This window comes from Paramisgurnus dabryanus, chromosome 2 (assembly GCF_030506205.2).
Source record: "Paramisgurnus dabryanus chromosome 2, PD_genome_1.1, whole genome shotgun sequence".
In the NCBI taxonomy this organism is placed as follows: Eukaryota; Metazoa; Chordata; class Actinopteri; order Cypriniformes; family Cobitidae; genus Paramisgurnus; species Paramisgurnus dabryanus.
Window position 1 is genome coordinate 20060298 of NC_133338.1, and position 288358 is coordinate 20348655.

The window sequence follows — 288358 nt, forward strand, 5'->3', positions numbered from 1 at the left end:
ACCCTAGGATTTGCCTTCAGAATTAAATTCTATTATTACCTTATTTGAAAGGGTCATGAATAATAATGCTCTGCTCTGATTGGCTGTTTCACAGAGCAGCTCTTTCAGTAGCTCTATGTGTGTGTAAAGAGACTTTATGTCTGAGCCTGTATCAGACGAACATACAGAATTTGAGGAATAATCAATTGTTTGGAGATTGTTAATGAACATTTCTGCAGTGATAAGTTGGTGGTTTTTTGGTGTGGACCTCCAAAATGTAACTTTAACGTCAATAGTAGAACTTTAGCCTAAACGCTAACATATAGCATTAACTAGCATATAGCGCTAACTCAGCAGTCAAAACTTTTGTCTTTGCGTATATCACAACTGTAACGTCAGTTTTACATTCTACAGCACCTTTAAGCAATAGTCAAATAGTGAAGTTAATATAATATCATACAAACATTTTGAAAATCAAGTGTTTCTTTTCACTATCCAATCATTCCTGATAGATTACCATATTTATTTTGTTGAATATTTGTTTTGCAATTGCCTATACATGTGATTGGTTTAAAATTTAAAAACAGGCAGATTCCATTTAAGGACTTATTCGGTTGGTTCAGACAACTGTCAGTTAGTTACACAATGACTTAATTTACACAGCACTTGAACCATTGGTTAAAACAAAATATAACTTGAAATCCGATTTTTTTTTTAAATAAAAGTAGTTTCCAGTTCACACTGATCAAAAAGTGTTATAAATCATTTTAAGGTAAAAGGCGAAAAAACAAATAAAAATTAGCGTTTTTGAATTTACAGTGCAGGAGCGCAAAACTGTTCAGAACCAGAACGGGGCACCATCCTGCTGGATGGTACTACAATAGTAACTATTTGGGTAAACGGGAATGTAAGTGTGGGAGTCAAGTGTATGTGTGTGTATGTTGACTGTGTGGGTGGCGAGTTTCACTCAAGAGGGAAAGTGTGGCAGATTTGTTTGAATATATATACGCGTTAGCTAAAACTCAGTCCAAAGTGTGCAAGTGGGAGTGTGCTTGAGTATCCGAGGTTTGTGCTAGTGTGTGTGCTTCAATTGTTTTTCTATGTATTCTGGTTGTGAGTGGGAGTCTGTAAGAGAAGTCTTTCTGCATGCTCTAGGACTTCAGCAATCTTCCTCTTCACTGAATCCTTCCTTTTTAAATCCACATCTCCTAGTGAAAGAAAAAATAGCAGAGGGAGAACAAAAAAGTGTTAAAAATGATGTTATGAGCTCCAGTTTCATCCTTTCATTTAAATATTTAGCATAACATCCAAACAGAGCTGAACTGCATGGAAAAACAAACATTTCATTTAATGTATGCGTCAAAATTATGTTCAGAGAAAACTGGCATTTGGTTAATTAATAATTTGCATATTGCGACTATTTTTCTGTTTATTTTTATTTCAATTCAACTAAGGGAGCTTAGCTACAAGTCTCATTGCCTGGCAAAAGCAGACTCTGAATTTTGAATTTGAATTTTACCTCAATAGTAGATCCTTCAGGGTCTCACAAAAAAGGAAAGATACCCAAATCCATTCACATGGTCACTGAGGTACCTCAGGGATCAGTGCTTGGTCCCTTCCTGCTCTCTATACACACAACATCACTAGGACTTATTATACAGGCACATTTTTCCTACCACTGACTGTACCTTCATGAATCTCAGCCTGCCTGGAAGACATCTCAGCTTGATTAAATCAACACCACCTTTAAATCAACCTAGCTTCTTATCTTCTTAGCCCGACCCAACAATGTGGCTCAAAACAGCTTTCTTCCTCTTTCTCTACTGAATGCTGGACTACTGAATAGAAAATTGCACCATCATGTCCTTACTCTCTGAACAGTTCTTCTTCTCTTCAGTGCACTTCTCATGCACATTAATGCCTACTGAAGATGAATCACTTCATTGTATTTTTGGAAGTCGGTTTGAATAAAACCATCTACCAAATGTTTTCTGTAAATTTAGATATGAAATGATCATAACTTGTGAAGTATCAGGCCCAATTATAGTATGTGGCTTACAGTGTCTGTCCTCATTGGATGCATTAGGAATGAACTCTCAGTTTACTATCTACTGGATAGTATAGACTACACACTTCCTACTTATAGGCATGGGCTGGTTTGAGATTTGGACAGCATGATAAAACCTACCACAGTTTCACGGTACTAAAACATAAAAACCATGTCTGCAAATGTTTCCTACAATATCAGACTCAAGACTCAACTTTATTGTCCCTTTTAGGGAAACTAAAATCGCTTCAGGCTGCCAGGATAACACAAGTCACATCCATATCAGTAAATACTAATATAATTATACACTTCCTTAATAAAAAATAAAACAAATAAAATCCCTATACACATTAAAAGTTAAAACACACATAGAAACATTGTTTAAATAGCAAACACCTTCTCCATGGAGCAATTTAATAGTTTTATGGCCACAGTCACAAATGAGTTGCGAGTTTTTGTCCTGCATTCAGGAAGTCTAAAGCGACAACCTGATGGCAACATCTGGAACTCAGTAGTGGATGATCTGCAGTACTGAGAATAACCTGAGACGTCTTTAAAACATAAAATCTGATTTACCCCAGTTTTTTTCCCTGCCAGATTCACCAGTGAACTTATTTTGATCTGTCAGATTCAGTACCCCAAACCATGCCAATAATACAAAAGGAAAGAACTGATTCTATATTTCTATATTCTAAATTCTATATTTTTATTGATTCTACAGGGCTCAACGCAAATAATTTTTTTTACTGGCCCAGTCGGGCCAGTGGTTCAGGTTTTTACTTGCCCTGCCAAAATGTTCACTGGCCCCAATAAAAAACTGTCAGTGTCACATATTTAAAAATAATAAATCAAAAGTCAAGTGTAATTGTATACATATACAACAGACATTTCCAACGAAAAAAGGTTCCCAACTTTTTTATTTTACCTGTAAACTGACAGAAAACTGTACAAAATATTGCAACGTTTCTTTTGTTGTGTTTTACCCAAGTAAATGTCTGCTTCCAAGATGTTAAATAATATACATTGATGAAAGTATATTTTAGTGACTGAGGGTGAAGCACTGGCCCAATCGGGCAAGTGACAATACTTTTTACTGGCCCGAACGTCTCTCACGCTTGCCCCGGGCAACCGGGCAGTCCTTTATGTTGAGCCCTGTTCTATATATTTTTTATTGTTTATAAAACACAATCATCATAATACGACATTTTATTTACCTCAAGAAAAACAGTCTTTAGTTTACTTTTTATGACATCTAACTGCATGGGTGTGTTCTTTGTAAAAAGATCTCTTTGGGTTTGAAACTGTGACTTTTTCAAACTGCGGTAAACCTTGAAATTGGTAACCGGCCCATGCCTACTTTCTACCATTAAAAACATAGTAAGTAAAATACCCACTTGAATGTCTCTAGAAGAAGGCATAACCATAGACTTTCAAGCATTTTCAGAGCATATTAACCACTACAAGGGAGCTTTAAGTGATGCCCACTAGTTCTACATCTCCAATACCTTCATCTGCTTAATAACTTTACTCTAAAAAACACCACTCAAATAAGTGAAATAATCAAAAAAATCTAAATTCCTATTCTTGCCAGTTAGACCCTGCACCTACATTCCTTCTGAAACACTGTATCACTGTCATTTGTGCTCCTATTTCATATCTTGTTAATACATCTCTTATCTCTGATAATCTTCGGATTTCTTTAAAGACTGCTGCTATTACACCTGTCCTTAAAAACAATCCTTGACCAAACCGACTTTAGTAACTACTGCCCAATTTCTAATCTACCATTAGTTTAAAAAATAATAGAAAAGGCTGTGGCCGCTCAACTTAAAGGGGACAGAGAATGAAAAACCATTTTTACCTTGTCTTTGTTGAATAATGGTAGTCTACCCGCATTCACGAACATACAAAAAGTGCTAGACATGCTAAACATCTCAGTCTCATAGAAATTCCTCTTTTAGAAATGTCAGCCAGAAAACGGCCCAATCTGAAAAACTGATGCTTATGACATCACACGCATCTCACTGCCCCTCCACGTTAAAATAATTGGCTACTTTTTTGAGTGTCAGCAAAGTCAGCCAATCAGTAATGAGATTGCAAGTTAAGCCAGTAGGGGGAGCCAAATAGGTGCAAAACCACTTGTTTAAAATCCCCCACCCTAATAGAGCTATCTGAGAGAGGTTTTTAGGAAGCATCTAAGGCATTACAGACCCAAACAAAATTTTTTTTGTCTACATGTCAAATCACAGAACAAGGATAAATACCCCGTTCAATCATTCTATATCACCTTTAAATCTTTTCTGGCTCACAATAATCATTTTGACTGGATTTGAATGTTTTCAATCTGGATTCCGACCAAATCACAGTACAGAGACAGCTTTAGTAAAAGTTACTAATGATCTCCTCCTATCTGGTGATTCCAGCAACGTTTCCTTACTGATCTCACTCGATCTCACCTAAGCGTCCGATACCGTCTGCCACAGATTATTACTGACACGCCTCTCAGAGATTGGTATCTCTGGATCAGCGCTATCCTGGTTTTCCTCCTATCTGACAAACAGACAATGTTTTATTTCTATGGACAAATATAAATCGCCCCCTGTCCAACTCAGATAAGGTGTCCCTCAAGGTTCAGTTCTCAGACCATTACTATTCAACATCTATATCATGCTTATTGGACAAATTATCAGCAGTAACCGTTTTCAGTACCACTGTTATGTTGATGATAATCGGATCTATACTGCCTGCCAACCGGACTCCATTAACCAGATCGCATCAATCTCAGCATGTGTCAGTGAGCTGAAGACCAGGGGCCTCATTTATAAAGAGTGTGTACGCACAAAACGGGGCTGGAAACGTATGTACGCCAGTTCCCATGCAAAGATTATGATCTATAAAAAAACTTAATGGGAGAATGAGCTTGCAATGTAGGATCTGAGGATGATTCATGTACGCACACTTGCAGGTGATCTGTGATTTATAAAGGGAACATTGCTTTTTTATAAGTCTTAATATTTTTTGGCTTTTGTGCGTAAGTAGACTTTTAGTAAGGATCCTACGCACAGTTTTTTAAATGAGGCCCCTGGCTAGCTTAAACCTGACCAAAACTGAAATCTTAATTACTGGCCCCCCAACCCTAACAAAAAACTCTCCTAGCTTTAACCTCGGTCCTACATCTATCATCCCATCTGTCACTATCAAAAATGTAGGTATCAATTTAGACCCCTCTCTGTCTTTAGATCCCAACATTAGTAGCCTCACTAAAGCCGCAACTCCGCCGAATTACTAAACTTCGGCCATACATCAGTCTTGCAATACATTCAAAACTCTGCTGCAAGAACTCTGTACCCAGATTCAGACTATCAGCTATGGGTGGCAGGCAGTGTTGGATAAAGTTACTTTTAAAGGTGACATAGAATGATTGAACGGAGTATTTATCCTTGTTCTGTGATGTGACATGTAGACAAAAAAATTTTTGTTTGGGTCTGTAATGCTTTAGAAGCTTCCTAAAAACCTCTCTCAGATAGCTCTATTAGGGTGGGGGATTTTAAACAAGTGGTTTTGCAACTATTTGGCTCCCCCTACTGGCTTAACTTGCAATCTCATTACTGATTGGCTGACTTTGCTGCCACTCAAAAAATGTAGCCAATTATTTTAAAGTGGAGGGGCAGTTAGATGCCTGTGATGTCATAAGCATCAGTTTTTCAGATTGGGCCGTTTTCTGGCTGACATTTCTAAAAGAGGAATTTCTATGAGACTAGGATGTTTAGAATGTCTAGCATTTTTTGTATGTTTGTGAATGTTGGTAGACTACCATTATTCAACAAAGACAAGGTAAAAATGGTTTTTCATTCTCTGTCCCCTTTAAAAGTAATGCAATATTACGTTTCTCTCCAAAAAAGTAACTATGTTTTCTAATTCTTAAGCTTTCTGTGTGTATATATAAATACCTGACCTCCTGCGATGTGCAACTGCAATTGCTAATGTTTTGGACTGTAGCAAATGACTACCACCTATTTCTATGTTCTCTTTAAGTGTATAATGTTTGCTGTATTATAACTGTTTTTATAAAGCATCCTTGAGCATGGGAAAAGCGCTATAGAAATTAAACATATTAATATTATTATTATTAAAATAGGCCTTATGCAATATACTACCTTACAATACAGTGTTTCATGATTTTAGCTTTCAGTCATAAACTTACTTCCTGTTCATTACACAGAAAATGTAAGTCAAGCTCATTGCACTGTGGGATAAAGTTTTTCTCACATGCTGTATTGGTGCTACATTAACAAATTTATTATCCCGGTATTCCATGCAGAAATTATATTAGTATGAGAATAATAAGAATAGCAAGTTAAAATGCATTTTTCTCTAACCTTGAACTCCTTTCATCAGTATATCGACAGCTGTTCGGTATCGTTGTACTGCTGCGCTGTAATCGGCCGCTCTCTCTCGCTCTTGGGCAGCATTCAGCTCTTCAGTGGCCTGAGACACATAGCATGCATCTCTATCAGGCTCAGAGCCATTTGCGCTGGTCAAAGGGACTGAGAGAAGTTCAGCGTGCCGGGGTGATCCGTACTGTTGTTCTGAGGGATTAAAAGTAAAGAACCAGTGAATTTGAGAACCACAAAAAGTGTTTACATTGAAATTTTGATATCTAGATCTGATAAGAGTCACTTCAACCTTCTTTGGCACATGGGTCAAAAATTGCCAGGTCTGTATCTGACAGCAAAGGAAGAGACTTGTCTGTATGTTCCTCCAGTCCCGAATCAAACAGCGAATCAAAATCCTCTAATTCATCGACTGGAGAATCCGGACTTTTCGGAGATGGACAGTCATCTGAAAGTTAAAGAGAATGAAAGGAGCTTTCAGCCATAATTTATTTCAAAATAAAACTGAAAAGATTTCTTTATCATACTAACCTGTATTTTCTATTGCAGCAGAGCATTGATCTGTGGCATTGTTCTGATGGCCTTTAATCTCTTCCTCTTTATCGTTTTCTTTCTGTTCCTGTATTTGTGAAGTCTCTTGTGCTAAGCTGCTTTCCGTGTCAATGAGGGCCTCGAGAGCAATCTCAGGCTTGGCTAAATCTGTTAGTCTTTGGTTGGACTGTAGTTCCTGGGCCTGGATCGGAGCTTCCCTCCCTGTCTCCTCTTCAGCCAAGAGCCCAGTGTCTCTCTCAGGTAATGGAATTAGAGGAGGTGGCAAAGTTGTGGCAATGGTGGACGTGTCCAAAGGTCTTCTCACCTCTCCTCCCTGTGAGACAGAAAAGGGGATCCATTGAGACTTAGGGGGTCAAATTTTGATCATAATTTCCCAAACATTCATGCGTCTCACCCGGAAAAATTCTTTGAGCTGAGGGCTGTTGTACAAAGCGGGAATTTTAGTTGCAAAGACCAGCATCACCTCAGCTGCGTTTCTTCTCTCTTCAATCACTGCCTCATCAAAACGCCCTGTGTGAACCAAGAAAGAGAGAGGTGAGGGAAGACAAACTTTAACTTTAAATGAATATCAAACTGAACGCAATGTACAGTTTTGTTTCATTGAGAAACAAATTTCAAGTCAAGTTCTGTTGGCCTTACCAAAAACTTGTGCGCGTGGAAATGGGGGAAACTCTTCCAGCCGTCTAAACAGATTCCTGTGAGTGTACGCCAGTTCTCCATGTAACTTCTTTATCTCTGAGTATCTTTTCCACACCACTACCTGTCAATCAACCCAACATTCACATGCAATAATGCAAAGCCACTGGAAGTAAATGCACATGTACACATATGCAAATTTGATCATACCTCTTTAACATTCTCTGGCTGCGTCTTTGACACAAACTATGGAAAAAGAGACATGTGCAAGTAAGTTTTGTACCATGTGGTAAAAGTATTTATAGGAGATAAAGGGGGATAAAGGAAAGGGCTGATGCATGTGACACTTAAAAATGTCACGAGGTCTTATTCAAGATGCCTTTTTATCACGAGTTTCACAGATCATACCAATGGTTATTAAATTTCTGTGAGGCAAGAAACAGTGTGGCATTTATTAAACACAGATCGCTTCAGTTACTTGAGTTACATGATCATCAGACATCACTATCAGTGACAGCTCAGTGACAACAGCCAAGTCTAATATTAACTATTCAGTATATGTTATTATTATTTTGTTTAAAGGTATAAATATGATAATAAGGTGAAAAATAGAGCTAACATTACTGACCCTGGCTGTTACTTTATATTCCGTGTGTCCTTTCTCGTGTGTGCGTGGATCTGTTACAGTAAAGAAGCGGTGATATTCCTCTGTTTTGGTCTTCCGAGACATCGCTTTCATATAAATATGTTTAAAAATAAATTAACATAAAGACAGCCATGCAATCAAGTGACCGTGACTGGCACTGTGTTGGATTGTTGACAGTTTTGGACATCTACTTCCTGCATTCTGACAAACGCATGCGCACAATTTTTTGGAGCCTTTCAAAATAAAAGTCACGTTAGCTCAATGCATTTAATGATTTTATTCGTTGGTATAAACGTGACACACAATATTTAATTGGAAAGTAATACAAAAGGTTGACATCGGAAATACACTATTAAAAATATAAAGAACTCCAAAACAAAAACGATGAAAAACAAAATTGATTATTTTACATTGTGTATTAAATCTGCCAAAGCTTGAACTGCCAGAAGTACTAAAATAAACACTTGAAATTAATAGTAAACAAAATACAACAACAATTTTTCATTAAACTTCATTAATTTAAATTAATTCTTCAACTTCTTTCATGTATAAGGTATTTTTTCTTCTAAATGTTACACCATCCTTTTTGTCTTGGATGGAACTTGCCACTGTTACATGTATTGTATCTTTGAAAATTATATGTAAAAATATCTTAAATAAAATGTATTTTCTATTATTCAGTCCTGGTTGGTCTCACCACCACACTCTGTATACAAAAACCGCCTATGTGGACACCCCTTTCTTTTAAACTCTGTTATATGCAATATAAAACGATAGATCATTTTAGATCATTCTGTGCTTACTTTGCTACAGCAGTTTGGTGAGGTTTATAAAGACGTCCTGTCAATGGTTGATATAGCACACAATTTTCTAGAATGTTACTGTACTGTGGTAGCACTAACATTTGCCCCCCAGTCACAAAGGGCAATTTTCACAAAACCAGTCATAGAGGGCAAAATTTATGCATAATTCGACAGTTTAATAAATAAGCTTTCCATTGATGTATGGTTTGTTAGGATGACAATATTAGGCCGAGATACAACTTTTGAAAATCTGGAATCTTATGGTGCAAAAAATCTAAATATTGAGAAAATCACATTTAAAGTAGTCCAAAACATGCATTCACTTACAAAAATAATGTTTTAATATATTTACATTAATAAATGTACTACAAATATACCAGTGCGACTTAAGACTCCAGGACCACATTCAGAGGCGATTCTAGGGTTAGAGCTTTAGGGGTGCTGAGCACCCAATGAGCTCCGCTGCCACCACCCGCTCTTTTTTCCTACAGAAACCAATAATATGTTTATTGTAAAATAGCTATCATTTTAACATTGGTTCTACTAACTCCAAAATAAAGATTTTTTTGGAGACCTTTCAGGCATGAAAATGGGTCAGGGGTGAAAAAGATGAGAAGAGAGCATGCTCCCCCTTAGAATTTTTTTTAAATAATATATTTTAAAGCATCAATCTGATGAGTTTTCAGATGCATTTTTTTTGCCAACCTTTTTATTTCTAATTAATGGTGAGCTAGCACATTTTTGCCATTAATGCCATATTAAAGTCTCAGGACAAAAGGTGGGCTACACCAGCAGTGTGGGTATGGTTTTATGTGAATATACAGTGTATCGTTTTAAGCCTTTGTCAAAATGACAAATCTCCTAATTTATAACTTTTATGCCTACAACATATGGTAGGTTTATTAATAGTTTGTTAATTTGCAGCTTTTCTTTTAACAGTCCTTTAATTGAACCATTACCTTTACTATATGTCTAAAACAAAACACTTGTGACTCCTGCACTAAGGGTTAAAAACGTTATCCCCTTCATATTAGTCTATATGTGACAAACTAAAAAAATATTTATTGTCTAGTTTGATAGTCAGACAGTTAGTGATTTCACACATAACTTACCGGTAGCCTACTGGCCTACAGTGATATGTAGTTTGTTTTCACTCTGTTCCAAACGCCATGTTTTCATGACGACTGACCAGAAAAGACGCACGTGATGTCATGTTTACATGACTCCCGATTGTTAAAATAAGTCTCAAATTAACGATAAATCATACAATAAACTTCAACAATGGAGACACACGCATGCAACTACCCACTGAGACGCACTGCATGCGTATTGCGGAAGAACATTGTAACCGGCGCTACTTCTCTCCGTTTAAGTCTATGGACGAGTCACCCAGGTACTTTGCTACTCCGCAGCGCGCGGGTACCCGCCGGACTAAAATAATCCGAAAATAAACAATTATTATACGTGTACCATGGTGATTCATTATAAGACAAAAACACGGTTTGAAAGATTGATTCGTGATGTACTCGCTCATTATAAACATAACGTAAACATTTTGCAAGATTTGAACAAAAAAGTTGCATCTCAACACTTTTAACTGATTCTCACTCTGCGTGTGTTTCGCACTGAATGGTCGGGCTAAGCGATGCAGGTACAGAGAAGTAGAAGAAGAGGATGAGACCATTTGCTAAGCGGGGAGGTTTTCATTTTCTACCTTATTATTCATTTTAAACCACAAACTACGGATTATGTTTTGGACATTATTTAACCTGGTCAAAGACGAACGAACATTTTAGAATAATTAAATTTCTTGCCCCAAGTTTTAGGGGTGCTGAGCTCCTTTTTAGGGGTGCTGAAGCACCCCTAAAAAGGGGCTAGCCTCGCCCATGACCACATTTGTCTTTATAGAAATAACTGCCATTAGTTAAAAGGAGGTATCCACACTTTTGGCCATATGCAGTAAGTGTGTAAAAGTGTGCATTGCAATCTTTTTTTTTTTTCAAAATGACTCTGTTAAAATGTATTGGCTTAATCTGTAGTTATAACAAGTCAAAAAGTGCAATGTACTTTTATTTACTTATTATATTTATTCGTTATATTTACTCATTATGACTGCAGTTCAGCAGTTTACAAAACCATGGTTATTTTTTGTAACCATGGTTTTACTACAGTAACCATATTTTTTTAACTGAAGTAAAACCATGGTTAATTTTTGTAATATACTATACACTATTTTGGAAATAATTACCTATAATTACCTATTTCCTAAAACAACTAAGGCCTAGTCCTAATCTAAACCTTATCTGGGAAACTGCCCCTAGATGTTTATGGCAGGACAAAAATCTAATGAAGGACAGTTCTCACCTCAGCAACCGCCTCTATATGGATCTTTAAAGAATGAACTAAGCTACATTTAAATGGGAGACTTTATAGAATCCTTTTTACCAACTGTATATAAAATGTATAAATGAATATTTGTATTTATTGATTGATTGATTAACTGATTTTTAGTGTATGTCCTTCTTGTACATATTTAATTACATTGTGCATGCATGTATATAATACTGTGCAATAACAATAGAAAGGTTTTTTATTCTATCTTTTCAGAAATGTAGAAAGTTTTACAAAATAGCTGTTAAAATAGTAATAATAGTAAATGTTCATATATTTTAAATATATTTTTGATATATTGATGACACACTGATATCTTATCAGAGTCTGAGATTGATCATAAAAACACTATTAGATAAATCTTATTAATAAGAAGTTTAGCTGTTTCATAAAAAGTGCATGAGTCTGAACATCTTCATTTTATGCATATTTACTCATAGTGGGTAAGACACGAATCATTTAAGTGCTCAGCGTGATGCCCATGCCACTTCTCTTTTGTAAATGTTAATGGCCACACGCTGAGATGACAAAGTCTGAGTAATTGCACTTTGCAGTCTTAAAGTCTCAGTTCATGTGAGTTCAGAAAGGGGTAAAGTTAAGTATCAAAAACTCATATTTGTGCACACAAGGAACTTTGAGTGAAGACAGATCCTCAAGTAATCGTTACTTGATCAACGTAATGTCAACAAGTCTTTGAGGCACTCAAATTATTTTAAAGTTCTTCAAGTGCATAAATATGATACTTTAGACTTTTTAAAGATTCCTAGAGGTTCTTAGTAGCTTAGACTTAAAAACTTAGATTTATATATATGAAGGTCATATAAACATCTCTAGCAATATATACGCTACAGCAGTGGTTCTCAACTCCAGCCCTCGGCCCCCCCTCCCAGAACATTTTAGATGTCTCCATATATAAAACACCTGATTCAGTTCATCAGCTTGTAAGTGTAACAGTATATCACAAGAGATGACTGATGGAATAAAACAAGGGCTAGGCAGACCAATTAACATTTAAGTCACTTCACATCATTAAGGCCGCAGTCTAATGAGACCTCATGGTGACAAAACATGTCTTACCAAAGCACTACAGCATCAGCATCCCACTGACCCTATTAACATCCTTCTAGTTCATTAGCGGCTTCCCACTTAAATTCTCAACAGACTGACCTGTGCAACAATAAATGTGCATGCAGCAAATGTATACACCAGCTGATCTTCGTGAATCACACAAGAATGATGAGGGTTCTGACGCCAAGTAACACCTTGGTGTGACCTTATCAAATATCTTTCCAACTGGGATCCTCCTTCACACTCACTACAGATCAACAGATGTCCCTTCATCATACTTTTCTACACCCACACACTAACACCTCCATCAACCTAACCAATTAAGTTCTTTCTAATTGACCCAAAGATCCCACCTTTGGTGGCTATATAAGCTTGTTGTCTTCAAACGCTCTTATCTGTTTTTTGCGGGAGAAAAACGAAAAACAGTCCTGCTGAGATGTTCTCCCAGTTCCAGGTGGTTATGGTGACTCTGTCAGTCTCTCTACTGGTGTGCAGTTCTGCACCAAGAGGGGATATACTGCTTCAGCTTCTCCGATCAGGAGACCCCACTGAAGATGAGGTAAGCAAGCATTTTAATGTGGATGTGTGAGAGAAGCATGAAATGTAACAATGCAGATTAAAGTTGTAAGATTGTTAAATATCAAATTCTCTCTTAAGCTCCAGGATCTTTCTCGTTTACTCTTACTGAAGCATTTTTCTGAGTCAGTGGCTCCGGATGAGAGAGATGTCATTGCAGGCAATGATGACCTTGATGTTCATGATGAAGTGATTCGTGAGCTTCCTCTTTCTCAGCGAGAACGTAAAGCAGGCTGTCGGAATTTCTACTGGAAGACCTTCACTTCTTGTTAGTCCTCTTGCTTTGGTTGCTCGGATTATTGAACTTGAACGGTTCAACTTGTCGTTAAATATTTAGACTATAATTTGTTCAACATTCATGTTTTAGAGGATTTCCTGTGAGTGCATTGCTGTTTAATACACAATTAAAACTGAAAATTGTTGTTTGTGATATTGTATGTATTCACCAAGAATCATGAGGCACAGAGACATTAGTAATATTAATATAAAGAAGGCTTAACTGTTTGTTATTTATTATACTTTATTACTTCCGGTTTCGTTTATTAATGGTCTGACTAGTTGCTAAACTGATCTCTTGAACAAATGCCTCGTCGAAAATAACAAATGTTTTGGTTTCCTTAGTAATCTACGTGTTTTTTTTTTTGCTTGTTTTCGAACTTTACTTCCGGTTTCGTTTTTTTAATGGTCTGACTAGTTGCTTAACTGATCTCTTGAACAAATGCCTCGTCGGAAATAACAAATGTTTCGGTTTCCTTAGTAATCTACGTGTTTTTTTGTGTGCTTGTTATATAAATAAACTACGTTTAAATAACTTTGTTATTATTTATTCTAAGCGGAGTTTAGCGGAATTTACGTGCGGACCACGACAGCCGCTTGTTTATGTTGTTACTGGTCTATATTGAATATGTTTGTGGCTAGGTTAATGAATTTGTTTAAATTCCTACTGTGCAACAAATCTTTGGATTTTGCCTGCTGTTAAGTCTGTAATAAATTGTGTTCAGGGAAAGTGCATTTAAATCTGATCAGCTCTGTACATCTGCAAAAAATACACCCAAAAAAGCTTTTCTGTTTATTTTTCACAGTTCATCAGATCATATTTCAGAACATGGTTAAGTACAAATACATTGGACAAAAAACATGCTGGACAAACAGATATGAATTTATGAAAAACACCTTTTCTCTCTGTAAAATCAATTATTAGAGAAAAAATATAAATGCAACATTCATCAGATAAACCCTGACACCAGGGTGCTTATGAATATGAATATTATAGAAAAAATAATAAATGCAACATTCATCCAAAACAGCCCTGAAATCAGGGATGCTTATGAATTAGTAATCATCTACGATGAAAACCGTTTCAGAAAATGCTTTCTGGCAAAAATCCACAAAGGAAAGCAAAATAACACCGCAGCATAGAGGGAGTTGTTGGACGCTTTCTAACATGTTGGAAAAATACGTAAGCAAAGTGGCAAAGTGATTTTCACAATAAAGCAATTTTTGGCAGCAAATTATTTCAGATGGACTCTATTATGAAGCAACCTTAATACCAAACAAGTCAATAAATAAAGCACACAGCCACCTAAACAGTTTTGTGCTTATAGCTTCTGGATAACTTTCACTGTTCATTTGAACATTAGACCGTAAATAGTGTTTTTAGACAATCAAAGCCTTGATTGACACCTTGACAGGTAACAGATGAATGTTGACCATTGTTTAAATGTAACAAACAACTAAGTAACTATGGGTAAAAAACAGCATGCTTTTCCATTTTTCTTTTGTTAGTCATTAATGGACAGATATTTAGTAATAAAACTGACAAAGACTTTGATCAAATTGAATAAATTCTAAGTCACATTATTCAGTTATCTACCCTAGCAGCTGCAAACGTCAACTACTGTTCTCAAGTTAAACCATCCCTCCCTTTTACTAATCAGACTAATAAGTCAGCTCAAAAGCACCATTTTCAATCTGGATTTAATATTCAAATTTACATCAACCTATTAGTGATCTAACACGGTAGGTTTACTGTACACCCAACACTTTACATGACAACTAACTAATATCTCAAGTCAAGAGATTTCCTTCATTTAAGAGGTGATGTTACACGAACCCTTTATTCCTATTTAACAGGTTATGGCTTATAATAGTTTTAAGGTGACAAAGCATTCATATTAACCTAAGCTGGTTGAAACGACAATATCAGAGCCAAGAGCTGCCTATGTTAATATTTCCAACTTTTTATCATAATAATCACTCAGTAAATGAATTACAGTGATAATATCCTTCAGTAACCACAATCATACGATTCAAGTGTCAAAATAATGAGTACAGGACACTATTGTGCTCAGCATAGGATAAGAGTGGAGTGGATAAGTCAAATGGAGGTCGGAGTGAACTCTCAAAAAAAGGTATACTAAAAGGTGCATACTAGTACCTTAGAGATACATACAGATACATCAAAGGTTCATAGTTCCAGTGACAACTTTTGTACCCTTTGTGTTTTCTGAGTGTGTGGGGACAATGCAAAATGACCCCAGTCGCCATCAAAACTTAGGAACTATAGTCTAAATTAAGCTTTGTCTAGTTATGTTAACCGTGAGAGTTTTTATATTGTAAAACTTAAATGGCAGGAACTGTGTTTCCAAATGCTCGAAATGTACCCTGTTCAAAACCCTTTCATTCTGTATACATTTTGTAACTACACGCACACACATGCACGCACACCCATGCACGCAATATAACATCACATTATATTCACCACCTTTTCTTAAAGGAAACAACTTGAGTGAAACTAATCTAAGAACAAGAGCTATTGTTTTTTTTAGCTTACTGCATCCCTGAGTTCGGGAGGTCTTCAAATCTGTGTGACATCTAAAAGTCGAAAACTTGTAAAAATACCAGGTGATGATTTTTAGACAGTGGTACATTCCGAATAATATCTATTATATAGAAAGGTTAAAAGGAGATGGCACAGGGATGTTAGCAGTCAGTGGAGATTTTAGCAGAGAGGTCTTGGATGCGATGGGCACTGCAGCTCTTGCACAAAATGTGACCGTCCAAGGGATAGCAGCCTCTTCCCTCACCCTCAGAGGAAAGAAGAAGTCCACATTCCTACAACCAAATCAAACATAGTTTCCTTCAGTTTCTATTTGGTCTGAATCATATGCTGATATTAAAATGTAAAGATCTACAAGTTCTCGCACCTCACACACATAGCAGTTCACATGAAAACTGCGATCCAGTGCGACAATCCTCACGGTCTCCTCCTGTCCAGGCTCCGGCATTATAGGATGCCCACATACAGAACAGCGGGGGGCAAACTTCCTGTTTAACCAGAAAAGGTTTCATCATTTAAATAACAAAAGTGATTGCAGTAAACGTATGACTCTTTGTCGGGCCTCACAAACAACATGCTTAACAAAACGAATAGCGAATGAGTACCTGTGGAAGTCATCAATACAGTGGATCTGAGAGGTGGCATCCACGGTAAAAGGCACTCCATCCAGGCAACATCCACATACTACGCATGTGAAGCAGCGAGGGTGGTAAGCCTTTCCCATTGCTCTTAGGATCCGGTCTAGGATTGGCTCAGAACATTTTGAACAGCGCTCAAGTGTGCTCTAAGTAAGTAGAGAGGAGGAACAAACAATAGGAAAGTTTAAAAGTTAAGGGACCTGTTGAGGTAAGACAGAAGTATGACATATAGGTTTCCCGGACAGGGCTAGTCCCACACTAAAATACATGTTTGAACTGCCTTAACTTAAAAACATCTTGCACTGATATCTCTTACAATATCAAGATCCACACTAATATTGTTTGTAAAAACTACCTAAATGTCCTTAAATATCAAAGGCCTAGCTTAGTCTGTGAAACTGCCCCTTAAATGTAAAATATGCAACAGAAAGCAACTCTCAATGTCTCTATGTGTATTATATAATATTATATTACTTATTTATATAAGCATTTGTTAGTTCTGCTGTGTGACATGCAATAGGCAACTCTTAAATGTTTTGAAAAATGTTGTAATTTATCACACATGCTGGTTTTATGTAATATTTTTAATTAAAATAATACATTTGAAAACAAGTTATTTTAAGCCATTGAAACACAAACAACAGATCTATATGTGTGCGCTCTGTGAGGAGCACACAAGGCACGCAACCGCTGCTCATTAAGCTTGTGAGCATTTTTCCTGCTTTATTGGCCTTACATACATATATGCGTCAAAATTCCTGTCTTTGCAAGTATTCTCATAAACAGGACCACCACTTGCTTGAGAGAAAGTGAACAGCTAAAACAGAAAACGCAGACTGTGGTCTTAAAGGGAAGTTACCTAATTTTGCTCCTGTATGTCATTTATGTTTATCAAACAGCATTAAGAGAAAATCTCTCACAGCTCTTGACTAAATCACTTTTCTACCTTAAATAAAATATACATATAAATACATACATAATTATTTATTATCATTCCTTTTTATTTAGTTTTGATTTTTACCTTCTTTTTATGCTTGCATACTGTACTTTCCGGACTATAAACTGCACCGGAGTATAAGCCGCATAATTCAAAAATGTGTCATTAAGTAAGGGATAATGTAGAGGCAGCCGGTAGTTATCGGGAAATAAGCCCTGACAGTGTGATCAGGACCCGACGCGAAGCGGAGGGTCTTGTATCACACTGAAGGGGCTTATTTCCTGATAACTACCGGCTGCCTCTACATTATCCCGCTTATTACACGGCTACTTGCCACATAAGAAAAAAGCCGGACATGAATATGAATTTGAAACATTTTATTGGCATATTTGTTTTAAATTAACATTTTTATCCTTCCGCGAAACTTTGCCCAGATGCATAAAATGATCGTAATACCTTATTAAGATCCTCTGCTTCATACTTGTCTGTCTCCATTTTTTCTCTTTTAGCCAGTCTTTGAGAAGTTTTAATGCCCATTCTGTATTTTTTTGTGTGTTGGCTTCGTAGCTGTCATGCTCTATTTTGTCAAGTTCAGTCTCAGTAAACTGTCTGTGTCTTGTCGTGGTTGTCCAGTGTTTGTCACAAGATGGCGCCAAACAGTAATCTTTATTGATCTTTATTGGCGCGGAGCGATTTTACTCGTACAAGTAGTACCGGCTATGCGTTATTACTTTGGAGCGGTTATTTTTTGAAAAGAACGAACCTGCAAATGTCTCAACTGACCAATCAGAATCAAGCATTCCAGAGAGCCGTGTAATAAGACGAAATAACATATATAAGTCACAGTGGACTATACGTCACATTTATTTAGAAAATTATTTCACAAAATCCAAGCCGAAGAACAGACATTTAATCTGGAAAGGCAAGTTATTCAATTAAACAATAGCGAACAGAACAGCAGGCTGAATAGATGTCTGTACGTTAAAAGTAATATTATCAGTTATTTAAACAATAAACCATATCATACAGAACTTACCTGGAAGGTAAAAAGCTAAATTAACCGAACAAGCCAACAAGCCCGAGTTTGCATACTCGTCATTCCACATCAATGAATCCATTAAAATTACATAATTACAGAAGCAGCATATGGTGGACTTTCACGGCTGTAGATGGTAATGTTGTCTCTTGCCTCATAAATGTCAAAAATAATTCATACTGACTTAAAAGGCGCATCTGATTGTAAGACGCAGCACCAGCCAAGTTATGGAAAAAAATGCGGCTTATAGACCGGAAAATACGGTAAGGTTTTTATGGTATTAAAGATTTTAACAGAACCTTATTAAAACATATAAAACTCTACCGTGATACATATTGTTATCATGATATAAAATGAATCCTATCGTGATAAAACATTTTAGTGATATCATCCACCCCTACCTATGACTATTGGCTAAAACCTTAAAGGTGCCAAAGAATGCATTGAAATAATTTGGTAAATTGTTCTCCGATACCTACATAGAAGGTATGTGGCTCTATTAAGTGAAAAAATTATCCAAAAAACATTTTTACATGTCCATTTACAACCCTAGGATTGGCCTTTAGCAAATGACCAATGGAATGGTCTATTATTACCTTATTTGAAAGGGTCATGAATAATACTGTTGAGCTCTGCTCTGATTGGCTGTTTCACACAGCAGGTCATTTCAGTAGCTTACAAAGTAAACAGAACTTATATTTGAGCCTGTATCAGAAGAATATATATATATTTATGAATAATTACTTATTCAGAGATTGTTAATGGACGTTTCCGAGTATTAAGTTTGTGTTTTGTTTAGTATGGACCTGCAAATCGTAACTGTAACGTCACTAGTAGAATGTCGGCCTTAATGCTAACATATAGCATTAACTAGCATATAGCGCAGATAACTCCGCAGTCACAACTGTGTTTTTAGCATTGAAACAACATTGTACTTCATTTAATGTGTAATTTAATGTTGGGGTGTATATCACAGTCGGTGTTATGTTGAGTTTGTCCTGATTTTGTATGCATGAGGTTTACATTAGGAGGAGGAAACAATACAGTTTTCCATTAAACCAAATGTGAGAGAATTATTATGGATTTTTTGATGAAGAGTCAAAAACTGATATAGCCCTGAAGTATTAGGAACATATAAAAAAAACTTACACGTGTCCTACAAGGATTTATAAATGCAAACCATTATAAAGAGAAACATTGAAATAAACAAAAGAAGGTAATCATGCCATCTACAGGAGAGAGAGCTTATTATGCATTCTGAATGATGCATACCAGAGAGTATAACCAGAGAGAAAGAAAACAATGGGTTCAAAACAAAATCTAAGACTGATCTAATAGAGACGGGAGACAAAAGGAGCAGACTCACTATATAGCAGCTCTCGCAGTAGCTCTTCTTGTCTAATGCATAGAAGGGCTGGCCTCTCAGACGGGCGTGACAGGTGATACAGGTGAAACACTCCACGTGAAACACCTGCTCCATCGCAATACACCCGCTGCCGTCCCCCAAAACATTATCTCCACATCTAGCACACCTGCCTGAAAGGAAATAAATTATGTTAATCCCCTTGCAAAATATCCCACTAAGATTGTGAAGTATTGACGCATACCAAAATATTCTTCTGTAGGGGGGTGATTCATGTCATAGACCAACTTCTTAGTGAGCCGATCCAACTCCTCTTCTGGCCGTTGTGCTGACCCCTGCTGGAAGAACATGGAAGAACACTGATGATAAATAAATTAAAGGTTTAATAGTTTAGGGTTCTAAAATGACACAAATGCATGCAAAATGCAAAAAGGTGAAGACATAAGTGTTTTACTTACTCTTTATTACATGTCTACCATGCTTTTATTAGCTGCATGCATTGATAGCCACATGCACCACCATTTAAGCTAGATGAGCTCTCTCTGATTCTCACCTTGTTAGACTGATATGCTAAGACTTGTTCTTGGCCTTTCTTTACAGGTGGTCCCTGGCCAGGTCTCCCACCTGGCATATTTCCTGATCCCCCTTTATAGAGTGACGGATCTCCATGAGGTTCCTGGGCAGGGGGTGGTGGAGGTGGGTACCAGCCCTGCCCCTGTGAATCAGGATAATGCGGACGGTCTTGCGGAGGGGGGCGGGAGGCATGCTGACGGGGCGGCGGTGGGGTGTAAGCCTGCTCTGCCTGTCGCCCGCTCTGAGAATAGGTCACTGGCTGGGCAGTTTTTACCTGAACAGTAAAGCGTGGACCGGTGGGGGTGGATGCGGTTGTGTAAGAGGCAGGCACTGGTTGTGGGTAAGGTCTGTTGACAGCAGAGGAGGGAGGGGGGTAAGCATATTCTTGAGGAGGTGTAGTGGTGTAAGGTGGAGACGGGTGGTACTGGCCCTGGAGTTGAGGAGGGTAGCCCATAGCTGGCCTGCTTGGCGGTGGGGTTCCCACCTGGTTGGGTGGATTATAGCGGTCAATAGAAAGGTGGTTGCTGTAAGGCACATTGTCATACAACTGTTGAAAAAAAATTAGGAGTTCTTTTAGTTTTTAGAAAAAAATAAGAAAAACGTACGCATCAAACAATTTAATTTGCTTTGCGCCATGATAATCAATACACATTATCCTAAAATAAATCTCTCAACTGTAGTATGGAAAAAGCTAGAAAAAGTAGTAAACAATAAGGACTGTACCTGTGTGCTTGGGTTCTGAGGGTGACTGTCCAGATCAGCCAACATGGATGTAAGAGAGTCTATTTCGGCATCAATAGCAGAGATGTGCTTCTCTGATCCCCGATTCTGAACCATCAACAGAATGTCAAAAATGTAAATCAAAAAGTGCATCAATCATTGTAGTTGGCAATACTTTTGACCAAACTGATTTAAAGATATAAAGCTTGATACCGAAATGGTTTCTCTTTACCTAACTTATGCAATTGCAACTATAAATAGTCATGTTATGGGGCTTTTCCATTGCATAGTACCCCACAGTTTGGCTCAGGTCGGCTTACTTTTGGGGGCTTTTCCATTGGGTGCAGTACGTAGTTCCCACTATTTTTTTAGTACCACCTCAGTTGGGGTTCCAAGCGACCTGAGCTGATACCAAAACGTGACGCGAAAACACTGTAGATCACTGATTGGTCTGAGAGAATCATCACTAACTATCGCTATAATTTAAAAGATTAGCTTTACCTTCATGCTAGCTTGCGCTGTAAGTTCCCAAACCCCCTTTTAGAGAGGAAAAACATCCACAGGTTAAGAATCAGAAACACCATACCAGTTTATTTTCCAGACTTGCAGTTTGTGGATGACACACTCTCATATATGCTTAAATTCAACTTAAATGAGGCTCAGCGGAGCGCGTCGACTGACGCCACGGGTGTTAGCACAGAAACTGTCATGTGGGACAGAGGTAGTGATAAACGCGATGTGCAAACATATATTTGTGGTGGTCAATATTAATTTTGTGGCGGACTGAGAAATAAATAAATGTATCGGAATGTACAAATACGCTCTAACTTGTATGATGTCACAGCAGTAGGCAGCACAAATATAACGACACGCCTATAGTCCCTCCCACTCCAAAGTGTTACTAAACTGAGGTGAGCTGACACGACCTGACCCAAATCAAACGTGGGGTACTATGCAATGGTAAAGCGCCATAAGAGAGTGATTCTAAACCGATGGGCCGTAGGCAGTGGTTGGATATCGGCTAATGGATTTTTTATATTTTTAAATTGACAAATCTGTTTATTTTCGCATAAAATTGTTTTTATGAATTTATATAAATAAAAACATGAAGTCAATATGCATAAACAAAAAGCCCATTTATGTTTGAATATTGCAACACTCATCTCGCCACAATGTCAGACAGAGCGTTTGTTCATTCAGATGCATTAACATTAAGTTACTGTTTGGATGGATTGCTTTCTGAAAAATCCTGTGAAAGCAAAAGCCACTATGAAAATGCGCCACTTTTTGACGTGCATCCCGCTTCACTTTTTGATGCTCAGGGCTTCCCCTTTCAGCTTTTTTGTAATTATTTGCATGTGTACATTAACTACTTAACTAGCAAGTATACTTAACTAACTTAACTAAAAATAGCTTTTTCCACTCTCATTGGAAGCAATGGCATTCCTGGTTTGTGACGCCTAGGGGTCTTCTTAGTGATGCAAAAGGCATGTCACAATGCTTTGTTTTTTTATCCTGTTGTATGATTTACATTTATGTCATTCTGTGTTTATACCATCATATTTTGAAAGGTGGTCCTAAGAATGTTTAAAAAAAAATAAAAAATCACTGGTGGGACATAAGCTCCAAAAGGTTGAGAACCCCTGATATAAGCCATTCATACATTGATCGCTGAAAAATGTAAACACTGGGGTGCAATCAAAACATTGTTCTGCTTGTTTTAGAACATCCTGCTAAACGGATTCAACCAATGGTGTGAGATTATGTTTGTCCACTGATAAAACCACTTGTTTACAACAAAGCCACTTTAGATAACAATAGACAGATATGAATGCATCACTGACATGAAGCTCATGGTTGGCCAGATGGGGGCTCCACGTGTGGTGGTCCTCTTTGGGCCCCTGGCCTGGAGTGTAGTATCGGTCCCCTGGGTGATAAGCTGTAGACCCTGAGCGATCATCTTGATGCTGGTGCTGCATATTTCCTTTAGAGTAAACAAACACACACAACAGAGAAAATATACTAGGTTAGTTATCCACAGCACAAGACAACAGATAATATTTAGGCCTCAAAACTGTTTACAGAAGAACATATAGATATGTTAAAAATGAACTGTGTTTATTATTATGTGTGTATTAAACTTTATAGAACATTTAGCATTTAATTTTAGTATGAACCATACTGGTCAATTAGTCCAAAAATAAGCATTAAAAATGTTGCAAATGTTCAAATATTATGGGGTATGAGGAGATTTCAGACTGGGTCTACAAAAAAACCCAGCCTTTATCGGCTTCTCACCTGAGGGTCCAGTAGCCATGTATCTTACAGGCATACCATTTCCTCCTGTTCCACCATTTTGGTCATACATGCTATACATGGGCATCTGGTCGGGCAGACCTTTTTTGGGTGGTCTGTAAATGGCAGGGCCAGTGTGTGACATTGGTGCTGTGGCTCTATCTGAGCTACCCAGAGTTCTTGGGGAAAGCCAGGTGGGTCCAGACATACCAACCTTCTATAAGAGAACCACAACAAATCGTATTATCATGAAGAAATTACATTTTGTGTGTTACTGTAGCTCAATTGGTTAGGATTGGCTGAGCAAATGATCATGGGTTTGATCTTAGGGAAAACAAATAGTGTTTGCTGACTGTGTGCAGACTTTAATAGTTCTTAAAATTAAATTATGACACTTCAAATTCTTACAATATGACTTAATAAAGTTACGTTAATAAAGTTAGGTCAAGCAGAGCAGTTTGTTGGCAGTGGTAATACATGACAAAACATGATGATGGAAACTATAGTGAGTGCAGACTCAATTTTTAATTTCTTTTTGATTAAACACAGTATTGCCGTTTATGTCATGTGAGGTTGATGATATGCTGGGTTTCTAGTAGCAACCCATGTTTTCCACGATAACAATAGGCGCTACGTTTAAAAGCAGGAAAAAGCAACCATTCTTCACCGAAAGGGGAATTCCAGTGTTCCTTAGTCAAATTGCCTCTCTCTCCCTCACACACATAAACACAAGCAGACACACAACTTCCACAGGTGCACAGCATTTGCAATGTATTCCTTCTGCTCTCGAGTCTCCCATTGCTACAATAGCCATTGTCCCAAACATCTAGCAATGACCCTTTATCTACACAATCCATGCATTCAAATATAAGAGGAAATGTTGTGTAATGATCGACTTTTCACTTGAGACATCCGGTAATGCTAAAAAGTGTAGGCTAGTCCCATGAACCGAACAACTGAGTGTTTATCATTACAAGTTTATGAAAAACACAGCAAATAAACCTCAGCATGTTATCAAAACACTTTGCGAAAATTCACCATTCACTATTTTTTTTGTTTTATTTGTAGTAATACCTCAGTAAACGCATTGTTTCATTATAGTGTCCATGGTTTAATTATGAAATTTACAGTAAAAGTATGCTACTACAGAGCGTAATCAATCTTCCAAAATAAACTTGTTGACTACAGTTTTACTCTAATAAACCATTGTCATGAAAATTAAAGGGATAGTTCACCCAAAAATGAAAATTCTGTCATCATTTACTCACGCTTATGTTGTTGCAAACTTGTATAAATTTCTTTATTCTAAAGAACACGAAGGAAGATATTTTGATGAATGTTTCTAATCAAACCAATCATGAGCCCCATTGAAATGAATACAATGGAAGTGAATGGGGCTCATGATCGGTTTGGCTACAAACATTCCTCACAATAACTTCATTAATGTTCATCAGAACTCAGAAATTTTTACAGGTTTGTAACAACATGAAAGGGAGTAAATAATGGCAGAATTGTCATTTTTGTGTGAACTATCCCTTTAACCATATTTTTGTCATAACCATGGTTTGTCCAAGGTTTTTATGGCCAAAAAAATTATTTTGTGGTAAGTTTAACTATAGTAATTATGTATATATTTTTGACTGACGTAAAGCCATGGTTAATTTTTGAACGGGCAATTCCAAGATTACTAAGGGATGATGTAGATATATTTTACTTAGGTTTTTCTAGACCCACATGGAAAATATTATAGTATACTACAGTGTAGTAAACTCTAGTAAAAATCCTAGGTACTACAATATTTTGAATCTCACTATAGTAAATATTTAAATAAAAGTATACTACACCACATAATATCCTGCATATTCGAGTGAAATTCCCAGACTGCACCGTCTTGGGTTACGCCCTCAACCGTATACGTTGATACGCAAAGCCGGGGATTGTTGGGCCGACTCGTATGTCGGATTTAATATATCTAGAAAATCTACTCATCTTCGGTATAAACACACAACAACAGCGCGAGCTCTCAACTGCGACAGAGTTTCATCGCGATACAAGTACGAGTTAAAAACTCAACACTGACGGACGTGAGCGTCGTTCCTGGAAGATCTCTGTGCGCGCGAGAGCGCGACAATAACAACGTATTTGCGGTAAACTCTGCTGGGCTTTCAGTTTTCAGAAACAATAGTACATTAACGATTTCCCCTACCTCTTCAAAACGCTGCAGACTTCAAGTCTAGCGTGCATCTGCCTCGCCTCGAGTCGTTTTCATCTGCAAAATGAAATCAAGAAATTGTCATACGATCCGTGCCCGTCTGTCTGTTATATATGATATACAATTACGAAAGTTTTTCCACGCACAGTATTAAAATACCCGTGCACGTATTACTCATACAAACAGTTTCGCGTTAAACATAGAAAATAACCCGGATAATGCGTAGTTGAACCTTAAACTAAACATTAAAGATAATCATGCAATGCGCTACCTTTCTGTCCATGAATAACATAATACTCAGTTTACTTAATCTGTTTATTTGTTTGCTAAACAATGCTAACAGTGCAAGACGCCTCGGCTGTGAAATCCTTCTTTAAAAGTATCTTTTCTAAATGTTTTGAATAAATTCCAACAATAAACGATATCCGCTATGGTTAGGTTTGTCCCATTAGACTTGTAAACCACTTTTTAGTTCCCTATCGGACTGATTTTTAACCTACTTTTCCAAGATGATCTGATCCAGCAGCGACTGACACAGGCCTGCAGCCCGTACGCGTGACGTCAGGCCGTATTTTGGGAATATATGTCCCATACTGGAATGACATACGATGCCTATCCTAGTAAAGAGAGAGAGGGGGGATTTATTTGTTGCCTGGGCAAACTATTCTGAGGCATATCACTTGTTCTCAAAATACAATGGAATATTCAGTTTTATGTTTTGCTCCTGTATTTGGTTTAAATAAGACAATGCTAAAGCGACTGAATAATATTAAGTTAATCATCTATTTGTAAAAAAAACTGCACACTACATGACACATGTTTTAACTTAGATCTCCTTTTGACCTTTTAATATTGCACGTTGTCGCAATCCACATGGCCGTTTGCGAAGAAATATAAGATGAGTGGGGAAATTCCTCCTCTCAGAAGCACTTCTCACATGATGTTAACAAACAATGCTAAAGATATCTGTGCCCCATTGCACCGCCCTGCTTTGATAATATCTACCCTCTTGTCTACAGGCCGGCATGCGCAACTAACCGCTGTTGACTTTGCGACTTATTGTGTGCTGATAAGGTGGTGATTATCAGCAACCACATACTCACAACCAACCATCAGCCACGCGGACATTTATCTTAACACTTTCCTTCGACTATCTAAATGACTTCTTATCAATTGTCCACCCATTCCTTCCCATCTTCTGCAAGGTACCACTCAGGGGTATCCTCATTCCTCAATACTCTCCTTTAGGTCCATGCTCTCTCTTGTCCACTGTAGTCAGGGCGTGTGTAGTGTAGCACCCCTGCAGGACCTTCACAATAAGGTACAAAGTAATTTTTAAGAGTTTCTAAAAAACAGTCCTGCTTTGGTCAAACAAGCTGCCAACCTCCAAATGATCCAACATATGAAAACCTTTTTTCATAGTGTCATTCTTTACCATTTGAGCTACAGGGGAATACAAATATTTTTTTGTTATAGAAACTTATAGTCTTTGTATCTGCAGACTTCACATTTTGGGGTTATAATATAGAGAAAAGCTACCCTTAGGTCCAACAATCTGGGAAAATGTTTTATAATGTGTAGTTTCTTTGGACATTGACTCATTTTTTTGTAGTTTTTTCTTAAAGATTTTAATTCTCTAATCAAAAGACTTGTTTGCTTTGCATAGTGTTTGTTACAAGGACCTTTTCTATAATTTATGTGCTTGCTTACATGGGTATTAATAGAGTATTGTTGTTTGTAGGAATTTTTTCTTAGATCTGTTTCAGATAATTTTTAATGCTTAAGATCCTATGAATAGCCACGTGCTTACAAAAGCGGTAACCCCTGACCCGAAATATCTTTCACATTTTTAGCTGCAGACAATTCAGCAAACATCTTGATTATTTGGCTGCTAAGCTATTTAATGATCCTGGCATACAAATTGTTTTCTATATAAAGACTTGTGTGCTCTTTATTCTTGGAGCTTTTCTTAGGTTTTGAAATGTTATTAATATCTGGGTCATTCGTGCTTTATTCATCTCACGAGCCTGCGAGTTCTTAACTACCCTCATGCATCACTTGCACAAGCATACACATACACACAAATAATACACATAAATATGCTTTCGCATATCACTCACTTCCAACGTGTGATCCTTTTTAGTACTTCCTAATTTTCTTCATTGTCCATTTTTTCCCACCTCCTGCTACCTTCCTCAAAAGGACAAACACCCCTCTTTAACCACACACCACACCGGATGAGCACGAAGCATGTCCTTATATGTCCACATCTCTCAGATTCAACAGGAAGAGGCAGTTTATTAAACCACAAGCATTGTTCCTACAAACAATTCAATATAAATATTTTAGTTTAGGGTTAATATTTAAGGATGGTTCCTAACATAAGACTATGAATGCTTGCAAATCGTCATATTTTCACAGATTTGGTTTTCTCCTGAAAGTTTTTTGTTAAACTGTTTATTTTATTCCACCTAGAAATTTCTAGGCATTATAATATCATCCAAACTATTATACAGTCATTGCACTCCACTCAGGTCATTTTGCGGGACACACGCAGAGGCACGCAGCTCTACAGGTCTGATTTGAATAACGGAGCCGCTGCCAGTCTGACAGACTATATGGTTTCCGTTAATTGGCCGAGCTCATTTAGTAATGGTCTCACTTTTCCTCGGCCGCCCCCTCTCTTCCGTTGCTCGCACAATGCCTGGAAGTCGCCTAGACCCACATCTCCCTCTCTGTGTTTTTTCTTCTGTTGTTTTTCTCTCTCTCTTTCTCTCTTTTTTCCCTCGCACCAAAGGCACAATTGATTCAGCCGGCATCAAAACAAATAGGAGCACAAGGACACACACACGCACTCAACACCCCAGTCCAAAAGACACTTCCGACTCGCATTACCATACACAGAGCATGTTTAACCACAAACAAAGGATGAATTCATTAATTGCATAATGACTTTTCAAAGCTTAATGCTTATTTGCTGTTTTGTAACAACTATAATTATTAGTTTTAGTAAAACTAGAATACCACTTTCGTTTAGTTAGTTTAGTTACCTATGGAGACCAAGTGAAATTTGAGTAGTCATCTGCTAATATAGATTCAGATGTTACAACTTAAGGCCTGGTTTCAGACACAAAGTTAAGATGTTAAAGCATCTTATAGAAAATGCCATAGATGAAGACGTTATATAGACAAATCATTGGCACTGGCATATTTTAAGATCTTGTCAGTGCGAGTTATTTTCAGTTTAAACATGTGTTTAGGACTAGCCTTAAGCCTTGTCTGTGAAACAAGAGAAAAGTGTATTAGGTTTTAGTTTACTTTTACTGTAATTGATTTTCATGTACAGTTATTAACTCATTTTGCATCATAAAAAGTGTATTTAAGTCTAGACATGACCAAAAATGATTATGCTATATTATACTATTACATTATGTCACCTGATACCATGAAATGTAAAGCTAGAAGTATAGTTCAGTTTTTACGCATACGTGAGGGTCCGAGGCAATTTTCGTCATTAGAATAGTATGCGCGCCACCGCTTTGTTACATTGTATGCGTCTGTTGTGCATTATCATATAGGAGAATGTAGTATGTAGCCATAATGCAAATGCATCTAACGTCTGTTTACACATACAAATCAATTAAACTATGCTTTGCAAGGCTTGTGCATTCGACCGTGTGCGTACGTGTAAAAAACACTATCTTCCAGACTATATTTGTACGCAAAGAGCATGCGCATACAGGAGAATGTAGTGTGTGGCCCAGGAGATGCATTGCATTTTGTTGCTATTCGCATGTTTCGAACATCTGTGTACACGTACAAGTCAAATCAATTATGCTTGGCAACACTTGCGCATTCGACCACGCGCGTACGTTCGCGTACACATAAAAAATAAACTATATTCCTTAACCGCACACTTTTTGTAATGGTATGGCCGCACATGCATGTAGTATGAAGCTTAGGAGATGTATTGCATTTTGTCGCAATGCGCATGCGTCAAATGTCCGTGTACACATACGAGTTATTTTTTTAATATGTTTTACTTAAAAGCTGTGGCTTATTGTTACTTTGTAACAAAGATTTTTATAAAATGTGTGCTTTTTTAAGTGGGTAACCACCTAAAGCACACTACCAAGTGCAAAAGAACAACCTAAAACCATTTCGAATAAATAGCAACTGTATAGCAACACCTTGCTAACCATCGGCCATCTTTTTTTGTATTGGTAGGCACTGCTTGCTGCTTTTTTAGAACGAGAAAAAACTACTTTAGCATTATTAGCTGTTAATTCTTGTGTTGTTGTGTAGTTTGCAATCCCATCATCCAGGAATGCGTTTGACGATTAACGGTTGTGTGGTTATTGCACGTGCTTGTATGCCGGTTGGTGAGTTTAGCTTAAGTGAACCACGAGAGAAGATGAGGTAACTTTCCGCTTGTTTTTAAGTTATTGGACACCTACACGGCCCCCATATCCCCTGTCTCATTCTCCTGCTTGCTTTATTGACGGATGTCCTGCGCAGGCGTTTCATCCCTGGTGTGTGTGTGTGTGTGTGTGTGTGTGTGTGTGTGTGTGTGTGTGTGTGTGTGTGTGTGCATAATTGTGTGTGTTTCACAGGAAGCCTTAAGAGGGAGCAGTCTATGGAGCAGAGGGGGTGTTCCATAGTTCCTGCACATCTGCAGGCTACATTTCTCTATGGGTGTTGCGGAGTTGTTTTCGATCGTGAGAGAGGGGTATCACCCATATCACTTTTTTTTTATTCCTACTTCCTTCCTCGCATTGCCCATAACAAGCTTTCAGAAGCGCACACACACACTGACAGGAAGCCAGACAGAGGTTTCCGGCAACCCCTAAGAGAGGCAGGTGAGGCCTAATTTTGCCCTACCTGCTGACCTTGCTGTATTTGGCTGGTTGCTTATCTTTAGTCTGAACTAAGGTTGTGCCATTTGTCTATTTAAAATTGCTTATAGGAAGTAACTCTCCAGATTCAACTTGAGTAGACTGAGCTGAGTAAAATCAAGAATCAGGGATGTGATTTTTGGTATAAATACGGATTTCCGTATTTTCTGACCTTGGTGGAATGACTTGTCTTTTTGCATTTTATTTTGTGATAAAAGAGGGAGTATGCGTGCTATGCCGTCATCGAACATGTATTCCAGACATTAGATTTGTTTAAGTTCATGCGGCGCCACAAAAACCTACCTTTGTGGCACCTAATGTCTGGCATACATGTTGGGTGACGGTGAAGCGCTCGTCTACAAACAACGCATGCATAGCCCTCACCATTGCAAAAATTTAACTCATCGGATTAACATGATTTAGACAAGTCATCAAAAATCACATCCCTGTTTTATAATCTAAATTGTCTGTCAGAATTAAATAATTATAATTATATAGTTATAATGTATTTTTGTGTATGTTATGGTGTGCATTTTGTTTCTGCGCACCGGGGAGGGGGTTTTGGGTTCCTTCCTTCTTTTTTGTCCTTAGCCAATCACATGCCTGAGAATACAATTGACTTATGAATAAGGCAAACTATATTTTCCTTTTACAGCCATTCATAAACTAGCTGCTAAATAACTATGCACTAAAGACCACTCTGAACACCATAATTGTAGTGGGGACTTTTGCATGAGGAATATCCAGCCCATTCTCATGAAATGCGTATAAATAGGACGCAAAGTCTTGCAATACGTACGCCAAATTTTGCATGCATATGATACGCCAGTCCTTCCCCTTCACTACACAGCGCATCTTTTTATGTCATTTTATGTGTTGGTTTCTAATTTTTTGTCACTTGGGTTTGGGTAAGAACCACTTTTTGTTACAAAAAAAGGCATCCTAACCCAAACCCCAATTCTTACCCCAACTCCAAGCGACTATGGTTAAAAATAGACAAAAACATGGAGAAACCTATGTATTAAATGACAGGACTGGCATATCAAATCCAGGCAAAATTGGATTTTGCTGCATGTATACTTTTCACACTGTGCTATTTATATGCATTTCATGAAAATGGGTTGGAATGTCAGATATTCCCGTAATAAATCCCCAATGTTCTCCCTTTTATTTAGGAGTAAATGGAATAACCATATTAATTCACTTTTTTCTTTAAGATTAAAAGCAATTAATGTTTTTCCTAAATTTTTTCCTAATTTTTATCCTAAACAATTTACAGTACACTTATTATACATACCACCTAGAGCAACCTTGTATGTATTCTTTTTATATAAAATGCATCCGAAGCATTCATTTGATAATTAATCATATTTAATCAAAAGAATGACCCAACGATGCAGCATCCCAGTAGAGAGGATTTTATATTGAAGTTGATATATTTGCACAAACATCCTCTGAGACAATTTCCCCAGTCCTGGACAGACACTGGGTCGTGCGAGTTTGCTTTGGTTAGTTGAACTCCTGGACAGTGTTGACAGGACTTCTGACCCTTTGACAATGCACATGAGCCCACGCAGGCAAACACACACCTACACATCAAGCATGCACTCTAACACACAAACCTACATTCCCTGCATTCTTCTCATCCTCACAAAATACAAGTGGACATACACAAAATACAAATTTCCTGTCATCAATGAAGAGACATTAAACACAAAGGGCTCTAATACACAATCATAAATACAGAAACGCAGGGGCCTGGAGCCTTTTCCCGCTGAGTTTCCACTGCGTGGGCTGGACAGAAAAGGGGGATTTGGATAAAAGTTGGCGTTTTACGCTGATCTCAGACCATTCTTTCTTATCTACATTCCAGACTGGGTCATTACGAGTACACCTCTAAACTGACCTTAGATCAGTGGTAAAAGACAGCTTCTACTAACACAGGAAATAAACACCCGGCTGAATGGGACTTCCTGCACGGCATTATAAAGGATACTCTCTGTTAGGTCAGACCGGTCAGTTTTACTGAGACGAGGGTGAGCGAGAAAGGCTGGACCTTTTAAGATCAGAACGACAGAGGAGCTGTAAGGACAGAGTGGTGCGTGTTCTCGTCCCTGCTGGTCGGGGTAAGTTCCTATTTATTAAATCTGTTCATGTAAAACTGAGATTTATTGGCATTAAAAGACAAACTGATTTAATTTTAGTATCATTAACATTAAATGAAAAATCGTTAATTTTTTATTGTTCTGATAAACATGCAAAATGTGAATAAAGCATATTAATGCATCCAAATTCAAATTTTTAATGCAGAGAATACAAGTAAAGTCCTAATTAATTTATTCACTATTCTCAATTCTTTTTTCATGTTATGTTAAGTTGCATGTATTTTTTAAAGTTTAGTAACCTTTTAATGCTTTTATAGTCAATGCATTACAAATAGATTATGACTTTAATTAGAAAAGCAGTTAATGGTGTAAATTTGTAGTTGTTTTATCAACTAAGCTAGAATAAAATAGTTTGCATCTGCATTACCATTTAATATAGTAAAATTATTCAATATATAGGCTAATACATTTTTTTATTGAAATTTAAATGTGATCCATGCACTTTAAAATTAATTTGTCTTATATGATGACAGGTACGAGTAGGGAGCTGGTCTCCCCAAACACATGCTTCTGAATCGTTTCTCACCACTACAGACAGGTACAAATTTACTTTATACATATACATTCATATTGTGAATAGGCTCAATTGCAAAGATGTATGTAGGAGGCAATATACCTACACTATTTTGATGTTTATATCCAATATCAATCAGTGAAATAAATGAAAATGGAGGAACATCACCTAAAACCCTCACAGCATGCTGCAGCCACCAATGTCATAGAGATGGAGGGCTACGTTAAAGAGTTCACACGCCATTCCAACGACGTATTGCTGAACTTAAATGAACTCCGTCATCGGGACATTCTTACAGATGCCACACTGCTAGTAGGAACCACCAAGTTGCGCGCCCACTGCGCTGTCCTCATCGCTTGCAGGTCGGTCAATTCACCTAATTTCACCCCATCTCCTCTTCTTTCCTGTCCCCTCTTTTCCTGTTTGTGTCAAGACATCAAGGCAGTTATGTGGCTTCTTTACACTTGATGGTCAACGCCTTCCTCTTCTAATTTGCCCCATGTGGCATCTTATTTTGGGACGGAAGAATGTTGTATCACAGCAGACATTACTTTTTGAGTCATTTCTAAGCCTTGTTGCCCAGTAAAAGTGACCTCAGATCTTCTCCTGTTTAATTTCTCTTAACATTTGAAAAACTGCATGACACTTTGGATAAAATCGTCTGCCAGATGCATACATTTCCTGTCATGTCATGTAAAAATAAACATCTGTATTTATCTTGTCCCCTAGTGGGTTCTTCTACACGCTCTTCTCTCGTCGAGCGAACGGTGCTTGTGGGGACCGAGGGCTGTCCCTTACCCTGCCGGAAGGGCTGGACGCGGGTAGTGTGTCCATGCTGCTGGACTTCATGTACACCTCCCGCCTCCCTTTAACACCCGGTACAGTTTCTGGAGTGCTCGTCGCTGCCACCTACCTGCAGATGGAGCATGTTGCCGACACCTGCCGAACATTTATTCAGCACAGGTGAGACTGAAAACCAAAACAAAGAAACACATTTTTTGAAAACAGATATTTGCAGGCATTTTTGTTGTATATATAACTGTATCTCTGTATGTGTACGTTACCGGTGAGACTGACAGTGTGTTTGTTGTTTGCTGTGCAGTGGGAGGGTCTCCATGAATCCCTGTTTGATGGAGACAACCTCTAGAGCTCCCCTTGGTGGCAGGTCCCCACCTGCACATCCCATCATCTTCTCATCCCCCTCCAGACCTACAAATGAGGCAGAAGATCCCATACCAGACCGAGCCAGGTAAAAAAAGAGAGAGGGGAAGCTTAGGAATTAAGTTTTGTGTGCATTTCTGCTTTAAAAATTTTGGAAAAATGAGTGCTACAGTTCCAAATGGGCCAAACCAACATCATGTTGTATTTGCAGGGTGCCAGAAGAAAGCATCTCAGTGGATTCAGGAACTACAATGACTGCGGTCCCCACGTCTCAAACTCTGAAAATAGAGGAACTCGATTCTTTACCTTCATCTCCATCCACCCTGTTTCCAGACAGTCCATCTCATTCCACTGGCCATCCCAATTCACCCGCTGAGTCCAGCAACTGCAATCTGTCTCCCCAACTTAAGGTGTGTTTGTCTGTATGTATGCATACTGTAGACTTGGAAATTGAATGCCCTCAAGTTATCTTTTCAAAATATTGTGTTTATAATGTTAGGTAACTAATTTATTACTTTATGTCGATACTTCATCCCAACAGAAACGAACGGAATCTAAGCCCACTCCTGATCCAAAAGCCTGTAACTGGAAGAAGTACAAGTATATTGTCCTTAACCCTCTGTGTGCCACACCTATAAAGGAGGAGGAGGCGCATGGAGAGGGGCATCAAGCACAAAACCACTCCCACTTTGAGAGTGATAAGATGAAAGCTTCATCAGAGACAGTCAATGAAGTGTGGGGAGGGAATGAGTCTGGACTGAATAACAGGTGTGTGTGTGTGTGTTATATGTAATGGCCACATATAACTTGTTAATCAGGCATAATGATAAAATACAACGGATGCTTGGCAGTTAAAAGGACAAAGCTGTATATTAACACCAATCTTTTTTTTTTCAGGAAAAGCCCAACTGTTCCGAAAATATTTTTTACTCCCCATAAGGTTGTTGAGCACAGTTTTCAACCCCTGACTCTTTCGATGACTGAGGAGAAAGGTCAGTGAAGTGTCTTACATTTAGTTTGATAATATAGGGGCGGTTTCCCGGACCGGACTTATCCTAGTTCATGTTTGAGCAACCTTAATTTATAACAGCTTGCACTGACATATCTTAACATATATCGGTGCCATTGTTTTGTCTCACACCAGTATTGTTTTTGTAAGGTGAGTTTGTAAAAACGAATATAACTAAGGCATAGTCCTGGATTAATCTTAAACACGTTCCGGGAAACCTCCCCATAATGTTATATGCCATACTTTAACTTAAATAACGTAATTATTCAACTGTATCCATTTTGTATTAAATAGGTCTCTGTAGTCCTTATGTATGTACTCCAGGACTGGGTCAGAGTATCAGTCAGAGTCATTTCCTAGGCCAACATCCAATCAAAATTGAGAAGTTTTCAACACCTTATTCTGGAAATCAACGCAACACGAAACAATCCTGCACAGGTGAGATAACTTTATAAGACTCAACAGATATGCTGGATGAATAATACCACAGCCTTACTTCTCTCTTCTTATGATTTTCATGTCTTGCTTTTTCTCTCTCTATAATAGACAAGCCGTACCGCTGTAATGTGTGTGGGGCGCAATTCAACCGGCCTGCAAATCTGAAGACTCACTCCCGCATCCACTCTGGAGAGAAGCCCTACCGCTGTGACACATGTGGTGCCAGATTTGTCCAGGTACTGCTGCACAGCATTACAAATCCTCTTTGTCGTAAAATAAGTTGCAACCCCAAGATTCTTGCAAGTGGACTGTTTACTTTGTGGTTGCATGTTGTAATTGTGTGGATGTGTGTTGTAGGTAGCTCACCTGCGTGCACACGTTCTGATCCACACTGGGGAAAAGCCATATCCATGTAACACCTGCGGAACGCGTTTTCGCCATCTTCAGACGCTAAAGAGCCACCTGCGTATTCATACTGGAGAGAAACCCTACAGCGTGAGTATTTAAACTTATACACCAATATACACTCACCTAAAGGATTATTAGGAACACCTGTTCAATTTCTCATTAATGCAATGGTGTAATGGTGTGGGGGATGTTTTCTTGGCACACTTTAGGGCCCTTAGTGCCAATTGGGCATCATTTCAATGCCACGGCCTACCTGAGCATTGTTTCTGACCATGTCCATCCCCTGTACTAAAATGGCCCCCACAGTCACCAGATCTCAACCCAATAGAGCATCTTTGGGATGTGGTGGAACGGGAGCTTCGTGCCCTGGATGTGCATCCCACAAACCCCATCAACTACAAGATGCGATCATATCAATATGGGCCAACATTTCTAAAGAATGCTTTCAGCACCTTGTTGAATCAATGCCATGTAGAATTAAGGCAGTTCTGAAGGCGAAAGGGGGTCAAACACAGTATTATTATGGTGTTCCTAATAATCCTTTAGGTGAGTGTACATAAGGTCAATAATCAATTGTCAGTATGACGCAGGGGCGGCCGATGACTTCAAAATATGTGTTCGGTGCATCATGTGAACCTATGTGCATCATGCGTCAAATCAAAATACGCACCTGCTCCACACGCGTCGAAAGGGTTTATGATAAAAGAGACGCTCACGTTCACAAAATATTTGCAAGACACTCACTTAACACTAAACTCTGACTACACATGCGATTATCTGGCAGATGAGCATCTCTTTTATCATAAACCCCTTTGAAACGTTTGCAGCAGGCAATACATGTATTTTGACATCACGCATGATACACACAGGTTCACATGACACACCGAACACACATTTTGACATGACAAACAACACACATGATGGGCTAAATACATGTTTTGACGAGCTTCACATTGTGCGCCCTCGAATAAGTAGGGTTGCAACAGTTGTTTACATAAAATACCAGCCTAATATTGTGAAAACGAAAACATATGATTATCATAAAAAAACAATAAGGAAACCCCACCTCTAACCCCACAGGGGCAAAGGCAGTCGTACGAATTAATACGAATTAGCCACCTCATAAAATACTTACGAATTGCGATGTGATACCGTTAAAAATACATAAGTAAATATGTTTAAAATCTCACGTTAGCTCTTTGAAATCTTTTTTTCAGTGTGAGAAATGCCACCTGCACTTCCGTCACAAGAGCCAGCTGAGGCTTCACCTGAGACAAAAACATGGAGCGATTACCAACACCAAGATCCGTTACAAGGTTCTGGCTGACCCGTACCAACATGGACCCACCCTGCTCCAAGCTTGCTAAGGGAAACAAATATTATATACAGTATATATGGGTCAGACACATGTGCCCTAAAAATTTGCTATTGTGTCAAAAAACTTACAATATAAGCTGTGGATTGATGGATCTTTTATAAAGTATTTAAATAATTTTAAGAGGTGGAGTACTGCATTCAAGGAGTGCTTTACTACAAATATACCATAAATATATATGCAGTCTCCGAGAATGTAGTACTCCTGCACTAGATGTGCTGAATTTAATCTTAATTTAACATTATTTGTTAAACTATTATTATTTATTTAGCTTAGCTTGTAATTCTAACATACAAACGGCTTCAGCAAATATAAACAGAAATGTGAGTCCTTTAAGCAATATGTTTGTGTGGTCATGATGTTAAAGATGGTTTGTGAGGGAGTTTACCAGGAGTTCAGATAAGAGAGGTGGGAGTTGAGTACAAGTAAGATATTCAGGGATGGATGGATGAAATTCGGCAGGAATTCGACATATGAAAGATTATGAAGGAAAGATAATGCAAGTTTAAAGAGGGAATTAAGCATGTTCAAGAAAGAAGAGATAAAGGGCAACACTTTATATACGGTATCTATTTATTTTTCATTTGCCGAGATCTTATTTGTTCATTTATCCATCATGGCATTTGTGTTATTATTGTTTTGGGACATAACAGGACAATGAGAGTGGGGAATGGCAAAGTTAAATATATATAAGTTGCTTATTTACTACCATTTATTCAGTATTCTAATGTGATTATTTGAATGGCCTGGAGCCTATTTGCTTTCGATTTATAAGGATTAGCATTTAAGTGTATCCATAGCTGCCTTTCAATAATGTTGTTGTTTAAATTATCACATTTGTGATGTTCATGGTGTATAATAGTTTTGGAGTCCAAGCAGGTTGAGGACTCTCACTAGCCAAAGAAAGATACATGTAAAGAATGAAGATGAGGATAATGATATGGACATTTTTTGTTACGCTCTTTTGCTGGACAAAGACCAATTTTATATAAATGAAATGTTAATAAATTAATTCTCTTGGTTGAAAATCTTTATTGTGTGTGTGTGTCTGCTTCTCTAATTTCATGAACTCTTCACATTGAGAGTTTCGTTCAATTATAAATCTCAAAAGGTTAAACTTGAAAGGAGTCGATCAATCTAGTGGTGATGGTTGAATAAGTTAAACTACACATACAGTTTTAATTCAATGACTGCCTCATTCTTAGAACCCAAAAGAACAAAGAGTTTACCTCTTAGCCCTTCCTTCCTACGATTAGCTCACAACTTAGACCCAACGACTCACCCCAGTGTCTCGCGTCTCTATGGGTGGTGTTTTAATAAGAACAATGAAGCAACTGCCACCTGTTTCCGGCCATAGACAAACACCGGGCACACACACACAGACTGTTCATCATATGTGTAGTACTGTATAGATGCTTTTTTCTGCAGAAGACTTAAGAGCACCACTGTTTCTTATTTCAGCTAAGATCAAACTTTAACACGACTCTGTGTAAGAAAAAAGAAGAAAGCCTTCTCTCTTGAGCGGTCCCACCGTACTGTCTCAATTTGTCATGTCCAAAGGCAGACATGACCATACGTGGAGCTCTTTGTTAGCATATAAACTTAAAATCAAGCCTCTACCGTTCAAACGTTCAAGTTGCTTGACTGAAATATTGTTCATGATTAAAAAAAAAAAAAATGTTTACTCTGAAGAAATATGTCTGTCTGAATCTTATGTGAAGAAAAATATAATTGTAGCAACATAGTAATTTCTTTAAATTGTTATTTAAAAACATGACTTGAACAAAATAAATTCTTTTTAAATTCTGAATTTCTTTAATACATTTTTAAAAACATTCCAGATGAAACTGGCTGATAAAATGCCATTTGTAAATTTATGCATTATAGGCAGGTGACAATTTTAAGTATGTTTTACCATGTTCTTTTATTTAATTTGTATTTTATAGTCATTCCCATAGTTACATTTCTGTTATTCCATATATTTTATGAATTTACTGTTATTCTAAAATGTGGGGGAAATGGTGGGGGTTTCACCAAACATACAAGCCAATCTAGTTATCTACCCTGCTGAAAAAAACAGAATCAAACCAGCATGGATATTATGCTGGTCTATGCTGGTGGTCACCAGCATACCAGCACCAAAACACAACATATGCTGGTTTTGCTGGTATGACCAGCATGGGATGCTGGTTTGGTGCTGGTTTAGCTGGTGATAATGCTGGTTTGGTGCTGGTTTTGCTGGTGCTGGTTTAGCTGGTGTTCACTAGCAAACCAGCACCAAAACACAACATATGCTGGTCTTGCTGGTATGCTGTTTTTTTCGGCAGGGCAACCTTTAATAATAGTGACCTATTACTTTTTGCTATTGATTTTGACCATTAGGTATCAGTATTTAGTCAGAGACCTACCATGGCTGTAGCTAGCAGATGTTTTGTTGTGCAAATGTATATTAAATAGAAAAATTCTGAGAAAATGCAACATTCTTAAACAAAGATTAAACACACATTACATGGTGTGTATGAACCTTAAAGGAACAGTATGTAAGAAATGTATATAAATTAATCATAAAATGGCCCTGATATTTCACTAGACATTAAGAAATGATTTTCATTTCAAATACTTATATCACTGACAACAAGGGTCTGGCCAGGATATTGTCATTCAAAAAGTGGAGTTGCAGCCCCCAACTGATGTTTATGTTGTCATTTTGTGTATTGGCCACCAGTTGTGTGATTGCAGTACCAGTTTTAGCCACAAGTTTTGTGATTGCAATACCAGTTTTGGCCACAATCCTACATACTGTTCCTTTAACCCGAAAATCTTTAGCTTCATTCACTGTATGCCTGTAAAACACCGTCTAAAATATTTATTTAATTTAAATGTATTTATTTGTGCTATGTAGCAGGTAGCAGTTGTCTAGGCAACTGACGCTAACATTACCGCAAAAGGAAATAGGCCCCCTACTGAAAAAATCCAGCTAGTACCAGCATAAGCTGGTGAGCTGGTTTTAGCTGGTATCCAGCTTGGTTTTAACTGGTTTTGCTGGTGTAGGAAGCTGGTTTTGCTGGTGTAGCAAGCTGATCTAGCTGTGTTTTGGTCACCTTTTAAGCTGGTCTAGCTGGACTTAGCTGGGCTGCGTTCAGCCCCGACAAAACGTTGCACAACGTTTATTAAACTGAAACGGTGATGCATTGAACACCCTGTTGTGATGACGCAAGAGTTGCAACTACGGTAGCTGAGAGGCCATTCTTTGTGTTCTTTTTTAAATGTTTCTGAAGCCTGATGAAATCGTTATAAATGTGTGTTTAATACTGTAAAATACCCTCGATGTTACAGTCACTGACCTTGCCGTCCAGAATGAAAGACAACATCCAACTTGAACCCATTGAGCGAGCTGTCGCTTTACTATCGCGTGGTTTTATACATCTTGCCGCTGATTGGGCGGACATTTCTGACACACCCACCAAACAAGAGAAAACGCTTCTAAAACCTGTTGCATTCCATTGCACACCGTTTCCAGGAAACATGTCGTTCAACCCGGAAACCGTAGCAAAACGTTGCGCACCGGTGTGAGATTGAATGTGCCCCTGGTTAGGCTGGAAGACCAGCTGGCCCACCAGCATGACCAGGTTTGTCAGGCTGGGAGGACCAGCGTAAACCACCTAAAACCAGCTACCAGCTTTTTCTGGTCTTAGCTGGATTTTTCAGTAGGGCCTATAAAAAGGTAAGGGGCCGTTCACATTATAACGACTATTACACCAAAAGGTAAAATACTTAAACAACACACTTAAGGGTGACAGTTACGTTTGTTTTAACCGTATTAAAGAAATGATTTTTTTCTCCCTCAGGGAAACCCCTACTTAAGAATTTAAATAATGCCACTGTATAGCCAAAAAGATGGCAATTAAAATTTTGTGCGAGTTGGTAACCAAATGCATATGATATGATATATAACACTTTTTGTTATTTTTCTCTTGGAGAATGTGCACAACACGTCGCTAGGGGGCATAATTTCTTACACAACATACATAACAAAGTATGTTAATATCCTCTGGCAATTTCAAATGCAAATGAATTACAGCCTTGTCATTCAAACTAACATTGCACGTGAAGTTTATAAGTGTTCAAAGTACAATCTTTAACAATCGGAAACTTTACAGTTATTACACGATAGCAACTAGCTCGTGCCGGGTTCAGAAGGCGGGGCTTAGCTGAAGCAGCACGTGCAAATGGCAGAATGACAGGTTCACCGCTCGTGCTAAGAACAAGTGGATTTGTAGAAAGCCACTACGGTGTGCTTACCATAAAATGGTGGTCATCGATGCTTTTATCAATACGTTTTAACATGCTGCTTTAAATTATTGAAAATATTCATGGCTCGACAGGAAAAGGGGTGATCAGGAAAAGGGTAAGTCTTCCGGACACATTTACTGTAATAATATCCATAACACGAGTAGTATTTTATAGGTACGTCGCATGTAAATATTTTACTAAGACGGCTTTGTGTTATATCTCATTCAAGAAAAGCACTACTTTATCTGAAATGTAGCCTATGTACCACTGCTAATGCTCGCTGAGCCACCAGCCTATATTATTGTTGTGCGAGATTAAATCTATCGGTCGCTTTAGTTATATTTTGGAGTCTATTGCTGCTTGAATCCACCGTTTTTGTTATTACTTAGATCGTTTTGTATGAAGCAACGAAGCTTGACAGCGTTCTTGTCGTCACTACACATGCGCGCGTCAAAACCCATTCAATAGGAGGGAATGTTGGCAAATCAATATTAAGTATTTGTAGGTCATCGCGATCTGTATGTCAGGGAAAAATCAACAACGTTCTTGTGTTCCGATTCCCAGTCAGAATCTCCAGACTCCTCCTCACTTGCTCGCGCACGACGCCACTGACTTTTATTTCTTTTAAGCCATTATGCATACATTGTAAACAGCCCTTATAAAGCTTTTAACAGCCCTTATAAATGTACAAATAACATTAAAAAAAGAATAAAATATAAATAAATGAAATCAATAAAGAAATAGTAAAAGAATAAGGGTATACAATAAAATTCTTTAAAAAAGGAGAAATTTAAAGCATTGTAATAGTCCATAGTCTTGATAGATTTTCAACTTGAAAGTCATTTCAGTGTTTCAAAATAAATCTTAAATTGCTTATTGGGCTTAATCCGAGACCACCTGCATTTATTAATGTAAAACTAACTAGGGCTGTGCAATTATTACAAAACAAGATAATCGCGGTAAACCAATTATTGTGCGATTAAAATATAAATTGCGTGTTCCTGGCCCCAATGTTTGTAAGGCACTGAAGGCATGGCTTTAAAACGTGTAGCCTATTGCAACACTTAATTTACTTAATAAAAAGGTTAAATAAATGCATGTATTCAAAGTCACAGAGTAATCGTGCTAAATAATTCTGATCATGATTTTTTACTAAAATAATCGTGATTATTATTTTGCCCATAATCAAGCAGCCCTACAATATAAAATAATAAGATTTAAAAAGAAAATATGATATTTAAAGAACTATTTTTTTCTGTATTCTAATCCCCCCCCCAAAATAATACAAATAAAAGTTTAGTATTAATATACACAGTCCGAAAGATCCTTTTTATATTTTTGCGAAATTGGTTCGTCGGGTAAATTAAGTGTATCATTTTAAAAATAAACCTCACAATCTCTGTTAATAATACAGTACTTATTATTGTAAGTCCAAACTAAAGGCCAGTTAATATTCTCAAAAGATTTTCCCAATATTGGCACGTCTTTCTACAAATATGTGCATCATAAGGTGTCACATTGTTAAGATAGTTGTATCATTACATTTATTTTTCACAGTTCGGGAGGAGGAGCATGGTCATGTGATCCAACCAATCAGTGCGATGAGATTCCTATAAATAGCCGTCCCTCACCTTTGTACCATGACAGTTTTTGCAGCATCTCTCTTTCACCCCATCACCTCACTCTCGGCTAGTTTCATCTATCCCAGTTAAAGAGAGGGGAGTACTTTGAGTCTGGGCTAAAATGTAGAGCTCAGGAGCCCTTCCCTCGGAAAGCACGCCAAATATGCTTTATCTCATTCCCTATCGGATACATGTTAATGCATTGCAAACCCGTAGTTATGTAGTTATGTTTCCTTATTGTAACAGCTTAAATGGGCAATAGGTCAGATTCTGAGAACACTTTTAAGACAGTTTAAAGTCCATCTTAAAAAATTCACACTTTAACTAAGCATTTTGTTTTTTACTGAGCAATTGACTGTCAGATTAGATGAAGAGGTCTGCTTGCGATGACCTCAGTTAACCTGTGTAGTTAGTTATGTAACTGCAATTTGCTGTGATAGAGAGAACTGTTACTAGGGTAACAATAATTGATAACCAGACCCACTGGGGTCATTCAGCATGATCTCTTGGGAATTTGTAATGTTTTTACGAGGTATGATAGGAATCATACAAATGTATCTCTTTAAAAATGTCTCTTTAATGCAGTGATGACTAAGCCCCTGGAGAAACAGGGACACCAGCAGTCATCCCCCCAGATGTTGGCTCCTGATGGGGGTTGGGGATGGGTTGTGGTCGGTGCTCTTTTCGTTGCTTCTGCCCTGGTCTTTGGGCTCATCCGCAGTCTAGGCATCTTTTTCGTAGAATTTGTGCAGTACTTTGATGAAAGTGCCCAAGCTGTATCCTGGATAACATCCATTGGGGTGGCAGTTCAACAGCTATTCAGTAAGTTCATATAGGTTTATATATTGATATTTGTATCATCAGTGTAGATAATGTAAAAATAAACACATATAGTTTGATACTATAGGTTTTTACTATTCCATTACTGTTCCCATCTAAATCCAGTACTGTATGTGTTTGTGTGTGTGTGTAGGTCCAGTAGGTACAGCAGCATGTAATGTATATGGAGCTCGACCAGTTGTTATGATTGGGGGCTTCCTCTCAGGCCTAGGGTTTATTTTGGCTTCCCAGGCAACAACTCTTTCACATCTTTACCTGACCATGGGACTCATCTCAGGTGAGATACCCTTGTAAGATGCCTCCCTAATATAAGGCGATTGCAAGATCATGTCTGTGTTCTAACTCTGTATGTTTATCTTTATCAGGTTTAGGATGGGCTTTGGTCTTCACCCCTATTATTGCATCAGTAATGCAGTATTTCACCATACGACGATCTCTTGCCATTGGCTTGGGCTTCACAGGCATCGGTCTTGCCTCTTTCGCCTTCTCCCCACTGTTTCAGTACTTAGTAGAAGTGTACTCTTGGCGTGGGGCCTTGCTCATTCTGGGAGGCCTAAGCTTCAACATGATTGCATGCGGGGCTCTCATTCGACCTATAGGGAATCCAAAAGTGATTGTGAAGGTTTGTGGTTTATTGTTTTGAGCCAATTTAATGTTGCTGGCTATTGAAGTGTAAACAACATACTTTACCTAAATCCTTGAACAAGCTCTAAGGTGCATTGAAGTATTTTTGATAATAAGCTACTAGGATGGGTTTTTTTTAGGACTTTTTTGAAAATATGCTCATTTTCCAGCTCCTCTTGAGTGAAACATTTCCTTTTTACTATTTAGGAATCCATTCAGCCGATCTCTGGTCTGGCGGTACCACGTTTAGCATAGCTTTGCATAATCCATTGAATCTGATTAGACCATTAGCATCAAAAATGACCAAAGAGTTCCGATATTTTTCCTATTTAATACTTGACTCTTCTGTAGTTGCACTGTTTACTAAGACCGACGGAAAATTAAAGCAACACTATGTAGTTTTCATGTAAAAATGACTTACAGCTCCCCCATGTGGTTGAAAAGCGCAACAGTGCCTGGTATCAGACACTCTTCTGCAGGCAGGGGGAGGGGCGGAGCTCTGTGCTCTACCCTCCACCACCACTTTCAGAGTGTGCTTGTAGCAGCTAGGAGGCTGCTCAGGTTGCAGAAACAGTACAATTTGTCCAGTTAAAAGTTGTTCTATCACTGAAATAATTTTAGAGACATTATTTAAAGGTAAAAAAACTACATAGTGCTGCTTTAAAAGTTGCGATTTTCTAGGCCGATATAGCTAGTAACTATACCCTCATTCAGCGTAATAATTTCCAGCGACGTACCATGGCTGCAGGAGGTGCAATGATATTTCGCAGCGCCCGAAAATAGTCCCCTTGGTAACTTTTAATAGCAGGGGGACTATTTTCAGGCACTGTGTAATATCATTGCACCTGCAGCCATGATACGGCAGCAAAGTCCTTGATTATTACGCCAGAATGAGAATATAATTCCTAGCCATATCAGCCTAGAAAATCTTTTAATTTTCCTTTAAAATTTTGGAGTAAAATTTTTGTTTGTTTATTTGACAACAGCATTTTGGGGTCCTGAAAACGACATTTTTGAAAATGTCGCCATTTTCCCCTCCTGTCAGGTCAAAAAACTCAATGTCGCATTTCTTTGTAGGTAGTTCCGCTTGCGACAGTAGGAACCAAGATAGGCCACATTTAACGATTTAACTCAAACGGCAACAAAAGTAGATGTTTATTTACATCCATCCCTGCTGGTCTTCTCAAATCATACACAACAAGCTTCTTCTACTTTCATTTGTGGGTTTCCTGGCCAAGCTGCTTCTTCTTTGGCTGTAGCACTGCTACTGTGGGTTACATGCGTAGATACTGCCTACTAGCGGCCTGCATGTGTAATTGCACGTCGACGTGAACAACTACGCAGAAGTATGAATAAAAAACCGACGCATCGGGGCTACGCCGTAGGACCTACGCATAACTATAATGAGCGCAGCATTAACATTTATCTACTGGCCTGACACGTATATTACTATTGAGTTTTCATGGATCCAGATTTAACGATCTTTTTTGACAGTGTTGTCGTGCGTATGTGAATTTTTTTTAAACTTTACCGTTTTTACAACATTGTTGTCATGTTGGGGTACTTTGATTTGGCCCCTTACTACTCTCAGACAGATATAAAGGAGTATATATAGGGAATATAGGGGGGTTTGAAATTTATAATCAAATATTTATTGTATGTTGACTTGTCGTTTTGTGCTCTGCTTAGGCTGAAAACTCTTCCATCAACAAGTGTTCTTCTCTATGCTCCCGTTTCTATGAATGCTTTGAGATCTCCCTGCTTTCACACCGTGGCTTCCTCACTTACACCCTGGCCATCACCCTCTTCAATGCAGGCTACTTTATCCCATACGTTCATCTGGTTGCCCACAGTCGTCACATCGGTTTCACTGAATACCAGGCGGCATTTGTGATCTCTGTCACCGGTGTGGCAGACATTGTGGGTCGCGTTGTATCCGGGTGGGCCTCGGACCTCGGCAAAATGCGGATGCCCCACATGCTGACAGTGTGGACTGGGTTACTGGGGATATTTCTGTTGCTCATTCCTCTTGGTGTGACTTACCCAGGACTGTTGGTACTCGGCCTGGCTTATGGGTTTTGTGCAGGAGCAATGACCCCGCTCGCCTTTGCAGTGGTACCAGAGATCGTAGGCATGGAGCGAATGCTAGGGGCCCTTGGTCTCCTGCAGCTTTTAGAGAGCGTTGGAGGGCTACTAGGAGCTCCGCTTTCTGGTAAAAATACAGTTGTTATATACAGTACAACACTGTAGCATCTCTAAAAAAAATATGTAATTATTGTAACAGCTCTATTTTTTTCCTTCTAGGCTGGCTAAAGGACTCTACAGGATCATATACTGCATCTTTTCTGGTTGCTGGAAGTTTCCTTGTTTTAGGTACATTAGTCACATGGAGTCTTCCAAATTTCTGGCTTTGTAAAAGTCCTTCACCTACATCATCATCATCAAAGATATCATCTCAGGATACATCTCTGGAAGATGGACTGCTGAAGCCAAAGCTGCCCACTGTTCCCGAGAGTCCCTTAGATGATATACCCTGCTCAGATTAGGAAGAGGTCTGGGGTGACAGACATGGGACACAACCAGTGCAAGAAGAAGAATATATAGCTGATGCAAGAAGTGGCAGGATTTTGTGATATTAGCAAAATTTAAGAAGGCTACAACTGTTATTAGGCTTTACTTCAAATACACTATGTTGCCAAAAGTTTTTAGACACCTGCCTTTATATGCACATGAACCTAATTGAAATTCCATTCTTAATCCATAGGGTTTAATATGGAGTTGGCCCACTATTTGCAGCTATAACAGCTTTAACTCTTCTTGGAAGACTTTCCACAAGGTGTTTATGGGAATCTTTGATCATTCTTCTAAAAGCACATTTGTAAGGTCAGACACTGATGTTGGACTAGAATGCCTTGCTCATAGTCTCCGCTCTAATTCATCCCAAAGATGTGCTATCAGGTTGAGGTCAGGACTCTTTGTAGGCCAGTCAAGTTGCTCCACACCAAACTCGCTCAACCATGTTTTTATGGACCTTGCTTTGTGCACTGGTGCACAGTCATTTTGGTGCACATCCCTAAACTGTTCCCACAAAGTTGGAAGCATGAAATTGTCTAAAATGTCTTGGTATGATGAAACATTAAGAGTTCCTTTTACTGGAAGGGATTGGAACAACTGAATTCAATGATTTGGAGGGGTGTCCCAAAACTTTTGGTAATATAGTGTACGTGACCCTGGCTGTGAAAACCCAGCTGAAGTCATTTTTTTATGATTTACTGTTTGCTACATAAAATCGTCCAACATAATGTAAAGAATATTCTGTGAAAATATAACCTTGATATCTTTAATATTGACTGAGTAAGGCCATGTCAAAGATTAAAATCAATGTGAAATTAATGTCTGAAGTTGTACTTTGATGCATGTTATCTCAAAATTTGTTTTTTAGACTTTAGCCTGGTTTTCACAGGTAGGGTCACATATAATATTGGAGCGGGGCGGAAAAGTGCCTCAGTGGTTAGCACTTTCGTCTCACAGCAAGAAGCTAAATGCTTTTCTGGTTAAACCAGATTTGTTTAGGTGACAAATTGCTAAACTTACTTTGGGTGTGTGTGTGAATGTAACTGTGCACATTATAAAATAGTTATTTCCATGAATATAGTCGGTATAGACATTGACAAGGTACCTCACCAAAAGTAGTTTTCTACCTCATTTTCATTTTGAAACAGAATGGAAACAACTTTGTAAGATTTCACCATTTGTAGATTTTTGTGTAGCATGGTATAATATAAATGTAATATATATCAGTGGTGCTTTTTCGGCAAGACAATCTGATGAAGGGCAGCCTTTTAGAGGGCAGCAGTTTGGTTCAAGTTCAGTTTATTTCTTGAGCACATTTAAAAACAGTGGCATACCAAAGTGCTTTAAAAAAGAAATCCTAAGAGACGCAAGATAAACACATAAAAATAGGAACCTTTTTATAAATAAAAGATGTCTTTTTAGACAGTCACTCGTCACATGTTATTGTTATTTGTATATGTTATTTGGTAGACTATTCCATAGAGCCGGATTTTTCAAACTTTATGATGCCAAGGACCCCCAAATATGATGAACCTTTTGTGAGGGACCCCATTCCTAATATATTTATATATGGTTCCCCTATGATTACAAGCTTTTAGAGTGTATTGTATAACAAAAATATTATTGGCTACATTTTACAATTTATGTTTAGCCCACTGCAGCATCATAGCAGCCTTACAAGGAATTCTGTCTTACAAACCCTGTAAGGATAAAGGACACCCTAATAAGAAAGATACAAAGCAAATATAAATTATTCTTGAATGTATGAAGCCAGAAATGCGAGATAAATACCTATTAAATTAACTGAACAATTTTTTGTCTTTTTTGTCTTTAATTTTCTGGGGACCCCTAGAATCTCCTGGAGGCCCTGGGAGTCCCGGACCCCAGTTTAAAAAAACTCTAGAGTGTGGTAAGCCTTTGCAAATGCTTTACTGTATTTCCTCTGCTGTTTAGGTGGGTTCTGGAAATCTCAAGTACTGTGAGTTCCTGTTAGGCTTTTGAAGGAGAATGGGGTTAGACAAAAACATAATTCAGTGCAAATTCATATAATTTGGTGTTCATATAATTCTGTTTATAATTTTTTTTGGAGGTGCTTTACACCAATTTTGTTATTGTTATTAGCCATTATATTAGTGTTTTAAAGAAAAGTAAACATGTTTACAACACAATAAATTTGCGATTTGCCAACAGGCTAACATCCAAAATAGATATTATGTACACAACATGCTAATCTCATCTCAAATAAAGTCATATGTCCCTTCTAATTTTAACAATCCAGATTTTCTGAAGTCATTGTCATGTTCAAGAAACCAATTAAAATGATTCAAGCTTGTGACATGGTGCATTATCCTGCTGAAAGTAGCCATCAGAGGATGGGTACATGGTGGTCATAAAGGGATGGACATGGTCAGAAACAATGCTCAGGTAGGCCGTGGCATTTAAACAATGCCCAATTGACACTAAGGGGCCTAAAGTGTGCCAAGAAAACATCCCCACCCCATTACACCACCAGCCTGCACAGTGGTAACAAGGCATGATGGATCCATGTTCTCATTCTGTTTACGCCAAATCTGAATGTCTCAACAGAAATTGAGCCTCATCAGACCAGGCAACATTTTTCCAGTCTTCAACTGTCCAATTTTTGTGAGCTTGTGCAAATTGTAGCTTCTTTTTTCTATTTGTAGTGGAGATGAGTGGCACCCGGTAGGGTCTTCTACTGTTGTAGCCCATCCGCCTCAAGGTTGTGCGTGTTGTGGCTTCACAAATGCTTTGCTGCATACCTCGGTTGTAAGTGAGTGGTTATTTCAGTCAAAGTTGCTCTTCTATCAGCTTGAATCAGTCGGCCCATTCTCCTCTGACCTCAAGCATCAACAAGGCATTATTGCCCACAGGACTGCCGCATACTGGATGTTTTCCCTTTTCACACCATTCTATGTAAACCCTAGAAACGGTTTTGCTTGAAAATCCCAGTAACTGAGCAGATTGTGAAATACTCAGACCAACCCGTCTGGCCCCAACAACCATGCCATGCTCAAAATTGCTTAAATCACCTTTCTTTCCCATTCTGACATTCAGTTTGGAGTTTAGGAGATTGTCTTGACCAGGACCACACCCCTAAATGCATTGAAGCATCTGCCATGTGATTGGTTGATTAAATAATTGCATTAATGAGAAATTGAACAGGTGTTCCTAATAATCCTTTAGGTGAGTGTATTTTCTGTTTTAATGGCTGAATGACCACCATCCTGATACAAAACAATATGCTTGGGTGTCCATCCCTCATCCCTCACAACATGGCAGCAGACTAAATAAGGCGTATAGACTGGAAATCTTTATCCAACATTAGTGCCAGACCCCCTCCTCATGAGAGGCACAATTTATACAGTACACTTCACAATGTGTTATGGAAACAAAGGACAGCCATGCTAAGGTCACAGGGAACACATCTGCCAAATAGTTTAGTTGCACTATACGATGCTTTGGATGTAAATAAAATCCTATAAATTACTGCTATAAATATTGCTTGACCACAATCTTTTATTACGAAAGCAAGCGATGACACAAATACAAGAACATTTTTGATACAATTTTATAACTTTGGCAGAACACTGGGCAGGTTAAAGTTTGACTCTTGTAGTCATTTATTTGTGAGTAGTCTGAAGGACATGGGGTAATATGTTTCAAGAGTCTAGAAGGGAACAGATTTGATGTGTATATAGTTAAATGTGGAATTTCTTACCAGTGTTGTTAGCAATAAAGAATTAAATGTAGTATGAATCTGCAATCCTGACTCCCAGTTCTTGTCAGGATTTTTTGTGTCTAATGTGATCTGTGTGTTTTGTGATCTTTTATCTTACAGCCAGGTGCTCTACTGTCCTGCATTCTGGAAGCACGTAGCCACTGTTTGCTTTCTATGTGTTCTCCCGTCTTGACCCTGTTGTTTCCTCATTAAGCATCCAAGTTCATTCCCTGCACCTGTTTCCTTTTGTTACCATCCTCATTTACTCTCCTATTTACTGCTCTTGTGTTTGTCCTGGTTTGTACTTTGGAACTATTTGTGTTTGTTTTCCTCCTTCTGGATTCTTGTTTGGTTAGCTTTTGTTTGTCTTAAGGTGTTTAATAAAGATACTTTGATTAAAGGTTGTCTGAAAACGTAATAGGTAGTAGGCCTACCTCTTTATCAGGGTACCAGCTGATATCATGAGCTTGGTATGGTCTTGGTTTTGCTGCTTTAATTTTTTCAAGAAATGTGTAGCAATGTTGACGGGTTTTATTGTAATAATAAATTTTCTATAAAGTAGGTGAGATTTGTTTTGTAACATAGTTAATAGTGATGCACCGATGTATCGGCCGCCGATATTAATCGGCCGATTTTTGATGAATTTGAAACCATCAGCATATCGGCAAAAGCACGAGAAAGGCCGATACCGATTGTTTATTAATTAACTGCATAAAGAAATCCATTATATGTAAAAAATGAGTTAATGTTGTTTATAAAATAAATGCTGAATAGCAAAAACCACCTTTGAAGGTTGTCATGCTGTCTTATTATATTTGTTTAAGCTTAATTTGTGTCTCTCTTATTATGTTGGTCAGTTGAATGTTAATCTGATCAAATCCATGTTCAGTAAAAATAATTTGATGCAGAAATAAGCTAATAGACCAACTGTATAGTACTGTATACAAGTGTTTAATATCGGTATCGGCCAGAAGTTGTCTGTTAAAATCGGTATCGGCCCAAAACAATCCTATCGGTGCATCCCTAATAGTTTATATAGTTAAAGAGCACCTATGACCTATGGTCTGATTCACAATTTTACATTTCCTTTGGTATGTAAGTGTGTATTAGTACATGTTAACGATATGCAAAACGTACAAACCCCAAAGTAAATGATGACGCGCGTTATCGTTATTAACAGGATTGCATTGTGACCGAATCTTCCAAACATGGTAAGGAGCGTCACATTTCCGGCTGACGTCAGAGGTATCCAGACCAGGTATTCAGGTCGATGAGTTTTGTACTAAATCTGGAGCTACAAAAATGTACGGTATGTAGAAAATACAAAAAATGTACGGTATGTAGGAAATATTAAACACATAAACCACATGAACACTATGTATTATACCAAATACACAAAATAACATTGTTTTTTAGTAATGAAATAGGTGCCCTTTAAAAAAAAAAACGATTTTCTATTTCTTTTCACTGTGCTGTTGTTTTCGCAACACGGACAACAAATTTACAAGAATCTAAATCAGGGGTGTCAAACTCATTTTAGGCTGTGGGCCGGATGGTAAATAACGCCATGAAGTGCGGGCCGGATAATTTTTTTAAACCTTAGTGTGCTGATAATTGTGTTAAAATTAACTTAACAAACCAATTAATTAGTTTGTTTAGCAAGAAAACCAGAGAAACACACAGCTCTGTGAAAACTACATTTCATAAGGTCACACTCATACTGTATATTATACACACAAATTTACATCTGAACAAAACCCACTGGCCTTATAGGTTGAAAAGCTTTAATTTAACTTCTTTTGCCTTGATGCCAAAATTATTTATAAACCATTCACAACAACAGCAAATTTAGTGTTTATATTAACTTAGATCTGATCGGGAACATTAAATCGATTAGACAAGCATTGCAACGTAAATAAGAATGTGGATATTTTGTTGTTGTTTGCTTGCTAAGTTGTTAGCACTTTTAGAACACTGACAGCAAATCATTACCGGAAGAAATACATAAACATACTTACAAATTACTAATTCTGCGGTTTAACAACTGATATAATGTAATTAATCTACCTGTTAATGCAACAAACTTCGGAAACTGTCGTCTTCGCTCTCCAGGCAGAGAGTGGACACAGAGATGCTGTGGAGCGGGCGAGAAAACACGAAGTGGATCACCGGAATCAGTGGATCTTTAGCGGAGCGGTAACAATAAAACGGCAAGTTTTTTGGGCACCGTGTTTACTCTATGTTCCGCGTTTTGCTGCTTTCCGCAAGTCTCTCATATTAAAAACTAACTAGACACCCGCCTAAAAGGGTTTTTAAAATATGTATTTAATATTTAATAATACTGTATAAATCATCACGCGGGCCGGATTGGACACCTTTGCGGGCCGTATCTGGCCCGCGGGCCGCATGTTTGACACCCCTGATCTAAATCAATAAAAATCTCTGTCATGCAAAACACCTGCATGGTCTACTCTATCTGGTGAAAATGTAAAGTGCAGCAAATCCATGCACTTTAATTGCTGATATGACTAAACTGATGAACTATACAGTAAACCATGGGTCACCAAAGTTGTTCCTGGAGACCACCTGTCCTGCATATTTTAGTTCCGACCGTACTCTGACACACCTGCCTCAAACTTTTTGGTAGCCTTGAACAACTTGATTAGCAGGTTCAGGTGTGCTTGATTGGGGTTGGATCTGAAATCTGCAGGACAGGTGCTCTACAGGAACAGGGCTGAAGATCCATGCAGTTAATATTACTAAATGAACTACTGAAGAAAAGATAAAATTTAGTTATATTTTTATGTGGGCTACTGCTACTGTGAAAGGAGAGATTTCACAAGACTTTTTCAAGATGTAAAATAAATCTTTGGTGTCTCCAGAGTATATATCTGAGGTTCTAGCTCAAAATACCATATAGATAATTTATTATAGCATGTTAAAATTGCAACTTTTTAGATGTGAGCAAAAATGTGTCGTTTTTGGGTGTGTCCTTCAAAATGCAAATGAGCTGATCACTGCACTAAATGACAGTGCTGTGGTTGGATAGCGCAGATTAAGGGCGGTATTATCCCCTTCTGACATCACAAGAGGAGCCAAATTTCAATGACCCCTTTTTACAGAAGCTTGCAGAGAATTTACCAATGGTTAACCAAAAATAAGTTAATGGGTTGATCTTTTTCAGAAGCACTGGGGACTTATCAATGCTTCTGTTGTTACGCATAAGGATGGCCCAGTACCTAGTCTTTTGCTATGCACTGAAATGCACATACTTGGTCTCATTCACATACAACTATGTGAATAAGACCAACCTTTGTGTGAAATCGCATACTGAATTAAATGAAGCACCTACTATTAGTTCATTTAAACAGCACGTCCTATGTAGTAGGGCTACAGTATCCGTGGGAGCAGTATGCATAGATTCCAAATATACTACATCCACCAAGTTTTCACTGTTACGTGGCCTGTATGCTCATTCACCCATGAAATACTAACAACCACAGAAATATTTTACTCAAAGTGTTGTTAAAACTTTAACCATGAGGAGTACATTCTTGCTGCCTATATCACTTTATTTGGCACTCCTTAGCTGTCCATGAGGATGAGGTGTCCATACTGATAAATCTAACTAGAAGCAGAAGACCATCTGAGTATTTCTCACATACTGGTTTTTACATACTGAGGTTTCACACATACTACTCATTTTCCATACTGATTAGCTGATCTAATTCAAAATGATGAGTCAACATTCTTTTTGCGTTATAAATTGCACAGCTAAGCTAACTGATGCTAATAGAAGTAAAAGAATTGAAGACCAGTATGAACATGACACCAGTTGATGTTTGTTAAAAGACATTCAAATTAACAGGTTTATCGGGTGCAATAATTTTATTTACGTGTAAGCAATCATTTCCCTATCTATTGTTTCAATCTGAGAATTTGCACTTTTAAGTGCACTGGTAAATACCTTTAGGGTGGCTCAGAAATGCAAGTCACACAATAAGAAGTAGCCTAGTATTTATTTAGCTACACATTTAACCACTTTCAGGGTTGTTTTTTCCATACAGCAATTGTTGCTTAGAACATCTGATGTGTTGCATAAGAAAAAGAAATACAAGTATACACGAGAACCGGTTAAAAAAACATCTCCCACCCAAACTAATGTGTACATTCATACAATAACACTGGTGGCTCTCAAAGGAGTGAACAAAAAGGAAAAACAACCTGTATGTTTAAAATGATTGAAATGAAAACTGAAATCACTGGCGTGAATTCCGTTTAAAACCTTCACGTGCCCACTTCACTCCACCACCTTTGGTTTGCTTATTTATCTGCTTTCATAGCATGCATAACATGTACTGTCTAAGGCATAAACAAGTACAAAAGGTCACTCATTGATAAGTAATGGCCAGGAACAATTGACAGTTGCAGTTTGTTACATGCAAACAGTATAAACTAAGATAAATATATTAAGATGTGTAGAACTGAACTAAGATGAAAATGCTCACCTATGGCAAATCAACCCAAATGAAGCAGCATTTCATAAGTGGTTACTCTGGTACCATTCCCTGCCAGATGATAATGATGATGATGATTCAGCAAAAACACCATTCAATTTTGTAACTTCATTATCAGTCCTCTGAAATACACGTGGACGTGTTGCACGTGTATGTTGGTGTAACACTGACATCTAGTGGTCGCGCGGATTCTTATTTGATGTCAGCGCTACGTCGTTTAAGCTTCTCTGGGTTGTTGGAGGCCATTTGTGAAAAATCCCTGAAGATGTCATGGTAAGTATCGTCTCCTGCAGGAAATAAATATATAAAAGAGAGGAAGAGCTATTAGCATTACTCGACTAATTGTTAGCATTAAGTTAATACTCTTCTGAAAATGCATACTTTCTACAAAGATAACAAGACTTTTATTATTATCCTTCAGTTCTGTTTTTCTTACTTTACATAAAGTTGTATTTGCTAACTAGTTAATTAGCTAACAATAAACAATATAGTTTAAGCATCTTTGTTAAATCTTTGTTATGTAGGCCTAACTATACTGAAAAATCCAGCTAAGACCAGCATAAGCTGGTGAGCTGGTTTAAGCTGGTCTCCCAGCTTGGTTTGGGCTAGTATTGCTGATGTAGCAAGCTGGTATAGCCGTGTTTTGGTCGCTTTTTAATAAGCTGGTCTGGCCGCGTTTTTGTCGCTTTTTAAGCTGGTCTAGCCGTGTTTTGGTCGCTTTTTAAGCTGGTCTAGCCAAGTTTTGGTCGCTTTTTAATAAGCTGGTCTGGCCATGTTTTGGTCCCTTTTTAAGCTGGTCTAGCTGTGTTTTGGTCGCTTTTTAAGCTGGTCTGGCCGTGTTTTGGTCACTTTTTAAGGTGGTCTAGCTGTGTTTTGGTCGCTTTTTAAGCTGGTCTGGCCGTGTTTTGGTCGCTTTTTAAGCTGGTCTTTCGGTGTTTTGGTCACTTTTTAAGGTGGTCTAGCAGTGTTTTGGTCGCCTTTTAAGGTGGTCTAGCCGTGTTTTGGTCGCTTTTTAAGCTGGTCTTTCGGTGTTTTGGTCGCTGTTTAAGCTGGTCTATGGTCTAGCCGTGTTTTGGTCGTTTTTTAAGGTGGTCTAGCTGTGTTTTGGTCGCTTTTTAAGCTGGTCTTTCCGTGTTTTGGTCGCTTTTTAAGCTGGTCTAGCCGCGTTTTGGTCGCTTTTTAAGCTGGTCTTTCCGTGTTTTGGTCGCTTTTTAAGCTGGTCTAGCCGCGTTTTGGTCGCTTTTTACGTTGGTCTTTCCGTGTTTTGGTCACTTTTTAAGTTGGTCTAGCTGTGTTTTGGTTGCTTTTTAAGCTGGTCTAGCAGCGTTTTGGTTGCTTTTTTATAAGCTGGTCTAGCCGTGTTTTGGTCGCTTTTTAACTCTTTCACCGCCAGTGTTTTTAAAAAAATGTGCCAGCTAGCGCCAGCGTTTTTCATGATTTTCACCAAAGTTTAATGCCTTCCAGAAAATGTTCTTCTTTAAATATATAAACATAAATGAAAGAACAGACCCTCTGCTTTCAAACAAAAAAAAAACGTTTCATCCTACCTTCAGTGGTTCTTTTGTAATCAGCTTTTGAATATGGGTAGGTTTCTGCAAAAACACCACATTTTGAGCAAAAAGCAGAGATAATTCCATTTTTATGACGGACTTTTCATAGAGATCCCATTCAGAGCGATCTTTAAAACAGACACGGACATGCAGCCGCTTGCCATAGGGCAATACTTTCGGGTTTAAAAAATGTAATTATCTCTTATTAAATGTTTTTTGCTCAAAATGTGGTGTTTTTGCAGAAACCTACCCATATTCAAAAGCTGATTACAAAAGAACTACTGAAGGTAGGATGAAAAGTTTTTTTTGTTTGAAAGCAGAATGTCTGTTCTTTCATTTATGTTTATATATTTAAAGAAGAACATTTTCTGGAAGGCATTAAACTTTTGTGAAAATCATGAAAAACACTGGTGCTGGCTGGCAACTTTAAAAAAAAACACTGGCGGCGAAAGAGTTAAGCTGGTCTGGCCTTGTTTTGGTCGCTTTTTAATAAGCTGGTCCAGCCATGTTTTGGTCGCTTTTTAAGCTGGTCTAGCCGTGTTTTGGTCGCTTTTTTCAAGCTGGTCTAGCCGTGTTTTGGTCGCTTTTTAAACTGGTTTAGCCGTGTTTTGGTCACTTTTTAAACTGGTTTAGCTGGTCAGGCTGGAATACCAGCTTTGCCAGGCTGGGAGGACCGGCTTAAACCAGCTACTGCCACCTTAAACCAGCTACCAGCTTATGCTGGATTTTTCAGTAGGTATAGTTTATGTTAGTTCATTGTATATTGCCAAAATATTAACATTTACCATTTTACTTTAAAAATGAGCCGTACCTACTGCAATTAACATGAACTACAACAAATAAATGCTGTCTTGTTCATTGTTAGTTTACGTTGGCTAATGCCTTGACTAATGTTAACAAATACAACTTCACTGTAAAGTGTCACACATCCCCTTGTCGTGAAACAGTATTTTCAAACACTTGATAAAGTAGAGGTTTATAGCCACATCCTCATAATCTTGATATTTTGCAAGATCTCTCTGCTGAAAAAAAATATGCACAATAAATATGAACTTCCACAGGAAATAAGTTTTTGGGGCTGGGCGATACTGACTGAAATTCACATCTCTGTCATTTTGGGACGAATGGCGATATATAATAAATATCTCAGTATTTTCTACAAAGTAGAATGAATGTTAAGATGCACATCAAAGCGTCATATAAGATATTACAATCAACTTTATAAAACCAGCGTATAATGAAAATAAAATTTAAAAACACCTGCACAACATGGAAAGCTTACATCTGACCGGTGTGCACAACAAAAAGAAAATGTCATATCAGACAATAACGAAATGGACAGTATTGTCTAACCGTGTATCTGTGCTGAAAAAAAAAAATACTGATATTTCACCAAAACTCGATACACCACCCAGCCCCAAGTCTATACTACACTCACATAATGATGTCATTGTGACATTTATTGTATATTTCTATGTGCAATGTCTAAAAATCTAAGTGCAGCAGTTATGCATACAGTAGAGCAAACAGTAGCAGAAGATTACCTGCAGCGCGCAGTGCAGAGGACACACACTGCAAGCAGTACAGTAGACACCTCACCTGGCCACCCATCTCAGGACATGCACATATATATACACACGGACACACAGATACACGTACACAGACACACACACAACAATAGCAAAAACACATTTGTATGCAAAGACACGGACAGATGGCCAAACTTTATCTTTTTAAATACAATAAACAAACCCAACAACAACAGATGCAAAAGCAATAAGCACTGGAAAACAGCACATCTGTATTGTGTATCCAATTCGGAGAAAAAAAATGACCACAGTTTGACTGCATTAGCTGTATGCTAATGTAAACATTTTCATTGATGGGTGGTGATAACCCAATCAATGCCAAATGTTTATGCTTATCCCATTTCAATCTAGACTGATCAAACTACCGGTGGTTGCAAGGCAGAATAGTGTTAAAAAGTTTAGTTAAAATGATGCGTTGATGATCCATGAATAGATAGAGCAGAAGAAAGAGACAGTGATCGATAGTAATATAGATAGACAAGAGTTAGAGATGAATTAATTTTTAAAAGAAGCTTTTGTGTGCAATTCGCTGCCATTGTAATCTATAAAATGGTTTATAAATAAATTAAAAGAAAATTCAGTATGGAAATTTTGCAGTGCCATCATTGATGTATGTTAGATTTTGATAGGAAAATATTTAAACAATTAATTGAAATCAAAATAAAGTTTAAATTGAGAGTTATGAATTATTAGTGAGAAAAAGAAATAGAGTTTGAATGCTGTGCTGCCTTGCATGCTGAAGATTTAAATTAATTATAGAAATGATTAGAAATGATACATTTAAGTTTCAAATGAACCTGACATAACTTAATATTACTGCAAGAAATCTGAAAATACCCTCTTTAAAATCAAAGGTCAAAGATTATCTTACTTTTACATTTATGCATTTGGCTGATGCTTTTATCCAACTTACAGTACATTCGCAGTGCATCTAAGATTTTTGCAATAGCATGTACTGTATTTGTTGCGTAAAGTATTAATACCACCCAATGAAAGATACTACTGTTGCTACATTTCTACTGTATGCATTACTACAAGTACTAAGAGTCTTATGCACTGCTTAAAAACAAACATAAAATAATTTACACACGCACGGTGAACCACTGTACACAATGCATGTCAATAATAAGTTCAGTAAATCAGATTTATGACCACTTATGTTGCCTTGTACTGCAGTGCAACATTGCTGGTTATTTTCTATTGTAACATTGTAGTGTAACTGGTTTAAAAACATTACTTGCGGACCTTCTCTGTTAATATTCGATGTTTCCAAAAAAGTGCACAATTTCATATACCCTCTTTTCTCTTTATCTACATTCACAGCCAGTTAATTCTGGCCACCCTGTGCTAGACCACTTAGCTGGTTCCTGAGACTTTTAAAGGTTTTTTTAGTCTGTCCAATCACAGCCCCAGTCCCCCCACCACCATATCCCCGCCCTTCAGAATGACCTGATGGAGTGCCGTCCATCTCCCGCATCTCCTTGTTCATCTTGGCTATCCGGAGTCTATAAAAGCACAGAAAATGATGGTTAATGAAGTTATTCGCAGGAAGTACATCATCACATGTACTGTAAGGCAATTATGGCATGTACTGTGGCTGATAATGTAATAGCCATAAGACAAAGAGGAAGGTTTTAGTGTGGTAAACTGATCCTGGAAAATCAAAAGACTTTTTAGCCTCTTAGCGTCTCCCTTTGATCTCTCAAGCTCTGAGTATCATATGTTCAAATTTAAACTTTGGTTTCATGAAAAGACTTTCCTCAGTCCTCAGTAGAGATTAAGCACCGATATAAAAAATTTCCACTAATACTGATAGCCGATTATTAAGACTGATAGCTTCCTATTCCGATAGTTTGGTGGTTATATTAACTTGCATTAACTAAATTCTGAAGATTACATTTTCTGGATGTTATTCATTAATATTGAACATTAAACTAGTGATGTTTCTTTACATTTTCTGTACACAGAGCTCAAAATCACTCAATGCAAAAAATGATTTTCAAGAAAAAAAATCTTAGTATTTTTGTCTTGTTTTCAGTAAAAATATTTAAAAATTCTTAAATTTAAGATGCTTTTTCTTGATGAGCAAAACCACCCAAAAAATATGTCTAGTTTTTAGACCAAAAATGTCAAATTTCAGTGATTTTGTGCATAAAACAACCAAAAAAATCTGCCAATGGGGTAAGCAAAAAATCTTGAACATTTTTCTTTAACACTAAAGTCAAGAAAAATTCAAGAAAAATTTGCTCACCCCATTGGCAGATTTTTTTTGCTTGTTTTATTCACAAAAATCACTTAAATTTGATATTTTTGGTCTAAAAAATAGACTTGTACATTTTTTGCAGCGCTGCATTGTCCCGTTTCTTTTGATGACAGGATATATCAGCCATGACTATCAGCTGTTTAAACTATCGGCTAATAGTCAATAGTGTAAAAAAATACTTTAATAAACTGATTATTGGCCGATATATGGGTGCATCTCTAGTCCTCAAAACTGACTGTACAGGTGGTCGGTTATGATTAAAGTGTGAATTCGCCATTCAATTGTCAAATGATGTTGGAAATGGGCTATAATCAAACCGCCTGATCCTGTTCAAATTCACCAGGGTGCTACCAATTGCTACCGTCTGTTATTCGGACATTTTATCCCGCACCACAAGAATGTAGACCTATACCCTGTAAATCAAAAAATCATATAACAATAGAGAATACTTACAAAGTGACGATGTCAGCATTAGCGTTGTCTATTGCTATGCTGATTGGGTCTTTGTCTTCATTGTCTTTCGCATTGTAGTCTGCCGCTCTCTTTAGAAATAGGCACACCAACCTATGAAAAGCCAGCAACACATTAGGTCATGGAAACGGTGCTTGGTAGCACATTGTGTGTGTGTGTGTGTCCAAGAGTGTATTACCCTGTATGTCCCAGTATAGTAGCATGGTGTAGGGGTCCTCTTCCATTGGAGTCCACCTGATTAACATGAGCTCCGTTCTGCAGGAGGAACTCGCAGGCTGCCAAAGAGTTCTTTACAGATAAAACATATTTACTTAAATATGCGCCATACAGTTTCATTTTCATAATGCTGAAAGTTTGCTCGACCACATAATGCAATAATGTTCTACTTTAGCATTAAATCATCAATTTATTATAAAAGGGATCCTCCACTTTTTTTGAAAATATGCTCATTTTCCAGCTCCTCAAGAGTTAAACATTTGATTTTTCACCTTTATGCAATCCATTCAGCTGATCTCCGGATCTGGCTCTACCACTTTTAGCATAGCTTAGCATAATCCATTGAATCTGATTAGACCATTAGCATTGCACTCAAAAATGACCGAAGAGTTTCAATATTTTTCCTATTTTAAACTTGACTCTTCTGTAGTTACATTGTGTACTAAAACTGACAAAAAATTTAAAGTTGCGATTTTCTAGGCAGATATGGCTAGGAACTATATTCTCATTCTGGCGTAATAATCAAGGACTTTGATGCTGTAACATGGCTGCAGGAGGCGCAATTATTTTATGCAGCGCCCGAAATTAGTCCTCTGCTATTGAAAGTTATTTTTGAGTGCGATGCTAATGGTCTAATCAGATTCAATGAATTATGCTAAGCTATGCTAAAAATGGTACCACCAGAACCGGACATCAGCTGAATGGATTCCAAAACTGTAAAAATCAAATGTTTTACTCAAAAAAGTGGATTGTCCTTTTAACTGTTATAATAAAATTCTTGCAACTTTTAGTGGGTGGTAACAGCATAACATTATTTGCACCAGTAAATGGGGCCAATCTATAACCCTAATTCAAACACACACAAACACTTACAGACACAGCGGCTTGTATCAGTGGCGTTCTGCTGTCTTCTAGCACATTGACCCAGTTGACATCGGCGCCGTGCGCAATAGCGTCTGCCATTAGAGGGAAATGTTGCATAGCTGCAGATCGATACAGCAAAGCCCCAGGATGAAGACCACTCAGATCCTCCTCCTCATCGTTATCTGCACCCAGAGTGAAACCGAGCAAGCAAGAGTTAGTGATTCTAAGGAGATTATGAGAAATCCTGCAGTAAAAACAAATATTTGTCATATTCGTGTGCATGTGTGTAACCTTTATAAGAGCTGGAATTGTTCTTCATTATGTCACTTGGGGTCAAGCCTAGAGGGAAAACCACAAACAACAGCCCACTAATTAAATCAGGGGCAAATGGAACAGACAATATCATTCAGAGTTTCGATTTACTATTTTAATACATTTAGGGGTGGTTTCCGGACAGGGCTTATCCCAATCCCAGACCAAAATGAATGTTTGAGCTGCCTTATTTTAAAAACACCTTGTACAGACATAACATATTTCAGTGCCATTGTTTTGTCTCAAGATACACACAAGTATTGTTTTTTGTAAGGTTTGTTTGTAAAAACTATGTCCTAATATCACTAAGGCCTAGTCCTGGATTAATCTAAACCCTGTCTGTAAAACTGCCCCTAAATTATGGTCCTTGCATTGATTGGTCAGGTTACAAAAGTGTAGATATGTAGTCTGTTGCTGACATTATATCAGACTTCATTCACCCAAATGGAAAGCATATTTACACTGTCTAGGCTGGCCACACAAGTGAAGATTTAAAAGGGACATTCCACTTTTTTGAACATATGCTCATTTTCCAGCTGCCCTAGAGTTAAGCATTTTATTTTTACAGTTTTGGAATCCAGTCAGCCGATCTCAGGGTCTGGTGGTACCACTTTTAGCATAGCTTAGCACAATTCATTGAATCTGATTAGACCATTAGCATCACGAAAAAAGATAACTTGTAACATGGCTGCAGCAAGTGTAGTGATATAACACACTGCCCAAAAATAGTGGGACTATTTTGGGCTGCTGCGTAACATCATTGCGCCGCCTGCAGCCATGTTACAGCAGCAAAGTCCTTGATTATTACACCAGAATGAGAGTATAGTTCCTAGACGTATCTGCCTAGAAAATCGCATCTTTTAATTTTCCATCTGTCTTAGTACACGATGTAACTACAAAAGAGTCAAGTTTTAAATAGGAAAAATATCACAAAACTTTGGTTATTTTTCAGCGCGATGCTAACGTTCTAATCAGAGTCTATGGATTGTGCTAAGCTATGCTAAAAGTGGTACCGCCAGACCCGGAGATCAGCTGAATGGATTCCAAAAAGGTAATAATAAAATGTTTAACTCTAGGGGAGCTGGAAAATGTGCAAATTTATGACAAAAAACTGTTCTAAAACTCAACTTTTAATTAAACAAAACATACTAAATGATAAAAAGTAGTGCCTGTTGGTTAGTAGCCTTATTTTTTTAGGTTTAAATGCACAGAATTCATGATAAATTAATTTATTTAATAAAATGTCATAAAACTAGGCCCCCTTGGCACCATCTTCTGGCCCCCAGTTTGAGAAACACTGATCTAATGTGTGCGTTCTAAGGATTATGTTGTTAAAAATCATTTGACCCTGTCCATATCTCTGTAGTCTTTCATTTATTTAAAATCGTTTAAGATGCAAAAATCGTCCAGTGTGTTCCAGGCCTAAGTTGTTTCTTATCCCTTAAATAGTGCACTACACTCTAAGAAAGTAAAGTGTACATTTTTAATTAAAACACAAGTCGAGCTAAAAGTAACACAAAATGTGTTGTTCCAATAATAACAGCGAGCTGTGTGTATTCTGGGACAAAGCATGTAGTGTGTTGTCCCTAAACTCATATTGTGTTGTTTTTAACACATCCGTTCTAAGATTGTATGTGCCACTTCCCGTATAAGAACTACTAGTACATTTCTAAATTCAGTCGCTTGTGATTTCAGGTGGAGGTTTCACTTTTTTATAATGTAGGGGCATTTCATTGGACATGAAATGTGACGTGAAGCGTAGGATGGCATAAAAATTCTAGACTTTTTGGTGAATGTGACAAACAGTAAGCTTCTAAATGGTTTTTGGACCAAAACAGTTTTTATATACCCTTAAAGCAACACTATGTAGTTTCCATGTAAAAATGACTTACAGCTCCCCCATGTGGTTGAAAAGCGCAACAGTGCCTGGTATCAGACACTCTTCTGCAGGCAGGGGGAGGGGCGGGGCTGTGTGCTCTACCCTCCACCGCCACTTTCAGAGTGTGCTTGTAGCAGCTAGGAGGCTGCTCAGGTTGCAGCAACAGTACAATTTGTCCAGTTAAAAGTTGTTCTATCACTGAAATAATTTTAGAGACATTGTTTAAAGGTAAAAAAACTACATAGTGTTGCTTTAAGCCTAATGTATTTATACTAAAAGAAACAATTATTTTGATTTTATGGGGACTTTTAATGAAAGGTACTCAATATTTACTGCTGATTTACTGAATTGTTGTCTGAAAAGTCAACATCATAAAAAAAATTGCATAGCTGTGCTGATTTTGGAAATGACTCATGTATACAAATGAAGTAAAGGATTACATTGATGTGTTTTTATAGTTAAGTTCACTCCCTATAGCTGAAGTTGTAGCGGAGTAATTTTTTCATTCTTTAATGAAAGTATTTGGGTATATATGTCTGTGTACCTGTGAGTCTTGGCAGAGTGGCTCGATTGGGTTTGGGCTTGAGAGCCGGGCGCGTGGTCTGTTTGTCCTGTGTGGCTGATCGGTTGCGTCTGGCACTGGAGCGTCGCAAAATCTGACCTTTACCCGTCTCTGGGAGCTTGTGGATAAATTTCTTCTCCACGTATTTTGAGCGAATCCATGACTCCTTGTCTTGTCTGAGAAAAGATAAAAAAGAATTAATTAATCTCATTAATTTGAGTAATGCCTATCAAAACACTTGGTCAGCCATATTTTTATCGGAGTTGTTAGACCTTTCAAGGAATTCCCTTAATATCTTACCTTAAAGGAAAACACCACCGTTTTCACCTCAACTTAGATGAATTAATACATCCCTATCTTTTTTCAATGTGTGCACTTTTAATATTTTTTGTTTGCCTATGGCTCCAAACAAAAGTTTTATTTTGTGCCACCATACTTACTCGTGTAACTACTCATGTAAGAGTCTTTAAATAGGGAAAACATGGAAGTGTTTGGTGGCTTCTAAATGCATCCCTGTCTGGAGCCATAGGACTGAATGGGGCTAGGCTAAATGCTAACACATTCACGAGGTGCTGTACAAAGATTAAAAGTGCATTTATTGAAAAAAGGTATGTATTAATTTGTCTAAGTTGAGGTGAGAACATAGTAAAATATTTAAAAAATTGTGTTTTCCTTAAAAAAAAAAAATTGTGTGGCTTCCAAATGATGTCATGGTGAACTGTTAATATTTATATATACACACACACACACACATATTATTTTTACATAGCTAGTAGAAAATCTGCACTTCAACTACACAAAACCTACCTCGGACTAGACGGGTGGGGTTTCTTGATAGTGATCTCATCAATACGCGCCTCATAAATCTTATTAATAGCTGCGTTTCCTAACTCACACATGAGCTGTACACATGAAAAGAAAAGAGATGATTAATCAAACCAGATGCTTTTATCATCCAGGAATGTACAGTATGAGAACGAAGGGTGTGTGTTCTTACTCTGATGAGCTCCGGCTCCCAGGAGTCCAGCGTGAGGGATCGTACCTTTGAAAAATGGACACCTAAACTCCTGCAAACGCAAAACCAAACTAAAATTGCATGACGTTCAAGTGTTAGTGCATAGTGGTATTTAATTTTCAGAGTGTGTGTGTTACCTGTGTATGCCAGAGCAGGTGATGCACAGTGTGATTCCCAGATTAATGGAGGCCCAGTCTGGTCCAGGTTCCCCGCAGTCACAGCACTGCTCATTCCCTTGAATGGCCTGCACCTCCGCCAGGGCCTGCCGACCAGAGATTTCGGACTCCCCTCCACCGCTACTCAAACGCACATTTCCCCCGGACATTGAACTACAGCGATCTCTCTGATGAACACAAAAAGTTACACCTGAAATTAGCCACATACTGGGGACAAACCAAAGGTCTCCATACTGCAAAAAATTATATAAAAAAATCTACATATAAAAACAAGTTGAAATTGTTTTAGCTTAATTGGTTAAGTTAAAGTAACATAAAAATATAAGTTCTCAAATCATTAAGTAAAAACTTAATATAGTAGGTTGAATTGACTTTAAAGTTGTTTTACTTTATGCTGCATTTTTACAGTGCACATAAAAAATGTCCTAGTAATAAACATACTAAATATTTTTTTATGATGATTAAAAAAAAATTAGGTTTAGGTGTCAGTTACAGAAAATATTATTAGCTCCACTATGAGTCACAAACAAACATGTGAGTATTTGAATGCCTTACAGGGCCATGAGTGTCATCTCTTCTGTCTTGAAATGCTGAAGCGATGCTGTTTTGGACAGCGCTGATCCAGCCCTGATGCTGTCGCTCTGAATCGGCCTGCAACAGGCAGCTCCTATGCACATGCACACAAACACTGTTATTTACAGTATTGACAGCTACATGTGCATTATATACACAAAGTAATATTTACAAAATGTTTTACAGTGATATCTGAGCTATATAAACACTTTGAAATGCCGGCCCAGAGGACTTACTTGGATGGAGAGACGACCTCAAAGCAGAATCGTCTGTCTTGTTCGGTGCACGGCTTCACTGTGCATAAACGCAAGTCCTCCACAACAACAGTGAGCTGCTCCTGTTAGACAGTTCAGGAAAAATTGTGGCTTATGGATGATATGAGAAGAAAAGGAATAAATAGCTGTGTGTATAAGCATGCGTATATGGACAGTAACCAGGAAATAAGTTTTTGCTCAAAGTATGCTTTTTGATTAGCTAAGGTTTTGGCAATGCTTCATAGACTTGACTTGAATATCTTATTCTCAAACCGTTTGAAACATTGTTGAGATCTCTTAAAAAATGCTCTTTGAAAACCTCAGAGAGAGTTTTTGAGGTATCTCTTTCTCAGGAGAAGAGTCTTAGAAGCTGAAGTTTCACACACACTGTGAGTCGTGTGCAGTGCGTTTGCGGTGCGTATTGCAGGACGTATGTGGTAGGATCAGTCAAGCACCTCTTGTGCTTTCACAACGAATCTGTTTGCATTGCGCCGCTGACCCGCTGCTTCTGCGTATGAAACATTATAAAGTGATTGACACTTTCTGCGGAAAAAGCACCTCTTCAATAAACAATAACATTCTACTGTTTTTTTATACTTTAGATATTATTGGATAGACTAGATAAGAAGAGTGGATTAAAAATGCTTAAAATCTCTAGCAAACATAGAAAGGACAAATGAATGGATCAAATCAGCAGATTGTATCATAAATGTATCATAAATATAAATGAGCAGGATAACTTGCTGAAAAGATAATGTAGGTAAAAGGCAGAATATGGTTTCACAGTATACCACATTTTTCATTTCCGACTATGTGTAATTTGCATATTATAGACGAGAGTATTCATATAACGGCAATGGACGTCTCATATGGCAATAAATATCCTTATATAACTTAACATAACAGCATAATGACATTAAGCAGAGAGCAGAATTGACAAGTAAATTATATTATTCCAGGAAAAACAGCAATATTACTAAAATAAACTCTGTGGTAAATGCACCAAACGCGTTGTTAACTGCACTAACAATATCTCTCAAAACATTATATAAAAAAATATATATTTAAACAAACTGTATTCATACAATTAGTCAAAGATGCACCGGGGCTGGTACTAGGCTTGCTGGACTGGGAGGCAGTCAGTTTTAAATTTTGTATGGGCAACCATAACACTTAATGTAATCATAAAACAGTAAAACTGAAGATTTTACTTTGTTTGTCTCAATCAAACAGAAAATATATCATTCATATTCTGTGTCTTATCAATGTGGGCAAACGCAGAGGGAATTAAAGGCTATAGGAGACTTTTTCTGAAGATATTTTGCAGAGCACCAGCCACCCCCGACCGAATTATAAAAGTTTTTAATGTCAACATTGCATAGATAATATGATAATGCAGTAAGGACATTCAATGTGTGGCAACAATTCATTCACCCAAAGCCAACGTATGGCACACTCGGGTGACGTCATTCAATCTTACTACCTCGACGTGACAGTCCCATAGGCTATATTTTCATTCATCCCTGACACATACTGGAGCAACCATGCTCAAATATCACAACAAAGCACAGCACTTAGGTTAATCCCCCATTGATAAAAACATCATGGAAGCAATTTGACAAATTGACATTCGTCAAAAGGTAATCCTGCCTCCCAAGAGAAACAGCACCAGATACTGTATATTTACTGTATAACCTTCTTATATAATTTCTATTTTCTACTGTATATGTCATGCTACAACAACACTGCATATTCTAATTTTAATAAACAGAACTATGTCTAAACCAAAAATTTTGAAAGCTGCTGAAGACTTGCCATTGGTTGTTGTTTTTGAACAAATAGTAAGGTGAGTCTAAGATAGAATTAGGGGCTAGTTTCATATTAATATGTTTTTACTGATATATATTTTAAAGATGCATTTTATTTAAGTTACCGTCATACAGAATAGTAGTACTTTTCCGGTGGTTAAATAGCCTACTGCTGAAGAGACGTCTGAGCTTTGTGTAAGACAACCACACATTGGTGGGCGGGGGCTAATATAAATAGCATTTGCCAACAAGGGATGCTATTTGTGTAAAGAGACAATCAGTTTTGTTATGGCTGGCTGGACCTGTTTTGGGGGCAGAGGGAAAATAGCCCCCCCTGTAGACCCAGCCTGGAGATGCACACATTATTCCATATATATTACTCTCATTTACTGAGCATGTTTGTCTCTGGCCTTGCTCTGTTATGTAAAAGCAGTAAACAAAAATAGACTAGGAGCGGAAACAATTGCAGCAAGTCGCATCTGCAATGGACAGGACGTACTGCATACGTATACCGTGTAAAACCTCTAAGCCGTTTACATGGGTACGTAAAAAATATGCACCGCATACGCACTCGCATATGCTGAGTATGTGTGAAACAGGCGTAAAGTCGCAATTTGCTCTACATTTGATTTTATTGCCTCCAAGGAGATACAATTGAGATCTCATTTGTCATTTTTCTTTCCTGTGTGTATGCATCGGTGATGCTGTGCATTCCTTGTTAGATGTTCTGATACTTACATTATGTTTCTTTTGGTAAACCAACTGGTTTTTCTGAATGGAAAACCAACGCCTGCAACATGAACATACACAGACAAATGTATCAGCTCCATGTAAGGTATTCATAATGCAATCAGATGTGTCATCATCATTCACCTCAGATACCACAGACATCACAAACACAAAAAATCAACCTTGACATTGTAGCGAGAAAAGTGCATCTTCAAAGACAAAGACATATGAATATGCTATAAAATGTTTAAAAAAGTTAATGGAATATCTAAAAAAAAATCCTAAACAAAAAATCCCAAAGCAAATAAAATATTTATAAATCTAAAAAAAATTGCTAAAAAACACAATAACACAATGTATATGAGATGAAAAATAAACAGTTAATATATTATTTTTAATATCTAAATGAATGAAGAGAGAACGCAGTATACAGATGTGCTGAAACCACGCCCACTCCTGGGAAAGCTGCCAACTCCATCAACTTTAAAAAAAACGCTGTAACCTGAATAGCCTCTCATGATTGTGTTGAGGGGCATGTGCGGTGGCTCAAATGCATCATCGAGACACAGTTTTAGGCCCGCCTAAAATATCCTGAACTTAGAAATATTGAAAAACTGTTTAACAATTCAGTACTGCATAGTTTACAGTCTTTGGGGCGTGTTTCATTTTTAACGTTTATAATGTGTGTGGCGAAATAATATTCAAGATTGACTTTAAATGAATTACTTAATTATTTATTTAATTTATACAAAACTAAACTCTCAAATTGCTCTATGAAGAGATAGAGAGAGGAAACTTGTTGTACCTGCTCCATGTTTTGAAAGCATTACTGGCTCTCTTGTACAGATAACCTTCCATTGCAATGCCATTGGGTGCATCTGGGCTGAAGTCCATAATGGAGTCATCATATGACACATCCTAAGGATACCAGTACAGATATATATTCCATTAGATACTGCTATATCGTGATACATTAGGTATAGTGTATTTGTGTACAGATACTTGTGTGTTTGTGTGTGTTACAACCTTTTTCTTCACAGCAGCAAGGCTTTGCTCCATGTCTCTTTTCTCTCTCGCAGAATTCAGGACCATCTGAGCATTCTGGAGAGAAAATAACACATGTGTATCACATTCTTACAAACATCATAAGTCATATTCACACATATAGACGGTTTCATCGGACGCACGTGATACACGTCTGGATCCAAACCTTACTTCCGGTTTCGTTTTTTTAATGGTCTGACTAGTTACTAAACTGATCTCTTGAATGAATTCCTCGTCGAAAATAACAAATGTTTTGGTTTCCTAGGTAATCTATGTGTTGTTTTTTTTGCTTGTTATATAAATAAACTATGTTTAAAGAACTTTGTTGTTATTTATTCTTAGCGGAGATTAAAGGAAGTTACGTGCGGACCGCGACAGCCGCTTGTTTATGTTGTTACTGCTGAAACGGTCTATAATGAAATTTGTTCATGTTTGAACAAACAAAACAAAACAAAACCGCACACACACACAAATCTAAGTGAGTTAGAAAGCGTTCCTATGTAATGTTTGGCAAACAGGACAGAAAATCCTGAAAAAATAGAAACTCTTGGAGACTGAGGTTTGAAGCATCTATGTGCCATGACATCAGCTAGATCTTAGAATGGAAGTGTAATTGTATATCATATAATTATAAACACATGACTTTGCTTAATCTCCACGTCTGTATGTAGTTATTATGAGACTCTTTTCGAGTCATGAGCTACGAAGTAAAGTGCATTATAATTGTAGTCTATTAAGGGTGCGGCAAGTCTTTGGACCACAGTCAATGGACAGTCAAAGTGCATGTCATTCATTCAGAGCTCAACTGAATAGGAAAGGATGTAAAACATGCCAGTATTTGCTCAACTTCCTGACCTTTATCAAGAGGTGGTCACGAAGATCACCTCTATCTCAACCTACTCTTGTTATTTTCCACTGACTTTCCTGTTTCTGTCCGTCCTATGAATTCAACAAAAAGACATTTCTCTGTTTTTTCGGTCGTGTCACTTTTACTTTCAGTTTTTAAAAGCCCCCCATTATTTGATCTCTTTATGCTCTTAAAACATTTCCATCTTCCTTTTAATCCACAAACTGTAGGCCAATAAGCCCACAGATACGCATAGGCGTTTGACATCTTTCTTGACATTTGTCTTGCTTAGCTTTTCACCATTTCCTGTTCATACAGGAAGTTATGAGCAGGTTTTGTGGTTTTCGCAGGCCAGAAGAAGGTAAGTCAGTTTCCTGTCTACATTACAACTTCATTTTCCACAGTATCTTCAATAACTTAAACGTAACTAGTTAAAAACAAATAATTAATGTTTTCATACATTTAAAATATATATTTGCATTGTATATTACTGTACGATAAGAAACACTAAACTACATGCAATATGCAATGTTATACAATGCAATATCCGTGTAAATAAATACTGAATTATATGAGATAATAAAGACAAGTCTACACTTTGCAGATATTACAGTTGTTTGTTTTTACTGTTATAAAGTGTTGCAAGCAATTTTTGTGCTTTGGTAACTCAACGTATGTGCCAACACACACACAAACCAGTGTGTGATGCATACCGTTTCCTGTTGTTGCTCTCTCCGGCAGACAACTTCCTGTCATGACGAGCCGTCATGTGATCGTTCAATGTGCCATCATATCTCTCTCATTGGCCTTCTCGTTCAATCTAACCCTTTCTCTTTTTTATGTCATGCTTTCCCTTTCTAACAACGCTAAATTTGTCTATTATCCTTTCTGTGTACGTGCCTAAGCAGGTTTGCATACGTATTCATCCAGTGGTTTGTGAATCTAGACAGACAGATCTCTCACCTCCTCATTCAACTGCTTGCGGTAGTTTTCCAGTTCGTTGAGTGACTGGTAACCATGCTGGAAAAACTGAGCCTGGGCTTCCATAAGAGAAATCATCTAAAAGCACGCATACACACACAACAAATAGATGTTAGTTTGTATTTAGTCTGCATTATTATTATTATTATATATCTCTACTTTATGATGCCCTATACCACAATATTCTACATTCAGACACATACCGCCATTAGAATTTCAGTCTTCTTCTTTGACTCGATGACATTAATCTAGATGAAGGAAAGGGAGGAACAATCGGTGGGTAAAAATCTATCCACAATAAAACCAAATACCAGACTGATGCTGAAATCCAGATCTACTGCATTCAGAAAATCCATGCTTGTATAGCAAAGCTCTTATTCATAGCAACTTAGAATAGTGTAAGCAAAAGTAATGCTACCAAAACAAAGCCTACAATGGTTTGTTTGTCTGGATACACAAAAAAGCATGCTTGCTTGCGTGTCTATGCATGTAAAACTGTGTGTGCATGTTAAAGAAAGAGTCTGTATGGACCTATATGTTTACCTGTAGCACATAGTCCAGTGCCCCTGATCTGAAGGCTCTCCGTGCATTCAGCAGATTATTGCTGGCTTCTTCCACTTCGTGCTGTTTTCCACGTGGTGCCTGAGCGTTCCTGGACAGTGCTGCCTCCAGATTCTCACTGCCTCGCTCAAACTCCTTACGCACATCCTTAAAACGTTTTACATCCCTAGAGGAGGATTGACAAAAAGATTTTAGTTTGTAATTTGAAGTGGCAACTAAACTAAACAAATGAGTCTAAATCTAAATCCATGCTTATATTTTAGACTTAGCCTAAATTTGCTAAATAATGGGTACAAATAAGAAATATCAATCGTAGCTGAATTGGTAGAGAAGAGCGTTGGCATCTTAAAAGGTCATGGGTTAACTTCCAAGTAAGAACAAACAAAAACTAATTAAAATGTACACATCGAATGCACTTTGGATAAAAGAGTCTGCCAAATGCATAAATGTATGTATAAAAACCTCAACTTACTCTTTCACGAAATTTTGTAGTTTCAACTTCACAGACTTTTGTGTGATTTCAATCACCTCCTGATGGGAAAGACAGAATTCATAGCAGGGTGAGCCAAAAGAAAAAGGGAACTAAGGAACACATCCACACAGATTCTTGGCATTTGGGTTGCTATTAGTAACAGTGAAAAGGAAGACTTTTACCTCTTGTGCACTAAGGATGTCTGACAGTTTTTTGGAAAACTTGTCTAAACACTCCTGAAAAAAAAAGGACAACCACTATTAAGGCTTTTGTTAAGGGCATGAATATACACACACAGATGCACATGCACTTTACTTTTCTACTTTACATTTTCCTATCAATTTAAATTTACTGTCCTATTAAAGGGATGGTTCACACAAAAATGAAAATTCTGTCATCATTTACTCGCTCTCATGTTACAAACCCACATAAATTTCGTTGTTCTGATGAACACAAAGGAAGATATTTTGAGAAATGTTCATAATCACTTCCATAGTAGGAAAAACGAATACTATGGAAGTGAATGGGGTCCACGAATGGTTTAATTATGAACATTTCTCAAAATATCTTCCTTTGTGTTCATCAGAACAAAGAAATTTATATGCGTTTGTAACAACATGAGGTTGAGTAAATGATGACAGAATTTTATTTTTGGGTGAACTATCCCTTTAAATGTTAAAGCGACAGATTCCCAGACTAAAATGCATATTTGTAGGCACCTATTATGTCCTTTTTACAAGTCTCAGAGGTTCCTAAAATGTGTCTGTGAAGTTTCAGCTCAAAATACCCCACTGATCATTTATTGTAGCATGTTCAAAATGCCCCCATTTGGGTGGAAGCAAAAACATGTTTTAATGTCTAAAATGTTAAAAATAGATTTGATTAATACAGTCTGAGACGATAGTATCTAGTGGACGGAGTACAACTTGTTGACCTCACATTGATAAGAGAATCAAAACGGCACGTCTAATGAGACTGCTTTGGTTTAGGGGATTAAAAAACAAAGAGCGGGTGGATTTTTTTCATTGTAGGGTGGTTGTGTTCACACACTGCCAATAGGGATGCACAATATATCGGCCGACATATCGTTATCGGCCGATAACTGCTTATTTTTAATATTATCGGTTATCGGTCTGATAGCAAAATTAGGCCGATAAATGAAAGCCGATAAATGATGGATTATTTCATTGCTGGCCATGTGGAGTTTTGATTGGTGCTTTCTGTGACATAGCACGAAGATGACCCGTGTTGCGGGCTCAAGAAGAGTATGCTAGTCTAGCGCAAAGACAAGATGTACGCGGTCTGGGAGTTTTTCATTGTGAAATCAATATGAATATTTATCGCCCTATATATATATATATATATATATATATATATATATATATATATATATATATATATATATATATATATATATATATATATATATATATATATATATATATATATATATATATATATATATATATATATATATATATATATAGGTTATCGGCCCCCAAATATAAAGAGTTATCGGTATCGGCCAAAATTTCCATATCAGTGCATCCCTAACTGCCAACACACATTATGTGCAAACACCTTGTAAAAGTGGATTTTGCATAATAGGAGCCCTTTACTGAAAACAGCTTGCACTGACATAACTTAAAATATATCTGTGCCATTGTTTTATCTCAAGATGCACACAAGTAATGTTTTCAATCAACTCAAATGTCTTAAATAAATAAGGCCTAGTCCTGGCTTATCTGAACCCTGTCTGGGAAACTGTCCCTTAATGTTTAAATTAAAAAGATTAATTATGACTTAAATGTTACAGTAGAATAGATACAGCATTTTCCCACCTGTATATCTAGGCACATATGTGCTCCACACATACCATATTTTAAACTGCATGGGCAAATGATTTCATAATGTCCTGTGACCGTATTTTGACACTGTTATGGGTAACCACCTTCAGTAGCTATATATTTCACAAGACTTTTTTAAGAGGTCAAATAAATCTTTGATGTCCCCAGAGTACATACCATATAGATAATTTATTATAGCAAGTTAAAATTTTCACTTTGTAGGTGTGTGCAAAAATTGGGTTTTGCCGTTTTGGGTGTGTCTTTTAACATGCAAATGAGCTGATCTCTGTACTAAATGGCAGTGGCGTGGTTGTATACTCCAGATTAAGGGGGGGTTTATCCCCTTCTGACATCACAAAGGGAGCCAAATTTCAATTACCTATTTTTTCCACATGCTTGTGGAGAATGATTTACCAAAACTAAGTTACTGGGTTGATCTTATTCATATTTTCTAGGTTGATAAAAGCACTGGGAACCCAATTATAGCCCTTAAACGTTAGATTTTCATGGTATTTCCCCTTTAAGCTACAAGTTAGCTCATGTGGGTAATCCTATCAGAGTCATTTGTTTTTCTAATTAGAAATCAGTTACAAGTCTGCGAAAACATTTACCCCCATAGTCCTGTCCTCAGAACAGTGATGTCCCAGTTCTTTCAGCCCATTTACAAAGCTTTTACTGTTCTGGCAATACACTCGACCCGTCTCCAACATAGTGTGGCACTGTTTCACCAACTACACAAAAACAAAGATTTTAATCAATATTTCAGTAAAATTATTCACGAGTAAAATAAAACATAAAAGAACAAGATTAAGAAGAGCTTTTTGCTACAAGTTTTAAACAAGCTGGTTTAATTTATTCATGAGAAACGGTTTGTGGTCAATAGGTTTTCGATTGGTGATTCCTCTTTGTAGTTCCTCTCAGGGCACTACATGACACTACATCTTTTCACACAATCCATAACAGCTGGAGGGACGTGGCAGGAGAGAGGAACAGTAACAACAACAACTTCATCTCAAATTGAGGAATTGAACATTTTAAGGTTAACCTGCAGCAGTTGTATTTTGGATGTTATTCTGATGATGATGGTGTAAATATGAGGGTCTGCACAGTGTCGTGGTTTAAAACAATAGGCAGAACACAATGCTGATTTTGGGACTCACCTTCTCAAGTCTTGTCTCCAGTTCATTAACATTGACCTCCACCTTCTCAATTTCTGCCCTGTTAAAACACCACCAGAGGAACAAACATATATCGAAGGATTTTAGTCCATTTATTGCAACTCAAGCAACATATGTTTGATATAACTTAATAATTTGGTGTAACACCAGCTTTGAGTCCTTAAAAATCTAAACAATAGCATGCTTGAAAACATAATTAAAGATCACAATAAATTGTTTTTATAATTTAAGTATGTGTGCATTTCTAGTAGAATACATAAGCCTATACAAAAATGTATGTTTGTATTATTAAATCAATATCTTCGTATCTGTTTTGTTTGAAGTCACTCTTTCAAAAAACTGCTTAGTTCATTGTGGTTTTTCTCTGTAACGCATACAGTACCGTTGCGTACACTCTCTACATTTCTAAACTCATTTCCTACTATCAGTAGAGATAAGGTGACTGAGACACATGACATCTCATAGCTAAATTATTATGCATGTTTTACCATGGGTTATCTAAGAAATGTGTACGCTATTACAGAGATGTGTACTTGTCACGTATATATTTGTTAGTGCACGAAGATGTGCGGTAGAGAAGAACTTGTAGTTTCCGTAGCAATCCACCCCTGAAACACACTTCCTGTCTCCTGTTTATCATTTCAGTATCTCTCGTCTCACTTCCTGCTCCCCCACCACTATCCATCCGTTACTTAGCAACCGGAGACACCTTGGTCTGAACTAAACTAGGCCTGAAAAGTGGGTCTCAAACTCTGTGCATTAGTTGCTTGCCTTTCTGTATCTATATAAAGATCAAGAATGCTCGTACATTCTGTGCATTACGTCTCAGACAGTACGTACCACATGTTCTTCATCTGTATATGACAGATGAAACAGATACAGTGTGTGTTTATATATGTGCAGTTCTGTGGCCAATGCGATGACCTAATTTGTAAACTCACTAAACCCCGAGTCTGCTCTCCCTGCACCCACTAAGACATGGCACCACAACTTTCCATTTCATTTTCCATAAAGCTGCCAGTGATGAAAGACCGAAAGAAAGAAAGATAAAGACAAATCTTGCATTACTTGTTCCTGTGTAGGAAAAACTGTACGACCCTAGAAAAGGAACCACATCACGAAAATATGTCTGTGGTTATGCGGGGCCTCCCAATGCGCCACTCAGTCACCCTTCCATTCATTCCTTCTTTATGGACTCAAGCCAATTATTTCCAGTGTTAAAAGCTATGACCTACACTAACCGTTACGACAGCATTTCACGCCGATCTGAGATCAGTTTAATTCCAGCACACCCTGACCCTTCTTATTAAAATGAACCCATTGACCTGATCCTAGAACACACGACTACAAATCTACCTGCGTGAGCACTTATTTGTTTAATACACATTATTTTGATTTTGACAACATTTGAAATATATTATATATGAATATTTATGGGCAATACCATTTTAAACAGCTTACCTGAATCGTGGGGAGTCTTTCAGACACTCTTCAAAGCCCAGTTTAACAGTCATTTTTGAAGAATAAACAATGTACGTGAATAGTTCCTTTAATCCTTTATATTAGATATGGACCCGGATGACGTTAACACACCTCCTTTATGCTTTATAGATCCAACGATATAAGACAAACGGTGTGAACAACATCAGGAGTCATTCAGAAAAAATTCATTAAAACAGAATCCATTTCGTTTTGAATATCAGTCCGAGAGTGTTGCCTTGTAAAAGCAAATAGCATCTTTTAAAAACCACAAGCAAGTTTTCAGGCAATTTCACTGTACGTTGTGGACACAAACGCGTACAATTACAATTCTTACGATAATATAAAATACAATTTTATCAAAACAACGAGCAATTGGAATAAAAAACTGAGATAACCATACCGACAAGCCTTCAACTGCTCAGTTTCAAAGTCAATCGCGCGCTTTTATTATAAGCTCCATTTTGTGCGTTTCTTCCATTTATTAGTCCAGAGATTCATTGGTTTATACATTGATGTTTGGTTCAATTCATCAAACACCATGTCCTAGCACATCTCCCTTGAGGGACTGAAACTTATTCGCACTTCACACAAGCACTCTTTTTTTTCCGCCCATGCATTTGCAGTTGGTCCACCTCTTGCTGCACTTTATTTCCGGGTTTGGTTGATGCACTGTAAACATGCCGTTCGCGCTCTGTTTAATAGTTGTTTATTACGTTTGTGTGACCGTGTTGCAGTTTTATGTTTAGGAGAATGATGATAAACTTTAAAAAAAATAAAATAAAAAAATAAGAAGTTTTCCTTCACATATCAGATGCCCAGATAATAATTGTGTTCACATCCCAGTTTCCCTTGAACCCTTGCAGGGAGTGTTCTCTCCACAGTTTCTAACAATCACTTTGTTCTGCATTATATGTGCTAATGCATCTTGGATAGACCTGGTTAAACCTGTTGTTCAAAAGAAAGCCCCACCTGACTTCAGTGAAAGAAATCACAAGCCAAAGCCAAAACTGAACCACAAGCAAAACCTGTGAGTCAGAGTCAGAGATGTAGCCTAACCTTAATATAGACCTGTCCCACACTAACTTTACACAAAATACATTTTAATAAACAAAGCCTCTAAACATAAAACATCATAAAGTCAATGTTTTTGTAAATATTTACATTTACAAATATTTACACATATATAATGCATTTAAAGTTAATATTAGAACAACAAAAGCAGAGTAATATAAGAAACAAAACAAAAAAAAAAATGGAAAAAATAGAAAATAAGTAAACACACACACACACAAACACAAACGCACGCACGCACGCACGCACATATATATTGGGAAACTGCTACCTCTGGTGACAAGTAGTTGCCATTGCATTGGAGAAGGGTTTGGCTGCAGCAGTTGCACTTGCAGGCTTGTACTTTTAGTTCATTAAATAAATAACAATTAAACTTAGTGTCTTTGTAACCAAAATGCATATAATTATTCCGTCTTGTTTTATTACTTTCTGAAACCCTCGTACTGTACAACAGTGCACATCATGTTGCAATGTTTGCTGCAAAGTCCCTGAACATATTGGGATGGTTTCCCGGACAGAGATTAGTTTAAGCCAGGACTAGCCCTTAGTTTAATTAGGAAATATAACTAGTTTTAACATAAATTCCTTACTAAAAAATTACTGGCGTGCTTTTTTAGGCAAAACAAAGGGCACTGATGTATTTTAGGATATGTCAGTGCAACTTGTTTTCAGTTTGGACAGCTCTTAAATTTATTTTAGTCTAGGACTAGTCTAATCCCTGTCTGAGAAACCACCTCATAGTGAAAAAATGTTTAAATTGAGTAAAAATTTGAATTAGATAAGACTATAATTTTGTATTGCTCTTCAGATCTAACAACTTCTTTGTATTATAAGCTTCAATGTAAATATTAAAACAGTGTCTATCTTAAATAAAATGAAATATAAAATTTATTAAATCCTGCAATAAACACAAGGAAAATATATAGTTTTTTTGCTATGTTTAATACATTTAAAGAGGACATTTCAAAATACTTTTTTAAGATGTTAAATAAATATTTGGTGTCTCCAGAGTATGTATGAGAAGTTTTAGCTCAAAATACCATATAAATAATTTATTATAGCATGTTAAAATTGCCACTTTGTAGGTATGAGCAAAAATGTGCCGTTTTGGGTGCGTCCTTTTAAATGCAAATGAGCTGATCCCTGCATTAAGGGCGCACTCACACTATCCAAACCTAACCGCGCTCGGGCGCGTTTGACCCCCAAAGCCTGGTTTGTTGGACTAGTGTGATCGCTCTGTTCCGCGCCCGGGCGCAGATTGGTTAATCGCGCCGCGGCCGGGTTGCAGAGGTGGGCCGGAGGGCGGTTCACTTGGGCTCAGGCGCGGAAAGCTGTGGTGTGAGGCCAATTCAAAAAGGTGAAGTTGTCAGTTGCGTGACCACTCACCTTCATCTGCCTCCGTAAAAACCTTTTGACGTGACAGATCAACTAAACAATTTGATGACATGTGAGAGGGCTGTCTGTAATCCCGCACCAAACGACTCCGAATAAAAAACACAGACTTATCATTATGGTGGTTAGTGTTAAGAGAGAGCTTTAATTCCTGTTTTTTTTTTTCAAACAATCGCATCTTAATGACGAAAGCGCGCCCGGACTCGGATTGTTAAAAAGTACAGTGTGAGTGAGTGCACCTGGGGGAGTAGGGAGGGGTGACAATCGCGCTGGGGGATAATGTGAGTGCGCCCTAAATGGCAGTGTCGTGGTTGGATAGTGCAGATTAAGGGGCGGTATTATCCCCTTCTGACATCACAGGGGAGCCAAATTTCAATTCCTAATTTTTTCAATGCTTGCAGAAAATGGTTTACCAAAATGAAGTTACTGGGTTGATCATTTTCTAATTTTCTATGTTGATAAAAGCACTGTGGACCCAATTATAGCACTTAAATATGGAAAAAGTCAGATTTTCATGACATGTCCTCTTTAAAATTGTCCAAGTGACGTCATGAATGCAAGCACTGCAGCTAGACCCTCTTGGAGAGTTTAGCAACACTAGTATAAAAGGACACGGGTTAATCTGATATACTTACAAGAAAGTATCAGCAGGATCCTATAGTTTAAATGAATGTATACTGCTTTTGGGTGGTTTATTTCGCTGATTTATTCAGCCAACACTCCACAAGGGACAGTACAATAAATTGAAGCACTTCACACAAAGAGTTAATAAACACACGAAGGACAACATTTTTTATTTCAAACGTCATTCTGACGGGCGTGATACAGCCTACTCGTGTCCACGATAAAATCTCACGTTGCACAACACAATGGCCACATAGCCATCATAAACAAAAAATGTTAAGCAACCTAGCATTCCTGTTTATTCGCTTTTTAGAGGCACTTCTCTAACTTGGATCCTTCGTCTTGGTTTCTTTTCTCAGTCTGTTCAGATTCTGTATAACGTTGAGGAAAGAAGAGTGCGCAACAGCACAAACTGTGCGCCGTGAATGATTTTTTTACTGTATGCGAACGGAGGAGAATCAACAGAGCGCGAAGAATGAAGAAGAATGATGCAGTGACAATAAAAATCGGATTTTTGCATCCGCAGATAACCGCTGCAATGAATTTATAAAAAACGCTGGTTGTAAAGCTCGTGCGGCGGGAAGGCGGTAACAGTTATCGTGACCACGATATCACTGGAGACTACGCATGTAGGATTTGTTATATGTTATATTAAGCCAGAGCATAAAATACCCGCCGCATCGCTTTCATAATGCGGGCGTGAGAAACATACTGGGGGGCGCACACACGGCTGTGGGGTTTAAAGTGCAACGGTGGGCCAGTGAACGGGTCTCTTCAGGTCCAGGGGGTGTGTGCGACACTAGGGCACTAGCATGTCGAACCGAAAACACCGGGACAACCAAGAGATATGCGCCCGAAAGGTCCGGGAGCTTGCCCAGACGGGAGTGAACAAGCATTGCTTCGAGTGCAGTCAACCTGGGGTGACTTACATCGATATCACGGTGGGATGCTTCGTATGCACATCATGCTCTGGAATGCTGTAAGTAATAATGCACAGTCTGATTATGCACCATACAGTATGCATGTTTGGTTGTTTCCGAGTTGTTATGTTTCACCAACTCTGCACTTATCGCCGATTACTTCAAATCTACATTTTAGGCAGAATTGTAGTATTGTGATCATTACACACTAGATTCAATTCCCACCAGTTCGTCATGCGAGAAGGTGCAGAAATAATGCAGAGCTGTCAACGTCTATTGAAGAGATCTTTGGTGTGTTTACATTCAAGACACTTGGTAATTACTACTTTGTCATTTTCAGGCGTGTCCCCGTCACGCTTGTGATACGTACCACTTCGTCATGATTGGTTTAGCATCAATGCAAAATGCAAGCCCCTATGCTTTCTGCATGTCAGCAAAGGAAGGGTGCGATTCCACTGAGCGATGCAAAATGATTTTAGTCTGCAACTGTAAAACAAACGTATAAATGTTTTAAAAGGTGCGATGAATCAATTTTAACTTGAGCTTTTGTTATATATGAGGTATTTTTCTCACTAGCACTGAAGTAAAACAAGCACCGCCTACTCCACGGTTCTGTTATTGGTTATTGCATTTCCTACAATGGTCGGTCACAGTCCTGCCGTCCCCCACACCTCCTGCACCATTTACTGCTTATATTTATTTATTTATTTAACAGGTTTACCTTTCGAAACTGCGAACATTGCTCCCCGTTATCAATCAGTTTGTTTTTCTTTCAGGAGAGGGCTAAACCCACCTCACAGAGTTAAGTCTATTTCCATGACAACCTTCTCCCAACAGGAAGTGGAGTTTTTGCAAAACCATGGCAACGAGGTGAGTGGCAGGTCTGTTAAAGTGCCGCGTGAGTTATGGGCAGAAAACACTTTTTTTTAGCAATTTATTTTAAATGTTTTTTTATGTAATTAAAAACTAAAAACACCTACTTTAGTACAGAAATATATTATTACGTGGTGGACATACATTTTAATACTACACTCTGAGTAATACAATTAGTATAGTAAAACACAACTTTCATTTAACATCCATTGTGAACCATATTTACAGGCATCACCATTAGGGGAAATTATTACACAACAGATAGGGGAGAGCGGTGCACAACCTAACGCTTTTTGGTTTTGGCTCAATCATTAAAAAAATATTTGATTCATTATATTTTTACACAAGCAACACACACATCTCTGCTACAAATGAAGTTTGAAGTTTGTTTCTAGTACTTGCCATTCTTGGACAATTACACCAAACGTGACAGAAGTACAAACGTTACTACTTACCCCATAGATGGGGTTATTTGTAACAGGCAGGGGGTTAGTTGTAACACTTTTTTGCAGGCAAATATTTCAGTACTGTTTTGTCTATATACTTGAAGTGGATATTGTTTATATATCTGTCTATAACAGAAAGGTATCCACACTGTATTCATTCATCCAGCCCTTTTCTAACAATAATTCAATTATAAATGGATACAAATGTCTAAATATGTGAGAAAAAGCAGCACAATTATGACAATTTTTTATATGTGACCCAGCCTGTAATAACCATACTACAGTTTCAAAATCAAATTCTGAGATAATGGGCATCAAAGTCTGATTTTACCCATTCATTTTATTATGATTTCAATCTTTGACGTGATCTTATTTAATCAATATTAAAGATATTAAATATTAAAGACATTTGACACATGATTTTTGATAAGACAGGTCCCCTTTTTTTTGGCAGCCAGCGATCATTCGTGTGTAGCCTATTTAAAACAACGGCAAGAATTACGCTATGTTAGCAGTTTTCACATCGTAAGTGCTGAGGGGTTAGTTGTAACACAGCGTTACAATTAACCCCGCTGGGTCAAAATATTTTCAAGCCCACCAAAAAAGTTGCTAAAAGCGGCAGACATATTTCAAAATGATGCTATGTTTTAGTCAACAATACACTGATTAAGATGACATAGCATTGGATTTGGTATCTTACACATTTAGAAACCGAAAAAAAAAATATGATGAAAAAATGTACTTACAGGCCACCAAAACATTCATCAATAACTCTCTGAAAAAAATTCGTTTCCAATAATTTCCGAGAGATCATATTTCGGCAGCATGAAAAATATACCGGAATAACAAAACGCTCAGCCTTGTGCAACAATGTAAACAGTCCGTGTTACAACTTACCCCGTGTTAGTTTTTGTCCCCTGCACCCCTATTCATCACCATGTAAAAATATATATGTTAAAACTTGAAGAAAGCAGGTTGTAAAACGGCTGCAGACTGGCGGCCGGCAGGCCGGATAGGGTTTGTTAAAATCCGGTTTAGAGATTGTCTTGAATTTCTTAATGGTGCAATGTATCCTTTTAAGAAGGATCTTTTGACAGAAATGCAGTATACATTACTATATAATATTAGTGTATAAAGACCCTAGAAAATGAACTGTATTGTTTTTATTACCTTAGAATGAGCCGTTTTTGCTACATACAGTACACCTCGAGTCGCTGTTATGTTTCTACAGTAGCCCTAAAAGGACAAACTGTTCTACAAAGTGCGTTTTTTTACTATGTTGGCCATTTCTCAATCTGAAGGCTGCAACTTCCAGAGGTCGTATTTTCAGGCTGCATACGTCATCAAGACAATTTTAAAGTTGACTATTATTCATAGTCAAGCGTAAATTATTGCAATATGCTTATGACTTGTGGTTAACTTAAATAAAGATGTAGTAAGGCTTTAGATTGAGAAACGGCCTTTGTCTCAGATGATGATGTGTTTGTTATGTGACGGCTACCATAGCTTCACTATGCGTTTCGAAAAGAAGGGCTGAGCCGTGGACTGTGTCGTTAGTTGCAATTCATAGTCTCACCACTAGATGCCGCTAAAAGTCCCACATTGCACCTTTAAACATAAATGTGAAAATTCAAAGTAATAAGCAGAATCAGTGGTGTGCCATAACTTTTCTTCCGAGAAGGCAGAAAATCAAAATATGTGTTTAGCGTGTCATGTGTCTGGTCATGTCAAAATGTTTGCCACATCATGTGAACCTATGTGCATCACGCGTTATGTCAAAATAAGTGTTGCAGCAGATGCATTGAAAGAGTTTATGATAAAAGGAACACTCACGTTCACACGATATTTGCAAGACACTTAACACAATCTGATTTAGTGATAATCTAGAAAACGAGAGTGTCTCTTTCATCATAAACTCGTCTGCAGCAGGCACATATTTTGACATGACGTGTGATGCTTAGGTTCCCATGATGCTGCAAAAACATATTTGACATGACAAGCCACACCTATGATGGGCTACATACAGTAATGCAGTGTGGAAGTGTTATGTAATTTAACACTAATCGTTAATAAAACAAAATGGTGTTTATATTTGGTTAAAGTGGGCATATATATATATATATAAGTTTTTACACTAGCCTATGACTGAACCTGCCTTTCTGGTTACCAAAATATAGGCTTTGAACAGGGTTTAAGTACAGACACCACTCTTTCACTCCCCAAACCATCAACAAACACAGACACCCACATTCACACCCATCAGTGACATTACAATCGTCTCACTAAGTTCCTCTGAATGCTATGAAAGTGGGTGCAGTTGCTTGTGTAACCGGCCTTAGACACTTGTAAAAAATTTCTCTGACTCATTTCTCTGCTCCTTTATCAGTGAGGTATGCTAAGCATGAGATAAAACAGACAGACACAGCAACTAATATGTGCTAGCAAGGACATGATCAATAAAAACTAACTACATGGCTAAGTTACTGGTAATCCACATAAAATTAAATCATGATGTGTAAGTGAGCCTGCAAAATTTCACCTGATGTTATTAGATGCTAAAATGCCATTCTCATTTAGTTTGGATATAATATTCTTGTCATTCAGCATCTGGGTCATGGTCTACTACATACATACAGTATTAGATTCAATATGCTGCTTAACTATTAAATAAGAGTAATGGCTGTTTTAAGTTAAGTATTAAAATACAAATAAAAATGCTATTTACAGTATTTAAGTGTGTTATAGGCTTTAAAAGAACTGAAACTGTATTTTTGGTGGGGATTTCAGGTTGGAAGGAGAACCTGGCTCTGCATGTTTGACCCAAAAACGGATGGCTGTTTTGACGCACGTGACGCACTGAAGCTAAAAGAGTTTCTACAGGAAAAATACGAGAGAAAGAAATGGTGAGTACAGCACCTTGATATTTCAAACATGGATCGCATCGTCATATTGATATCAAAAAAGTTTCTGTTTATCCAGGCATTTCACTAAAAGCAAGATTCGCAGAGATGCAGAGACTCCATGGGGCCCTGGGGTACAGGCTGTTCCAGCTCCACATGGGCCCGCTCAAAGTCAGCCTCCACCTGGACATCCTCATATCCCCACAGCCAGGCCCACTCGAACACTGGTGAGAAAGAAATGAGGGAGAGGCAGGAAAGTTATATGAAGATACAAATGAAAAGAAGTTCATAGTGTGTTAAACTTTGTTTTATTTTTTATTAACATTTCTGGCAACTTTTCTGAATATGTAGTTTGACATATACATAAGTTTAAATAAAAAATACATTGGAGAGATTTTGAGAGGTGTAACAGTACATAAAAGCTGTCACATTTTTTATGATTTACTTCTCTTGCATATTCAGAGTGGTTTGACTGGAACAATAAAAGAATGTTAGTAAGGGCTGACTGACAAGCTTTATGAAAAAAGGACACTGGTCTGAATTATTTCATAAATTTGTGTGTATTCCCACAGTCCCAGTCCCAGTTGTCAGTATGGGACAGAGGTCCTGTTGTATCTCCAGCTGATAGCCATACTGAAGTGTTCACTGCCAGACCAACTCGCTCTCAAAGCTTTAGAGACCATCCCATTAAAGGTACAGTACACCTTTCACACCGTCTTTATTTACATTTAGGTATAGTTCACCCAAAAATGACAATTCTGCAAAATGTCTGAATTTGCGCCCCTCGGAACCAGCCGCCACTGGTACAGGTGATTGACTTCCATAGTAGGAAAAACAAATCCAATGAAATTCAATGGGTACGGCCAACTGTGTGCTTACCATAATTTATCAAAATATCTTCTTCATCATTTATCACAATAATTCCATAATATTGTATTCCTATTATGAACGTCAATGGTTACAATCAGTGTGCTTACATCATCATTAATCAAAATATCTTAAAGAAATTCATACAGGTTTTGAATGTGTGAATAAGAAAATTATGACAGAATTTTCATTTCTGGATGAACTACGACTTTAAGGAGGCAATAATAAAAGAGTGTCATAAAAATTACAAAATTTCAACAGTTGCTACAAACCATACCAGTTGGAAGATCTATTTAGTAAAAGAGATAAGGAGAGGTGTGACATGCCTTCTTTTGGGCTTCGAGAAGTACGTCAAGTAGAGCTTTGCAATAGTCCAGACTAGAAATGACAAGGAGTTGTGTGCATGTTCATTAAGGTAGGGCCTTTTGTTCCTGATGTTCTATAATAATGTCGCAAATCTGCATGACCATGCTGTCTTACTGATGCATTTGCAAAGAATAGCTGGTCGTCAGAGACTACACAAAGGTTTCTGGGGCCTCATTTATAAAATGCCGCATAGAGACTGAACGAATGAACGTACAGAAAACGTGCGTACGCCTCACTTTCAGATGTGAATTCTATAAATCGTGGATTCTTGCGTACTCACACTTTACGATTAAATCTGTGCACACTTTATAAATGAGGCCCCTGGTTTCTGGTGTTATGATTGTTGAGTTGGATGGTTAAGGTTAAAAAAACAAGAAGTTCTGTCTAAGCAATGCTGAGTTGCTGGAGAAGCAGGTTTTGTTTATGGAAAGAAAATGTGATATTGTTAGCATAATAAAAACCATTTAGTTCAATATAGTTCAAGAATAGGAGTGGCCCAAGCACTGAACCCTGAGGAACTCCAGTGGCCATGTGTTATGTTTTGGACAGCTCTCCTCTCCATGATACCCTGAAGAATCTTCGTAAGAGGTGACATTCAAATCAGTGATCCCAGGTGATAAAAGGGTTCAAAAATGAATCTGATGAATAAGCGAGTTGAAGAGATTCAGCAGAATAAGAACAGATGATTGTGATTTTGCATTTGCTACCTGCAGGGCTTTCGAGAATGATAGCGGCACATTCTCTGTAGAGTGGTTGCTTTTGAAGTCTGTGCTTGTTGCCCAGGAGGTTGTTCTGGGAAAGAACCAGAGCCTGGTTAAGTGTAGTGGGGAAAGCGCATCTCAGTCTTTTTCTTCTATCCTGTCTTTCTTAATTTCTCTACTCGCATCCTCTTTCTTTACATATTATCCTCTTTGATGTCCCCTACATCTTCCTCCTCTTCTGATTGTTATCAAAGATATACTGTAAAGTAAGGCAAAATTGGACTTCTTTCATTTTAATTCTAACTTTCCTTACTCCCGAAGACACATTATTAAGTGGAGTGGAAAGACAGAGACCAGGGAGCATTTCTTCAGGAATGGGACCACATAGTCATCTCTCTTCCTTCCCTGCCCTTCCACGTCCTTCAGGTACACCTTCACCCACATGCGTTCTGCCTCCACCACATAAAAAAACGTATTTGTCAAATCCATATTGGGGTCAAAAGTGTGAGACCACAATCTGGAATTTATTTTTTAAGATGCCAACGACTGCCGCTAACGGAGTCAAAGTTGGCACTAATTCTGGTGGCCCACAACAACTAAAAATCAGTTTAATATAAAGAATAAAAAAAAACAATTTTAACATCAATAAAATAAAACCATTTTCACTAGTTGCACTAGAATTTTGGACCCCACAGTAATTTGGTATACAAATTAATAATCTATCAAGCTTTTCCTATAGTGACACAACCTTTCCTTTTAATTTGATTTTCCTTCCTTTATATACTTTATTCCACAGCAAGCAGCACCTTCAAAAACAGCTTTACTTTAGGTAAGTCACTTATTTTGCATAGCAAAAACTACAGCTGTGTCACAGACAGAGCTAACATGAAATACATAAGAAAGAAAAATGGGAATATTGTGAAAAATAGTCTGCAAATATGATGTTTGTTTGTATGTGCAAGAAAACGTTTTGCTTTGATACTAAGCAGAATTCAACCCTCATGGGAATAATGCTGATAAAAATAAACCTAAGCACCACTAAACACATACAATTTGCATGTCAGCATTTCGTGGCCACAGTATTATATAAGCCGCCAGTGGCCCTTATAGCTCATTACTATTTGTAGTCAGTTTAAGGGATTTTTCTAAATGCAGCAGAAACGAAAATTCGGACTTTGTTGTTAAACACTGACTGTACCAGCAGTGCCATGCCGCAGTCACACATTGATATTGACTGTGTCCTGAACCTGCTTTAGCCAGCTACTTCAAAGCCTTACATCACAGCTCTGCCAGGTCAAGGACAGACAATCTGCACTTTGATAATGAAAAAGCAAAGGGTTAAAAGTGAAAGTATATTTAGAAAATAGCCCACACTAGCATCTACTCTGTTACACTTGTATGCAAACACAAGAATGTGTGAGACTGATACGGTATGTGTAATTATTAGCGGTGGATGCGAAGCTATTTCATACGTTCTCAGAAATAAAGGTAAAAATGATGTCACTGGTGTGATGGTACCTTATATAAAGGTCCTAAAATGGACCATTTTGGTACAGATATGTACCTTTGAGGAACCAATATGAACCTTTTAGGTACAAAATAATTTTTTTTTAAAAGGTTCCGCCCCAGTTCCGCCAACAGCTTTGAAAATAATGTGTTTGGATGTTGGTTATGATCATTTATAGCCTTCAGACTCACCTCTGTGATTTGTTTAGGTCGCACTCTGTCAACTGGAGGTGGCGCTCCATTCAGGACCGTACCTAAATCGCTTAGTTTGGATTTTGGGGGTCTAAGCCACGCCCACAACACGCTAAGTTCTGCTGCTCCGCCCCCTGCCACTCAGGATAAGTATGCAGCCTTATCGCAGCTTGACAAGGTGTTCACAGACAACACACCCGTCACAAGTAAGAAAGCTGAATATACATATAGGTTTATGTATGCTTTTTTCTTTAATTAGTCAAAATATCTATATAAATACACTAGTCAACATTTCAAGTGGATCAAAACCTTTCCTAAAAGTCATCAAAAATTTTAAACAATACTTGTACTTTGATGAATTTTTTTGATCCACTTGAAATGTTGACTAGTACATAACAATATATAAAAAAGACGAGATGGTTTTAAAATGCCCTTTTGAGCCAAGGTTCTTCTCTGTGTATATGTTTTAGCAATTTCAACAACTCCCTCTGATGGACCCCCTCAGTATAACACCCTATTTGGTAACCGACTGTCTACAAGTTCGACACCTGCAAGGTAAAAGTTGTACAACTTGCAGGATTGGTTGTAGCACATCAGTACAAATAAAATAGCAAAAACGTTGTTAAGATGTTGACTGATATAATATAATGTCAATTTCTACCTGTATGTCATGCTTTTTGTCTCTCTCTCCTTTAGTTCCCCAGGTGTTCCAGAGGCAACCTCTGGATCTCAAACGTTTTCAAGTAAGCTTTTCAGAGATACTGTAATTGAGCTGATTATCCAAACTAGAACTGCTAACTCAGCAATCATTTCCTTTTAGTTTAAAATGTATCACATGTTAAAGGGCCTATATTATGCAATATACATTTTTACAAGGGGTTTGGTAGTGTTGTAGACAAGACCACCTAAACCAAGACCAAGTCATGACCAAGACCAAGACAGACCGAGACAAGACCAAGACTTTAAAGGGTCGAGACCAAGACCAAGACAGGCAGAGACCAAGTCAAGACCAAGAACAGTGCAAGTCACTGCATTAAAACACTTATGATAAAATGTGGAATATGCATATGATTAGGCACTTCTTGTCTGTGTGCATGCGTGCATGTGTGTGTGTGTGTGTGTGTGTGTGTGTGTGTGTGTGTGCGTTTGTGTATGCCTATGCCATCAGTAAAGTTGATAAAATAATCAAAGGCATTGCAGATATGTGGGAATTTATCTTTGTCTATAAGCAAATAAAAGTGAACAAACACTAAGGAGCTGAAATCAACTTAACCATTTATTCTGAACTGTCTTTCCATGGCTTGCCATCCACTTAACACAATGCAGGTTTTATTAGTAATAAAATTAGAAAAAATGTCATTGGGAGAAACTTAAACAATGCTTAAACAATGCCAACATCATATGCAAAACCTGAATAAACTGCATAAAATTAATGATAAATAAATTTGTGATGTGCCATCAGTTGTGGTCTTGACCGGTCTTGAAAAAAAATTCTGAGTCCTCTTTGTCTGAGATCGAGACGAGACCGAGTAAAAATGCGGTCGATTCCGAGACGAGACCAAGACCTTTAAAAAGTGGTTTTGCATTTAAAGGTACACAAATGCAAATAGCATTTTTTTGCCTCCCACCCAAATAGGGGCATTCTTGACATATTTCAGAACTTAATCTATTTATATCAGTGGTTCTTAAATGTTTTCGGCGTGCAGCCACCCTTGTGCATCCCTTTATAACCCCCCCCAAAGAAAATTGACTTTAAAATGACATTAAACAATTCTAAACCTTTACATTTTAATTAAACAAAACATATTACATTATACAACGTAGTGCTGTTGGTTAGTAGCCTCATATATTTAAGATTTATTTACACAGAATTCATAATAAATGAATGTATTTAAAACTGGGGCCCCCCTGGCATCATCTCACGGCCCCCAGTTTGAGAACCACTCATTTAAATCATAATTTGATTTCATATTTAAGCACACATTTCATTTGCAATAATATTTTGAAAATAAAATTAATTTTTATGCTTTATATTTACATTTTTAAACATTCACATATTTTCACATTCTACATAAGCTTATCTAATTGTAAAAACATGTAACCTCCTTTAAACGTCTGTGACAATGTTCTGTTATATGAACTTCTGTTCTGTTATATATTATGTGCGGTTTTGTGGGAAGCACTATAAAAAGTGACTTTCTACTTCCTATACTTTACTATATTTATCTTGACTCTCTATGCAACATTTGAAAGATTTTACAGCATGTCCTCCGATAGTCACTGACCTCGGGGAGTCTTTGGCGAGGAACATGTATAAATTCATAATAATTAATTCAAAACAGGGATAAACTGGTTGTAATGACAGACCATCTGTACTATGTGAACAGTAACCACATATTTTTTCTTTCTCTGATTCAGATTTTTCAAACCCTTTCAATTCTACAGCAAGTTGCACCCAGCCTGTTCTGTCTCCCAGTAACCCCTTCAAAAGCACAGCCACAGGTAAGAGACTTGTGCTCCATCCCAACATAGACATTTTGGTAATGTTAAGTCTTTAGGATGTTTGGAAAGAAAAGCTGTTTTAACTTGAATATACTCTTTGATATTTTATGGACTGTGTGGAGCTAATCTTTACTATTTAAAAATGCACACATACAACCTTACAGTCTCTCAACCTCTTTGTTGACAGTGACTTATTGACATTTTTCAGTGTAATGTCTGTGCAGTCAAGGGTCAGCATTAATGTAATTCTGGGATACAAGCCCATACAATGTATTGAGGATACATTTTATAATGCTATAAATCTGGCTAAGTGTACTTGGCTTCAAAGGAACTTTAATTAAAAATGTTGGTCCTCCTGTGTGAAATCTTACCTTTAATATGATTACTCCTACTAAAAGAGCCAACACATTGTCTGTATATATGTCTGTCCACCTATAAATCTGTCTACACCAGTATTTCTCAACCAGGGGCTGTGATTTCCAGGGGGGGGCTTAAGATGACTTAAAATTATTCAAAATATGACATTTATAAGCATTAATAAGCACTAAACACAAAAGAAGCATTAAAATAAGATAAAACAACCTAAAATCTATATATTTCTGAGTGTTTGGTTATTTTTTTATTAATCTGTCCAGTCATGCCAAGTTCCAGAACATTCTATTGGATAGAAATAGAGTAAGTGGGGGGCTTTAAATATTGTTCAAAGGGGTCTTAAAGTGAAAATGGTTGAGAAAGGTGTACACATTACATATAACACACGAGACATCAACCAATGAAATTCTAATGACTTTAAATAACACACACGTAAGTCAGAGTACATGCAGCATGTCTTTGTAGGGACATGATAAGACAATCTAACAGACTTTTTGATGTGACTTATAATTAACAGATGACGCCTCCTCCTCAGCTGTGTTTCTCCAGTCTGTCTCTTTTCCTGCTCCCACCACCCAAAGTGCTTTTTCACAGCAACAGTCTAATAACCAAGAAGCGAATGGTGAGTACAGCAAGTTTACATCTTTCACTCGACTTAATGGAGGTATAATAGTTCACTAATTAATTAAAAGTATCAGTCAGAAATTAGCGCTTAAGATAAACACAGTAGTGTATAGACCAGAAGTGAAAACATAGGTAAACCTTTTGTGTATTTGAAATTTAAGGTGCACTATTTTTAACCACTTTCTTTTATTGTGATTGTTTGTTTTTAGGTTTGAATTCCTTTCCTGCGCCTGAGTCCAAGCCCAAAGTCCCACGACCAATGTCTGTCAACCCTTTTACAGTAAGCAAGATCTTTACAATACAAGTGTTTGAACTCACAGTTGCATTATTAAAGGATTAGTCCATTTTCTTAAAAATAAAATCCAGATAATTTACTCACCATGTCATCCAAAATGTTTATCTTTCTTTGTTCAGTCGAGAGGAAATTTTGTTTTTTGAGGAAAACATTCCAGGATTTTTCTCATTTTATTGGACTTCAATGGACCCCAACACTTTACACTTAACTCAACACTTTGAGTTTTTTTCAACAGAGTTTCAAAGGACTCTAAACGATTTCAAACGAGGCATAAGGGTCTTATCTAGCGAAACGATTGTCATTTTTGACACGAAAAATAAAAAATATGCAGTTTTAAACCACAACTTCTCGTCTATTTCCTGTCCTGTGATGCGCCAGCGCGACCTCACGCAAAATGTCATCACGGATGATGTATGCGAAACTACACCCCAGTGTTTACAAGTGTGGAGAAAGAGGACTGTCCAACGTTGTTGTTTAATGTCTTTTTGTCAGTTTATTGTTTAAAATGGTCCGCAAATGTGCGTTTCATATATGTAACACGTGACCTTTCTACGTCACAAGACCGGAGATAGACGAGAAGTTGTGGTTTAAAAGTGCATATTTTTAATTTTTCTTGTCAAAAATGACAATCGTTTCGCTAGATAAGACCCTTATGCCTCGTTTGGGATAGTTTAGAGTCCTTTGAAACTCCATTGAAAAAAACTGTTAAGTGTTGAGTTAGGTGTTAAGTGTTGGGGTCCATCAAAATCCATTAAAATGAGAAAAATCCTGGAATGTTTTCCTCAAAAAACATAATTTCTTCACGACTGAACAAAGAAAGACATCAACATTTTGGATGACATGGTGGTGAGTAAATTATCTGGATTTTTTTTAAGAAAATGGACTAATCCTTTAAATAGGCATGTGCCTATATAACATTGGAGGGCTGTAGTTATTTTGTCTACTAATTTTATAATATTATTATGTAAGGGATTGTGTAAAGTCAGCCGGTTGTTATTGCAGAAATTAGCCCCAACAGTGTGACCAGGACCAGATGCCAAGCGTGGAGTCTTGTATCACACTGAAGGGGCTTATTTCAGGTTGCCGTTTGTTTCTAGTTTTGAGCGATTATTATCTGGGATTATTACACAGCTCTCTAAAGGCTAGATTCTGGCCAGTCGCGACATTCCAGGGTTCGTTCTTTTCAGATAACAACCGCTCAAAAATAATAACACGCGGTGTTCCGGATGCTGTTAATCATTTTGACAGGTACAGTTTAATATTACACAAAATTAAATATGTCTTTTAATGACATATCCGGCATTATATTTACAAATGATTAAACCAAATAGCGTGTTCATGACATTTGATCGCCTTGTCTTATCTTAAAACCAAAAGTAAATAGAGTTTCCTCACGGAAGGTCTGCATTTGTTAAAAATGAGCAAATCAAATATTTCAAATTAATATTTAGTGTTCCTTACCTTACTTATAGGGGTGCAACGGATCACAAAACTCACGGTTCGGATCACATTACGGATTTTGAGGCACGGATCGGATCATTTTTCGGATCAGCAAAAAAAAGTATGGGAAAATTCTAATAACAAATCAAGAAATTACAAACATTTATAAAAAGAACAAGGTTGCACATTAAGTAAGGTCTAAAATCATTAGTTACAGAAATCAAATGAATAATAACACTGCATTTATTGTATTAATTAAATGTAATTATTATTTTTTTAAAGCTTCAGAAGTGATTTTCTCTTTGTCTTGGGTTCTTTGATTAACATTAATGACACAGACTTAAGTAGGTCAATTGAGCTTACTGTCTCTTTAAGACCAAATATGCACAGACTGCATCTCTCCGTTTGTGCACTACCGAGTCCCCTTAAAGGAGCGCACAGACACAGACAGAGGGCGAATTACAGACGGCGCAGCATTACAGTCGTCCCACATAAAAACGTTACGTTGTTTTTCATTGCTCTATTAGCCAAATGTATTTTAATACACTACAGTATGAGAGAGAGTAGCGCAACTCTCTGAAATTTAAACATCAAGAGTTCTGATCTTTGAAGGATGATGTCTGACTCGAGCTGGACCGGACGCATTCAACCGCAGGCGTGCGTTTGTGCGTAACGTTAAAGTAAACTGATCACTTTAGCGCCGTTTTGCAGTTAAACTGTTTAAAATCACTTGAATGTTAACATTTGCAAACCTTTATAACACTTACAAATGATAAACTTTCCCTATTTAAATTTGCGTATTAATCCGCGAATCACATGCGAGCCGAACCGTGGGTCGTTATCCGTACGGATCACGGATCAACTGCGATCCGTTGCACCACTACTTACTTACGAGGTAAATAGCCATGTACAAGCAGCAGGTTGTTTTTTTGAAATAAGCCTCTTTAGTGTCAATATATTATCTGCTTATACATTATCCCTTAACATAACAAACCTGCAAATGTTTTAAATGGCCGATCAACATCAAGCAATACAACAAGTCGTGTAATATGTAATAAGCCATTTGTTCCTGTATTCTAATGAATTCATAAGAACAAAATGTGTGTGTGTGTGTTTGTGTTACTGTAAGTGTTTGTGTTAACTTCATAGAGTTCTTTCCATACCTTCTCTTAGGGGAATGTTTACCCTAGCAGAGGAGCATCACTCAACCCCTTCATCTGATCTTGAACCAGTTAGAAAGAGAGAGAGAGAGAGAGAGAGAGGGAAAGAGCGCGCTCCACCAGAGAATAACAATACCCAACACTTCTGTCTGATTTCTGCCATCAGTATGTGTGTCGGTGTGGGTGTTTGTTTGTTAGCTTATAGTATACATGTAACAATTTTTTTCAAACTTTGTTGTGTGTGTGTGCGCGCGCACGCGTGTGTGTGTGTGTGTGTGTGTGTGTGTGTGCACCTTTCTGTACCAGATGCTATAAATCAAGCTGTGTAAGTATGTGTGTTTGTGTGTGTGGGTTTTGCCAGGATCAGAATTGTTCTGATAGCAGGAGAAACTCAGGTGAAAAGGTGCTTATGAGAACCATTAACACGCGCACACACACACAAACACACACACACATGCTGCTGCTTTGACTTTGTATTACATCCACAATGTAAATTGCATTAGCCAACATCTCCCTATACAGTGTCCTTCAAAAACTGAGGTTGGCACATTACAGAAACAGTAGTTTCAGCCTCAGACGTCACGCCCACAGAACTGAAGGTCTGGCTATGCGAGACTACAGAAACCGTAGCAAATTTAAGCTCTACGTAATGCAGTTTTGCTCATTTGATTTATACTGTTTGTTCCAGAGCATGTTAATACAATGGCATAAATTATCCAGGCTTTCCCTTTACTTTTCTGTCTGTGTATGTATGTTGGGTTTGTTTCTATTTATTTTTTATGTTTATAATGTAATTGTGTTACTTTGCATTGTCGGACTGCATGCGCTTAACAAGAGCAGGAAGTTGCCGAATGTACTGCAGATTTAGTATGGAGGAAAAGTATATGGACCAAAAATACTGTCAAATACAGTCAACTTTCCTGTATATTGTTGAGATTGTTTATTTGAAAAAGATTAATATCGAATGTCTTTGTATTGAGCTGTATCCATATGCATAAAGCTAAGTGTTGCGTCAATGTGTTTCTTATTGTCTATGTGATGCAAATCAATTTAAATTTGCTGCTTTTGAATTTTCATGCAATATCTTTTTTAAAAAAGCATCATTTATATTTTTCTGTGAAGATCTATATCACATTATGAATGTATTTGCACTCTATGAACATTAGGGCTTTCAACTTAAAATTAAAATGAAATATATTAATTTCATCTCTCTTGTGACCTAGTGTAATTTTTTTGCAATATAGTCGCAATTGCTCATTTGTTCACATGATAAACCCTGCACTGTCACTGTAAAAATACTGTAGTTAGGATTTTTCAAAATCTTCAATGATAATTATTATACATGTAGATGTATAATAAATAGGCTATAGTTGTGTAACTTCACTGAAAAATATAATTTATTAATATTTTTTTATTATTTGCTAGACCAACAAAATATTAAAAGTAAATGGTGACCAGCATACAATTTAGAATTTTTTTAACCAACACGCCAAAAACGGATGTGTTCGAAGAAAGACAACATCAGTGTTATTTTTGGGTCAACACATTAATGTGTTGTCATAAACTAGACACATCTCTGTGTTATTGGAACAACAAATTTTGTGTTACTTTTAACACAACTTGCGTTGTCACTTTTATTGATTTTAACACAAAATGACATAATCATATAAATGACATAAATGACACCTAATGTGTTAAATAGCATAACACAAAAAATGTAAAAAACATCTATTTTTTTTAAGTATAGCAGGATATCAATGGTGCCCAAGATCTGTTTAGTTACAAACATTTTTCAAAATATCTTCATTTGTGTTCAGTACACCAAAGACATTTTGAGACAGTTTGGAACAACTTAAAGGTGATAATGGCAAATATTTTTATTTTTGGGTGAACTATCCCTTTAAATATAGCCCATCCACGTTGACAAATATATGCAGTGTATCTATTAGTCCAGCAGATGTCGCAATTATCAACCCTATTAAATCACGCAATGAAAATTCCTTAACCCCTAAAGTAACGGGTAATCATTTAGTTGATTCTGAGATTCAAATCTCCATTACAGAGAAGCCCAATTTTTCCCAGACAAAATTCACCACATTATTCTAACATATAACAGTGCACGTGCTTTTGGCCACCGCTACTTTTATTCCTCATTTCTCTGCAATCAAATAACAATAAACCATCTTTAAAAAAAAATCTGGCCGTATTTAAGCGGTTCCAAAAAGCGATAGAAATCTGACTCTGGTCGGCAGCCTCGTGCTCTACAGCTATACTCTATCCGCCCTCAAACGCACACACGCGCGCACACATAAAGTACAGATGAGTGACAGCTTCACAGTAGCAGTGTGTGCTGCGCTTGAGAGGAGGGGTGACGGGGAGCTGTCTACTGTATGTTACAGTAATAAGATTACTTGAACTCCTAAAGCTTCTTTTAAATCATAGTAGTCGCGCTTTTCTCGCACACCGCATGTGCGCGCGGCCGAAGACTTGTCCGCTCACCCATTCAGTTCGTCCACTGCCAAGAAAAGAAGCAGCATTCAATGACATTATTTTTTTGGGGGGAAAAAAACCCCTCGCGACCTTCCACACATGCATTTTGTAGAGCAACAGAAGACGACGGAGGTTACATTGGTGGTCGTTCGCTACTTTGAGTGCTGAAAAACTTTTCCGCGGTTTAGCGAAAGAGACCCGAACGAACGAGGCATGGAGAACCAGACCGAACCGCAGAGCACCACCGAAGACGTCCGTAAGAGCGGCTATCTCCGCAAGCAGAAATCCATGCACCGGCGGTACTTCGTGTTACGGACGGCGTCTGAGCGCGGCCCGGCCCGTCTCGAATACTACGAGAGCGAGAAGAAATTCAGAGGAAAAGCGCCCGTGCCCAAAAAGGCTCTGGCGCTGGAGACGTGCTTCAACATCAACAAACGAGCCGACTCCAAGAATAAACACATGATTGTGCTGTACACACGGGCGGAGAGTTTTGTTGTGGCTGCGGAGAATGAGACGGACCAGGAGGAATGGTTTCAAGCGATGGTGGAACTTCAATGCAAGAGTAAGTAGTGTGGAAAACAAAGCAGCGTGATACAGCTTTGCAACAGAGTAGTTAACGTGGCAATGTCTTACAGCTATTTCCCATATTAAATGTTAGCTACTAAGTGGTTACATGTAATATGGCAGATCAAAACACACGTGCTTTTTGCAAATCCATTCTTTATGACTACATTTGGTTTCTTTGAGTCTAGAGTCGTTGTTCTTGAACAGTGTTTTCCTTCAGGCCCCCCAACAGAGCAAGGGGCCTCTTTTGCTTTGGTGTTTAAGAAGGGAAACAGTAAAGTTATGAAGTTCAACTTCTTCCTTATCCACGCTGCCACCCTATGAGCGCATGTTATCGTTTATTCTCACTTGAGATCAACTTGCGCGAACAGTTGAGAGATACAACGAGAGCTGAGCTCCCTCAAGTCTTTCAGTTTTTCACAAAGTTTTATTTTTGGTCCATTTCCATTTATGAATATTGACATTTCTACATTTATCCAAAGCAACTTACTTTATAGAGTCCATTTAATTTATTTATTTTTAACAATATGTGTGATCCCAGAGGAACTTACTTAATGCAATGCTAACGTAAAGCTCTATTGAATATTACCTTATGCCTATATTCATTTACATCCATAGGTTTTTTGCCTAGTACACTGTGTACCCTAGGTACTCACACACTTAGTACACACGTCGTTTGCATAAGGCTTACAGTGTTGCCATGCACTGTTTATAAGCTTACTTCTTAATTAATCAGATTTTTTGCATTTCCCACAATCATAATAATGATAATGTACATATTTTGCAAAATCTGTAACTCCTCACACTGGCCTGGACATAGCAAGTACAGTAGTAAAAAGTAAACAGAAGAAAAGGGCAGTGACCGGACTCCTGCAGCAATTACACAGACCTGCGTGTTCCACAAACCCAACATGTGACGCAATCTTTGCAACCAATGTTAAGTCCAAGGTGCTATTACCTTGCTAGCAATTATATAATGAGGTCATAATGTACGTTCAAGCCATATGCCATGCAATCTGTTTGTCGATGCAAACCATATATCCTTCTGCTTTCAGAAAGCCATATAGATACTGAAAATGTCTTGTTTGCAATAGGTTGCATTTTATTGATTAATTTTTTTTTATGCATGGGCTTATTGCAAGATTTACAAACAGAAAGAAAACTAATGCGTTTAGGGTGGGAAGCAATATAGATGACACCAGATGAAAGGGTCAAACTAGAGGTTACCCGCCAGTTGTCGTCAATAAACCTCCCAAATGGACAAGCAACAATCAACAGCAACATTCTGCTAATTGACTTATCAAACATTTGTCTTTATCCTATCCTATAGTTTTCTGGTTGCTTGCTGCTCGTACTATTAATGAGCAAGGCGACTGTTGAATGACATGTGAACATGATTTCTATGCTCATTCTTACAAGTGTTTACTCCCTGTTTAGTAAACAAAAGCTCTGCCGTCCAACTTATGCTGGGGGAGATATTTCACTTGCTGCTTTTATCTCCTTTGATATATTCAGTTGGTTCATTGAGTTCAGTGTGCAACCCATTCGCTTAAGATAATTTTTTTGTTTGTTTATTAAACCAACACAGTCTATTAAAAATCCACAAAATAATGACACGCTTTGATCTTTAAACTGATTTAACTGGTAATCATAACCTTGCTTATTAACTTACAACTGCAGCTGAATATTTTCCTTTTGACGTGGGTTTTTTGGACTGTATTTTATCAGTATATTCCTGACTAACCACATACTGTACATACTGTAGAAACCAATGTCATTGAGTGCATCCACTGAAAAGTCTTGAAAACAATACAGAACAATGCTAAACAATTTAGTATAGTGACTGAACTTGAAACCTACATAGACGCACATGTATGAACAAGCAAAGCTAAATAAAGTTTACTTTAGGTATATTGTCAATGGTACATAATGTTGAGGTTGAGAGGTGTGCAAAAACATTTTTAAAGGAAAAAATGTCCAGGGGAGATCACCTGCATTGGGGAGGATGCCCGGTGTTGTATGGATTTCTACCTCTGAATCTAATAGAAAAAATATAAAATAGACTGGGCGCTGTGAGCAGATATAACATGTTGGATATTTGTACAGCTGTCAACAGTGAGGAGAAGTTAAGTTGGAGAAACTGTCCACCGTTGGCACTACTGATCAGATATATGAGCAATAATATTTGCAGAAAATATACAGGAAATGGAACTGCCTTGTTTTTAAGTATTTTGGTAACCTTTTACCAAAAGGGTTGTATTTGTTAAATGCATTAGATAACAATGAGCAGCAATATAATTTTTTAGCATTCATTATTCTTTGTTAAAGGAATATTCCATTTTCTTAAAAGAAAAATCCAGATAATTTACTCACCACCATGTCATCCAAAATGTTGATGTCTTTCTTTGTTCAGTCGAGAAGAAATTATGTTTTTTGAGGAAAACATTGCAGGATTTTTCTCATTTTAATGGACTTTAATAGACACCAACAATTAACACTTAACTGTTTTTTTCAACGGAGTTTCAAAGGACTCTAAACGATCCCAAACGAGGCATAAGGGTCTTATCTAGCAAAACGATTGTCATTTTTGACAATAAAAATAACAAATATACACTTTTAAACCACAACTTCTTGTTAAGATCCGGTCGTGATGCGTCAGCGTGACCCCACGCAATATGTCATGACATCAAGAGGTCACAGAGGATGAACGCGAAACTCCGCCCCAGTGTTTACAAGTGTGTTGAAAGTGGACCGTTCCTACGTTGTTGTATGTCAACTGATACTAATTAATGTCTTTGTGTCAGTTTATTGTTTAAAATGGTCCGCAAATGTGCGTTTTATATATGTAACACGTGACCTCCCTACGTCACTATGCATTTACGTTAGGTCGCGCTGGACCGGATCTAGACGAGAAGTTGTGCTTTAAAAGTGTATCTTTGTTTTTTTTCTTGTCAAAAATGACAATCGTTTTGCTAGATAAGACCCTTATGCCTCGTTTGGGGTCGTTTATAGTCCTTTGAAACTCCGTTGAAAGAAAACTGTTACGTGTTGAGTTAAGTGTTAATTGTTGGTGTCTATTAAAGTCCATTAAAATTAGAAAAATCCTGCAATGTTTTCCTCAAAAAACATAATTTCTTCTTGACTGAACAAAGAAAGACATCAACATTTTGGATGACATGGTGGGGAGTAAATTATCTGGGGATTTCTTTTAAGAAAATGGAATATTCCTTTAATGTTATTTAATGCCTATACAATTATTCATGTTCGTTCATTGTGTATTAACTAATGTAAACCGGTTGTATATGATGTTAATACATTTTAAGAGTAACTCTGTTAAAATGTATTAATAAATAAAGTTGAAATTTACATGAAAAAGATTAATAAGTGCTGTAGAAGTATTGTTCATTGTTAGTTTATTAGTTAGCGTATTAACTGGTGTTAACAAATGCAAGCTTATTGTAAAGTAAAAACCTAAAGTTAACTGCATGCATACCATGGTTAAAGCCACGTCATGCATGCAAGGCCCTTCAGACTTTTCGGAAAACTAGTGTTTATATGGAAACAGAAATGACCCTGAAAGTTTGAGCTTCCTATTTTCCTTATTTTTTAAACAACAGCATGGCATTGCCGCTTCAGTGTTAAGCAGTGTGTGCACTTGCGTTTAATATCTGTGTGTGTTGCTGTGATGCTGTTCTGGCTCACTGCTGATGCTCAAAGGTTAAACTTTCCCGAGCCTCACTCATCTGCTTAATGTGCTGGTAATTATTGTCTCTTTGAGATCTCGGACACACATAGGCAGACGTACACCTACACCATCCCGTCAATGGGAGTGAGAGCTTGTTCTATTTTAACTGCTAATTCTAATGTAATGAGGTGGATGGCGGCGGGCTTAAGTCTGCTTTTTGGCTGCCTATTACGGTTTAACACCATGCTGCAAATTAGCTTGTCCTTAAATGCAGTTTAAACTTAGCCAGATCCTGAAATGTAACCGGGTTCATCTCCCCTAACAAGTGACAGGAATATCCATCAGGGTCTTCTCAACCCTGTAACTGGATAAGTCATGTTATTAGAGATTTCATTAAATAAAGAATTATTATAAGTATTTTCATTTATTTATTTCTGACATCATCACACACCCCCTCGAAGACTCGCTTGTGCGGTTTGTGCCAAAGCTGACTTCATTTTCTGGTTTCCTGATTTAATTACCAGTGTCATGAAATGGACTTCCATTGAAGTGTTTATTCATGGTTCATCTCTAAGAAGTGGGAGTCAGGAAGGTTGGTGGGTTTATTTATTCACGTGCAGATATATACTGAATACGTAATTCCCAATGAGAAACAATGAAAATAACAGGCACTTGTAAGAACCACTTAGACCTAAAAGACCTCTGGGAAATAATTGCAGAGCATACGGCTTAACCAACAGTGCGAGTTTGCTCATTATGGTCAATTTTGAGTAAAAATATTTGTTTTTAGGTGGGACACATTTCGCAATGTGCCAAACAGCACTATAATATGTACAATTGCGTACTGCATAAATTGGAGCGTAAACAATTACCTCGACATTCATGCTTGGTAGAAAGTTAGTTAAGAGCTCTGCTGGAATGTTTGAGGGCTCATCGGTCAGTCTCTGTTGCTGGTGTGGACAGCCAAACTCTTCCTCCCGCTTGTTACGTCTTTCATCGCTCCAACTCGGGTTTGGCAAAGCAACAACCACAAATACGTTTCCACGTGGCACTGAAACTGAAAACACAAGCAGATTTAGAATAATCATGATGGTAATGTTGACCCTGCAAAGGATTCATCTGGTTTAACGTGGCAATGCCAGCATTTGTGTGTTTTTTTGTGTGCATAACAAAAAACACATGCGCGAAAGTAACATGTTTATTAGAGATGCAGTGTTTGTGTGTAGGAAATGCTTGGGGCATTCATGTGTGTTTACTATAGAAATAGGTAACAGAGGGAGACTTGAGACAGACAGGGACACTTGGCTCTCATGCTCACACCGGCAGCTGTTACTCTTCTTTCTTCCACGTTTTGCTTATCTTTAATAGCGGCAGGTGATAGAAAGATCATGTCTGGACTTTGGTTTTGCATGCTTACACAAATTTTAGTTTAACTGTTCAGTCAGTTATTATTTAAGTTACTTGTGTGATTAAAGACTAACAAAGCAGCAAGAGAGATACAGTGTTAGCCTAACAAATCTTTAAAAATGTTACAATAAATGTAATATAATAAATGCTTAAAACTGTTTACCAATATTTGTGCTTTTTACTTGTCATATTTACGTTTATGCATTTGGCAGACACGATGCATTAAAGGTATACATTTTATTAGTACAGTATGCTTTATCAAGAGAGCTATAGGAGCCATATTTAAGAAATGTACACATGAAAACACATGGAAAAACAAAAAAAGTTATGACCATGTTTCCTTAGCTTTAGGGACCATGCCAAATTTCAGTAGAGAGTAAAAATCATAAAAATTTTATATACTCTAAAAAAAGCCTTAACCCAGAAAATGTTTATATTTGACCCAACAATGGGTTAAAACAACCTAGCATTTTGAGTTTAAAACAAATCTTTTTTTTTTGCTGATCCTTTTTGACCCAGAGTGTTGCCGTTAGTTATTTTTCACTGTTTGTTTTGAATGTAGATTAAAATTGCATCTTTAGTTTACAGAATTGTCAACTGTTTATTGATGCATTTTGAGACAATGTATTTATTTATGCATTTATTTATATACAGACAGCTGCGGTTGCGCAGCGTCTACACTTCGCTATCAAAACAACTCTTATGTAACTGTGCCTGTTTCCCACTATCCCCCCCTGCTCCCCCCTCACCCGTCCCCTCTGCTGGTGTAAAGTAACGCACACACTGCCAGCGCTGCTTCACTGTCCTCCTCCTCCTCCAAAACCCAGAAACTGAGCACGATGGCAGAAATCTCCTGAGCTTTTCAGCATCAAACTCATCAAATGTTTGAGATACAAATATGCTGCTGTGTGAGGTTGTGGTCATAACCTCAGTTTAAGGTCATTTTATTGGATAAGCGTTGTGGTTTATGATCTGCGCCACTACTGCAGTGACCTCGCTAAACCTTCGAGCATTTTTATTTATGACCTACTTTCTTAGCATTTGTGTGAACTATTATTTATTTATGTGTCGGTCAATGCGTTTGTTAAAATATAGAGAGCAGAAATAGATAGTGTTAATAAAGGAATTGAAAACGAAAGACAACATAGCCGCGGTATACACAGGTGCGTATTTCTGTATGAGTACAAATATATCAGTGTTTGAAAGGAAAGTGTGCTGTGTGTGTGTGCGCATGCGTGTGTATGAAATACCACCATAGATGGCTGGGGGAAACTGAGCAGTCCAAGGGCTAATCTCATATTTAATCTGATCCACAACTAAGGTAGGTTAGTCATGCAGACTCGGTGGGCAACCAAGGGCAGCGTGATTAGATTAAAAATTAAAAGAGAATATTTGCCTTCCCTTTCTGTGTGTAAGAAAAAAAGGTGTGTGTTTGTTTAATGTGTGTGACATTTACAGGTGCACTGCTTATTTGTTTAGGCCTATTTAATGATGTACATTGGTAATTGTTACAATACAAATTAACCTTTGTGAATTTTTCTGTAAAAAGTGAAAGCTCTCTCTACTTAAAAAAAAAAAAACTTCAGGTGGTAACATCTAAAATATGTAAAAATGTTTTCACACCTTAATGAAATATTCCACTTTCATAAAAAATAATTCTGATAATTTACTCAACCCTCATGTCATCCAAATATTTTATGTCTGTCTTTGTTAAGTCAAAAATAAGTTTTTTGATAAAAATATTCCAGGAGTTTTTTCAATATAATAGACTTTAGTGGACCTTAAAGGTTTGCAATTTAAAATTGCAGTTTCAATGCAGCTTTAAATGGCTCTAAATGATTCCAACCGAGGCATAAGGGTCTTATCTAGCAAAACGATTGTCATTTTCACCAGTGTGACCTTACGTATTACGCAATCGCATGGAAAGGTCAGGCATGACGTATGGAAAACTGCCACTGCATTGTTTACAAGTGTGGAGAAAGAGGACCGTTCTGTCGTTGTTGAATGTGAAATGATACTAACTAATGTCTTTGTGTCAGTTTATTGTTTAAAATGGTCCCCCAAGTGTGCGTTTCACATATGTAACGCGTGACCTTTTGAGGTGATTACATAATACAGTCACGCTGGCACGTCGCACAGCTAGTGCAAGGTTAGAGGTTGTGGTCTAAAAGTTTTTTTTTTTTTTTGATGACGATCGTTTCACTAGAAAATACCCTTATGCCTTGATTGGGACCTTTAGAGTCATTTGCAGCTGCTTTGAAACTGCAATTTGAAACTGCAAACTGTTGAGGCTCCTGGAATGCTTAAAAATATATATATATATATATTTATTTATTTTTAATCAAAGAAAGAAAGAAAGAAAGACATAAACATCTTGGATGACATGGGGGGTAAATATCTGGATTTATTTTTTTATGAAAGTAATCTTAAGTGAAAAATTTAAGTTGGTTAATTAATGAATCATTAATTTTTCACTTTATAAACTTAAAGTTTATAAAAATTAGTTTTTAGGTTAATCCAACTTTTACTTTTACTTCGACCTCGACGCGATCCCTCCTGACTACTCCCCCCTCGCCTAAACTTTTATCAATATTACTGCGCCTGAGATCTGAATGCTGTAGGCATGATGAACATGCTCTTCCACCATACAAAATAGTTCTCATTTTTTATCCGCTTAAAAATTAGCACGTTTTATTTTGTGACTTCATACTTACCAGAGTATGTGAGCGGTGCGGAGTGGGAGCGGAGCGAGGAGTGGAGTGGCGTAATTTTGCCAGGAGCGAGGAGCGTTTTTTTTATGTCGGAGCGTTGTGATGTTCTCTCGCTCCGAAAACGCTCCACTATCGCTCAATTACGAGTCAGGACTCGTCAGACTCCGGACCAAACCACTGTGAATAAAAACGGAGGGGGACTTAAAATGTTTCTTAACATATTTTGCATTCGTTTGCATTTGTATTGTTGTCTTACTAGTACTTTCACAAACATTAATATACGCGACACTGGGTGGGAAACTACAACTCCCATGAGCACTCTGCACCAAGCGCAACGCAAAGAGACCATTTGTTGAGAGGTGCGCGCGTTCAGCGGAGCGTTGCGGACCAAAGCACCACCTTCCAGAGAGCGCGCGAGGGCTGATGGATTTGCGAATGCACAAGAGGACGCAGTCTGAGCGCATACACACTTCGGGAAATATAGAACAATTGCATGGAAGTGATTGAAGAGATATAAATTGCGTGCACACTCTCAGGGCAAGAGCGGATAGAAATTCAGCGCAAGTGCTTGGCACCTGCGACTCTGCAAAAGCTTGTTTTTCTTAAAGTGAATACAGCATTGGAGATATAGCTTTAATAAAAAATGTGTTCAACCAGCCAGCATTTGTTTTGTTTAGATTCAGAATAGTTCTAGTATTAATATAAAAGTTGGCTTAAAGTGAAGGCAGTAGACTGTATCTATATTTTTTCGTTTGGCTATTTGTCTAAATTAATATTTTAGTTTGTGATTTATTTCTTTTATTTAATGTAATGTTTTTCGTTTGATAATTTATTTTATATGAGGTTTTTCATTTAATCATTTATTTAATTTCAACACATTTTTTGTTTTGCTTTGTTTAAAAGTGAGCTAAATGATAGCTCAATTTGTGCTAATATTAGCTATTTCAGTATGTGATGTTCTTCAGTTAATAACTGCGTATAAAATAAAAAATATGTTCAACCAGCCAGCATTTGTTTTGTTTAGAATAGTTCTGTAATTAATAGCCTATAAAAGTTGGCATAAAGTGAAGGCAGTAGCTCTCTATTTTTTCGTTTGGCTATTTGTTTAAATTAATATTTCAGTTTGTGATTTCTTTCTTTGATTTAATGTGATGTTTTTCGTTTGATTATTTATTTTATATGAGGTTTTTCATTTAATAATTTATTTAATTTCAACACATTTTTTGTTTTGCTTTGTTTAAAAGTGAGCTAAATAATAGCCTAATTTCGGCTAATATTAGCTACTGTTTCAAATTCCAATAAAGTATATGATGTTCTTCTCTTAGTACTGCATATTCGTTGTTGTTTTAAAAAAAATTTTTTTTGCCGTAGAGCGAAAACGGAGCGATTCGTAAGTAAGGACGGCGTGGGGAGTGAGCGAGGAGCGGAAAATTGTATACCCAGAGCGGAGCTTGAGCGGAGTAGTTATGAAATGCTTTGAGCGCGGAGCGCAAATTCTTTCCACTCCGCTCACATACTCTGATACTTACTCATGTAACTACTCATGTAACAGTTTTTAAATAGGGAAAACATGGAAGTGTTTAGTGGCTTCTATTGGATCCTAAGGAATGAATGGGGCTAGGCTAAATGCTAACACATTCACAACGTCCTGTACAAAGATTAAGTGCACGCATTGAAAAAAGATAGGTATGTATTAATTTGTCTAAGTTGAGGTAAGAACATAGTAAAATATTGAAAAACGGTGGCGGTTTCCTTTAAAAATAATAAAACTGTCTTTTTGATCATACCTCAGACTCACACTATTGGTTGAGCAGAACCTGAAGTTGGCTGATGTGTCAGGCCATTAAAACAAACAAATAAATGCTTTGATTGCAACAGAGAAATAAAGTCTACGAAAGACCTTTAAATATTTGTCTCTGCACATTTGGTATGGATATCAGAAAATCTTTTAACTTTAAATATTTTATTAGGGGTAATATTTCAGGTTCTGTTACTTTTGACTTCTGTAGCCTGATAAAAGCTTTAGTAAAATGCTGATTTGCGCTGCCGATTTTTAGAGGCGTCTTCACTAAAGCTCTCGTAATTGTAGATGTAGTGTGAAATTCTGTTCTCATGAGTTCAGCAGCCAGTTGCTGCAGAATGTCATGTGCATTCCCACCTATAGCACCAGACCTTCAGCTGCTTAAAGTTGCTGCAAAATTTTTTTGATCGGCAGGTTTATTTTACACATATTAAAGAGAGAAAGATTAGATCAGGACAAGCAGATTATGTTCTACAATCAAAGGTACAGGGACTTTGGTCAGATCAATGTGTGTTATGTGCTGGTTATAAACAGTGAGCATGTTGTTAAGAGGGCTTTTACAGAATAAGGGCCAGCTGTTAAACTGTGTGTATTTTATGAGAGTTACACATTGTGCTCTCTTTCTTTTTATTGTTGTTGTGTGCTAAGGCAAGCATCACTATTATTACATTAACGAATGTGCAGGTCTAGATATTTTCACAATTGCCTTATAAATGTGTTGTTGGCACGACACGGCTGGTTTAGGGTCATGTCCACCCCACACCGAGCAGACGTGTTTCTTATGAGTGTTTAAACACAGCTGAATGGAGCTCAATAGAATTGAACACAATGCAGCGGCCTTTAAGAGACACCATTTCAAGTTTTAAAGGTTCACAACTGCTGTTTACTTGAGATCTTTGTTAACTTAAATACGCAGTGCTCATAACATGACACCCAATGCAGCAGCCAAAGATGTAAAAATGTAACGGTACTCAAACTTGCACCCTAAGCGTTAACAACATTTTATGCATGTTTGTTTTATGGATAAATACGTCAGATTGTTCGACTTTTTGTCAAGATTTTTTTCAAATAGTTTTTTGTAGATTTTTATCTGCTTTCTCACATGGACACTGGATGTGCCTGTGTCCTAAAGCAGCTTTTCCACCTTTCCATGGATAGTAATTAAATAGTCATGTGTGGCTTTGTCTATGACTCATCTAATGTGGTCTACCAGTTTTACTGAAGTTCACACACGCAGGGTGGCCTACATCGCATACACAACCATGTTTAAAAAATGGTAAATTTTTCTGTTAAGTGAAAGGAGAACTGGAGAAAAAAACATTGTGACCACGATTGACATTTTCTGGAAATGGTAAAGGATATGTTGGTGAGACAACAGATGAGGGTGTCCTTTCTCCTGCACGCTACGGTGTGTTTTAAACATATGGTTGTAATTGTCCCATTTGTGTTGGAAACATTGTGATGCTCAGATTCGCAGTAAGAGACTTTGTATAATGACGTATAATGCTCCTGTGTACTAGAGCAAAATGTTCCCAAAAAGTAGGCACAAGAACCTAAACAGCATTTTTACCACACACATTCTGGTTTCCATGTTTTGTGGGGACATTCCATAGACATAATGAATTTTATACCGTACAAACTGTATATTCTATTCCCTTCCCCTAAACCAAACCCTAACCCCAACCATTACAGAAAACTTTCTTGTACCTTAGTTTTTCAAGAAACATCATTCTGTTTGATTTATAAGCTTGTTTCCTCATGGGGACCTCAAAATGTCCCCACGAGGTCAAAAATTTACCGATATTCCTATCTTTGTGGGGACAATATTTACCTGTGAGGTACTAATATGTTCCTTTGAGGTATTAAAATGCATTCTTTAGGTACAAATGTGTACTTTTTAAAAGTGTACTAGTACTGCCGCAGTGACAGCAGTACCTTTTATTCTGAGAGTGCACACACACAAATACTTTTTGAATACTAAAGGATGAAGTCCATTTTTTACACTTAGGCGTGGTCCACGTACACTGTGCGTGACACGATATTCGTCATCAGAGGAGTGTGCGCAAACTGTATGTGCACCACCAGACTTTTAAAACCCTGCGTACATTGTATGCTTAGGTAGCACATGCATGTATGGGAGAATGGAGTGTGTAGACCAAGAGATATGTTGCTTTTTTTGCAATGCTCATGCGTTGAACATCTGCGTACACGTACAAATAAACAATGTTTTGGAAGGCTGTGCATTCGACTGTGCGCATATGTTCTTGTACGTGTAAAAAAACCATAGACTATACTTCAGGCTTAACATATTGACTCTCTTTATCTCAATCTCACAAAATTGATAATCAACTTATGTTTTATTTACTGTATTAGGCATTAACAACAGGCTGACTCTGTTTCCTGATGATCTAAGGCTGTTGATACAACTGGTCAATTTAACCAAGCTAGTGATAACAAACTTATATTCAAATCCAGGAGAGTAATGCTTTCCACATGCTGGTCTTTTGGGGCAGGCTGCGTCAGATTAAGAAAAGCCCTTCAATTTAAAACAGGCTTAAAGAGCGAGTTCCTACAGGATTATGAACATCTTGCGTGTGTTCACAGAGCTGTTGGTTGGTTTCTGAGGAGCCTTGCCAGCACTTGCACCCAGAGAGAGAGTGAGAGAAAGAGAGCTCTTGACTTACAGTGAGCACCTCGTCAATCTGTCAACTGGTTTTCACTATTAACTTTTTGTTATTAACCAGGTGCTTCTTGTCTTTTGGAAACTTACCTTACAAGCAAAGAGGATAAACAAATTGTTCAGCCAACATGCTGAAGAGCTGAACATGGGATAATTTCAGTAGGAAGACACATAATTAATAGTTGCAATATTGAGGTCTTTTACCTTAGATCTAAAGAGAGTTCATTGTCACTACCTACCACATTGTTCTCATGCAGTTTTAACCAGTGACTGTGTAAAAAGATTGATAACATCAAAGAGGTGCTTGATTTTTATTAGATTGTAATGTTTCTCTATCGGTTTATCTTTATGACTGTACATTACAATGTAGGGCCCTGTCGTTGACTTGCTTGGGGCCTCACATGAAGAATGCAAGGCAGTTAGGGCAGGTGCAAATATTCAAAACCCCGTAAGGGTAAGGGGAGATCACAGGGAACGTGTGTGTGTTGGTGGGGTTGTTTGACAACTTGCACATTAAATAAATGGCCGAGCGTTATTGGTGCTCTTGAAACATACATTAACTATCTACTTGTTCTACATTTGTCAGAGCATTATTACAGTTAATATTTGAAGTAATTTTCACTAAGGATTACAGGTGTAAACATCTTGACTATTTGGAGCCACAAGCAAAATTACAAAAATGCAGTGCACACTGCCAGGCGAAATGGCATCTTGCATACTCAACGACTTTTTTTCCAGCGTCCACTAACGCAGACACGCCAAGTATTAACTAAATGTCAGAGTCACACCGTGTGCGGGCACTGGTAGTGAATAATGAGGGAGTGGTAGCGGGTAGAGGTAGAAAAGGTGCTGTGCAAAAATCTATTTGTGGTGATCAGATTTTGTTGCGGGCTGCCACATATAAATGAATGTATTGGAAACACTGCAGCACTATGATGGTTTGCAAGTTGTTTTAGAAAAATTGTAGAGCACCACTACTGACTACCAGCATTACTGCTAATGGTTTGTTAAACCCTTGCATATCAGATCCATTTATTGAAAAAGTGCTTAATGAATTTCCTTAAATTTATATTCTAAATTTACCTTATGCATTTAGCCAATACTTATATGTGTTTTTCCTTCTCTTTCCAGGTAAAGCACTATGTGACAGTGGGAATGGGGAAGACTATGGAGTACCAACACCTGGTCCTGCTTTCAAGGAGGTCTGGCAAGTAAAGGTTTGGCCTAAAGGTCTAGGGCAAGCCAAGAACTTGGTTGGTATCTACCGCCTCTGCCTGACTGAAAAGACAGTAAACTTTGTCAAGCTAAACTCTGATGCAGCTGCTGTTGTGCTCCAGCTCATGAATGTGAGACGCTGTGGTCACTCTGAAAACTTTTTCTTTGTGGAGGTGGGCCGTTCTGCTGTAACTGGCCCTGGAGAGTTTTGGATGCAAGTGGAAGATTCCGTAGTGGCACAAAATATGCACGAAACACTGTTAGAAGCCATGAAAGCCCTGAGTGAGGAATTCCGACAACGTAGTAAGTCACAGTCAAATGCTGCAGGAGCGGGAGGCGGTACAACAGCATCAAATCCTATCAGCGTTCCATCTCGACGCCATCACCCAAACCCACCACCTAGCCAAGTTGGGTTTACAAGACGTCCACGGACTGAACCACCAGGAAGTACTGGAGGAGGTGAGAACAGCAATAACAGCTCTCCAAATCCTCGACACAGCTTTCCCAGAAGTCGAACGTCCAGTGATGGTGGAAATTTTGATGATTTAGCTGGTGCAGCAACAGGAGGGATTGCATCATGTTCAAGTCCTACCACCAATGGGTCATGCTCAAATACCCCTATACTGAGATCAACATCTGTTTGTGCTCCCACCCCAGTCAAGGCACAGCATGCTCTAATGAGATCCACCTCAACTCCAGCTGCTTCAACTGCATTAAGTCAACCTTCTAGCTCTAGTCGTACATCTGACTTTTGTGGAACTGGGACAGACAGCAGCGCTGGGGGTGGTAATGGTAGTGTGTACAGTCAAATACCTCTCCGGCACCCTTCTGTCTCAGGCTCTCTCAGTGACTATGGATCCTCAGATGAATATGGCTCAAGCCCTGGTGAGCACCCTCTGCAAACACCAACAATGCAGACTGGTTCTGCAGATAGCTCAGGTAAACATTCTGCTGGAGATGATGCATCAAACTACATCCTTATGGGTCAGAGAGGGGCATCTAAAACTCAGCAACCCCAAAATGCATTACCACAGACCAGGAGGGTTCTGAGACGCTCTTCTAGCAGGGAGTGTGAAGCAGAGCGCAGGCTAATGAGTAAGCGGGCTTCCCTCCCACCCATGGCCTTAGAGAGACTAGCACCCCTCCGTCGAGCTGGGGAGGAAGCGTTTGAAGAGGATGATTATGCAATCATGATGCGTACCACCAGCCAAGAGTCATTTAGTGTAAGGCAGGAGTCTGGAACAACAACAGGTGGAACAGGATACCTAGAGGTAGCCGCAGACAACAAATGTGATGCTGGTAGTAATGGAACAGTTGGTCCTGCCATTACTGGTGGTGGTAATGGAGCAATAGATAATGGATATATGTCCATGTTGCCAGGAGTTACAGCTTCCCCTGTATCCCATTCACATTCCCTTTCAGTTGCAGTATCAGATTCAGACTCAAAACCTGCAGATGACTACATGGCCATGACCCCCAATAACAGCATTTCACCCCCCCAGCAGATCCGCCCACCACCTTCTAGCACAGATGGCTACATGATGATGTCTCCTAATAGTAGCTGTTCACCAGATCAACGAGGGGTCCCCTCTGCCTGGATTGGCAGTAGCAGTGCAGATAGCCGAACTGGAAGTGACTATATGAATATGTCCCCTATTAGTGCCCGTTCTGCCAATAGCACACCACCACAACATGAGCCCCTGCGACCATCTGACTTGCATCTTCAACAGCCTCCCCCTAAGATGGTATACTCTTACTATTCTCTTCCTCGTTCCTACAAACACAACAGCTCAACTCACTTTGAGGAAGGGCCAGGAAGAGGGAAGCATCTGGTTAATGGAGGTAGAGGTCTCGGTGGAGGTAGAGGACTTAGTAATAACAAGTCCAAGCATCAGGAACCACCTGTTGGCCGACATCTGTCACTTTCATCATCCTCATATTCTTCCAGTTCAGCAAGCAGTGAGAGCTTGGGTGAAGGTGAGGACAAAGCTGCCAAAGGGACAGGAGGAAGAATAGGTGCTACTGCAAAGGATGATCAAGGACCCATGCAGCAAAGACAAGGGACTGGAGGGGTAAAGCATTCTGGTCAGAGGGGCCGTCCACTTAGCTTGTTTGTGGACATCTCTAAAGCCAACACTCTTCCAAGAGTTCATGAGACACCCCTTTCTTCTGAACCTAAGAGCCCTGGGGAGTATGTCAGCATTGAGTTCAAAGGTGAGAGGAACACAAAGACAGGAGCAAGTGGAAACAAAGGATTTCAGTTATATACTACTCTTCCACCTAGTGCCCATCGGCCCTTACCCAGGCCAACGTCTTGTGTTGCTGGCTTCTTGCCCTTCGCCCAAAGCTCCTCCACCTCTGTTCTCCCACCAGCTGCCTCTGAGTACGTCAACATGGAGCTGGGAGGCTCTCCTTCCCCTTCACCCCTCTCCCTCACACCACTTGGGTTTCCCTCATTTCCCACTCCCCCAGTTACACCAGCAGCAGCCCCTAAAGCCTGTGATGAACATAGATCAACACATCTACATGATGATGAAGTTGAGGGTGAGATGGGACATAGAAAAAACAGGCAAGCATCAGCACCACAGTCTGGAGATTCACCTACAGCCTGTGGTGGTGACTACACAAAGATGGCCTTTAGTCTGAACTCAGACAAAAGATCAGATAAATCAAAAAATAAAGCCTCTTTGCCAGACCAGCCTGAACCGATAGTTCCAGCTCTAGGTTTAGGAATAGGACTAGATTTTCCCCTTGCCAAGATTCCAAACCCAGACCTCGGAGCTAAGGTAATCCGAGCAGATCTTCAAGGTCGTCGACGACACTGCTCTGAAACGTTCCAGGTTCCTTCCTCACTGCCACCTTGCTCTACAACATCATCTTCCCCTGCATTCCCTGAACACTCCCAAGCTATAGCCCGTCGGCTTGGTTTTGATGGTGTGCTTTGGGGTAACAGCTCAGCAGACATTTCATCTCCGTACATAAACCCTGGACTACCTAGCCTATCTTCTTCACAGACATCAATGGAGCAGGGTCTCAATTACATAGACTTGGACCTGGCTAACAAGGAAAGCCCCCACTCTTCCACAGAGGGGCAGGCAGCTGTCCACACACCTGCTGCCCGTCTCTTTTCCTCTGTGTTGGGTGGTGGAGCTGCAGGGGGTTCTGTGGGAACTGGAGGTTCAGGGAGTAGTACTTCAAGCCTTAACACATATGCTAGCATTGACTTCTATAAGTCAGAAGAGCTACGAACACATCAAAGCAGCAGTAGCAGCAAAGATGGTACAGGTAAGATGAGTTGTAATGTGTGTCTTTAGTCTAAGAACAGCAGTAAATGCCTTTAACGCACTTAAGTCTCTTTATTCTGTTAGCACTTAATTTATTGTTAAAGGTCATTAAGGTGACATAATATGAGATATGTTAGTGTATTCATACTGTTTTTATCTGGGTTTTAGTTTTACTTTAGTCAAAAACAAGTCATGATACACTGGAAACAACATAGTTTGTTGCATAACAAATCTTTATGAGGCCATGGTTAATTTTGTTCTTTATTCATATCCACCTGGTATCTCTAAATACGAGCCACCTGTCTGGCATTACAGTGCCAATGATACCGATCAGACAAGCATGGAAAGTTTCCTTTTGCAAATCATATAACCATTGGTTTGTCTGCCGCCTCTGTCATTCTCTAGGCTTCTAGATTTAATTTACTCTTCTAAATGCATTTTATAAATGTCTAGTGTTTATCTTAGACCTAAAACATTTAAGTGTCCTCAATAGTTATGTTTATGAAAGGGTTACAATGAGAGGTTAAATACCTGGTAGACTAAACACAGTCTTGAATCTTTTTTGGTTACGTGTATATGTTTGAGTTTACTGTAACCTTAAATGCCTATATGGGATTGTGGCTATGATATTATTCGCCATTCAGTATTGAGATGTTTTTATGAATAATAACAGAGTGGGGAAATTCAAGTGTGTGTCAGTTCTTGTTATTCAAGATAAAAAAGTAACTCCAAGTACAATAAAACAAAATGCTTTTCTTATTGTTTCTTAAAATGCTTAGATTTATGTAGAGCCAAATCCTTAGTTGATGAGATTATCATGGAGTGTAAAAAATGAACAAAGAGCTAAAGAAAGAACAGAGAATGAAACAGGCCCATTTTTGCTGCAATGAGTGGGTGATTTGCACTTAGTGGTCAGCATGGCATTGGCACTCGGTGGGAATGAAGTGAGCTGGCTGTGAATGTTGACAAGGGGCCAACTCTGCACTGGTCCAACATGGTCACAACCGCAAGCCCCCCTTTTCGGCATTTAATAAACGATTCTTTTGTTCATGGCTTCCCTCCTTGGCTGCCGTGTGTGTCTGTGCCCATAGTTTTGTGTTTCAGCTTCAGTTGGCTTGAACTCATCGCTCCCTCACTCCGTTTTCCCATTTTTTCATTAAATGTCTCTGTCCGAACAGAGTAGTAGAGCACAAGCAAAAGTAGATTTTTGGAAAAGACTGTAAAATGGAAAGTCATCCAACACCCCCACCCCTCAATTTGAGGAAGGATTAAAAGGAATTAAAGGAGGGAGAGTACAAGGGTGAGAAAGAGATGGCACAATGGATGCGAGACAGAAGGGAAGAGACAGACAGACTGGGTGTGAGAACAGTAGACGAAGAAGAGACCCGAGGGAAAGAAAGTGTCTGACTGGGTTTCATGTTTGGAGGTAGGAGGAAATTGTTTGTACAGTTTGGGTTTTATATTTATACATTGGCTAACATTGTAGAACCAATCAGCTGCAGTGCTATAGAGGGAATAATGATGAAAGTAGTTTCTCTTCAGCCTCAGTTAAGCAGTAAAGGGATGAAAAAAGAAAATGAGAAGAATTAGAGGTTGTGATACAGAAAGAAATGGAGGAATAATTTAGGGTAAAAGAGAGGGTGGATTGCCAAGACATGAAGCGGTTTAGGGCGGTATATAGAAGCCAATGTAGATGTCTTTTCGTAACCTACTTCCTATCAATGAAGTAGCATTGCTTATATATGCTAGTCAAAGTCTTACACCTATACACACGAACTGAGACGTTTGAAGACTCAGTTCTCTGTGTGTGGTAGTGCCACGTGTGTCTGAGTGTGCTGCAAGAAGCAGTGGATTTAGACAGACACAGTTACTGGCGCTGAAAGAGGTAAATTCCTCTACTGTGCCAGTATGTTAACACGATAGAGTGAGAAAGATTATTCATCATAGATCATTCAGCCGCAAGACAGCAGTCCTCCAAATGTGGAGTTGAGACTGAAGCACACTTCAATCTCACAAACAAATGTGCATACACACACAGAGACGTCATTTGTACACACACAGAGACATTGATTTGTAACAGTCCCCTGCGCTCATATCGTTGCTTAACTTTGGGTTATAATGTTTTTTTTTTACCTCTCCTGGGGTTTTTGCTTAACTGGACCACAGTTTAAATTTCCACCACACTTTGCACGCAAACACAAATGCGTACTTTCGGACACTACATCCATTTACTCCGAATCATCTTTTATGCACTCATCCACCCAAAAACCAATGCATACATTTACCGTAAATGGTACGCTGGGCTATAATTTAAGCTTCGCATTGACGAAGAGCATGCACATAGAACCACCACATCTGGCTGTTGTTTGATGATTTGAGAGGCCTTATATAACCTGTAATCCCACATAAACACTGCCCATTAATACTACAGAGTACAGACCAGAAGCTGCAGAAATCTGCTTATTTATCGCTCAAGTCTACATAAGTCAGTGGAAGGGTAAATACCCTTATATTTTTAGAAAAACTACATAAGCAATGTTGCACCTTACACAAAAAATATGACTGACTCACTTATATCTATTATAGAACACTTATAGAACAGGACCTTTTTAAAAAACTGGTAAAACAGTCCTGGCAATTTACCAGTAAGGGAAGTTGGAAGATTACCAGTAATTGACGAGTACGATGCTAAGTGTGAAGAATAGGGTTATTGGTATGAGCATTGGTATGGCGTCAGAACACACTGCCGATCAAAATGATCCAACACAGATGACGCATTTATCCCCCAACCCCCCGCCTGATGTGTGAATGATATCTTACTGGAAAAAAAACGGAACGTTCTTGCATGTGTGAACGGCAAATTTGTGTATTTACTTGTAATTTAATGGTAATTTACTGAAATTACTGTGTGAACGAGGCTGTTGTCAGGTGGTAAACTTCTGCAAGAAATAATTAATATTTAAAAAAGCAATTCCTTGAGTCACCCTCCGATAGCAGCCTAGTAGTCCCGAGGGACCCAAATCTCCAAATTTGGTTGTTGCTAATTCCGACCAAAATAGTAGACAAGCAAACAGAGATGGAAAGTTTGAGTATACATCAGAGAGAGAGGAAGATGGAAAGAAAGATATAGAGGGGAGACGACGAGGGATTAGATTTGACAGTAATCCATGGTTATTTATGCACATCCACGGGGGGAGTAACGCAAGGTCCCGTTGGACTCTGTGTCCCAGGCAGTGTACCCTGTCAAGCTGGAGTGTGGCCATGGATGTCCCAGTGGATCTTCTGAGGATTCATATTAAATGATCTTCTTAGGAATAAATGCCACTTAGAGAACTATATATCTGTCTGCAATGCACTGATGCAAGAAGGCAGATGTGTTCTTTTTGCATACGGTTATGATGAATTGAGGTGTCTGGGGTGTCCTCTTACTGTGGTCTATGAGAACATTGCTAAACTAGATTTTAAATTGAACAAGAAAAAACTATATTTTCTAGCTAAAGTTGTTAAGTAGCACTGGTCTAGGAGGGCGGAAAGTAGGACGTTCTAGGCAAAGTAATATTGATTGTCCTTGTAGAACAGCTGGGAACAGAGACAGACAGGTTTCTGTTTTTCAAAATGAACTCACACCTGGGCTCAATGGCTGCTCTTTTCTTTACAACATATATAAGCAGAGTCTGATGCCTACACTGTAAAAAATACTTGTTGCACTTAACTGTTTAAAGTGCACCTATTTCATTGCTAAAAAAGGTTTTTTGTGTGTATTTGGTAAAATACAATGTGTTCACATGGTTTATGGTTAAAAAACACATTATTTTTCACATACCGTACATTTTTGTAGCTTCAGATTTCACTCTCTTCGTGAAACGCACAGATTTTGTACAAAACTCATCGTTTTGAAAAACCCTGTATACCTGATTGGCCAGCTAATCTGTATGTTGTGATTTACCTGAATACCTTTGACGTCAGCTGGAAATGTGACGCTCTTTACCATGTTTGAAAGATTCGCTCACAATGCAATGCTAACAGGAGTTAACTTACAGGCTATGAGAATTATGATAATGTCAGTCTTTAATATATCACCAATCCCAGGAAGTAAACTGTTGCCTACAATCCTTCTGTTTGTTGTAGTCCAAGAAAAGAAATTTACGTTCGGGACGATAACCCGCGTCATAGTTTACTTTGCGATTTGTACCTTTTGCATATTGTTAACATGTACTAATACACACTTAAACACCAAAAGAAGTGTAAAATCGTGAATCAGACAATAGGTGCTCTTTAAGTTTAAACGACTTGAATTAATAAGTCATTTCAACTTTTTTGACTAGTTGCTATAAAGTTGTAATAACTTAAGCTCATTCAACTCTCTATTTTATTTGTATTAACTCCTCGCTAGTCAAGAAAGTTGAAATGACTTGTTAAGGACATTTTTACAGTGTACATTAAGAAAACATGGGTTACTTGTACATTTAATACTTAATAAATATTTAAGTATTTAAATATATATGTATTTAAATATTTAAATACTAAACAGCAAGATAAATGGGACATGCAACATTGATTTAGTGATGCACCGATGTATCGGCCGCCGATATTTATCGGCCGATTTTTGATGAATTTGAAACCATCGGCATATCGGCAACAGCACGAGAAAGGCCGATACCGATTGTTTATTAAACCGCATAAAGGCAATGAGTTGCATGTCTGTTGTATAATCCAGCATTTTGTAACAATAATTATCAAAATAATTAAATACTTCCCAAAACAGAATTAGTTGTATAAATTATAGTTTGTCAGACGTGCGATGAGGGAAAAAATAATAAATCACATAGTTAATCACGCGAGATTACTCATTCACGTGATCCATGCGGTCTAGAGTATTTCGGGAAAATGTCTGCGGTCTGGGCTTTCTTCAAAATCTCAGATAAAGACAAAAAAAAATCGCCATTTGCAACGAGTGTTCTGCAGAAATATCAAGAGGAGGTAGTATTGTATACAAGTGTTTAATATCGGCATCAGTATCGGCCAGAAGTTGTCTGTTTAAATCGGTATCAGCCCCAAAAAATCCTATCGGTGCATCCCTAGATTTATCCGACAGATTTACTTGGGTAACAGGGAGATACTTGGGTAACTGTATTGGGAAATATAGTGGGGGGATACACTTATCAGTACATGCATCGCCTGGGAATGAAGTAAAGTGGTGTTCACAGTATTCATCTCAGAAATGAATGTCGTCAAGGTTTCAGCTTTGGCTGTTAGCTCCTGCTCATTCCTTCCTAACGTCATAGTATCTGTTTGCTGTGACAGGTTGGATAGGACACTCAAACAAACAAACAAACAAACAGAGCAATGTATTAAAAGAGCCACCAAGCTGCACTTCTTGGGGAAATCACTTTTTGGCTTGTCTCTGCACATTAAACTGAAATGAACTAATTCCAGTTAGAATTGCAATGCTAACAGACAGTTCTCTTATGGTTGTTTATGAATCATAAATTCTTACTGCTGCAATAAAAAAGTTATTGTATGCTTGCGTTTTATTTTGAACATAGCTCTGTTTGTTTAAGTGACACGACATGTCAAATTCTGATTTAGATAATGATAGGAGATTTGGGTGGGGCTACAGTACCTGTAATAAGCCGTGGCAATAAATCGACTGAGTGTTTTGAACATTTTCGCAATTCAGTTTGGCCAGCCAGTCAGTTTCTACTTTTAACTCACTCGTTCAGCCTGCAAGAATGGTCTCATTCTTTTGATAAATATAAACATATCATTACATGGCCATTTACACTTGAGCAAATCGCAGTGCAGTTTTGCAAACGCATTTGCAAAACTTTATTTTATGGCCAACCTGATTTAGACTTTTGCATATCTTACTCTGCGTTCTGTACATGCAAATCTTTTGAGCACTAATTTTACTTCATAACTAAGTGTAAGTGTGTTGATATCCCATATTTATTTCACTTTACATAATGTTACATAAACAAACCAGACACACAAAGGGGCTGATTCTACCTGGTATTAAGATGCGGCTGGTTGATCGGTTGACAAGTGGATGTGAGAGACACATTCACACCTGGTATTTCAATTTGTCTCTTTTGTCCACTTTCGACCGCTTATGGCCTGATTACTGAGAGGGTGGTCTGTGGGCGACCACCTATTAAATATGAGCAGGAGAAATTATGGGTTTAAAGGTCCCATTTTTTTCTGTGTTTTCAAAGATTGAATTGTTTTTACAGTGCGCAGTATAACACGTGTTCATGTTTCACATGCAAATAAACACATTATTTTTGACACAATTTACTTATCTGTATATCATTGTTTTCACTGTCCATAAAACAGGCTGATGTCTTCCTTGTTCTATGATATGTAATGAGTTCTGATTGTTTAGCTTGTTTAATGTGTTGTTTAATTCGATAGCAGCTTAGCATAACCAGAGCCGTTTGAGCCAAAACTGGCAACTGACGTATTCCTGTGGGTGGATTTTAGTCAAAAACTCTTATATTGACGTCATTCAACTGGGAAGTAGTGGTTGTAGAAAATATATCACCTGACAGTGAACTTTGAGCTTTATAATTTTGCAGGTATTATTTATGCTCTAACAGCAACATTACACACTAACTAAAGTAAAAAAATGGGATCAGGAAAAATGGGACCTTTAAATTGGTGGGCACTCATATAAGGTCAGAGTCCGCTGCTTGCTGAACATGGCGTACAGAGTTTTGCACATGTATATGTAAGAGCTTTCTCAGATTTTTCAGCGCAATTGATTTAATAAGCTCTTGCAACTTTTCAAAATGAAACTGAAGGGGCCTAAAGACTGCACTGTACACTGTGTGTTCACGCTAGAAGTCCTATCTGATTAAAAAAACATTGTTCTCGGTACATCACATATCACAGATCAACAGGCGAAGAGTAAACGGTGTTATATGGCTGCTTAACACATTTAACCACATGCATGTCTACACTGAAAAAAATATACGCTGAATTTTTGTCAAATTAACATATATTTTTATGTTACTTCAACTTAAAAAATTAAGTTAAAGTGCACCAATGTTATGTTGCATATTTGTTATAATACAATGTGTTTATGTGGTTTATTGTTAAAAAAGACATAATTTTCCACATACCAAAATTTTTTGCAGCTCCAGATTTCACTCTCTTCCTGAAACGCATGGATTTGAAAAGCTCTGTGTCCCTGATTGACCAGCTGTCTGTACTTTGTGATTGGCCTGAATAAAAATTAACCTAATAAACTATTTCAGCTTAATTTTATAAGTTATGTCAACTTTTTACAACCCCAAAACTTAAAATATTAAGTTGAAATGACTTGCAAAACCAAGTTGCTTTTTTACAGTGTACACTATGCAATCCAGTCGAATGCGTTTTCGACTACCTCTGAATGTGGTCGAATGTGGATGAGCTCAAAATGTTTCACACCCCATTTACACCTGTATTTAGCGTCATCCACTTGTGATCCGATTGACCGCATTTAAACTCATTTTTTATTTTTCACAAAAGTTTAATGCCTTCCAGAAAACATAGCATACAATATATCGAATGAAAGAACAGACCTTGTGTTTTCAAACAACAAAAAAGGGTTCATCCTACCTTGATTAGTTCTCTTTTATCACCTCTACAATATGTTTAGGTTTCTTCAATAACAACAAATTTTAAAGCAACACCAAAGAGTTTTTTTACCTTTAAATAACGTTTCCAAAAAAGTTTCAGTCGTTCATCCACTCGAAACATGGTGAACGGCACTTTACATTCGCTTTGCAGCCCTCTATCGGCCAAAACCGCACTAAAGATGTTTCCAACCGTCAGGTCGCGGTCCTGTAGTTCGAGTGAAAACTACAAAAACTTGCTTTACGGCAGACCTACAATCCAATCAGAGCCAGCTATGCTGCAGTATTTACGACAGTGGTAATGGACAATTACGCTTCTAACCTGTACGGGGAGCAAAGAGCAAAAACTCTTTAGTGTTGCTTTAAGCAAAAATGTTCAATTTTTGTGAAGGACTTTTGATCGAGATAAGATTCAGAGTGATGACTAAAACATACACAGAGTTCTTACTCTTTCACGTGAAGCATTGCTTCCGGGTTGTATGAGTTGTGGATAATAGCGGTATTGCTGATTCCCGGAAAAACTTGTCATTGGCAGGGAAAGAGTTAATACCAGGTGTAAACAGCCTTATAAAGCCTGCCATAACTCTTAATCATAAAGCCAAATTTAATTCCAGCAATGTCAACATACCTGTAAATAGCTTTTGATGGTCAAGATAATGAACCTGGTGACACTGGTAAATCAACATGGCATTTCTGGTAAAGCTGATTGATAAAAAACGGAGGTTAAGCTTGTTTAGAAGCCTGATAGGGGAAACATCAGCATCCCATACCTAATACCAACATCCAAAACATAACATATACTGGTGATCAGTCATGTTTTTTTTAGCAGGATGTGTTCATTTAATGTATTACCTGTAATACATCATCAAATGCTGTTGCAGTCAGTTATCTTTACCTGCAGCTATACCCACAATCCTTAGGGTCTTGGTGCTTTACTCCTCTCCCCACTCCACTCACATATGCCTGCTTTGTGCATCCACTCATCTGTTTAAGGGCCCTGCTTAACTCAGCAAAAGTGAATAAAGAGTTGCAGTTTTTTAGCGAGTAAAACGAACAGGGTAGATTTAAAACCAACACACACACACAGATTGTGAGTCTGGATGTATGCCCAGCTGTAAATGTATTATACAAGAGCCCAGCTGTGAGTTTATTGTACTGTGTGTGTGCACGTGTGTGTGAGAGAGAAAGTAGCATCAGGTAGTGACCCAAGGCTACTGTCTTTTGATGCTCAATCTCCCATTGACTGCACAGAGGGAGAAGAAATGGTAGGATTTCAGATCAAATTCAAACTCTATTTTAGGCAGAGAAAGGAAAGCGTAAAACATATGCAACATATCCAGATTTCACAAGGTTTTTCCTAGTGTCCGGTCAGTTCTCAAAAATGCTTATCCCAGTATCAGATGTATATGAGGTGACTTGTGCACCTTAGGGTTATATTAGTCATAGCTCAATGGAACCATGCTTATTCACCGCATCGGCCAATCATTATTATATGCATACTTGGTCTGAGAGATTGAATGACCGTGCGCATCTATGAATCAGATCGCTGTCATTACACTGTCAGGCGGTAGTTATGGAAACAGCAGCAATGAAAGTCCATCAGGAATATATTTAATCAAGCTTTATGTACGTATGCACCATGTCAACTCATTCCGTTTAATTTCAGTGATTCTATTGCACGACCTAGACCAAGGCCAAACAATGACTCATGATACGCCATCTGTATGAAGTAAATATTTAGAAGAAGAACCAGAGAGAAAGACGAACGAGAAGGACAGGATGTTGTGGAGTTTAAACTGTCGTCTTATTACGTCAAAGAACCTGGGTTACACATCGTTGTCAAAGCAACCCTTATAAGTGTGCCTCTGTTTCTCTTCCTCTGTGATCTCACACAACCTTTAAACCTTTTCCTTAAACTTTCTCTGCCAAAGTTATATTTAAAAAAATCTATTTTTCATCCACCCTGGCACTTGCAACTCAGCTCTGATATTGTGAAATCACATAAGATCTCAATAATCTCTTTAAATTTAAGTGTATGTACTGTATGTGCAGACGTATGCGTTTTTGTGCATGTGTATATATCCACACACGTGTAAGTGTGTGTGTTTGTGTAAATAATCTCTTTATCTCAGACCTGACAGGGCTCATTCCGTTGAATGTGAGAGGGTGTCAGCAAAGACAGAATGATGGGCAGATAAGAATAGGAAAGCAATAATAAGGCCATATGGGTTTTATAAGGCTTGTGTGATAAACAAGTGTGTCGGAGAAGTGTATGTAACCGGAGTGTGTGACCTCTAATTCAGATCTAGTTTCACAGGTTAAAGGTAATGGAAAGACCCACTCCCATCACCCATTCCAGTGCATGTTAGGGTGTGAGTCTTTTTTCTTAGTTACGTCTCTTTGGGGTCATGGCATTGTTCATTAAGCACTTAGGTCAAGTTTCACATAACCGGAGTAAAAAAAAATAGATACTATCTCGCACGTTGCTTTCGGGACTTGAACACAAGATCTAATTGGCTGCCTTGGTTCAGGAGGTCTGTATGAGTATTTCTGTTTTTGTGTTATTGTATTAATAATAAGTGTGTTTGTAAATGTGTGTGACTATTATGCTATGATGTCCTGACTAACGGTTGCAGCGTATGGGATTTTAACGGTGACCTTGACAATCAGCTTGCATGACCTCTCTCTTTCTCTGTCTGTTTCTGTATATATATATATATATATATATATATATATATAAAATAGGCATAAATCATTATTTAGACTAGATCTATAAATTAACAGTAATTGGAATGTAAATACATGTTCAATAAATAATTTATTTTAAAAAATGACATTAAACCCAATATTTTAAAGTCTTTCTGTAGTCAATAATTTTATCACTTAAAACTCATCTGTGAGCAACATAAAAACAAATATAAAAGTTTTACCTGTCATTGTAATTTCTTCATGCTTTGAAACAGCTTTATTGTAACTCTATACCGTGGCCTCATTAGGGGCCAGTTTTACTAAATGGGGCAAATTAGCACGAGAGCGCAAGTCCAAAAAAAAAAAACACGCTGATGGGAGTGGTAATATGTGGGTTATTTACTAAAAAGGCACAAATTAAATAACACAGGAAATAAAAGAGGGGTCACTAGGAGAAGTCACACAATAGCAGGTGTTTCAAAACTTCTTGCAAACCTTAATTTTTTGTCCTCTTTTCAGTGTACTATGGCTTCGTTAGCTGGTATTTCACCCAAATTTTTAGCGCTGGACTCAAACGCATCAGGTGTTAAAACTCACCCGTAACTGATGCTATGTTTACACCAGCCGCGGTAGAGGTGACAAGCACGGGTGATTTACGTGTTAAGTCAATGCAAAGACGCGATTACACACAGATTATTATCCGTGTTGAAAAATCTGAACTTCGGCGGATTTCCACGCCACGTTAACCAATCCGGACCTTGCTGTAGTAGTGATTACAAGATGCGAGCGGAGTGGCGGAGTCTCAGCAAAGTCGCAGAAGCCCCTCCCATGACGCGAATTTCCACATGAATTTCTCGAATGACTAGAATTTCACGCGCGAATGAAGCGAGTGAACTTAAATGTTTAGGCGTCCAACTACGCGCGAATAGCGCATTTTTGCCGCCTCTACCGCGGCTGGTGTAAACGCAACATAAGGATCATCGCAGCGAAAAATTTGGGGTGTGAAATCCCAGCTGACAAAGCCATAGTAGGCTGAAAAGAACTGGAGGGCAAACAATTAAGGTTTACTAGAAGTTTGAAAACATCTGCCATTCTGTGACTTCTCCTAATGACTTCTCTTTCATTTCCTCCACAAATAAAAAATAACATAGCTTGGCAAACAATATTTTTGAATAATAAGCTCATCTGGCATTCCAAATAAACTGTTAAATGTTAAAAATCTTCTGCCTTGTTCCACGCGCTCTCTGACCTCCTCTTATCAGCAACAATTGCAGCCATTTCAAAAAATGATTTAAGACATGCTTTTTTCGGCATATATAAGGTGGCAAAAATAACTAGACTACACCTTTTCAACGTTAATTATTCACTGCATGCTGTGTTTACACCAGCCGCGGTAGAGGCGGCAAAACGCGCTATTCGTGTGTAGTTGGACGATTGAACATTTGAGTTCACTCGCTTCATTCGCGTGTGAAAGCTGCGCTCGAAATTCTAATCATTCGAGAAATTCCAGCGGAAATTCGTGTCATGGAATTATTCACTTTAGTAAGTTCCGACAGTCTGTATTTAAAGGTATAGCGGAAGATTTTCCCGAATTATTTAAAAGAACCGCCCCTCGATATTTTTTAAAAAATGCTCCCGAGATGGAACGCCTGTTAAACGCGTGCACGAGACAGAGAGAGAGCATGCAGGAGCTCAGTTCTTCTCTTCGCTCTGTTTACAAGTTTCTGTCGGCATGTTTACCGTGTCTGTGCGGTTCGTGACTTGTGACAGGGCTAGCATCGCAAATCATAGCTTACATCAACTTTTACCAGCAGTGATTTTAAATGGATTTCTCCAAATAGCATGAAAAAATGTACCTTTCCAGTAGAAACTTCATGGGAAGCCCAACCTGTCCTTTTAGCTCACGCCAGCGTGTGAAATAGTCTCCCATAAACATCTGGTCTTGTTTCTTTATTTATAGTCCTTTCTCTTCTTGTCATACAATTCGTAGACACTTTTTCTCTTGCGACCCTCAGACATTTTTAAAAAAACACAGTGAGAACGCGACCTTCAATGAATGGTTGAAACCGTAGCACAACACACATACACGTGAAAGTGCGCATGTGCAGAAAGCGAACGTAGAGGCGAGCACGTGCGACGGTTATACGTCAACATATAATCAGAATGATTGACATCTGGGATGACCAATAACAGTGGTGATCCACCCGGAAAACGAAAATCTCCCGCTATACCTTTAATGGCAAAATTATGGTTTGCGCTTGTGCAAGCTGTTAGTAAATCTGGCCCTTAGTGTACACCATTTTATGAATATGCAAATTAGTCCCCACCTGTAAACTTTTGCACCACCATAGATATATATGTAAATAGATGCCACATTCGTCAGTTTCAGACACATAACTGCTACGTTCATTTTTACTCAATGCATACATGAACTGCGTGTTTGCAGCACTAATCTTTAAGCGCTGATGTTAACAGCACTCACTCTGCATGTGTAAGCAGCACAGAAGTAGAGCCGAAGCATCTGTGCTGCAATCGTTTCAGCGTTGAGTCCATAAATGATATTTATGACTCTAACTATTGATCCATGTTTTTAAATGATTGATTACATGTTTGTGAACCAAGATGATTTTAAACATTGGGAATATTTTTGGAAAAAAATACTCCGCAATGGTGTTGAATAATGAATTTACACATACCATGGCTTGTCTAACAATAAAAACCTGATTTTCCTCATCGTGGGACTTTAAGACACTTGTTCTTATCAAATGTAGCCCAGTAAAGAACTAGTTGCAAAGTCAGTGCTTTGTCAATGGATAAATACTCAGGGACCAAAAGCTTGCCAGACCGGTCTGTGTGTACTGTCATGGTATGAAAATGCTGCCTCAAGTTTTTTTTATTCTTCCTTTGTCTTACCACAAGGAAAATGTCAAGATATGAGGGTTCCTCACAAAAAGTGTCAAACTGCTGACTCAAAAGATGTTATCTTTGACAGTTTTTTTGCTGCTTTTTCTCTTTTGCAATGTTTGATATTGCTTAACGTCTCTAATTCGATCTCACTTTTCAGTTGCTCAATTTCGTCTTTAGCCCTGACAGCTCTACACATAATAGGAGAAGACGTTTGCAAAAAACACACAAGCACCAGATGCACGAGCACACATACATACGCAATATTATATACTCGTTCCGTGCGTCCAATTCCTCTGCTAACTAGGTTTGTGTGTGAAGAGCTTATGGCTACTGCTGGCAAACAAAACTGATTAAGGTCTGCAAATGAATTATTTTTCCAATAGCCTGGAGTTTCTCTGTGTGCGTTTATGTGATGAATGGCATCGGATCAAAGATCAGACAGTGGTATTAAAGCATCAAACATGTCATCTAAACAAACAGTTTTTCTTTTGTAATATTAACAATAATGCTAATAGATTTTGTAAACGATACCCTTGAAAAAGTCAAAGTGATCCAACCACAAAATGTATGTGCATGCTCGTACATGTATCCTGTTTAAACACTTCCACATTGTGGCAATGTAACTGTATTTGGATAACTGTTTGTGTTCAGTGAGTGTATCTCTCTAGTACCGGTTTAAGCTTGTTGTGGGGCTGTTTAAAGAACAGACTGGGCCTTAGGCTGAGTTATGTAACACTCTCATATGTTCAATTAACGAAATCAACCTGTCTGTGGCCTACGCCGCAGTCAAAATCTGACAACTCTCCCACAGAATCAGCTTTTTCTCAGAAGTCTGGCTGTTCGTACGTTGTGTGCTCGGAGTCTCCTGTCAACCTGTCAAAGACTTCATAATGATTGATGCTCTGGATTTGCACTTCACTCAGGACTTCATCTTTTATTCTTGCTCTATGTTCCAGCATTTTAAACTTCAACAGACTGTCCTCTCTCTCTTTCTGGATTTGAATATGCAATATTAAAAGTTTTGGAGTAATGTACACTCATTTAAAAACATCTGCTAGCCGCTTACCTCAGTATTTGCGTCATTTCTGCTCATCTCGATTTTTTGCCGTTGCGCTTTTTATCTTTATACCTCTCCTTCCGTTCAGTAATGACACTCAATGTTCCCTCTAAAACATGTTGTTTGTGCTTGTGTTGTTTGTGATTAAAAAGGGGAACAAGGAGACGCTGGAGCACATACAGGTTTAAACGCATAAAGAAATAAATGGGCTTTTTTATTGAGTCCCACATTAGGAAAAAGTGCAGGTTAAACCCAGTGACCCAAGAGGCGGCACTCTGTGTCTTTGTAAAAACTTGCTTACAAAGATTCGGCTGTTCTGCGTGTAACATCAAACGTGTCATACCTGGGCACAATTTGTCTGCTGTGTGTTTTTTTATCTAATCCATGTTACATTGTCTTTTTTTGTGTCTGTGAATGATGATGAGTGTGTCATTCATCAGGTGTGTGTGGGTTTCGGTGATTGTCCGTGTGTGTTGGCAGGTTAAATACTGCAGGGCGTCTGTGACATGCTTTATGAGTCACCCTGACAAGTCTTTTTTTTATTACCACCCAGCTTCACTTTTGCAGTCTAATCCTGAATTAGTTGGCATTAGACGATTGCATTGAAACTGTTTACGTTGTATTAACACAGAAGATTGGTAATTGGATGCAGTAGACAGACTAAGTTTACTTAGTAGTCTTTTCCCATAATTATTACTTAAGTTGACACAGCTCAAAATCATTAGTTTACATGAAATACTTTTTTAATGAAAACCCCAATAAGTCGATGTTACAGAGTATAGCCCCTTAAACTCTGCGGACTTGGTACTGCAACAATTTTTGTTGTTGTTGTGGAGTTTTCTGTTAAGTAAGACAATTTTATCCACTTACTCCAAATTATGTGGGTAGGTCTTTTTTTTAATTCAGGCATGCCCAATTCTGCAAAAAAAAATGTAATTATACTGCAGACTGAAAAGCTTGCTTCTCCACAGAAATACATGTAAACTCTTATTTTGGCATGCAGTTTCATTTTTGAGCAGATAAATACAACACACTGAACAGAGTCCATGTTTACCAAAGCAAACACTTATCACCTAAATGATGACTTTACAGAAAACTATTATTGACAAAAATGTCATCAGTAACATTAAAATAAGCTAAAACCTCTTTAACCTTTTATTTTCAACTATTTTAATGCCCATCAGTTTAAGCATAAATAATCAAAATATTAATATGCAATGTCTTATGCGTATTATTCATGGCATTTTGTGCAAAGATTTTAAGTATTGTAAATGTAAAGAAATGTGTTTATAAGGATTTTGTAGGTTTAAAGGGATTGTTCACCCAAGAATGAAAATTTGGTCATTTACTCACCCTCATGTTTTTTTTAAAGAAGATATTTTAATAAATGATGGCAAGCTTGTTACCATAGTAGAGTTCCATAGTAGGGAAAAAATATTATGGAAGTATTGTGATAAATGATGAAGAAGATATTTTGATAAATGATGTAAGCACACAGTTGACCGTACCCATTGAATTCCATCATATTTTTTTCCTACTATGGAAGTGAATGGTTACAATCAGCTGTGTGCTTACCACCATTTATCAAAATATCTTATTTTGTGTTCATTGGAATAACTAAATTCATACAGGTTTAGAACAACATGAGGGTGAGTAAATGATGATAAATATTCATTTTTGGGTGAACTATCTCTTTAATTTAAATAAATTAAATAATATTTCACTCTTAAAGGCAGTGTTGCGTGATCTCCAAAGTGTTTTTTTCAAAAATCACATACCCCGCCTTTAAATGTAACATTACAAGTAATTCTTGGTAATGATTCGGTTTTTGTGGCTTAAAAAGCCTCCTCAAGAAAAATAACACAACCACATTTCCAAAGCAGAGCAAAAAGTATTTAGACATTTCCCAACTATGTCCACGATAAATCTGATATTGGTCATTCGTTGTTACGAGTCACAGAAGATGCAGTCTTTTCTTTTTTGTTCATGAATAAAGATTTGCCACAGCCTGACCTTTTGCGTGGTGTGCATATGTTGTGCAGACAGAATGTCTTAATGGACATATGTGCTCACTACTGAACATTGGTGATCAAAGCTCTAGAGTTACAGTGTAACTTTACCTTCCTGGGGAAAAAGAGAGAGAGAGAGAGATGATAGAAGGAAACAACAAGAGAAATAATCTGTTAATAATTAATCATTTGATAAGTTGTGATTTGAATCTGTATTTGGACGTACTGTCCAAATTTGAAGCTGTATAAAGATCCGAACAGTTGCTCAATAAATGATCCACACACTCTTGATAATACCCTGAGCTTCTGACTGTGCGCATACACGCATGTTTACTGAGCTCAGCTGTTGCAAAAAGTTTTGAAAATGACACATATAATTTTTACAAAATCTGCTGCTTTAGTGTTTTTAGATCTTTCTTCAGATGTTAATATGGTATACTGAATTTTATAAGTGACAATGCGTTTTCCATTTTTTAATTTCAAGTTTTTTACAGTTTTGTCAGATTTAGCTCAGTTCTAGAAATAAATGTCTCCCTAAAGTATAGCTAATCCTTTATCTCCCCCCACACACACATACTTTGCTAAAACATCACATGCAAAAGGAAGACTATGAACTCTTATGATGACTTATGGCATTTAATAAAACTTACTACTTTTTTTTGCAAAAGTGGCTGGCTTTCTGTGAAACTCACATTATATGTTTTGCTAGTATTAATTAAAAGGTTCATTTTGCAACAATGGTTGTGTAAAAGTGCAGTCACGGGGCTGTCCCTTTGGAACAAAATGGGGTTAAATGACAAGCCCATGGGCGCATCAGCAAGCACTCCCACTAAGATCTCCCAGATCAGTTCCTTCGCAGCATATTGAATACAATATGCTATAGGTGACAAGTATGTGATAGATGTTTTTTAATATAAGAGGACTTCTTGGGGATGTTTAAGGTATTTTCATATATACTGCCATTATATTCTGCCTGAAGTTACAAAAGAGAAGAGAGAGTTACAGTTTTGCTGTAATAAGAGTGCTTCTGTTGCTTGCTTCACACTGGCATAGCAAAGCTAAAGCCGGTATGTTTACACAAGCAGACACAAGATGTGTACCTTGTTAACATTTACTAACAGATCACTTCGTTTTAAAACTACAGGGAACTCATTTCAATAGCAGGAACATTGCGAAATTCATGGGGCCCGAGAGAAGTCTTTTGGGGTAAACCCATCTCCTCTTAGCCCAATATGTGGACTGTACAGGGTATTCGTATATGTTATTTGTGTAAGTTATTTCCTTTTTACTTAATTGACTTTATCTTGCTCTTTATTTGGGGCTTAATATTTGTAAGACTGTGTGTGTGTAAATTGTCCTCACAAAGATAGGAATACCAGTATTTTTGTGACCTTGTGGGGACAATTTGAGGTTCCCATGAGGAAACAAGCTTATAAATCAAACAAAATGATGTTTCTTGAAAATCTAAAGTAGCAGAAAGTTTTCTCTGATGGTTGGGGTTAGGGTTTGGGTTAGGGGAAGGGAATAAAATATACAATTTGTACAGTATAAAAACCATAATGTCTATGAAATGTCCCCACAAAACATGGAAACCAGAATGTGTGTGTGTGAGTGTGCGCGCCCTTGCGTGCGTGTGTGTGTCATGCAAGTGGGCATTACAACACTGACATAAAACAACAGCTGTGGAAAACTCAGGGCACACACACACACACACACACACACACACACATACATATTTCTGAATAACCATATTATTGTGTCACACTAAAGTTGGACAAAGTTTAATGTGAAGCTGCTTAGTGATTGATAACCTTAGGGGATAACTCTCTCTCTTCCTCTCTCTCTATCTTTCTTTTACTCTTTTCTCTCTCTCTCTCTCTCTCTCTCTCTCTCTCTCTCTCTCTCTCACACACGCACACACATAAACAGGCACTCACACATATCTATCACACATACACACATAGCTGTCTATACATTCTTTCATACACCGGATGCATTACATACTATATGCCAGTATGCGATTTAAGGCTCTCATCAGCTTTTTTTTCCTGTGCACTGACATGCACATGCACGGACACGCGCGCACACACACACACACACACACACACACAGTCTGTCCCTGACTGTACTCTCTGTCACACTGAACTAATGTGTGTTGATAAAACATAAAACATGTCACAGACCAGACAGAAAGTGAAAATAAAGAGAGATGGTAGAATGGTCCCAGAGGCATTGTTAAATTGATCAGTGTACGAATGAAAGAATAGACGAAGAAATGAGAGCGATGGATTGTTATGTGGTCTATCTCATTACTATACTTACCGCAGGAAATTGGTTTCACCTGCAGCAGTGTGATTTTGTATTTTATGTATGCAGTTATTTTTATGTATATATTATGCGTGTGTGTGTGTATATATATATATATTTTTTTTTCTTCTTAAAAATAAGCTTTCTTTTTAATTTTTATAAGCTTTATAAATGTATTTATTTACAGTTTTTCTGAATTGCCAGAACATATTTTCTAAACCATCACTCGTTTTCTCAAAACCTTAAACACAAATCCAAATTGTCAAACTAAATTCGCAGAACCTCTGACTCTTCTTGCAAAATTGAACAATTCCTTCAAAACCATTTCACCTGTACTCAAAATCAAACAAAGTTTTCAAATCATAAACATGTAAGTCTAGAATATAAAACACTAGAGAGCATCCATAAGACCAGGGGTCTCAACATGGTGCCCGCGGGTCTGTGAGGTGCCCACCCAAGCACATTCTATTACAGTTTTTACCAATTGCTTACACACGTTTTCTCCTTTTTTCAAAACTCTACACACAATTCTCAAAACTGCACACACAAAATGAAAAGTAGCTCAACCTAACACTGCATTCAAATAATCTGACCTTTGACTATTTATAGGCATATCTATACTACTGTAAAGTAAAGCAGTGATTGGTTACTGATCAGTTAAGTAATTAATATTTGCACATTTGAGGAGTGTGTCTGTGTGACCTGGTGAATAAGTGTAGCATTTTGATTGGTTGTGTTTGGAAAAGGAAAGCAAGTCACTTCCTCAAAGATCTTTGTGTTTTAGGTAGAGAATTGTGTGTAGTGTTTTGAAAAAAGTGTTTTATGCAATTGAAAACTGAGTCAAAGGCTGAGAAATAGCTTATGGTTTTGAAGATTTGGCATGTAGTTTTGCACTTTGAGTGAGAGGTTTCAAAAATCGTGTGACATGAAAAGATTTTGTGTGTAAGCAATCGTAAAAAAAACTGTAAAAATCACTATTACTGTAACAAGTTTAGTTTAGTGCACACAGTGAATACTTCACTGTAAGCAATGCAAGTAATTGTAAGTTTTCAATATTACTGTAAGCAGCACTTGTATTTTATAAAAAGTGAGCAATCCCACTGCAAAGTTTACCAATTGCATCGTCTCTGGTGTCCTGTTCTTCATCATACTCTTCTTCTGCCTCCCAGACATTTTCCAGTCCACACAACTGGTAAAAAATACCATTAGGAAAAAGTGTGTACAATTTTGAGTTGCTGTGTTTGCTTGATGACAGCTGTGTATAGTTGTGTTCAACTTTTGCCTGCCTGTGTTTAGCATTTATAAAACAAGTACATTGCATTTGTGCATTACAGAGTGTGTTTTAGTGAGAAGTTTGTGTTTAGAGTTTTGCAAAAAGAGTGCATGATTTGACAAATGGGTTTAGTCTATAGACCAATTTAGAGTAGACGTCACAGTTACGTCACTGCAAGCTGCGCGCGCAATGCGGTTGCAGAAAAACAGTGGAAATGAATTAGACACGAGTGAAAAGAGCAAGATAACTCACTAGAAAATGTCCTGTTGTGCTGTTAAGTGTCAGAATAAGAATGCCAAAAAAGATGGCTTTCATTTTTATAAAATACCATCGTCGAAGACATCGTTTGAAGATAAACGTAGGTGTTTATGATTACAATAAGCCCTTAAACGGACAGAATGGAGCGAGGAAATCATCTGGGAATCTTTTAATAATTAGAATAGAAAATAAGTAGAGAAGATGTCCGGTGTTCTGTCGAAGTCTGTTCCCTCCATGTGTTTCTTATAGCGTTTTTATCATGTTACAATTATAATTTATTCAGAATAAATGTTTTTTTATACTGAAAAAGCAATAATATCAAAATTTTTTTCGTTTTCTATTATTTCTTTTTATTTCCTTATATCTTAGCTTATGTCTTCTTCCTGTTTGTTCTAAAATTATTATGTTTACATACTTAATAAATATATAAATATAGCACACACACACACACACATGATGTAAAGTGTTATTAATATATAAACAGGCCTTTTTAATGTATGTTTAAACATAATACTTTTATAATAGTTTTAGAACAAACACGTAAGATAAATATAAGGAAGAAATAGAAAACAGGAAAATTATGAAATATTTAATAAACGCTAGTATTGCTTTTATATGTACTTTAGCGATTCAGACTGTAAAAATAATTGATTTAGAAAAAAAGAACAATACATATACATGACATACATGCATATCAGTAGCCAAGCCATTTAAACTTTTTATCTATCTAAAAAATAAACGTTACGTGATTAAAACGCTATAAGAAACATTGCACTAAAGGGAAACATAGGGGAATCAGACTTCGACAGAACACCGGATCCATAAAAATCATGGTTTAATGCTAAAACACTTCAAAACCCTACTGCGGAGCAGTCACTTTCTGCAACCAGTTTGGCTCCGCCCACAAAAAACGTAATCTCTGTTTGCAAACACGAAATTGGTCTATTATGAATTTGCTTTAGAAATTGGGGTTTAGTGGTTTAGGGATTCAGATAAACTGTATTATATATTGCCTCTCAAGTTAAAGGCCATGATTTCTTTACATTTGGCAGACACTTTTATCCAAAGTGACTTACAGTGCTTTTACAAAATATAAAATTTTATCAGTGTGATCACTGTGTTCAAACCCATGACCTTTTGCGCTGCTAACGCAATGGTCTACCACTGAGCTATACAGGAGCACCCCTAAGCATCCCATTGATGCTCCCCTGAACTCAGTCTCCTCTCTTCCTGATTGATCATTTGGATCTCTGTCTCTGTTCCGTTTGGAACGACTTGTTCTGCAGGCACTAAATATAGCACTTCACTGAGAGGAAGCGTGGTGGAGGGGGCAACCTTTTTACAATTAGAGCCAAGGCACGAAAATTGAGAACAACGAGGAAAGAGAACATTGGCCAATTTTCAAGTACTTCCCCATGTCACACACTGTCATTTTAGTACAACAACATCAATTTACTTAGGAGTAAACGAGTTCATTTGTTTACTTAAATCATACATTCGATGTTGAACTGTGGCTGTTCATTTACGTTGAGTTTTAGTGCCATCATTTTTGGGGTTCCAATTAAAAATAGACCAGGATTTGGAACTGGATCATAGCAGTGCAAAGCAGGGGAATGTTCTGTCCTCCTCTGCAGCACAGTTTTAGATTGCAGCAGGTGTGCTTAACATGCACGATGATAAATCTTGTATGATGTCTCCATTAGTGCAGAAATGTGCACATTTTCTGCAATGCAATTAACAGCCATTGGCCCTAATGGAAGGTTAAACATATCATCAGTGCTCTCACTGAGCTCATCAACGTTTTCCTTGTTCAGTATTTTATTTTTATTTTTTGTAAAAATGTACAGTATAAGCATGCTTGTCAACAACTATTCTCCCCTTCTCTTTATGGTATAAGCAAAAAAGGGATGGATGGATGTCTACCCAAAAAATCTTTAAGCTAAACTAAGATTTGCAATAGGTAGACCATAAAAAGGTGGGTTGTTTTAACACATGTTTGGGTCAAATGTAGTATAGTACATTACTTCGTATGCATAACATATGTTCAAGATTACATACATTTTTTTGACTTAAAACATCAAGGGATACCCCAAAACTGTGCTCCCTGAGCTATACAACTACATGCATTAATACCCTTTAAAAAAATCTGTATATCATATTCATTTAAGCTGTATGTTTTGACTAATTTGACTAAATTAGTTTCTTGGTTATTCAAATGACTTTTTTTATAAACAGCACAATAATATGTGGAATAATACAGAAAATGAAAGGACGCTAGGCAAACAAAGGGGTGACGTGAAGAGGCTGCACTGTTATGAATCATGACTTTCAATCTAATTTTATGCCCTCCCTATTCAGCCTTTGTTTGGAGCTGAGTGATTATTTTGTTTATTTCAGAACCTCACATTTGCAAAAACACTGAGGCGGTTTCCTGGATAGGGATTAGACTAGTCCTAGACTAAAATAAATGTAAGAGCTGTCCAAACTGAAAACAACTTGCACTGACTTATCTTAAAATACATCATTGCCCTTTGTTTTGCCTCATAATACACACAAATAATGTTTTTAGTAAAGCATGTTTGTGAAAACTAGTTATATTTCCTAATTAAACCAAGGCCTAGTCCTGTTTTAAGATAATCCCTGTCCAGGAAACCCCCCTGAGGTTTAGATTAGGCCAGGACCAGTGGCGGCTGGTGACTGCTCTTACGAGGGTCTAGGGTGTCCATTCGTGCCAGTTCCGCCGGACACGTCCCAAACTTGTTTTCGGGTGTGTTCTCCGGAAGTCTCGTTGGCCATCCTAAGAGGGGTGCAAATTCAAAATATGTGTTCGAAGTGTCATTTGTATTGCTCATGTCTTCAAAATATGTGTTTGTTGCGTCATGTGTACCATGTGCACCACGTGTTTTATCAAAATAAGTGCCTGCTGCACACACGTCAAAACCGTCAAGTTCACAAAATACATGCACTTACTTAACAGAAAATTCTACGCATGAGATTATACGAGTATCTGGCAAACGTGAGCGTCTTTTTTATCATAAACCCTGCAGCAGGCACTTATTTTGACAAAACATGTGATCCACATAGGTTCATTCGGCGCTGAACACAAATTTTGAAATGACGAACCACACACATGACGGGCTACGTACATGTTGTGACAAACTTCGCATTGTGCGCCCTCGAAAAAAGAAGTCACCAGCCAGTCTCCGGAGCTCCTGGAGGTGTACCGTGCGCAGTGTGAGTTAATAGTAAGCAACACACACAAAACACTTGGGAAGCTGAACAAGTTTAATTTTCCTCACAAACAACAACACTTTTTTGTGATGTTGATTCCGTGTCAGCTCTTAGTTGGTGTGTGCGTGCACTATTCTGGTTAAAGTGCCCATATAAGGGCTTCCTCTGTACTTCATGCACTGAAGTTTTTCATGTTTTAAAAAAAAACTTTCAGAAACTTGTACAAACCCTGGCAAAGTGCATTCAGCACAGAAATATTCAGCTTTTTTGACCCTTTGCCTATGTTTAGCATTAGGAATCTAACTTATGGGGGTGGGTTCCCAGACAGGGTCGAGGACTAGGCCTTAGTTATATTAGGACATTTAAGTAGTTGTTACAAACATACCTTATAAAAAACATTATTGGTGCGCATCTTGAGAAAAAAAAATGGCACTGATATATGTTAAGATGCCTTAGTGCAAGTTGTTTTTAAATTAAGGCAGCTCAAACATGCATTTTAGTCTGGGACTAGGATAAACCCTGTCTGGGAAACTGCCCCTTAAACAGTGTTAATAAGTCAGAATGCACAAATAGCTTTAAACTATTATTTTAAGTAGTTTTTACAAACACTACTGGTGTGCATTTTGAGAAAATAATAGTACTGATATGTTTTAAGATTGCATTATTCAGTAAAGACAGCTCAAATAAAGATTTTAGTCTTGGACTAGACTTAAGCCCCGTCTGGTATTTTGTGCTTTTATTTGTTTTTCTCTTTTGACATAAGAGGCACTTAACTCTGTTTACCTTAAAAATGTTACAATGAATTAACAAATAGTTATTCTGATAAGAAATGCTGCAATAGAACATACCTATTGATTTTCATGCAATTACGCTGCAGCCAATCATTGAATGAGATAACAAAAATATTTCCCAGAACCTGAATCAGCAAACGTGTTCATATAAAACCTCAAAATCCAGTTTAAAATTGCTAACTTTTTATATTTTCCTCAAATGGACCTGGCAAATTTAAATTTCATGTTGCACTTATGTCTAAATGAAAATAAATGACATGCTAAATGTATTTCTGTCTTTTTCAGAATGTTGATGCTCATACATGATACTGTGGAATTCTGTAAGAATGCCGAAGCTCTCCTGTAAACCTGATTGTACCTGCCAGAGAAAAACAGGAGGGAGAGAGGAAGGTGTGTGCACAAGGCCCAAACAACCTCACAAGCACTTTTGAAAGACACTTCTCCAATGATTTGTTGCTTTAACAAATGGAAACATGTGCCACAACTGCGAGAAGAGCAAGAACTGACTTTGCTCTCCAGACTCTTGACAGAATAGCGCAACAACCAATCAGAGAGAAGAATGAAGCCTGCCAATCCAGAGCCAATGTCAATGGACCTTGATCTTAACCAGTTTAACAGCTTGTGTCCACTAGTATTTAAAAAACTAAGGATTCAATGATGGATGGTGGTTCAACATATAACCACACAAAGTGCCTCTTTTGAGCAGACATTGACTGAAAAACTGATGCGTTTGACGAGAAAGATTGTTATTCTATTTTTATGTAAAAAAGATTGATAAGGAAGAGGTTTTAGATGTGTGATGGTCAGATTACAATATCGCTGATGATGTTTCTGTAAATGATGTTGAAAATGAAGTCTCGTACTGTATGATGTTTAGCTAACCTAGCATCACAGCTGTAATGATTAAATACATCGCTTGACCCATATTTTGACTAGTTCCTTGTGCTTTATTCCCTCCATAGCTACTTAACTGCCCATCTTGTTTCTTTCTGTGTCTCTTTTCATCACTCTCATTCCTTTTTGCTCCCTTCACAGAAGCGCTCTGGAAGGAACCAAGGCATTTGGCTCAGTGACATTAAGGGGCTATTTTTACTCTGTAAGGGTGGGGCAGTTCTGTGATGGTGTCCTGCGGTAGCTTACCTCGACTGGCACGCAAGGATGCTAACTGACCCAATCTGCACTGGACTATGCCAATAATAGTCTGGAACGGGGGTGTTTAAAGTTTAAAGTCATCCCCACATACTGCATCACAGTGTCATCTATTGCTGTCAATACAAATAGAAATTATTCAGAATATAGGCCTGTTTTTGTGTGTGTGTTACTAAAATGTTAAAAAATAATTTATTTTAAATTAGGGAACATGTTTTTCTCTATACCCAGCTTCAAAAATGCCTCAAACATTGACGATTGAGTCTTTAAATATATTTTTTCTAGTGTCTTATGGTGCTAGTCTTTCAATAATGTATACCAATAATGTGTTTTTCTTGATCTTTACTGAAATGTTACGGAGTGTTATGGTCCCTCTTTTGATTGCTTGGATACAAGACGTAACAAATACTGTTTATTGGATCCAGATTGAGCAAGTCTGACAGAAAATCATTTGTGCTGCATTATAGAGGTGGAAATAACAAGTAAGGACCACGACACAAAAGCTATAAACTTAATACACATAACAGGCTGTAGTGCAAGTAAATGCTTAAACATAGCCATGGTAGAGGTCCCACCTTGTCTACATTTAAATCCTATTGAATGACATTCAAGCTTGATGTTAATCATAACATTCAGAAAATTGTCCTTAGGTGACCCTTTAAAAACAAACAATGACATGCCATGCATATTTTTTTGTCCAAGGGCATCATTTCCTTTTAAAATGACTTGATACGTTTATAAAACTAAAAAGATGTTTACTGTAGTTTATTACATGGCTCGTTTGAATGCTTGATTCTGATTGGCCAGTCGCGACATTTGCACGCCACGTTTGTATGACAACCGCTCAAAACTTCACACGGTGGTCGGGATGCTGCAAATCATTTTGACAGGTACGGTTTACTATTACACAAAAATGAAATATAAATGTCTTTTAATAACATGTATGACATCATATTTACAAATGATTAAACCAAATAACGTTAGTTTGTTCGTGACATTTGAACGTCCTATCTTAAACCGAAACTAAACGGGTTTTCCTCGCGGAAGGTCTGCATTCTTTAAAAATGAGCAAATAAAATATTTCAAATCATTATTTAATGTTCCTTACCATAATTATGAGCTAAATAGCCGTGTATACGCGGGATAATGTACTTTAGCAAAAACACAATAGCATTTATGCATTTTTCTTAATATTCAGCCTGTATCTGCCTTTTTATGCATCACTGCCCTCAATTAAACAGATAGGATAGTGTAGTAATAGTATCCCATGCTATGCCTGTATGAATAGAAGACTGTATACTCTCTCAGACCTTAAAGGGAATTTCCACACATCTTTCATACACATTTCACTAGCACAAAAGCAATCTTTATGTGGAAGGTCTGGTTTCAACTTCTTATCCGTACACACTTGGTAGAAGGCGACATGGGGGTTTGGAAGTGAGTGCACATACTCACTGGTGACCTACTGTAGTAGGCCTACTTGTATTATGAGGATCACACAGTGGCCTCAGGACTGCGTATAATAGAAATCCTAAATATAAGAATGGTTGAACAAAATAATGCAAAATTTGCACACTTGCCAGTTAACAAAGTTTTATCTGTGCACACTTCAGCAACACGAGTAAGACAATGTGTTTAGAAATATATTGTGCCTATTGGTCTACACCAGTGTTTCTCAAACTTTTTTAGCCCAAGGACCACTTTATCTTCCAATTCTTTTCTGAGGACCACCTAACAGAATGCCACTCTAACACGCCCCCAAAAAACAACAAAATAGGAAGGATAAGCTAAATTTAAGTTTAATATGCAACGGTTTCAAGTCAAAAACTAATTTTTTTAAACACAAATGCAATGCTATGATCAGAAATTATTCTATGAATTTTATTTCATTTGAAAAAGTAAATGTGAAATGAGTTACAGCTTAATATGAACAACAAACTGCACATGTGAAAAAAACTGCAATTAAACATACTATAACAGCCTAGGTCCCACTTAATGTCATTCCAAAGAGCCATTAGTTTAAAACTGAGGTGGTGGGTATATGAAGTCTATGGTTGTAACTATGGTAACAATAAAATGCTGAATAAAATGTTCCCCTTAATGTCCAAAATCACTGAAATTACAGGGATTTTACACACGAAACAAAAACTAGTACATTACAAAACTAATAGATCTGTGGATTTTAGCTGCTTTCAGTTGACGCTTGATCTTTTATTTTGACCCTCTTTGGTTTAGCCACCGATCCATTTTTACGTTATTAAAACAGAATGGCAAGAACTGATATCACAGTTTTGCCAATGCATTAAAAATCTACTTAAATAAGTGACGATTGTATAAACACTTGCCTAGTTTAGGTCATCTTTTGGCGGACCACTGGGGGGTTTGGCGGACCACACTTTGAGAATTACTGCTCTACATGGAAGAGACAGGTTTTTAGGTATGCTTAACCTATGACCTGGTTGTAATCCTCATGTGTCTATAGCTGCTCAACCCGGTCATCAGGGCCTGTGATTCACGAAGCTCAAGGTTACACTGTTAAAAGACATGTTCAAATACTGGTACCCTCTTAAAAAGTACACCAAAAAGTCCATATTAGTACCTCAGAGGTACATATTGATACCAAGTAAAGCTTATTAGCACCTCAAAGATACATATATGTATCTCCAATGTACATGGTGCTATCAAATTTATACATACCTGTAGGACATTTTAGGACCTTTCTAAAGGGTACTGCCCCTGTGAAAGCTCAGGTACATATTTTGACCATTTTTTTCTATCAGTGTATAGACAGTTTCAGCAGTAACAACATAAACAAGCGGCGTCCGTGGTCCACACTTAACTTCCGGTAAACTTTGCTAAGAATAAATAACAACAAAGTACTTTAAACATAGTTTATTTATATAACAAGCAAAATAAACAACATGTAAATTACCTAGGAAACCACAACATTTGTTATTTTCGACGAGGTTCAAGAGTTCAGTTTAACAGCTAGTCAGACCATTAAAAAAAACTTAAACCGGAAGTAAAGTTCAGATCAGACGCGTATCGCGTCACTGCACATGCGTCCGATGAAACGGTCTATAGTGAAAAAAATGTATAACTCTTAATAACATTTTACATTAAAAGAAGTAAAAATATAATGTTGAAAAGCTTCATAAAGCAGCTGACAACCACACATGGTTGTGTGCATCTTTGTTTGGTTAAATAGGTAGAAAATAGAAAATACCGATACAGTAATTTAGGCGTTTAAAGTTTAACAGTTAATAATGGTATTGGTAATGATGGAAACATTTCTTCATGGAAACTGAAATAAAATGTGTCTCAATGTTTCTGACATTTTCCGAACACATTTTAAATATATTTATTTTACAAACACAAGTTTTACAATATTCATAAAATGTGCTCAGTGCACAGACCACCTGTCCTAGGAATATTATTTAATGCATTATTGGAATGCATTGAACAGTGATTAAAATATAAATTGGACAGTATATACTGTACGTGTACATACTTTTACACCTTATATTAAAAAAAGGCTTTTTTCAGGCTGTTTGCTTTTATAAAGGATCTTTTTCATCCACCAAACCTTTCTTTTGTGCAAAGAGTTATTTGTAGTGGAAAAGGTTTTACAGATAAAAAAAGGTACATAATCCATTAAGGACCTTTAAATAGGGAACCTCAGTGTAAAGAACCTATTTTAGAACTTTAACTTTTTTGGTGTAATCCATATTTGCTTTAGATAACATTGCAAATTTAAAACAAGCTAAACTTAAATAAAAATTGCACGTAGAATTATTGTGTGTGGTTGTATGGTTGTATTAGTTAACATTAGTAAATGCATTAACTAGCATGAACAATGTAGTTGATCAGCATGCATTCATTTTTGTTAATGTTAATGTAAATACAGTTGTTCATGTTAGTTCATGGTGAATAAATTAATTCATTAATTAATGGTAAAAACAGTAACAACACTTAATTTTATGTATTCGTAAATGCCGAAATTAACATGAACATAGATTAAAAATTAGTGCTGGGCAAAGATTAATCGCGATTAATCGCATACAAAATAAAAGTGATTTTTTGCATAATATATGTGCGTGTACTGTGTCTAATTATTGTGTATATTTAACCACACACACATTCATATATTCATTTCAGAATTGTTTTACTTATATATAATTTTTTTTTTTTTTTTAATATAGAATATATAAAAATATCAATTAATATATATAAACATGTAAATGTTTCTTAAATACATACATGAATGTGTGTGTATTTATTTATACATAATAATTACACACAGCACATACTCATATATTATGCCAAAAATCACTTTTATTTTGTATGCGATTAATTGCGATTAATCTTTGCCCAGCACTATTAAAAATGCTGTAGAAGTATAGTAGTGGGCATTTCTAGTACTGGAGCATAAAAAAAATAACACAATAGCCCACAATATATTTTAATAATAAAAATATATTATTAGCATGCATGCAGAAAATATGCATTGAAAAGGAACATGCTAAACACTGAAGTTTAAATAAAGACCAAACTAGACATATCTCTATATAAACAGAGAATAGAGCACGAATTAGTACACTAATTATGTGGTTTCAAAGACACTGCGAACATTGCTTTTTTAGTTGCAGTCTGCAAAAAAAATAGTGTCCATAGCTGTCACTGGTTCTGCTCTTCACATAAATAAGCAAACAATTAAGCAGTTCTTAATTAGCACTTTTTTCCAGGAATATATCTAAACATTCTTCAAGCAATTTCGATTTCCCTGAGAAGCTAAACTTTTAAAAAGTTAAATCTTGTTTTAACAATTTTCTTAACCTAGCATATTCTATAATTTCTTCACTTCTATAGACAGTTTCAGCAGCAACAACATAAACAAATGGCTTTAGTGGACTAAACGCAACTGCCGTAGAATCAATAATAACTTTTAGAGAGGTTTCTTTCTGATAACAAGGGAAATAAATGCCAAGTACATTACCTTCGTTCATATATCATATCTAATGTATATCAACTATTACACTGACCTGCATACAATGTGAGCTACAGGTCATCGAATTCTTGCCTGGCTGCCAAAACGTCTCTGCACAGTTTTGTGGCCATTCGTGCCAGTTTTTGCGGACACGTCCCGAACATGTTTTTGGGTTCGTTCTCCAGAAGTCGCGTTGCTCGACCGCATACGTCATCAAGGTTCTCACATTTCAGTTAAAAATACATTAGAAAATTAATATTTATTTATTTTAAGACATACAATCATTGTAGTTTCATTCTTACCTTGCTTTTCTGAAATTAAACCCGAAATATAAAACCTTGATGACATATGCGGTCGACTAACGCGACTTCAAGGGGAACAAGCCCGAAAACATGTTCGGGACGTGTCCGCATAAAACTGGCACGAATTGCCACCCTCGTTTTGATCCATGCCAGACCAATAAATGAATACATAGCCTACTGTAAGTTCACTTCAGTTCAGGCGCAAAACCGCGACAAGGCTTGTGCGTCCGAAGAAACCGCTTCAAAGCATAAACAAATTTAGTAATAGTGGAGCATATGCTTATTGTGTCTTTTAATTTAGCCAAACCGTAAACAAACTACAATTTTGCTTCTCACTAAACATGTATATAAAGCAGTGTTCTTCAACCCTGGTCCTCAAGGACCCCCTTCCTGATGAGTTGGTTCAGGTGTTTCAAATAAGGAGACATCTAAAACTTTCTGGAAGGGGGTCCTCGAGAACCAGGGTTGAAGAATACTGATATAAAGGGTTTACTAGGGAAAATGCTGATTAAGTAAAAATGTTGGTAACACTTTATTTTATAGTCATCCTTTGTACCAAACTGTTCGTGGACCCCACTTTTTTCCTACTATGGAAGTGAATGGGGTCCACGAACGGTTTGGTTACAAACATTTCTCAAAATATCTTCTATTGTGTTCATCAGAAGAAAGACATTAATGCAGGTTTGTAAAAACATGAGAATGAGTAAATGATGACAGAATTTCATTTTTTTCTGAACTATCCCTTTAACAAGCTCAAAAAGTATATATTATATTGTCATGTGACCTACTACTGTCAGTTGCGTTGCATCATCTCCATTCACAAACCTCTTCCATTGCCTCATGATATAGTGAAGTGCACTGAATGCTTCAGAATTTATTTCAGATCATACAAGACTTTTCGCCCTATTCTTTTATGTGTAATGTGATGTCAGACATGTTTCTTTTGTCACATACTGTTTCTCGCCTGCTATATAGTAAGAAAGTAAGCGATTTCGGATGCACCCATACTCTCCTAAAGCTCAGCTGCAGGAAGTCTTCCTACTTTATTACTTCCCTTTTGGCTCAGTAAGGCAGGAAGGCCACTGAGTATGAGAGACAGAGAGAGAGAGAGAGTGAAAGTGAGAGAGAATTGATTAAGTACAACAAGTCAATACTGCATTTATCTAAAATCTAATACCTTTATTTAAATAAAGCTATATTTTCTCATTTAATAGTCCTTTGTTCTTCTCTTAATTTATAAGTTTAATTCTAACACAACTGTGGTAATGCATTAATCCATAATTCTCATTGATTGCTCAGTCGTTTGAGTTGGGGATTCAATCCAAAGTTCACCAAACGTAGGTCAGTTGTCAACAGCATTTGTGCAGTGTGCACTCAATGCCCCTGACATTGAGGGATAATTGTTAAAGCATTTTAAAATCCTGTTTTACACCTTTGTCTGATTGGTGTAATCCACATAGCTAACCAAAAACAGTATTCTCTATGATCCATTTCTTTTACTGTGTATCGCCTTGTGGACATTTAGTATATTATCATGTGCTGTTTTCACTTAAGGAACACTGAGTGAAGTTTATGTAAACAGAGGAAAAGGGACTGAGGTAATCTCAGAAGGGATTTGGAGGTTCTTCATGAACGGTTAAGATTAAAGCTATCGGAAGTCGGCAGTCTATTTGAACACAAAGGCTCCCTGTACCCAGCAGCACCCGACTGGTTGTATAGAGTGTGAAAAGCATAGCAGTGCGAGTAGGGAGGGGTCACGCCACTGTGGGGCCTCTATATTTTATTTTCCCCAAGAGCTGCCTGAGAACCCACATACGCTTGCTACACAATCCCCCACACAGCCGGAGAGAGGAGGGAAAAAAGGAGGGACGAGGGAGGGAAAGAAAACGGGCATGGTGAGAAAATGACCGAATGCAACGTGTTAACATGCACAGTGACCGTTTTCAGCATTTTTGCTTTTTAATCTACCGAAGGTTCAACAAAATAAGCTTTGTTTGAGGTTTATAGCAAATCCTAAAAACAATTTAGTATAATAAAGTTGCAGCGTTGCAAACTCTGGAAAGTGGAATGTTCCATTTACAAAGCAGTTTAAGGGGGAAGTGTAGCAAGTCATTGTACAATGTATGCAGTCATGATTGACAGAAAGCCCTGCAGTTTTTTATATTTTCCTGGCCTCATGCGGAGGAAATGTGAATGGGGTGTAGACAAGGGGATTTTGCCCCTAGCCTTATTTAAGGGGGAAAGGTTAGGGGTCATTAGCTACAAAGGATAGCTTTCATACAGGGCTACTGTAGAAACAAATCATTTTATATATTTAGTACTATACTGGACAGTACATTAATGTGCTTATTAGGAAAAACATTTTAGTTGTGTCAATAAAACCCCATCAGCATCACAACTGAAATGCTTGAAATTCCCACACATGCAAAAAGTGAAACTGTTTAGGATTAATAAATATTTGTGTACTCATACATCGTAAAGATGCTCAAATACCCATTTTTGGGTACTTATTTAACATTGGCAGCATAGTACAGATTTAAAAAAACACCAATGAACTCCAAGAACCCTAAGAACCCTACGAGATGCTTTTACTGTACATACACCCCATCTGGTGGCCATCTGACGCACGCACATATTGTACAAATGTTAAAACAACCCCTCTACCATGTTTAAGTCAATAACAGGTTATGTCAGAGAAAATGGGATGCAATTATTTTGGATTTTAGGAATTAAAGGGTTAAGATAAACATGTTATATAAATATGCAGAAAAAGACAGATTTTGTACAAACTATTGATTTTGTGATGTTAACCAAGTTGTTTGCTTTCTAAAAACTTGAATTTCTTAAAACTAAATTTGGAAAACTGTTTAGGTGCAAGTCTAGATTTTAAGTGTAATGGGCCAGTTTCCCTATAGTTTTTACAAACATACCTTATAAAAAACAATACCGGTGTGCATCTTGAGACAAAACAATGCCACTGATATGTTAAGTTATGTGAGTGCAAGTTGTTTTTTAAATTAAGCTAGCTCATACATGCATTTTAGTCTGGGATTAGGATTAACCCTGTCCGGGAAACCGTCCCAAAGAAGATCACAGTTAACACCAGCCATATTTCTCCCAAAAACTATACGGAAGGAAGTAAAAGAGAAACGTATACAACTTGAATCTAGCAAGTTTATTTAAAGTGAACATGAATTCAGGTCTCAACAGCTCTTACGCCATCTAGCAGATGACAGATGCGTTTCACATTGCGCTCAACTATGCAGTCAGTCATTGAAGCCAGATTAAAATACATGGACAACTCGGTCTGAGGTCACGGAGTACATAGAAAACTCAATCGGAGGTCATTGTTACCAACATGGTGGTGTTGGGTATCAAGATATCCTCATCGAATGGAATAATGCGGTCTTCTGTGGGCGTGGTTTCATTCCCAGGATTTGGCTCTGGCTCAAAAGAATTCGCAGTTGATTGAGGTGCAGTATCGACTTCAGTAAATGAGCTTTGGGGTTCTGTGGTGACAGCTGTTGGCACGAGTCCAGGAACACTTACGCTTGCTGTATTTCGAAAAGCACTTCCAAATAGGTTTCCCATGTCTGAAAACACAGTGAAATTATCTGTCTCTTTGGCTAAAGAAAGGTCTTTTAAGCTTTCCTCCATTCTTGGTGTTGAACTGGAAATGTTTTTGAGAGCCACTTTTATGGGGTCAACAGAACTTTGTTTCATACCACTAAAGGAGGCAGTACCTGCTACATCTGCAAACCGAATTGGTTTATAATTTTGTAAGCCTTTTATCTTCGATGCTCTGGATTTTCCGACTACAAAGCTGCTTGTGGGTCTTGATGTCTGGGACACCCCAACAGCGCTGAGGTCAATATCCATTTCTGAGGCACTTCTGTTCACAGAGATCAAAGCGGTTTCATTATTCAAAAAGTCATCTTTACCAAAGGGTTTGATCACAGATCTGTGTATAGTTGGCAGGTAAACAGGCTTTGCGGTGCTATTAGCAGATCGATATATTGCTGATTGAGAAGTTGGAAAAGCGTAGACATTCTGGTTGTTGGAGTTCTTTCCATCTTTGCTAGCTTCAACACGCCTACCAATCACAATGCTGCTCGTTGGTCCTAATCTCATGACATTGTAGCTTTTATTGTTTCTGTCCTGCTTTATTTCCTTGGCTAGATTGATTAAACCATTGTTTGCCTCGAAGTTCTTCTGTTCATCACTTTTATGTGCTTGAACAACATTGGGTGCAAGAGGATATCCAGTTACTTTATTTGGAGGAGAAGTAGATCTATGGATTGAAGGGATAAATTCTGATATAGGATTATTCTTACTCTGTGATGAACCCATTTTACGATATACAGTGGGGAATCTGTGTAGAGGATTTGTGATTGTGGTTCCTGTGGCCACCGTCGAGTCACGGGCGTTGAGCGCATTGCCTGCATTAGTGTTAACATTGCTAGATTTTATGAATAAACTACTGTGTGTGTTGGGTCTAGCAAACATGCCATTTGTTGATCTCTCTAATGTGGATTCGCTTTGGCTAGATTTCCGTAAACCTTTTCGACTTTCATCCAGCGATGGGGTGTTCTGGGATGGAGCAAGTCCTCCTAAAGTCCACCTCTGAGACATTTCTAATTGACTAGTGTCAAATTGGGATTCTGTGATAGTTTTGTATTGCCCTCTTTGATTGTTCTGTGGGTAAACAGCTCTGTTATGTGGACCGAGGTCTGTTGCTGTTTTTGTGCCACTTAGAGAACCCAGAGATGATGTCATCATTTTAGGAGCGTCATAGTGTTTGTTACGTTCAGCTCCAGTAAGAGAGACATTACCATAAGCTTTATTATTTACAGCATCTAGCTGAACTTTAACCGACTGAGTGGTTTTGTAGCTGTTGGACATCAAAGGATTTTGAGGTTGAACAAGATGCTTCACCTCTTTTGGCACACTTAGGGCAGGATGGGGATGAGCAGAGGCATATTGGACAGCATAAGATAAGGAGCTTGGGTGATGTTTTTGGTCAAAGTGCATTTTTGTTTGTTGTGGAGGTGCTGGCATTGTAGGGAAAAATGTAAAACCTTTAAAAGCATACGGCTTTTTAGGGGTTAGATAATATGGTCGATTTTGGCTACTAGACATATCGGAATTTTTATGTGAGCCAAACGCAGACATTGTGTTATCCGGCATGGGATCTGGGTCAGGATAATTTTTAACAAATAATGACTGTTCTGTACTTCGGCCTAAGGAAGTCCAAGAATTTCCTTTGCCTGTATTATGCCAACTCGACATCCCTAGTGAAGAACTTGTGACTGGTAGTTTTATATTAGTTTTCAATTCAGTGGAAAAGATTTTTGGAGAACTAGATTTTGCTTTTTCATTGTACGCAATGTTTTGTTTAGGCCAGCTGGATGCAACAGACGTCTGGCTTTGGACCCCACTGGTTTTAACCGATTGGAATCCTTTGTAAGAGTGGGCGATGTTAGTCACTGGTGGTGTGATAGCAGATACATCCGCAGCCAAACTATCGTACTTCCATTGACTGTGAACATTTTGAACAATAGGATTCTGTCTACGTCCCCCATTCCAGTAACCATCTTGTGTAGCCGTCAGTGAATCACGTTGAAAGCCCTTAGAAGCATTGTTGGTCCCATTTATTTTTGCATTTTTTGACTGAAAGCTACTTTGCTGAATTGTGATTGGAGAGGCAATTCTTTTATAATCTTGCTGCCCAACCGGAACAGAAAAAATTTGAGCTTTTATCAGTGGAATGATGCTGTGGTTTCTGTCTGAATGTGGTTTTGTAAATGCTGTAGCTACCACTGGAGGTGCGAACACCTTGGTGAAACCTTCACGTTTCATATTATCATCAGAAACTTTTATGGCTGTTGTCCCAGTAGCAAAGACATGTGATAATGGTGCATCCACTTTATTATTTCCCCTTACAATAGTGAGAGACTTGCTCACTGGCATGACTTTCCTTGACATTCTCTCATTTTGGCCAGTAACTTGAGCATCGTTTCTATTGTCATATAGGATGCTTCCATCATTATTGTGGTTCACATTTAAATTTCTAGACACATAATCTGTTGACGTCTTCTCAGCATACACTGGTCTGATGAATGGCTGGACAGAAATATTTTGCCTTAAATTGAATTCAAATGGTTGTGAACTGTCAGGATGCACTTCTGATTTAGGCTTTGAAAAGAGTCCGTAAGTATATACACTTGGATGATCCATTCCAGTCCCAAGACCTTCCTCCATTGTTAGCCTTAAGGCTGTATTAGTATCACTTTTTTGGCTCCCTGTAAAATGAAGGGCATTTGGTTTCTGTTGAACTCTTTGGAAAGCATATCTGTTGTTGGCATCAGAATTGACACCTGCTAATTCGAGAGGATTATTTTTACTATTGACATTGGCTTGGCTTGTATGATAATACTTAACATCTGCAAAACGACTTGGAACAACAGATCTGAAGCTTGTTTTTTTGGTATTTCCATCATTTCTTGGGTTGTATGGGGCATGGTTGATCCTGCTTGATTGATAGTCACTCTTGTATGGAGCGAAATTTCTTTGAATAGTGCCTATTATTGGATTTTGACTTGGTGGATTTACACGTCTTATATCTTCCCAAAGTTGTACTTTGTCCTGTCTGTGCAGATCATGTTTTCCATTTGTGTCTCCTGTGGGCAGTGGTGATGTAAGGAACCGAAACATTTGTTTATTAATTGTATATGCATAAAAAGTGGGATTTAAGAAAGCTAGTTATCTTTCACACATTTAGTAAAAACTCTCTAACTGGGCATAGATGTAAAAACAGTACTTTAGAGCCACATTGAAAATTTTAAATAGAGTATATTTATACTCAAATCAGTAAATCGTACCTACTGGCAGTACGGTAAAACATCCCACCACAGAGAGAGTCAAATAAACCAATGCCACTCTATAAGACAAAGAAATTCATTTTAAAACTTTAAATATCCCAAAAATTTATATTTTTTTAATCAGTGCACCAAATGAGAGGGCTTACCTCAGATTCTTTTTAGGAGACATCATTCAGCTTATGTGGGGCACAAAACCTGTTGCCACACCTGTTAAAAATCACCCTTACCATGCGGGCTTGTATCACTCTTATTCAAGAAAATTAGCTCATTAAAGCCTATTGCTTGTTAAACCTATTATCAGTGATGACGAGGCTCACCTGGATCTGCTTAAAGGGATAGTTCACCTTAAAATGAAAATTCTGTCATCATTTACTCATCCTTATGTTGTTCTAAACCTGTATAAATGTATTTTTTCTGATGAACACAGAAGATATTTTGAGAAATTATGGTAAACACAGCAGATAGTGAACATTGACTTCCACAGTAGGAAAAAGCACTCAGTTGACGGTATCCCATTAAATTCCATCTTATTTTATGCCTACTATGGAAGTCAATGGAGACTAACTGCTGTGTGTTTACCATCATTTCTCAAAATATCTTTTTTTGTGTTCACCAGAAAAAAGAAATTAATACAGGGTTAGAACAACATGAGGATGAGAAAATGACAGAATTTTCATTTTAGGGTGAACTATCCATTTAAAGCCAATGACACGTTGTTTTGAACAACCTCATCCATTTAGCAAGAGAAATGCATGTATTTATTTACAATAAGCTGATACTTTCTCTGCACTAAATGCTAATTCCTATGCCAGAAATAAAAAGTGTATCTGTAGAAAAGACAAACAGTATGGCAAAGTTTTATAAAATTATAAACATTTATTTTGTATAAACAACAGTATACATAAACAATTTAAATATTAAATATAATAATTTAAAAGAGATAATTTATGATAAATTGTCTGGATAAAACCTTGTAGTAGGCTATATAACGACTATGAAAATATGTCGTTTGTTTTCATTTGATACAAAAGTAACACTAATACTCTCTTTATAATTAAAAACGTTTAAATAAATACAAGTGACAGTTGTATATGATTTGCATTTAACATTTCTGCATTAATAAATTAAATGGAGATAATAGGCACGTGACTCCTTAGGAATACTGTCCATGATTATGTCAAACAAAAACAGCAGCAATAAAATGACAAAATCCTGAATGAAGAATAAATAGGCAGTGTTGTTCATGTCATTAAAAAAGAGCTCAGTTTTAAGGTGCTGAAGAAACGTTTAAAGATGTTCGCATCGTTTCTATGTTGTTGTTTGTTCGTGGGTTGAGCTGTAGTGATCTCAGAGTTTTGTTGCCAAGGCGACGTGTCCCGCCCAAAAACAAACAGCACGTCTCCAGCACCACAATGATCTTTCATTCAAACGGTCCCACACTGATTCTTCCAAATAATATTATCGCTTCACAATAGTCTTTGACATTCAATGATTTAAAACCTTGGTCTTGATTACGTCATATAACAGGACATCATTGCCAGGTCCCTTAAATCCTCATCCGTCATACAGTCTGAAAAAACAAATGACAAAAGTACTTTAGTTAAGCAGTTCACGTATTTAAACACTAATAATTTACTAGTATATTTACAGTAAAAATACTCACTTGTGCGATCGTCCCCTATGATTTTTTTACAGAGGCGCCGGATGGATCTCATCAGACGCCCTCTTGGAGTTCTCGGGGGCGAACTTTCTTCTTTACGCGGGCAGGTTGCGTCCTGATTCGGCTCCTCAAACTCTTCGTCGTCGTCCGCCAATCCCTCCAAACTGGCAGCCTTTACCAACCGTTCCAAAATGTCCTCGTTTACCGGCAGCTTGTCTTTGATCGTAGCGTCTGACAGCGACGTGATGGTTCGGCACAGCGGACACTGTATCCGCGGATCGGGGATCTCGTTTGACTGCGCGAGCGTCGCCAAGCATCGTTCACAAAACGTGTGTTTGCAGCTCAGCTGACGGGGACACCGCAAACCTGCGTTGTAAGTTCGGTAGCAAATTCCGCACTCTGTTTCTAAAAACATGTTGCCCTGTTTGTTCGGTTTTTACTCCCAGCTGGTTAACAGTCGATAGTAAAGTGCCGATTTCTCATACCGGGGACTCTTATATTGTTGAGGGAGGGAAATGCGTAGGAGGAAGGAGGTGGCGTTTATTTGTCTCGGTGAAACCTGATTAACTCTCTCTGGCAAGACTTCTAACAAAGTGATGTCATTATTTCAGCCCATTACAAGCGTCATGACTCACTGTCTAAAGTAAACTCATGTTTGCTTACCTGTAACCTATTTTAGGACTCTATCAACTACAGCTTACTGAATTTAAGATTTATGACTAAAAATGCTAAAATATCTGTTTATCACGTTTTGGGTTTCACTTATATCTCAGCTCATTATCTAAGTAAGCAAATATAGAATATTATTTTTAACAATACATAAAAAAATCTTTAGATATTTATAGTCTTTACAGTTTTTTTTGTCGTTGTAGTGTTTTGTGTGTTCCACATGATTTAAGATATGTTTGTTTATTTTTTTTTAATCAATTTGTTGTTGCTGTTGTTTATAAGCAACTTGGTTTTACATTTTAAGAAACAACATTTTTATAGCCCTATTAAGAGGTGTCGAAATGAAACACTGAGTCACGGAATTTCCGTATACTGCAAATTCAGAGGAAACGACTGTTTTATAACAACAAACAAATGATTTCAGCACGTGTAATATAATAGTCCAGAGCTGTAATTTACCTTATAAGCCTTATGCAAACAAAAACACTTTACCCCATAGTGATTTCCCAGAATGCACCCCATGCCTTCCCGTTTTCCCCTCCCCATCATTCCCTTATTTGGGCTTGGGTGTTCCCTTTTAACATCTGTTTCCAAACTGGCTTTAGCCAGTTGCCCTTCGTTTACAGTAGTTACTCCGGAATATTTACTGATGATTTAGGGGTGGTTTTCCAGACAGAGATTATCTTAAACCAGGACTAGACCTTAGTTTAAATAGGAAATATAACTAGTTTGAACAAACATGCCTTACTAAAAACATTACGACCTACTTGTGTGCTTTTTAAGGCAAACCAAAGGGCACTGGTGTTTTTTAAGATGTTTCAGTGCAAGTTGGTTTCTGTTTGGACAGTCAGAAATGGCTAAAGGAAGTTGAAAAAGTCATTGTCATTTAAGTTCTACGTGCTGTAAACACGTCAAACAATACGTGACATACGACACGCACTCATAGTTTTAAAGCTGATTCAGAGGAAATTCATTTGCAGACCTTGTTATCATTTACTTGCGCAACAATAAAGAAAAATATTTTCCCATGATTTTAGTTCTCACAAAAAATGCATGCAGATAATTTTGAAAGTTTATTTGTAGCTCTTTATTGTCCGGCAATGGTAATGTAGTTGAGATATTCATATATCTTTATGCTCCAGCAATCTCACAACTCTTACATACTTACATAAGATAAGTAGTACAGAGGATATACTTTTATTTACATTTTGTTATATTGGAAAACAAACCACTCAATATGATCAGTATAAATGTTTTAAAGGATTAGTCCATTTTCTTAAAAGAAAAATCCAGATAATTTACTCACCACCATGTCATCCAAAATGTTGATGTCTTTCTTTATTCAGTTGAGAAGAAATGATGTTTTTTGAGGAAAACATTGCAGGATTTTTCTAATTTTAATGGACTTTAATAGAGCCCAACATTTAATACTTAACTCAACACTAAAGTTTTTTTTCAACGGAGTTTCAAAGGACTATAAACAATCCCAAACGAGGCATAAGGGTCTTATCTAGCAAAACGATTGTCATTTTTGACAATAAAAATAACAAATATCCACTTTAAAAACACAACTTCTCGTCATGTAGATCCGGTCGTGATGCGCCAGCTGACCCCACGCAATACGTCATGACGTCAAGAGGTCACAGAGGACGAACGCGAAACTCCGTCCCAGTGTTTACAAGCGTCTTGAAAGAGGACCGTTCCTACGTTGTTGTATGTCAACTGATACTAATTAATGTCTTTGTGGCAGTTTATTGTTTAACATGGTCCGCAAATGTGCGTTTTATATATGTAATACGTGACCTCCCTACGTCACTACGCATTTACGTTAGGTCGCGCGGGACCGGACCTACACGAAAAGTTTTGGTTTAAAAGTACATATTTTTATTTTTCTTGTCAAAAATGACAATCGTTTTGCTAGATAAGACCCTTATGCCTCGTTTGGGATCGTTTATAAACCTTTGAATCTCCGTTGAAAAAAACTGTTAAGTGTTGAGTTAAGTATTAAATGTTGGGCTCTATTAAAGTCCATTAAAATGAGAAAAATCCTGCAATGTTTTCCTCAAAAAACATCATTTCTTCTGGACTAAACAAAGAAAGACATCAACATTTTGGATGACATGGTGGTGAGTAAATTATCTGGATTCTTCTTTTAAGAAAATGGAATATTCCTTTAATTGTAAATGTGCATTGTGTAACTTTAAGAAGGATCTCTTGACCAAAATGCAATATAATATACATAACTATATTATCAGTGGTGTATAAACTTTTACATAATGAACTATATTGTTTTTATTACCTTAGAATGAGCAGTTTTACATACACCGCGGGTCTCCTTACATGGAAGTCGCCTTTATGTTTCTACAGTAGCCCTATATGGACAAACTCTCCTACAGAGTGTGCTTTGTCTTTGGAGCTGTCCACACGGAGACGCGTATCACTGTATACGTATAAATTTGTTATCGTATTGGCGTTTCATCCACACGGATCCGGCGTTTTGGGAGACTGAATCCGCTATTTTTTGAAACCGGGTCCTAAAGTGGATAAATCTGAAACCGACACCCTTGCGGTTTCGTCTGTACAGCCAATCCGTATATTTTGTGAAGCGAAAACGTCATCGCATCACGTGTCGGAAGCGTCACACGTAACAGCAACAACAATAACGGCGGATTACGTGATTGTGTTCGTGCTACAGAAGCTACTAAAGCCTACTAGCTTTATTACAGCAAAATCTATTGCTTCTATGCAATTGTGGTGACCAACAAGCGATAATGGACAACACCATACGTTGGCTATGCGCATGCTCAAAGTCTTCTTCTCCGTGTATAGTGTATATCTGTGGCAGAATTACAGCGCCCCATACTGGTCCGGCATATATACTACACCGCTTTCAGCCGGTTTCAGTGGTTTCGTGTTTACGGATAATTTTTTTAGAGCAAGGAAAAAAAATGATCGGATAGGGAATGCACCGGCTTCGTGTGGATATAGCCTTACTCCGAAACCCAATGCAGCTGACTTGTTGCCTCGCTGCCTAATGAGGCAGTGACTTCGGCGACATGAAGGCAGCTCAGGGAAACGCATTTGAACAGCCTTCATAGGGCGCGTAATGGAATTCTGTTTGAATACCATAATCGTTTTAAAATTGAGGGGTGAGTTGTTGGTTGCAATTCACAATCAATTCACAAAAAATATTAGCCTGGTTAGCCAGACCTACATCAAGATGTAAGGTCTGGCAACTCTTCACACAAACGGCTCAATGCAAGGGGCGGGACATAAGGTTGTCCCTCAAAATGCCTCTGCACGCAATAGGATAGCGCTATGACGGATCAGAGCAACGAAGAAGGTGACGTAGTTACCGTAACCAGTCGGCAAAACTCCAAACACATCTTTCTTGCTTAAAAAGGACTTCAGTAGGGTTTATTTGCTCTTCTCTCAAAGAAAAACATAAGTCTAAGTCCTCCAGAGTCGCGGCCAAAGCCGCTTCAAAAGATAGCTGTTCGCCAGCAGCAGCAGCCATTCTCTGTTTTCAAGTAGGAACCGTTGCAGCGCTGTCGTCATCATGTTAAGCCCGCCCCACAGACGCTACACACGATGTGATTGGCCTGACCAAATTTTGGTTTTTGGACCGGTTAAGTGTATTGTGAGTGCCTAGACTAAACCCTGGCAGCAAATATATTTTGCGGCCGCTAGGGTGCGTCTAGATTTCTAGGCTAAAAAAATATTATATGTTATAACTTGTGTTGTCTTTGTTACTTTTTGTTATAGGTCATAAATATATTTAAAAAATGCATAAAAAATATGCACACTTCTTGTATCCAGTATTTTTCCTTTAAATTACTGAAAACTCATATTTCCTTTTTTAAACAATTGCAGTTTAACATTGCAAGAACCAATATTTTAATAGTTTAACTATCAACATTGCACAAAAAAAGTGCAAGTGCACATAATCAATGCATGCAGAGCGTTTAAACTTCTTTTGTTTATAACAGTTTAACTTTCATAAATTGTTAAATTTCAAGTATTTACAACATATAATCTTCTCCTAATTACTAAAATTGCACTACATGTTTTCTTTTTTTATATTTTAAAGATACATAGGCTAAATTGCCTTTCAGTTGTAAACAACATCGAGACACGACAGTTGGAGTTCGCCCCCTAGTGGCAGTTGTAATGAAATTTCGGTTTCCCGGACAGGGATTAGCTTAAGCCAGGGCTAGACTTTAGTTTAATTAGGAAATAAAACTAGTTTAACAAACATGCCTTACTAAAAACATTACTTGTGTGCATTTTACAAAGGGCACTGATGTATTTTAAGATATGTTAGGGCAAGTTGTTTTCAGTTTGGACAGCTCTTACATTTATTTTAGGACTAGTCTAATACCTGTCTGGGAAACCGCCCTATACTTTCTTACAATAAAGTCAATTTATTTTAAGTGCATCCAGAAAATTTGATTAAATTATTATACCTTAAAGAACACATAGGTGACAATGTCTGGCATTTCAGGCATTGATTTCAGTGTTTGGCCTTTCTTAGTCAGTTTAAAGAGCACCAATGGTCCGATTCACGATTTTAGATTTCCTTTGGTGTGTAAGTGTTTATTAGTACATGTTAACGATATGCAAAAGGTACAAACCCCAAAGTAAACGATGACGCGAGTTATTGTCTCCAACGTAAATCTCTTTTCTTGGACTACAACAAACACACAGATTGTAGGTAAAATTTTACTTCCTGGGATTGGTGATGTAGACAAGACCGACATTATCATAATTTCTCCCGCATTGCATTGTGAGCGAATCTTTCAAACATGATAAGGAGCGTAACCTTTCCGTCTGACGTCAGAGGTTTTCAGATAAATCACAACGTAAAGATTAGCTGGCCAATCAGGGACACAGAGCTTTTCAAATCCGTGCGTTTCAGGAAGAGAGTGAAATCTGGAGCTACAAAAATTTACTGTATGTGGAAAATAATGTGTTTTTAACCATAACCCACGCAAACACATTGTATTATACCAAATACACAAAATAACGTTGTTATTTAGCAATGAAATAGGTAATAAAAAACAAGGTTATATTTTCACAGAATGTTCTTTACATTATGTAGGATACTTTCAGAAAGCATTAAATCACAAAAAAAATGACTTTAGCTGGGTTTTCACAAACAAGGTCACATTTAAGATATTTTGATTGATAATGATCATTTACAAAAATTGTCTTCCCTTCCCATCAGCCATTCAATGTCACACCTTAACTTTGAGTGTTTAAAATGAGAAATGTCAATACAAGGACAAGACTGCATTCTTAAATGAAGCTTCAAGTTTATTTGTGTATGCAAGCTTAAAAAAGAAATCCACAGATGTATCCTACAGTTACAAATGCTCTTGTGCTTTTCCCTCTCTTAGTAACCAAGTCATCTCTTGATAATAAATGTCAGTGAAACCAGCTCCCACCCCAGTGATACAAAGCATGGCATCAAGGGAGAGAGAGAGAGAGAGAGAGAGAGAGAGAGAGAGAGAGCAACAGACATGCAAAAACATACACATGCAGATCAAAATTTTAACTGAGTTAAACACTGACTGCTCAATGAAGGATTTTTGAAAGCTTACTAGTTGTGACTTTAAACTAGAAGATGGACCCAGCACTTATGTTTTTAAGGGCTCAGAAAGCTTCACCTTGAAGGAAAGCAGAGAGGCTTAACAGGTAAGTGAATCTTTCATTCTGTCTTATATATGGCACAGCTCAAGAAAGAGTTGTGCCATAAATATACTGTAAGCCATCTAATGCAAATACCCATATCCTCTAGATGTACGAAGTGTATATTTCTTCTGACCTGTGTGTCTTGGCACTGGTTGTGTCAAATATACTTTATGGGGCCGTTTCCAGGACAGGGTTTAGATTAATTCAGGAATAAGCTTTAGTAATATTAGGACATTTAAGTAGTTTTAACAAACAAACCATACAAAAAATAGTATTGGTGTGTATCTTAAGACAAAACAACGGCACTGATATATCCTTAGTTTTAGTTTTACCTTGGTTCTCCCTTTTTAGTTTTTATTGTCGTTATACAACTGTTCAACAAAATATTTGGCTCTCACATTAAAGTGCACAAATATACAAAAATGTACATTTAGCAAAATGTAAATAATACGGAGAATGTAAACATTGCAAATGTAAACGTCGAGTGGACAGTGCAAATGTAACCAATTATACATACAAAATGTGCAGAATAAGGATGCAAATGTAGTGCAATATCATGTCAGTACAAGGTGTTTTTTAAATAAGGGCACCTCAAACATACACATATTTTTACAAATGTAAATAGCATGTATAAACTAGAAATTTGAAAATTATACTAAAAAACTATAATAAATGCAACCGTGGACAACAAAACTTTCTTGAAATATATACATCTCAAATAAATAAGTGTTCCATTGATGTATGGTTTGTTAGGACAGGACAATATTTGTCCGTGATACAACAATTTGAATATCTGGAATATGAGGGTGCAAATAATCTAAACATTGAGAAAATCCATAGGTGTCATTTACACTGGGAACGCTGGGGACATGTCCCCATCACTTTTTGAAATGGCTAATTTTGTCCCCACCACTTTTTGAAAGCATTGGTGGTTAAAATGTTCTGAAAAATCAAGCGAACCAAGAAATGTTATAGGTTTATTTGCACAAAATAAAACATGCAATGTAGTTTAAAAAAATGTACAGAGTCCAAAAACAGTAACTTAAACAAAACAAACTATTAGTGATTCTAAAATGACCCAAAAACATGCATGCGCGGATCAGTAACTTGAACAAATTCTTGACACAGTTTCTTCTTGCCCAAGTTATACATTCTCTCTCTGTGAATATGACAAACAGCAACACTGTTGAGTCGAGTTGGTGACGCCGTTATTCAATATTTTTGCTGTCCTGCTGTCATGTTTTTTCATTTGATTTTTTGTCCCCACCACTTTTCAACACAAACTGACGCCCCTCAGAAAATCGCCTTTAAAGTTGAATAAATGAAGTCCTTAGCAACTGCGTCCACTCACAAAAATAAAGTTTTGATATAATTATTGTAGGAAATGTACAAAATATCTTAATGGAACATGATCTTTATATAATATCCTAATGATTTTTGGCATAAAATAAAAAAATTGATTATTTTGACCCATTCAATGTATTGCTGGCTACAAGAAGACTTTTTTTGGTTCAGGGTCATAAATGTTTTAAATCAAGCGTTCAGTCCTATTACTTTAATACTATAGAGAGCTATTGCTAGGCAGCTTCTCCTGTGAGTGATGGTTGCTCTGACTCTGGCCACTCGAGGGTTAATTTGACACTAATGAGAAAACAGACAGCAGTCACTGCTAATAAACCTTTTATTGGAACATAATTTTGTATGTCCAAGGCTTTACTATGCAATTATACTCACATTTGTCTGTGGTTTGTTCTCGTATATGCAAATTTTGTGATGTAAATCGAAGTATGTACATAAACTAATTCACACCCGTTTAATCAAAATACATCTGGGCCCTGTATGTCTGTTCGTCTCCTGGCGCTTTTCCAATGCATTGACTAGACTCAGCACACTTCTACTGCAGTTTAGTACTGCTTTAAATCAGGTGGGATAATAGATTTATTGTTTTAGTTGAACATTTACAGACACATTCTAGTTTCTGCAGAATGTGTCTGTAAGGTTTCAACTCAAAATACACCACAGATCTTTCATTATATGATGTTAAACATGGCCATTTGTGGCTGCAATCAAAAATGCACTTTTTTGTGTGTTTCTTTAAATGCAAAGAAAGCTTATGTTCCCCTTTGTTCGCTCACATATGTGCTTTGGACTATATCAAAACATGTGTCAGGGCTCCAGACTGCCCCCAAATGGTGGCATTTTGCCCCTAAAATTTGAGAGTGTGCCACTGAATTTTACATCCAGTCGCACATGTGCAACCAGTAAATTTGACCTTTTTTTTTCCAAAAGTGCACAATAAAATGTGTCACTGAATTTGAAAAAACACATTGTACTTTCTGCATCTATCATTAAAGTATTTATTAGTAATACAGTGGAAATTAGTAGAAATGTGAATATTTGGTTAGCATGTTGATTTACGGTGTGTGCCCCTACATTTTCTGGTTGTGCCCCTAAAATTTTCAGTTGGGGGCCACTGTGCTCCAAGTGAAAAAAGTTAGTCTGGAGCCCTGTGTGTCTCTACCAGAAAATAGAAAATTGAACTAGGTGCTCATAAGGCTGTGAGCGGGGAGCGGTTATGGTTGGGGCGTAATCATTGTGACATCACATTGTTTTGTGTGACTGTTGCGGTTTAAAGGAGATTACACAAAGAAGAATAGATGGATTTGTATAACTAACAGGATGTTTCTGCACACACACACACACACACACACACACACACACACACTGTGACTCATTTTCTGCTAGAAACACATTTAAAAGTGCATTTTTTAGGTTAGGGGGCTTTAAACAGGCTTTATCATTATATTCTATTAATCATTTACACGTATCAGGTAGTAAATCATATGCTTATGAAATATTAAATCATAGATTACATGTTTGACCGGTGTATTTTTATTTAAGAAAAACACAAAGGCAAACTTTAACAAATGTGCAAATGTATGTAGTGCAATATACATAATATATACATAAGGAATATATGAATACAACAACTTAAAAGTGTAGGCTAAGCAAACTTTAAACAATGTGCAAATATGTATATAGTATAAAACACAAATTTGTTTGCAAATTTGCATTAACCTGTAATCAAATATGATAAAGCTTATTTGGCGTACTGTCCGAGGGGAGGGCCCCGAGCTCAGAATTTTTGCCCGAAGCTACAGTGCTTTCCTTCTCTTTAACTGGGATAGAAACCAGCTAAGAGTGAGGTGATGGGGTGGATGAGGGATGTGGCAAAATATGTCACAGGCAGAATTACTTAAAAATTAAAAAGTATGTTAGAGGCAGTTTTCTATTCTGGCATAGAGTTATGTTCTCGCTGGCCACTTATTGCCTGCACAAGCTTCTCCATGACACCGAGGAAGGCTTGATTGGATGCAGCCATTTGTGCATTTTCCTCCTTCCTTAAGGCTGCTTCCTGCTCCCTCATTTGCCGGGCCTCATCGATTTCCATCTGGAAATGACGCTCTCTTTGCGCCCGGTTCAGGTCTTGCTGTTGACCATCAGTCGCCTGCATTTCTTTGAAAACATCAAGGTGATCCTGGTGGTGCAGGGTCCATTTCGTCTGCTCTCGCTGGCCACTCATCACCTGTACAAGCTTATCCATGATGTTGAGGAAGGCTTGATTGAACACAGCCATTTGTGCACTCTCTTCCCTCCTTAAAGCAGCTTCCTGCTCGCGCATCTCCCGGGCCTCATCGATCATCATCTGGAAATGTCGCTCTCTCAGCTCCAGCAATTGAGTATCAGCCAACTGCATCTCTCTTAAAACAGCAAAATGCTTCTGATGCAGGCTCCGTTTCCGTTTCTTGACTGGACCAAAAGGAAACGCAGTTAGAAATGTGAGGGATGTTTTGACAACCTAAAGGTTTTAAAGTTTTGTTTTAGGGGTGCACCGATATATCAGCCGATGATGCTTGATATGCTTCTCAATGAATTACGGTGAAATGCCGCTACATTTAAAAGCCAGAGGGCGCTCTCGCGCAGAAACTCAATATACATATAATAAAAATATGTGTAATGATTATGTTTGACGAGTGTTGCTATTTCAAATGCATGTTATAAACGACTAAAACTAACAGTGATTTCAGAATGATAAGGACTTACTGATCAAAAGCCGTAGTACATGTAATAGCTGTGTATAATATCGGCTGTGCGATTCAGAACAGTAATCGGCAACGCATTACTAGTGTATATCGGCATTAATCGGTGCACCCATATTTTGAGTACAATACAACCAACATGATAACATAATAACCATTAGTTGCATGTGTGATGTAATTACAAAGTTACAGTAGCTAGCAATTACACATTGTAAGCAACAGGAATTCATGACATCCTATATTATGATAAATACATTATGATATTATGGTATACTATAAAGCAGTAGGTAGGCTTATTCTAGATTAGAAGATGATGATGATGATTTGTAACCGTGACAAATATTTCATACCAGTGCTCGAATGTCTCCGTTTAATGCTTGTCCTAGGAGGTGTTGGCGTTCCTGCTGGTGACGGCGTTGCTAGCACGAGTTGGGAAGTAATGGCGTCACTGCACGGAGAAAGTGCTAAAGAATCAACTGTAAGAGATGAATCTGAAACAAAAAGTTTGTACAATTAGTTTAAATTGTTATGCTCAAATTACAACACAAAACAAACTAGTAACAACATCTCCAGAACATCACTGAATATTATACACCGCGTTCCAAATTATTATGCACATGCTATTTTTGTTTATTTTTCCAATACAGTCAGTAAGTTTACAAATTTTATTTTACCCTCAACACTTATATAACAGTGTGGATGTTATTCTATTTAAATGAAATAAAAATGTCAAAAGATACTTTAATACTTTGAAAAAAATGCAAAAATAAGCTGTTCCTTTTATAATGATATAATGGACTATAATGATCCAAAAACAGATATCTGTGAAATGTGCTGCATGGACACAAAACAACATTGTCCAAAAAACACAAGTTACATAATAATATATGAGCATATATTTGACATGACTCTAACTCTCCCATTCATTAAACTTGTAAGTATACAAGTCTATGTTTTGTCTTTATTTCACTTAAAGACGCTAGTATTGCATCCCTAAGTTGATGTTTTGAATTATAGTGCTGTCCACCTCACAGAGCTTTCATATAATGATGCTCTTAGATAGGACTAAAGTCAGAGGATGATGGGAGGTCACACCTTGATTTATTTCCTATTTTATGCCCATATGAATTAAAATAGTGGGGGTTTTGTAGCATGGGATGGTGTATTATCCTCCAAAAAGTACATTTGTTTCAGAAGACATGATTCCCTTTATATCCCATAGTGAAAAAACATCTTTTTAGGAACTCTATTTATCTTCTAAATGTCCTTTTGACCCCCTCAGGGACCATCAAGAAACCATGTTTGAATATAGTGGCTATTCACCAACAATCCAGAATGACATTCATCTACATTATTCAGTGTATTATGGGATGTCAGTGAATAAAACCGTTTGAAAATAGTCGTCTTGTATTCTGCGCTCCCAGCAAATGTTTCATTTTTGCACGTTTTGGTTTGTGAGAGGGGTAGAAATACAGCTTTATGCACTAAACTAAAGGATCCTGTATTAAAGGGGTTCTTGGGATTTAAGAGACACCGGCAGGTTTAAATACATGCTGCATTTTTCTTATATTTATCTAAAATAATAATAATAATAATACGCCTTTATATAGTCAAATCTTTCTGTACTGTGATGTGAATCACTCACAAATCTTATAATAGTTTGATAATTTCTGTTTAGACCCACAAAATATAAATTGTTATAGGATGTAATTTGCTTTCTTAAGATAATGCACACTTTTTTTGTTTAGAAAGAGATTTTTCATACCCATATTGTAGGAGAACTACAACTTGCTTAATAATTTGGAAAAGCATATTTTTCAAAGTATTAAAGTATCTTTTGACATTTTCATTTAATTTTAATAGAACAACATTGACACTCTCATGTAGTGTTGATGGTAAAACTAAATTTGTAAACTTACTGACTTAGGAAAAATAAACTTAGGAAAAATAAACAAAAATGGCATGTGCATAATAATTTGGAATGCGGTGTATAAACAGTAGCACAATAGCTGTTAGCATCCTCAGCCATTATGTCAGGTATTTTTGCCATACACTTTTGTTAGGTTCTGATCTCATTTCATACCTGTGCTGACATGCTCCAGTTTAATGTTTGTCTTGGGGGTTGTTGGTGTTTGCGGTCGTGCTGGTGGGGACCCTGCGATGGCAAATTAAACAGGCATAAATGTTAGACGTATCTTTACAGTAGACTGTCAATAAAGTCAAGCTTTTAATCGTAATATAGAGTTAACACAACACAACGTACCGTCCTCCTTTTTCACCGTGTTCTCCAAAACCACCGTGAAAGAGTCCATGTCCATGGCACCCTCCCTCTCATCGCTCCTCGGTCTATCTCCGTAGATAGCGTCCATTTGGTCGAACCACTTCCACGTTTTTTTGTTAGAAGCACTCCGGCTGTTGTGGTCCTTTATGGTTCTGTAGTGGCATCTTAGTTTTTTTAACTTTTCCCTACACTGATTGTGTGTACGGTGGTAGCCATGTGCAACCAAGAGCTGAGCGACTTCCTTAAAAACTCTTTCATTCCGCGTCGCCCCAGTTAGCTCTCGCTGGATCCGCTCCTTGGTCAAGAACGAGAGGAACGTCTGTATCTCGTCTACCGACCACCACGATACAGCCATTTAAAATCCGTCCCACCAAACGATTCTGCGACTGCTAAATATTTTTGTATTTGAATCTTGCGGGTGTGTGGTGTCGCAAATCCAATGACGCTTGTAGTGACAATTCTTCTTGACCAATCAGTGATCTGCAGTGTTTTACACGTCACATTCTAGTATCGATACGGTAAGCACATTCGGGCCGTTTCTCAATTCTTGCGAATGGCAAGCATATTACAACAATTTACGATTAACTAAGAATAATAGTCAACTTTATAATTGTTAATTAGCTGAAATAAGACAGTCTTGATGACGTATGCAGCATTTAAATGCGACCTACGGATTGAAAAACGGCATCGATGGGTTGTGACTAGAAGGGATACAGCCACGGTCAAAATCCCGTGAAATCTCGCCGGATATGCGTTGTTTACATCCCCAAAACCTAAAGGGGCGTGCTTACCAAAGCGTTTAAACGCGCCCTAAGGGGGCGTGCACACCAAAGCAGTTATAAGTGCCAGAAAACGCCAGGTGGATGGGCACTGACAATAGGTGCTTGCCAGATTTTTTTAGCTGAATGCTTTGGTTGCTATGATATGGCGCTTTTCCATTGCATAGTACCCCATGGGTCAGGTTGTGTCAGCTCACTTCACTTTGGCTTGGTTAGCTTTTCCATCGGGTTTAGTATCACTTCAGAGTGGGAGGGATAATAGGCTTGTCGTTATATTTGCGCTGCCTAGCGTCATTGGAATGCTAGAGACAGTGCGCATTTATTCTAATTTGAAAACCACACCCACCGGGGGGAAACAAATTCAACCGTCTGCTGTGTGACAGGGTGTACAGCTAACAAGCTAAAAAAACTGAAATAAGTTTTTATAAGCTACCGAGCCAAAAAATCCTGCCTTTAAGGAGACAAAAGTGGATCGGCGATTACTTTTCCCTTCACTGGGCGTAGTTCTAATAATAGTAGTACTATGACAAGTTACCTATATCCACTTTTGTCTCTTTAAACGCTCATTTTTTGGGTTCGACGACAGCTTCTTTTTTTGCTTGTTAACTGTACACCCTGTCACACAGCAGCTTTTAGGCATTATTCTGTTTTTTGTTATAAGCCATACCAAAATAATCAGGACAGAAGTGGTCGAAAGTGGACAAAAGAGATGGATTTAAATACCAAGTGTAAACAGAATGTGTCTCTCTCATCCACTTCAATCCGATCGCAAAAACACATCAAAATACCAAGTGTAAACAGCCCCATACTTCTGCTTTGTTTATCAGTCGATGCACCAGTTGGTTGTGGTGATATTTGTACCACCCCTCCTCCACTGTGATTGGGCGGCAGACTGGGAAGTGACATTGACGAACTGAGCGTTTCACCCACAGTTGAATTTTTTTCAACTCTCGGCGCTGAATGCGGAAAAACGCAGAGTGCTGGAACGAACAAAACCTGCCAGCTGCTGACGTTTTTGAAAAGCGCCGCACTTCCATTGGAAAAAATTGAAAACATACGCCGGCCGTCTGCGTTAACGCTTTGGTGTGCACCCTACCTAATCCTAAACCCAACATCTTACAAGATTTGTCCGTAGCTGTATCCCCTCTAGCCAGAACTCATTTTAGCATTATCGTACCAATGTTGCCAACGTAGCAATTTAAAATCTAAAGCAATCTAAAAATAGCAACTTATCAGCCAGCTCTAGCAACTTTTTTTTTAAAAAGCACCTAGCAACCAATTGATAATTTTTTTTATTATTTGGCAACTTTAAAAAAAGATTTATATAATAAAAAACATGTTTTCATTTAAATTTTAAATATATTTTTTTAATGGTCTGACTAGTTGCTAAACTGAACTCTTGAACAAATACCTCGTTGAAAATAACAAATGTTTTGGTTTCCTAGGTAATCTACGTGTTGTTTATTTTGCTTGTTATATAAATAAACTACTATAAAAGGACTTTGTTGTTATTTATTCTTAACGGAGTTTCCCGGAGGTTAAGTGTTGACCACGAAAGCCGCTTGTTTATTTTGTTACTGCCGAAACCGTCTATACAAGTTGTCTGCCTGCAGCATTGTGAGTGAGACAGCAGTAGTGACGGTTCACCTCAATGACCAGCCACAGCAATAGCATGTTTTGGTAACACATTCAAATACGGTTCCATTTGTAAACATTAATAATGAACAAATCTTCTACAGCATTTTGTAATGGTTGCTGCACTTTTTGCTGGTACATCTATCCTATCTATAAGAGGGGGGAGTACTTTGGGTTTTGGGCTAATATTCTGTGATCGGAGCCTTTCCCTTTGGACAGTAAATATGAGATAAATATGTTTTATTATCTATATTACATGTTAATGCAAACTCGGGAAGTAATATTGTCATCACGCACACGTCATTTAGCAATGTCACAATGTCATTTAACAACTTTTAGCAACAAAACAACCTTCCTTTAGCAACTTCCCCTAAGAAAAAGTTGGCAACACTGATCGGATTCATGAGTGGATGAGGGAGACATGTCCCGTTCACATCTGGTGTTTTAATCTATCTATTTTGTAGACTTTCGACGGCTTCTGTCCTGATTACTTTTGAGGGGATAGTCTATGGTCTAATTTGAAAACTTCTCTGTTTCCTATTAATTTCAACAGTTCTTGACTTTTTAATTCCCTAAAACATTTTTTTTGTATATATTTCTTAGATGTTTTTATATAGGTCTTACTAATGATAAGCCCTGACTTTTGTAAAACACTTTGGTAAGCACTAGTAGTTTTTTTTAAATGGGCTAGACAAATAAAATAAAATTATATTGTATTGTATGGACGAGTCCCTCTTGCTTCCATTTAACGTGAGCGGGAGAAAGGACGGGTTTAAATTGACGTGTGCTCTTATATTATGTCAACGTTTTGTACGTGTATGTAAGGGCTTACTCTGATATTTTAGAGCAATTAATAAAATCATTTTGCTCACCTTTTACACGCTTGCAAAGTGAATCAAAAATGAAAGAGGCGGAGAGCAGCCGCTTTAATTTGATCACTGGTAAGACCAAGTCGAACACTATAAGGGATCCTCTTATAAAATAGCTTTGTAGTTAAAGAAAAGCTAAACAGTATCTTGTAAAGCTCTTACACTAAAACAGTATCTTTTATCCAGGTGAATTCAGAAGAGGACGACTTTGGAAGCTCCCACTAAAGGCAAGCCACATATCCTCTGTCTTTGCAACCATCACATCCTTCATCATGTCAGAGACTCGTCCCACTCCTGCACAAGCCGAGGTGCCCAACACTGCAGAGTCTCCAGAATTGGAATGCCCAGTCTGCTATCAGGAGTATGACCAGGACTCCAAACTCCCGCGCATGCTGGAATGCCTTCATGTCTTCTGCACAGAGTGTCTTCGCAAAATCCAGCTAACTCCTCTGCACCCTCCGGACCCCAACAGCACCCCCTCAATCTCGTGTCCCCTCTGCCGTCACTCCACCCCACTGCTAGGTGGCGATGCACACTCACTTCCCTGCAACTCACGGATTCTCTCCCAGCTCCCTCCAATAGCATTCCGTCTGCCTGTCTCAGTTTCTGCCCGGATGGCCACAGTGACCCAACGGGTAGTGCTGTCTGTTGGCGAGAGAGATACCCGCTTCATAATCTTGCCTACTGTTAGTTTAAGGGTGGAGCAGATGGGAGAGGGTACAGAAAGGGTACAGCCACCCGGATTGCTGCATCAAGAGATGGAAGCTCTTAGGAAACACAAGAAGACATTGATGTGTGTTCAGATGTTTGCTGTCATTTTCTGGATTATGTTTGTGTTGACTTGTGTTGTTGGGGTTGTTTTTGGGCCAAGCATCTTTCATAATTAGGAGATGAAGGAGCAGGAAAGTTTATCTTTTATAAATGCATAAATGTGTTTATTCTGCTGTTTTAGAATTAATGTTGTTAACTACGTCTGTGATAACTCTGTTAGGGACAACTTGGGACCATTGGGTACCATGCAAAAGTTTAGAAAAGTCATGAAATGTCTACAGTTATTTGTTTTAAATACAATTAAATTCATTTGTGTGGCCTAAAGGTGACCAAAAACTTTCTGGCTACTGTATGTGAATTTATTTTATTTATATGATTTCTCTTCTACTTATGTGAATATTTATCCATTTGTTTAGTAAATAAAGGTGATTATTCTCTCAAGATGTATGTGCCTTGTCAACAGTGGCCAAAACTAATGTATTTCAAAGTAATAGTCTAAAATACCCTGCCTTAGACCATGGTTCTTAACTCTGGCCCTCGAGATACACTTTTCTGCAGATTTTAGCACTAACCCTAATCAATGTCACATGCTTGCAATTTTCTGGTATTCCTGAAGACCTTAGCTGTTTCTCAATGTCAAGGATACTTTCCTGGGAGGAATGGTCCATACAAGTCACTTCCTGGCTCCTCTTTAGCATTCGGAGAACACGTAAATGGAACAGGCTAGCAAGTGCACGTCATTGCGTCATTACGTCAGTGAAAAGGTACGCATGCATAGGATTGTGGGTGATTTCAAAGCGCGAAGGCTACATATATGCATCCTTTCCTGTATTTGGGATATTTCTCAAATGAAGGACTCAGTCCTTTGTTGAAATTCCGAGGATCCTCGACATTGGAACAGTCCTTCGACGGATGTCGATGACGTAACATCCTCGAAATTCTGGGTTCTGAGGATCCTTCCTTGACATTGAGAAACACCTCTTGATTGCCTTGCTCAGGTGTGTTTGATCGGGGCTGGAGTTAAACTCTGCAGGAAAGTGGATCTAGAGGGTCAGAGTTGAGAACCATTTTCTATTGATCATGAAGACCTTGATTAGCTTGCTCAGGTGTGTTTGATCAGGGTTGGAGCTAAACTCTGTAGTGCTTGGCCCTCCAGGGTAAGATTTGAATAGCCCTGGTCTAAAGGGGGGTCGCACACCGGACCGTTCAAAAAAAAAAAAATCGAACACATTGCTTTCTATGAGTATACACACACCGGCGCCGCCTGTCCGGGCCGCCCAGCTACGACTCAGGAAGTTGCTCAAATCCCTGTCACACCACAGAGCGCCACTCACATAGTTTAACATTAAATAACATCATATTTGTCCCAAATCATTAACGATTAACATTGGCTGCTAACTTATATTTTGCATTTTGAAGTAGACGCTATCTGACAAAGCTTGCACTATTTAATGTGCACTTCTGGTTTACGATACCTCCAAGTTGTCCTAGATGCGACTCGATGCATGCGGCGCTGAGCTGCGCGTCTGGTGTGCGACCCCCTTAAGGCATTGTTTCTCAATCCTGGTCCTCGAGGACCCCCTCCCAGAAAGTTTTAGATGTCTCCTTATTTAAAACCCCTGATTTGACTCATCAGCTTGTTAGGGAGACATGTTTACCATTTTGAAAGGAGGCTGATAAGTTGAATCAGGTGTTTTAAATAAGGAGACTTCTAAAACTTTCTGGGAGGGGGTCCTCGAGGACCAGTATTGGGAATCCCCCCCCCCCAAAAAATAAAACATTTAGCATCATTTCCTCACTCTCATGTTGTTACAAATTGTATTAATTTCTTTGTTCTAATAAACACGAAGGAAGATATTTTTTGAGGAATGTTTGTAACCAAACCGATATCAGAGGCCCCATTGACTTCCATAGTATTCTTTTATCCTTCTATGAAAGTCAATGGGGCCTCTGATCGGTTTGTTTACAAACATTCCTCAAAATATCTTTCTTTCAATTTTATAAAGATTTGACTTAATTCATTTGACTTTTGACTTATTTTTTTATACCTTATATCTTCCATATGTACAAATAATCTTGGAGATGGTAATATTTTCCATAGACGATTTGCTGTGTTCATGAAGTTCCTTCGCACTATTACCATGACAACCTCAATCCTAAACGTATCGTTTATGGCTTAAACTGTCTGGAAACCATCCAACAACGGACACAAATTTCTCACAAGGGTGCGCTTTAACTTTCATCCCCTATCACACACTGAAAACCGCCAGACTACTAGAAAAACACTCGCATGGACATGGGTGCACGAGTGGGACGTCCTGATAGCGTGTGACTGGGCGCCTCTGTTTCGTCACACGCCGAAGAAAACTATTTCAAATCCCCCATGTGTTTTTGTAGGTGGGGAATGTTGTTACAGGATAACTGGCTTAAGTGTGTTTATATCATTTTAACAAACTGAATCATGCGAAGTATAAGTGTTTAAAACACAAGAGTTAGCCAACGCAGCGCGGTTTTTAGGTAACGTTACTGGTCAGGGAAGTCTTGTTGGATAGCAGTATTGTGGTCTAAACGACTTTCCTCAACCCCCTTCACTGGAGCGCTGGCTAACATTAGCAGGATAGCCGCTGCCTCTTCCATACTTCTGAAGAACAAGGGAAAATCTGTTTAGGAGATATGGCGGAGACTAAAATCATTTATCACATCGACGAAGAGGAGACTCCGTACTTGGTGAAGATTCCCATCGGTGCTGAGAAAATCACTTTGCTGGATTTTAAACAGGTCTTGAACAAACCGAACTACAAGTTTTTTTTCAAGTCTATGGACCAGGACTTCGGGTGAGTAGTGAGTGTGGCATCCGGGGCTGCAAAGATAGCGAAGTAGCCATAACAAAAGCCCTTTACGCATTTTCAATGTTTTTATGAACTTTATTATCTGATAAAGATTTGCTTATGTTGTGCCAGATGTTTGTGTGGGTTGGTAAATGTTTTCCTGGGGAGCGACAATAGTCTGGGTGGTCTAACTTAGCCGGTAAAGTTAACTTAACTTATAATCTTTGGTCCGAAATGATTCGCGGACCACTTACTTTTATTCAATACGATACTTACTCGATTAAACTTTCTCGTCATCACTCACTTTTAAACTATAAGTGTATTGTGCCGTCTAACGTTACACCTTTAACTTATTCGTGTAACGTTATAAAATAAATTAGTTCAGGCATTTTGGACAAGTATGCAATCTTAAACGATATTTTAAATAAGTATAAGTTAGTCATATTCACTTAATAGGTTGATGTAAGATGATATTTCTCTCTTTCTCTTGTATATAGTGAAAAAATAACGTTTTTTTTGTTAGACTGTGTATTTGAGTCCTCCGTCACTGACAGAACGTACTAGGCAATAAATCTTAGGCATATACCCGTCAGTTATGCATTCTCCAGATGCTACTAGCATATATGTGGTAATCTTTGCAAATTGGGATGTTATCATCCGGCTGTGAATTTCCATCAGTTTGACATCTTATACTTATGTTTACTTAGTCATAAATATAATCAAATGCATTAAAAGAACTGTAAAATGTTATCCATAACGCATTGACTTTTCATTTTTTACTTTCCCGATACTGTCGATTTTACCTATGTTACTATTATCTCAGGTTATTTATAATGCTATGAGATGATGGAGATGTTTTCTTGGGCCTTACAAGTGAATAGTGCTACATTTATTATTATTACAATAAAGCCTACAAATACAAACCCTGCTCTCATAATATAAACAGACGGTTTCAGCAGTGACGACATAAACAAACATGGACCAAACTTAACTTCCGGGAGACTTCCGCTTAGAATCAATAACAACAGGGTCCTTGTAGAGTAGTTTTTTTTTGATAACAAGTAAAATAAATAACAGGTAAATTACCTTTGTTCAGATATCATATCTACTAAAGCGTATCAAATAACACACTGAGTTACTGTGTAAAATTAATGTGTATATAATGTTAGCTACCGATCCTTGAATTCTTGCTAGGCTGCCGAATTTCTCTTCACAGCGATAATTTAATTCAGTTTTATTTATATAGCACTTTTTAAAATTGTTTAATTGTTTCAATGCTGTTTCACATTAATAGAAGAAGGAGAAAACACAGAAAAATCATAAAGACAGTACAGCGGCTAAGATTAAACCGTACTAGGGAGCATAGCAATAATGTAACGTAATGATCCATCTTCGCTGTATCCCCTCGTCTATAGGAAACTGAAACATTTTATTTTCAATAAGGTGTTTGTTCCAGAGTTTAGCCACTAGCCAGATCGATGAGGTTCACTTCGGGCCAGCTGAAACCGTCTATAAGAAGTAGTGAGGAAATGGGATTTGCAAATGACCATTTTACAGCCCAAATGACTGTTTAATTAATTTGAGTGAGTTTGGATTACATTTGATTAGTGAAACAAGTTGGAAAGACTGTCTTTTCTACTTTTCTGTCTTGGCAGAAAGGCTGTTAGTGTCTAGCCAGTTTCTGCTATTGTGGAAAGGGGTAGACGTGCGTGTATTATTGTTGAATGGGTTTGGATATGGATGTAAGATGATCTGGTAGTGGAGTGGGCTAGAGAGTAGGCAGTAGCTCTGCGATGCTGCTGTGGTGATTTGCAGTGTGTAAAGCCAGCTGTCAGTCTGACTGTGTGTGGTAGAGGACAGGTTGGGTTGCTGAGCTGCGTTTGGGGAGGGTAATGGTTGGAGGTTGGAGACAGACCATTTGCTCAGTGTCTGGAATAGAATCAACAGAAAGAGAGTGAGAGAGAGAGAAAGGGTACGCATGGGGGACGTCTACATTCTTGCTGCATTTAATGTTCCTTTAGATCAGGGATCCCCAAACTTTTTATTTGGTGACCCATTTAAAAAGGTATAATCTATCCCAGGACACATATTTTGTTTTAATAAAAAGATTTGGAAAATAGTTTTTTTTTTGTATTTTCTTTGTCAGTTTATGAATAAAATGTAAGTTTAATTGCAATATCTTATGCTATAACATCAAAATCATGGTCATTGTTAATCAATTATTAGACTAAACTGTTTTTATTTCACCGCAATTTTGCATGACCCACCTTATCCCAACAAGTGGGGCCCGACCACTGATCTATAAACATGACTGGATTGCGCATGATGCCACAGTTGCCACCGCGCCGCCATGTTGGTATGCCCAAATATTCTATAAAATCAATGGACGTTATCGGATTTTAATGATAAAACATCACTTTACTAGTATCCGTTTTTATATCTGAAGTCTCCCTGTACATTATTACAATGCAAATGTCCTAATGATGTACATAGTTATTTACTGAATGGTGTACATTTTGCTTTTTAAACAGTAAATTACTATACATTCGTCTTCATTACAGTATCAGATCAGCGGACAGACCACAGCATATTTAGTATGAAAAACATGCTCATTCTGAAATCTAAATCAATAATCATGCTTTGTACCGTATGTGCATGCAATCATTTGCTGGTTTTTTAATTATGTAATCTTTACAAGTTATCTAAACTTATTCAGAGAAATAACGCTTACCGCTTAATGTCAAAAAACATTATTTATACTCGTGTCATTAACAAAATGCAGCAGACACACTCACCAAAACGTTTTCTATAAATCCCTTATCCTGCCCGATTAAAACATAAACATTGCAAACAACACCAGAATTAACAATTAATTTATGTACACATATCCTATAAATTGATCTTGTGTGACACATACGCTGTTACTGCGTGAATGTACATCATGATTCTGAAGTCAATCCCTGCATCCCAAACCGCATACTTCCATACTATATAGTAGGCGAAAAGCACTACTTCTCGTACTCTTTGCCTACTATATAGTATGGAAGTAGGCGGTTTGGGAAGCAGCGAATGACGACATCTGCCGGTTGGGCTCACCAAGATGGCTGCTCGAACTCTGCGCTGGCTTCACCTCACGCTGTTACGTTAAGCGTTCTATGCGCAATCCAGTCATTTCTATAGATCAGTGGTCCCGACTCACAGTTTGATCAACTTTAGATTACAGTTGATATTCCCTAGTAGGTTTATTTTCTTACTACTACAGCATCATTTATTTTAACAGCCCATCGTAAATTATACATATATTGTCAATTTTGTCGTCAATTTTATGTACAAAATTGGTGGGGTGAATTGTAACTTGGTTTGCACAAATGCTGAACTTATTTTTCAGGATTGGCAAGTAAGGTTTAGGTATAGGTTGAATATATCTGTTGCAGTGGCTCTCAACGTTATTCCTGGAGGCCCAATGCTCTGCACATTTTGCATGTCTCCCTTATTTAACACACCTGATTCAAATCAGCAGCTCATTAGTAAAGATCACCATGAACTGAACTAAGTCTGTCAGATAAGAGAGACAACAAAATGTGCCGAGCAGTGGGTGAGTTGAGAACTACTGTGTTAGACTGGGTACACACCAAAAGATAATCGGGTTGATTTTGGGCCGATTTCCCCCCTTCTGACAATCCTAGCTATGTTTGAGTATCGCGATGGCTCTACAGATTATTTTATCAGATTGTCCCTTCGTGTGAGGTGTGTTAAGAGTGCCCGAACCTGCTCGGAAGAACGTCGGAGCCGCGCCGATCGTGAATCATAAATATTCAACGTGTTGAATATTTACGATCAGAAATCCTGATGTGTGTGGGGAATCCCGAGGACAAACGCGAGCACGCTATTGAGATTATCATGTGAAACGAAACCATATCCAATCAGAAAGTGAGATGAGGGAAGACGGAAGCAGTCATGCCACAGCACAAATGGCCAAAGTGAAGTTGATGTGGGGAGCAGAGATGGAGGATCAGCTTGTTGATTTGTGGCAACAGCACGAATGTTTATACAACGTGTCATGTAAAAATTATTCCAAGCACTATCATTGAAATGTCTTCCTGCATATCGTCCGCCATGCTTATTCTGAAGTCTTGCGAGATTTTGTGGGATTTCCTGTGTTCACAGTCGAGACTCTGGTTAAAAATCTGTTTGTGTGTGGTGTGCTGTCTTTGACACATAATGGCACACCACACACTATAGGAGCAAAACGGTTAAATCTAGGATTTTTTTATCCTCGTGTTTGTGGTCTATCACATATTTAACTCTTTCACCGCCAGCGTTTAAAAAAAAGTTGCCAGCCAGCGCCAGCGTGTTTCATGATTTTCACAAAAGTTTAATGTCTTCCAGAAAATGTTCTTCTTCAAATATATAAACATACAATATACCAAATGAAAGAACAGACCCTCTGCTTTCAAAAAAAAAAAAAAAAGTTTCATACTACCTTTAGTAGTTCTTTTGTGATTAGCTTTTGAATATGGGTAGGTTTCTGCAAAAACACCACATTTTGAGCAAAAAGCAGAGATAATTCAATTTTTGTGACGGACTTTTCATAGAGATCCCATTCAGAGTGATCTTTAAAACAGACACGGACATGCAGCAGCTTGCCATAGGGCAATACTTCCGGGTTTAAAAAGTTTCGGAATTGCGGAAAGACGGAAAAACTCGTCATTGGCGGGGAAGCGTTTTCTCTTGATTGACGAGATATCTCGTCAATGGCGGGGAAAGAGTTAAAATCTTATAAGATGTAAAAAATCTTTTGGTGTGTACCCAGCCTTAGGAAAGAGTTAAAGGACCCAAATTATGCAAAATCCACTTTTACAAGGTGTTTGGACAAAAGTGTATGTTGGGAGTGTGTGAACACAACAACCCTACAATGTAAAAAATCCACACTCTCTTTCTTTTCTCAAAGCAGTCTCATTAGACCTGCTGTTTTGATTCTCTTATTAATGTGACATCGCACAAACAAATCCCCGCCCACAGCCACTGACTGGTTCATTTTACCCAAAAGCCTTCCTTAATGTGATTGTTAGCAGATTGTAGCATAAATGCAGCTAAATATACACTGTAAAACCTAACAGTTAACTTAACTCAAACCATTTAAGTAAACCGGTTGCATTAGACCATTTAAGTTTTAAAACGCATACATTTAAGTACTGTGAACTTGAGTCATGTGCAATTATGCACTTATATTTAAGTAGTGTGAACTTAAATATAAGTGCATAACTGCATATGACTCAATTTGTTTAAGTTCACAGTACTCAAATGTATGTGTTTTAAAACTAATGCACCTCAGTTTACTTAAATGGTTTGAGTTGAGTTAGTTTTTACAGTGTACTATTATCCCAGACTGTATTCACAGAAATCACATCTATTTTTAACCGAAAGTGCTCACTGTCTGCTGATAGGGGAGTGAGGAGCTGTTGCTCATTTGCATTTAAATGTACACACATGTAAACTGCGCTTTTTTGCTCCCATCCAAATATGGGCATTTCGGACATGACATAACAAATAATCTGTGTGGTATTTTGAGCCCAAACTTCAAAGACACATTCTAGGTAAACCTGAGACTTATATTACATCTTGTAAAATTGGGCATATGTGCTCTTTAAAAATACTGTGGTCAGCTGAAGAAAATAAGTTATATCTTGGATAGCAGGAAAGTGAATAAATTAGAGACAATTTTTTTTGGAATAACTATTCCTTTAGATTAGCACCATTAGCGGGTTTGGGGGTGGTATTGTTGATGAAGTTTGTTTTTAGAAATTTTTAAATGCCATCACTTTCCTTCATAATTTTTATAGTTGTTATTTATTTATTAATGCCATACCATCATATTTTGCTATATTCATGGCAAGAACTTGTTACTTGTTAATCTACACACAAGTAAATCCACACAAATTGATCTATACACAAATTTGGGAAAGGCCAATTTATCATCGCTAATTTAGCTAATGTGTTTGGACTGATGGAGGAAACCAGAGTACCCAGTGTAAACCCACGCTGACACATGGAGAACATGCAAACTTAAAACAGAAAGACTTCCTGGGAGGCTGTTTGACCCAGACCGGAAATGTACTGAGGACCTCCTTGCTGTTAAAGGAATATTCCATTTTCTTAAAAGAAAAATCCAGATCATTTACTCACCACCATGTCATCCAAAATGTTGATGTCTTTCTTTGTTCAGAGAAGAAATTATGTTTTTTGAGGAAAACATTGCAGGATTTTTCTCATTTTAATGGACTTTAATAGAGCCCAACATTTAATACTTAACTCAACACTTAACAGTTTTTTCAACGGAGTTTCAAAGGACTATAAATGATCCCATACGAGGCATTAGGGTCTTATCTAGCAAAACGATTGTCATTTTTGACAAGAAAAATAAAAAATATGCTCTTTTAAACCACAACTTTTCGTCTAGGTCTGATCCAGCGCAACCTAACGTAAATGCGTAGTGACGTAGGGAGGTCACGTGTTACATATATAAAACGCAAATTGGCGGACCATTGTAAACAATAAACTGACACAAAGACATTAATTAGTATCAGTTGACATACAACAACGTAAGAACGTAGAGTTTCGTGTTCGTCTTCTGTGACCTCTTGACGTCATGACGTATTGCGTGGGGTCACATCACGACCTGATCTAGACGAGAAGTTGTGGTTTAAAAGTGCATTTTTTTTTTTCTTATCAAAAATGACAATCGTTTCGCTAGATAAGACCCTTATACCTCGTTTGGGATCGTTTATAGCTCCTCGAAACTCAGTTGAAAAAAACTGTTAAGTGTTGAGTTAAGTATTAAATGTTGGGCTCCATTAAAGTCCATTAAAATGAGAAAAATCCTGCAATGTTTTCCTCAAAAAACATAATTTCTTCTCGACTGAACAAAGAAAGACATCAACGTTTTGGATGACATGGTGGTGAGTAAATTATCTGGATTTTTCTTTTAAGAAAATGGAATATTCCTTTAAGGGATAGTCCACCCAAAAATTTACTCGCTCTCCTGTATAAATGTCTTTATTCTGATGAATACGAAGGAAGATATTTTGAGGAATGTTTGTAACCAAACCGTTCGTGAGTCCCAATCACTTCAATAGTAGAAAAAAAACTACGGAAGTAAATGGGGCCCGCGAACGACATAACTCAAAATATCTTTCTTTGTGTTTATCAAAACAAAGAAATGTATACAGGTTTGTAACAACATGAGAGAATTTAAATTTTTGGGTGAACTATACCTTTAGGCAACAGTGCCATTACTACTCACTGAGGCACTGTGCCACCCTTTCTTTAAGGAATTCAATTTAATTAGTCATATATGGTGTATTTTTAGTACAAATACTACAAAAGTACAGATAATACAAATACTGTTATTTAAATTCATATAAATAAAGAAAGTTACAAATGAAGATTATCAAATTATACAGTGAGAAACTGTCATCACAGTCAAATTACACTAAATGCATTACAAAATATGGAAGACATATGGGTAGGTAGGTCTGTTTGGATCTCTGTGGAAATCATTTAAAGTATGTGTGCTTTTGATCATTTAAAGCTTTTGTGTTTTTGAGAAGCTCACTGTTGATGTAACTGTGTTTCTGCTCAGGGTTGTGAAGGAGGAGATCTCAGATGACAACGCCAAGCTACCCTGCTTCAATGGCAGGGTTGTGTCCTGGGTAAGCACTTAATTTCCCCATCTGTTACTGTTTTCAGTTCTTTCTGTCAATCAACAATATTGTTTTCTTTTCAAAATTAGTTTTGTTGATCAACCTCATCAAAGCTCTTTAGTCCTGTAGCGAATCAGAACAGTAAAAGGATTACTCCACTTTCTTAAAGAAAAAAAAATCCTGATAGTTTACTCAGGCTCATGTCATCCAAAATGTTGATGTCTGTCTTTGTTTTGTTTTCAGTCGAGAAGAAATGTTTTTTTTTTTTTTGAGGAAAACATTCCAGGATTTTTCTGAATTTAATAGACTTTATTGGACCTCAACAGTTTACAGTTTCAATGCAGTTTAAATGCAGCTTCAAAAGGCTCTAAACGGTCCCAAACGAGAGATAAGGGTCTTATCTAGCAAAACAATTGTTTTTTTTTGGCAAGAAAAATAAAAAATATGCACTTTTAAACCACAACTTCTCGTCTTGCACCAGCTGTGTGAAGCGGTCCTCTTTTTTCACACTTGTAAACACTGGGGTGGTTGTTTCGTGACGTGATGACGCATAAGGTGAGGTCGCGCTGGCTCGTCACACGGCTGGTGCAAGACGAGAAGTTGTGGTTTAAAAGTGCACATTTTTAATTTTTCTTGCCGAAAATGACGATCGTTTTGCTAGATAACACCCTTATGCCTCGTTTGGGATCGTTTAGAGTCCTTTGAAGCTGCGTTGAAACTGTAAACTGTTGAGGTCCAATAAAGTCTATTAAATTGAGAAAAATCATGGAATGTTTTCCTTAAAAAACTTAATTTCTTCTCGACTAAACAAAGAAAGACATCAACATTTTGGATGACATTGGGGTGAGTAAATTATCGTTTTTTTTTTTTTTTAAATAAAAAAGTGGAGTAATCCTTTAACCTCAATCCACCATTCAGCTCAGTTCTGATTTACGTGACAGTGAATCTCGAAAGCACACTAAGTGTGTGTGTCTGTCAGCCCCTTTACCAAGATTGAAATCCATCCTGGTCTAAAAGCTCTCAAAGAAAAGCAGGTTCTTAAATCAAAAGATGTGGAGAAACCAGACCCACTGGGATGGAAATAGTAGACTACTGTCAATATGGCTCAAGGTCCCTTGCGAAGGAGTGTACAATAACTTAACATCCATTATGAAGAAAGAAAAAAGATACAAAATATGACACTGTATTTCAAACCTATTATAACATATCAGCAGATTTTCATGTTCATGACTTTAACACATAATTAAAGTTGATCATTAAATAAACTGGTGGGATTACTTTTTTTACTTCATGTATTTCATAATTTATTTTATTATAGAAAACTAAAGATTAATGATGTGATAAAGTACAGTTATTTTGCAATTTTCTATTTAAGTGTTTCAACCAGAGCCGAATACAGTTTTCTGTCCATCAACAGCCAACTCCAACTTGTTTGTCATTCAAACTGTAGTTACGCAAAACCCGACACTTGATATGTTTGACCTGAAGCATTGTGTGATCAGTTTTTCCCCATTTCAATGAAAACACCACGAGTGTGTGTTGAGTAAAAATAATTGCTGTTTTTACTGTGACATTGGATATTTTCCCATACTTCTCACTTTAGTACTTTCTTCCTTGTTTTTTAGGGATTACATTTACATTTTCCCTTTTCTTACTCACCCTCTCTCTCTCTGTTTTCTTTAGCTGGTGTCCTCAGATACCCCTGCAGCAGAGCCTCCAGCCCCTCCAGTAGAGGTCCAGCCTCAGCCCTCACCTCCCCCTCCTCCTCTGCCTCCACCTCCAGTTGAGAGGACAGGGGGCATCGGAGACTCGAGACCCCCTTCCTTCCAGTAGGTTCATCTCTGTCTCAGTTAATCTGCCATTGAATGTCACCTTTAAAGTTTGATTTAACATATGGTGAGGAATGGGTGAGTATTGACATATCCTGTGTCCCAATTCACCTATTCTAAATAGTATTCGAAATTAGTATGGCCCAAATTGTAGCATGTTGAAATGAGCATCATTAAATCACACACATGGTTAACTCTACTGCTTTCGGTGAAAATTCAAAGTGCTATTCCACTGTAATGGTCGATATTACCCAACTTCTATGTATTTTAAAGTCTAAATGCATTTACAATGTTTTTTTTAAAAATTGTGTTAATTTATAAAAATTGTCTTGTTGGACAAAACGTGCAAGTGTTGTAAACTTCATTGTTTTTTGCGATAATCCTAAAGCATGTGCACTGGGTTGCCTGCATGGAGTCGGTGAGTTGCCTGCCAAAGCACATTCTATTAATAGCCTCAATTTTCAAATTTATTTATTACATATTTTTTATTAGCTTGGTTTTTTATGTATGTTAAAGGGGCCATGGAATGAAAATCTGACTTTTTCCATGTTTAAGTGCTATTATTGGGTTCCTAGTGCTTTTATCAACCTAGAAAATGTGAAAAAGATCAACCCAGTAACTTAGTTTTGGTAAACCGCTCTGCAAGCATGTGAAAAAATAGGTCATTGAAATTTGGCGCTCCTTATGATGTCATAAGAAGATCTTATTATAATAATACCGCCCCTTAAAGGAATAGTCTACCCTTTTGCCATATTAAACTATATTATTACCTCAACCTAGACGAATTAATATAAACCTATCTTTTTTCAATGCGTGCACTGTACAGCGCGTTGTGAATGTGTTAGCATTTAGCCTAGCCCCATTCATTCCTATGGTACAAAAAAAAGTTTTATTTTGTGGCACCATACTTACTGGTATAACTCCTCATGTAACAGTCTTTAAATAGGGAAAACACGGAAGTGTTTGGTGGCTTCCCTGTTTGGTACCATAGGAATGAATGGGGCTAGGCTAAATGCTAACACATTCACGACGCGCTGTACAGTGCACGAATTGAAAAAAGATAGATATGTATTAATTCGTCTAAGTTGAGGTAATAACATAGTTTAATATGGCAAAAGGGTAGACTATTCCTTTAATCTGCACTGTCCAACCACGGCACAGACATTTAGTGCAGAGAGAAAAAGAGAGGGAGTAAATTATTCACAGCACAATTGAGTTTCAATTGCAACAAACCACCATCATTGCGATCAGCATTTGAATTTCATCAGCTCATTTGCATTTTAAAGGACACACCCAAAACGCCACATTTTTGCTCGCACCTACAAAGTGTACATTTTAACATGTTATAATAAATTATCCATATGGTATTTTGAGCTAAAACTTCACATGCGTCCTTTGGGGATACCAAAGATTTATTTTACATCTTAAGAAAGTCTTGTGACATGGCCCCTTTAACATTTTAAACAATGATAAAATATATCAACAAGTAAAATTAAATAAAAATCAACAATTAAAAGAAAAAGTTTTGAGTAGACTATATAAAAAAGTAGCCCTCCAGATTGTTTTATCCAATGTGGCAGCAGACCCCTGTCCTAAAGTGTATGGGAAAAATTAATGGGGAACCAGTGTCCAGCCAACTTCCGGGGTTGGCGTACAAAAATACATCATCCCTGCGGCACTCAATAGGCAATTGGCTTTTAAACGGTTTAAGGTTCCTTCATAATGCAAGGTTTAAACTGATTTTCTTTGTGTGTAGTCCCAACACTGCAGGCAGTCTGGAGAGCCTAGATGATCAGACAGAGACCGAGTCAGTTGTGTCTTTCAGGAGAGAGAAACCTCGGCCCAGAGAGACCTTAGAGCCACGTGGTAAGATACCGTTTTTGTGATGTATTATAAAATGTTAAAAGTACACAAATAGTGATTCAATACACCTGCCCGTGTTTCAGTGTTAGGGCCACGCATGAATGGTCAGCCACATATAGACAGACACCTGGATGGATATGAGAGTGCGACCACAGTGATGAGCAGTGAGCTGGAGACCACCAGCTTCTGTGATTCAGATGATGATGATACAATGAGCAGGTCAGAGACATATTCAATCTCAAGTAATCGTGACTTTAATCATGCAGTTACATACTTTGTATGTAAACTGTTATGTTAATGATAGTAGTAGTTTGATTTTAGTCAATACTGCAGATTGTGTTTTGATTATTTTGACTTATTAGGTTCAGTAGCTCCACTGAGCAAAGCACAGCTTCTAGATTGCTCAAACGGCATCGCAGACGCAGAAAACAGCGCCCCAGGATGGAGAGGGTAAATATGTCTCTAAAGCCTATGAATTTTTGTCTCTCAAAGTGATTGAGGACATGATGCAGATGAAATATAATAGTTTTATAACTAACACCAGTTCCTGTTTGTGTTTTATTGTAGGCTTCATCTTTCAGCAGTGTAACCGATTCAACCATGTCCCTAAACATTATTACCGTCACTCTTAACATGGGTCAGTGCTATTTTTCATCCATTTTACCCCTGTTTTCAGTTTTGCTATGTGCATTTTCCATGATTTATTAGATATAAATGGCTATTTAATGGATCCAAAAATCTCTTTGTTGTGTTCTACAGAGAAATATAATTTCTTAGGCATCAGTATCGTGGGTCAGAGTAATGAGAGGGGAGATGGAGGCATCTATATCGGCTCTATTATGAAGGGAGGAGCTGTGGCTGCTGACGGTCGCATTGAACCTGGAGACATGCTGCTGCAGGTGTGTGTGTGTGTGTGTGTGTGTGTGTGTGTGTGTGACAAATTGTCCCCACAAAGATAGGAATACCAGTATTTTTGTGACCTTGTGTGGACATTTTGATGTCCCAATGAGGAAACAAGCTTGTAAATCAAACAGAATGATGTTTCTTGAAAATGTGAAGTAGCAGAAAGTTTTCTGTGATGGTTGGGGTTAGGGTTTGGTTTAGGGGAAGGGAATAGAATATACAGTTTGTACAGTATAAAATGCATTATGTCGATGGAATGTCCCCACAAAACATGGAAACCAGAATGTGTGTGTGTGTGTGTGTAAAACAGGTACCACTGTAATGGTGTGACAGCGAGATCTGATCGTCTTCACTGATCTGTTCTCTGCGGTCTGCCTGTCATTTTAAATGAGTTACACAACCATCAATAATGCCTGTTAAAGTTATTGGCTAGTCATAAATTTGATACACTCTCAGCCTAAACCCAGATTTAAAACCACAAACATTCTTACTTTTAAACAAAGTATACTTATGCTGCAGGGTTGGGTCATACCGAATGCAAAAAAATCTTTTTTTATTAATATTTGAAGAGTTTGGTTCCAAAACGCAATAAATCCATTTAGACTTATTTCCGTAAAACGTGTTTTCTATACCAAGAAAGTGACAAGATGAAAACCACTATTTTCTGTTACAAACTTTCACATAGCATTTTTAGGTTATAATAACATTGAAAATCAAATTATGGATTTGAATTTTTTTAAGTTTGTTATAAAACTGATTATTTTTATTAAAAAAAATGTAATTATTTCAACAAAATGCAATAAATCCATTGAATCAATTTATAAATGTGCATTCATCTTTGCCATGTTATATTCATCTAGTTGCCTAGTGGTATATACTGATTAAAAGTAAACATTAATGGCATTAATAAAAAAACACTTTTGTTATATTAACTCTTTCCCCACCAGCGTTTTTTAAAAAAAGTTGCCAGCCAGCGCCAGCATTTTTCATGATTCAAAAAACAAAAAGTTTAATGCCTTCCAGAAAATGTTCTTCTTTAAAAATATTATCAAACAATATATCAGATGAAAGAACAGACCCTCTGCTTTCAAACAATGTGTGGAATGGTGCGCTGTGATTTGTTGAGCGGATTTATTGCATTCTGCAGAGAAGGTGGACTGGTGTTTATCACGTTTTTGGAAAAATTGAGAAAAGATGGCATAATAATACGGCGCTTTCGGATTTTGCGTAAAATTAAGAATTTACTTTTTAATACTGACCTAATACAGTACTACAGAGCCCCTAAGGGGACATGGAGCAAAAATTAAACAAAGTTTAGTTTAACGTGAAACTATCATGTGCCCACATGAAACTATCGCGTGCACATGTGAAACTATCGAGTTTAGTTTCACGTACAAACGTGAAACGATGGAGTTTAGTTTCGCGTGCGCACGCAAAAGTTTCACGTGAGCACGCAAACCTAACTTTTCAAAAAAATTCTGCACATGAAAGTTTCACCTTAGGGACTCGGTACAATACTGATTTTCGTGGTAATTATAATTTTTTTAATGCTGTTTATCGCATGTTGGAACCAAACTCTTAATTTATAATGCCAATAAAAATGTGCGTTATTTTCAGGTGAATGACATCAACTTTGAGAACATGAGTAATGATGATGCGGTCAAGGTACTACGTGAGATTGTGCACAAACCTGGGTGAGCTATGAACGAAATTGCCTTGCACTTACTTAGGGTGGCTAAAATTATTACTTGAAAACAGAAGCATATAAACAAAAAAGTTATTTTGTCATTTTTTATTTTCATAGACCCATCATACTCACAGTAGCAAAATGTTGGGACCCCGCTCCTCAAGGATATTTCACCTTGCCATGCAGTGAGCCTCTTTAGTCATTCTAACCTTTATCTGAAAATGTCTGTTAAGTGTCAAAAAAAGGAACCAATTTCCCCCCTATTTCTGTCAGATGAGCCAATCCGACCCATTGATCCTGCAGCCTGGATCACCCATTCTGCAGCTCTGACGGGGGCGTATCCATCCTACCCTAGCAGCACAATCACCTCCAGTTCATCTGTCACTGAAACCGAGCGTAAGCATATCTCTTTTTCCTTGGCATTGTTTAATGCATGCATGCATTTTTTTTAGAGAGAAATTGTGTTTTTATTTGTTCTGTTTATGATTTTCTAAAAAAAAAACTATAGAAAAAAAATGAATGGGAAGCATAGTACATGATGTAATGAAATCCCATAAATATATCCTCCATCTGTCTTTAGGCTTTGGTGAATTTGATCTGTCTTTGCGCTCTGATATGGCATCAGTTGCTAAGGCCATGGCATCTCCAGAATCCGGATTGGAGGTCAGAGACAGAATGTGGCTGAAGATCACCATTCCCAACGCTTTCCTGGGTCAGATTTTCACAAGAACACTCCTCTTTTAAATAAACATTGTATATTGTGTATACAAATAAGCTTTAAGTCTAAATGTTGTGTGTATTTGGGAGTCTAGGTTCCGATGTTGTTGAGTGGTTGTACCATCATATCGATGGGTTTCAAGATAGACGAGAAGCTCGGAAATATGCCAGTAACCTACTGAAGGCTGGTTTCATCAGACACACCGTCAACAAGATCACCTTCTCCGAACAGTGTTATTACATATTTGGAGACTTTAGCAACTGTGAAAATTGTGAGTACCGTCAATTTTCCCTCTTCTAGATAAAAAGCAAAATGATTTTATCATGTGTAGACACCTTGCTTGATTTATCTCTCTCTCACTTGTTAGACATGGCCAATCTTTCTCTTAACGATAATGATGGCTCCAGTGGTGCTTCGGACCAAGATACTTTGGCTCCTCTTCCGTTGTCAGGGGCAACACCATGGCCCCTGCTCCATTCTTTCCCATACCAGTACCCTCACCCCTATACCGCCCAACCACCTCCCTATCATGAGCTCTCCAGCTACAGCTATGGCCCAGGCAGTGCAGGCAGCCAGCACAGTGAAGGTAACAAGGTCTCCTAACCCCAAGGATATTTGCCAAAAATTCTAATTGGTATTAAAAAGGAGAGATTAGGAGAATTACTGAGAACTGGAAAAGTGTCATTACAATCTGTTGTTGTGTCTTTTTTCAGGCAGTCACAGCAGTGGCTCCACACGCAGTGATGGAGAGAAGAGAAGGGGCAGTAAAAGTGTGGCGGGTAGTACGGCGGGCAGCAGCACACGTGGCGACAAATCTCCCGGCGGGGGTGGGGCTGACTCGCGTTCTGGCAGCGGTAGCGAATCAGACTATTCTGTTCGCAGCAGTCTGAGGCGCGACCACGGCTCGGCAACGCCTAGTGAACATAGTCGCTCAAGTCAACGCTCGCTTCATCGCGCACCACCCACTCACCTTGCCCCGTACCCGCCCGGAATCCCAATCTCTTATAACCCAATGATGGTAATGATGGTTCCCCAGCATCCACACCCACATTTAGCACTTGGAGCCCCGCACCCACAAACACCGACTTTGCCCCACCATCCTGCCTTTCCACCCTCCATGACCCCTGGGGGTCCCCCCGGAGCTCCGCCAACCCGAGACCTGGGCTCAGTCCCCCCTGAGCTCACTGCATCCCGACAGTCTTTCCACTTGGCCATGGGCAACCCCAGCGAGTTCTTTGTGGATGTTATGTGAAGGCAGTGAGGGGGAAAATGGAAGTTTGTATGCATATGTGAGTGAGTGAACGAGTGATTGGAAATCATGTGATACAGTAAAGCTCACAATTGTGAATGACAGTATACGTGCAGCTCTCTAGAGTAAGTGTTTGTTTGTACCGGTAGGAACAGGGTTTGTGTAAGGAAAATTAAGGTTAGGAAGTGTTGCACAGCACAGACTTCAATATATCTACTTAGTCTTTGTGGTAGTAACTGCAACAGGGGGAGTAAAAAGAATTGGCGTATTCCTTTTCCAAGTTATGTTTTTCCTTAAATTTTTTTTTACAAAATTGCCTTTGATTTCGATCTGTGAGGCCCCTCATGACTGAAAATATTTCTGATGGGAAAAACAGGTTCACTACAAGCAAGAACTGGCACTGTTGCACATGGGTTTTAAAATTAAGCTTACCTATTGTAAAAACTGTGCAAGCCTTAAAAAAAACAACCTTAAAAAGGATGCAGTTAGTTGTTTTAAATAGTTAATAAGATTTGTAAATGAATTTCTCCAAATACTCTTTTAAAGTGTACCAAGAAATTCCAAAAGTTTTTCTTTCGTGTACTATAAACTGTGTGGTTTAAAGGTAAGTCTTTGTACTGCTGAATGAAACCATGGTTTATGAAAGGGTTCATCACTTTTGGTGTTAGAAAACATACAAAGACTTAAAATTGTACACACATAGGAATATTAACTATATACAAAGGTACTTCTCGGAAAGAATGAGTTGTTTTTGTGATTGTTGCTTTTTTCATTCAGTTTTTTTCATAATCCTTTTGTTTTTATATATTTACTGGCTAAAGTATACAGGTGCTACATATACAGATTTCGGAAGGAGTGAAGTGTTTTAAGTGTTATATTTTGGATGTCAAATACTACCACTTTTGCATGTTTTCACTCAAAATAAATTTGTGATAGAATTAACTCCTAACTGGTCATTTATTCTTTAGAAATTGTGTCTCGTGTGATTTACATTTGTTTAAATTATTATTATTATTTATATATTTATTAAGTGTATAACAAAGAAAATCCTGTATCCTGTAAATGTCCATCATTACTAGTTCAATATTACATAGCCTACACAATTACATTAGTTAATTTAAATTCAACTACAAAGAGTAACTGCCCTTATAATGATCTAACTGCATAATGCATAATGTGTGTATATGCTTAAAAGTATAAGAACAGTGTGAAATGTTAAACAGATAACCCAGGATTCTCTTAAACTGGGGTTTAAAATAACCCAGGGTTAACGTTTTCCAGTGTGATGAGCCCTGAGTGTACAGTTTCAAGCAATATTTTAATAATTTGTAAAACATCCATGTCTGGTCATCTCAGATATAAAAATTAGGATTGTGTGTTTTGGGGAGTTTTGCATTATGATACGAGTGCATAATAGCATGATATTTTTTACTTCCCTATGGCATTTGAGATTGGTTGGACCCGGATCGAAGTGCATGACATCAGATTTAAGCCTATCGATGAGTTATGAGTTGGTATATTTTTTCAGATGCCCATCATTAAGTTTAATTTATTAGCCAGAGAAGTTTATTCTGCTAAAATATTTAACCTGCCAAATAAAGTAGGTAAATAGTTTTAATGTAAAGATGTATTTCAAGCATGGAATTATTATGCCCACATAAGTCCTCCTATGAGGGTCCCATATTATCATCCCACATGGTCAAACATATATGTGACCCATATAGTGAAACCCACATGTGACACACATATAATGGAACCCATGCTTAGATAGGACCCACATATCAATATTGGCTGGGCTGTTGGTTGCAATTTCCAATATCACCGCTAGATGCCGCTAAAATTAAGACACACCACCTTTAAATTATGTTACAAATGTAATTCGCTCAAAAACTTTACTTTAGCTATAATTTAACTATGATATATTAAGGGTAGGTCCTAGGTGTAGGCTATACGTATTTTAAAAGTATCCAAAATGTCAAGTTTGCTCAAAAAGTCAAAGATGCAGTAGAATTTGATATATCTATATAAACTACTCTACTAAAAAATATTATTTGAACCGTAAAATTTCGAATTTCGCACGCTTGTCTTTTAGGGTGGCCTTGAGTGCTGCATGGATGACGTATTTTTGTAGGCCAACCTGAAAGTTTGCAGGACATTGCTTCTCTCGCCAGAAAGCCCATATTTTTTTACCATAGACTTTTGGATTTCGCAAAAAATAAGCTCTGTATTTAACAAAGGTTAAAGACACTTGCACGTTTTGTTCAAAAAAATAATTTACACAGATGAAGACAAATTTTATGAATTTTGAATGCGTTTACAAGAAATATAAAAAGCGTATTGAAATTTCATAAAAGGTGTATTATTCTGTAAAGAACTTGTTGGACAGAAAGTGTCTCATAAACTTTAATCGAACACAGTGCTTATTTTTTATGCGATAATTCAAAAGTCTGTGGGAAAAAAATGAATGGGCTTGTATGCGAGGGAACCAGTATGCCGCTAACTTCCGGTTGGCCTATAATACGTCATCCCTGCGGCACTCGTGGTGGTCGTTCGCATAGATATACATAATAAAAGCTAGATGTCTGACAGCGCGGACGAGACGTCTAGCCATTATTATGTATATCTATGGTCATTCCTTGTAGTCTTTCAGAACACAACTCCAAACAACTCAATGCTAGAGCAGGACGCCAATGTAACATGATAAAAAGTTTGAAAGACAGATATAGATATAAAGTACCCAAACATAATTTTCAAATGTACATTCCTTTGGCTGAAACATAGAAAGGAAAATCTAAAGCAGAAGGCTTAATTCGCCGGAGGTTGGATATGAAGGCTGCATACGTCACCAAGTTTATTTCAGTTAACTAAGCATTATATTCGCAAGTCATAAGCATATTACAAAAAATACGATTAGCTAAGAATAATAGTAAACTTTATAATTGTTAATATTCTAAAATAAGACTTTTTACGTGCAGCATACAAATGCAACCACCGAAGCATACAGCCAGGCTTCCGTTTGAGAAACGGCCTGTATATCACCGGTAATAAAAGGGTTCTGTACTTCCGGTACGTCAGTTAGCCGCCGTGCACTGATTCAGGTTGTCGAGAGGCAATTTATTTCAAAGGTGTTTACTAGTAACAGAAGTGTAACTGTCGCGTGGACAAGAGGAGGAGCCGAGGACGATCTCTCATCTGCGCCGCGGTGGAAAGATCCACTGGCTTTAACAGTCACTCAAGGACGAGATAAAAACAGGCTGCCCTGCCCATTAGGACGCTTAACGTTAGTCCAAAAACTAACTTGCTCCTCGCTGGACATTGTGTTGTTTATCGCAATATTGACATCTCATTACCTCAATCAATAAACACTTCCGCACTCGGGAGGTAAACCGCATTCGGGAAGCAGCAGAATATCGGCCTTGACCATCATGTTGTTGCGTAAAGTTAGTCAGAGTTCTGCGATTTGCGGCACTGTCCTCCGTCTACAGCCAGCTATAACAGGGTGAGAGGCTTTCTTTTCATTTGGACCCAGATCAATTTATCATTATATTTACGTGTTTTATAATGTTAATGTTAATGTTTGAGGCCGCAGCTTTATAAAGGCAAAATATCTGCGATTTGCATTGATAGGCTACATATGCGCACAAGGCAAATACAATATTGTAGTTTTGTGTAATATTATAATAATTAATAAACTTGATCTGCTTTTTTAGATCGCAGCGCCAAACTGGAGCCTTGACGTCGCAACATGCGCGTCTTTACGCGAGCCAAGCCGCAGAGGTGAGATATATCACAAATTCACTGTTTTTCTTCACTCAAAAGTTATGGCACAAAGCTAATACAAGTGCACTGTGGGAAGTACTGTCACAACAAGCCCATGTATCTGATCATATCCCTGGCACAAAACAGGTGCTTGGAGACAGTCATCTATGTAAATCTGGAGTAAAGTTCACCTCCAGTTCACATGACTTGCGTTGGTGTTTGGCTCTGTGCCACGTGGTGTTACATATTATCATGCAAATATTGCCACGCTTTATACAAAAATCTGTTAGGTGGTATACTAGAAAATTTAAAACTGTTGTTTTGTGTGTGTAAGGTGAAACATTCGGAAGGTTATGTGATCCTTGTCAGTGCACTCTGCCCTACTTGGCAGCCTTTCTAGTCAAGCAATGTCACATTGTCCATGTTTCCATTGCTTACACCTTGGGCCCCTGTCAGAAAGGAGGTTAAAGTGCATCTATTTCATTGCTAAAAATAACGTTATTTTGTGTATTTGGTATAATAATACCAAATGGTATACTGCTTTCCTCAAACGCTCTGATTTTGTACAAAACTCATGGATTCAAAAAGCGCTGTGTCCCTGATTAACCAGATAATCTGTACGTTGTGATTGGCCTGAATACCTCTGACGTCAGACGGAAATTTGATGCTCCTTACCATGTTTGAAAGATTCGCTCACAATGCAATGCTGACAGGAGTTAACTTATAGACATTGCTAATGTGTCGTCGTAATGACGTACTCCCAGCGTTGAACGCAAAGTATTTTAGGAATTCACGGCTCAAACATACAGGCGCCATACTTCTTTGCATGGAGGAGAGAATGCCATGTTCAATAGCCATCTACCTGCTGTGTTATATACTGCAATAGTCGTTCTCATGATAGAAGTGGCATAAAGCTTAAGAACGGAATATCCTATTATTGTTTGCCAGCGTGGAAAAATAATAGTACAAGCCATGTTTCAGAGGTGACAAAAAAGGCGAAGAATGGCATGGATAGCAGCAGTAGGGAGGCCCCAGATAAAATAAGTTTTATTTATAAAGGCATAGAACCAGTTTATTTGTAGTGCCTTGAGATATGTTTGGTAATTGTACCTGAATGAATTAAAAATTAATTTGGTATATTTCAGATCAATATATTTGTTTTCCTTAATTTTATTTTACACTAACTTTATTCTCATCTAAATTATAAATATATATTTTTTTGTATAACATAAAACTACCATTAAAACACATTTGAGAGCGAGAGAGATTTTGGTTGGGTGATGTGTTACAGTTTGACAAAAGCACAATGCTGTGTTTTATTGCGAGTGTACACACATATAAACACTGCATTTTGAATGATGTCCTGTATGAACAAATGATGGAGTATGTTGTCATGTTTCCACTTTTCTATCGTATCCGCTCCTCTCACACACACTCTTACATATCTCATCTTTGCATTAGGATTTAGTTTTAGGCGGTATTGTCTGACAATGTTGTCTAAAGCCCGCTTTTGTAGATTATTCTGTTTTTCAAGCTAATTTTTCATTATTTTTATGCCAGAACACTAGCCTGCTATGCCAGCCCATGTAAACAGGCCAAACATACCCATAATTCTTTGCATTCTGACCGGTAAAAAATGATCTTGACAGTTTTTTTCATGTCCATTTACAACCCTAGGATTTGCGTGTCCATATTGCACCAAAATGCAACACTGCACTTCCTTCACTCCGCAGTTACACACTCGTGAAATTGATTATAGGATGAACGGTTATCAACATAATAAAAATACAGGAACAGAGGTGTAAAAAGTACTCAAAAATGTTACTCAAGTGAAAGTACAAGTACTGAGTGTAAATTTTACTCAATTAAAAGTAAAAGTATCTGGCCAGAATTATACTTGAGTAAAAGAAAAAGTAACACATTAAAATTGTACTTGAGTATTAAAAAAGTAAAAGTAACAGGAAAAATTTAAACTAGAGATTCTTGTTTAACCTTTTAATCTCTAAAAACATGAAGTGAATGCACCACATACAGGTTTTTATCCTGCTTTACAACTGTTTGTATTTAATTGTATTTCATTATCAAAATATAAAACGACCTAATTTCAGTATGCAACATGCTACTCGAATTTAACTAAAGCAGAAGCTGATTTTCAAAATTGAGAATCAAGCATCTCACAGACAGCCAGTGCAGAAAGAGTTGTATTAGTTCTTGTTATTACTGTCAGTCCAAATCTGATTTTGGTGCATATTCGATTGGAACCCAATCACATTTAGAATGTGTGAACGGCTAAAAACCACATGAAATCTGTTTTTTTCTTTTCTGTTTCAAGCTATATCTAGAGGTGGTTTGAAATACTTTTCAAATTACATTTCCAGAAATACATTTAAGTCTGACCGCTCTGATCGTATTTTTGTAGCTTTTAGGTTACGTCATGCTGTTGCGTCACGTAAAATGTAAACACGATTGTTGTGCCAGTGTGATGTCATTGCCATAGAAACAGTGCAGATAATCCAGAAAATGGCAAAACCCTACAGGACGCACAGATCGGATCTTAACAGTTGTGATACACAATGTGGACAGTGAGTCTGTCCAGTCAGACATGCAACAAAATCAGTTTTGGACGGACAGCGTGAACAAGGTCTTAGTCTTGATAGAGAGGCTGCAAATAGCAGGGAATGTGAGCAGAGACTTCCTGGTGTCTGAAACTCAGGCCAGATATCCATCCAACTCTTTGCTGGCTTAATGTGTTGTCGGTTTCAAAGAAGCAAAAAAATCTTTATCTGACAAGCCCATTCGCGAGTCTCTAGCCCTTTCTCGGGCCGAGATATGGTCAACCCTTCCCGGATTTTTCCTTGGCCTTAGCTCAGGTACCTTAAGTCCAGGGCGTTCGCCCTTCAGGTCCCTTATCCTACCCAAGAGGGCCTTTACAACAAGCCACCCACGAGTCTCTAGCCCTTTCCCCGGCCGAGATACGGTGGTCCTTTCCCCGATTTTTTCCACGTCTGTAGCTCGGGCACCTTAAGTCCCCTCGGGTATAAGCGACCCAAAGGCATCCAAGCTACAGTCGTGGGAAAATCAGGGGAATGACCGCTGTATCTCAGCCGGGGAAAGGGTTAGCGTCAGGGTTGGCTCGTTTGAAAGGCCCTCTCAGGATAAGGGACGCCAAGGGCGAATGCCTAGGACTTAAAGCGACCAAGCCACGGACGTTTGAAATTCAGGAGACCGTCGGCTACAGAAAGGGTTAGAGAGTCGGGGGTTGGCTCGTTGAAAAGGCCCACTCGGGTAAGATAAGGGACCCGAAGGGCGAACACCCCGGACTGAAGGTGCCTGAGCTACGACCCTATGAATTTCAGGGAGTGGCACGCTGTTTCTCGGCCAAGGAAAATAAATAACTGTCCGTCAGCACAATTCAATTGGTTTGGTAAGAATAAGGGAAAATAGAATAAAGTGATCTCTAAAAAATAAGTACTTTTTGACTGTAAATAAAATTGTAAGGAGTAAAAAGTACTTTTTTTTCTTAAAAAATGTAATGAAGTAAAAGTAAAAGTACTGATTTTAAATTGTACTCAAGTAAAGTAAAAATCCCCAAAAATAATACTTAAGTACAGTAATCAAGTAAAATTACTCAAGTACTTTACACCTCTGTACAGGAAGTACATCTCGACTATGACGTCACATATGGTGTTATGTTGAGATTGGCCTGTTTCCAGCGGTCTTTTGCATGCATGAGGTTTACATAAAAATTTGGAAAAAAATGCGTTTGAGGCTCATTATATGTCATTACCATATACAGAGCTCTTATTATTCATCTATGCCTACATAAATAATTTTTTTTAATTATATGGCACTTTTAATCAAGTCAAATAGAAACTCATTTATTTTGTAAATGTTCTTATCCTAAATGTGCTCATTTTGTAAAATAAAACAAATTTCCATTCATGAAATTAAACCTATATTAGCTAAATTAGCCTGATATCAGTTATTGTGAAGTTGAGAGTAGTTTATGAAAGACATTACTATATTCAGACAAAATTTGCATGTGTGTGTTATAGATAAATTTTGGATACAAATGTGTAAATAAACCGATGGCATGCTTTCTTTCTCTTAAAAAGGCTGTGTTGGACAAGACTGAAGTCGGCAGTGATGCAAAGACCACCGAGAAGGTGACAACAAAGGCCCTCAATGTGGTATGTGTCTGTTGCTGCATCTTATGCTGCATGCACATTCTTTACCCTTGTTTTATTTAGAACGAAATTCAAAAATACATTTCAAACCTCAAAATATTTTCTATTCATGAGATATTTGCTTATGTGTTTTACATGGCCATTTTTACATGGCTTTGTTAGTAGCGGATGCAAGAAAAACTTCACAGTTCTTTTCTTTTAGGAGTCACAGTCGTTTGCTGCAAACATGTTCAAAGGGCAAATCAGTACTTCCCAGGTGTTCCCCTTTCCTTCAGGTAAGTCCAAACTCTGTTTATTTACTTTTTTGCTGCGACTATAAATATTTCAGATAAACTGACTCTATAAATGACCGCGCGTCGTTCGTTGCTAAATGTTACATAAAATGCTAAAGACCAAAGTGAGTAAATATTGTATTTAGCTTAAGAAATCTTGAAAGTATTAGTTTTAGGTTTTGTATCATCAATTTCAGATATTTATATTGTGTTTTGCAATGATGTGAAATTAAAATGTAGGTTGTACAATACATGTTTATTTAATCACTCATGTAGTGCTAAATGAAGAGCAGGCTCAGTTCCTCAAAGAGTTGGTTGGACCATGCAGTAGGTTTTTTGAGGTAAGTCTGACATAAGGTTTCTGACACAATCATTTATTTGCGGCATTGTTTCATAAGTTTATTAAATATGCATTTGCTCATCGTTAAAAATTCACAAGCAAGCCCAAATATTACATTTGAGCCCTTCACCTTCTTCCCAATGTGTGCATGGGTGTTACTAGGAAGTGAATGACCCCATGAAGAATGATGCTTTGGAGAAAGTGGAGGACCACACCATGGAAGGCCTAAAGGAGATGGGAGCTTTTGGTCTGCAAGTTCCTGCAGAATTGGGTGGTGTGGGACTCACCAACACGCAGGTAAAAGATACAGAAATGTTACAAGAGTAACAAAAGGAGAAGAGAATAGAAACAAAAATCTTTTTTTTTTTTACCGTTTTGTTTTTGCGTATGCCTATATGTATGTTTGTATGTATTTTGTGTGTATTGTATTCTTAATTGCTTGTATGTAAAGCTCCTTGAGAAGTTACTTTAAAGCGCTATATAAAATTATTATTATTATTATGTATATTTTCGAACATTCTGTTGATAGATTTGTTAGTATCACTCTCAAGCACAAACTTCAAAACAGACAAAGAAAAAGAAATACAAATGGAGCTCTGACAAACTTGTTCTTGGTCTGTTAACAGTATGCCAGGCTGGTAGAGATTGTGGGAATGCATGACCTGGGTGTGGGTATCACTTTGGGTGCCCATCAGTCCATTGGTTTCAAGGGCATCCTGCTGTTCGGTAACCCCCAGCAGAAAGAGAAGTACCTTCCAAAGCTGGCCAGTGGTGAGTGAGCTTCACTATATTTTAAACCTTAAAATAAACAATTTTTCAATAATCATAACATTTGGCTGCTTTACAGAGTTAAAGATTCTGTGTTGGGAATGGATCAGTCAATGTATTTGTTCATATTGTCATTCTTTATTTCTGCATACACAGTAGACATATAATCATATATATTGTCCTGCATGGCCTATATAGGAGAAAATATTGCTGCCTTCTGTCTTACTGAACCAGCGAGTGGATCTGATGCAGCCTCTATTAAAACCACCGCAGTTCGCTCCCCCTGCGGCCAATACTTCACCCTAAATGGAAGCAAGATCTGGATCAGGTGTGTCATCCTAACATCTAACGATTTTGTATTGAACCCTACTACGGTAGGCTACCCTATTGTAACCCCTGAAGCTTTCTTGAATTCTGTGGATAAAACCTTGGTTATTAGAGCCCAAATAGCGCCTCCAGTTCCATGTTGCTTTCCAGTTTTTTGGGCAATTCCTGTCTCTTTCATTCAGCTGTCTGATATGGTTTTGAATTCTGTTGCCAGCCGCCATAATAAACAGAGTATTTTCTGCTAGCCTTAAGCATAATGGGACCCTGACATTTAATTGCAGTTGTTACAATTTTATTATTACCATTCATATCTAAAATTATTGTAGATCTATTCACAGCTCTGTCCCTATCTGACTTATTGTAACATGTTTGATAAATTTCAATGACATCCCGTGGTCCTTGGACTCCTTGGAGATGGGGACATTTTAAGTCTTAAGATCACTCTATCCTGTGAAATTGTCTTGAGACAGTAGTGGGTATCCAGGGGTCTACTCATTTCTTAAAGAGAGAACATTTGTAGATAATAATGGTAAGCACATTTCATCCTTAAAGTGCCCATCTTATGACTGCTTTTCCACAAGTTATATAGGTGTATGAGTTCCATAAAGCATGTTTCAAAAGTTGTTTGCTCGAAATAACTTGTAGGAAAAGATTGTTACCCATCTCTAGTAGCCTCTGTTTCAGGGCAGTTCAGATTGTGCCGTTTTGAGCTAGTCTTACATATTTATGAGCTGCTGCTCCTTTGATCACGCCCCACTACTAACGTCATGTGCCCGTGCGCATGCTCAGTGGTATCGTGAGCAGTACAGACCATACTGTGTTATTATTTTATATATTATTATTAACGGTTTATGTTGCCAACAGACAAATCATGCAGAAAAGTATCACTAATAAGTACACTACAGGAGAAGAAACTCATGACACACAATGATTCCAGAGTAAATTGTGATGTTTCGTTAGCAGTCACAACAATAAACTCGTTTTCCCTGGACAATGCTAACATATTCCCATTAAAAAACATTTTCAAGCGCATTATTTTCGCAAATTACAGAAATTAAGACCCGGCGGGGGATGTATACTGCTTGTGGACCGCGTGCTAATTGCTAGAAGCTAGCGGGAGGTCCGGACCGTTCGGGGGTTAGCCTCGTCAGAAAAGCCGGGGCGGTAAGGCCCGGTCTCGGTGTGTCAAACTCATCATGACACACAAAATTCCAGCGTAAATTGTGATGTAGCAGTCTGAATAATACACTCGTTTTCCCTGGACCATACTAACATATTCCCGTTATAAACATTTTCAAACGTATTATTTTCGCAAATTACAGAAATTAAGACCTGGCGGGGGATGTATACTGCTTGTGGACCGCGTGCTAATTGCTAGAAGCTAGCGGGAGGTCCGGACCGTGTATATATCTATGCGGACCGTAAAGTTATTAAGAGGCTCGCCTCGTCAGAAAAGCCGGGGCGTACGGTCTCGGTTAGTTTGGCAAAAAGCTTTTAGCTCTAGCATCATAAATGTAGTATTTTGTGACAGAAGATGACAACATGCAAAATATAACGTGACTTCTTACCTTTGTGATGAAACAACGCGATCGCGAATCGAATCCAGTCTGTTTCAGATGTGTGAATGATCCATGAAAGTCCAATAAAATACATCCAATTACCATTTTTGTCCACAAATGCTTATAATCCGTGAAATATAGATACATAGTCTGTTGTTTACATCAGATTTCGTATGAAGGTCTTATCGCCTACAATCTGAGGACTGTTTGCGTCGTAACACACTGTATATAAGATACTCCGGGTTCCAATAATCACGCGTTAAAACTTTGTTTTTAAAAGTAGGCGGGAGTATAATCCATAATATCCAAATAGCGCTGTTATTTCCGTGAGAGATGATAACAGCACAGAGGGTCTCATTCAAGTGACTGCTCTATGCTCTCTAGCTACCTGGTGGGTGGAGACCTGCGAGTGGGGTGGTGGGCGGGAAAATTCAAACTGAATGTGACGAAACTTTTTGTTACGTCACAACGGAGCTGAGTTTGAACTCCCGCAATCTGAGACTCAAGGCAGAGGACATTCAGAAACCTGTATCTCACTCAAAACAGCATGGATGGATTTTTTTCCGAGTTTGTATGCGTGTGGGAGCATCAGAGACACAAATGAACACCCCAAAACCCAGAAAAAGTGAGTTTTTCATAATACGGGCACTTTAAAACTGATAACATGTGGGTTGCTTCTGTTTCTTGTTCTCGGTTAAAAACTTATGGCGACCAAGCTTTTGCAGTTGCGGCCCACAGTTTGTGAAATGTACTTTCAATTACTGTGAAAGCCTCTCCCACTTTGGCCACATTTAAATCTGGATTGAAGACACATTTTTTTCTCCTTAGCCTGATGTTGCCCGAGACATCATTTTTTACATTTTGTGGTAGTTTTACTTAAGTTACCCAGTTAAAAACAGATTTTTAATGCAATAAAACTAAATGCCTCTTTACAAGTGCACAGCACTTTGGTACAACACTTGTTGTTTTAAATGTGCTTTATAAATAACCTCTGAACTTAAAGCTAATAAAACACAGTAACAGAAGACACCCATAACAAATTTGTGGCCACCAGGGGGCATCACTACTTAATGTAATTCATAATGATACATGTCTGCTTGCACATGCTTACTCATAAAATGTTTATAGATCTATCAGCATCTTATCAGAGGTACCTATGTATTTATTCATGTAATGATGTGTCTCATTTGTGTACTATGCATTTAGTGCTTGCAACTCATAATTGCAAATTAATAATGATGCACTATAAAACAGCTCATACTCTATTTAAAGAACCTAGTGTGAACATTGAGCATGTCATCACTACTAGTGCTTATTTTAAGTATCTTTATGTATAATAATTGCCGATTGGTGAAAAATTCTATTGCAGGAGGGATCTTTCTAAGAAGTAGGTTAGATACAGCCTATATTAGAAGTAGCATGTGGTCTTGTTTGAAATAGGCAGAATGAGCTAGTTAAAAATGTTTGTGAGACAGTTTGATGGGAAATGAATCAGCAAACTAGAAGCATGATCGTAAATATATCGGTGTTTGTACTTGTATGACCCTTTTATTAACTGTCAACACTCTCTAAGACCCAAGTAAATGCAATTTTTGTATAGAATGTGCAGTATCTTTTAAAGAAATAGTTCACCAAAAAATTTACATTTTCTCCTAATTACCTCATCTCAGATGTACTGTATATGACTTTTTAACCCTCTGAGGTCTAAGGGGTTTTTAGGACCCAGGGAAAGTTTTAACCAGCACTGAAATTTTTTTTAGTTGCTTAAAAACACAATAATGGCAAAAGTCTCATAACACATTGTTCATGTACATAAATGTTTATGCATGCTTTTTGAAAAAGCTAAATTTTTAAGTCACTGATAAAAGTCAACTAAACATGTTTTCACAAGTCTTTTTAAAACAGGATCTAGTAGTCTAGAGTTTTATTTCTTTAAAATGATATGAAAATCGTTCTGCCTTAAGAATTTTGTGTATAAATGCTGCTTTATCTTCTTATATGGTACTTAGAATGTCGATGCCCCTTAAAGGGAGACTCCACTTTTTTTTTAAATAGGCTCATTTTTCAGCCCCCTTTGAGTTAAACATTTGATTCTTACCGTTTTGGCCGATCTCCAGCTCTGGCGGTAACAATTTTAGCATAGCTTAGCACAATCCATTGATTCTGATTAGACCATTAGCATCAAGCTCAAAAACGCATGACTGCAGGAGGCGCAATGATATTACGTAGTGCCCGAAAATAGTCCCCTGCTATTGAAAGACACCAAGGGGCTGTTTTCGGGTGCAGCCATGTTACGGCAGCAAAGATCTTGATTATTACGCCAGAATGTGAGTATAGTTCCTAGCCATATCTGCCTAGAAAATCGCAACTTTTAATTTTCCATTGGTCTTAGTACATGATGTAACTACAGAAGAGTCAAGTTTTAAATAGGAAAAATATCGGAACTCTTTGGTTATTTTTGAGTGCGATGCTAATGGTCTAATCAGATTCAATGGATTATGCTAAGCTATGCTAAAAGTGGTAGCGCCAGACCCGGAGATCGGCTGAATGGATTCCAAAACTGTAAAAATCAAATGTTTAACTCTAGAGGAGCTGGGAATAAGCCTATTTTCTTTTTTTTTTTTTAAGTGGAGTGTACCTTTTAAAAGCACATGCACCCATCATAAAAGTAATTTAAACAACCCCCAGTGAGTTAATACATGTAAACTATGATTGGCAGCAAGTCGTTAACCTCGAATCTCATGACTAGCTGTTGTATGATATTTAATCGCGAGATCTCTTTTTAATCATATTCTTCTATTAGAATTATATAAGATCATAACTAAATGTTATATAAGACTGCTAATAGCAGGTTCTCTGTGTCTTTCTTAGTAATGGAGGCATTGCTGAGATTTTCACTGTGTTTGCGAAAACTCCCGTAAAGGATGAGAAGACCGGGGAGATTAAAGACAAAATTACTGCGTTCGTCGTGGAGAGGAGCTTTGGAGGTGTCACACAGTTAGTGTTGTTTTTTTGCTTGCTTGCATCCTTCTTATCATATCTGTGATTAGTAATGTTATGAGTTGATAAATAAACCCTTTTTTCTCTTTGAACTCAGTTTTTTGACTCTTGACCTCTCTGTGAATCTTTCAGTGGTCCTCCTGAGAAAAAAATGGGCATTAAAGCGTCAAACACGGCAGAGGTTTATTTCGAGAATGTGCGTGTCCCTGCGGACTGTGTGCTGGGAGAGGTTGGTGGTGGATTCAAAGTGGCCATGAACATCCTCAACAACGGACGCTTCGGGATGGCTGCGGCCCTCTCCGGAACCATGAAGGGCGTTATTGCAAAAGCGGTGTGTATGTTTGCTAAAGTGCATGCGAGCAGGTGCGTCTTGTTTGCGAGATGTTTGTCGGGTTCAGCATGCAATTCTGATCAGAGTTTTTCTTCTATTTCGTTTCCTCTTATCTCGCCTCGTTTGTCTAGTATGCTGTTTTGTAAGCGCCAATTTAAGGCCACATCCTCCCCCCCCTTGCTAACACTTGTGTCATCCTCACTTCCTCTACTTAACATGCAGGGAAATTCCTCTGCACGGTTTGCGCTGTCCCCGTGCTTTGCGGTAAGCGAGCTGGTGTTGGCACGTGTTCACCTTGCCTCTATCGTTTCGACTTTTCACCACCTCTTTTTTTTATTATTGACACAGCTGATAAGCAATGTTTGTTTGGCTCATGTTTTCAGAGACTGGTTATTTGATAGATGTTAACTCTCATGTCGTGGTGTCTGCTGTGTGTGTTCAGCACTCTGTAGGGAGGAGGAGATTTCTCAACAGTTTTGGGGCTTTCTGTTTCTGTGTCTATGCTAAACCAGGAAGCAGACAGTGTTGTTTTCTTTATCCACTCTTACATCTGCCATGTGTCTTCAGTAAATGCCTTGTAAGCTGGTTTTAGACCAGAACATGTAGCAGGTTCATAAGTGGAAAAAATTCAAATAGAGGATGGCGTTTGATACAGAATGATTCAGAAATGCATATAGTTTCTTAGTGTTGTTTCATAAACATTTCCTTTCACCTATTACTTATCCTAATTGATAATTTCACTAAAAAGCATTTCAAAATGCCTTACTCGATCCAAAACCCTAACTTGTTTAGTTCGATAGGTGTTTGATTGTGTTTTTTTTTTTTACAGGTTGACCATGCAGCTAACCGGACCCAGTTTGGAAACAAGATTCATAACTATGGTGCCATTCAAGAAAAGATAGCCAGAATGGCTATGCTTCAGTACGTGACCGAGGTGAGCTTGGTTAACCTGTAAATTTCAGGTGCACAGACTACATCATTATGCAGTCAGGGTGCATACATGAGTCCTCCTCATGATGAACCACTTTTGTCTCAAGCTTATTAGTTTCTCTTTCAATTAACAGACTCCTGTTCCTCAGAAACATGATGAGTCAGTCCTTTAAGGAAAAGTACCAAAAGACAAACAATGACTAAACCTTGTGACTGACTTTATTAAAATATATTTGCATTGTAGGTCCAATGACATGCAGCTGTCATAAAATCGTCCCTAAACTACAAATAGTAAGAATCATTTATGTATAAAAAAATAATTAAATGTACATTTGTTTATAGCGATTCTCAGAGTGTACACTGTTGCAAAGCAGTTTTACAAAGGGACAACATTTAGAATACACATAAAACAACAATTCAGAAAATTCAATATGTATAGATCAGTTTATAGTCCAGCGCTGGTGTCATCTGAAGTCATATTTGGTCCTATTTGTAGTATCTCTATCTTATTTGAATTTAAAAGAAAGAAGTTACTGGTCATAATGTGTCTTTTGCGCATTCAGCCAATTTAGATAGTTTACACTTATCATCCGGTCTTAATGTGATGTATAACTGAATATCGTCTGCATAGCAGGGGATAGCTGATTCCTAGCCTTCTAATAATATGTCCAAGGGGCAGCATATGTTTTGAAAATAACAAAGGCCCTAAGACACGTCCTTGTGGTATCCCTATTTTACTTGCATTAGGTTTGATGATTAACTAAAACAAATTTTTTTCACTCATTTTATGCAGTCCAAAACAAATATTATGGCATCATGCACAGGGCGAAGTTACTGAGGGGGCATGTGAAATTGTTAATAGGGCATAAGTTTTCACAGTTTCACACAGTGCTTGCAAGCAGCACATTACCGGCACACAGCTAAACCACAGCTGTCTGTGCTCCGACAGTACAACAATTGCACATTTGTTTTACTGTTAATGTGGCTTGTAGCTTACATCTGTAATGTAATGTTTTCAGTTAAAATAACAAAAATCAATTGTTGAGTAAACGCAGAATACCCTGATTTGCAATGGTAAGCTTATAATATTTGTAATTAGTTTTTTAATTTTCATTTATTCAGAAGAATCGCGATATATGGTTTGATATGGCTTTATTGGTATATATTTTTAAGATGAACTTCTAAGTCGTGTTGATGTTTAATGACAGATCCACTCTGATGCAGTGATCACGACGTGAGATTCATCTGTGCAGAGTAGCAGATCGAAACACAATGCACGTACAGAAAAATTATTTCTTAGATAACTATATATATATATATATATATATATATATATATATATATATATATATATATATATATATATTTTTTATATATATATATATATATATTTTTTATATATATATATATATTTTTTTTATATATATATATATATTTTTATATATATATATATATATATTTTTATATATATATATATATATTTTTATATATATATATATATATATTTTTATATATATATATATATATATATATTTTTATATATATATATATATATATATTTTTATATATATATATATATATTTTTTTATATATATATATATATATATTTTTATATATATATATATATATATATATATATATATATATATATATATATTTTTATATATATTTTTATATATATATTTTTATATATATTTTTATATTTTTTTTTATATATATTTTTATATATTTTTATATATATATATATATATATATATATATATATATATATATATATATATATATATATATATATATATATATATATTATATATATTTATTTATATATTTATATATATATATTTTTTTTTATATATATATATTTTTATATTTATATATATTTATATATATTTGGGCATAGATTAATCTAGATTAATCTCATACAAAATAAAAGTACTTTTTTGCATAATATATGAGTTTGTGCTGTGTGCAAATATTATAAATAAATAAATATATATTACACAAATGTAAATGTTTCTTAAATACATACATGAATGTATATATATACACACAGCACAAACTCGTATGTTATGCAAAAAATTACTTCTATTTTGTATGAGATTAATTTATGCCCAGCACTTAATATATATATTAAACAGCTGTTCTTTGTGGTGAAATTGCGCTAGTTTAAAATCATTCTAGTTAACGACTAATTTGTTATGAAGAAGTATGTCACGTGATGTATCAACATGGCGAATGTAGTACGTCTAAATTCATTCATACCATCTATATTCATTTTATATAGTACCTATTGTTTTAACGGCCAAAGAATAGGTGCTTCATCTGATTCAGTACCTGCTGTCACAGTATGCGCCGCAGCCTTTGATTTGTTTCATCCACGTTATTTCTACGGTCTTTCTGGTCAATGGTCAATGTAGTGTGATATGGAGCCTTTATCTTTATTTGTTTGTCTGGAGTTTATAAAGAAAGATAAGGGTTCAGGGGAGAGTTACATGATGTAATCGTATTCACCTGCAACCTATAACCTACACAGCATGGTAAATGCTTATGTTGTATATGTAGTTTAATGATTATAAAGATTTTGTGATAAAATTAATCTTAAATATAGTATGGCACTTTAGCCACATGGGGCTCTGTATGCAATGTGAATGTGCCAAACTGTTTACACGGGTGCTAAGATGTGTTGCTTGTTTGTGTGGTGTGAGACAGGCATAACAAAGTTTAAAAATAGTGTGATGATATGACTATACAACCTTTTAAGAAACCAAGTGTCACAGATTCGGCAGTGAATATCCTCAGTAACTCCTGCTGTTCTTTCTTTTTGAATTTTGTGGTTAGATGATCACGTTCAAACCATGCCTAATTTAAAGCACACTAATTTTAATTTTACAGACTGTGTGTTGTTATTGTACCCACCCACCTTGAGAAATAAAGTAGCTCATCATTGACAAAAGATGACATCTTATATAAAAGTGAACTATTCTTATTTTACCATGAATCTAATGAGACCATAAATACAATGAAACTGAGGGGGCAGTGCCCTCATCTGCCCCCTCATTCTACTTGGGTCTGATCATACCGATAATTTGAAATGTCATTGGTTCTTCCCACTCACTTACATTATATAGGCTCCCAGAAAGTGCACATTTTTAGTGTTCAGCTAAAAAAGAAAGTCACACAAATCTGAAATGGCATGAGATGAGCAAATGATACATTTTGTTTTGGAGTGAACCATTCATTTTGGCAGAGTTTATAATATTCAAATTCTATAAACTTTGCTTATGTTTGCTTAAGCTTTGTTAATGTTTATAACATGAAGTCACACAAAAAAGTTGTGTAAGTGGTTAAGCAGCTTAAGCAAACTTTATAATATGCATATTTGCATACATTTGCTTCAGTCATGTTTGTACTATTCAATAATATCAGAATCACTCAGTGTAGGAGTCGCTCAGAAATATGTTGTGTCAGTGGAGGGCTAAAGAAAGAAAGCTTATTTTGTATTGAGATGATCTTGCATCTTTGTCTAATGGAAAACACGGATTTTATGGACTGTGCAGATTTCAGTGCTCTTTATGGTTTAGAGGAAGTGGAAGCTCTCCTCTTTTTTGGGGGGGGGGGGGGTCTGAATGTTTACCCTCATGTGACCCAGTCTAAAAATACAAATAAATGTTTTTATCCATATCCACTTTTCATTACAGCGGTTTTGTTCTTCAAAGTTTCACAATGATGGCTTTCAATAGCTTAAATAACATTGCACAAGCAAAACTAAGATCATGGGTTTAATCGCCAGTGAATGCATGTACTGATAAAATGCAAAAATCCTGAATTCGCTTTGAATGTATTAATGTATTTAAATAGTTTCACCTTTTTGTTTTTTTTCATACACTCAGTCCATGGCATACATGGTCAGTGGGAACATGGACAGCGGAGCCACAGAGTTCCAGATTGAGGCGGCCATTAGTAAAATCTTTGCATCAGTAAGTATATACATATTGTGTATATATAGATATTAGGGATGCATAATGATTAATCGCGATTAATCTATAGCAGAATAAAAGTTTTTGTTTACATCATATATTTGTGTGAACTGTGTATAAAAACTGGACTGTAAAAATAAATGCACACAAATGTATGTATTTAAGAAATGTTTACATCTGTATACACATTTGTATATTTATGTATAATTTATATTAAATACAAATACTTAATATATAAATATATATTTTTTCTTAAGATTATACATGCATATGTGTGCATATTTATTTATTTATTTATTTATACATAATTATTACACACCGTTCACACACATATATAATGTAAACAAAAACTTTTATTCTGCTATAGATCAGATCAGATTTTTATTCTGCGATTTATCATTATGCATCCTAAATAGATATTGTGTATATAGATTATTATGTCTAGGTTCAGTAATTTTACTTTAATGGCAATGAAAAGGTTATTATTCAGTTATTGAACTGCCTTATTTTCACAAGTGTCACTTTAGTCATTTCATTGGCATTTAACAAATTGGATTTTCACTGCAAAACCTTCTAAGTACATGGAAAACAATTCCCTTCTTAAATGTCTCTAGTAACTCTTCACTGTCTTTACTCAATAAAGGTAAAAGTTTCAAAAATCTTATCAATATCCTAATATGTTAACCTTTTTAAACTGGGTAAAATAACTTTTGCACCTTATCGTACCCACACTTTTGTTCATCCAATTCTTTTTTCATGCACTTAGAGGTCTTTGCAGAAAAATCAACATGGCTTTGAGCAGATTCTGCCACCAATGCTGTATTTCTGAATGCCTTGAGGCCAGGATTAAGTGGATTTGAATAGTCGAAAATATTTGATAAACATATACATTCAAAAGCATTTGGTTAATGTTAATATCTAATTTTTGACCTTGTGACGTAAGAGTAAATTTTTTTTATTGAAATTGAGCTGATAAATAAGCTTTCCATTGATGTATGGTTTGTTTAGATGTTTAGATAGGGAGACAACTATGCCAAAAATCTAAATATTAAGAACACGGCAGCCGGTGACTTCTCTTCTGAGGTCCGAGGATTCAAAATATGTGTTTGGAGTGTCGTGTGTTGCTCATCATGTCAAAATATGCGTTGCCTCATGTGAACCATGTGATTCATGCCTCTTCTCAAAATACATGCCAGCTGCACACGCGACAAAAGAACGCTCACGTTCACAAAATACTCGCTAGACACTAACTTAATGGTGAACTCTCATTACGCATGAGATTAAGCAAGTATCTGGCAAACATGAGCGTCTCTTATATCATAATCCCTTTAGTCTGCAGCAGGCACTTATTTTGACAAGACGCATGATGCACGTGGTTCACATGACGCGCCAATCACATATTTTGCCACACACGATGGCAAAATACATGTTGTGACGAACCTTGCATTGTGGGCCCACCAAAAAAAGAAGTCCCCGTCCACCGCTGATTGAGAAAATCGCTTTTTAAGTCCATATTCAACACATGTTACTAATGATAAAAAAATGATACATTTATGGTATGAAATTTTTAAAATATCTTCATGGAACATGATCTTTATTTAATATCCTAATGATTTTTGGCATTTAATTTTTTTAATAAATTTGACCCATGCAATGTATTGTTGGCTATTGGCTACAAATGTACTCTTCTACTTAAAACTGGTTTTGTTGTCCAGTGTCAACATCTGAGCTCTTCATGTAACTTCAAGGTTAAACTACTCAAATGCTCCTAATTAAAATGTAATTATCAAATACTAGGTATAGACTCACCATTTATCTTGATTCTCCTCTAGGAAGCAGCTTGGATGGTGACAGATGAATGCATTCAGGTTATGGGCGGAATGGGATTCATGAAGGTCAGTGTTTTTCAGAAGGATTGCATTGCAAAGTTTGTGCACGTGCTGCATATGCATAAATCAAAAACCATCAGAAACTGTCGCACTTAATGTTTAAATTTGGCACACTAATGTTGCAGCTAGATGATTTGGCAGATATGTGTGTTAAACAGTGAATGCGCTGTGACTCAAAGTGTGCACATTCAGAAACGCATGCGGTGCGGGCAATCATCCCACTAAAGAAATAAATGTTCTGTCTCGGGGGTGGTGGAAAACCTGGAGGTGTCTTGCAAAACTAGTAGCAACGTGCTTGGTTAGAAAGGGGAGGTCACCAGACAAAACCATATGCCACTTAATTGTTTTGTTGGTTCAGTCAGAATGTCACTAAATAATTGCCATGAAGTGGTTGTTTTAGTCATAAGCCTGTGACTAAAATCTGTATTCCTCTGGTTTGAGACACACGCGCAAAATATGCAGATGCAAACATTTGCTGCTGGCTACAAATCAAGATTAACTGATTTTCAGAGAAGAGTCTCATCAGTTCTTCTTCCTTTTGTTTTGGTGGTTTCTAAACATTCAGATCAGAAAAACATATTTCCCCATATTTGCCTAGACACTTTCTGTGCTTTATTCACATACATTGATGTTTCAGAAAGTTTGAAATCACTAACGCAAATATATTGTTTTTCTGTAAAATAATTATACTGGCATATGACTTAAATTCTACTTTAGAGAACTGAGTCTTCTTGCATTATCATAGTGAAAGTTTTGTAATGTACTATTTTGGTTCTCAAGAAACCAGTCTTATTATTAGCATAGAAAAAAATAGTTGTATGTCTTATTGAAGTGTGTGAAACACAAAACATACTTTTTCGGTGTCTTAAAGAGATAGTTCACCTAAAAATTTTAATTCTCATTCACATGTTGTTACAAATCTGCATAAGTTTCTTTGTTCTGAATAAAATGAAGGAAGATATTTTGAGTTCCATTCATTTCCATAGTAGAGAAAAATACAATTGAAGTGAATGGGGCACACAAACTATTTGATTGTGTACATTCCTCAAAATATCTTCATTCGTGTTCATCAGAAGATTCATTACATCATTACTTTATGACCAGACCAGACAACTATATATAAAGATTTGAGTCCAAAACGCAATAAACGCCATTTTTGAAAAAAATGAGTTACTGCCAGAATCAGTATTATATCAGGTCAGTATTAAAAAGTAAATTCTTAATTTGACGCAAAATCCATTATCCGCCATGTTATTCTGTCATCTTTTCTCCCTTTTTTTCCAAAATGCAATAAACGCCACTCCCCCTTTTCTACAGAATGCCATAAATCCACTCCACAGATTGCAGCGCACCATTCCACGCAATGTAAACAAACAATGGCGGCGCGCTGAGTACACTGAATCCTAGTTTTCCTCATCTACTATGTACTTCCTTGATCAGCAAACAAACAAAAACAAAATTATACTTTAATGGCATTGATAAACCTGTGATGGTGTTCTGTGACGGGAAAGAAACATAAGCCATCAACATCTAATAATTTACGCAAGAGACGGGTGCTTGTTTGCCCGGGCCGACAGCATCAAGTTTCTGTCATGATAACACATTGACCCCAGGGGATCTTATGAAAAACTTTCCATAATTTTACTCAAAGTCAATGAAAATCGAGCAGGACCAAAACATTTTACAGCTGATCGCTGTGAAAAACGTTAAGCCACGACGTCAAGTATAACCGCAGCAATGACAGTGTTCTTAATATGACAAAGTAAGTGTTTTGATTAATGACATTAATGTTTATATTTTTAATTAGTGTATAACACTAGTCAACTAAATGAATATAACATGGCAAAGATGAATGCACATTTATATAGGCCATTGATTCAATAGATTTATAGCATTTTGAATAAAAACTTGTCATGGATTTATTGCATTTTGTGGAAAAAATAATCAGTTTTTATAATAAATCTTTAAAAATCAAGTTATGGATTTGAATTTTTTATGTTTTTATAACCTAAAGATGCTATGTGAAAGTTTGTAACAGAAAATAGTGGTTTTCATCTTGTCACTTTCTTGGTATAGAAAACATGTTTTTACCGAAATTTGTCAAAATGGATTTATTCCGTTTTGGAACCAAACTCTTCATATATAGTACTGTGCAAAAGTCTTAGGCCACCATGCCAGAATTAGATTTGTTGTTTTTGCAATGTCATAGTGATCATATATAATTGTTTCTTAGTCTCTTTAAAATAATACATCTCGAAAATACAGGAAATGTGTAGGTAGTATTAAAAACTGTATAAAAATGTAAACTGATGTGTAAGTTTTTAGGGTAAACACCACTTGAGCAATAATAATATTAATACATTATTTAGTCCTAAAAATTTATTTTTGGTACATATTTTCTGTTTGTATCTTAATAAAATGGATTGAAAAATAAATATGGATGGACATTAAAAGTTCAAAAACAAGAAGTCTGGTGGTGTTGGCCTAACGGCGCATTCACGCGGGGCGTAAGCGTTGACGCTTAACCGAAGGCTTGTCTGAAGCGTGGCCAACAGCCAATCATAGTGGCCGCTACACATGCTTCGTTCTTCCATAAACGTAATTGGCTGGCTCTGCCTAGGTTATTTGCATAAGGCGATCTGATTGGCTGACACACGCATTGCCGCTTGAAAAGTTGAGAAATGTTCACGAGCAACGGCAGTGACGCGGCGCCGACGGATCCACAATTCAGTTCGCCAACACTTGACGTCACCCATTAAAAGTGAATGGGAAGCGTCAACGCTTACGCCCCGTGTGAATGCGCCGTAAGACTTTTGCACAGTACTGTGTATATATAAATACTGGCAAATATGAGGAAATAATTTGTGACCCTGTCTGTGAAAACCAGTCATTGATTTTACATTGATTGTAATCTTTGACATGGCCTTACTCAGTAAATCACAAAAACATTTAACACACGCAGTCATATTTAATGCACAAAACTACTTAACAACTGGATGGTAAATGATAAGATAACAGCATTATAGAAGGATAAATCTGAATGTGAAGTGAGATAGTCGAAACCAGTCTCACGGAGTTGCGTATAAATAGCACAAAGTGTGAAAATCGTGCAATACATACGGCAAATTCCAATTTGGCATGCATATGATACGCCAGTCTTTCCAATTCACTTAAACGGCGCATCTTTTTTGTTGTTTTATTTAGTGGTTTCTCAATGTTTTTGCTTTTTTTTATCATTTTCGCTTGGGTTTAGGGTTACAACAACTTTTTGTTATATAAAAATGACTAACCCAAACCCCAATTCTAACCCCAACTCCAGGCGACAACTCCAGGCATCCTTAAGCAAATTTGAAATCTAACCCTAAACCCAAGCGAAAAGGGTTGAAAAAATTGAGAAACCACTAAATAAAACGACAAAAAAAGATGCGCCGTTTAAATGAATGGGAAGGACTGGCGTATCATATGCATGCCACATTGGAATTTGGCATATGTATTGCACGATTTTCACACTTCATGCTATTTATACGCATCTACATAAGACTGGGTAGGATAGTCAGCTGTTGTGTGTTCATCAAAATAAAAAAATCTATTATACAGGTTTATAACAACATGAGGAAAAGTAAGATGACAGAATTTTTATTTTTGGGTGAACTATCCCTTTAAGGGCAGTTTCCCAGACAGGGCGTATCCTAGTCCCAGACTAAAATACATGTTTGAGCTGCCTTACTTCTGTGCAAAATGTTTTCAAATTATCTTAACATATATCAGTGGCATTTTTTTTTTCTCAAGATGCACACCAGTATTGTTTTTTGTAAGGTATGTTTGTAAAAACTACTTAAATGTCCTAATATAACTCTGGCCTAGTCCTGAATTAAGCTAAACCCTGTCTGGGGAAACTGCATCTAATTGTCCTAATAAACAGAATAATATATTTGTTCATACAGCAATGACCTAACAAACATTATCTGTGAAAAAGATATAAATGCAGTGACATGCAAAACACCTTTGGTTAAATTTATGTTGCTGTAAATAGCGAATTGAATGGTTTCACAAGATTGAAACGGCATGAAATGACACTTTCTGATTATCATTCTAATCAAAATAACAAAGAGAGCCTCCCAATGTTAAACTTGACAACTTTGCATGGTCAGTACCCAACACAATCTTTTATGAATCAGCCAATCTTCATTGCAATGGCCCTTAGTTCTAAATTCCAGGCCCATCTTGCATGCACTGCTCATTTAAAGTCTATCCAAAACTATCTCTAGGCAAAGGGACAATGTGGGCCATTTTGGATTTTGATGTGTGTTTAGGATTATAATCCTGTAAACTCTACCTGTATACTCTGCCAGTAAAACCACAGGCGACATTACAAGCCCTAAGGTTGATTGGGTGCTTCCCATGAATTTCTGCACCTTTTGTCTCCAAACGTATGCTCATTGTGTCGCAAGGTTTGCAAATATCTGGTGCTAAATTATGTGGTAACGACACAGGAACTTAGATGAAGGTGATATGGGTGCAGGTGTCACAGCAGTAGAACAGTGCACCAGCACTTCAGAGTTTGCAAAATGTTCCTGAAGGTTTTTTGGAATTCAAGGATTTGCTTTGCCTTTCTCACAATCCTGCAAGCACTTCTCATACTGTCCAAAGGTTTTTTTTTTTGGTGTTGCAGATATTCACTCAAACCAGGGGTGACCAACCCTGTTCCTGGAGATCTACCCTCCTGCATATTTTGGTTCCAACTAGTGATAGATATTTGGGAGTTTTATGTGTATCCGCATCGGGCGATACGTGGCTGCCGTGTTCGCTGATTTTTTTCTGGCATTATTTACAGACAGAGTGCTGGAAGCCGCAAGCCATTGCAGGTCATGTGACTAAAAACAACCAACCTTTCCATGACAACATCGAAAGATGGTTCCATAGCACCTTCACCTGTTTTTACTATTTGTTAAATATAGTTTTTTTTTAAGTTCAATAAATGTTACTTTTTAAAAATTGAGACTGGGAACATTTGGCATCATCATTGTGTCATTTTTATGATGTAAATTGAGTGAGCAAAAGCAGTATCGGCTCCAAATATCAGCTCAAGAAAATCTGCAGCCTGTGAAACAAAAATCGGCATCGGCGCTGAAAAATACGTATCGGTTGATCCCTAGTTCCAACCCAGCTTCAACTCAAATTTTTAGGTAGCCTTGAAATGCTTTATTGCCAGGTTCAACTGTGTTTGATCAGGGTTGGTCACCACTGACTTAAACTTAACTTCTGCTGTTTTAATGTTTGCGCCATTTCTTTAACACAATGCAAACTTAGGAAAGAGCTACTTGTTCTGCTTTTAAGACTAGAAGCTTTTACATGCTTTCCTTTTTTGGACTTGTCTTGCTTAAAATGTTCAAGTAAGTTTCAATAAAGTATAAACTATTGACGGTTTTAGCAGTAACAACATGAACAAGCGGCTGTCGTGGTCCGCACGTAACTTCCGGTAAACTCAGCTAAGAATAAATAATAACAAAGTTCTTTAAACATGGTTTATTTATAAAACAAGCAAAAAAACAACACAGATTACCTAGGAAACCAAAACATTTGTTATTTTCGACGAGGCATTTGTTCAAGAGATCAGTTTAGCAACTAGTCAGACCATTAAAAAAACGAAACGACGCATGTGCGTCCGATGAAACAGTCTATACATGCCACTTGTCTAAACCCAGATCTGACTAATTAAGTACACCCTAAAAAATGCTGCGTTATTTTCAAACCAGCGTTGTGTCCAAAAGGGGCGAGCCCAGGTGTTGGGTTAAATTAACCCAAAAACTTGTTATATATTTGACGCAACAATGGGTTAAAACAACCCAGCATAGGTTAAATTACAACCCAACGGGCTTGGCTCATCACTTTTTTCGACCCAATGCAGGGTTAAAAATAACCCAGCATTTTTAAGAGTGTATAATTTATTTATTTACCAGACGACAAATGACAAAAATTAGGATTTTTTTAAAGGTCCCAATCTTTCTGTGTTTTTGAAGCTTTGATTGTATTTACAGTGCGCAATATGACATTTGTTCATGTTTCACGTGTAAAAAAGCTGTATTTTTCACACAATTTACTCATCTGTATAGCACTGTTTTCACTGTCCTCAAAACGGGTTATTGTCTTCCATGTTCTATTAAGTCCCTCCTTCAAAAATACATAACAATTTCTAATTGTGTAGCTTGTTTATTGGGTTGTGATTTGATAATAGCTTAGCTTGCCGTTAGCTTAGCTGGCGACCGATGTATTCCTGTGGGCGGAGTTTAATCAAAAAACTGTTCTACTGACGTCATTAAAGCAGGAAGTAGAGGGCTGTAGGCCAAGCTGGCTGTTCGCTGTAAGCTTTGAAAGGCGAATTCTGTTAAAGAAAATATTTCGTCTGGCAGTGAACTTTGAGCTTTATCATTTTACAGGTATTATTTATGCTATTATAGCAACAATACACACTGTTAAAGACAGGGTGCATGATCTCTGAAAGCCAATGTTGTCATTTGAAATCACCTAAACAAACACGCCCCACCCCAATAGAATCTGGGCCTTCTTTTGATAGACCCGCCCCACACATACGCAACCCAGGCAACGATGTCGGTTAGTAAGACAAGCTCCTTTACTGCTGATTGGCTACAAGTGTGTTTTGTTACTCAGCCCGACTCCCTTTTCCAAAGTGTTTTTCAAAAATCATGCACACCGCCTTTAACTCTTTCACCGCCAGCGTTTTTCATGATTTTCACCAAAGTTTAATGCCTTCCAGAAAATGTTCTTCTTTAAATATATAAACATACAATATACCAAATGAAAGAACAGACCCTCTGCTTTCAAACAACAACAAAAAAAAACCGTTTCATCCTACCTTCAGTGATTCTTTTGCAATCAGCTTTTGAATATGGGTAGGTTTTTGCAAAAACACCACATTTTGAGCAAAAAGCAGAAATAATTCAACTTTTGTGACGGACTTTTCATAGAGTTCCCATTCAGAGCGATCTTTAAAACAGACACGGACATGCAGCAGCTTGCCATAGGGCAATACTTCCGGGTTTAAAAAGTTGCGGAAGGGCATCCTGGTGGATAATAGCGGTATTGCGGAAAGACGGAAAATCTCGTCATTGGCGGGGAAGCGTTTTCTCTTAATTGACGAGATATCTCGTCAATGGCGGGGAAAGAGTTAACATTGAGTAAATAATTAGTGCCGCACATTTTCTCAAGCACTTTACAACTATCTCTCAATGCAGGATGCTGGAGTTGAAAGGGTCATGAGGGACTTGAGAATCTTCCGCATTTTCGAGGGTACCAATGACATCCTGCGGCTTTTCGTAGCGCTCAACGGCTTCCAGGTAAAAAGGGAATGCAAACACTGCTCAGAATGAAACGGCTGTTTTACAGCTTCCTGTACTGCGAAACCACACAGCACATTTTGTTGTTGACATCTGGCACTTCTACAAATCGATCTTGGTGTTTTCCAATGCAAAAAAAGTGAAGAGGAGAAATAACAGAAATTATATTGAGCAAACACAGTTAAAGTGCTTGACTTTTATTTGCAATTTTTTGCATTTTTTGCCAGAATGCAGGCAATCAGCTGAAGAGCTTGCAGAAAGCGCTGAAAAACCCTTTTGGTAATGCCGTGGTGTTGGCGGGTGAAATCACAAAGCGTGCCAAGAGGTGAGATGTGAGGGCTTATCTTCACCCTGACAATAATTTGCAACACTTATTTTGCTTCTGCTTTTGATTTCTCTGATCTTTATCTCAATCTTTCCGTCTTTCACAGGAAGGCAGGCATGGGCACAGGGTTGACTCTGCAGGGAACTGTTCACCCAGAACTTAATCACAGTGGAGAATTGGTGAGACTTAAGTGCTTGGACAGTGATGATGATGATGATTGTCCAAGCACTGTAATTTTTTTTAAAGCTTAGGAACCAAAGCCTAACTGATACAAGTCCAACCAGTCTAATGTCTGTACTTAATTTTCCCTTAAAGGCTGTTCAAGCTATCGAGCAGTTTGGAGCCGTTATTGAAGAGCTTCTTCTAAAACATGGAAAGAAAATTATCGGTAAGAGTTGTAGCCTAGGTCTTCATGTGGGCTGTATAAGATTGACTGTATGTGGGTCATTCGTAATACTTTCTGGGTTGTTCTTTCTTATAGTGATTAAAGGTTCTGTATTTTTGTGTTTTTTTTTTTTTTAAGATGAACAATTTGTTCTGAAGCGAGTGTCAGACTGTGCCATTGATCTGTATGCCATGGTCGTGGTCTTGTCCAGGTAAATTGTATACATAAATTTTTTGTGTTTTTCAGAGCAAGCATCACTATTCGGATTATAAAGATTTGTTCGATTTTGGGGCTACAGACTAGCCTGGGGTGCGTTTCCCAAAAGCATCGTTGCTAACCTCTTAGCAACTTAGTTGGTTGGCAATGGGAAATTGCACTGCAACCAACAAAGTTGCAAACTTAGTTAGCAATGATGCTTTTGGGAAACGCACCCCAGTCTAACACCAGACCAGTCTCATAGAGAATGAGACATGGTCTGGGAACCACATGTTTTCTCGTATTTGAGGCGTGGTTTACGAATGCCCAAAGCCATTTATTGGGCGCTACAAATTTTATCAAATGCGTCTGTACGTAGCTTATAGCCAATCGGTGTGTCGAATAGACGTCGTCATCGTCTTGCTGCCTCCTCCCAGCAAGCAATTTGGGCTAAAACCAGGCTAAATTTGGCCTGTCAGTGAAAATCTAATAGACGTCTACCATAGCCCAAGAATAGACGATACGTATAAGTTTAAAACAAATGAAAGCAAACACCTTGAACACCTGTTGATTATGCCTACATGTTGGAATATAATACATCTTTAAGTTATTTTGGCAAAAATGGCATGTAACCAAATTCAAGGCTATTTAGGGTAGAAGTGTGGGTTACTCATAGCCGGTCTATATCGGGTCTATAGTTAGCCATCATTTCAACGTCTTGGTTTTTTCTTGCTGGGCTCCCCGTTCTGTGATTGGTTCCCTATGCCGTGTATTGGGTGATACGAATGTCTATTACATGCATCTGTACATAACTTATAGCCAATCGGTGTGTCGCATAGACATCGTCATCGTCTTGCTGCCCCCCTCCCCGTTCTGTGATTGGTTCCCTATGCGGTTTATTGGGTGCTACGAATATCTATCAAATGCGTCTGAATGTAGCTTATAGCCAATCGGTGTGTCGCATAGACATCGTCATCGTCTTGCTGCCCCCTCCCCGTTTTGTGATTGGTTCCCTATTTCAGGGGGAAAATAGGTCCATAGATTCCATGCTAGTCTTGCAGTGTGAATAAATTTGCGCGCAAGGCAGCATGCGGAAACCCAGGCTAGCTACAGACATGAGTGTTACTTTAGATTATCTGTCTTGTGCTGGCTTCTGATAGCTGATAAATGGGAGCTGAGCTATTTGTAAGGGCCATAACATAAAATAGACTTGGGTGTGACCTTTATTAAATTGGGTCTGTAAGCATCTGTTAACCAGCCAGGGGTGCGTTTCCCTATGGTCGCAAGTTCTGTCGTTACCAATAGAGATCAATGGTAACAACGACCATAGTTAGCTAACAATGCTTTTGGGAAAAACACTGTAGAACAGAATACCCAACCGCATAGCTCTGGTAATATTAGCAGTGGCGAGCACCAATAATATCTTATAGCATCGTTGTATCTACTTTTACATAAGCAAGCACCACCACAAAGATCATTTTTAGAAAATGAACAATTCATAGTATATATCTGAGAAGTTCAGATGTGAAGACCTCTAAGTGGTGGTTCACGCTTTGTGCGTAAAAGCATGCAACTGCGCCGCTTTCTTAATTTTTCCAACACGCTTGAGCGGTTGACCTCCGGATGCATGTGCCGTTGCTAAGTAACATTGAGCCGCACTACCCATATTGAGTAATGTGACTGACATGAACATGACAAGACAAAACCTTTACAGTAAACGGTTGCAAAATCACTAAAGATGCAATTACTGTAGAAACATTGCAAATCACAAAAGTCAGAATGTAAAAGAAACTGACCCACGCATTAGGGGCGCTGTGATTCATGTGGCTGGCACAATTGGGTTGTATTTTGGTCCAAGCACTCACAAGGTACACAAGTTTGAATGCAACCCACGTTCATCCAATTCATATTCGGTGCACTTAGAGGGCTTTGTAGAAAAATCAACATGGCATTTAGTGGATTTTGACAACAAGGCTGTACTTCTGAATGGCCTGAGGCTGGGATTTGAAGCGAAAGTAAATACGATATGAAGGTAAATTAACATAATACATGCTGAGAGCATTCAATCATCTAATTTTTTGTCGGAGATGGCATTTATTGGCATTTGCATCTGAGCTCCTAATAATAAAGGTATCAGTTATACCCTTCATATGCTTTTGCAAAAGAACGAATCTAAAGAATTGTTAGGTTGGCTAATAAAGGAGATCATTTTGCAATAGTGGTATGATTTGACACTTTGTGTTCTTACGTGTGCTTGTTGTCTTCAAACAGGGCATCCAGATCTCTCAGCCTCGGTCATGCTTCTGCACAGCATGAAAAGATGCTTTGTGAAACCTGGTGTACTGAGGTCAGTTACAGTCCCATTTCTTCCGCTCCCAATAACATGTTTAGGTTTTAATCCCGTTGTTTCTTCCTTTAGGCCCACGAGAGAGTCATGCAGGACATCAAGTTCCTCAGGTCAGGGACGTCCAAGCAGATCTTTAAGAACCTACGTGCTGTTTCCACTGCTGTGGTAGAGAACGGAGGGGTGGTATCTCCTCATCCTTTGGGCTTTTAAAGATCTGTCTGCTCATCATACTACTGTACACTCGCAGAATAAAGGGACAAGAAGATACAAAAGTTGTCACTGGGGCTGTACCTTTTCCTAAAGAACACTTTTGTACCTCAAAGGAACACATCTGTACCAAAATAGGACCTTTTTAAAAGGTCCTGTCCCAGTGACAACTTTTGTACCTTTTTATGAGAGTGTACAGACCGTTCAGTTCTGCACTCTTTGATGAGTGGAATCTGTCACATTGTGTTCTTCTATCACAAAAGTGCTTTAATGTTTATTTTAATATGTGAATTAATAAATACGACATGACGAATATACATAGCTGTGTACATTTAAGGACTGGATTTGTCGAATGTTCACCGGAAGCGTAAATGAGTAATATTAAGCAATGATAACCATGTTGCAAACCTAGTGGTAAAGCGGTTGAAGCTCTCTGTATCGAGTGGTTTAGACAGTTTAATCAGATAGGTCCAATGTCTCGCCAAACTTTTCGCAGATGTTTCTTAATCCGTCATAGTTTGCCAACATTTTATTTGATTGTTTTAGATATTTAAGCTTGAACTGTTTCCTTGTCTTTACATCTACTAATGTGAAATGTCATATCCAACACTTCGTTGTTATTACTAAAATTGAAACCCCCTTTAAGTATCATATCAAGAAAGATCAATTTGTCTCAACTTGGCTGTTGTAAAAAAATAAAAAAATTACCAAATATTAACTACAGCCAAATAGCATTAGTCGTATGTCAGAAGTATTGCATCATGCTTCACTAACTTCTACAGATGTATTAATGCCTCGTATTGAACACATGAATTCTTGTTATTTGTGATAATAATAATAATAAAAACAGCACATCTTGACTAGTTTTGAATGTTGTGGAAATCAGATACAGTATATATTTCAGTGTTGTTATATGCTGCACATTGAAGTCATAGTTAATCAGGAAATTATAATAATACAAATAACAAGAAATTATAAATATATTGTAAAACTTAAGCATCACATTGTCCAGGTTTTATATTTGTTCACCTGAGTCATTAGCTTACATGTATGACTGCATAATACTGTTAAGTCCTGCTAAGATTCCAGCTAAGCACACAGGTCCATGCCAAGTCCCATTTTTGATACCACCTAATAGCATTTTTCTCTGTTCACATTACAAGGCCATTGGTACTGTAAATAGAAATTCATTAAAATATATCATAATTGACCTCGTCTGCTGCCGTCCGCTTGGTAAAATGCTGCTGTAGTTTAAATACAAAAAGAATGACTGAACATGTTGCTTAATAGCAACAATAACCATTTTTTTTTCAAAATGTTAGTTTGGTTAAATGTCTTCTCTCAGTCCCAGTAGCTCATTGTTCCAATTTAAGAAATCATCAGGTCTGCATGTTAATCCACAGATGATCATACAGTTGTCTGCGAGATCTCCCTTGATAACAAAGTCTCTGAAGTCATTCTCCGTTCCCTGAAATAATATAGATTATTTCTCACAATTAGAATGACACATTCATATTTTATTATTCATAATTTTTTATGTTGGGCTACATATAGTTTTTCTATTAGTACTGAATGAGTCATACTATACCAACACACCATGTTATGTCATTATGATTCATCCATTGTGTGTTTAGAAGTTTGGCCAATGTGAGTATTAATATATGATATAAAATTATATCACTGTATGTATATATTTATTTATATATAAATAGTCAAGTCAAAATGCTTTTTTCTCATTTACACTATGTATAGCAGTGCAGTACGTTATAGTGAATTGACACAGTGTTTTTTTCTTTTTGGACTATGTTGCTACATACACACTGCATTGAACTACAAAACAACACAGAGTTAAGGACTAAAAAGAGTAAATTATCCTGATGCAAACAGTGCCAGACAAGAGACAATACAATACACTACCATTACATCAACTAACCAGCACAATTTGTGGCTCTGATTAAAAAAAGAGAAGCTTTACATCCCTAAAATATATTTTAGCAGCATAGTTAAAGTGTATGAAAAACATTAAAGTGTGATGTGCAAAAAACGGAAATTGAACTGTTGTAAAGAAAACATTGTTGAGAGACAATTGATTGTGCAAATTTTTTCACATTGACCACACTACTAAACACAGTCACACCTGCTGAAAAAAAACCAGCTAAGCTACTTGGCTGGTTTTAGCTGGTGTTGAGAAGGGTTTTGTCCACCAGCTAAAAGCTAAAGGTTGAAAGCTTGGCTAAGCTGGTTTAGATGATGGTCCTCTCAGCCTGGAAAAGCTGGTCTCTAAGATTAATATTACCATCTAAAAAAGTGGTCCCTCTTAACCCACCTTGCCTCACCAGCTAAAACCAGCCAACCAGTTTAGGCTGCTTTTAACGGTCTTTCAGTCATTGTTATTTTGTGGTAACCATGGATTAACTTTAGTAAGCGTGTTTATTTGGATATTCCCTGTATATGTGGCTAATTTTCATAAGGGATGCCACTACGAAAATTAACCATGGTTTTACTACAGTTAAGACCAAAAAACCATGGTTACTGTAGTAAAACCATGGTTACCACAAAATAACCATGGTTTTGCTCATAGTAATCAATTGACCAAAAAAACATGGTTATTACACTTTTACCACAATAAAACCATGGTTAATTTTCGTAAGGGTGTGGACATGCATGAATTCCCATTAAGCTATTTTGGCTAAGAGAGGCAAAATTTGGGCTGTCAGTGAAAGTCTAATAGGCGTCTAACCATAGCCCAAAAATTAAATATGTGTATGCTAAGAACATGAAAACAAACAGCTTGAACATGTGTTAACTTTGCTGAGATGGTGGAATATAGTACACCTCCAGGTTATGTAGGCAAAACGGCATGCAACCAAATTCAAGGTTATTTAGGGTAAAAGTGTACCCTCTGCAGTTAGCCGTCTTGGTTTTTGCTTACTGATTTGCTTCATCTTAGATTATGGTGACATTTTGTTCGGATTGGTTCATAACTGTCTCATAATCTGGGTTGTAGTCCCTTTATGTTAAAAAAGTACTTGTGCATGAATCTTTGGTAGCCTGTCATACAGTACACTTTCCTATCATGGGTCGTGCACTATAATAACGTATTAAATGACAGGTAGCCTACAAACCCAGTGTTCTGTAAATAAACTATTTACCATCATAACATCAGACGAAATGAAACTAACAAAGGTATTTGTGTTGATGTTCAAGATTAACAGGTCTTAACGTATGACTTCATGTGCTAGGCACAGCGCACCTGCATTGGTGTATGATGCGTATTGCGCGTAGCAATATTACGTGGACAAATAAGTGAACATGATGGTCATACCTTTGCTGGAGACGCCGTTTGGGATGGGTGATGTTGACAGTCCACTCCAAAATCCTCTTTAATCGTCCAGACAAGCAGGGAAAGCGATGACTTAAGTGCTCCAAAAGTTCCTCTTTACGAAGTCCATAGACTATCGGCGCAATGCATTGCGCCAAACTGAAGAAGACAAAACTTATAACTGCAAAAAGCTCTTTTGTAGAAACCTCAAGTAAATGTTTAATTGTAAGAATGTGTAGCAAAAAGAGCACGAAGCTTGGCAGAATATAAACGGCGAGCTGCGTGCCATGTAAAGCAATAGTCCTACAAGCAGCTCTGTTGCGCCGATTTAGCACACCCAAGCGTCGCCCTTCATATAAGATCCGCACGTAGCTGCAGACGATTAAAAAAGTACAGATGGATATCAAAACAATTTTGTTCAGTTCTCCGCCTTGCAATGCTTTCCTTCCACACGTGTTGACTAATGTGGTATTGTCCTTCTTGTGAGGAAGGCTAAGAGGAATAATTGACGCAAGTCCCCAAGTTAGGATCCCAATCAGCCACGGCCATGATTTCAAACACATTTTGCTGTACTGAAGCGGGCAGCATATGGCAAAATAGCGGTCAAGTGCCATTGCTGTAATGGTGATGATAATATTAGAACCACTTGCTATCAAAGTCCCTGTCAACAATAAGCAGATGGATGCAGTGGTTGCTGCCTTCACGTAGATTTGTAAGTGGAAAGTAAAATTAAACGAAAAGTACACCAGTGCCGAGAACAACAAGTAGAAGACCAAGACGAAGCGCGCGTGACTCCGGAGACGCACCTCGCGCACTATAGTCCAATTGATAATTAAATTAAAAAAAGCCAGAATAATGAGAGAAACTGCAGATGCCCAAACACGCAGGCCTATGTAGGCGTTTTCACCTTCATCTGAAGAATTTGACATCATATACTTCTTTAGGCCTCACTTATTATGTAAAAACAAAACATTTCCAAAAGGCGATGTTTCATGAGGATAGGCGTTGGCAAGTATTCGTCCAAAGTCCAGGGAAATTCGTTTATTGTCGAGTTTTTGCCAGGAGCACCTGCGTCCCTTGTACATTACAGTTCACACGTGAAACCCAGTCTAGTCATGAAAATTGTCACCCTTACTTTACTTCCCTCTCTCTAGAGACGATCAAAAAGAGATGGGCGGTGTTGTTTGAGCAGTTCTCATATCCGCGCCTTTTCTGTTGCACATTTGCATTGCAAACACTGCAGCTACATGGGGCATTTCCAATGTTTTAAAAAAGTTTTTTTATTATTTCGGTTTAAAACCTTTCACTTAAAACTTTAAGGTTATTTTAAAATCAATTTAAAACCTATTAAATAGTTTCCTACCAATTTTTAAATGGTGGACAATAATAACTATTTTAAGTTGCAATAGACACATTCTTTGAACTCTTTTATCTAACTTTTTTAACATGTTTGGCCCATAGACTGTAAAGGTTTGGTCGGTCCTTTAGAAGTTTCGAGGCATCCCATCGAAAGTTTTCGGTAAATGTTAGATGATGACGCCACCTAGCTTTTGAATTCCTAACACACATTTATTCGACCCTTAGCAGTTTGTAAATGTTTATTTTAGTTTTGGGTCATTCTACGGAAATATACATTTTTCTGTCCCTAGCCTTTACAGAAATATTACACTTGAAACACCCTTTAGGGTTACATTTTTTTTATATTTTAAAATGAAACAATATGTTATTTGAACAATTACACTTTCTTGAGCCATCAATTTAGCAATATTTGATTTTTTTTATTAATTAATTAGAATTCCAAGCACCACAGAAGTGCTCGTCCCCACAGTCATGTACAGAGGGAAATGCTTTATTTTGAGATCAAAAACAGTGTTTTCTTCCATTTAAAATATAATAATGTGTCCATAACTATCAATGATGTAAATTACATTAAAAGACAAAATGCTAAATAAATATTATAAAATATATAATGAAAGTAGTGGTCCCCTGGAGTTGTGTCGCTGGTGTTACCGTTTAACAAAAAAGCTCTTATCTTCAAATCAAAATCACACTGATGACATCACTTGACTTCCTTCTTTCAATTTCCTGGAGATCTATGAAGAGACGCCCATATAAGTCCACTGTCTATTTTCAGTTATCAGAAATCTTCTCATTTATCTCACGATTTCATATGAAGCTTTTAGTTTAAGTCACTGGTATGACCTCCCTTATTGTTTGGGAATTGCAAAAAAATAGAATCAAAATGGATTAAACTACTTAATTTAGTGAATATACAATGATTGAAAGTGGTTTGATACTTTGCAGCAGAAATTTTGTAAAATGCAGTTTTCATGAAAAACCTCACTGGTGTTACCTTCCTTATGGGTAACAGCAGTGAAGATCAGTAACACCAGTGACTGGTGATTTGTTGTGTCACTGGTGTCACTGTGTTTTTTTTTCTTTCACATTAAATTAAATCTTTCACATGTGACATGATGATAATTTTTAATTCATTGAATTCCGCTAAACTTACGAATTAAGCTTTAACACCTTCAAAAACACCTTTTAATATTGCTAGGAGAAGAAGTAAGGTAACACCAGTGACAAAAAAAAAAGGTCTATGCAGTCTTGAAGTACATGCACACAAAAATAAAAAATCATTAAGCTGTCATTTATGTGTACTTATAAAGTCAAAGAGTAATCTAATAATGTGGTCTAAGTTTAAATGTTAGAAAAAGAAATACATTTTAAGACATCTTGCCATGCCAGAAGTGGACGTTTCTGTAGAATGACCATTTTATCCTCAAACAAACAAACAAACAAACGCTTTTAACGCATTTTATATGTTTAGGGGTGTGAACCTGAATATGATTACATTTTTTATTTTACATAAAATCATAATACATAATGTAAATAACATTATGAGAATATATCGGTAGATAGAATAAGACATGTAAAAGAGTGAATTTAAACTTTGATTTCATTATAAGATTTTGAAACTGAGCCTGGATTTCAAAGACAGTGTCACATATTTGAATATTAAATATAGGGCAAGTCTGAATCCTACATTAAACAATGCACTTAAATGTAAAGTTAAAAAGGCCCTAAAAGGTTGGGGTCATGACTTGGGCAAACGGAGGCACTGTTTAAATACCTGAGGTCCTGGATCTGTATGCTGACAATTAGGGTTGACAAAGTTTCTCTATTTAGTCCTCACTTCTTTTCAGGATGCAGATCTTGAAGGTTAAGACCTTGGTTATGATGAGTTTATGAAAAATGTAGCTAAATGGAACTGTAAGGGGTAAGAAGCATCGTAAAGGGATAGTTCACCCAAAAATGAAAATTCTGTCACCATTTTATTAACATGTTTACACAGCAACATAAACAATGGTGGATTTACCATTTAATACAATAAAATGTTTTACATGTAATCTGAAATCACATGTTTTGACTGTGTAATTAAGAAAAATGAATAAACCATTACATGAAATAGCATTCGTAATTGTAATTTTAAATTACTTGTTTGAAAATTTTTATTCTGCATTAACTATGTAATTGCACTTACCAAATTCTATGATGGTCTGTGATGTCATTTCTTCAGCCAGTGATGTTTAGTGATGATGTGACAACGGCCACCGACAAGGGTGCACTGCAACACCAAAAACGTTAAATACAAAAAAGTAAATACAGTTAAACTATAACAACAATTTTATATTTATTATTATATGCCAGTATTTATATGAGATGTGCTGTTACCTCACATGTGCTGTAATGTTGCAGAAACCCTTCGGCATTTGCTTTTTACACTCCCCATTCATGGTGTGTTTTTTTTGCATTGCTTAAAGTGCAAACACTGGTCAAACTGATTTCAATCATTACCCTCAACACCAAGGCAACCACAAAGGAATAAAGCAGCAGGTTGCTTGTGATCAGTGGGTGTCACATGGCTTCCTGAACACTGTAAATGGCCAAATGCAAATGAAAAGTCATCAATGATTTACAAAAAGAAAATTTGCTTGTTTTCATCTCGGTTGGGATATCTGTTATTATACCACGGGGATATTGAATGCTTTATTCTGATTGGTTGAGGAGAAATGTTCCATGGGTGTTGATTATTTTTCTGTAAAAAATACACCTGACCTGTCAAATGTCTTAAATAACAATCAGAGTAACAGTGTTGGGGGTAACGCATTGCAAGTAATGTGCAATATAATATTATTACTTTTCTGAAGTAACGAGTAAAGTAACGCATTACTTTATAAATGTACACATTAATATTTGAGTTACTTTTTAAAAAAAGTTTTTAGTTTAGTTAATTCTATAAAAAAATTATGTACTGAATTAAACTAAATGTAGTCACATTATGCACTCTATGGCTACGTTCACACTGCAGGGCTTAATGCTCAATTCCGATTTTTTGAAAAAATTAGATTTTTTTGCAAGGCCATTCACATTTCCAATTAAATGCGACCTTTTGTGATCTCCTGTGTGAATGTGAAATGACCCAGAAGTGACCCGCATGCGCAGAAGAGTACTCAACGGTCAACGACATCACTCGTTGTTTGCGGAAGTAGCTAACGTTAAACATGGATGTCAACAACAGTGTAGTCAACAGCGGAGCTCTTTTTGCAATATTAAAGTTATTTTCCCAATGGAGCCAACACAATTACAATCTTCTCATTTTAAGAAGAAAATTAAAAAGGAGGAAAGCAAGGTTTTTGGCAAATGGTGTTTTGTGGAGCAGTGTTAGCAAATATGAATTAAATCTATGACCTCGCTTCCCTTCCACTGACTGGTCTCAGCAGCATCGTCCGCCATGGTTGTTGTTAATCTTCTCGTTCCCGCCTACTTCAACGCAAAATTATCACGTTTGTAGTGTATCAATGATGAACAGGTCGGATACATGTGGCCTGGCCGTTCAGACGAAGGTCACATTTTAAAAGATCTGGGGCCGGATTCACAAAACATTCTTAAGAAGAAAAATCTTCTTAACTGCCATTTTTATCTTAAATTCAAGCTTAAGAAAAAAGTTAAGAATATTTTGTATTCTCAAAAAAGCTTCTTAAGAAAGTTCTTATTTTTTTCCTATGTTCTTAAGAAAAAACTTAAGAAGAATTCAAATTCTCGAAAAATAAACTCTTAAATAACATCTTAAAGTTAGGATAACCTTACAGTAGTCTTAAATCTCAAAATGTAAGATGTTTTATAAGTTAATGTGATTGTTTTAAATGTGACATGTTGTATTTTGTAGTCTGAAATGAAAATTTAATCAGTTTACTTCACATAGATTAGTTTAAAGAGGAATTCCACACTCATATAATGAAGTTTAATGGCTTAATCAGTAATATGTCATGAAACACAAATATGTATTAGTGTTTTAATAATATTAGCAAACATTTAACTTCCTCCGTAATAGCCTACATTCATTGTGAAATTACTTAACCACTCAGTCCCTCTAAGTGGGAGGCGATCCGGTAATCGCTCCGTCATGTGAGTCGAGGGCTGCGGAACCGCGGACACGCTTCACCCTCCACGTCCGTCTTTTGACGCATGAGCGTGTGTCGCGGGAGACGAAGCCGTGGGCACGGAGAGTTAAGCACGCACACACAGCCAGAGTGCTCGACCCGCATGACAGACCGATTGGGACATTATGGAATTATATTTACGCACCGCACCGCCTTACTAGCTGGCCTCTGTTACAACAGCGAATAACATCATGTAGTAATGCATCACTAGTTTGTATCGCGTTAATAATCGCAAGGTAGTCAAAAGATTAATGGATAAGTGTATTGTTACCTCATTAGAAGGGTATCTTAATTCATTTAAAAGCTTGTCATTTTATTCTTAAGACACAAATTTAAGATATTCTTAAGAACAAAATTGAGAACTTCTTAAGAAATTTTCAAGAATTGCACTTAGGAACATTCTTACGCACTTCTTATAATTTTTCTTAAGAATTTTCTTATTTTTTGTCTTAAGAATGTTTTCGTGAATCCGGCCCCTGATACGTATCGGATTCAGGACCACATACCCAAGTGGCCTGGGTCACATTTGAAAAGATCGGATCTGTGTCGTTCAGACTGTCATGAAAAGATCAGATACAGGTCGCATAGGGGCAAAAATCGGAATTGGGTCATTTCAGCCTGCATTGTGAACGTAGCCTATATGTACACGTCTGTGTGGAAACAGTTTGAGTCAGAAACTGAGATGGCAAGCCAAAGCTCGACATTTTTGTGATGAAATATGCAATTTCTGAATGCAGAACTTTTAAAAACACCTGCAAGACCTGAAAAGAGATCAAGCCTTAGCCAAGAAAAAGTAACGCAAAAGTTACTAAACACGATTAGTTACTTAATATTGTAATGAATTACTTTAAAAAGTAACTTTCTCCAATAGTGCAGACAGAGTAATGTCTGTGGTAACCGTGGCGAGAAATAATTGACTTGATTGTTTGAAAATATTATTTTGTTGCATTACCACCTTGGGTGTGCATATTTTAGAATAATTCAATGGCCTGTTGTCAATTATTTCTTACATATAATACTGAGGTACAAATAGTATCTGCCAATATAAAGTATAGATAGCATCTGATTTTTATTTACACTTTTTGCAAAGAATAATAACGTTTACATCATATCAAACAGTGTAAATCACATCTATTGCATTTAGTTCATAGCTGTTGATGAAAATGTGATATGAAACATGAACATTTTTAAGGACATGTCAGGTTTAAAATATACAACATACAACAATTACTTAAAATTTTTCCAGTTACACATTTAATCAGTTAAAGTGGACAAAAAATCTGGCATTTTCCATATTTCAGTGCTATAATTGGGTCCCTAATGCTTCTAACAACATAGAAAATATGCAAAAGATCATCCCAGAATGGTAAACCATGCTCTGAAAAAATAGCTCATTGAAATTTGGTTTGTAGATGTACAGTAATAATACCGCCCCTTAATCTGCAATATCCAACCACAGCACTGTCATTTAGTGCAGAGATCAGCTCATTTGATTTAAAAAGACACACCTACAAAGTGGCAAATTTAAAATGCTATTATAAATTATCTATATGGCATTTTGAGCAAGAACTAGTATTTTGGGGACACCAAAGATTTATTTTACATCCTAAAAAAGTCTTGTGAAATGTCCCCTTTAAAAACATGGTATCCCATACTAGGAATGTGACTAAATGCCTCTCAATCTGATTTCAGAAACAAAACATTCCAGCACAAGATTCCCTCTTTAACAAACAAACAATATGAATGAGATGCTTGAAATTAAATACCTATAAATCAAGGAAACCAAATAATGCATCTTTATTCACCAATGAAGTAAAAAATGTAGAGCAAAACATTAATTTCTTCAATGGTGCAGGCAGTAGTGTGGAAGGTTCCTAGCTCTGTATTTTGATGGGATGCCCTGGTTCGAATCCAGCTTTTACAAAGTTTGCATCACTAAAAAAGAAAAATGGTACTTCAAGTAATGGTTCTATATATAACCACAGCTTACTGAAGAGCCTTTTTTTTGCTGAAATGGTTTTTGTTTTGGCAAAAGGGTTCTTTAATTCCCACCTTTTTGATTTTAAATTTAGTCAATTATTTTCAAGCTGCCTCCTGATAAGTTTCACCTGTAAAATCCCTGAATCATCAGTCCTGCTGCAGACTAAAAACGCAAACAGGCAAAATAGTAAAATTATGATCATTTACTATTATATATTTTTTTATTAAAGTTTTGTGTGTTCTTATTGTACTATATTTCTTTTATAACAGCTTTATACTACAAGCTTCATTCCCTTTATAACAGGTAAGCTTCATACTGTTTGAAATGATATATTTAGGGGACTCTTCTTTTACAATGACTTAGGATAATGATTTGTTAAGGTGTTAAAAAGCATATAAATATATATTGTACATTAGGTTGATAAACTAATTATGAAAAGAATGTGGCACAACATGTGTTTAGGTTTTTTTTATTGATATTTCAGAGTTTTTGTATGTGATGTAATCTTTCTTATGCTGGGAGTGAAGGCAGTGCGTATGACCGCTTGATATGAGAGACACATCCTGTTTTTAAAGGTGATGTATGCATGTTTCTTTCAATGCTGACATTAAAATAATAGTTATTTACAGATTTTGTGTGTTCTTGTGGCACATTTAATTGTAAAAGCAGAATTACTTAATTTATTGTCTACCTGTTATAGGTGGATCATGAGCGAAGCTTTAAAACGTTGAATTGCGGCATGTCGACCATTGGCTTGATAACAGTGGTTTATGTGAATTCAATTTATTAATAAATCTTTCACCAACCATTCACCTATTTACTGACAAAACAGGTAGCTTAAGCAGAATCATATTAAAACTTCTGTCAAATCATGTTTTACATACAGAAAACTCCAGGCTAATATTTACTTGTTTTGTTTCACCAATGAGCGACAGACCCAAATCGTTTTTGGCCTGATCCTCAACCTTGTACAGTCCACCAAATGATGACCACTGCAAGGTGAGGGGAATCTGTGGTAACCACAGCCTGCATCTCAAGATCAACACGACAATAGCAGACCATCTCTTATCTTACTCTTATCTGACCAAACATTCAACATTACTGCCACAAAACACAAAAAATTGGATGGAGCATACTGTCCCATGATCCAGCAAACAAAATAATATGGACTTTTTGGATAGATTCTACTAACATTGACAAAATCGTATTGACTTTATTTTTACAGTTATTAATGTAATATTAACATCCCATTAATTTGTATTCTTTGCCGTCTAACTGTTTGTTTTAAAATGTAAACATCTGAATGTGAAGTATTATGTTTTTCAGTATTTATCATTATTTGCATTATATTATCAAAGATGTGGCATATGTAACGATTTTAATGATTTCATGTAAGTTGTCTATTTACAGGGTTTCCGCGGGGTTGTAAAAAGTAGTAAAAGGTAGTAAATTAAATTATGCCAAATTAAGGCCAGTAAAAAGTAGTAAAAAGTAGTAAGCGTCTTCTGACGAGGTAGTAAATTTTTGATTGCCTTTTGTAACGTTATGATGCCTGGAAATTAGTTCAAATCACCTGCATATCTGGGCAAGATCAAAGCCTGGAGTGGAGCCAAATCACGTTCCTCTCTCCGCTGTAAGCGTTATCACTACGGACCGGATCCACTCCGGGTTTTCTGACTGTATCACGTTAAGCTGAGGTAAAACTTTATTTCAGCTAGCGTGGTCAAACTTATAATGCAGGAAGGCTCTGATGTTTTGAAGATCGATAAAGGTGTAAAAGACGATTGACTTGGCTTAGCGAAATGATGAAGATTGGCAAGCCTTTCAGTTCTGGGGCTAAGAAAACAGGTAATTGCGTGTCTTTGCACAGTATGACTAACGTAAGGGGTCCTCTATTTTGGGGGTAAATGATTTCTCACGTTACTGATCATCCGCGGCACGCTTTTTAATGCTATGCTAATATAGCCAGTGGCTGGTACAACGGGTTTGTTTAACTCGTGGGTAACTTCATGTGGCGCCACAACAACCAAAAGGCAGATGACATCCAAATCCTGTGAGAGCGATTCGAGGAATCATAAGAGGAGACTGCTTCCGAAATGCTCTCGCGGGACTTTGATGTCATCCACCTGTCGGTTCTTGCAGTTGCATTTGCGTGTGGGCACAAAAACTTAACATTTGTACATATATTTAAGCACAGCAGTTTAAAAACAAGTGATTTTAAGCCATTCAAACACAAACAACAGTGCGTCCGCTGTTTCTGTGTCAGAGGAGCACGCTAGCTGCGAATTCGTTTCTCATTGAGCTTGTGTTGTACGTATTTTTGCCGCTTTATTGGCCTTAAATAACACATATGCCTCAAAAATCCCGTCTTTGCAAATATCCTCATATAAACACGACCATTTAGGTCTTAGGAGAAAGTAAACAGCAGAAACCCTGGATTATTTGTTTATGTTTACTGAATAATATGATATGAAAAAGTTGTATTTGTTCACATTAGTAAATGCATTATATAACATAAACAAACAATGAAAAATATAGAGTATATAATCATTAATTTATTCTTGTTTATGTCATTACAGTAATTGACCGTGGTTCATGGTGCATTCACTGATGTTAACAGTTTCAACTTTGATTAAAAAATTATTAGTAAATGATAAAATAAATACATTTACAATTAATAAATAATTAATAAAAGATTCATTAAAGGCGGTGATATTCATGTTTTCTTTTTATACAGTATAGTGAGTTATTTATGTTTCGCCTTAATCTGAAATGCCCTACAAACTAAAGCTACCTATATGCCACATGAGACTTCAATATGGAATTTATGGCAAAAAAATCTCCCCTTAAAATGCTATTGGTCTTGCCTACATAAAGTGTTAGGTAAAGGAATATGACTTGGCCTGAAAAATATTTCAGTCAGAAGAATTTTTTTCACTTTAATTCTTTTTTGTATGTTATATACGTCAAAATCTGTAAATAATAGAAAGGTCGCTGATTAACACTTGCAATTCAGTGTCGTGATGGTTTTAAAAAATATTCTGAAGGTAGTAAAAAAGGTAGTAAAAAGTAGTAAATTTAACTTAAGGATTTCTGTATAAACCCTGTATTTAGAATGATTGTCTCTGCCAAATTGTATGAAGCAGTTTTTACAGTGCATTGAAAATGCGCTGTACTGTTCTTACTGGGCTTTTTATTATTATGTTGGCTTGAAAAAGCCAACATATTGTTATTGCTATTAAACTTATTATGTTGGCTTGAGAAAGCCAACATATTGTTATTGCTTTTAAACTTATTATGTTGGCTTGAGAAAGCCAACATACTGTTGTTGCACTTAAACTTATTATGTTGGCTTGAAAAAGCCAACATACTGTTATTGCTTTTAAACTTATTATTATTATTCTTTCTTCTCCTCCCAAAATTTCTGACACTAACTCGTCCTAGGGCTTTCAAGCTACATGCACCAAATTTTCCACAGACCTTCAGACTGGTCTGACTTAGTGTGCTATATCTTTTCTAACTGATGGGACCTTCCGAATTCCTAAACGGGGGTCTCGAACACCCCAAAATTTCCATTGACTTAACATTGAGACAAACTTTGACGGGTCATAGCTGTGAGTGAGAAACTTGTAGAAACTTGTGGCTTACCACATTTAAGGAGGCTGACAGGCACTGTGAGAACATAACTCACAATGGGGTGTAAGCTATACCCCTGGGGTGTAAGAGGCCCCCAAAATTTCCCATTGACTTATAATGGGGCAGGGAACATGCCCATATAAGGGAATAAAAGCGTCCCAGATGGAATATCTTTACTTCAGAGTGTCGTAGAGACATGGGGGTGGGCTCATTTTACTCAGTCATCCAATAGGTCTCTTAGGATCACCCCAGAGCTATTAAGCCACGCCCCTAGCAACAATTTTGGGTACCTTAGCAACATCTCCCATAGACTACCATTATAAAAAGCCCAGATGGATATCTCTGCACCACAGTGTCATAAAGACATAGGGGTGGGCTCATTTTACTCAGGCATCCAATCAGTCTTAATAGGATTCTTATTGAGGTGTTAAGCCACGCCCCTAGCAACCAAATATGAGCACCCTAGCAACATAATAAACAAAGCCTTATATCTTTGGATCTGAACATCATAGAGACATGGGGGTTGGGTCTTCGGGTCATGTTAGCTTCATGCTAGCTCCATGCTAAGTCATACTAGCTTCATGCTAGTTTCATGCTAGCTTTATGCTAATTTCATAATATAGCTTGCTAACTTCATGCTAAATTATGCTAGCTTCATGTTAAATCTTGTTAGCTTCACGCTAAATAGTGCTAGCTTCATGCTAATCATGCTATCATCATGCTAATCATGCTAGCTTCACGTTAAATCATGCTAGCTTTATGCTAATCATGCTAACCTCATGTTTTCTTCATGCTAATCATGCTAGCCTCATGCTAGTTTCATGCTAATCATACTAGCATCATGCTAGCTTCATGCTAATCATGCTAACATCATGGTAGCTTCATGCTAATCATGCTAGATTCATGCTAGCTTCATGCTAATCATGCTAGAATCATGCTAGCTTCATGCTAATCATGCTAGCATCATGCTAGCTTCATGCTAATCATGTTAGCATCATGCTAGCTTCATGCTTATCATGCTAACATCATGCTAGCTTCATGCTAATCATGCTAACATCATGTTAGCTTTATGCTAATCATGCTAGCATCATGCTAACATCATGCTAATCATGCTAGCATCATGCTAACTTCATGCTAATCATGCTAACATCATGCTAGCTTCATGCTAATCATGCTAGCATCATGCTAGCTTCATGCTAATCATGCTAGCATCATGCTAGCTTCATGCTAATCAATGCTAGCATCATGCTAGCTTCATGCTAATCAATGCTAACATCATGCTAGCATCATGCTAATCATGCTAGCATCATGCTAGCTTCATGCTAATCATGCTAGCATCATGCTAGCTTCATGCTAATCATGCTAGCTTCATGCTAATCATGCTAGCATCATGCTAGCTTCATGCTAATCATGCTAGCATCATGCTAGCTTCATGCTAATCATGCTAACTTCATGCTAATCAATGCTAGCATCATGCTAGCTTCATGCTAATCAATGCTAGCATCATACTAGCTTCATGCTAATCATGCTACCATCATGCTAGCTTCATGCTAATCATGCTAGCATCATGCTAGCTTCATGCTAATCATGCTAACATCATGCTAATCATGCTAGCTTCATGCTAATCATGTTAGCATCATGCCAGCTTCATGCTAATCATGCTATCATCATGCTAGCTTCATGCTAATCATGCTAGCATCATGCTAATCATGTTAGCATCATGCTAGCTTCATGCTAGCTTAATGCTAATCATGTTAACATCATGCTAGCTTCATGCTAATCATGGTAGCTTCATGCTGATCATGCTAGCATCATGTTAGCTTCATGCTAATCATGATAGCATCATGCTAGCTTCATGCTAATCATGATAGCATCATGTTAAATCATGCTACCTTCAAACTTAAACATACTAACTGCCAGACAGCCTACTAAACTAAACTTCTGTCAAACCGTTTTAAATGTTCAGGCTACGCTTTTTCAAGCCAACATAAAGTTTGTCTTCAAACTTTAATATCTAGTTATTATTCCCTCTTCTTTTCTTCTGAGACTAAAATTTCTAACTCTAACTCGTCCTAGAGCTTTCAAGCTACAGCCATCAAACTTTGGACAGACTTTCGGTCTGATCTGACGAGGTGTGCTATATCTTTTCTAACTGATGGGACCTTCCGAATTCCTAAACGGGGCGCTGAAACACCCCAAAATTTCCATTGACTTAACATTGAGACAAACTTTGACGGGTCAAAGCTGCGAGTGAGAAACTTGTAGAAACTTGTGGCTTACCACATTTAAGGAGGCTGACAGGCTGTGTAAGAACATACCTCACAATGGGGTGTAAGCTGTACCCCTGGGGTGTAAGAGGCCCCCAAAATTTCCCATTGACTTATAATGGGGCAGGAAACATGCCCATAAAAGGGAATAAAAGCGTCCCAGATGGAATATCTTCACTTTAGAGGGTCTTAGAGACATGGGGGTGGGCTCATTTTACTCAAGCATCCAATCAGTCTCTTAGGATCACCCCAGAGCTATTAAGCCACGCCCCTAGCAACAATTTTGGGTACCCTAGCAACATCTCCCATAGACTACCATTATAAAAAGCCCAGATGGATATCTTTGCACCAGAGTGTCATAGAGACATAGGGGTGGGCTCATTTTACTCAGGCATCCAATCAGTCTCTTAGGATTCTTATTGAGGTATTAAGCCAAGCCCCTAGCAACAAAATATGAAGACCCTAGCAACATAATAAACAAAGCCTTATATCTCTGGATCTGAACATCGTAGAGACACAGGGGTTGGACCGTTTTTCTTGTGGTTTGACGTGTAATCATTATGGGATGCCAATTTTCTCCCTAGCAACCAAACTTAGTACCCTAGCAACGGAATAAACAAAGCCTTATATCTCCGCTTCAGAACATCATAGAGACACGGGGGTTGGACCGTTTTACTTGTGGCTTGAAGTGTGATCATTATGGGATGCCAATTTTCTCCCTAGCAACCAAACTTAGTACCCTAGCAACGGAATAAACAAAGCCTTATATCTCCGCATCAGAACATTGTAGAGACACGGGGGTTGGACCGTTTTACTTGTGGCTTGAAGGGTGATCATTATGGGATGCCAATTTTCTCCCTAGCAACCAAACTTAGTACCCTAGCAACGGAATAAACAAAGCCTTATATCTCCGCATCAGAACATTGTAGAGACACGGGGGTTGGACCGTTTTACTTGTGGCTTGAAGGGTGATCATTATGGGATGCCAATTTTCTCCCTAGCAACCAAACTTAGTACCCTAGCAACGGAATAAACAAAGCCTTATATCTCCGCATCAGAACATTGTAGAGACACGGGGGTTGGACCGTTTTACTTGTGGCTTGAAGGGTGATCATTATGGGATGCCAATTTTCTCCCTAGCAACCAAACTTAGTACCCTAGCAACGCAATAAATGTTAGCTTCATGCTAGCTTCCTGCTAATAATGCTAGCTTCATGCTAGCTTCATGTTAATCATGCTAACATCATGCTAGCTTCATGCTAATCATGCTAACTTCATGCTAGCTTCATGCTAATTATGCTAACTTCATGCTAGCTTCATGCTAATCATGCTAACATCATGCTAGCTTCATGCTTATCATGCTAGCATCATGCTAGCTTCATGCTAATCATGTTAGCATCATGCTAGCTTCATGCTAATCATGCTAGCTTCATGCTAGCTTCATGCTAATCATGCTAACATCATGCTAGCTTCATGCTAATCATGCTAGCATCATGCTAGCTTCATGCTAATCAGGCTAGCATCATGCTAGCTTCATGCTAATCATGCTAGCATCATACTAGCTTCATGCTAATCATGCTAGCTTCATGCTAATCATGCTAGCTTCATGCTAATCATGCTAGCATTATGCTAGCTTCATGCTAGCATCATGCTAGCTTCATGCTAATCATGCTAGCATCATGCTAGCTTCATGCTAATCATGCTAGCATCATGCTAGCTTCATGCTAATCATGCTAACATCATGCTAGCTTCATGGTAAATCATGCTAGCATCATGCTAGCTTCATGCTAATCATGCTAACATCATGCTAGCTTCATGGTAAATCATGCTACCTTCATACTTAAACATACTAACAGCCAGATAGCCTACTAAACTAAACTTATGTCAAACCGTTTTAAACGTTCAGGCTACGCTTTCTCAAGCCAACATAAAGTTTGTCTTCAAACTTTACTATCTAGTTATTATTATTATTCTTTCTTATCCCCCCAAAATTATAAACACTAACTCGTCCTAGGGCTTTCAAGCTACATGCACCAAATTTTCCACAGACCTTCAGACTGGTCTGACTTAGTGTGCTATATCTTTTCTAACTGATGGGACCTTCCGAATTCCTAAACGGGGGGCTCGAACACCCCAAAATTTCCATTGACTTAACATTGAGACAAACTTTGATGGGTCATAGCTGCGAGTGAGAAACTTGTAGAAACTTGTGGCTTACCACATTTAAGGTGGCTGACAGGCTGTGTAAGAACATACCTAACAATGGGGTGTAAGCTGTACCCCTGGGGTGTAAGAGGCCCCCAAAATTTCCCATTGACTTATAATGGGGCAGGAAACATGCCCATAAAAGGGAATAAAAGCGTCCCAGATGGAATATCTTCACTTTAGAATGTCGTAGAGACATGGGGGTGGGCTCATTATACTCAGGCATCCAATCAGTCTCTTAGGGTCACCCCAAAGCTATTAAGCCACGCCCCTAGCAACAATTTTGGGTACCCTAGCAACATCTCCCATAGACTACCATTATAAAAAGCCCAGATGGATATCTTTGCACCAGAGTGTCATAGAGACATAGGGGTGGGCTCATTTTACTCAGGAATCCAATCAGTCTCTTAGGATTCTTATTGATGTATTAAGCCACGCCCCTAGCAACCAAATATGAGCACCCTAGCAACATAATAAACGAAGCCTTATATCTCTGGATCTGAACATCATAGAGACATGGGGGTTGGGTCTTTGGGTCATGTTAGCTTCATGCTAGCTCCATGCTAAGTCATACTAGCTTCATGCTAGTTTCATGCTAGCTTTATGCTAATTGCATAATAAATCTTTCTAACTTCATGCTAAATCATGCTAAATCATGCTAGCTTCATGCTAATCATGCTAGCATCATGCTAGCTTCATGCTAATCATGCTAGCTTCATACTAAATCATCCTAGTTTCATGCTAATCATGCTAGCATCATGCTAGCTTCATGCTAATCATGCTACCATCATGCTAGCTTCATGCTAATCATGCTAGCATCATGCTAATCATGCTAGCATCATGCTACCTTCATGCTAATCATGCTACCTTCATGCTAATCATGCTAGCATCATGCTAGCTTCATGCTAATCATGCTAGCATCATGCTAGCTTCATGCTAATCATGCTAGCATCATGCTAGCTTCATGCTAATCATGCTAGCATCATGCTAGCTTTATGCTAATCATGCTAGCATCATGCTAGCTTCATGCTAATCATGCTAGCATCATGCTAGCTTCATGCTAATCATGCTAGCATAATGCTAGCTTCATTCTAATCATGCTAGCATCATGTTAGCTTTATGCTAATCATGCTAGCATCATGCTAGCTTCATGCTAATCATGCTAGCTTCATGCTAATCATGCTAGCATCATGCTAATCATGTTAGCATCATGCTACCTTCATGCTAATCATGCTACCTTCATGCTAATCATGCTAGCATCATGCTAGCTTCATGCTAATCATGCTAGCATCATGCTAGCTTCATGCTAATCATGCTAGCATCATGCTAGCTTTATGCTAATCATGCTAGCATCATGCTAGATTCATGCTAATCATGCTACCATCATGCTAGCTTCATGCTAATCATGCTAGCATCATGCTAGCTTCAATGCTAATCATGCTAACATCATGCTAGCTTCATGCTAATCATGTTAGCATCATGCTAGCTTCATGCTTATCATGCTAGCATCATGCTAGCATCATGCTAGCTTCATGCTAATCATGCTAGCATCATGCTAGCTTCAATGCTAATCATGCTAACATCATGCTAGCTTCATGCTAATCATGTTAGCATCATGCTAGCTTCATGTTAATCATGTTAGATTCATGCTAATCATGCTAGCTTCATGCTAATCATGCTAACATCATGCTAGCTTCATGCTAATCATGCTAACATCATGCTAACTTCATGCTAATCATGCTAACATTTTGTTAGCCTTATATCTCCGCTTCAGAACATCATAGAGACACGGGGGTTGGACCGTTTTACTTGTGGCTTGAAGGTTGATCATTATGGGATGCCAATTTTCTCCCTAGCAACCAAACTTAGTACCCTAGCAACGGAATAAACAAAGCCTTATATTTCCGCTTCAGAACATCATAGAGACATGGGGGTTGGACCGTTTTACTTGTGGCTTGAAGGTTGATCATTATGGGATGCCAATTTTCTCCCTAGCAACCAAACTTAGTACCCTAGCAACGGAATAAACAAAGCCTTATATTATTACATCATGCTAGCTTCATGCTAATCATGCTAGCATCATGCTAGCTTCAATGCTAATCATGCTAACATCATGCTAGCTTCATGCTAATCATGTTAGTTAGCATCATGCTAGCTTCATGCTAATCATGCTAGCATCATGCTAACATCATGCTAGCTTCATGCTAATCATGCTAGCATCATGCTAGCTTCAATGCTAATCATGCTAACATCATGCTAGCTTCATGCTAATCATGTTAGCATCATGCTAGCTTCATGCTAGCTTCATGCTAATCATGCTAGCATCATGCTAGCTTCAATGCTTATCATGCTAACATCATGCTAGCTTCAATGCTAATCATGCTAACATCATGCTAGCTTCATGCTAATCATGTTAGCATCATGCTAGCTTCATGCTAATCATGCTAGCATCATGCTAGCTTCATGCTAATCATGCTAACATCATGCTAGCTTCATGCTAATCATGCTAACATCATGCTAGCTTCATGCTAATCATGCTAACATCATGCTAACTTCATGCTAATCATGCTAACATCATGCTAGCTTCATGCTAATCATGCTAGCATCATGCTAACTTCATACTAATCATGCTAGCATCATGGTAGCTTCATGCTAATTATGCTAGCATCATGCTAGCTTCATGCTAATCATGTTAGCTTTATACTTAAACATACTAACTGCCAGACTGCCTACTAAACTAAACTTCTGTCAAACCGTTTTAAACGTTCAGGCTACGCTTTTTCAAGCCAACATAAAGTTTGTCTTCAAACTTTAATATCTAGTTATGTTGGCTTGAGAAAGCCAACATACTGTTGTTGCACTTAAACTTATTATTATTATTCCCTCTTCTTTTCTTCTGAGACTAAAATTTCTAACTCTAACTCGTCCTAGAGCTTTCAAGCTACAGCCATCAAACTTTGGACAGACTTTCGGTCTGATCTGACGAGGTGTGCTATATCTTTTCTAACTGATGGGACCTTCCGAATTCCTAAACGGGGCGCTGAAACACCCCAAAATTTCCATTGACTTAACATTGAGACAAACTTTGACGGGTCAAAGCTGCGAGTGAGAAACTTGTAGAAACTTGTGGCTTACCACATTTAAGGAGGCTGACAGGCTGTGTAAGAACATACCTCACAATAGGGTGTAAGCTGTACCCCTGGGGTGTAAGAGGCCCCCAAACTTTCCCATTGACTTATAATGGGGCAGGAAACATGCCCATAAAAGGGAATAAAAGCGTCCCAGATGGAATATCTTCACTTTAGAGGGTCTTAGAGACATGGGGGTGGGCTCATTTTACTCAAGCATCCAATCAGTCTCTTAGGATCACCCCAGAGCTATTAAGCCACGCCCCTAGCAACAATTTTGGGTACCCTAGCAACATCTCCCATAGACTACCATTATAAAAAGCCCAGATGGATATCTTTGCACCAGAGTGTCATAGAGACATAGGGGTGGGCTCATTTTACTCAGGCATCCAATCAGTCTCTTAGGATTCTTATTGAGGTATTAAGCCACGCCCCTAGCAACAAAATATGAAGACCCTAGCAACATAATAAACAAAGCCTTATATCTCTGGATCTGAACATCGTAGAGACACAGGGGTTGGACCGTTTTACTTGTGGCTTGAAGTGTAATCATTATGGGATGCCAATGTTCTCCCTAGCAACCAAACTTAGTACCCTAGCAACGGAATAAACAAAGCCTTATATAATCATGCTAACTTCATGCTAGCTTCATGCTAATCATGCTAACTTCATGCTAGCTTCATGCTAATCATGCTAACTTCATGCTAGCTTCATGCTAATCATGCTAACTTCATGCTAATCATGCTAGCATCATGCTAGCTTCATGCTAACTTCATGCTCATCATGCTAGCTTCATGCTAGCTTCATGCTAATCATGTTAGCATCATGCTAGCTTCATGCTAATCATGCTAGCATCATGCTAGCTTAATGCTAATCATGCTAGCATCATGCTAGCTTTATGCTAATCATGCTAAAATCATGCTAGCTTCATGCTAATCATGCTAGCATCATGCTAGCTTCATGTTAATCATGCTAGCATCATGCTAGCTTCATGCTAATCATGCTAGCATCATGCTAGCTTCATGCTAATCATGCTACCATCATGCTAGCTTCATGCTAATCATGCTAGCATCATGCTAGCTTCATGCTAGCTTCATGATAATCATGCTAGCTTCATGCTAGCTTAATGCTAATCATGCTAACATCATGCTAGCTTCATGCTAATCATGCTAACATCATGCTAGCTTCATGCTAATCATGCTAGCATCATGCTAGCTTCATGTTAATCATGCTAACATCATGTTAGCTTCATGCTAATCATGCTAACATCATGCTAGCTTCATGCTAATCATGCTAACATCATGCTAGCTTCATGCAAATCATGCTAACATCATGCTAGCTTCATGCTAATCATGTTAGCATCATGCTAGCTTCATGTTAATCATGCTAACATCATGTTAGCTTCATGCTAATCATGTTAACATCATGCTAGCTTCATGCAAATCATGCTAGCATCATGCTAGCTTCATGCAAATCATGCTAGCATCATGCTAGCTTCATGCTAATCATGCTAGCATCATGCTAGCTTCATGCTAATCATGCTAACTTCATGCTAATCATGCTAGCATCATGCTAGCTTCATGCTAATCATGCTAACATCATGCTAGCTTCATGCTAATCATGCTAGCTTCATGCGAATCATGCTAGCTTCATGCTAATCATGCTAGCATCATGCTAATCATGCTAACATCATGCTAGCTTCATGGTAAATCATGCTACCTTCATACTTAAACATACTAACAGCCAGATAGCCTACTAAACTAAACTTATGTCAAACCGTTTTAAACGTTCAGGCTACGCTTTCTCAAGCCAACATAAAGTTTGTCTTCAAACTTTACTATCTAGTTATTATTATTATTCCGCTTTCTTCTGAGACTAAATTTTAAACACTAACTCGTCCTAGAGCTTTCAAGCTACATGCACCAAATTTTGCAAGGACCTTCAGACTGGTCTGACTTAGTGTGCTATATCTTTTCTAACTGATGGGACCTTCCGAATTCCTAAACGGGGGGCTCGAACACCCCAAAATTTCCATTGACTTAACATTGAGACAAACTTTGACGGGTCATAGCTGTGAGTGAGAAACTTGTAGAAACTTGTGGCTTACCACATTTAAGGTGGCTGACAGGCTCTGTAAGAACATACATCACAATGGGGTGTAAGCTATACCCCTGGGGTGTAAGAGGCCCCCAAAATTTCCCATTGACTTATAATGGGGCAGGAAACATGCCCATATAAGGGAATAAAAGCGTCCCAGATGGAATATCTTTACTTTAGAGTGTCGTAGAGACATGGGGGTGGGCTCATTTTACTCAGTCATCCAATCAGTCTCTTAGGATCGCCCCAAAGCTATTTAGCCACGCCCCTAGCAACAATTTTGGGTACCCTAGCAACATCTCCCATAGACTACCATTATAAAAAGCCCAGATGGATATCTTTACACCAGAGTGTCATAGAGACATAGGGGTGGGCTCATTTTACTCAGGCATCCAATCAGTCTCTTAGGATTCCTACTGAGGTATTAAACCACGCCCCTAGCAACCAATTTGAGCACCCTAGCAACATAATAAACAAAGCCTTATATCTCTGGATCTGAACATCTTAGAGACATGGGGGTTGGGTCTTTGGGTCATGTTAGCTTCATGCTAGCTCCATGCTAAGTCATACTAGCTTCATGCTAGTTTCATGCTAGCTTTATGCTAATTTCATAATAAATCTTGCTAACTTCATGCTAAATCATGCTAACTTCATGTTAAATCTTGTTAGCTGCACGCTAAATAGTGCTAGCTTAATGCTAATCATGCTAGCATCATGCTAATCATGCTAGCTTCACGTTAAATCATGCTAGCTTCATGCTAATCATGCTATTCTCATGCTAACTTCATGTTAATCATGCAAGCCTCGTGCTAGCTTCATGCTAGCTTCATGCTAATCTTGCTAGTTTCATGCTAGCTTCATGCTAATCATGCTAGCATCATGCTAGCTTCATGCTAATCATGCTAGAATCATGCTAGTTTCATGCTAATCATGCTAGCATCATGCTAGCTTCATGCTAATCATGTTAGCATCATGCCAGCTTCATGCTAGCTTCATGCTAGCTACATGCTAATCATGCTAACATCATGCTAGCTTCATGCTAATCATGCTAGCTTCATGCTAATCATGCTAGCTTCATGCTAATCATGCTAGCATCATGCTAGCTTCATGCTAATCATGCTAGCATCATGCTAGCTTCATGCTAGCTACATGCTAATCATGCTAGCATCATGCTAGCTTCATGCTAATCATGCTAGCATCATGCTAGCTTCATGCTAATCATGCTAGCATCATGCTAGCTTCATGCTAATCATGCTAGCATCATGCTAGCTTCATGCTAGCATCATGCTAGCTTCATGCTAATCATGCTAGCATCATGCTAGCTTCATGCTAGCTTCATGCTAGCTACATGCTAATCATGTTAGCATCATGCTAGCTACATGCTAATCATGCTAGCTTCATGCTAATCATGCTAGCATCATGCTAGCTTCATGCTAATCATGCTAACATCATGCTAGCTACATACTAATCATGCTAACATCATGCTAGCTACATGCTAATCATGCTAGCATCATGCTAGCTACATGCTAATCATGCTAGCATCATGCTAGCTTCATGCTAATCATGCTAGCATCATGCTAGCTTCATGCTAGCTTCATGCTAATCATGCTAGCTTCATGCTAGCTTCATGCTAATCATGCTAGCATCATGCTAACTTCATGCTAATCATGCTAACATCATGCTAATCATGCTAGCATCATGCTAGCTTCATGCTAATCATGTTAGCTTCATGCTAGCTTCATGCTAATCATGTTAGCTTCATACTTAAACATACTAACTGCCAGATAGCCTACTAAACTAAACTTCTGTCAATCCGTTTTAAACGTTCAGGCTACGCTTTTTCAAGCCAACATAAAGTTTGTCTTCAAACTTTAATATCTAGTTATTATTAGTGGTGCTTGCATTTATGCAAAGCATCACTATTACTATTGCTCAGGGATATTATTAGTGGTGCTTGCATTTATGCAAAGCATCACTATTACTATCTTGCATACTTATTATTATTAGTGGTGCTTGCATTTATGCAAAGCATCACTATTATTATTGCTCAAAGATATTATTAGTGGTGCTTGCATTTATGCAAAGCATCACTATTATTATTGCTCAAAGATATTATTAGTGGTGCTTGCATTTATGCAAAGCATCACTATTATTATTGCTCAAAGATATTATTAGTGGTGCTTGCATTTATGCAAAGCATCACTATTACTATCTTGCATACTTATTATTATTATTATTAGTGGTGCTTGCATTTATGCAAGGCATCACTATTACTATTGCTCATACTTATTATTAGTGGTGCTTGCATTTATGCAAGGCATCACTATTACTATTGCTCATACTTATTCTTATTATTCTTATTCTGGACACTTTTTTCGGCGCGTAACTCGTCCCGCACGGTTTGTCATAGACCCATGAAAGATGGCTCAAAATGACCGGTTTATTGAGGAGAGGTGTGCTATGACTTTTATAAGGGATCGGGTGCAGGATTTTTGAAAGGGGGGCGAAAAACCACCCGAAAAATCCCATTGACTTAACATTGCGCCCAACTTTGACGGGTCATAGCTCAGCTCGAGGATTTGGTAGAAACTTGTGGGTTACAACATTTGAAGAGGGTGGTAGACTCTGTAAGAACATACATCACAATGGGGTGAAAGTTGTACCGCTGGGGTGTAGGAGGCGCCCAAAAGTGCCCCATTGACTTATAATGGGTCAGGGAACATGCCCATATAAGGGAATAAGAATTTTCCTGATGGGATATCTTCGAATTACAGTGTCGTCGAATCAAGGGGGTGGGCTTATTTTACTCAGGCATCCAATCAGTCTCTCAGGAGAGTCCCAGAGCTATTAAGCCACGCCCCTAGCAACCATTTTGGGCACCCTAGCAACATCTCCCATAGACTGCCATTATAAAATGCCCAGATGGATATCTTTGCAGCACAGTGTCATAGAGACATGGGGGTGGACTCATTTTACTCAGGCATCCAATCAGTCTCTCGGGATCCTTAAAGACTTACTAAGCCACGCCCCTAGCAACCACTTTTGAGCACCCTAGCAACATAAAATTCAAACAGTTATATCTCGGCATCAGAACATCGTAGAGACACGGGGGTTGGACCGTTTTACTTGTGACTAGGGGTGTAACAATTGGGCACATCATTGGCCACTCCCAAGCCACGCCCCTAGCAACCAAATTTGAGCACCCTAGCAACCGAATAAACAAAGCCTTATATCTCCGCATCAGAACATCGTAGAGACACGGGGGTTGGACCGTTTGACTCGTGACTCAGAGTGTAATCACTATGGGATGCCAATTTTTCCCCTAGCAACCAAATACAGTACCCTAGCAACAGAGTAAACAAAGCCTTATATCTCCGCATCAGAACATCGTAGAGACACAGGGGTTGGACCGTTTGACTCGTGACTCAGAATGTAATCACTATGGGATGCCAATTTTTTCCCTAGCAACCAAATACAGTACCCTAGCAACAGAGTAAACAAAGCCTTATATCTCTGCATCAGAATATCGTAGAGACACGGGGGTTGGACCATTTTACTTTTGGGTTGGAGTATAATCATATATTGTCCCGGGAATTTTGCCACGGCAAGCACCACTTCACATTTTCTTCAGGAAATGTACCTATCTAGTTATATTTTATTCTTACATCCGGACACTTTTTTCGGCGATTAACTCGTCCCGCACGCTTTGTTGTAGACCCATGAAAGAGGGCTCAAATCGACCGGATTATTGAGGAGAGGTGTGCTATGACTTTTATAAGGGATCGGGTGCAGGATTTCCGAAAGGGGGGCGTAAAACCACCCCAAAAATCCCATTGACTTAACATTGGGCCCAACTTTGATGGGTCATAGCTACGCTCGTGGATTTTGTAGAAACATGTGGGTTACAACATTTGAAGAGGGTGGTAGGCTCTGTAAAAACATAGATCACAATGGGGTGTAAGTTGTACCCCTGGGGTGTAAGAGGTGCCCAAAAGTGCCCCAATGAAAAGTCAATGGGGCAAAATCCCATAGACTTACCATTGCAAAAATTTTGACGGGTCATAGGTCCGAGCCAGGATTTCATAGAAACATGTGGGTTACTAAATTTGAAGAGGGTGCTAGACTCTGTCAGGACGTCCCCCACAATGGGGTGTAAGGTTACCATAGCAACCATTTTGGGCACCCTAGCAACCTATACCATAGACTGCCATTATAAAATGCCCGGATGGATATCTTTGCACCACAGTGTCATAGAGACATGGGGGTGGGCTCATTTTACTCAGGCATCCAATCAGTCTCTCAGGATCCTTACAGACTTACTAAGCCACGCCCCTAGCAACCACTTTTGAGCACCCTAGCAACATAAAATACAAACAGTTATATCTCGGCATCAGAACATCGTAGAGACACGGGGGTTGGACCATTTTACTTGTGACTAGGGGTGTAACAATTGGGCACATCATTGGCCACTCCGAAGCCACGCCCCTAGCAACCAAATTTGAGCACCCTAGCAACCGAATAAACAAAGCCTTATATCTCCGCATCAGAACATCGTAGAGACACGGGGTTTGGACCGTTTTACTTGTGACTCGGAGTGTAATCACTGGGCACATCATTGGCCACTCCCAAGCCACGCCCCTAGCAACCAAATACAGTACCCTAGCAACAGAGTAAACAAAGCCTTATATCTCCGCATCAGAACATCGTAGAGACACGGGGGTTGGACCGTTTTACTTGTGACTCGGAGTGTAATCACTGGGCACATAATTGGCTACTCCCAAGCCACGCCCCTAGCAACCAAATACAGTACCCTAGCAACAGAGTAAACAAAGCCTTATATCTCCGCATCAGAACATCGTAGAGACACGGGGGTTGGACCGTTTTACTTGTGACTCGGAGTGTAATCACTGGGCACATCATTGGCCACTCCCAAGCCACGCCCCTAGCAACCAAATACAGTACCCTAGCAACAGAGTAAACAAAGCCTTATATCTCCGCATCAGAACATCGTAGAGACATGGGGGTTGGACCGTTTGACTCGTGACTCAGAGTGTAATCATTATGGGATGCCAATTTTTCCCTAGCAACCAAATACAGTACCCTAGCAACAGAGTAAACAAAGCCTTATATCTCCGCATCAGAACATCGTAGAGACACGGGGGTTGGACCGTTTGACTCGTGACTCGGCGGGTAATCACTATGAGATGCCAATTTTTTCCCTAGCAACCAAATACAGTACCCTAGCAACAGAGTAAACAAAGCCTTATATCTCCGCATCAGAACATCGTAGAGACATGGGGGTTGGACCGTTTGACTCGTGACTCAGGGTGTAATCATTATGGTCTGCCAATTTTTTCCCTAGCAACCAAATATAGTACCCTAGCAACAGAGTAAACAAAGCCTTATATCTCAGCATCAGAACATCGTAGAGACATGGGGGTTGGACCGTTTGACTCGTGACTCAGAGTGTAATCATTATGGGATGCCAATTTTTTCCCTAGCAACCAAATACAGTACCCTAGCAACAGGGTAAACAAAGCCTTATATCTCCGCATCAGAACATCGTAGAGACATGGGGGTTTGACCGTTTGACTCGTGACTCAGAGTGTAATCATTATGGGATGCCAATTTTTTCCCTAGCAACCAAATACAGTACCCTAGCAACAGAGTAAACAAAGCCTTATATCTCCGCATCAGAACATCGTAGAGACACGGGGGTTGGACCGTTTGACTCGTGACTCAGAGTGTAATCATTATGGGATGTCAAAATTTTCCCTAGCAACCAAATACAGTACCCTAGCAACCGAATAAACAAAGCCTTATATCTCTGCACCAGAACATCGTTGAGACACGGGGGTTGGACCGTATGACTCGTGACTCAGAGTGTAATCATTATGGGATGCCAAATTTTTCCCTAGCAACCAAATACAGTACCCTAGCAACCGGATAAACACAGCCTTATATCTCCACATCAGAACATCATACAGACACGGGAGTTGGATCGTTTAACTTTTGGCTTGGAGTATAATCATATATGGTCCCCAGAATTTTGCCACGGCAAGCACCACTCACATTTTCTTCAGGAAATGTACCTATCTAGTTATTATTATTATTCTTCCAACCAAATTTCGGCAATTAATACGGCTCGAACCGCTTAACTTAGAAACTTCATTCAAACTCTCAAACGTGCGGACTATTCGGGAATAGTGGGCTATGACTTTTATAAGCGATCGGGGGTACGGTCTTCGCCCCAGGGGCGAAAAAGCAGCCGAAAAATCCCATTGACTTAACATGGAGACAAACTTTGACGAGTCGTAGCTCAGACCTAGAATTTCACAGAAACTTGTGACTTGCCACATTTGAAGAGGCTGGCAGGCTCTGTAAGAACATACCTCACAATGGGGTGTAAGTTGTACCCCTGGGGTGTAAGAGGCCCCCAAATTTCCCCATAGACTTATAATGGGGCAGGAATCATGCCCATATAAGGAAATAAAAACGTCCCAGATGGGATATCTTTGCAGCGCAGTGTCGTAGAGACATGGGGGTGGGCTCATTTTACTCAGGCATCCAATCAGTCCCTTAGGATCCTTATTGAGCTATCAAGCCACGCCCCTAGCAACCATTTTGGGCACCCTAGCAACATCTCCCATAGACTGCCATTATAAAATGCCCAGATGGATATCTTTGCAGCACAGTGTCACAGAGACATGGGGGTGGGCTCATTTTACTCAGGCATCCAATCAGTCTCTCACCATCCTTATTGAGGTATTAAGCCACGCCCCTAGCAACCAAATATGAGCAGCCTAGCAACATAATAAACAAAGCCTTATATCTCTGGATCCGGACATCATAGAGACATGGGGGTTGGGTCTTTGGGTCATATTAGCTTCATGCTTGCTTCATGCTAAGTCATGCTAGCTTCGTGCTAGTTTCATGCTAGCTTTATGCTAATTTTATAATAAATCTTGCTAACTTAATGTTAAATCATGCTAGCTTCATGCTAAATCTTGTTAGCTTCATGCTAAATCATGCTAGCTTCATGCTAGTCATGCTAGCATCATCTTAATCATGCTAGCATCATGCTAATAATGCTAGGATCATGCTAATTTCATGCTAAATTCATGCTAACTTCATGGTAATCATGCTAGCATCATGCTAGCTTCATGCAAATTATGCTAGCTTCATGCTAATCATACTAACATCATGTTAGCTTTATGCTAATCATGATAACATCGTGCTAGCTTCATGCTAATCATACTAACATCGTGTTAGCTTCATGCTAATCATGATAACATCGTGCTAGCTTCATGCTAATCATACTAGCATCGTGCTAGCTTCATGCTAATAATGCTAGCATCGTGCTAGCTTCATGCTAATCATGCTAACATCGTGCTAGCTTCATGCTAATCATGCCAACATCGTGCTAGCTTCATGCTAATCATGCTAGCATCGTGCTAGCTTCATGCTAATCATGCTAGCATCGTGCTAGCTTCATGCTAATCATGCTAGCATCGTGCTAGCTTCATGCTAATCATGCTAGCATCGTGCTAGCTTCATGTTAATCATGCTAGCATCGTGCTAGCTTCATGCTAGTCATGCTAACATCGTGCTAGCTTCATGCTAGTCATGCTAGCATCATGCTAGCTTCATGCTAGTCATGCTAGCATCATGCTAGCTTCATGCTAATCATGCTAGCATCATGCTAGCTTCATGCTAGTCATGCTAGCTTCATGCTAGCTTCATGCTAATCATGCTAGCATCATGCTAACGTCATGCTAGCATCATGCTAGCATCATGCTAGCTTAATGCTAGTCATGCTAGCTTCGTGCTAGCTTCATGGTAATCATGCTAGCATCGTGTTATCTTCATGCTAATCATGCTAGCTTCGTGTTTATCATGATAACATTGTGCTAGCTTCATGCTAATCATGCTAGCATCGTGCTAGCTTCATGCTAATCATGCTAGCAACGTTCTAACTTCATGTTAATCATGCTAGCATCGTGCTAGCTTCATGCTAATCATGCTAGCATCGTGCTAGCTTCATGCTAATCATGCTAGCATCCTGCTAGCTTCATGCTAATCATGCTAGCATCCTGCTAGCTTCATGCTAGCATCGTGCTAGCTTCATGCTAGCATCATGCTAATCATGCTAGCAGCATGATAATCATGTTAGCATCATGCTAGCTTCATGCTAATCATGCTAACATCATGCTAGCTTCATGCTAATCATGCTAGCATCATGCTAGCTTCATGTTAATCATGCTAACATCATGTTAGCTTCATGCTAATCATGCTAGCATCATGCTAGCTTCATGCTAATCATGCTATCATCATGCTAGCTTCATGCTAATCATGCTAGCTTTATGCTAGCTTCATGCTAATCATGCTAGCATCATGCTAGCTTCATGCTAGTCATGCTAGCTTCATGCTAGCTTCATGCTAATCATGCTAGCATCATGCTAACGTCATGCTGAATCATGCTAATCATGCTAGCATCATATTTCATCATGATAACTTTTTTAAATCATGCTAGCTTCACACTAAAACATGTCAACAGCCAGGTAAACTACTAGACTAAATTTCTTTTACATTTCTGGCAATCAACTTTTTGCATTTTCATGCACTGGTAATTCCTTGGGAATTGAATATCTAGTTTAACTTCCATATCTAATTTGAGTAGATTTGATACATTTGCATAATAATTCATATATTTATTTTGATGTATATTTTTTACTTAACAATGTGATTTTAATACACATATTTATTATTGTATGACACATAATGTAATGAAAAGGTGAAAAATATATATTTTTCTGGTGTCTTGCAGCTCCATTTTTAAACCTTATAAAGTGCTAAAAATAGTGGATAAATAACAAAAATAACCCTTCTGATTGCTGAAAAATTATAGCACCACTGAGGTGGTCACTTTTCAAGGCAAGGTTCCATAGACCTTTTTACTGTTTGTACATAATGATGACGTGGCAGCGTATGCATGCGCATTATGGCAAGAATCAGCAGTGAAGCAACACAGGCAGAGAAAGTTATTTTAAAAAGTTGACTTTATCAACTTTTTCAACACAGCTACCAGATCCGTGTACTATAGTTGAGTGGATAGCAGACGTTAGCAGATGCCCAAATATAAAGTTGCCAGATACATATATACATTAGTATGTTATATTAGTGCAACCAAACGCAACAACCCACTGTAAAAAAAAATCAGTAGAAATTGCAGCTGGGTTGCCGGTAACTTACCAGATTTAAATTTTTGTTATTTACTGGCAACATTTTGTTCAAAGTTAAATGAAAATTTAAAACATAAACAAGTCTTTGTCTTTACAGAGTAAAACAAAAAAACAGCATCAAGCTAAACATTCTGGGAAACAAAATCTGCAGCAAAAAACAGAAAATGGTTGATGATGATTTCTGGTTCCCAGAATGCTTTGCATGAGGCTGTTATTGTATAGTTTTATTCTGTGAAGACTTGTTAATATTTAAATGTATTTAACTTCGAACAAACTCTTGCCAGTAAATAACACAAATATAAATCTACGGTAAATTACCGGCAACCCAGCTGCAATAACATTGAAGATATCTATCTATTTGGAACCATGATAACCTGGGGTTTGCTGACTGGATTAGGCTTTGCCCTGGTTTATCGAGAAATTAAGAAGACGGTGACAGAAGGCTGCCAAAAGTCCAAAAAAGCTGCCCGGGATGATTAAAGCGGTGGGTAGAGCGATCAGCGCTCAGACTGGGACTATAAACCGCATTTTGGAGAACTACTTGGAAATGACCTGCAATATGGATATCATCAAGTAGATGCAAACGGATTTGAAAAAGCTGATGGACCAGAATGGACTAAGAGAGTAGTCGTGTTTTTGTAGTGCTTCTGTCTGTTCTTCTTTAAAGAGAATTCCTCAATTAAATCATTAAAATCAACTTGACGCAGAAGCAGGCTGAAATTATTTAAACAAATTAAATAATATTATCAAGTAACAATTTTACAATCAGAACAGCACAGAAAATAACATTTATTAAGCAACTAAAAGTGCTTCTTTCTGCTCTTCTTAAAAGAGAATTCCTCGATTTAATCATCAAAATGTCGTACTCACTTGACATTAATGTATGTAATTAAATTATAAAGTAATTAGCAATATTATCAAGTTATAATCCCAGCGGGCATATGAACGACCTTCAACGTTGAAATTTGGTTGAAATTAGGTCAGTTGTTTGTTCAACGTTGATTCAAGTAAATGGTTGCAGAGAGACAATAAAATAATGTTTTATAATATGTGAATCATTCAGAAAAAAAATGTAATAACTCATTTTATAAAATTTATGAAATTATAAAAAAATGTAACAAATAATTGAATATACAGGTAGCGAGGTATCTCGCAAGATTACACGAGACTGGACTGTTTTAACGGCTGTCTGCGAGATCTTGCGTATCACACGAGAAAATGCTTCAGAGAAAGAAGAGGTAAGGAAATATAAAGTCAATAAGTCAATGTAAACGCATAACGTTATTTTATTCACATATTCACGTTTGTCATAACGTCAGTGGTATGACAAAAAAGCACGCTGCCAAATCTGGGTTTTTTCTGTTAGTTGCGAATGTATTCGTTATACTAGTTGATTTGCTAGTCCACGGGATGTTCCCGCTGAAATTGGACTTCGTTATTATGAATATTTATAAATTAATATGAGTTGTGTTTTTATCAACTTAACCACTTGGTTGTTTTTGCATCAGAAAAGCAACTAGTTATAAATGTAGGCTTTTTTGGACAACTTCGGTGAAAAAGTGTTGATTTCGTAGTTCAGTCAGCGTAACTTATATCCGAGAGATCTTACAGGCGCCACAGACACCTATCAGCCTTTTGTAAGGAGGAGCAGATCGAGTGCGGTGGTCACTGTTAAGCAGTGTTGGGGCTAGTTACTCAAAAAAGTAATATATTACGTATTACATATTACTCTCAAAAATAGTAATGTCTTACTTTACTTTATTACTCCCTGGAGAAAGTAACTAGTTATATTACTAGTTACATTTTTTTTCTTGACAAGAATGTTTATTTGGGCAAGCCACGGCCAAGAAAATGCTGGCTTCCTTACGTAGGGCACAGCGTTTGGAGAAACATTAAAGAGTGTGCACTTCACCGTCAAGTTATTTTCCTTCCGTTGAACATAATAAAATATGACTGAATCTCCACCCGTCGAAACTAGCTTTCTGTTGCTGGGAACCTTACTCTGAAAAAGAGCTTGCCGTTGTTGACGCTTCCATTTACCCGATCTGTCTTTGAGTGTGCCGCTGCCGCTCTGTGCTGCTGGCTGCCGGGTGTCGACCAATCGGTGATGGTAAATGATACCTCGTGCCAAACTTAGACCAATCACTGTTCCATTCACGCCCTCCTCCCCTTCCCTTTTGTTCTCTGTGTTTTGTGCCTTGTGTGATGAAGGTGCTACTGGCGAATGTAACTTAAGTAACTAGCTCGGGAAAACTGTAATAATATTACCAATTTCAGACGGGTAATGCCTTACACTACTAGTTACTGAAAAAAGTAATATTATTACAGTAACTAGTTACTTTGTAACTAGTTACACCCAACACTGCTGTTAAGCTGCTAGTTTCTCAAATTCATATTACTGATAAAGTGTTAAAACTTAGATGAGATGGTGTTTTATGGCTCACGAATTCGCAATAACGGATACGTATAGCAGTTCGTGTTAATGACATTTATCCAAACTTATTGATGACGTGATAACATGGAAGTCGAATCCAATATTAATCATGCTGAGGTTTTCTCGACGGGGTAATTTGTATAAATGCAGTTATAAAATTAAAAGGGACAAGATAGTCGACAAGACCCTCATGTTTCCATGGCAATCAGTCAATTACATGTTACGCTTGATCGCACCTGCGGTCATTCGCGCAGTATCCATGATTTTAAGCGGCATGAAACACTTAAGTTAGCTTTGTACGAAAATATCATGTCGTGTAAGTTGGCATGTTCTATTCGAATTGAAATACATTGTAACGGTGTAATTTTGCTTACTTCTTGAATAGTTAGCAAGTTTTAATGGAAATAGAAAATATTGGTTATCTAGACAAATATGCTCTTGTTTTTAGCATATTTTTATAACTCTTTTGTAATGTCTTCGTTATCAGAGCCCTTCAAATTAGAATAGTGATGATGATCTTGTCAATGCTGAGGTTTTCATGCATCAACACCCACTACATCTGGATCAGGTAATGTTGTGTTAACCCTGCTATTCTACAATATTTACTTAAATGCAGTATGCAAGTGTATGTATTCATGTTCTGATAAAAGTCATTATAGAATTCTCTTCCAATATTGCACTAATTTTACTTTTTTATATTTTGTCAAGATTGAACAAGAAACAGACAGCAAGGGTTGTCAGATCAGAAACAGAATGACACACAAGAAACTTCACAGGTGAGAATTGAGAGTGGCTTTTTAAAAACACCTGCTACTTGTTTCTCAAGACTGGTTTATCATTGTCATTAGGAAAATATAAAAAACTAATTTAGGATGCAATGGTTACTTTTCAGCACAGCAATTAATTTCTTTTGTATGCCACTATTCCTTCTACAGTATGTAGGCCTACATATTTCAAACCCTTTGTTTTCAGTATTCAGAGACAAAAGTTAATCCAGTGTTCAGAGTGGATGTTGATGCAAGTTTTATAGAGGCTTCATATTGACAGAAAAAAATGGGTCTTTGTGGTGGTGTACATGACAGCATTTATTTGTTCTTACTTTATGTATTATGGCTTTAATCATAATTTTTTTAATTGTCAATGAGCTACCACCTACCCTGGTAATGCACCACCAAGATACCATGTTGTAATAGAAATCCGTAATTTACCATTTCTTTTTTTGAAGCGTCTCCCCTAAAACCTTACAAATGCATTTAATATTTGTTTTGTAACCAAATCAAATTCTACTAATCCTAATAATTAAGATGCAGTGTTTTGTATTTCACAATTTAGGTTTTCTTTTTAAAAGGGGCTATGACTTGTTTTTATTTTATTATGCGTTTTAAATTGTAGGCAGATCAACATGCAATTTGAAGACGTGTGATAAAATACAGAGAGGTGAAGTAGTGTGGCTTTCCAGATGCCCAAATCATTCCCCCTTAAAAGGTAATGAATAGAGTTATGACAAAAATTTAAACATTCTTAATTTCTTTAAAAGTTGTACTTGGACCACAGTTTTCTGTATTTCTTACCACAAGATTACATTTATATTTCTATACTAATGAAATATGTTTTTCTTTTTCCAAACTTTATCAAATGCAATGATCGCTAAGATGAGCCTGAAGAGGAGATTTGGGAAGATGCTGTTTCATAAGTCGCTTTGCCAGATCACCTGTGGTAAGTTTGTAAAACATATATTAAAAATAGGATTAGAACATCTCCTAATCAAAAGTTTTTGATCAGGTCAGAATGTCTGCTAACAAGATGCTTTGCTGGTCTGGGCGAGTTTAAAGGCTTACACAGACAGTCCAGAAGTTCTGAAGTCCATCTTCGATTTCATTGGTAAGGGACTATACAAAAGGCTGTTTGACCCACACGTGTTGAAAATATAAAGTTAATATCACTTAATCATTCAGTATTGGATTCATTTGTAACCAAATAGATCAGAAGCACCATTCACTACCATAGTATTCTTTTATCCTACTATGTAAGTCAATGGTGCTTCTGGTCAGTTGGGTTGCAGACATTCCTTAAAAAATCTTTGTGTTCATCAGGACGCTTTAAGGTGTAGAAACATCTCAGCAACATTAAGAGAAATTGGAGGCAACTGAGCTAAATTGCAGATGTTGTTGCAAAGGGTCTGAATATGTATAATGTAAATATGATATGTTTTCTTTTTCATACATTTGCAAAAGTTTCTAAAATTCTGTTTTTACTTTGTAAAAATATCTAAACAATTACAGTATCATGCAACGACATAAAATTGAAAGTGAAAGGTGTATGATTTCTGAATCCACTTTAGAGGATCTTAATTGAACCTCATTGTTATCTTCGTAAACACAACAGCTTTGTTCTTTCATCAGATGGCTATGCAATGTTTCAAGTCAGACTATCAAAGAAAACGCATCTTGCCCTGATGTGCAATAACAAGATTTTTTTGTACATGGGCTAAAATGCAGCATTTTTTGAAAATTAAATATCTTGTGTTTTTTCCCCCTCTTTAGATGCTGTCATCGTATTAAGTACAGCATGAGCCAGAATAGATGGGTGGTGGTGGCCATAAGACGACTGTCAACTAAACCAACAACAAAATTCATATTTGCAGTTTTTCTTGAATAAAGTTTTTCTATTCAGATTAATAAAATGACTTTTAAACATGATTTTGTTTCATATTTTATGATTTTATTCTATATTTCCGCAACTTTTTAAAACCGGAAGTATTGCCCTATGGCAAGCTGCTGCATGTCCGTGTCTGTTTTAAAGATCGCTCTGGATGGGATCTCTATGAAAAGTCCGTCATAAAAATTTAATTATCTCTGCTTTTTGCTCAAAATATGGTGTTTTTGCAAAAACCTACCCATATTCAAAAGCTGATTGCAAAAGAACCACTAAAGGTAGGATGAAACGTTTTTTTTTTTTTTGAAAGCAGAGGGTCTGTTCTTTCATTTGGTATATTGTATGTTTATATATTTAAAGAAGAACATTTTCTGGAAGGCATTAAACTTTGGTGAAAATCATGAAAAACGCTGGCGCTGGCTGGCAACTTTTTTTTAAAACGCTGGCGGTGAAAGAGTTAAGTGTTTAGTTTTATGAATGGGGTTGTACTGTAAGTTATGCGTAGCAACTTGCATTCATATGATAATTGCACTAAAAATGACACATTTACAGTAAATCATTTAGTGAGTATTGCAGTGTAAAGTAAAAATCTATATTTAGTGTTAAAAACAACAAGGAAATAGAAGGTTGAAATTGCGTCATGATATCAACCATAATTCACCTATGTTGAAAGTGTGATGTTGAAACAACGTCCTGATTTCAACGTTGAAATTTTTTGCAAAACCGAAAGGTAATCCAACGTTGATTCAACGAAAGGTAATCCATTTATCCATGATTCAACGTTGGTACCTGACTGTATTAAAAGTACTATAGTAATTTATAGTAATCTAACTATAAAAAATTTATAGTAATCTAACTATATAAAAATGAAGTAAAATTACTCTAGTAAATACTATAGTGTTTTTGATCCATACTATAGTAAATGTACTACAGTAAACTGTATTAAATGTACTATTGTAATTTATAGTAAACTAACTATAGTAAATGAAGTAAAAATACTTTAGTATTTTTAAACCATTCTATAATAAAGTAAACTGTATTAAAATACTACAGCAATTTATGGTAAACTTACTATAGGAAATGTAAAATGTCAGTAAAACAGTATAAAAAAAAATGACAGAAAATGGTAAAATTATTACAGTTTATTGAACAATCATTTATTTTACAAACATTGTTTTAGACATAAAACAAAAGTGTGCGATTCAGTCCAAATTTACATTAAAACTAATATTAGATTTACACTATATTTACACTATTATATTTAGATTTGTATTGAACACTTTTAATAAATCAGTGTACTGTTCCTTAATTCAAACGACATTTAAACATTAAGATGTACACTTTTCCCAAGACATTTCCAAATTACACAGGGTCACATTTGTCTATGCCAAGCAGTGAGAAACAACAAACATTATTGTTTCACTGATAAAACTGTGGTGTACTCACAGCATAATGAGTAAATGAATAGGTCCACTTGTAGTAATAGATGATAGTCAGTCAGCCTCCTCAATGGTAAAGATCGAAAACTCTAGACGCGTTCATACTTGCCTGTGAGAAAAAACAAAAATATGAATAAATGTTCCACTAACAGAACTGTGGTATACTACAACATAATAAATAAATGTGGTACCTTTAAAGTTTTTGTTAGTAAATGATGGTTGGTTGAGATTGAGAACAGTCAGTCAGCCAGTCAGTCTCCTCAATGGTAAAAATCCATAATTAACGAAAATAAATACCTTCCGGTAGCGCCGCCGCCATCTTAGTCGCGTCCGCATTCAGGATGAGAGCTTACGGAGGCTGCTCTGCTGCTGCTCTGTGCCCCCGCCCCCCGAATTTGTCATACGTCACTAAGAAAAGTGCGTACACTACGCTTATACTCTCTCCTGAATGCGGACGCGGCTAAGATGGCGGCGCTACCGGATTTATTTTCGTTAATAAAGTTTTAAATATGGATATTTCTACAACAACACCGCGCGGATTACCCCCAGAAGACCGAGCCGTTTGGATTTAATTTGTGAAGGATGGACGCACTTTTTTTTAACTTGAAGGTCGTGGACCCCGTGACATTACATTTAATCAACTGAAAGATCTAAAACATTTTATAAAATATCCGAAAATGTGTTTGTCTGAAAAACGATGGACATATGCAACTCGGACAGCTTGGGGGTGAGTAAATCATGGGTTTAATATCATTTTTGGCCGAACTATCCCTTTAACCGAGACAGTATTTAAATGAGGAGTCACGACAAACTACATGTTTTTAAAGTTTAAAGATGCTTTAAAGAGGATGAAGGAATCTGAGGCAATATTGTTGTGTCAATGTCACGTTGTCTTATGTCCAACATTACACAAATTTCCTTAACCGAGACAGTATTAAACTGAGGAGTCACGTCAAACTACATGTTTTTAGAGTTGAAAGATGCTTTAAAAAGGTTGAATGAGTTTGCAGTGCTTACCTGTTAGCGTTTCATGTCTGTGTTCTGACTGTTGCTGCTCTGTGAAACTCCGTGAGAGATGTGGGGGAGGGGCGAGTGTCAAATTAAAGAGTAACTAAACCCTAAACCAACTTTTTTTAGTTAATGAACTGTAAGAATGGGGCTTTATTAGTGCTGTTCATTGATTTTAGTAAGTTTTTTGACATTTGGATGTAAAGTGTTTCAATACTACAATATATGGTGTAAAAACGTCTGAGTGCTGCCCTCTTCAGGTTGAACGGTGGCTACTGCAGTTGAATTTTAATATTGGATGGTGGGTCCAAAAAATGACTCGTGACGTAAGCAGGTTCAAGATCACCACGCCCTTGTTACGATCTCACCACACACTTAGTTCGTCCCCTCTATCTCCTTGGGATCTGCCCACTTTTCTTGCATTTTTCAAATATTGCCAGTGGGTGGAGTCAGGCTCTAACCAGGGGTTTAGTTACGCTTTAAAGCCCATTATTTACTTCAGGTGTGGGGAGAGAGTGTGTGTGATTCAGTTATTCAGTACAGTTTAATTTAATTTTTAATGTATTAATTATTTGGTTTAAGTTATGGTAAATCATTTGCAGTTTTTGAGTTCATATCACAGTTTTTATTAAGTGAAATAAAAAAAATAAGATAAGCAAAAAATAAGCAAAAGGCTAGAGAAAGCATAATATAAGAGCAGTATATAAGGAGAGATTAATCAAAATAGTAATTTCCTAGATATGTCAACACATTTTAGTAGATTGGATCTTTTTTAGTGTAGAAAAAATTATTTAAAGTAATTTATAAACCAGACAAAGGAAGGCTTAGAAAACCGCCACTTACAGTAATGAACATGATATTTACCCATAAGAATAATCATATTGACCAAATCTGATATTGATGAATCTATATTGTCAAAAAGAGTATGTGTGACAGGTTGATAGTAGGGATATTATCCATCTTAAATGTATCTCAGACCAGAAGCTGTTAGATATGGGATAAGTTAAATAGACTCATTTCGTTTAGTGACTTACTACAATACACTATAGTTTACTGTAGTAAGAACTAAAGTATATGGTACTTACTACAGTTTATCAGTTTAGTTAATACTATGGTATGTGTAGTAAATACTATAATATACTATAATTTACTACAATACACTATAGTTTACTGTAGTAAGAACTAAAGTTTAGTAAATACTAAAGTATACCACAGTATTTTTTCATGTGGGCTATTACGTAGCTATTATACAAATTTTTTCAGAACATTCTTGCGACCCAGTGGATGGGGCCTCTGATCTAGGTAGCACTTACACATAATTACGTCAATCAAAATGTTTTTAAAAACTCAAAATAGAATTGTCTCGAGGGGGCCCCCTAGTGTTCGAGGCCCTGGGCTGCAGCCCATGTTGCCCATTAGGATAACGCGGCCTTGATCGCGCAGTAACTACGCAAACACTGAAACCGAGAAAAATGCCCTTAAAGTATTTACACCAGCCAGTCAAACAACATGTTACTGCAATTTTGGCAAACACATTTTTCTGATAGGACAAAATTAAACCTGGATACTTTGTAACAAGACACAACAGATCTCACAAAGCCCATTTCAACCTTTAACTCAATTTTGACCAAATGCGTAGTAACTGTGCTTTGGCTTTGTAGGGCAGTATAGTAGTATTATAGTAATGCTGGAGTGAAACCATGGTAATCATATATTTTTAAATCATGGTAAAGTTTGTGGTTACTAAAATGTAGTACTATAAACCTATGCTGTTGTAAGAGAATGTTTATTCTTTATGGTTGATTTTATATTTACTATGTTTTACTGCAAATGATGGTAAAATCATGGATAACTTTGCATGGGTACAGAAAAGTGTAAACTGGTTGTTTGTTTTTATTTATAAGTCACATGGGTTTTAATGCATCTGATAAATGTTTATGCATTTGTATATTTATTCTGTTTACTGACAATAATACATTTGCAGTTGCTGATGTAAATTGTTTATTTTTTTTATTTAGTTCTTTATTTGACAGGGACAATGGACAGTAATGATACTACCCCAGAATTAGCTACAAAGCTAAATTTCATCTGCTGTCCCTGGGCAGGATTACACCAATTCATCAGTAAAATACAATACAATTTAAACACAGTACATATAAAATACAATTTAAACAGTAATATACAGAGAAATATAAAAACATGTTCACTACATTATATAATTAATGATCACAAGCCTGACATGCCTTCAACCAACCTTTTAGGTGTGATTTAAACTGCACAAATGTGGTGCATTGTCTAATGTCAGTTGGTAAATTATTCCAGGTATTAACTATTGTTACAGAAAATGCTGATCGACCAAACTCAGTCTTTGCAAAATGCGCCTCACAATCGCCTCTCGACGATGCTCTTGTGTGTCTTATATTATTGGTGCGTAATGAAATAAATTTCTTTAATGGTGGAGGTGCAAGATTATTTACAATTTTGTACATTAAAATACATTTGTAAAATATAACAAAATTGCTAAAAGTAAATAAGTTATGCCTCTGAATTACAAGACAGTGATGATATCTAACAGGTTTCTTTTCAAACACTTTTATAGCACGTTTATATAAACTATGTAAAGGTCTAAGAGTAGATTTTCCTGCTTGTGACCATGAGGTAATGCAGTAGGAAAAATGAGGGAAGATTAAAGAATGCAGATAGGTTTTTGCAGCGTCTGTTGAAAGTTGATTCCTTATTAATTTAAAATTTCTAAGCTGGGGTGTAACTGTAGAGCCTATTCTTTTTACATGTTTTTCAAATGTTAAATGGGTGTCTAATATGACTCCAAGATATTTAAAATCAGACACAATTTGTAATTTGTTATCATTTACAAATATCTCTGGTAAAACTTCATCAATTTTCCTAATCTTAAAATACATACAGGCAGTTTTGTTAACATTTAGTGATAAAGAACACTGGTTTATTATTATTGTGTTGAAAGACATTTGGTTAGCGTGATTAAACGATTATAAACCACGGACCGACCGTGGGCAGCTAGCAAACAATACTGCTATAAACCAACAGACCTCTGTGGCTGCCGCTGGTGGTCCGCTGGAAAAACGCTGGGTAAAACTCTGGCGAGCCGCTGGCGGCATCCGCCGGTGGACGGCCGCTGGTCTTGTGTTAGCTGGGGCAGCGGTTCGACCGCGGACCTCTGACCTCTGTGGCTGCCGCTGGTGGTCCGCTGGAAAAACGATGGGCAAAACTTTGGCGAGCCGCTGGCGGCATCCGCCGGTGGACCGCCAACTTTGGCCTTATGTTTGCCGGGTACCGTATTAAGCATATGGTTTTATTTTATTTTTTAGCTGTTGGTCAGAACAATTACATTGTGTTTCGTTGTTATCTTCATTTCAAACTGACACAATCAAATATTTAAACACTGTTATGTTCAAATGTAAGTTACCTGATGGCATGAATCCAGAGACACGTGGTACTCTAATGCTCTATTAATGTGCTTGAATTGAACCCACAAATCTTTGTACTACTAACACAATTCTTTACCTGCTTACATAGGGAGAATAGTGTAGCAGTTATAGTATTCAGGCCTTTCAACTGTTTAATTTTTTCTTCTTTTCTTTCTTATTTTGCAGATTATTCTGGTTGAAGTGTTTCTTTGGTGGGAGTACACGGTACACACTTTGTGACCAGCAGTTGCTGAGATTTTACTTTGAAACTCGTGCCCTGCCTGTACACCTAAAAAGACAGAAAGGTTTTAGAAAATGTGAAGTAGACGCCCAGGCGCTTTTCAAGTATTGTTCTGTATTGTTCAAGTTTGTTTCAGCTCCAGTCTACCTCACTATCACATATATGCCGTAAAGATCCCGTAAAGACATGTGACGTATTTAAAGTCGTGCACTTGGTAGTTTTATCCACAGTTAAATCACAGTTTGTTTATAATCGCCATCAGCTGCTTTCAAATGGAGCAGTATTTACTACACAAAGCCGTAGTTCACTGACAAGCTGGGCCATTCCGCAGACGATACGTCTGCGATAATTAATGCGAAATTGCCCCGATTGTCAGTGAACTACGGCTTTGTGTAGTAAATGCCGCTGCATCTGAAAACAGCTGATGGCAATTTACTTCTAATCACCAAACCGTCACTTCACTGCACTGACATGCAAATTATCGCCCATCCCTATCCAGATATCTCTGTCTTCCTGAAACGCACTGATTTTTTACAAAACTCATCAATCTGAAAAGCTCTGTGTCCCTGATTGGCCAGCTAACCTGTACATTTTGATTGGCCTGAATACCTCTGACGTCAGCCGGAAATGTAACAGGAGTTAAAGAGTAACTAAACCCCTGGTCAGACCCTGACTCCACCCACTGGCATATTTGAAAAATGCAAGAAAAGTGGGCAGATCCCAACGAAGATAGAGGGGACGAACTAAGCTCGTATCAAGTGTGTGGTGAGATCGTAACAAGGGCGTGGTGAGCTTGAACCTGCTTACGTCACGAGTCATTTTTTGGACCCAACATCCAATGGGAAAATTCAACTGCAGTAGCCGCCGTTCAACCTGAAGAGGGCAGCAATCAGACGGTTTTACACTATATATTGTAGTATTGAAACACTTTATATCCAAATGTCAAAAAAAATTACTAAAATCAATGAACAGCACTAATAAAGCATCATTCTTACAGATCATTTACTAAAAAAAGTTGGTTTGGGGTTTAGTTACTCTTTAACTTACAGGCGGTGAGTCAGAAGCGGGAGGAATTATGATTGTCGGCCTTGTCTACATGACCAATCCCAGGAGGTAAACGGTTGCTTACAATCCATGTGTTCTTTGTAGTCCAAGAAAAGAGATTTACATTGGAGACGATAACTTACCTCATTGTTTACTTTGGGGGTTGTACCTTTTGCATATCATTAACATGTACTAACACACACAAACACAAAATTATTTATACTGTTTCACCACAAAAACACATGCAACCCATGGACGCCTCTCTCAACCACTAAGTGCTCTTACAGTGTGTGGTGTCAGGGCGCAGTCAAATTTTACTTTAATACAGAACCGTATCCAAGTGCGATTGCCCACTTCCCCATTGACCTGCCCTATTTACCTACTTTTGTCCTACTGTTAAAATAAACAGATGCTAACATTGTCTTCTATGATGTACAACACAACCATCCCTGTTAACATATCAGAAAATGTTGCTTATTATTTTATGACCCTTTAAAAAGGAAACCATACTTTTCATCAGTACAGTGTGTCTGTACACACAGGCTTACATATTCAGACATTAACAGATAATGACAACTGTGTATTTTTCTCCAATCCCTTCATGAGATAAAATATGTTCTGTATGTACTTTATGTATGTGCTGTATTAAGGTATTAGATTTTCATCTGATACCTTGTATTATATATTTTTCAGAATTATACTGTTTTATACTATTATTTAGAAATTTTTTTTTTCTTAAGTCCCTTTATATTTTGTAAAGTGATATAAAAATTGAATTGAACTAAACTTGAGATCTTTAGAAATGTGCAAGCAGAGGATAATACAGTTTTTCTGAATTGCTAAAACACTAAACCCCAATCTCTGAACCAAATTCATAGTGGCCTAAACCCATTTGTCAAATCATGCACTCTTTTTGCAAAATTCTAAACACAAACTTCTCACTAAAACACACATTTCACACTGCAATGCACTTGTTCTATAAATGCTAAACACAGGCAGGCAAAAGTTGAACACAACTAGAACACCGTTATCATCGAGTAAACTCAACAACTCAAAATTTCTACACACTTTTATCTAATGGTATTTTTTTTACCAATTGTGTGGATTGGAAACAGTCTGAGAGGCAGATGAAGAGTATGAGGAAGAAAAGGACACCAGAGACGATGCAATTGGCAAAATTTGCAGTTGGATTGCTGACTTTTTACTAAATACAAGTGATGCTTACAGTAATATTGAAAACTTACTATTACTTGCAGTACATACAGTAAAGTATTCACTATATTCACTGAACTAAACTTGTGATTACAGTAATAGAGATTTTTAACACTATTTGTCAAGTGTGTTGTTATGTACAATAAACATGTATTTTTCTGTAAGCAGATCTCCTGGATGTTGTGTTTTCCATTTTTTAAGGTAGTGTCTAATGGATGCTTGTAGTGTTTTATATTATAGACTTATGTGTTTATGATTTGAAAGCTTAGTTTGATTTTGAGTACAAGTGAAATGGTTTTGAGGGAATTGTTTGATTTTGCTAGAAGAGTCAGGGGTTCTGTGAATTTTGTTTAAAATTGGGATTTGTGTTTAAGGTTTTGAGAAAATGAGTGATGGTTTCAAAAAATGTGTTTTAGCAATTCAGAAAAACTGTAAAAGTGACAGATCTTATGATGATTAGCCTGTGTGTGTGTGTGTGTGTGTGTGTGTGTGTGTGTGTGTGTGTGTGTGTGTGTGTGTGTGTGTGTGTGTGTGTGTGTGTGTGTGTGTGTGTGTGTGTGTGTGTGTGTGTGCGCGGCCGGGTAATTATCACGTTGGGGGGACCAATTGTCCCCACAAAGATAGGAATACCAGTATTTTTGTGACCTTGTGGGGACATTTTGATGTCCCCATGAGGAAACAAGCTAATAAATCAAACAGAATGATGTTTCTTGAAAATCTAAGGTATCAGACAGTTTCCTGTGATGGTTGGGGTTAGGGAATGGGGCAGGTAAGGGGAATAGAATATACAGTTTGTACAGAATAAAATGCATTACGTCTATGGAATGTCCCCAAAAAACATGGAAACCAGAACGTGCGTGCGTGCGTGTGTGTGCACATGCGTGTGTTTTTGTAAATAAAATAACATAAAGCTTTTTGTAAAAAACTGCATTTGTGATTCTGTACTTGCACTTAATTCATGAGTTTTCTTATTTGCTGAAAATATAGCATAGGATAGGCAGTGACTCAGATTTTTGTCTTTTTATTTTTGTGAACCTTCTGGATTTAACATAGTACGGTTAAAGTAAGATTACGCTGCCCTGGAAACTAGTTGGGTCAGGTTTTGCTTACATTCTGAGGGCTTTATAACACACACTTTATGTCATTATGTCCATAAATGCGAAAAGGCATCCCTACTGGAAAATCCAGCATAAGCTGGCGAGCTGGTTTTAGCTGGTCTCTTAGTTTGGTTTTAGCTAGTATTGCTAGTGTAGCAAGGTGGTCTAGCTGTGTTTTTGTCACTTTTTTAAGATGGTCTAGCTGGACTTTGCTGGTCAGGCTGGAAGACCAGCTGACCCATCAGCTTGGCCAGCTTTGCCAGGCTGAGAGGACCAGCTTAGACCAGCTACTGCCACCTTAAACCAGCTAAAACCAGCTTATGATGATCTTTGCTGTATTTTTCAGTAGGGTTAGTATAATTTTTAAAAATCTTTTTAGAAAAGAGCTCAGCAGAGAGATATAATATAATTATTATAGACTAATGCCAAATTTAAAAATAATAGCACATTTATTATAGTAATTAAAATAATAAAAAACAACATGGTTTATTTGTTCCAACTTTTAAAATAATAGCACATTTATTATAGCAATTAAAAGAAATTGCTATAATTATTTCCTAAGAGAAATGCTGTCAGGTTTTTACACAACAATGGGAATGCATCTACTAATTGAAACACATTGATTTAAATTTTTTTTATTGAATCAAACATATTCAACACTGTTTTACATTAGCCAGGGACATTGATTGAATTTTGATGTAATGGAATTTAGAACGCGTGACGTCACGCACAGGATTTTTTTAGTTTACTTTAGTCGTCAAGGCAACCGAAGAGGCAGCTGGATCGCGCCGGACGATTTGGTTTTAACTCGGAGTGGTTTCGATGGCATCTACGCGAAAATCGCAGGTACTGAACAAAAAATATTTTTTTTCTTATGTACCTGATGGTTAGTTCATATTTTAACGTGAAAAATGGTAAATAGAGGTAAATGTTTTTTTTTGTGATAATGTAACGTTAATATGTTATACAAATTCAACTGTTGGCATAATGTAATTTTTAAATAAGCCGTTAACGAGTTTAAGGCTTCAAGACACGTTCAATTCATGAGGTATTCCTTATTTCTCTTGTGTTTTCCAGTTTGAGTAACGTTAATTAAATTACCCGTAATAACAAACGTCTGTGGTAATTTATCCGTACTAAAACAATTTTTACAATTAAATTAAACTGGGCTTGCTATGGTTGTATCTATACACCGGAACAAGTGTTGCTATTTTAACCGCAAACTGAAGATAATTAAAATTAATTAAAAAGATTGCAATCCAATATTAAAGCGTCCTAAGAGACTTGCATTAATATACCAATTATATGTAGGTAAGTTACGTATCTCTACGTTACTGTCAGTTTGGTTCCGCTCAATGCAACTTCAGATTTCCTCAAGCGAAGTTCAAAGTAAAAACAGTATTGACATTTTAATTGCTAAACTACAACTGAACGAAATTTCAAAGAATTTAAACGAGGCGCACCGGAGTTTTACCAACTGCAAAATGGAAAACAATAGGACAAAATAAAGTGATGACTTTTGAGTTTCAAATGGCCAGTATTTTATTATTCTTGAACCCATAGAAGTGATCTTTGTGTCATTTTAAAGGATTTTTAAAGCTCTTTCTATACGAACAACTAGTTTTAGCATTTAACCATGTTGAAAATTTTACTCACATACCTACTATATGGGATTAGTTAATTTCACGACATTTTCTTCACTTCTAAAACACAATACAATTGAATGACTAATTCAAAATACAAGTAAAACATAATGGAACATAAATATGCAATGAACAGTACATTAGGTGATTCATTTATAATTTTGGTTCAAGATTACATACTCCACAAAATGTATTTTAGGCGGATAAAAACACCAGGCGTCGTTCTAAAAACGAGCGCTTGAGGGCGCTTTGGAAACACAAATGTGCTGATGGGCTTTTGTTGATATAATACAAAACATCCGCGGAAGTATTTTCTTATAAATATCTTATTTTACAGATAAGTTGTTTAATCAATGCGTATTGACATTGTGGTAGCACGTTGTGTTATTTATAGTAATCGACATGTTATCCACTTTTCGACGTAAATGTAGGCGCCGCCATCTTTGAGCTTTTATGTAAAACTTCCGGTAAGCCATTAAGCTAATGGAAGTCGTATTGCGCGTGTCGTTTTGACGTGGATGCAATAGTAGCATCTTCAAGTGAAATAAAGACAGAAACTATAGACTTACAAGTTTAATGAATGGAGTCATGTCAAACTCTGCTCATATTTTATTATTTAACCTGTGTTAAAACATGATATAGGCTACATTCATTGTGTTTTTTGGGGCGGGGGATATATGTCCATGCAGCACAGTTGACAGATATCTGTTTTTTGGATCATGTTAACCCACTTAATTTTTATAAAGTGCATTATGACTTAGTGTTGCTTTCTTTTTGTTGTTAATATGAACATCTGATGGGAGATGGCATCTTTATCACTTTCAATTTTTATTAATCTAAGAACGTGTGAATATATGCATTTTATCAATAAATTAATTTATTGCATTTAATTAACCAGCAGAACCACAGTGGCAGAAACACCCACCCATACATTTTATGCATAAATATGCACTATGTACAGCCATCACATTAAATAGCCTTTCTAATTACACAATGATGGATGAATCTGCATTAAGAAAAAAACATTTCCATTAAAAGTCTATTTGTAGTTTGTTGTTTTCAACCACAATTTATAACATCATTTTTATAATTCAATGATTTTAGTCGCTGGATAGTCGGTTTAAGCTGGTTGGCCAGTCTTTGCTGGAAGCCACTGGTCAGACAAATACATAAGTAAATTAAAATGATAAAATCTGTTTTTTTTTTAATCTGTAGGGACACAACAAACTGACAGTCAGCCATCAGGTCACCCTACATGCTGAATCTGCGTCACAGGTAAGTCATTACATTGAATATATTTTGGCCTATATATATGTAAGGATGTATGTTTTCTTCACTGAAATGTTTCTCATGATCTTCTGAGGGTAAGGAATCTCAAATAGACAAAAAAATGTAACAGTGTCAACACACTGACACATGTGTGTGTTTGCTTGTTTGAAACTTAAATTATAAACTTATCATATTTGTATAAAGTGTATAATATATATGAAAAGGTCAGATGCAAAAGCCGCTAACACCACCTCCATCGAAAATGAGATAATGATTGTAACCAAATGCTCTAGACAGGTATTAATTCATTCATTCCGGTGTTCATTATTTGCCATCACGTCAAATTGCATCATGAACTCTTCATATTATTATGTAAACAAATAATATATATATCAGACCTTAAAATCTGTTTTCAACAGCATAATTTGGTTAAACATTTGTTTTGCTCTGTGAGCTTGGATTTTGTTGTTTGCCGTCGGTTTGGTGCGTCCTTGACAACTCTGGCTAAGGCTGGGTCAGCCTATAAAGGTAAGATAAATGTGATTTTATTTATTAGTGCATTTAATTATTTGTGGGATTAAAAAAATCAATGCACAAACACAAATAGATGCTAATTTGCACAGAGTGTGGTGAATGATACAAATTGGGCTACGCGATACTTGCCTCCAATCAGTCAGACCCTAATATAATACTTACATTTAATTTGATCAGTTAAATCAGTTTGGTATTTTTTAAAGTAACAGGTGCAATGTGCTTAGACTATCATTAACTAATAAAAATAGCTGCAACATAAATGTTAGAGAATCACTAAAATTGATCTGAATGGCGCTCACCTCCAGATTTATATCAAGTTTGCTTTTCATCATGTCTAGTGATCTGAAAAAGCTGCTGCGATGTAAACACCGTAAGCTCCGGTGTTCTGTCCATTTGTCCCACCTACACTGTCGGATTTTCCTTCCATAGCGCAAAATTATACCCATTTCTTTCAGTCCAAACTACCACACTAAAAATCCCAATGTGGTTTTCTGCTTTGCATTTGTGACTATAGTTAATTTAGTGCAGCCTTGCCCTAGATTCTTATTAGGTAATGGTACAATGATTTTATAGTGGATCAAATTATTATTAAAATAATATATTTTAATAATAATATATTAAAATAATAATATTAAATAAACAGATAGGATGTGAGGATAAGATAGGATAGGAAAAAATCAGATTGTCTTATAGTATTAAAAAAAACGGTAGGATGTGACCACGCAAAATCAGATTGTCTTAAGGGGATTGCACACCGGCCGCGCCGCTCAGTGCAGCGCCGCGCCGTTCTAAAAAAATCCAACACATTGTTTTCTATGAGTATATGCACACCGGCGCCGCCAGGTGGCGCGGACCCAGCTGTGACTCAGGAAGTTGCTCAAATCCCTGTCGCGCAACACAGCGCCACTCACATAGTTTAACATTAAATAACATCCTATTTGTCCCAAATCATTAACGATTAACATTGGCTTCTAACGTGTATTTTGCATTTTGAAGTAGACGCTATCTGACGAAGCTCGCGCTATTTAATGTGCACTTCCGGTTTACCTCCGAGTTGTCCTAGACGCGACTCGGCGCGGCGCAACGCTGAGCTGCGCGGCCGGTGTGCGATCCCATTTATGTAGTATAAAATAAACAGGTAGGATGTGACTGTGCAAAAATCATATTGTCTTTTAGTATTAAAAAAACGGTAGGATGTGATGGCACAAAATCAGATTGTCATATGTAGTATAGAATAAACAGGTAGGATGTGACCGTGGAAAAATCAGATTGTCTTATAGTATTAAAAAAACAGTAGGATGTGACGGCACAAAATCAAATTGTCTTATGTAATATAAAATAAACAGTTAGGATGTGACGGCGCAAAAATCATATTGTCATACGTAGTATAAAATAAACAGGTATGATGTGACCGTGCAAAAATCTGATTGTCTTATGTAGTATAAAATAAACTGGTAGGATGTGACCGTGCAAAAATCTGATTGTCTTATGTAGTATTAAATAAACAGGTAGGATGTGACCGTGCAAAAATCAGATTGTCTTATGTAATATAAAATAAACAGTTAGGATGTGACGGCGCAAAAATCAAATGTCATACGTAGTATAAAATAAACAGGTAGGATGTGACCACGCAAAAATCAGATTGTCTTATGTAGTATAAAATAAACAGGTAGGATGTGACGGCGCAAAAATCTGATTGTCTTATGTAGTATAAAATAAACAGGTAGGATGTGACCTCGCAAAATCAGATTGTCTTATCAACGTCAGGTCTTCCTACCTGTTTCTTAAAGAGGTCATAGCATGAAAATGTTAGCATTGCCACTTTGTAGGTTTGGGCAAAAATGTGTCGTTTTGGGTGTGTCATTTAAAATGCAAATGAGCTGATGAAATGCAAACACTGATCACAATGATGGTGGTTTGATTCAATTCAAACTCAGTTGTGCTGTCAATTTTTTGTTTCTCTCTCTTTCTCTCTGCACTAAATGGCAGTGCTGTGGTTGGATAGTGTAGATTAAAGGGGCAGTATTATTATAATAAGAGCTCCTTATGACATCATAAGGAAAGCCAAATTTCAATGACCTATTTTTGCTCACACCTACAAAGTGGCAATGCTAACATTTTCATGCCATGGCCCCTTTAATAGTATAGTATAAGTGTAGCTTGACATTTGAGGCTCGGGGCCAGACTGGTATATCATAGAATCTATACCGTCCGGAAAATGTGCTAATTAACCCCAATCTAGATAATTAAAATTAATAACATTTTTGTTGACTACATTAAAATAAAAGCCTGAATGTTAGAAAAAAATAAACATGATAATGGCTTACAGAGGTTTTTGTTACTGTAACACACAGTTAAAAGAAAAGAATGAGGACCATTTTTATTAATAATATTAATACTATAATCAGGGCCGGGTCTACAGGGGGGCTGGGGGGTCATTGCCCCCCCCCCAGATTTTCCTTCTGCCCCCCCCAAAAATATTCAGCCAACCATAAAATAACGGAGTCTCTTTATACATAAGACATCTTCTGTTGGCAAAGCTAGTGATTACAGCTCCCGCCCACTATTGTCTGATTAGCTCATTCAAGCATTAAAGCTTTCTTCAGCAGTATTTAACTCACATGAAAAGTACTACTGTTCTCTATGACGGTGACTAAAAAAAAAACCGCATCTTTAAAATATATATCAGAAACTATGCAATTTAGTATTACATAAACGTAATGACACAACACATATTAAATTGAAACTTTTTTATAGTAAAACATGCCCCAAATAGCCCCTTATCCTTTCTTAGACTCACCTCATTACTTATTCATTCAAATACAACAGCCAATGGCAAGTCTCCAGCAGCATTTCATGTGTTTGTTTTAGACGTAGTTCTGTTTATTAAAATTAGAATATGCAGTTTGGTTGTGGCATACTATGTAGAAGATATAATTGATATAAGATGGTTATACAGTAAATATACAGCATTGTAACAGCTGAGCATTGCGTGCAGTTTTACAATCAAATTTTAGCGTTTTTTTTCATAGTCATCATCTCATTCAGCTCGCGTTTGAGAAAAAACTTCACACACAAAAATCTACAGACATTTAAGTTCAGGAGGAGCTTTCACTCCGCAAGGTCATCGTAAGGTAAAACGTTGTATTTTATAATGTTGCGTTGTATTATAATATCTAACTTGCTGTGTTATGTACAAAGCAGTGTGATTTATCTTTGGTCTCGTTGCAAATCCCACTTACAGTATTTTAGGGCTTGTGCTTTTGTCTGGTGCTGTTATAGGCAAACCTTTGACGAATTTGTCATGCATGTCAAATTGCTTTCATGATGTTTCAATATAGATTATTTAAAGCGTTGTGCTTTCTTGTAATATTTGAGGTTGTTGGTGCAGCAGCATGATAGAGTCAGGAATTAATGAAAATATAGCTTATCACATATATCACATTGAAAATGCATTATTTTAAAAGAACCAAAATGTTTGAGAAGTGGAAATAAAGTGCCTAACACCTAAGTGTTTATTAGAAGAAAGGCATATGTTGAGTAGTTATAAGAATGGCTTTAATTTATCTATAAGTGAAATAATAGATTAAATGCAGTGTACACATTATTAAAATATAGCTATTTGTACAGCTTTGCATTAATATCACCTGCTTGCCTGATTTCATTAACTGACTTAATGTGTAAAACTACATTAAGTGTAATCATTATAACATTATAAATCATTGTAAATCTAATCGGATCTACTTTTAAAATTTGAACGTGCAAAAGGACATATAAATGGCCCTTTTTTTAAGACATAGCCTATGCAAAATAAGATTGGATTGAAACATCCATAATTTTAGTGTATGAATCATTTTAGTCGAGGAATGGCTGCCCACCCAAAAATCCTGACTGCCCCCCCAGTCCAGCAAGCCTAGTACCGGGCCTGACTATAATTAGTGAAATTTTCTTGCACTGACTATATCCTTTTTTACTATAATCAAATATTGAAGCATCCTAAATTACACAAATTAAACAAATTACAGTTTGACAGTAAATATAAACTACAATTATATTAAAGTTAAGAGGCTTAATGCCCTTCACTGCATGAAAACAATCCCAGGGTTAGTTAATTTTCCTTGCTTGTAAAACACAACCCAATATTATTTAAAAAGTATAGGATATATTGCTTTTCTTTGTTTGTTCTAAAATGTATTTTCTTAAAATATTTTTTACTACTTCGTTCGAATGTTTAACTTTAGGTTTGCAGAGTCATAACCTGAACACCTGGCCCGTTATCTGATATCAGCATCATTTAATTCCAATCTGATTGGAATTCGAATTCAATTGACATAAAGGCCGCACAGCCGCACCACAAATTGATTCCTTATTGTTGCCTATTGATTCCCGACCTGAAAAATGACACGTTAATATTATTTTACCCTTTACATTAAATATTGTTATATTTAGTATATATTTAGATTAACTGATAGCCTGATAAGTTGATGATATAAGTGCAGTGATTCCAAAAGGATGTCCAAAAAAACTTAAGTAATATGTTAAATAAAAAGTCATACAGATAAATGTAAAAAACCTTCGATGGTGTACTTTATTTGTGTACACTCACAATAAGAAGAAAAGATTTTGCTTCTCTAAACATCATAGAAAAACATGATGTGCTTTCTGCTGCGTCGGTTTTGAGCGGGTCAGAAAATCATATAGGTTAGGCTGCTTTTTGATTCGTTTTGTTAATCTGATAATTATTTAAGTGAAACATATTTTGTGTAGTCTTACATGTTTGCACATTAAAATTATGATATTTTATTTATTTACAAATGAGTGAACAATGCGAATCAAGGAAGGACTTTATTTCTCTATTTAAGACAGCCAGTCTGGCAGGGCGGACATAAGGTAGCCTGAATTTGCCAGCTGCAACTGTGGGTTTTGTCTAGAAGGCATATAGCAGGGGTCTCAAACTCAAACTAGCTTGGGGCCATTTCTAAGACAGACATTTCATCAGGGGGCCGCAAAGCTATTTTAACGTTAAAAAAGTCCTATATTTCTGTAAATGTCATGTTTATTTTCTATTATTTAATTTATAATAATACTTGAAAATATATAAGCAGTGGTTTTATCTTTTTAATATACATTATTTTATAAAAGTAAGTAAATCTTATCTTAAACTTATCTTAAATAACTAAGACCTATTAAAACCTTGCACTAAACTAATAAATTTAATTCCTGTATACATGTATAAACTATTATAAAAAAATTACCACCAGTAAGTGTTTGTGTTTTGATTTATTAGGGCCCGAGCACCGAGGAGCAGGCCAGAATGGCCTGCACCGTGGGTGCAAAGCCCTATTGTTTTTGCTTCGTTTATTATTATTAGGGCCCGAGCACACCAGGGTGTGAGGACCCTATTGTTTTTGCTCCGTTTATTATTATTAGGGCCCGAGCACACCAGGGTGTGAGGACCCTATTGTTTTTGCTCCGTTTATTAGGGCCCGAGCACACCAGGGTGTGAGGACCCTATTGTTTTTGTTCCGTTTATTATTATTCTTCTTCTTCTTCTTCTTCTTCTTCTTCTTCTTCTCCGAAATGGATCGCATTTTTGAGGGCCTAAACATACCCGAAAACTCATGAAAATTTGCACACGCGTCAGAAGTGGCGAAAATTTACATGTAGTATAGGCGTCAGAAGTGGGCGTGTAAAAATGGCTCGATAGCGCCACCTGCAAAATTTCAAGAGAACAGCCCCCCCACTACGAAAAACTTACAGATACGAAATTTGGTAGGATCATCTATTACTCCAAGACCTACAAAAAAGTCTCTTGGAGCTAAGCTGTAAACCCCACAGGAAGTCAGCCATTTTGAATTTTCTCTGTCATTTTTTGACATTTCCAAGCGTCGTACTTTAACGAACTCCTCCTAGAGATTTAATCCGATCATCATCATATTTGGTCAGTATCATCTAAAGGCCTTTGCGATGCTAAATTGCGGAGCTTTTGACTTTTCATTGGAGGGCGTGTCCGTGGCGGCCTGGCAAAGTGTAATGTTTCGCCATGAAACAGGAAGCTGATGTAATTCAGGCATACATTGTCCGATCTGCCCCTGACTTCACACGTTTGATAAGGGTCCAGGCCTGAACACATCAACATGGCATAATTCAGTAACACTCATAGCGCCACCTAGAGGCAGCAGGAAATACCATGTTTGACGCTGTGACTTACTGCTCTTAGGTATTTAACCATATCAACATCATATTTCACCAGTGTAATCTCAAGACCTTGTGTGATGATAAAAAGCAACGACCTTGACTTTTCATTAAAGGGCGTGTCCGTGGCGGCCTGGCAAAGTATCGCTAAATGAATCGCATTTTGACAGGCTAAACAAGCTCAAAAAGTCATAAAACGTTGCACACACGTCAGAAGTGGCAAAAATTTACATGTGGCATAGGCGCCAGAAGTGGGCGTGCAGAAATGGCTCGATAGCGCCACCTGCAAAATTTCAAGAGAACAGCCCCGCCGCTACGAAAATCCTACAGAAACGAAATTTGGTAGGGTCATATATCACCCCAAGACCTACAAAAAAGTCTCTTGGAGCGAAGCTCTAAACCTCACAGGAAGTTAGCCATTTTTAATTTTTGCTGTGATTTCTGTGCAAATTTTGTCATTTCCAGGCTTCGTACTTTAACGAACTCCTCCTAGAGATTTTGTCAGATCGTCATCATATTTGGTCAATCTCATCTAAAGGCCTTTGCGATGTTAAATTGCGGAGCTTTTGACTTTTCGTTGGAAGGTGTGTCCGTGGCGGCCTGACAAAGTTCAGCGTTTTCGCCATGAAACCGGAAGTTGTTATAACTAAGGCATACAATGTCCAATCTGCCCCACACTTCACATGTTTGATAAGAGTCTTGGCCTGAACACATTTCAATGCCAATATTCAGCTTCAGTCCTAGCGCCACCTAGAGGTAGCAGTAAATGCCTTGTTTTACGCTGTGATTCACTGTTCTCAGAGATTTAATCAAATCATTATCATATCAAATGAGACTGATCTTAAGCCCTTTGCGATGATAAATTGCGAAGATCTTGACTTTTCGTTGAAGGGCGTGTCCGTGGCGGCCTCGCAAAGAGTGATGTTTCTCCATGAGAAAGCTGTTGTAACTCAGGCATGCAATGTCCGACCTGTCACAGACATCATACGTTTGACAAGGGTCCTGGCCTCAACACATCAATGTTACAACAATCAAATACAATCATAGCGCCACCTGCTGCACAAAGGAGGTGTGGCACTTCAAAGTTCCTTTGAATATCCGCCTATATTTACCCACTGAAATTTCAATCCCCCTGGTTCATTGCTTTACTAAGGCCATAGAGTGGCGGTGCACATGCGTGCGAGGGCCCTTCCATCACTGCTTGCAGTTTTAATTATTCTTCTTCTTCTTCTTCTTCTTCTTCTTCTCCGAAATGGATCGCATTTTTGAGGGCCTAAACATACCCGAAAACTCATGAAAATTTGCACACGCGTCAGAAGTGGCGAAAATTTACATGTAGTAGAGGCGTCAGAAGTGGGCGTGTAGAAATGGCTCAATAGCGCCACCTGCTAAATTTCAAGAGAACAGCCCCCCTACTACGAAAAACGTACAGACACGAAATTTGGTAGGGTCATCTATTACTCCAAGACCCACAAAAAAGTCTCTCGGAGCTAAGCTCTAAACCCCACAGGAAGTCAGCCATTTTGAATTTTCTCTGTCATTTTTTGACATTTCCAAGCGTCGTACTTTAACGAACTCCTCCTAGAGATTTAATCCGATCATCATCATATTTGGTCAGTATCATCTAAAGGCCTTTGCGATGCTAAATTGCTGAGCTTTTGACTTTTCATTGGAGGGCGTGTCCGTGGCGGCCTGGCAAAGTGTAATGTTTCGCCATGAAACAGGAAGCTGATGTAATTCAGGCATACATTGTCCGATCCGCCCCTGACTTCACACGTTTGATAAGGGTCCAGGCCTGAACACATCAACATGGCATAATTCAGTAACACTCATAGCGCCACCTAGAGGCAGCAGGAAATACCATGTTTGACGCTGTGACTTACTGCTCTTAGGTATTTAACCATATCAACATCATATTTCACCAGTGTAATCTCAAGACCTTGTGTGATGATAAAAAGCAACGACCTTGACTTTTCATTAAAGGGCGTGTCCGTGGCGGCCTGGCAAAGTATCGCTAAATGAATCGCATTTTGACAGGCTAAACAAGCTCAAAAAGTCATAAAACGTTGCACACACGTCAGAAGTGGCAAAAATTTACATGTGGCATAGGCGCCAGAAGTGGGCGTGCAGAAATGGCTCGATAGCGCCACCTGCAAAATTTCAAGAGAACAGCCCCGCCGCTACGAAAATCCTACAGATACGAAATTTGGTAGGGTCATACGTCACCCCAAGACCTACAAAAAAGTCTCTTGGAGTGAAGCTCTAAACCTCACAGGAAGTCAGCCATTTTTAATTTTTGCTGTGATTTCTGTGCAAATTTTGTCATTTCCAGGCTTCGTACTTTAACGAACTCCTCCTAGAGATTTTGTCAGATCGTCATCATATTTGGTCAGTCTAATCTAAAGGCCTTTGCGATGTTAAATTGCGGAGCTTTTGACTTTTCGTTGGAGGGTGTGTCCGTGGCGGCCTGACAAAGTTCAGCGTTTTCGCCATGAAACAGGAAGTGGTTCTAACTCAGGCATTCAATGTCCAATCTGCCACACACTTCACATGTTTGATAAGAGTCTTGACCTGAACACATTTCAATGCCAATATTCAGCTTCAGTCATAGCGCCACCTAGAGGTAGCAGGAAATGCCATGTTTTGCGTTGTGATTTACTGCTCTTAGAGATTTAATAAAATCATCATCATATTTGCTCAGACTGATCTTAAGCCCTTTGCGATGATAAATTGTGAAGATCTTGACTTTTCGTTGGAGGGCGTGTCCGTGGCAGCCTGGCAAAGTGTGATGTTTCTTCATGAAACAGGAAGCTGTTGTAATTCAGGCATACATTGTTCGATCTGCCCCAGACTTCACACGTTTGTTAAGGGTCCCGGCCTGAACACGTCAATTTAACAATAATCAGGTTCAGTCATAGCGCCACCTACTGCACACAGGCATTGTGGCACATCAATTTTCCTTTGAATATCCACCTATATTTACCCACTTTAATTCATATCCCCCTGGTTCAATGCTTTACTAAGGCCATAGGGTGGCGGTGCACATGCGTGCGAGGGCCCTTCCATCGCTGCTTGCAGCTTTAATTAGGGCCCGAGCACACCAGGGTGTGAGGACCCTATTGTTTTTGCTCCGTTTATTAGGGCCCGAGCACACCAGGGTGTGAGGACCCTATTGTTTTTGCTCCGTTTATTATTCTTCTTCTTCTTCTTCTTCTTCTTCTTCTTCTTCTTCTTCTTCTCCGAAATGGATCGCATTTTTGAGGGCCTAAACATACCCGAAAACTCATGAAAATTTGCACACGCGTCAGAAGTGGCGAAAATGTACATGTAGTATAGGCGTCAGAAGTGGGCGTGTAGAAATGGCTCAATAGCGCCACCTGCAAAATTTCAAGAGAACAGCCCCCCTACTACGAAAAACGTACAGACACGAAATTTGGTAGGGTCATCTATTACTCCAAGACCTACAAAAAAGTCTCTCGGAGCTAAGCTCTAAACCCCACAGGAAGTCAGCCATTTTTAATTTTCTCTGTCATTTTTTGACATTTCCAAGCGTCGTACTTTAACGAACTCCTCCTAGAGATTTAATCCGATCATCATCGTATTTGGTCAGTATCATCTAAAGGCCTTTGCGATGCTAAATTGCGGAGCTTTTGACTTTTCATTGGAGGGCGTGTCCGTGGCGGCCTGGCAAAGTGTAATGTTTCGCCATGAAACAGGAAGCTGATGTAATTCAGGCATACATTGTCCGATCCGCCCCTGACTTCACACGTTTGATAAGGGTCCAGGCCTGAACACATCAACATGGCATAATTCAGTAACACTCATAGCGCCACCTAGAGGCAGCAGGAAATACCATCTTTGATGCTGTGACTTACTGCTCTTAGGTATTTAACCATATCAACATCATATTTCACCAGTGTAATCTCAAGACCTTGTGTGATGATAAAAAGCAACGACCTTGACTTTTCATTAAAGGGCGTGTCCGTGGCGGCCTGGCAAAGTATCGCTAAATGAATCGCATTTTGACAGGCTAAACAAGCTCAAAAAGTCATAAAACGTTGCACACACGTCAGAAGTGGCAAAAATTTACATGTGGCATAGGCGCCAGAAGTGGGCGTGCAGAAATGGCTCGATAGCGCCACCTGCAAAATTTCAAGAGAACAGCCCAGCCGCTACGAAAATCCTACAGATACGAAATTTGGTAGGGTCATATGTCACCCCAAGACCTACAAAAAAGTCTCTTGGAGCGAAGCTCTAAACCTCACAGGAAGTCAGCCATTTTGAATTTTTCTGTGATTTATGTGCAAATTTTGTCATTTCCAGGCTTCGTACTTTAACGAACTCCTCCTAGAGATTTTGTCAGATCGTCATCATATTTGGTCAATCTCATCTAAAGGCCTTTGCGATGTTAAATTGCGGAGCTTTTGACTTTTCGTTGGAAGGTGTGTCCGTGGCGGCCTGACAAAGTTCAGCGTTTTCGCCATGAAACAGGAAGTTGTTATAACTAAGGCATACAATGTCCAATCTGCCCCACACTTCACATGTTTGATAAGAGTCTTGGCCTGAACACATTTCAATGCCAATATTCAGATTCAGTCCTAGCGCCACCTAGAGGTAGCAGGAAATGCCTTGTTTTACGCTGTGATTCACTGTTCTCAGAGATTTAATCAGATCATTATCATATCAGGTGAGACTGATCTTAAGCCCTTTGCGATGATAAATTGCGAAGATCTTGACTTTTCGTTGAAGGGCGTGTCCGTGGCGGCCTCGCAAAGAGTGATGTTTCGCCATGAGAAAGCTGTTGTAACTCAGGCATGCAATGTCCGACCTGTCACAGACATCATACGTTTGACAAGGGTCCTGGCCTCAACACATCAATGTTACAACAATCAATTACAATCATAGCGCCACATGCTGCACAAAGGAGGTGTGGAACTTCAAAGTTCCTTTAAATATCCGCCTATATTTACCCACTGAAATTTCAATCCCCCTGGTTCATTGCTTTACTAAGGCCATAGAGTGGCGGTGCACATGCGTGCGAGGGCCCTTCCATCACTGCTTGCAGTTTTAATTAGGGCCCGAGCACACCAGGGTGTGAGGACCCTATTGTTTTTGCTCCGTTTATTCTTCTTCTTCTTCTTCTTCTTCTTCTTCTTCTTCTCCGAAATGGATCGCATTTTTGAGGGCCTAAACATACCCGAAAACTCATGAAAATTTGCACACGCGTCAGAAGTGGCGAAAATTTACATGTAGTATAGGCGTCAGAAGTGGGCGTGTAAAAATGGCTCGATAGCGCCACCTGCAAAATTTCAAGAGAACAGCCCCCCCACTACAAAAAACTTACAGATACGAAATTTGGTAGGATCATCTATTACTCCAAGACCTACAAAAAAGTCTCTTGGAGCTAAGCTGTAAACCCCACAGGAAGTCAGCCATTTTGAATTTTCTCTGTCATTTTTTGACATTTCCAAGCGTCGTACTTTAACGAACTCCTCCTAGAGATTTAATCCGATCATCATCATATTTGGTCAGTATCATCTAAAGGCCTTTGCGATGCTAAATTGCGGAGCTTTTGACTTTTCATTGGAGGGCGTGTCCGTGGCGGCCTGGCAAAGTGTAATGTTTCGCCATGAAACAGGAAGCTGATGTAATTCAGGCATACATTGTCCGATCTGCCCCTGACTTCACACGTTTGATAAGGGTCCAGGCCTGAACACATCAACATGGCATAATTCAGTAACACTCATAGCGCCACCTAGAGGCAGCAGGAAATACCATGTTTGACGCTGTGACTTACTGCTCTTAGGTATTTAACCATATCAACATCATATTTCACCAGTGTAATCTCAAGACCTTGTGTGATGATAAAAAGCAACGACCTTGACTTTTCATTAAAGGGCGTGTCCGTGGCGGCCTGGCAAAGTATCGCTAAATGAATCGCATTTTGACAGGCTAAACAAGTTCAAAAAGTCATAAAACGTTGCACACACGTCAGAAGTGGCAAAGTTTACATGTGGCATAGGCGCCAGAAGTGGGCGTGCAGAAATGGCTCGATAGCGCCACCTGCAAAATTTCAAGAGAACAGCCCCGCCGCTACGAAAATCCTACAGAAACGAAATTTGGTAGGGTCATATATCACCCCAAGACCTACAAAAAAGTCTCTTGGAGTGAAGCTCTAAACCTCACAGGAAGTCAGCCATTTTGAATTTTTGCTGTGATTTCTGTGCAAATTTTGTCATTTCCAGGCTTCGTACTTTAACGAACTCCTCATAGAGATTTTGTCAGATCGTCATCATATTTGGTCAATCTCATCTAAAGGCCTTTGCGATGTTAAATTGCGGAGCTTTTGACTTTTCGTTGGAAGGTGTGTCCGTGGCGGCCTGACAAAGTTCAGCGTTTTCGCCATGAAACCGGAAGTTGTAATAACTAAGGCATACAATGTCCAATCTGCCCCACACTTCACATGTTTGATAAGAGTCTTGGCCTGAACACATTTCAATGCCAATATTCAGCTTCAGTCCTAGCGCCACCTAGAGGTAGCAGTAAATGCCTTGTTTTACGCTGTGATTCACTGTTCTCAGAGATTTAATCAAATCATTGTCATATCAGGTGAGACTGATCTTAAGCCCTTTGCGATGATAAATTGCGAAGATCTTGACTTTTCGTTGAAGGGCGTGTCCGTGGCGGCCTCGCAAAGAGTGATGTTTCTCCATGAGAAAGCTGTTGTAACTCAGGCATGCAATGTCCGACCTGTCACAGACATCATACGTTTGACAAGGGTCCTGGCCTCAACACATCAATGTTACAACAATCAAATACAATCATAGCGCCACCTGCTGCACAAAGGAGGTGTGGCACTTCAAAGTTCCTTTGAATATCCGCCTATATTTACCCACTGAAATTTCAATCCCCCTGGTTCATTGCTTTACTAAGGCCATAGAGTGGCGGTGCACATGCGTGCGAGGGCCCTTCCATCACTGCTTGCAGTTTTAATTATTATTCTTCTTCTTCTTCTTCTTCTTCTCCGAAATGGATCGCATTTTTGAGGGCCTAAACATACCCGAAAACTCATGAAAATTTGCACACGCGTCAGAAGTGGCGAAAATTTACATGTAGTATAGGCGTCAGAAGTGGGCGTGTAGAAATGGCTCAATAGCGCCACCTGCAAAATTTCAAGAGAACAGCCCCCCTACTACGAAAAACGTACAGACACGAAATTTGGTAGGGTCATCTATTACTCCAAGACCTACAAAAAAGTCTCTTGGA

The 288358-nt window shown here is 37.7% G+C and overlaps 15 protein-coding genes across 19 annotated transcripts; 8 read left to right on the top strand and 7 right to left on the bottom strand.

Moving 5' to 3' along the window:
- Positions 1–481: 481 nt before the first annotated feature.
- snx15 (sorting nexin 15) lies at positions 482–8473 on the bottom strand. Its single transcript, XM_065269762.2, has 8 exons — positions 8237–8473; positions 7819–7854; positions 7612–7732; positions 7367–7482; positions 6952–7285; positions 6713–6868; positions 6406–6615; positions 482–1187 (listed from the first exon to the last, which is right to left on the bottom strand). The coding sequence occupies exons 1-8, from the start codon at positions 8345–8347 to the stop codon at positions 1078–1080; spliced, it is 1194 nt and encodes a 397-aa protein (XP_065125834.2). The 5' UTR covers positions 8348–8473; the 3' UTR covers positions 482–1077.
- Positions 8474–12933: 4460 nt separating this feature from the next.
- Positions 12934–13750, top strand: sst5 (somatostatin 5). The gene is made up of 2 exons (XM_073813651.1): positions 12934–13075; positions 13174–13750. Exons 1-2 carry the CDS (start codon positions 12953–12955, stop codon positions 13363–13365), a joined length of 315 nt encoding a protein of 104 aa, XP_073669752.1. The 5' UTR covers positions 12934–12952; the 3' UTR covers positions 13366–13750.
- A 398-nt stretch (positions 13751–14148) lies between these two features.
- Positions 14149–26303, bottom strand: trip6 (thyroid hormone receptor interactor 6). Of its 2 annotated transcripts, none has more exons than XM_065248568.2 (11): positions 26206–26303; positions 25700–25762; positions 23497–23710; positions 23043–23182; positions 21202–21306; positions 20459–21025; positions 20150–20240; positions 19909–20078; positions 16537–16715; positions 16299–16419; positions 14149–16206 (listed from the first exon to the last, which is right to left on the bottom strand). In XM_065248568.2, the coding sequence occupies exons 3-11, from the start codon at positions 23699–23701 to the stop codon at positions 16075–16077; spliced, it is 1710 nt and encodes a 569-aa protein (XP_065104640.1). In that variant the 5' UTR covers positions 23702–23710; positions 25700–25762; positions 26206–26303; the 3' UTR covers positions 14149–16074. The 2 variants fall into 2 exon arrangements, with proteins under 2 accessions (XP_065104640.1, XP_065104639.1); XM_065248567.2 differs by having other exon boundaries at positions 20150–20243; positions 26206–26302.
- A 6276-nt stretch (positions 26304–32579) lies between these two features.
- On the top strand, positions 32580–38721 carry bcl6b (BCL6B transcription repressor). The gene is made up of 12 exons (XM_065248569.2): positions 32580–32726; positions 33239–33303; positions 33419–33641; positions 34009–34242; positions 34382–34528; positions 34652–34850; positions 34982–35208; positions 35338–35432; positions 35744–35887; positions 35996–36123; positions 36245–36382; positions 37513–38721. The coding sequence occupies exons 3-12, from the start codon at positions 33427–33429 to the stop codon at positions 37660–37662; spliced, it is 1677 nt and encodes a 558-aa protein (XP_065104641.1). The 5' UTR covers positions 32580–32726; positions 33239–33303; positions 33419–33426; the 3' UTR covers positions 37663–38721.
- A 3161-nt stretch (positions 38722–41882) lies between these two features.
- On the top strand, positions 41883–49436 carry slc16a13 (solute carrier family 16 member 13). The gene is made up of 6 exons (XM_065269841.2): positions 41883–42078; positions 44171–44407; positions 44559–44702; positions 44791–45047; positions 46739–47261; positions 47354–49436. The coding sequence occupies exons 2-6, from the start codon at positions 44173–44175 to the stop codon at positions 47593–47595; spliced, it is 1401 nt and encodes a 466-aa protein (XP_065125913.2). The 5' UTR covers positions 41883–42078; positions 44171–44172; the 3' UTR covers positions 47596–49436.
- A 5925-nt stretch (positions 49437–55361) lies between these two features.
- acap1 (ArfGAP with coiled-coil, ankyrin repeat and PH domains 1) lies at positions 55362–79163 on the bottom strand. Of its 2 annotated transcripts, none has more exons than XM_065248571.2 (24): positions 78953–79163; positions 78532–78673; positions 77053–77110; positions 76504–76623; positions 74228–74281; positions 74046–74104; positions 73556–73739; positions 73216–73260; positions 72995–73090; positions 71167–71241; positions 70946–71058; positions 70150–70201; positions 67586–67686; positions 67332–67443; positions 66738–66943; positions 66583–66652; positions 66393–66487; positions 65568–65761; positions 63124–63171; positions 62842–63014; positions 61931–62040; positions 61735–61845; positions 60468–60523; positions 55362–56166 (listed from the first exon to the last, which is right to left on the bottom strand). In XM_065248571.2, exons 2-24 carry the CDS (start codon positions 78582–78584, stop codon positions 56072–56074), a joined length of 2280 nt encoding a protein of 759 aa, XP_065104643.1. In that variant the 5' UTR covers positions 78585–78673; positions 78953–79163; the 3' UTR covers positions 55362–56071. The 2 variants fall into 2 exon arrangements, with proteins under 2 accessions (XP_065104643.1, XP_065104644.1); XM_065248572.2 differs by having other exon boundaries at positions 78532–78787.
- Positions 79164–81827: 2664 nt separating this feature from the next.
- Positions 81828–98009, top strand: agfg2 (ArfGAP with FG repeats 2). The gene is made up of 14 exons (XM_065248574.2): positions 81828–82618; positions 83336–83429; positions 86666–86781; positions 86858–87005; positions 87351–87471; positions 89034–89138; positions 89509–89541; positions 90428–90616; positions 90881–90965; positions 91107–91153; positions 92829–92912; positions 93802–93906; positions 94118–94188; positions 96817–98009. The coding sequence occupies exons 1-14, from the start codon at positions 82452–82454 to the stop codon at positions 96862–96864; spliced, it is 1413 nt and encodes a 470-aa protein (XP_065104646.1). The 5' UTR covers positions 81828–82451; the 3' UTR covers positions 96865–98009.
- Positions 98010–99119: 1110 nt separating this feature from the next.
- Positions 99120–141242, top strand: LOC135730685 (insulin receptor substrate 1-B). Of its 2 annotated transcripts, XR_010526043.2 has the most exons (4): positions 99120–99855; positions 113273–116641; positions 117819–118066; positions 141069–141242. XR_010526043.2 is itself a non-coding variant. In XM_065248573.2 (3 exons), the coding sequence occupies exons 1-3, from the start codon at positions 99507–99509 to the stop codon at positions 141074–141076; spliced, it is 3726 nt and encodes a 1241-aa protein (XP_065104645.1). In that variant the 5' UTR covers positions 99120–99506; the 3' UTR covers positions 141077–141242. The 2 variants fall into 2 exon arrangements, 1 of the variants encoding a protein (XP_065104645.1); XM_065248573.2 differs by lacking the exon at positions 117819–118066.
- A 9040-nt stretch (positions 141243–150282) lies between these two features.
- Positions 150283–154324, bottom strand: LOC135750801 (uncharacterized). Of its 2 annotated transcripts, XM_065269804.2 has the most exons (3): positions 154249–154324; positions 154103–154161; positions 150283–153901 (listed from the first exon to the last, which is right to left on the bottom strand). In XM_065269804.2, exons 1-3 carry the CDS (start codon positions 154272–154274, stop codon positions 150555–150557), a joined length of 3432 nt encoding a protein of 1143 aa, XP_065125876.2. In that variant the 5' UTR covers positions 154275–154324; the 3' UTR covers positions 150283–150554. The 2 variants fall into 2 exon arrangements, with proteins under 2 accessions (XP_065125876.2, XP_065125877.2); XM_065269805.2 differs by lacking the exon at positions 154249–154324 and having other exon boundaries at positions 154107–154161.
- Positions 154325–154964: 640 nt separating this feature from the next.
- LOC135750865 (RING finger protein 227) lies at positions 154965–156244 on the bottom strand. Its single transcript, XM_065269894.2, has 2 exons — positions 155766–156244; positions 154965–155672 (listed from the first exon to the last, which is right to left on the bottom strand). Exons 1-2 carry the CDS (start codon positions 156175–156177, stop codon positions 155614–155616), a joined length of 471 nt encoding a protein of 156 aa, XP_065125966.2. The 5' UTR covers positions 156178–156244; the 3' UTR covers positions 154965–155613.
- A 5629-nt stretch (positions 156245–161873) lies between these two features.
- Positions 161874–172831, top strand: LOC135750871 (E3 ubiquitin-protein ligase RNF186). Its single transcript, XM_065269898.2, has 2 exons — positions 161874–162128; positions 171976–172831. The coding sequence occupies exon 2, from the start codon at positions 172062–172064 to the stop codon at positions 172674–172676; it is 615 nt and encodes a 204-aa protein (XP_065125970.1). The 5' UTR covers positions 161874–162128; positions 171976–172061; the 3' UTR covers positions 172677–172831.
- On the bottom strand, positions 162945–169533 carry LOC135730688 (uncharacterized). The gene is made up of 4 exons (XM_065248577.2): positions 168489–169533; positions 168309–168380; positions 166576–166716; positions 162945–165935 (listed from the first exon to the last, which is right to left on the bottom strand). Exons 1-4 carry the CDS (start codon positions 168859–168861, stop codon positions 165415–165417), a joined length of 1107 nt encoding a protein of 368 aa, XP_065104649.1. The 5' UTR covers positions 168862–169533; the 3' UTR covers positions 162945–165414.
- Positions 172832–174871: 2040 nt separating the features above from the next.
- On the top strand, positions 174872–192282 carry dvl2 (dishevelled segment polarity protein 2). Its single transcript, XM_065269786.2, has 15 exons — positions 174872–175394; positions 183031–183100; positions 184775–184920; positions 186677–186786; positions 186867–187002; positions 187146–187233; positions 187351–187420; positions 187543–187682; positions 189304–189380; positions 189491–189558; positions 189647–189769; positions 189954–190085; positions 190186–190362; positions 190459–190677; positions 190805–192282. Exons 1-15 carry the CDS (start codon positions 175234–175236, stop codon positions 191341–191343), a joined length of 2256 nt encoding a protein of 751 aa, XP_065125858.1. The 5' UTR covers positions 174872–175233; the 3' UTR covers positions 191344–192282.
- A 2111-nt stretch (positions 192283–194393) lies between these two features.
- Positions 194394–224353, top strand: acadvl (acyl-CoA dehydrogenase very long chain). Its single transcript, XM_065248579.2, has 20 exons — positions 194394–194839; positions 195051–195117; positions 199215–199289; positions 199489–199561; positions 199835–199899; positions 200061–200195; positions 200525–200669; positions 200865–200994; positions 205424–205549; positions 205685–205883; positions 206713–206817; positions 210704–210790; positions 212623–212685; positions 219933–220034; positions 220262–220359; positions 220466–220538; positions 220675–220747; positions 220883–220955; positions 223211–223286; positions 223359–224353. The coding sequence occupies exons 1-20, from the start codon at positions 194766–194768 to the stop codon at positions 223494–223496; spliced, it is 1977 nt and encodes a 658-aa protein (XP_065104651.1). The 5' UTR covers positions 194394–194765; the 3' UTR covers positions 223497–224353.
- Positions 224354–224496: 143 nt separating this feature from the next.
- LOC135730692 (olfactory receptor 1J21) lies at positions 224497–228059 on the bottom strand. The gene is made up of 2 exons (XM_065248580.2): positions 226819–228059; positions 224497–224961 (listed from the first exon to the last, which is right to left on the bottom strand). The coding sequence occupies exons 1-2, from the start codon at positions 227745–227747 to the stop codon at positions 224901–224903; spliced, it is 990 nt and encodes a 329-aa protein (XP_065104652.1). The 5' UTR covers positions 227748–228059; the 3' UTR covers positions 224497–224900.
- Positions 228060–288358: the final 60299 nt, after the last annotated feature.

Coding starts and splice junctions, on each gene's coding strand:
- snx15 (XM_065269762.2), bottom strand. CDS start 8,347: ATGAAAGCGATGTCTCGGAAGACCAAAACAGAGGAATATCACCGCTTC. Junction 7,483..7,611: donor TCCACGCGCACAAGTTTTTG/GTAAGGCCAACA, acceptor TGGTTCACACAG/GGCGTTTTGATGAGGCAGTG. Junction 6,869..6,951: donor TGCTGCAATAGAAAATACAG/GTTAGTATGATA, acceptor TTTAACTTTCAG/ATGACTGTCCATCTCCGAAA.
- sst5 (XM_073813651.1), top strand. CDS start 12,953: ATGTTCTCCCAGTTCCAGGTGGTTATGGTGACTCTGTCAGTCTCTCTA. Junction 13,076..13,173: donor GAGACCCCACTGAAGATGAG/GTAAGCAAGCAT, acceptor TTCTCTCTTAAG/CTCCAGGATCTTTCTCGTTT.
- trip6 (XM_065248567.2), bottom strand. CDS start 23,701: ATGTCTGGACCCACCTGGCTTTCCCCAAGAACTCTGGGTAGCTCAGAT. Junction 21,026..21,201: donor CTCAGAACCCAAGCACACAG/GTACAGTCCTTA, acceptor TTTTTTCAACAG/TTGTATGACAATGTGCCTTA. Junction 16,716..19,908: donor ACTGCGAGAGCTGCTATATA/GTGAGTCTGCTC, acceptor CTACTTACTTAG/AGCACACTTGAGCGCTGTTC.
- bcl6b (XM_065248569.2), top strand. CDS start 33,427: ATGAAAATGGAGGAACATCACCTAAAACCCTCACAGCATGCTGCAGCC. Junction 34,243..34,381: donor CGAACATTTATTCAGCACAG/GTGAGACTGAAA, acceptor TTTGCTGTGCAG/TGGGAGGGTCTCCATGAATC. Junction 34,851..34,981: donor ATCTGTCTCCCCAACTTAAG/GTGTGTTTGTCT, acceptor TCATCCCAACAG/AAACGAACGGAATCTAAGCC.
- slc16a13 (XM_065269841.2), top strand. CDS start 44,173: ATGACTAAGCCCCTGGAGAAACAGGGACACCAGCAGTCATCCCCCCAG. Junction 44,408..44,558: donor GGCAGTTCAACAGCTATTCA/GTAAGTTCATAT, acceptor GTGTGTGTGTAG/GTCCAGTAGGTACAGCAGCA. Junction 47,262..47,353: donor ACTAGGAGCTCCGCTTTCTG/GTAAAAATACAG, acceptor TTTTCCTTCTAG/GCTGGCTAAAGGACTCTACA.
- acap1 (XM_065248571.2), bottom strand. CDS start 78,584: ATGACTGTTAAACTGGGCTTTGAAGAGTGTCTGAAAGACTCCCCACGA. Junction 71,242..72,994: donor GCAAGCAGTTGAATGAGGAG/GTGAGAGATCTG, acceptor TTTTCTCTCCAG/AATGCTCAGATGGTCCTGAA. Junction 71,059..71,166: donor TTGCTGCTGTGAAGAAAAAG/GTTGTAACACAC, acceptor TGGTATCCTTAG/GATGTGTCATATGATGACTC.
- agfg2 (XM_065248574.2), top strand. CDS start 82,452: ATGTCGAACCGAAAACACCGGGACAACCAAGAGATATGCGCCCGAAAG. Junction 91,154..92,828: donor TGGATCTCAAACGTTTTCAA/GTAAGCTTTTCA, acceptor TCTCTGATTCAG/ATTTTTCAAACCCTTTCAAT. Junction 92,913..93,801: donor CTTCAAAAGCACAGCCACAG/GTAAGAGACTTG, acceptor TATAATTAACAG/ATGACGCCTCCTCCTCAGCT.
- LOC135730685 (XM_065248573.2), top strand. CDS start 99,507: ATGGAGAACCAGACCGAACCGCAGAGCACCACCGAAGACGTCCGTAAG. Junction 99,856..113,272: donor GGTGGAACTTCAATGCAAGA/GTAAGTAGTGTG, acceptor TTCTCTTTCCAG/GTAAAGCACTATGTGACAGT.
- LOC135750801 (XM_065269804.2), bottom strand. CDS start 154,274: ATGATGTCTCCTAAAAAGAATCTGAG. Junction 154,162..154,248: donor TCTCCTAAAAAGAATCTGAG/GTAAGCCCTCTC, acceptor TTTGTCTTATAG/AGTGGCATTGGTTTATTTGA. Junction 153,902..154,102: donor TTTTACCGTACTGCCAGTAG/GTACGATTTACT, acceptor CACTGCCCACAG/GAGACACAAATGGAAAACAT.
- LOC135750865 (XM_065269894.2), bottom strand. CDS start 156,177: ATGTTTTTAGAAACAGAGTGCGGAATTTGCTACCGAACTTACAACGCA. Junction 155,673..155,765: donor CATAGGGGACGATCGCACAA/GTGAGTATTTTT, acceptor TTGTTTTTTCAG/ACTGTATGACGGATGAGGAT.
- LOC135730688 (XM_065248577.2), bottom strand. CDS start 168,861: ATGGCTGTATCGTGGTGGTCGGTAGACGAGATACAGACGTTCCTCTCG. Junction 166,717..168,308: donor ACTGGAGCATGTCAGCACAG/GTATGAAATGAG, acceptor TTTTTGTTTCAG/ATTCATCTCTTACAGTTGAT. Junction 165,936..166,575: donor ACGGAGACATTCGAGCACTG/GTATGAAATATT, acceptor CTTTTGGTCCAG/TCAAGAAACGGAAACGGAGC.
- LOC135750871 (XM_065269898.2), top strand. CDS start 172,062: ATGTCAGAGACTCGTCCCACTCCTGCACAAGCCGAGGTGCCCAACACT.
- dvl2 (XM_065269786.2), top strand. CDS start 175,234: ATGGCGGAGACTAAAATCATTTATCACATCGACGAAGAGGAGACTCCG. Junction 187,421..187,542: donor TACCGTCACTCTTAACATGG/GTCAGTGCTATT, acceptor TGTGTTCTACAG/AGAAATATAATTTCTTAGGC. Junction 187,683..189,303: donor CTGGAGACATGCTGCTGCAG/GTGTGTGTGTGT, acceptor CGTTATTTTCAG/GTGAATGACATCAACTTTGA.
- acadvl (XM_065248579.2), top strand. CDS start 194,766: ATGTTGTTGCGTAAAGTTAGTCAGAGTTCTGCGATTTGCGGCACTGTC. Junction 199,290..199,488: donor CAACAAAGGCCCTCAATGTG/GTATGTGTCTGT, acceptor CTTTTCTTTTAG/GAGTCACAGTCGTTTGCTGC. Junction 220,539..220,674: donor TTAATCACAGTGGAGAATTG/GTGAGACTTAAG, acceptor TTTCCCTTAAAG/GCTGTTCAAGCTATCGAGCA.
- LOC135730692 (XM_065248580.2), bottom strand. CDS start 227,747: ATGATGTCAAATTCTTCAGATGAAGGTGAAAACGCCTACATAGGCCTG. Junction 224,962..226,818: donor AAACGGCGTCTCCAGCAAAG/GTATGACCATCA, acceptor ATATTATTTCAG/GGAACGGAGAATGACTTCAG.